The sequence below is a fragment of the Haliotis asinina genome, chromosome 15, assembly GCF_037392515.1.
Source record: "Haliotis asinina isolate JCU_RB_2024 chromosome 15, JCU_Hal_asi_v2, whole genome shotgun sequence".
NCBI lineage: Eukaryota > Metazoa > Mollusca > Gastropoda > Lepetellida > Haliotidae > Haliotis > Haliotis asinina.
The window spans coordinates 17587384-17790640 of record NC_090294.1 but is presented as its reverse complement, the minus strand read 5'-3'; the positions used below and the strand labels follow the sequence as shown (position 1 = coordinate 17790640).

General features: G+C 38.4%; 1 protein-coding gene across 5 annotated transcripts; it reads right to left on the bottom strand.

The window, feature by feature from the left end:
- Positions 1 to 11316: 11316 nt before the first annotated feature.
- On the bottom strand, positions 11317 to 174650 carry LOC137265332 (slit homolog 2 protein-like). Of its 5 annotated transcripts, none has more exons than XM_067800708.1 (36): positions 173849 to 174650; positions 159965 to 160036; positions 158240 to 158311; positions 133059 to 133130; positions 86250 to 86321; positions 85497 to 85568; positions 78256 to 78327; positions 63965 to 64128; positions 61092 to 61236; positions 59407 to 59478; positions 58494 to 58565; positions 57895 to 57966; positions 53712 to 53783; positions 50185 to 50256; positions 40567 to 40730; positions 39661 to 39811; positions 38872 to 38949; positions 34642 to 34713; positions 32399 to 32470; positions 30704 to 30775; positions 30081 to 30152; positions 26769 to 26932; positions 26550 to 26609; positions 26267 to 26396; positions 25726 to 25794; positions 25477 to 25548; positions 25088 to 25159; positions 24398 to 24469; positions 23603 to 23766; positions 22745 to 22961; positions 22268 to 22407; positions 21656 to 21749; positions 20353 to 20645; positions 18425 to 18895; positions 17483 to 17683; positions 11317 to 14652 (listed from the first exon to the last, which is right to left on the bottom strand). In XM_067800708.1, exons 1-36 carry the CDS (start codon positions 174046 to 174048, stop codon positions 14423 to 14425), a joined length of 4431 nt encoding a protein of 1476 aa, XP_067656809.1. In that variant the 5' UTR covers positions 174049 to 174650; the 3' UTR covers positions 11317 to 14422. The 5 variants fall into 5 exon arrangements, with proteins under 5 accessions (XP_067656809.1, XP_067656812.1, XP_067656813.1 ...); XM_067800711.1 differs by having other exon boundaries at positions 17564 to 17683; XM_067800712.1 differs by having other exon boundaries at positions 20590 to 20645.
- Between the last annotated feature and the right edge of the window lie 28607 nt (positions 174651 to 203257).

The window sequence follows — 203257 nt, the reverse complement described above, 5'->3', positions numbered from 1 at the left end:
GTAGTGAAAATAATGTGGTTTAGTGACTGTGAGACAGACTACTACTCCCCATGGTCTGTGAACAATCTACCTGTTCTCATGAGTTTCATTAACGAGATAAAACACCTGTATCCTAGCAACCCAAATGTGAAAATAATCATGAACTGTCCAGACCAATTCAGCCAACCTTTCATATCCATCAAAAACATCTATTTTTTGACAAATGTTCAATCCATATCACTCCATGACAGCCTAGCATTGTTCTGTCCAGCTCAAACATGCCCCTCCTTAACCCCAAATCATTATTTAATGACCCCCCTTTCCCCAAGGCCCCGTCAATAATGCCCCCCAATGCGGGTCTGCCAGGGGTTCAGTTAGATAGAGGGTGATGAATGTGAGGACAATCACTATCTCCGCTGATGTCATGTTAATCACGCTGATCACCACCTTGAAAATTCTACATCAGCCAAATCTCAGCCTAAAATATATGTGACGGATTTCTCAATGAATAGCACCTAGTAATCACGTGCTAATTACCTCCATGGACATATACCAGCGGGGGTCCACCCCATGTTGGTTAAACTTACAGAGATCTTTTTAGGATCAAAGTTATTGTACCTTTTTATCAATGTTGGTGAAAAAGATTAGTGGGATTTATAGGTGTATTGTGTATTGTCTGTCTGAGGTACTGTTTGGATGGAAACTAATCTAATATTATGGGTGAAAGACGTACAGCTCCCAAGGAGATGTGTTGAAGTTTGATTCCTATGTTCAGATTGACGGATAGCCACACACCGAGGCCATAACTGAACATTGTAATTTTGTATTTGTGATGTGCAGCATATGGTTTTGTAAATCCCTTTTTTGTCAAATATTTATGAGACATGTCTATTTTTTAGACTTTTCCAATTCATATCACCATTGTTTCTAAAACTTATGATTCTGTATGTGAAATAAATCTTGTGTAAATCCCTTTTTGTCATATATTTATGAGAAATGTCTATTTATTTTTAGACTTTTTCAATTCCCATCACCTCTGTGTTCAGCACTTGTGATTTTGTAAATTTTAGTGTAAATCCCTTTTGTTTATATTTCAGATCTTTCCGATTCATATCGCTGCTGGGTCTAGCACTTGTAATTTTGTATTTGTGTATATTTAATAAATTTCGTGTAAATCCTATTCTGGTCATATATTTATGAGAAATGTATGGGGTTTTTTTTTTGGTCTTTTCCATTGACACCATGAGTCTAGCACTTTTTACGTAGTATTTGTATATTTGTAATACATTTTGTATAAATCCTCTTTAGTCCCATATTTATAAATGTTATATTTCAAGACCTTCCAATATACATCAACACTGGTAGTCAAACTTGTGATCTTGCATTTATGTTTTTGCAATACATTTTGTGTAAATCCTTATTATTCTACATTTATGAGAAACGTCTTTAGACTTACTATTTCCTTGCATCCCCTAATGCTCCTCGTACACCATGCCTAGTACTTGCATAGAAAAACATTCTATTCATAGTAACACGTCATATTATTACGTGATCTAACCCACAAGGCAGTACTTTTGTATTTACGTATGGGTAGTTATTTTTAGTGCAAATCCTTTTTATGTTATAAATTTACGAGAAACATTTGTTTTAAACTCGTTTCATATTTTCACCGGTCAAATTTTGTATGTGTAGTACTTTTTGTGTGCATCCTCCCCTTTTGTTACATATTCATGAGACGTTTTTATTTTTAAGAATATTCTATTGTATGCCTTAATACATAAAATAGTACATGCCTATTCGTCCTCCACTGCAACACAGCAGGCAGAAGTCAATGATCCCTGGATTCCCACAGCCACTTTACCCTGTGCCTGCTAAAGGTCAAAAGGTGGCGACAGGAATAAGTCACAATATGTTTTCTTTCCAAATGATGTGTTTTTATGATGCCATATTTGTCTCCAACAAGCAAAACTCCCTATGATGTCTACAGCCACTAGTCATGGCTTTGTTCTGCTGCTGACTTTGTATCTTGAGTATTGTGTTGCTGTTGTGACGGTGCAGCCAGCCGAAGCCTTAGTTTCTAGGAACAGAGAGCGCCATATAAATTGAAAAGGAGACCCAATGGGAGACACTTGCTTTAATTACAGCATGAAACCATTTTGAGGCCTAAAGAAAATCTCCGAAGATACTGAGAATATCACCCGAGTCTTTGGTACCAAATATATCAAAATGAATTGATGCTACAAGTCTGAAACGAGAGTTGAGATAATTATGTCATCAAAGGAGATGAGGTTCAAGTTTTGTTTGTCATCCCGAGTCGTTTCCCCACTTTTCAGTTAGTATGCAGTGGTATCCAGTGTCCAGCGTACATATGAAGTACAGCTGATGTCATTAGTGCTGTCATGTAATAGTCACAAAAGTAGATACAAACTGCTGTAGATAAAAACTTGGTAAAGTCCACTAGAATCTAACAAGGCGCACTACACTAGAAACAAACGTCCACTATAGAAACTTACAAGGCACACTACACTAGAAGTAAACAAGGTAAAGTCAACTGGAAGCAAATTAGGTAAAGTCAACTAGAAACTAGGTAGGTAAAGTCAGGTAAAAACTAACAAGGCGCAATTACTAGGGGCAAACTACATAAAGTCTTCTCGAAGCGAAATTAATAAACTCCAATAGAAACTAACTTGTAAAATCCATTAGCAACAAACTGCGTAAAGTCCACTATAAACTAACAAGGCAAACAGCACTCAAAGCAAACTTGGCAAAGTCCACTATAAACTAACAAGGCAAACAGCACTAAAAGCAAACTTGGCAAAGTCCACTATCAACTAAAACATACAAGGTAAAATTAACTAGAAACTAACTAGTCGAAGTCCGTTAGAATCAAACTAGGTAAAGCTCGCTAGAAACTAAAAAGGCGGAATCCACTTGAAACAAACTACATGTTTTAAATTTGACCAAATGTTCTTTGAAAGTATTAACATAATCATGTGCTCAATCTAACCGTCCGTGTGTGCGGTGGGTGCGGGAATGTGCACATTAAATGCTCCCGGTTTATCAATAATGTGTGGGGATGGGGACTTAACCTTAGCGTACGCCTCATATTTTGGACTTATCTGCAATGCTGGGTTGGGGTCGTGATTTAAGGATACGGGTTTTGAGGCAGTAATTTTGCAAATGGCAGTTCTGGATGGTGAAGCGTACATGTGAAACGGGACTTATGTACTCAGTATTGGGCAGGAACTGCGATATACATAAAAGTAAGTAAGTTCCTTTCAGCGGTGATCAGTAATGTAGGGGTTGAGACTGAGATTATAGGTAGGGTTAAAGTCTGTGGCGATGAAGTGGATATGTCTTCATTACAGGATTGACTGAAAATGGTTAGGTGGGGCCTACTGTTGGGGGTACGGACTAGGAAAATGATGAAGTACATAGATTCTTAGTTATTACAGGTCTCATTGGGAATGTTAGGGGTGACAACTCTGATCTTTAGGGATGACAGCATGCATGACAAGACTAACAGCTAGTCCCTGAAATAAACATAGTTTACAGAATAAACCAGTTGATAAGAAAAAAAATACAATGAAAAGGAGCCCTGAGACTTTCTTCACTTCCTGAAACTTTGGAAATCTAGACTTGCCACACGTTCCACTTGCCTGGGCTTTCTTGGATATGTTTGTCTCAGTGAGTGAGTGAGTGAGTTTAGTTTTACGCCGCACTCAGCACTATTCCAGCTATATGGTGGCGGTCTGTAAACAATCGAGTCTGGACCAGACAATCCAGTGATCAACAGCATGAGCATCGACCTGCGCATTTGGGAACCGATGACATTTGTCAACGAAGTCAGCGAACCTGACCACCCGATCCCGTTAGTCGCCTCTTACGACAAGCATAGTCGCCTTTTATCGCAAGCATGGGTTGCTGAAGACCTATTCTACCCCGGGACCTTCACGGGTATATTTGTACCAGGGTCTTCTGTCTAAAAGTGCCGGTTAAAAGTCCTAAATTTGCCTCGAAAGAAATTCCCCTTTTCATTTTCTTACAAGAAATGTACTGGACTTGCGACTACATTTCCACACAATGTGGCTTTTCGAGTGTACGCACATGTCTCAATCTCAGACACATACAGATACATACAGTTGGTCCAGAATGTGTTTGTGGTCTTAATTTCCCTTGCCTTGCATTTGGTGACTCTTTTAATCAGTCGCTGGGAAGGTATAATCTGACAGAAACAACTTCCGTAAGTTACATTGAAACGCAAGGAAGTGTTTTCAGACTGACCGTTCTTTTACACTTAAGTAAACAGCTAGTGTATTCGATGGGAAGTTCGTTTCGTAGTTTCATACTATATGTGTCCGGGGAAAAAGATTCTTCGATATGGTATGATTTTGTCATATTCTGTAATAACTGATGATTAGCCATTTAATGATTTATATATAAACATTATATTTTCAATACGGTCAGTATTTATGATCTTGCTTGTAACTCACATTATTCTACAAAGACTTATCAAAAGTGTCTGCTTTTATGAAGAAAAAATGTTTAATGGTGGCTAAAGATAAAACGTAAATTAAATATTGTTCGACGGTGGTGTGTTTAAAAATAATTTAGTTATGTTGTGGACCTGACGTTTGCAATGTTTCTGACGCCGTTTCAAGTGTATTCTTAAATTTGTGTCTTCCCGCTGTTCAGACGTCTAACTACAGTCAGCTGCAATACCCCTGAGAATATATTGATACGGAGCCACCTCAAGTTTTGAATAATTTGTCAAGTCTAGGTTGACTTGGCTCTGAAAATTATGAATTCTATTTGCCTCCTAGGTTTTACTCATTTTAACATATATTTTCAAATAATTTATTAACAAATATATTTCTGGGACTGAATGACAGTCTATTCATATAGGTATAGGCGCTGCACACCATGATCTACCAAAGCTTGAAAATCAAATCTCTTGGACGACTATCACAGTTATGATAATTTAGTCACACAAACGCGCTAAACAATCATTGTCAGTTTCACCACAGGCTCGGTAAGTGCTGTCTGTCAAATCTGTCTGTCTGTTAACAAGATTCCGTCAGCTGGCCACTACCCCTAGTGACATGCCGCACTACTAGAAATACCAACCCAGGGGGAGACCGTCCTAGCACTGAGGCTGGACTGTCCGAATGCAATTAACATGATGAGATTGACAGCTATAGACAGGCCCCCCTCCCGACCAGATGGTTGGGGTACATTTGTCAATGGCAGTTGCACTCACAGTTTGGAGGGGATGGAGAGGACAGCTGGAGGTGTTTACACGTTCCCCAAATGTTGTTTGAGAATTGACTAGATTGTTTTTGTGTGTTTACAGTGACATTAATCACGTTTTTGATTTTGACATGGGCCTGTCTAAAATATCATTCAGGATATGTCGGCGTATTATATGGAACCCTATAAGGGACAATGCTACGAGACAATGTTCCTCCTAAGATTCTTTAGTATTATGTTTATTCGTCGAGGTGATATTAGTTTTTGTGGGAGAAATTAAATGCTTGCTAAGTATCCAAAACTCAAACAAAGTTTTCTTGCAAAGGACATTAGATTCCAATGTCTCAATTGCCTTCTACTTTAACATGGTAAGCAGGGAACAAAATGTAAATTTAAAATGTAAAAAGAAAAAAACCCAAAGTTCAAAGTCATGATACAGCATACATACACAGTGTTGCAATCTACATCAGGATCAATTTGTCTTTAACTTTGTCATATTATGTTCTGTAGAAGTAGGGGTAAACAAACCTATACAAAAACTTCATGAAGCTGAATTTAATGTCGGTACTTAAACATAATCTATACAAGCTGAGACAAACACCAAATATGTAGCAGACAAAAATGAAACGATTTCTTGTCAGCATGTATCGTGACAAATTAACAACGAATCCACCTGAGAAGAAAACACACCTTTAGCAGTATTGTATGTCATAGTAAGGGAAAAGGTGTTTTGTAGTTCTCTGTCCACAATCTCCTGTTTTTGCCAAATGTAACACCTGTACATTAAAGAGAAGGAGAAAACATTGCCATACTTTTTTAACATACATGACACGTATTTAATAAAACTGTTTAATGTCAACACTACCAATCTTCCACACATGACATTCTCTGAGGGAGCGTGCGTGTGCGTGTGCGTGTGCGTGTGCGTGTGCGTGTGCGTGTGCGTGTGCTTCATTTGTGTTATATGAGACTACGTTCATTAGCAGGAACTTTATAAAACTTTCAACCTGAATTCTCCAACCCAACATTACATTTACTGATCTATCTATATGATCTTCAACAACCCATGCTTCTAAGAGGCGACTAACGGGATCAGGTGGTCAGACTTGCTGACTTGCATGACACCTGTCATCATATCCAAATTGCCTAGACCGATGCTCTTGCTGTCAGTCATACGATTGTCTGGTCCAGATTTCATTGCTTACAGGCCACCGTCATATAGCGACAGCATTTCCATTATGGCAGATTTCAGTAGTCACCATGAACAGTACCCTTTCCACTGAGCGAACAGAGACTAGCTTCCTGTGATTACACGTGCCAATACAGAAACATAATAGATTATACCTGCTGTAGCCGTGTTTGATGGACCACAATGGTATGTTCTTTGCGAAGAGCTGTCCACCATCAAGCATATTCTGCTTGATTGCCAGGACGTTTCAAATACAACGGACATTATGAAGCAATAAATCTGAACGATCTCTTCTGCACGAGCGACCATCTCAATGTAAAGTACTTGAGAAGAATTGGTTTATATCATAAATTGTACTTTGCACATGCGTACTGATTTTGTGTCGTTGCTATATGGCTGAAACAATGCCGATACGACGTAAAAATTCAAATATTCTGACACTGAGGCTGGTTTGGGGCAGGGATGACCTAAACGTCGGCCCGGGCCGGGCAACTGGTAATGCTAAAATTGGATTGCAAAATATTGGGAATGTTGACACGCCTAGTCTTTAACTTGAACTCTATGATCTGTAAACCCTATGCATACTGTAATGTGGACTGGGTTGGACATGAGGCAAGATTTTGCATTAAACATGTATGCTTGCTCTGAGTCGTGTTTCCACTTAAGGTAACATACCGAATTGGACCGTGAATACACGAGGCTTTTAGTAGTAAATTGTAGTAGAGATGTAATGTTACAGTTTTTCAGTAAACTACACTTTCGGTACTTTGAGGGGTTGAGTCTCGACGTTTGAACCCACACTCCCAAAGACAAGCACCCCATCGTCAGCACCTAGGGCAAGATTAGACAAGTTGCCTGGTGGATTTAAACATTACGGAAATTGGTGTCCCTAGGATTACACAGCCCTTTTCCATTTGCTATATTATAATGTTGGGCGTTTTAGTTCTAAAACGTGTTTAGTGCACGGGGAGATTGATGTTGAACAGTCAGACTGATACTTGTCACGGATGATAAATGTATGGTCATGTATTTCTCATTTTCCACAAATGTACAAATTTTCCGTTATGCTCAATCAAACCCAATTAAACTGGCATATAAACCATGCCGTTAATTTGACCAAATGTCTGATTCGACCTTCTTTTCCCCATTAAAACGCCTTCAATCTCCACTCAACTGATTTTTAACCGAAACGTAACAAAAGCGTTCTACGGTCAATCATTCTGTTACTGTGCGTGATTCCTTCTCCACAATAAGTTCCTTCAACATCCACTGAACCGACACAACAGCACCACCTACGGAAACCGATCTCAAGGACATTCGGTTAGTTTCTATGACTATTCTTCACGCCTAAAACATTTCTTCATTGAGAAAACTGTACCCCACAAAGTAATTTCACAGTATGTCTGGCCCATTCTTCTTTAACAGTAAAGGTAGACGAGGTGGAACAAACATCCGTGACAATCGCGACCTTGACCATTGTCTATTGTGACGCAACGTGGCCCACTGTGTAGCCGAGCGTAACGTCGGATGAAGATACTGGTCACTTGTATCTACTTTTGTCCTGACTCACAAGTGTTTGCTCGTTACATAACCCAGCTTAGAGGATAATCATTTGTGTTGATTTATCATCAAAGAGATGTAAGACTTGTTTTATTTACAGCTTGAGCTTTCTGAAGTTTTGTTGCTCTTATTTAATTCTCTGAGCGTTAAAAGACTTGGGTTTGACGTATAAAGCGATTAAGCAATTCTGTACAATGTCAAAAGTTTGCAATGTAAGACTGTTACATCATAATCGTGTATGCAAAGTTTGCACGAAACACTTGAGTGGGTGTTCGAGGGGTTGGTAAAGAATGTGTAAAGATGCTTAGTTGAACAAGACCTTGTATCGTAAATATCATACTCTAATGATAGAAGATGCGAGCCGTCTACATGTATTTTCCGAACATAATGGTATTTACGAAATCAAACGTGTTTGTAATAAACTCTTTGTCATGTAATAACATTCTTTCAGAAATAAACGTTTAAAAGTCTTTATTACACTGTGAAGAATCTACTCCCATTTGTAAGACTCACAGCTGTGAGACAGTTGAGTGGGTAACTAACAAAGGAAACACGCCATACCTCCATCTGATAGAATAATACTAAACAGTTGGCATATAGCTTTGAGTGAATTCCAATATTATTGATTTAGTGTCAAGTATTGTTAAACCATCTAAGTTTACAGGAGCACCTAACCACGGCAACACCTGTATTCCGACCCCCGAGTATAATTCATTGCATATTCAGACATCAGTGTCTTGGGTTTAAAGCCGTTTCCTTTGGTCAGTTCACCTCCATAGTTATAGAATCACGATATGCAGTTCGTATCGCATCGATAATATTATACATCGGGATCCGGGGACATATTATGGACATAGTAAACTGTTGATTAGGTGGCTAAAATGGCGGTAGACGAAGACTGCCTCTTGAAATAACATGGCACGTAATGATACACTTTAGACTGCCATTTTGTCCAAAATAAAGTTGAGGTCTATATGTCCAATATACATGTTCCAATCGGTCCTCCTACGTATATATAACACCTTATCCTCATCTTTAAGCCCAAGCAATGTAAACATGCTAAACCAATCTCGAGTTGGACTCCTATCTATTTCAGTAAGTGAGTGAGTCACTTCTAGGCTGGTTTTAGCAAGATGACGGCACGAGACACTAAACTAGGTTTCACATTGTACCCATGTGTCGAACTGAACCCGGGTTTTCGGTGTCATCAGCGAATGCTTTAGGTTACCCCACCGACTCTCCTATTTATGTTTTCTCTGGCGTCTGTTACACAGATCATGATACACTTTGTAGGGGATGGTACAATCCCAGGGAGTATTCATTTTACAAAAGTGTCCTTCGTGCTAGAAGGTTCAATGGACGGGTTGGTCAGGCCCTGTTGATTGTATGCCATCGCATATCAGTAGCGTGAATCAAAGATCGTGAAGATCACTGGACTATCTGGTCTGGGCTCAACTGTTTACAGACCACTGCCAGATGACTTAGACAATGCTGAGTTAACCAAAGAACGAAACGCCCTTGATAATACGAATTCGCTATGACGTCAGTGACATCAATGCATGAATTATGAAGTCCTGCATATTATCTGCAGATCGTTGCGGCGTCAAACAACAACAAACCTTACCAAACCGGTGATCCTGACCATCCGATCATGTTGGTTGCCTGCTACCGCAAGCACAGGTTCCTGAAGATAAATGATAAACCTAGTTAATCTTAAATTACAGTGATTGTTTTAATAGATCCCTGAATATATTAGATTAATATCTCAGCAGTGACCCTCTACGGAACGTCCCTCTGTGCATAGTACCATCTTTTGCAAACCCTACATTCTCATGGATTTAACGTGACTTTATGGGAGTAACGTCAAAACAGCCTAAATCTGACTGACTGGCGTTAGGAAGCACCAGTGTCCCGGGGGAGAGATCTCTTTTGAGATATATTTGGCATCTGATTGCAATTTTCGAAATAAGTGCGTGGAATCACATCGAACAGGTGTCTTCTGTACATTTCACTCGATCGAACCTGCAACCCCCTCATCTGGAACCTCGAGCTCGTTCAATGAGAGGAAGAAATATTTTATGTCCGCTTCTAAACGTTATGTATCTTTGAAACTGAAATAAATAAAGGCAGCTTCTTGTGGGTCGCTCACATGGGTACCACACTCGGTTTACAAGAGTGAAAGCCTCTTCCTCTCTCTTGATTGAGAGTATGAACCTTAGGAAAATGAAATTTGGACGAACAGCTATGATCGTCAGGTTTGATTTTGTTATGCAACACTTATCTTTCCCAGTCTGTGATTTTTATGGAGTTGCATGTACAATGTGAATGACCCCCGCACCCCTAAATTAATGTACAAAGTAAGTGTCCCCTACTGCTTGTCATGTACAAAATCAATGAACTCCCCTCAAGACCTTGTGTACAACTTTGATGAACAGTGGGTCCCTAACTATGCGTTTTTAGAAATCAGACATTTGCTGCAGTTTGGTAGGGGTCATCAGCACAAAATTTTAGTTAGTACAGCCAGTATGGTAAAGGGGAGACAACTGCGGCTGAATCTCCCTTAGACTGGGCTCCTGGTACGCCATCTCATCTGCCCCAAGCGGCCATAAAATCTAAACCATGGCTTCCTTCGTTACCACTGCATATCATGGTCGGGTGTCAGATGTGTCAAGGAGATATACTACATAGAAACCCTGTAAGTTGTCTAGAAGTGGAAAACGATTTGACACCCATTTCGCTCATCGCACTGATTCAAGACTGGTTCAGATTCGATTCCTGCATGGTACAATATGTGAAGCCCAGTTCTGTCGCCCCTGCACATAAATTGCTAAATGCTGTGCTAATCTCAACTCACTCACTCACTCGCCTTGTTTCAGAGTTTGACAGCTGCACATCCATCATCACAGCTTTCACCAAGTGCTAACTGTCTACCACTTGCATGTCTTTTAGCTTTCCGCTGTCATACAACTGATGCTCCATTATGTTCAATGTAGAATCAGCATTAAACTCAACAGTCACTCACTTAAACCTTACAGCAATGTTGTATAGTGGCAAGACAGATCTAGAAGCATCCTTGGGCCTTTTCTTACAGACTCGGGGGTGGTGGGGTAGCCAAGTGGTTAAAGTGTTTGCTTGTCAATCTCGAAACTCGGGTTCGATTCCCCACGTGGGTACAATGTGTGAAGCCCATTTCTGGTGTCCCAAGCCATGATATTGCTGGAATATTGCTGAAAGAAGCATAAAACCCAACTCACTCACTCACTCATTCTTGTAGACCCCACTTTATCACCTGGAAACATATTCCAAGCAACAAACTGCAGCAAACATTCACAAAGACATGAAAGGGTTTGTATTTTTTTATTTTTAGCCCTTTCACGTTGCTTCTGGTCTACATTTACATACAGTCATGTGATCAATATGGTTTCCATGGCAACGTGTCTGGTACTACTAAAACTTGAAAATATGGACGACAATTGGTGAGAAATCGCCATCTTTATCATATATTCAGTGATGTGCCCACAATCTTCACTGAGGTAGAACAACAAATAAATAACAGAGTTCAGCTTACGCATCTAGATAAGCAGATCCTCCACCAACAAGTTCAAATCTAGTTAAACACTTGATAATGTTGGCCACTGAGTACAAACACAATGCCAGACAATGCCGGTATCACAATGGCAGTGTGTTAAGCAATACACACTATTGATATTTCCATATGAATGCTGTAATTTACTAAACACATGATCCAACTTCAAGTAGCATGCTCTGCTAAAATTTGATTTAATCAAACATTTGAGTAGTTTCAGTGTGATTTTGCCCATCTTACAGCTGATTTGTTTATGATCAAACATAAATCAGTTTAGTACAATGAAATGGCATGTCAGTTCGTATTGTGATGTCATTCCCAAGAGAGAGAGCCAATTATCTGGAAGGAAAATATGTTTAAGGAACACATCACATGATAATGTTTCGATGCAAAATTTTAATTATTTCTAAACATGTGGACAATATTTTGTTTGTTCTCAAATTTGAACTTGTTGGTGACGATATGAAAATGCCAAGTTTGCATACAATACTCAAAGTGGCTATATGTCTGCCTATGGTATGGTGGATCGAGAAGAGTTCAGTGGACATCAGCAAGGAACTTATACTGACCAATATATTCTGAGAAAATCTACAAATGAGATGACAACAAAAGCAGCAAATTAGGTCACTGCTGTGGAAAATATACATGTTATGGTATCAATATACATGACATTTTCTTTACAAATATAATACAGGAAAACAACTTATTAAAATGAGACTTGATAGAGTTATCTCCCTTTCCTGATGTATATTTTGTTACCATATTCGGTGATAATGAATACATCATCATTTTCCTATTGTAATTTACCCTAATTAATAATTTTTATCAAGATTTTATACTGGAGAGACTTAAATGCATCGAAGGGAGATAACTCTTCAGCAAGCTCAAAAGTTACACATATATCTCTTGAAATTGTTTCCCATTATAGCGTTAATGCTGGCACCTCCTACTGACATGGGGGATTATAACTAGGGACAAACAATGATCACACAATAGTACATTCAAATGTGAGCAGCTTTATTCTAAAACTTGCTGGGGTGACTTGACTTGTCTCAGGCCAATACGTTTGACATTCTTGGGTTTTCTTTTCTAAATTTTCACTTTCACTTCTTAAATTGTCTCCTCATCAGATTTGGTTAAAAAATGATAATTTAACAATGATATGTTAACATAGCCTGGTAACAAGGTCTAGTTTTATGCGTAACTTTAGTTAATCTAGTATATTTATTTATAACAGATATTGTCGGATCTTAGACATTTGAAATATTTAATGGTATTTATGCTGTCATGTTTCAAGACGTTTGTTGTCAATAATGTACTTAAATCATTGATTTTATACAAAATACATAAATTAAATGTTAGCAGGATTGAATCACACTACAATAACAAATAACTATCATTAAAAAATTAACAACAGAAAATTGGCAGACACAACAGCAGGTGACTACAGAACTTCACACTGAGAAAACTATTCATTGTGATGTTATTTTCGTTTTAATGAAGTCCTAGTTTAGTGGTGATGATGGTGACAGACAGATAACACAGAGTTGGAGACAATGCTTGATATGTATTTCTGCCCTGAATTCTTCACAAGAAACCTTGTCAATATTTAAATTTTGAAACATATTAAATTATTTAAATAAAAAAAATTTTGCCATCAAAGACAGACACCATCTACTTGAATTAAAATTTTGAAATGAGAATCAATATTTGTATGAATCTGAGATCACATTTCAACAAACATTTCATTATACTATCAAGCACCACTGATTATTTTTAAAACATTGAAAATATCAATTTTCATTGGCAAAGAAATTAATTTTCGCTGGCAGTGGAAGAGGTGACATTCAAATCATTGGAGCGAGCATATATCCCAACTGTTATCTTATGTGTTATAAATACCTAAAAATTTGCTCGTTTCAGAAAAACAAATGACACACTTTTTCGTCATTATCAAACTAAAGACAATGTCAAATGACTGTTATGACAAATGATAACTTGTTATTGTGAAAATCTGAAATTTTAGCTCCAAATACCAGATATTTGAAACACAAATGTAACAAAACATTCTATATATTTCAAAACCAGTGATCAAAACTCCTTTATGAAAACACATGTTATTACTGGTGTGATATATTATTCAAATGGACTAAAACCTACTTTGAAAGATGTCTACAGGGAGATGCCATTTCTATATTAATAACGGAGGGAGGCATGCCGTCACAATCATAGGATGGGGCTACACATTGGTTGCCATAGTGACGGGGGGTTATAAATAGCTAAATATTTAAATGACTCAAGTTTTATGAAAAAGAAAAACAACTTTATCACAATCAGACCATTAAAGTTTAATATAAAACAATTCTAAGTAATTTGGTACACGAAGCATTTCCAGATATCTGAATGCAGCCTCAAGGGTATTGATTGTCCTCAAATGGTTGCCAACGATCATGTGACCTAGTCACGTGACTCTGCGTCATAAAATTGTTCGGACACACCATCACACATATCCATGATTTGAGGATGAACAAGTCACAAAAACATCCTGACGAAGATTTACATCACGTTAAGAAAATAAACGTACACCGTTTTCAGATGCTTCTTGTCAGGTGTTGGATCAGACAGAAGCACTTTGTACAAGGTAGACAACTCTTCCTGGCAGATATTGCTGTCCATTTATAACCACATCTTGGTTTAATCCTGTGAACTTTTTCCCTTCACAACCTTTCTTTGGTTAAAGCATGTATATCGTCCAATCAGAAACATCTAACAAGGTTTCTGACCAATCACCTTCAAGCAGGCTGGTCAATGCTTTTCTCGAGTACATCAAACAGCAAAATGTGGCACTAGAGTTTCTTTCAGCACTTCTTGCAGCGACATCGGCGGATGACAGGAAGCTCGTAGATATATGTCGAGCTGTCAGGGCAGAATAGTCGAACCTTACGCGTCTTGATCTTTTTCGGTTTACAGCAAGAGTTGTCTCCACATCGGCCCTCACAGCGACGGTACTTTATCTTGGCTCGGGACTTACACTTGGTCTTGGGGTCGATGTAGATGTCACGGAAAACAATCTCAGTGCAAGAAGGTGCTGCAAACAGTAAGAATTGTGTGATGAGGTAAACTATTCTGTTACTTTGAACTGACTATCATCTATGATTGAAAGTTTTTACTAAGGGTGCCACGATGTATCTTGATACTGAGGTCACAATTTGGTACATATCATGATACAACATTTTTGACATTCTGCGCATAAGAAGCAGCCGATTCCTTGATGGCAAGATGTCTGATTTTGAAACCATACAAACCTGCCAACAACTACCGTCAGTCCAAGTCATTCCTGTTTTAGTTAGAGATTAACAGGGAAAGGACAAGCACCCATCAACCAAGTACCTTCACTCTCAACAAATCAAGTTAGCTGTTCTGTGTTAAAAATACATGAGACAAATGTGTTAAGAATTACTGTCTTAATATTCTGCTCTAGCTGCATTAACAAACAAGCAATAAACAAACTTTTCAAAATAGTACTATCAAAAGTACTAATCGATATATATCACATCAATCGTGTATCGTATTGTGCAAAACTTGCCAATGATGCACTGATGCATAGATGATTTGTGACATCCCTAGTTCTTACTGCACCTTTTACAGGTTTAATCATTTTTATAATTTATACTTTTATGTGTATAGCTAATAAGCTCATGAACTTCATAATAATTGGGGAAGATGTCAGGAATGTGTCATGTAATGCAGACGTTAGAACTGCCTGTGAAGCCACTTGTAGTGAAAGCATCTCAGTGAAACCATTCATTGTGAAATGATTCCAATGAAGGCTATTCTTCGTGAAACTGTTTTTCCAGTGATGAGCATGCACCTATTCTAAGTATAACCAAGCTGTGGGTAGCCTCCCCTTGTTATCATTAGCCTCCATTTGTTGTAAGTAGCCTCCCTTTGTTGTTATGAATAACCTCCCACAGTTATCAGTAGCCTCCTTTGTTATCAATAGCTTCAATTTGTTATCAATACTCAAATGACATGGTAATATTTTGTGCTAAAGTGCAACAAGCTCTGCACCTTACTTATCAGGAAATCATTGTGACCATGCTGAAGGCAAGACCAATTTTATTTCTTGTTTTACAGATTTCTGAAAAATCTTAAAGCATGAGGGAAAGAAAATCACTAGTCAAAGTAATATTCCTTATATATATTGAAAGTATTTCACTTCTGGAAATTTATAAAGTGTATATAAGGCCAAAACATTCAAAAAGATAATTTCTTGGAAGTTTACATTCTTGGCCAATAAAAACATGAGGATTTTATCTTTTGAGCAGGAAAATTTTCTTTTTACTTTCATATCTTATTTTGTGTATAAATACAACCGGCAGATTTATAACACAAGAAATAATATTGGTCTGGTCTAAACTGAATTTTAACTGAATATTCTAAAATATTCCCATACTTTCAGATCCAAGGATTTTGTTGTTTCTCAGCTCTTGAGACAAATAAACTAACATGGCAAGCGGGGCAGTGTGAAGGTCAATGCTGGTACAAAGGTCTTTGACAAAATACTGACTTTGCTTTCAGTCATACATGCTATTAGATATTCAGCAAAAAACAGATAACATGGATCAAACAGAAAAAAATATGATGATACACAAAGAAAATTCTTGGTAATGAGCAAACACTGTTTTCAAAATGGCTGCCATGGTGTTCATCCTTGAAATTTAATGAGAACTTTGTGAGCACCTTTTACATGCACGAAAGCTTTGTTCATTCTTAAAAATTTTCAGCTTCATAGAGTATCTTAAAGGAGGAGTAGACAATGTTAAATTTAAAAAGATGATATCAGACAAAGCCCAGACAATTTTAGCCATGACACAAGCTCTCTACGCAAGGTGAGTTACGATAAACCGTCTGGTCCAAAACTCGATTATATACAGTGGCATTGCTATGATAGTGTTGAACAACACTCACTCAAAACAACAAAGGTCACAACGGACAGTCCTGGCTAACACCTGACTGTGGAGGATGCATCATGTACTATCAGATAAAACTCATCACAACAGAAGCTACCCAAAAAGGTGAAGGACACAACATCAATGAACAAATCAGGCCATGATGGATTTCTCTTGTCTCAGGCAGCATGGGAAGATGAACTTAACCCCGCTCTCTCTTGGTGAATATCTCGATTAAGATGGACTGATAACTGCATATTTGTTTTAACATTCTGACTTTGACGTGCATTGTTCAATATGAAGTTCCTAAATGACAATGCACAGAAATTCCCTTGATGAATGTCCCCATACATCTTGACTGCAATGTACATGTAGTATATCATTGTTTTTCAACATTCAGGTTTTGAAGTGCATTGCTATACATGAAGTTTCCAAATGCCAATGCCCTAAAGCTCTCTTGATGAATGTTCCAAATACAGCTGTATTATGACATAGTACATGATGTATTTTACAACAATCTGACTTTGAAGTGCCTTGTTAAACAAGTAGTTTTTAAATACCAATGCCGCCTCATCTTGAGACGGATGTTACAATACAACTTGCAATGTATATAATTGCTTTTCAACATTACAACTTTGAAGTTTGTAAATGCCAATGTCCAAAAGTAGTCTCTAAATATTATTACACACAATGTTTTGTTTTTCATGCTTTGTGATTTTTATTGAAATGTCAAATCGACGAAAGATAAAGAATCATACAGATAAGGAAGTATGTGCAAGCTTAATAATCAAGTGCAATAAATGATGATGTGAAGTGAATTCAGCAAAATCTTTTTCATCTCATGCCGGCAATCTGGTGAAAAAATATATCGTGATCCGCAGGTGTTCGATAATGATTTAACCTACATGCACATGCTGGTGTGAGCACTGTATAAGAAGATACTGCCTGTGTGAACATCTCGGTTACCTTTGTCACAGAATGTGCCCGAGTAGCCCCGCCTGCATTTACACCTGTAGCCTGATTTGTTCTTCCTCGGCTTGCACCTACCACGCTGACACATGTGGTTCTGGCAGGGGTCAAACTGGCACCCTGGGGTCACGCGGTGACGGTGACGTGATGACAGAAGGTCCTGCTGTTTGCGGTTGATGAAGACCTTGCTTAGGCAACCTGCAAAACAGAGTCCTCATGAAGGGTCTTTATGGGAAATTTCAAAATGTGCAAGTTATGGGAGAATTTAAAATGCTTTCTTATACATTGACTTTTTAGGTTGTTTAGTAACACCATACCATAATCACCGATATCACAAAATGTTAAGCCGCCTTTGTGAAAAAGTGAATTTTAATAACAGGTCTATGGGCTACATGCACAATGGTGGTTTGTCATTTTGTAATATCAGTGAATTCGATTTGTTGTTGTTTCTTTTTCCCATTAGCTTATATGCTTCACTAGCAAGGAGTGAATTTTGTGCAGTAATAGCTACAAGAGCTACTTACACAACAATTTGCACCCTCACCATCTAAAGAGCTAAACCTTTGATAAAAGTTACTATTTTGATGCTCTTAAATTTAGTTTTCATTTTTATAATAACCTCTGTTGGTTCATGATTTGTCTATGGTTGTAAGTGGCACAGTGGACAAGCCACATCTGATCATCAAGGTTGAATGTACTTGGGTTAGGCACCACCAAGCCTTTCAGTATCATAAGATTCAAATGGGATTCAAATGAAACTACCTCGCCAAAATTATCCAAAGGATGCAACTATAACATGCTAGATCAAGCACAACCAATGTGAAAATTTTCCTCCCACAGTAAAACCTTTACCACTTATGACTGAAGTAGGTGTTAGATCATCCCTAACCTTCAAATGACAGTGACTAGAACAGTGGACTGTTGAAAGTAATTTGCTACCTTTGAAGCTAGTTCCATCCCTCACATGCCACTTCTTAAAGGCCCTCGTGTTCACATTAGCTGGCAATCCTCCGAGAAACAGATCATCCTTGACATTGAGGAAATCCTTTGGCCCCTCGTTGATGACCGTTCGGGGCACTCCTGAATGATCAATCTGCATGGTGAAGTTCTTCCGTTTGATGTTCATTTCAAGGACGTGCTGCTTGCCGTCTGCCACACGCTCGTAACTAAACATTGTCGATACAGGATAGTTCCCCACATCATAACTAACACGTATGTGTCCACGGAACACCTCCACACCAACGTGCTGCTCCCTGCCAGCATACATGATGATGCCTTGGTTGGAGTCGGTGATGAAGACAATGGTGATGTTGACTCCCTTTTGGAAGTCTACGGGTGGGAGCTGAATATACGAGTCCTTTTCGCTCAAAGACACACTGGATAATTTCTCACATTTCTTGCCATCAAAACCTGAAACACAACCAACTGCACTAATATCTGCCAAAATTATCATTTTCTTGTGTCCCATATTGCAATATGAAGTATGATATTTTTTTTTTATGAATTGGAATAAAAACAGTTCCTGACAATGGCACCAGACACAAAGCAGAGCAGTTCAGAGTTTCGAAACTGAGAGAAGAGACAGTAAAATGCTTCAGAGCTTGGACAGATCTGGAAAGATCATCTGATGTATAAACATGCAACTGACTGGAGAGGGACCTTATTCCAACAGGAGATGTCTCCCTTTTATCTATGAACTTTTCAAATACTTGTCAAGGGTTAGTAGTGTGCATCTTTGTGCTGTTCATCTATGTATGATGAAAGATTAAAAAAGTGACTGATACAAATTGTTGTTATTCCTTAAAATCTAAACAGAATATTACATTTTGGGCCAGTATCCAATCACAGATACTGTTCTAACCGTGAATGGTATAGCTAGGGAAATTTAATGTAGGGTGTAACTCAAGCACGACTATACAGTACATATACTAAATGATATTTACATAGGTAAAGGGGATTGCTATTAACTCATATCATGTACAAGGAAGGGTAATTATCTCTGGGAAGACAATGGGCTGGGCAAGGGTCTAGTATTACACATAAGTCTGTTGCTAGGTAACACAGATAATTATAACGAATGGGGTAATTATTATTTAGATATCTATCTACAGAAGAAAGTTGAAGTTTTAGGGAAAAAGTAAATGAAATTAATCTTTAGCATTATGAAGCGCTAGGCTAAAACAAAGTAAATATATTAATAATGATATGCTTAACAAGCAGGTGCGTGATGGATATTTGACTTCACAATACTTTTAAAATCTTTAGTGGAAGCCCAATGGCATTTTAAGACTGCTTCAGCTGAATTGGAAACAATCCTTTTGGTTGAAAAATTATAAGATTATTATATGTCCAAAATGTTAAACTGACAGTATCAACAATTTTTGTCAAAATGTTTTTTGACAAATATTGATGAAATGCTGTCAGGAAAAATTCCTCATTAATGTGATATGGTATGTCAGTAAAATTTATTAGCACTGAAGCATATTGAAGCCGAGATTTTTTATATTATTTGTAAGTTTCTCATATATGTTTAACATGAAACCTGCTTATTAGGCACATCCATCAATATATGTAACATGTCTCAATGAATTTTTCTCTCTTAGTTACACCAAAAATGTTCTGAATGCCAAACAATAATTAAATGAAAACAGCCACAAGAGACTTTAAAAGAGTTATCTGCCTTGAAACTGCAAAACCATGATACCCTAAGGTCTTGTTTTCTAATATAGAAAATAACATTAGACAAGTTACCAGATGATAATTTTCGTATTTATGTTTTAGCATTTTTAAAAAAATATTTTTTGATTGATCATATTGAGACATGAAACACAGACATTAAAAAAGCAACAAAAGCACTGCTAGTATACCTGGTGCGCATTTACACATATAATCAGCTTGTTGCATGCCAGGGGGTTGATAGCAGATGCCGTTGTTTTGACAAGCATGGAACCGGCAGGCGCCGGACGCTTGTTGTCGTAGTAACGGTAATGCGAGGACAGGTGCAATCTCGCAATGTTTGCCGGAGTAGCCACGATCACACATGCAAGAGTAAGTGTTTAAGCCGTCCAAACACGTGGCACTGTTCTGGCAGGCGTGGGACTTACAATCGTCAACATTCTCCGAGCAGTTCTTGCCTTGGTATCCTGGGGTACACTCACACCTATTGGGGAAATAATTTGTAATGTTTCTCATCACAAATGAATGGAATGACAGATTAAACAATTACAAACATGATACTTACCTGAACCTAGTTGTCGAAACACAGCATACCTTAGGTTTATCACACTTGTATCATGGCCATCACCCTCAAATAACCATGTCTTGTTTATTTCACATTTAGCCACTATAACTAATTGATTGATTGAGTTTAGATTTACTTCTCACTCAGCGATATTAGAATCAGATGGCAGCGGTCTGTGAATAATCAAGTCTGGGCCAGACAGTTAAGTGATCAACAGCATGACCACCTGATCCTGTTAGTCACCTTTTATGACAAGCATGGGTTAATCAAGATCAATTCTAACGCAATCTTCACAATGTAAAGAGGTGTATATTTTCTATTGTAACATGTACATGTCAGACCAAGTGTTACTATTTACATACATTTTATGAAACAAAGTCATCAGATGTATATGTAAACAGATCTGGATCTACCTGAAATACAAAGTATGTGTGCAATCAAGAATCTCCCCAGGAGGACTTCTGTATCAAAATATCTTGTTTGTTTGCCATTTAACACCACACTCAACAATATTCCACTCTGACTGTTGCTAATGCATTATCCATAATGTTGAATAACATTCTGATTTACTCCCACTTCAAGAATGATAATCAAATACAGTCAAGTGTCGTTAATCTGACCTCTGTTCATCCAACAATCATCTTTATCTGGTGCTTTTGTTGGTAAAAAATTGAATAAATGTAATTTAGTCTCAGTTATTTAGTTCATCATTATCATTGATCCGACAATTTGCTGTGCAATACACAATGTCAGATTAACGAGACTGTAGTTAGTGAAGCTGACGTTTTTTCAGTATGTGTTGATATGTGAAATGACAAAATTGTCTGTCTAAAGTTAAACCACTACAACCACAGGATGTAACTGTTTTGGTGAAAGTTGTGGAGATGTACTGCATGTTCATTGCGGATTTCTGTGACACTGCAACATACCTGTAATCTGAGCCGGTGCTGACACATGTGGCACCGTTCATGCAGTAGTTAAACCCAGCCTTGCAGAACGGAATCCTTGTCTCACACCTCTTGCCTGCAACACATGACAGATAGCTGAATATATGCAATATGGAATGAATGAATCTTGTTTCATGCCATTTTATGTGTTCTAGTTATAATTACAATTACTTGTAGACAGTTGTGAATAAGCGAGTGAGCTATTGGCAACATTCCAGTAATATGACACCTGGGGATACCAAACATGGGCTCCAAACATTGTACTCATGTGGGGAATCGAACCCAGATCATCAGGGTGAACAGCCAATGAAGCATGGATGTCACAACCTAGGTGGAGTTGCTCCCCTTGTTATGTTGGTACTTGTACATCAATAATAATAGTACCTCATCAAAAGTTGGAAGTTGTGATGTCAAGACTGATAATGGATTTGAATCCTGTATCATTCTGTATGTGTATTGCAATACTTGGTTTATGTGGGTTATCATGAGGTCATCCATGAGACAATCCATTGTCCCAGAGCAGTAACACTGTGACATAGTATAAATATTCCCCTCCTGAAACAACATGCTACTACTACAAGGCTGGCGTTTTACCCATATATCCTGGAGCACAGTGACAGGAGTAGGACTGTATCTCATCCACGCAGGTGGCGTTGTTGGTGCAGGAGTGGGTAATACAGTCATCGATGTTAGTCTCGCACCTCTCGCCCTCAAACCCGTCCAGGCAGTGACATCTACAATGTGAGATTGGATACTTAAACAAGGATCAGTAAAAAGACACACCAGTAATGGAATATAACATGTATCTAGTCATAGCAACAGAGTGTCACCTCCAAATGCATCAAGAACACATCCTAGAGAACATAAAATGCTGCCAAATGCTAGTTACACCCACTTCTTTTAACATCATATTTTCTTCATATGTATATTTTTTTAAGCTGATGATTTGTTTACCAAATTTGTTCCTAAATTTGGCCTTGTCAGTACACGTGTGATGAAACTGTTCCAGTGAAACACAATTGTATAATGCTAATTATCTAGTACTATCTGTGTGAAGCATTTAATACTTACTGAAATCGACCAAACTCCATAACAGTGCACTTGCCACCATTATTACAGGGGTTACCAAAGCAGGCATCAATCTGTTTCTCGCACTGGTACCCATGGTAACCAGCTGAACAATCACATGTGAAGTTCTTGAAGTCTTTAAGGCGACACTTTCCGCCATGGAGACACGGTTTCTTCAGACAAACATTACATTTCTCTGCCACTTGAGGGTCAGGGTCACCTGGAAAACATCACATGATACACCATCTGATAATAAGTCGTAACACAGGACCATTGAAGACTCTGGGATACAACAGGAGGCAAAGAAGGGATATATGGGTGATAGTTGAAATGGTATGTGGAGTTTTTTGAAGATATGTTTCAGTCTGTTGTATAGCTTCAAGTCCCTCCTGACAGAAACAGGGGTCATGAGATTCCCAGTCATCTATGTTGTGCAACTTACAGAAACGAATTTTTTCCAGAGTGACACACTAAACCATCACGCTAAGTTATTAATACTAGTTCATCCTGACTATGTTTCTAAATTTATCAGCACCATACCCACTCATAAGTGCAGAATGTCTAAAACCTGTATTACTTTTCCAAATTTATATTTTGTTGATTTTCATATTTTTAAAATCCAATTCACTCAATGAATGTGAAATGACTACACTTGCAAACATCCTTCTCACTATATTGTTCTCCTTACTTTGTTAGCAAACTGAAAGGATTCACTTCTTTGGTCATGTGCACAAAGCATCAGATCTTGGATCAGAAGGTACTGGTTTGAATCCTATTATGGGATCTGAAAACTTGCTAACACTGGCATCAAATGCCAGGTTAAGTCGCTGAATATGTCTGAATATTTTGTGACCACCTTACCTAGACATTCAAAGTAGTGTGATGGTGTCGTGAGGAGAAGTTTATCCTTCATCTTCTCAGGTCCAACACACTGTGCAATTCCTGGTTCGATGTAGTCACGCTTGATCCAGTCCGACAGCCACTTGAGGTTGCAGTCACAGTACATGGGGTTGCCACCCAGCGCGCTGCAGGGACACACAGACAACTCAATAACTGGAGTCATGCTATACACATGATTTAAGTCACAAACTTTTCAAGCCAGTTAGAATTCATCAAGTCCACATTGACAAATACAAGGTCTTTTCAAGACTGAACAAAGTCAAGGTAGATAGGTAGATACACTTGAAAGATTTTGTATTTTACTGAAGATGTATCAGCATAATATATATATATATATATATATATATATATATATATATACATCTTCAGTATACAAAATCTGTCAAGTGCATCTACCTATCTACCTTGATATATTATATATATATATATATATATATATATATATATATATATATATATATATATATATATATATATATATATATATATATATATGTATATATATATATATATGTATGTATATATATATATGTATGTATATATATATATATATGTATATATATATATATATATATATATATATATATATATATATATATATATATATATATATATATATATATATTGATCTTTATTCTCCTAGGTCATTATAACTATCAGCAATTGATTCTGTTCAGATAACGAAGTTGTCTTTAGTATTGGTTTTGAACACAATCAAGGGGAGACAATTCTTGACAACTACATCTGACTTCTTACATGTGTGTGAGGGCAACAAGATCCTTGAAGGCGTTGTAAGGGATCACGGACAGGTTGTTCCCATGGAGCGACCTGCAAAGCCATAAAAAAAATTGTTTTTCATCTTTACAAAATATACTTTTTCATAAAAACATTTCAACATTAAAACCTGACTTGCAAGTTGTCTAAATATTCTTTTTGGTATTTGTTTGTGTTGAACTAACATATTGCCTAAAGGTGAGTTTATTTGTACACTACACTCAGAAATATTCCAACTATATGACGACCATCTGTAAATACTCAAGTCTGGACCAGACAATCCAGTGATCAACAGTATGAGCATCGATCTGCGCAATTGGGAACCAAGGACATCTGTCAACCAAGTCACCACATCAAACCACCCGGTCCCATTAGTCACTCCTTATGACAAGCAGAACCGCCTTTTAAGGCAAGCATGGGTAACTGAGGAACTATTCTAACCCTGATCTTCATGGGTCTATAACATAAGGGAAACAGAGAAATCCCTTTACTGGTAACTGAAAAATCTTTCCTAAATACATTACACTTGGTAGTAATTTTTAAAAAGCACCAATATTTATGAGACATCATAATCTGATTATTGACTGTGATCTTTTTTATCAAATATCGGTAACATCAGGTAAAGAAAGCAACACACTGAGATTATGAGTAATGGTGTATTTCAGTACTTACAATATCCTGAGTTCCTTGAGGCCGGAGAAACTAGTGTCCCCCATACACTGGATGTTGTTGTAACTGAGGATCCTAGAACACAGTTACCAGGATTACCATTTGCTTCCTTCCCACCATGATGTACGCATTAAATTTAATTTAATGGAACTTGTGGAATAAAAGCTCTTACAAAATAAGAAATACAATAAACACAATAATAACAACAACAATAATTAGTTAAAATGAAAAGTATCAAAGAGAATACTGTTTTGTCTTATTTGTTTTATATGTACTGGTATAATTCCTTCAAACACTAAATAAAGTACTCAATATGTATTGTAATATTGCAGTACCACTTTTATAAGAATGATCCTGCAGCTACACTGGAGGCGATGGCTACTGGTACTTACAGTGTTGATAGTTTGGTCAGATTAGCGAAGATTAGTTCCGGCAGGGTCTCAATATTGTTGTGACTTAAATCCCTGAAATCACAGATATCTAAATGATTAAAATGAACATCAGTTGAGTTGTCATGAGAATTATATTATTATTATTATTATTGCTATTGAAAAAGGTTTTCGGGATGCCAGATAGATGAGGTCAACAGTTTTTAGGTTATTTTTTCTACAATATTTCATGTCCACTTTTGGTATGCTTACAGTTTTTGGAGTTTGGTGAGCATGCCTATTTCCATTGGGATTTTGGTAATCTCGTTGACATCAAGATATCTGAAACACAAAGTGATGGATGTATGCTTGTTCACATGGGTGTGTCTTAGCCTAATGGTTAAAGTGTTTGCCCTTCACAGTGAAGGTCTGTGCTTGATTCCCTAAGTGGGAATCCTAAGTTTGAAGCTCGTTTCCTATGTTCCCAGAGCGTCCATTCAAGAGGTGTATATCAGGTCAAGCTGGCAGACATGTCAGTGATTTTCAGGGTGTTTCACAAAATTGTGTCGAATCCAAAGTGAAGAAGTAAGCATGGTTCTCCAACAGTTTTGCCCCATCTAAGGATTTTCTTTCACATTACATGTGTGGTGGGGTAGCCTAGTGGTTAGAGTGTTCGCTTGTCATGCCAAAGACCCGGGTTCAACTCTCAACATGGTTATAATGTGTGAACCCATTAGTGGGCTACCTCACTGTGATATTGCTGTAATACTGCTAAAAGCAGCATAAAACTCACTCTAGCTAGTCCTATACTTACAGCTCTGTGGTGTCAAGTGGGATGTACTTTGGGACGTCAGTCATGTCCAGATGGCTGCAGCGGACCTTGGTGCCGTCACAGGTGCATTTTGGGGGACAGTAGGCACGGGGATCACAACTGTTCTCCTCAACTAGGGAAAAATTTGAAAATTTACTTTGATTAAAACTCTGTTTTCTTAACAGGAATCAGTTATACATAAATATACTGAACACAGATTGGGGGAAAAGGAACTGTTACAGGAATTGGTGGAAAAACAAGTTGTAGGGCAACATTCTAAACTCACCGATACTGCTATCCTGACAACATGGTGTTACTCCGGTGTTGCAGCCAATGTCGTTCACCTCTGCAACAAGGATTATTTAATACCAGTCAAAATAATCAGTTTTGTTATCATTTCAAACCAGTTTTCACCTCAGGGATTGAAAACAATAATTCTTTAATAAAATGTTACCAGGGAAGACCCACATAGTAAAATTACCATCCATCTGTAGCTGTCACCTACCTTCGCAGATAAAGTCTTTAATCTTCAGGTCCTGTATGGGGGTATTCTTGAGTGGGTGGGGGGCAGTGCAGGTGGGTGTGCCAGTGATCACGTTACGTCTCTTCAGCCAATCAGACAGCCAGCCAAGGTGGCAATTGCAATGGAACGGGTTTGCCATCAAGTTTCTGAAATCAGCATGTCATAAAATCTGTGTATTGTTCATTACATTGTTCATGTAGAGCAACATTCAATGATATCACTGCTAAATGACAATATCTTGAAAATAATCAAATCTGGACGGGACAAATCTGTGACTAATACTATGGACAAAGTAGATGTCGTTTGGGAGACATTAACACTCAATCAGGCAAGTCTCATATACTGACCACAGCATCGATTAATTCCAGGTTACCATGGTACTTGGGACTTTCATAACCTGCAGTCCCAACAGGAGTCATGACACAAACTCATACCCTTTGGTATTAATGGTTGTCAATTTGAAATTTTTCACATTAAATTTCATTTTTTCATAAAAACGACCGTTGGTAGAATGTGATCTCCCCAGAGAGACTGGGTTTCCTTTCACAAAGCAACCTAAACTAAGGTTAACCTTAACTTGCATTCTTTAACATCACACTGAGGTTACATTTGTGACTTGTGACACCTTATTTCTTGGTGATTGGATGCCCTGGTCATTCATTATAGGAAGGAATTGGACAAGGTGACTCGTGAATGAGTCACCAAAAATACTAGATTAAATCTGAGAAGGTATTTAAACTAAAACACATATTTAGAGAGGGTCACATCATTGAAAATAGCCATTTTATATCCAGATAAAAAGTCATTTGCATGATGTCTTTGCAGGAGTCATGACCTCAAGAGTAAGGGAGACAACTCTTGATGGTTACATGGTCATTAACTCTGGTAGAACACTTAGACCAGATTGAAATACGTATCAATCTACAGAACTCTCAGTCATACCACAGTATTCTTCTTATCAGGGAGAAAACCAATGTCTGGATAATTTTTTTTTCATTTTTACTGTTCTATCTAGAGATAACACAAATTAACAAAGAATTTCCACTCTTCTTGACAATATGTAATGTAATCTGTAATCAAATAATAAGCTATCTTGAAGTGGGCAAGCTGGCTTGGGGATATCTTCATGGTAATATTTTGAAACGTTAACCAATTTGTAATTAGAAATCATGAAAATCCTTTATCTCAGTAGAGCAAGGGGTTATCCAAAAGAAATGAACCAATATATATATGGATAACAACCTCTTTAATTCTAGAGCATGACGTTTACATACAGGTTCTTGTATCGTTTTCAAGTTTGAATGACTTGAAAATGTTAGAAGAATCTGTATCAAAATGTCACGCTCTAGAATTAACGAAGTTGTCATCCATACGTACTTGTTCTTTCTGACTTCTGACCAACTTCTAAAATGCCACTCCAGGAACGAGTTTATCCTAGTTCCAGAATCTATAGATTCAAGTGATTTATCTGATCTGAACTGTGTAATGGTGGATGTATAATATTTCTATAATTTTGCATGTGATGAGCTACATCTGAATTTGAGTTATTACCCAGAACTTTCTAGATGCGCAGTGAATTTCAGGCTCAGTTGCAAGAACAATAGCATTAGAGCAATGGCTTAGTACGCGTCACCTTAATCCACAGGTTAAGTTTAAAGGTGTCAAGCAGTCAATAATATTTTCTGTGTTGTAGAAAATGAAGACATAAATATAAGTACAATTTCTTTGAGTAATGAGATATTTTCTAACAAAGCCATAACTTTGTTTTCAGTAATGGAATATTTTCTCACAAACAATTACTATTTTTCAAAACCTCCCTTCTGTTGGTTGAGTATGGTGATCTTTCAACCTTCTGATAATTAAACTTACTAGAACAAACATGATCATGGTGGAGAATAAACATATCCCAGTCACTACAGACAACTCTGTTCGTACTGGCAACAACAGCTGCTATTGTAAGGAAGTGCACAGTTTGGTAAATCATTCACAGGGGTGTGAAAACTGTATCGGCAGCCAACACTAACAGCCCTTAGTACTGACACTACAATAACACTAGGGATGTTGGCAGATGCCTTTATTCCATCACTGACGAGGGAGACAGATCTGGATGAGCTGGATGTTTACCATGATTAAACCTCCAGGTAAAACACTTCGTTAGCTTGCGAAACATGCAGGAAATGCCGTTTTTATGGTTCTGTTCTGTAAACTGTATCACAGTTATAAACTTTGTTGGTTTGGAAAGGTAGATGGGAAGTTTGGGGAGACTTGCATGTGTATTTTGAAATCCTATCATACAGATGTATTATTTTGTTAAATTTTAGAGAATTTACACAATTTTTTTTAGACCATGGAGTGCTTTCTCAGGAGAAAAGTCTGCTAATAGAGAGAAGTACACAAACAGTATCATGTTAGTTCATTTTTTAGATACATCTCTATCTAATACCTGAGTGTCTTAAAATATGACTTAACATTTTAACATTAAAATATCTCTTAACATTTTCTGTCATATTAAAGGTCTCAGTGTAATTTCTTATTTCTGATAGTTCATCAAAATGTCCTTATATTTCATGAAGGAATAATTTTATTAGATTTCAAAGTTCACCCATATGTCATTTTTCCAGGAGTGTATCTAATTTGTACTAGTTCACCTGTGGTGTTATCATATAATACTATTTCAGTTTAATGTCCCTAATTCATATTTCGGTTCTGTGATCTGAGTGTTAGGTAAAGCAGTTATCTGATTTCAGTGTCACCTGTGAGGCAATATTTATAATAAACCCTGACATGTACAAGCACCTGATGTGCCAGTTTGTTTTGTTCATTACTGTTGAACAAAATTCTGGTGACGAGGACGTTTGGTTTAAGTCTGACATAACCCGCTCTGTTCCTTGCAACCCCATATCGAAATACTTTTCAAGGAGTGTTGCATACTTTTCAAAGGAAGACCTACACCTCAGATTCATCCTTATCTTTGAGACCAATGAACTATCAGCAGTCACGAGAAGATCATAAGGTCCACAGCTAGATTAATGTTTAGTCTCCAAAAATACATAATTTTGATAGTAACAAACTAACCCTCATGAACAGAAAGCAGCCCCAGGGAATCCAGAGATTCATAACCTGAGGAAATCTAGACTTGCTTAATTTAGGGCTGTAGCACTGCCGAGAGGGCTTGGAAGACAGGAAAATAATATGGATCAGGGACTGTGAGACACAGTAGGTCCCAAGTCCTTACCAGAAACACCAACCAAACATGTTATTATATGTGTGATTCAATCAGTTGGATGTACTTACAGAGTTGATAGGTAGTGCAGTCTGTCAAAAGCACCTTGGGTTATACATCGGATCTGGTTGTCATACAGGGATCTGAAAATATACCATACAAAGTCAATATCATAAACAAATAACAAAAATAACAAGTAAAAAATAAATTAATTATTAGATTTTCCTTCAATATTTAAATAATGTAACTTTCTAAGTATTTCACAAAAACATATTTTCATTGCAAATGTGCATAAACTGTTGATGCATAGATTTCAAATCAAATATATTCCCACTGCTGACATATTTTTGGAATAATTTTGCTGATCAGCAAAATGGGTAATTTCACCGAAAAATTTAAGTATGAGCCTGATTATAAAAACTGTTACTACGGATTCAGCTGAGATGCAACATTTCCACACACTTAGTTCCATAATCCTCAAATCTATGTTTGAAATACATGCACCTTAAAAAATACTTTTCTCAAAGCTGTAGCTGTAACTATTGAAAAAAATGTTTCATACAAAATATTTTTTTCAGTGGTGAATATTTATTTTTGACTACAAGAAGGAAAAAGGTGATTCAATTTAAAGTTTAACTAGATGGTTGACTGTTTGGATAAGATTGTACTGTGTTAAGTTAAACACTTTACTCACAAAACTCTCAATCTGGGCGTCTCTGTGAACGTAACGTTGTTGATACACGTGATTCTGTTCCCCCGAAGCATCCTATATTAACAGATATCATACAACATCGTCATGCACGGCAAACACACCACCATAAAACTGAAAGCTCAGACTCCCAGACCTGCTAAACCAGCCATAATCCTGCTACCGATTAAAGAATTACTGCAACATCTTCACCTTGCAGTCACATACCTTTCACATCGTTTATTTCAGACATGTGATTAATTCAATAATTTCTGCTGAGCATGCACTTGTCGCTACACTTGGTGATTAATCTCCGTTATCTCAGTATCTAGTTATTCCCAGTCAATATAGCCACTCTGTTGTATAACATGTGTTGAAAGGAAGGTCAGAGAAATTACTAGTGGTAAAGTGTGATATCAATGACTTGAAATAACTTCGCTATCTGATAAATAGTTTGTCACTGGTTCAGAATAATTTTCATGAATGCAAAACTTTTCCCAGCATCCGATCACGTATCACCATACACTGATTCTGGTATCCAAAAAAGATTCTCAATACATTTTTTGAGACATGAACCAAAACAATATTGGGGAAGGGAAACTGACGCATAACATGTCAGAAGAAACGGGATCTCTAGATTTGTGAATTTAAAAAAAATAATATTTTTTAACCATTAAGAATCTCACAAAGGTGTTGTTACTTTTGACTCCATACATCTCAACTGTTTTGACCATTTCAGAAAGAGCGAGTGAATGAGTATGGTTTTGTGCTTCTTTTACCAATATTCTAGTAATATCATAGCAAGGCACACCTGAAAATGGGCCTCACACACTGTACCCAATACTGCTGTGACATTGTGACTGTATCAAAGCACTGTAGTTGGTGTAACGTACAAACTGGTTGTCAACTTTGGCAAAGACCAAATGGATGGAATTCTCTTTCATACTAACTGTTGTTGTAAAATTTTATTATGGAAAAGAAAAGGACTCTTCATTGAACCATCAAATGGTCATTAAGTCCACTGTAATGACATGGGGAGAGGAATCCCCTTGGGTGACAAAAACTGGGTATGGGAGTGTAGAGATGGACAAACAAGGCACAACGGAGTATATTGTGTATCTTGCAACAATGTTAGGTCAGTGGCATAGCATAGTGATTGAGGCATCCAAGACCTGACTTTCGATTTTGGTTTCTCTACTCAAATGAGCGAGTGACATTTGAAGCCACGGGTGGGCGGTGGTGTAGCCTAGTGGTTAAAGTGTTCACTCGTCATGCTGAGGACCTGGTTCGATTACAAACAAAGGGTACAATGTGTGAAGTCCATTTCTGGTGTTCTCACAGTGCTAAATTCCTGGGACTATGCTATCTTAGTCTCCCTCTGGAAACATGTTCACCATCCTGATTCTGTGTTACATAACAGCGTAGAATTTGTTTACCCAAAAAAGATTATTTGAATAGCATGGATCAACATAAAGAACAATAAGACCCATTATATATCATCTATCACAATGTTATTTATATAGAGCTTAATGAAAAATATTAAACGAAAAATAAAGTGAATTCAATCTTTTCTTTCTTAAGACCTGAAAACAAACATCTTTATCTTCTCTCCACCAGCTTCAAATCTTTCAACAAAGCAAGATATTTAAACAAACAAATTTTGGGGATATGGGTGACTTTTCCCCTTGACGTTTCACTTACAGAGACTTGACATGCTGCAGACCTCGCAGAGATGCAGAAGAGAGCTGGGTAAGCTTGTTGTTAGTCACCAGTCTAGTAACACACACAAACATGTCATCAAGCAAGGAACAAGAGGGGAGAAGCAAAAAAACTGACAAAAAATAGACTCTTTTGGCTGTCCGACAAATTGTCAGTGACAACTGCGAAATGCTTGGAACAGGTAAGCAGACATTGTTCTGTTGCTATGACATGGCTTGTTGCAACAATTAAAGAGTGATTTGGGAAATCTGAGTTTTTAAGTATTTTTTACCATTTACAAAGTGTCCTACCTCTTATGTGAAACACAGAGTGGGGATGATTACGATCTAAAATCCCTGACATGCAATTACAAAGCTGACAAATTCATAACATATCAAGCTCTGTAGCTATTAAAATGTACAAAAAATGTACTGGCTGATTATGATCATCTAACAAAATTTCTTTTTGGGGAGAAATATATACAATGTACATTAAAATAAATGTGGTTATTGACAACTTTACATTTGAGCACCCACTTAGTGAGTGGATTTAACAGTAAATAAATTTTCATTATTATATTGTTATCATCATGATTGCAAAACTCGTGACTAGAATGAGTTCACCAAAGTATGGGTAACTCTCTAACAATTCCATTGTCCTTTATGAAACATCATGCTATCATTAAAATTAAGAGAACTATCTGAAAATAATGCTTCTGTTTGTATACATTTTTGATTATCTCCATAATACCCTTATCACTCACTATCAATGTCTGATCAATCCTATAGCAGGGATTAAGAAACATATAACCCCTATAGTTCATTTGGCTCAAAAGCAGGCTGATGAACTGCAAAACTAACTCGAAAACTAATAAACATATAACACTGAATGAAACGCAGATCACAATCAAAACAACAGACCTGACTATGCCTCTCCTTGCACACCTCCCTTGCAAACAAATACTAGTCGTGAACTGTGTCCAAATTTTAATGATAGTTTGTAAAACAAATTCTTCATTTTCAGGAAATATATTCTACCAAAATCTTACAGAGTTGGTCTAATGTTTTGATTGTTATCAGTGTTTCACTGAGTATTGCACATTTATTAGTTTTGCAATTTATGTGTCTCCTTTGAGTCAAACCGACTTCCAGCACTATACGTTTACATACTGATACTTGCTGGTGCCTATGAAGCAGGGACCAAAGACTTATACAAGAGCATAACTCACTAAGCAATATGATAGCTATGAGATTCATAATTCAAAAGCATTTGAAGAATTCAAACATCAACAGGCAAAGCAGTGTTGTATATCAAATTTGCACACATTCTAAAATCTCCATGATGTATGCAAAACGTTCAATGTCAGACTCATGCAAATGTCTTGACAACAGTATATAATTTCAATAATTCATGATTAGGCCACACTAATTTAATTTTATTTATTGTTTTATAAATCTGCAGGTTGTATTTTTTCAAGAATAAGAAACAACAATTACAAATGAACTTTCCTCCTTCAAAGAAGAAAAATTCTAATGTTGTCTTGGACAAAAATGTAAACTTACACAAAAATTGATTTGGATTGGGTTTTTTTCTAGCAAAACAAGAAATAAAATTGGTCTGGCCTTAAAATTTGATGTCTTACAATTCATGTAACATGATCTCATCAATACTATCATTTCAATCTGTAGCATGCTGCGATATAACTGGAGTATAGTCTAAAGTAGCATTAAACCAAACTCACTCAATTACCCACCTCTCACTCACTCACCCACCCACCTACTCCACTCACTCACCCACCTCACTCACTCACTCACTCACTCTCTCTCACCCACCCACCCACTCATTCACTCACCCACCCACTCCACTCCACTCACTGTATTTAAGGGGAGTAGGAAAACCTTTGGGTTAAAGAGTCCGCTCGTCACGCCGAAGACCCTGGTTCAGCTCCACACCTGGGTACAATGTCTATAGCCCATGTCTGGTGTCCTCTGCCATGATATTGCTGGAATATTGCTACAAGCAGAGTAAAACTATCACTCAGTCTATTCTCAAGCCATTCCATGAATCCCAATGGCAGATTCTCACAGGATGTCTACAGTAAGTTGTCAACACTATGTACACCTAGAAGAACCTGGGCTTGCAAGCATAAAGATAACAGAGCCGATGAAACATACATCCCTCTATACTCATTGATATTGACAACACATCCCATGTATCAGCTGTTATGGCAGGAATGTATAACTTACAGGTCTGTCAGTTTTTCTGCCCCTTCGAATGCACCGTCTTCTATGACTTCTATTGCGTTATCATTCAAATCCCTGAAGAAAAAAATACATAAATAAACATAAGATATGAACATGTAAACATGGTGACCTTTTTCCACCTTGCAGATGAGGTGAAAACAAATAGTTTGAAAATATGCTACATTTAATGACCTGGTTGACATGTTCTGTTTATTTCGTCACACAAATAGTACCATATCTCAGGGAACATGGAGGAAGATGATGAATGTTTCTGTAAGGTGTGGCATTATAAAAGTTTGTGCTACACTATATAATGATGAGCATGTGCAAAGCCTGTGTTTGTAGCATAATGTGTGTGTGTGTGTGTGTGTGTGTGTGTGTGTGTGTGTGTGTGTGTGTGTGTGTGTGTGTGTGTGTGTGTGTGTGTGTGTGTGTGTGTGTGTGTGTGTGTGTGTGCGTGCGCGCGTCTATCATTAGCTGGGCAGCAGAGAGAGAAAGAGAGAGAGAGAGAAAGAGAGAGGGAGGTGTTTTTGTATGTGCATGGCTTGCGCTTTTCTTTTGTTGTACTTATCCTCAGAGTAAACATGTTTCATCGATACTGACCATCAGGCAAGGCAACAAGTACAGTCTTAGAGGACAATAATTTGGCCTTTTCATGCATTGACCTTACTTGTCTTAATTCATAATACACCACATCGGAAGAGAAAGACTGAAGGAATAAATAACCTGTTTTTGTTAAGAAATGATGAATACTTATCCTGAACATGTTACAGACTATTGATACAGGCATCAATGTGAGGTCAACAAGCAAGATTCATAGCTTTGTTTCAGGTTTAAGTGTTAAAGTGATGCTCAAAATACCATCTCAATTATCCATTTCAAAAACATCCTTTCTATGAACACTGACACTTTCTGATAAAAGTGCAACAGAATATACGAAATAAATAAAAGTCAAGCATGTCGTGACAACGAGAAAACCACGTGGGACACACCATACCACACACAGAATACCCCTAGGTCACGGTAATAATGATTGCCTAAGTGTTTCACCAGATTCTCCAGTCTTTAACACGACAAGTCTGCTGCTATAAATTTGGAAAAGCAGTCTTTTTCTTTGACCCTGAAAATCCTGATCTGACTCCACGATCTTATCAAGATGCACTGATTAAATATTTTCACTGCTGCAGGGTGTTTTGTCAGTGTGAAATCTCTCCAGAGTTGACAAGAAAATCCGCAGACAAGGAGTTTTTCTCAGTTCAAGCTGTGAAAGATAGGTTGTGTTTTGATATCTGCAGAGTGATAAAACATTTGTTTAAATTATAAAGTTCCAGATTAAGAGAAACATATAATCTCTCAACCAAATATGTACTTATTAACTTCTAAAAATACCTTATCTGTTGAAGTCAATTTACAAGTCATTTGTCAAAAGCATTTCAATAAAAATAGTTCAAAGCCAGTCCAAGTAAATATTTAGATTTCTTATCCCATATCAACTGAATATTATTGATACACCCCATCATCAAACTTAATTACTATACTATTTATACACACAAACATATTCCACTTTACTTGATCTACAAAAGTTGCATCTAGCATAAGTTTAAGTTATATTAATTCTCTGAAATAAAATCACATGTGTTAGTATTTTCAAGTTTCATTCATTTCAGGAAGCTTCAATTCAGAAATCAAATTTCCTCAGGCTAAACATTTTTCATCATTATCTGAAATATTTGACACCATATGGAAATCACAAATTATGTGAATAGTTTCCAGTTGTCTTGAAAGTTGAATTCCTCCATTATAAAAGTAAACACTACTTTCCAGATGACAGATGCTACTTACAACATGAGTAGCCTGAGAGGAAGACTTGGTAAATCTAAACACTTCTTACCTACATGGTGAAAGATAAAAACTTGTCTATATGGATCTCTGGCGATCTGTTATAAATTGGAATGTAATGAATGCAAGGGCTAGCTCATACGTTTTCATGGCAAATAAACAAAGTCACTCTGAACTGTCAACTTTATATCTCTATATCCTCTAAAATATATACAATCATATTCTGAATGTGGAAATAATAATTATTGCTAGTCATATTTTCAACATTAGGATAAAACTATGTGTACATTATGTGAAACATGAGTACTTTTTCACCATCTCACATTTGATATTAAATTTGAAATTTAAATGTGGGAAATAATGTGTTTTTGACAGCTTTACATTTTAAAGGCTTCATAATTTTTTGATAACACAAAATACTATACAAGTCCAGAAAACTGGAAGAGCATTTAATGGAAACAAAAAATATCCAACTAGATTCGCCATCGAATAAACAAGAACTTTCAGCTAAAAATAGAAACTGAGAAGTGAATAACTTATTGTCCAGAAGATAGTTTTCTTTAGCCATTATTTCGGTCCTTTCAACAAAAATGTATTTATTCGTCTTTTTCCTTTTTCACACTTGCCATGAATTTTAGGAACACTTATCCACAGAGGGCAGTTTCCTCATTATCTGACAATACAACAGTCCCTTACTCAGCTGTTTACTCGAATCATACAATAGCACCATTCATCCATTCGGAAAAAGTAAACATATTCTTTACTTCACACCACATTTTTTGTGGCTGCTAAGTCGTCTTCAACAGGAAAAAGACACGATTCCAAAACAAATGCCACATAATCTGCCGTGTCCGAAAAATTTGTCAAAGTTTATTCAGCAAATGTTAGAAATGTCTCGCCAAAGTTGAGAAACTGTTACGACAAAGACTTCAAAGCTTGAGCAAACAGCGAGGAGCTCTTAACAGTGTGGTGACAACGCTGTGTGGAGATTCCACTTGCGCAAGGTGTAATTGGCGCATACAACTGTCAACAAACCATGAGCTTTAGTTTGATCTCCTTCTTTATTTGAGGTATAGCAGAATGACATCACATATTCTTGAGCTGGATAAAAATTTATCATGTAGAATTTTATGTCTGAAATACTTTCAAGAATGATGAAACTGTTCTTAATTATCACATTTACAAGTACAGTTGTGTGTCAGAAGAATGTGCTTTTTTTTCCGTCACTTTCCACCTTCCATATTCGCGCAAGGAGAATGAGAATGATTTGATTTAAGAATGCAAATCAAATACACTAATCCTTTGAACTGGTTAATAATTATAGCCATTGACAAGTCATGATCTTGTGTGGAAACATAATAAAAAATTAATGGCCTTAGTTTCATCAGAAAAATTGGAAATACATAGCTACATATCATATTATCAAACACAGATTAGTGATTAATACCCATACTGTTGAGATTTCCCTGATATCTTTCGGTGAGAAAAAATCTAAGTTTATCTATGTCATGCTTATCCCTCCACTGTAATTAACATAAGAATGTTGGCACAGTCTATCCCATCAATGAGGAACAGAATCAATTTATCTACAAGCTCTAAAATTGAAATAGAACAAGATGTGAGAGATCAGATCAGCACAAAACAGAATTTATCTCACGTTATCAAGCACATGTTCACCAAGCTTCCGCCTCCCCCTAGATTCAACCACCTGTCCCATACTTCTACCAACCACCTGTCTGAGCTGGGGGTGTGATATCACAGATATACCCTGGCTGCTTGGCAAATGTCTGTGACCTTGAAATGACCTAACTCTCTCACTTGCCTTTGTGTTTCACCTCCAGTGAAAATATTTTAATCTTCTCCACAGTTTCTCTTTTGCCACCAGTTACAAATCATTTCAAACTTTGCAGCCACCACTTGTGAAAACATACGTTCTCTGGCATTTTACACCGTGTTATTTAACTAAATGGCAAGCTTGTTTGTCTACCAGATGAAAAAATTTCTTTTTGATAAGGCTTGAAAGTTCTGCAGTTGTTCTGCAATCTTGCTGTACATTGTATGGTCTGACCAACATGTGTCTGTGTGTGGAATATCATGGTTTAAGGCTGTATATGACTGTTTTATATGAACGTTGTACAGGAATATTTTGCATGAACTTACATACAAATGTTGTACATGCATACAAATATATAGGACTACTGTGTAAGAATATTGCATACAAATGTTGTATACGAGTGGTGTATATGAATATTGTGTATGAATTTTGCATACAAACATTGTACATGTATATGTATATATTGCAAACAAACATTGTTTAAAATATTGTATAAATGCTGCCTATGAATATTACTTATAATTGTATAATAATGTCGTATACGGATGTTGTATACTTACAGTATTTGCAGATTAGGTAGCTTTTTCTTGAATATTCCGTCATTCTTAATTCGATTTATTTCATTATTTTCCAATTTTCTGAAAGAATACCAATAGAATAGTTCAACATTCAAATAAGCAGAATACCAATTCATATTTAACAGGTAAATTATGTCTTTTGTTTGAAAAGTAACACCTCACATCTTCTACAAACTCAGCAGGATGCCATTTAGATAAGGTTAACTATTGTATGTAGTGAAACTTAACCATATTCCAGCTCTACTGATTGATATCATGCATATCAATCTACACAATAGCACCATAGTTAAGTGAATGAGTGAGTGAGCATTACATCACGCTCAACAATCTTTCCAGCTACGAAGCAGTCTGTAAATAATGTCTGGACCAGACAAACCAGTGATCAACAGAATGAGTATTGATCTTTGCATTTGGGATACAATTACATGTGTTAACCGAGTCAGCAAGCATGACCACCTAATCCCTTAGTCGCCTCTTATGACAAAAATGGGTTACTGAAGATCAATTCTGACCTGGACCTTGACAGGTTACTGTAGTTAAGCTGTTATGACATTGACTATTGAAACATTAAAATATGGCTGTTCCTGAACTTCTTATGATGAGTATACACAGCCAGAACAGTTACACATTTATTTAAAGCCGTCATTTAAGTAGGCCACAGCAATAAAGTTTGCTTTTATTGCACGGCATAACAAACGCAAGTTTTAACATCTAGGCAGTGATAAATACGACTCATATACAGAACTGATTTGATAACAAGTCATTGCTTACAATTCAGTCGTATACATTGGCAGTTCCTTGGGGATATATTTAAGCCCACGCCCTGAACAGTCTACTGTTGTTCCGAGGCATACGCACTCCCGCGGACATTCGCGATCTATCATACAGTTCCCAGCATTCTTTGTTCTGTGAGCTTCAGAGCCTGAAATTGACAACACTCAAATAGGCTACTGCCGATTTGTCAACCTGAAATAGCAGACCAAAAATAGAGGTTCTCTATTCCAGTGATTGAAATAAATGTCTGATTACAGATGAACTAAACGCACTGAAATATCTAAATAAATTTGAGTTTTTAATGTTTTTAAATAAGAATGAACATGAAAATTATGTGTAGAAGATTGTTCACACATCATACACCTGATATGGGGTGTGAGAGTTACATTTAGCTTCACAATACAACATTGTTTTGTAGAAAATTGTTTCCATGCAAACTAATGAATTATTTTATGTCCATGCTTGTTAGGTTGAATTCTTCGTAAACGAGGGTTACAAAATACGGTTTGATAGACCAACATTTTACAAATAGAGAGGACAGGGTCATTAGTGGAACAACCGTTTTGAAAATACCGGGATACACTGTCAAGGAATATTGCAGAACTGACAGAAAACAGTTACAGAAACAATAGGGATAGCAGCAAGATTTAATTTTAGGTGAACAAAATACATGTGGGATTTTTTGTGGGACAGTTGTCTTGGGAAACTTATCGTATCCCATGCAATAGCTGTCGATCTCCCATCATGCAGTGCGTCAGCTCAAAACGTCTTTCTTCCGCTTCGAAAGCCACAGGGATTCTGGGGTTACTGACAACAGATCCACATGATGCTAAGCTAGTAAACAAAATAAACATAATGCAGAATGTTAGGAACAAAATAAAAAGCATTCAAATCTCAAGACACCTTTACATTTGAACTTGGTTGCTCGAACATGTCCGATCTTCTTTCTGCGCATCCTGCGGGGCGTCTCACAGCGTGCTCCGCTTGTCTCGATGGGATGGTCGTGAAGGTACTCAGAGAGCCAGTGAAGATTACAATCGCAAATAAATGGGTTCCGAGCAAGATGTCTGAAGGAAAACCACAATCATCAGATAACTTGTCAATCAATTCCATAAAATATATTTGCCTTCATCATTTTTTTGGTACAAATTTGGCTGATTTGTGTGAAAGATGTACATTACTCTAGACACTATATTCTGACACTGATAAACCGTTTTTCGGGAAAGATGTGCTCTGTGATGCGTCATACACAGATTCCAACTTGTATGTCCAGTACAGCCCATTTAAGTCTATAAAACATGGCACAACTTGATTACTGCACTTTTCTGAAAATGAGGAGACTTGGTTCCATTTTGTGATGTTGTATTAAGAATACAAAACAACTGTATTTGCTGCGATAATTGCATTGTAAGAGACTTGTTTTTTTCTATGAAGAGGAACAAGTGATATTGATGGGCAACTTCCATGCTGCAATCGATGAAATGCTTCGATGCAGATGCTAACAACAATGTCAAACGAGTAATCAACTTTATCACACCGACTTTCGAACTGCCACTTAAAGACACTAGATTTTAGTCTATTTACGATATTTTAACATTTTTATGGTGGCGGTCTGTGAGTGATCAAATCTGGACCAGACAATCCAGTGATCAACTTTAACTTAAAACATGTACATGCCATATGTCAATATGATAATGTTATTGTTGGTATTACAAATGGAAACATTTTTGTGTCATAGCATATATTTCCTGTGCAGAAGCAGAAGTCAGTGAGTTGGGTTTTATGCCGCTTTTAGCAATATTCCAGCCATATCTCGGCAGGGGACACCAGAAAATGGGCCTCACATATTGTACCCATGTGGGGAGTAAGTGAGTGAGTTTGGTTTTACGCCGCTTTTAGCAACATTCCAGTGTGACGAGCGAACGCTTTAACCACTAGGCTACCCCACCGCCCCAGAAAGGATTAGATGATAGAATTATCAAATCTATGATAATGATCTTGTAATTCCCTGGTCATTTACAAATGAGCTTTTCTTTGATTTCTTGACACTATCATTATTAATTAATCATCTCTGAAAGTGGGGAAAATGATTAAAACGTCAAACATGAGAAGTAATGGGTAAATGATCAAATCAGATTCAGATAGCTTCCTCTCTGAATACAATTAACGAAAATCTTATAAAAATTAGAAATAACATCAAAGAAAATATCAAAAATTGTCCCACTAGTATTCTCTGATGTCTAATAAAATAACACAAAAATCATGAAGCAAATTTAAATTGGGTTTTTCTTCAGCTTAAATTCACATTTAAAAGTTTTCTCAAAACATCCGTGAAATATGACCCTGTAACATCAAGGCCCATTTTAAGTCAATTTTTCATATAATTGGCTAAAAAAGAACTAATGACTGGTCAGATGTCTTTTAATCCACAGAACAACCCAACACACGTCCTGGACAACCTGAAACTTTGAATACATTGGCATTTCTGTCCTTCATCAAATTAGACAGATAGTCGACCCCATATCTCTGATGACACATGCTTGTCAATGGCAGGATGAGAAAGGGTTTTTAATCATCACTTAGGCCCATTTAATCATGGTCTGGAAGGGATGGGAGGGACACATTCATGTCTCCAGGCAGGTCATGCTGATAGAGCCTGATTGGTGCACTGTCCTTTGAGTGATGTGATTTTAGATGCTGTTGTTTGTACATCTGGGATTATGTTATGTCATTTCATCTGCCAAACTAGAAAGTTATTTATCAAGTTTATTTGCAGTCAAATAAGAAAATATTTCTTCAAAGTCTCCTTTTCAAAATGACCATTTTTTGATCTGATGAAGAAATATAAAAAATGCTGTGCACATCTGGCATCTGGCATTACATATTGTCATATCATCTGGCAAATTTATTACAACATTTCTTCAAGGTCTCTCGCTGAAAAAGATCACTCTTGATCTGATAATGAAATACATTTTCAACTCTGATCCTTCGCTGTTGCTCCTATCAATATGGGGGTGGGGGTGTCAGTGGGTTAGCCTAGTGACTGAAGCGTTTGCTCATCACGCTGAGAGCTCGGGTTCGAATCCCCACATGAGTGCAAAGAGTAAGGCCCATTTTTGGTGTTCCCTGCTGTGATAATGCTAGAATATTGCTAAAAGCAGCATAAAAGCCAACTCACTCACTCACTCCTATCATTATGGCATAATCTTACTTATATTCTGAGGTAAAGTCTGTGTCTCACAGTCCCTGAACAATATTATTTTCCCAGCAGCCCTCCATACAATGCTAATGCCCTAAATGAAGCAAATATAAATTTCTTGAGGTTCTGGTCTCCCAGGGGCTCCTTTTCGATTTAAATGGTTTTATTTGTCACAATCAAAATTACAAAATTATATATTTTCAGAAACTAAGTCTGAGTTTGAGTATAGTAATGCATGCAAACTTAGACACATTCTGAAAAAATTCAGCCATGCACGACATGGGAAGGGCGGTATCAGGGTTCCCTCTAGACATCTATATTTGGGGGTCATGTGGAGTCTCAAAATTGTTTTGGGGAGTCAAACAACTTACAAAGATAATTGCTTTTTAAATAATCACATCCTTTCTTTCAGGTATATGCCTCCAGGTCTGAATTGTAAAGAATTATTGTGTTTACTTTCTAATCAGTTAGAAATCAGAAAATAATTTAATTACATTTATTACCTATAGCATCGACTTGTGGTTTTGATAACGACTTTATTGCATCGGAAGCGACACCGTGGTTGTTTTTTCAGCGTATTTTCACTCTATAGTGGGTCACATACGCAGGTTTTCCATGTCAAGGGGAACCCTGGGAATCTTATGTATAACTACTTTTGTAATAAGAGGAACATGACATTTCTGAGTATGTTCTTACTCCCTCATCATGTCCAGACTCCACATCCATAAATATCCCTTTTATATCTATCACTTCAAAATACTGTCAGAAAGATTTCACTGACATAGTACTAGTATTCATTGTCTATCTGTATTACATAGACTAATTGCAAAATATAAATGTTTTGATGAATTGCTCTGATAATCTGATAACAAGAGCATTCAAGGGAAATTTAAGGTTGGTTTAGTGTTGAAAGAACATTTTTTCATAATAACATAGTAGGAAGCACAACTTCTCATGAGGACGTTAGGGTTTGGTTAATGAGTATGAAGGTAATTTCTGGTGTCCCCACCATATTGATGGAATATTTCAAAAGTGGCATAAAACCACACATTCCCAACAACAACACAGCATTAAAATGTGTACAATCAAAAGAAAACACTGGGTATCAATATTTGTGACATTAAAAATAATGATACTATGCATTCAGCGATAAGTTAGTTTGTCATTTTGACAAACGTTCTGATTTTGATTCCTACATGGTTCTCTGAAAGTCATTTCAGAATCCGAAAAAACCAAGCTACTCCTTAAATACTTTTCAATTATTAAAACATTTGAACTATGTTTCATATAAAGAAAAAAATGATCCACAAAATTCTAGCAACCTTCCATCACTAATTCATTTAATGAAAGACAGAAATTGAATAATCTAAACTTTTAAAAACATGCATTATTTTAAAACCAAACCTTAAGTTAAGGATACTCTTAACCAAGACATGCAAAACAATAAAATCAAGTTGACATAATCTCCAGAAGTTATCCGAAAATCACACTGCTGTTTGTCAAACAAAGGTCCCCTTTGCTGACTAACAAAATTCATTTAAAAAGATTTAAGGAGATAAATTTTCAGGATGTTTGGGATATTTTAACTGGGCCGTTATCTCACACTGACAAGGACTGGCAAGCACATAATCTAACTTCATGTCATCAGATGCATGCCAGACTTAAAGTCCTCCTAACTCCTTAGGGAAATTCCAGATTTAATCATCACAGCCTTTCTGTCTAATTTGTCCATCTTCCTAAAATGTCCACCTCCCTAAAAAACACATCAGCTTTTAGGCTCCAAGCCGGCCCCTAAAATGTGATTAGATGAGTCATGAGGTGACTAAGACATGCTATCATGCCTGTTGCTTGATTCAACAAGTTTATTAACTCCCAGCTGTGGCCCTGTCTGACCAAATACCATCACTACACATCCCTAAATCAAACCCTTGAAGAAGACTAGCTGGCATTATAGAATCTGGGGCCAATCCACAATGCATTTGTAACATTACAATATTGATAAGCCTGTGAGAAACTTATAGTTATGATTTCTCGTAATACTCAAACACTTAGCTGATAGGGCCCCTGTTACCTAGCCTTGCCCCAAGGCTCCATTGATGGCTAAGTCCATGGATGTAGGGTAATTGTATCCTTTAAAGTGGAAAGTCTAGATAAATGGCCAGTAATCTAAGAATGCCATGCATTAGGGGATATCAATATTTTTCAGAAATCATCATTTAAACTATTAATTATTACCTTAGGGATTTGTGTAAGCCTACCTGTTACCATGTGAGATGATTTTTACACTCAAGCCAGAATTATAGAAAATCTTCGCTCAGACCCATGGAGCACTATGATATTTATAAAATAATGATAAGATATACATTTGTGATTGCTCGTAATCCTACAGAAACTTTGTGGATTGGGCCCTTGATTCTGTAGTGCTGGCAACAGCCTCCTTCAAAGGTTTGTTCCAGGGATCTGTATTATCATATAGGATGAATTTTTAAACATTAATCCTTTAACATCCTAAAGGATTTGGTGAAGGCATGCATTGATTATACCATGAAACAATTTTGTTGAAATATTCACAAAGTACTGATATGACATGGGTTCAATTCATGCAAAATAGGAAATGGAAGAACTCAAGTTTTTTCTTGATCTGAAAACACTTGCTTTCAGAACAGTCAAAATGTATTAGAGTAAATTTGATCACATAAAACTCTGGCATCAGAAACTGTGATCGAGTTTGGAGATAAAATGCTATTGCATTTCCTGAATTCCTTAAGGGATCATTTGATACAATCCTTGTCTTAAAAATTGTTTAATGCATTAACCATTATTATAATCACACAAACCACAAACCCCAGTTCACAAAGTTTTATAACTACAATAAAAAAACCTGTTCCAAGGGCCCCTGATGACTCAAGGTTTCTAATTTGGGGAAAGCAGTTTTGGGGGGTTTCAATTTCCCATAAATTAAAAGAAAATGAATTAGAGGATGTAGTTTCTTCAAAAATTGTGAGAAAGGTTGACTAATTGTGAAGAAATGTCTCTTTTACGTGTCAGAGTGGACCCATAAAATCAGAGAAGTGTCTGAGGATTTACAACAGTCAGTCATCCCATCACATCAAAGTGGGCCATGTTAACAAGAAGCACTTTAATCAACATCCTTGATCTCGAAAAGATGGTCAGAAAATCGTCAAAGGTATTTGGAACAAAGAATACTTTTCAAAAATCAATTCTTCAAATTCTGTTTAAACATGTTCCAGTACAACACGTGTGGAAAAAGAAAATCTTTGATTAGTTAACAGCATCTTTGCCTTTAGTTCCTTCTTTCAAAAAGTCAAGCAATATGACAGCAAGGAACACCAAGAATGAGCTTCACACATGGCACTAGTCTGAGAACCAAATTTGGTTGTTAGATGTGACAGTTAATGTTTTAAAAACGGGCTATCCTTTCATGATAAGTACACCTTGCGAACTTCTGTGAAATGTCGTTACTAGACAAGATTAATTCTATCAACATTACAGCAATTGCCTCATGATTAAAGCATTCATTCATCAGGTCGAAGACTGATGTTCGATTCCCCACATGGGTACAATGTGTGAATCCCATTTCTGGTGTCCCCTGTTGTGATACCATTGGAATATTGCTAAAAATGGCCTAAAACCAAACTCACTCACACACTTGTCAAGGGGCAGCATTAAATCACCAGTTGTAACACACATATTGTGCCGTTTTAGAAGAATAAGAGAGAGAGAGGGCAAGAATATTTTAGTGAGGTTTATGTGAGATGAGATAAAGCTCATTCTTGTTTTCAGTTCACTTGGGTTATCATCTTATCTTGGCATGTGTAACAGGATTTGTTTTGTAAAAGGAAGGTGCTTTAAGAGATAATTATCACTAGACAATGGCAAAAACAAAATTCCATCCAAAAAACAAACATGACAGTTACAGGTGCAGTGTGGTGTAAATCCCATGTGCCACTTGTGTGTAAAATATTCAAATTCTGATAAGTTCCATTACTGCCCTGGGGTCTAGTATGTTTTAGTTTAGAGTCAAGGTCACATTCTTGAGACTACTTTCAGAACCACTTATCTCATATTTGACCCAAAATTTATAACTGATACCATCTCAATGACAGATTTATCCAAAATGTGTCATATATGAATGAGCTGTTTCCAAAGCAGACCTAAAATTTGATACTAATTACAATTAGCAATCATAAAACTTGCAAGCAAAAACTGTTTAACTACATAATTTCACCAACTTCTGAAAGCCTTCCTCTTTCACACAGTGAAGAATATTCATTACAATGTTTTTAACAACATGGTAATATATCTATTTTCACCACATAATATTTTTACAAGATTAGGCAATGAAACTCTGTTTCTCCTTAAAGTGGCTCATAAACTGGTTTACACCATGGAGATGAGCGTCAATATTAATGCTTCCTCCTATAGAATAGTCAAAAGTACCTCGCTACCCCAGGTAGTCACAACATCGTAAGATCCTGTTATAAGTAGACAGGAAGTGGTACGATAATTAGGAGCAAACACCAATCACTGTAATCCCTCCATTTACAGGGTTACTGACTTCCTATCAGGTTCCGTGCACTTGATGAGGCATGCATCAATGGTGATGGTGCATCAAGATGCATCTTCTTCTTCTTGTTTTAACTACTAAATTATATATCAGAGAAATAAATTAGTACAGCTGTTGTCTTTTACTGACAAAAACCATGTCTTAATCAACATGATTCAAAATGTGTCCCACCCAGAATAAAATACTGGGTGGGTAGGTGCAAGCATGAGTGAGTGAGTGAGTGAGTGAGTGAGTGAGTGAGTGAGTGAGTGAGTGAGTGAGTGAGTGAGTGAGTGAGTGAGTGAGTGAGTGAGTGAGTGAGTGAGTGAGTGAGTGAGTGCACTTTTGGCCACATTCAATCGATGAAGACAGGAGACTCACTTTTTTAACATGTGCATTCATAATGCATCCCACCTCAACCACCATGGTTCAATATGCATCCCAACCAATCACTACGATTTAATATTCATTCTAATCCAGCTAAGATGAATAAGAAGGCATCTCTCTGACAAACACTACACTGTCTAATGCCTCCATCAAAATGTAAGCTCGAGAGAGCGCTATCTGGAAATGCCCTCAGGAATATGTATTCAATTATTTTCTTTTGAAAATACATATTATATATTAATGCGTATAGCTAAAGCAATGGTGATGTACAAAATTTTTTTTCTATATGCCCTTCCCTGCTCAGTGACTTACTGCTTCCTGAAGGGGTAGCAGGGTAGCCTATAGGTTAAAGTGTTCGCTAGTGATGACAAATGGCCTGGGTTCAATTCCTCACATGGTTACAGTGTGTACATTTCTGGTATCTCCCATCATGATATTGCTGGAATATTGTTAAAAGTGGAGTAAAACAAAACTCAGTCAGTCCTGCTTCCAGTAAGCAATACAGTTAATTACCAGAATGATTGGCATAGTGCTTCAAGTACACTGTATAAGAGAAGTACAAAAGAAACATATAGAGAAGTGTGTATAGCATGCTGACCCCCTTAAGCCTCACCTCTGACTATTGATTATACATGTTTAAGAAAATGGCATCACTAATGATGTAAATATCCTGTAATGTGAATAACAAAAAGATGGGTAATCTATCTCCCTGTGTTTACTCTGGAAGTCATATTGAGAGCAGATGAATCATCACACATCTCCACATGTGCGTGCAGTGTCCCTGAGTCGATCACACACACATGCATCAACTCAGTCACTGCAGTCATGTGACCTCATCTGTCAATCACTTGGTACACATTTTGTGTTTATAATGAGTTGTCATGGCAACAGGTTTGTCACCTGGTGCAACACAATTAAATCATCATCCTCATGTTGATTAAAGTTCACCTGATTGCTACAGTCTGACCTGTATTTGATAAACCATATTCAGAATCAGGGCTTTGTTGTAAACACAAGCAGCCCTCATTGAGGATATGGTGAAATTGGCTTCATCAAGTGAATGAGTTGATAATGAAATGTGAGTAGGTGAAGCATGATGATGGAGGAATCATGGCATATGTCAGATACGTCAAAAATATGAGATGTGAGGATGTGCAGGCACACGCAGTCCAATGCAGGGGGGGGGGAGAGAGATATCAATGTTTATGGAATGCTGCTTACTGCTTCACATTAAATCATGGAAATGAGACACACATGCACACTCAATTAGTGACAATTCGACAACTCAAATATTTATTTGATCATAACTCATTCTAACACATCTATTTAACTTCACTTTCAACATAATACTAAATTCTGTCCTTTACTTTTGCATCTATCAAAGCATACATGCATGAGTGAGTGAGTGAGTGAGTGAGTGAGTGACTGAGTGAGTGAGTTAAGTCTTACACTGCTTTCAGCAATAATCCAGCAATATCACGGCATTGTGCACCAAAAAATGAGCTTCACACATTGTACCCATGTGGGGAATCAAACCTGGATCTTCAAAGTGAACAGTGAACATTTAACCACTAGACTACCCCATCAACCTGTTGTGACATGAAAGCATCAGATCATCCTTACTTTATTTTTAGAAGCATTCCCCATAAAAACAGGATACTGAATTCAGTGTACATCACAATAAAAAACCATAAAAAATGATTTAGGCTAAAGCTATCTCTGAAGACATATAATCATGATTAAATTAAAAAATTAAAAATTTCTTTTCTGTTGAAAAGGAGCCCCAGTGAGGTGGGAACTTCAGAGCCTGAACCTTGTGAATATCTAGACTTGCTTCATTTAAGGTGCTGGCATTACAGAATGAACAGGGTGGAAGGGATTGTGTAGTCTGTCTCACAGTCTAGAAACCACTGATGAATTCCTGGTATCAGGTACACCATTTTCTAAATGAGTTTTTAATAACGTATCCTGTTAATAGTCTATTAGGTATTAATATATATCCTTTCAATAAGTGACAACCATTGCAAAAATGACTTATGTGTAACATGATATTTATTAAGATTGCAGCTGCACACAATATGAGCAAATATGTAAGGTGAGAAAGTGATTTAATCCTCATTGGGGATTTGCCCAACATAAGTTCCAGTTCCTAACACATTAATTAATCTCTCGCAAATTAGTAAGTGATAAACGACTTTGCAGTGATGTCTGGCAACTATACTGAACAGTAAAAAATATGCAACTGGTCTTTTGTCAATTGTCATTACTTTCATGAGATTTCATTTTGTTGAAACTTGCATTTCTTTTGGTGTTCAGTATATAATCCCATTCTAACCACCTGTATGCTAACATTGCAGCTTTTACTTACAACGTCTGTATGTTTCTCAATGGTGCGAAGGTGTTATTGGCCAAAGACTGTATCTTGTTGTCGTACAGTGATCTGAAACAAAGAAAATAGGTTGGATATCAGCAAAGGCTAAAGACAGAGACAAATACTATAACGAACTCTAGGCATTTGTTTGGTCCGTAGGTTGAGAAATCAAGCAAAAATATTTAATTTCAAATATTTGTTGGAATTCACTTGAAGTTGTTTAGAAGGTTGATGAAAATTGTTGATGAAGTGTTGTTAACATAAACTTTGAACAGTTTTAAATTCTAGTATTTAAATTCAAATATATTTATTGTTGGTGAGTGACAACGATTTTTTTTCACACTGTACATATTTCTGGTCGTCAAAATAACAGAAACACTGATTTTTTAAAAAAAAATTACACATCAGTTTTGCAGTGTTGAGGATAAGTGTTAAATGGCATACTGAAAACTGAAATTAAAGGGTCAAGAGTTAAAGGGTTTGCTGGCATCCATGATACAAAAAATATTAAGAAGGGTTGCTCTTGCACTGCTCAGGTTTCAGCAAAAAGTGTAAATGAAGTCATATTGCCTTCCTCACTTTTGATGAAAGTAAATTTTTTAACCCCACACTAATGCAGTCCTCAAAATCCCTAGCAAAAGATCAGAAATGACTTTCCAAACAGTAGTGGCTACCAGACATGCTTTCACAGTTCTCACTTCTCTCCATCTTTACTGTTTTAGAATTGGTCTGCAACCTGTTTGTCGTAAGAGTCAGAAAGTTTACCAGGTACCTCTACACCGCACTCTCAAACATTCAAGCTATATTTCAGGCTTGTCGTATGTCTCCTGATGCAGAACAAATCTGAGAGCATGTACCGATATATATGTATACCAGGGTAGTCTCTGTTCAAACAATATTCACGCATTTCAGTCTGTCGACAGTTCCACATACTCCCAGACTGATAAAGCAGGTAAGATATATGCTTAACACCCCGCCATTGTCATGTCATGACTTTTGACTTTCTCCACACAGTTGCAGACATAAATATCATCCTGCCTGTGTATCACAAACTTGCAAATGTTTATTTCAATAAGTACCGCCCCCTAGTAGGGAGACATTGTACTCATGCTGGTGGTGAGTTTATCAAAACCAAGCCTCCTCTCATGGAGTTTTGATGATGCCCCTGACCTTGGAGGGCTGATAAACACCTGATGTTTATTCAAATAAACACTGGTGAACAATGACAATGCAGATAAATGAATCTGTTGCTGAAGAAGATTTGAGTGAGTGAGTGAGTGAGTAAGTGAGTGAGTTTAGTTTTGAGCTGCACTCAAGAATATTCAGGCTATATGGCAGAGGTCTGTAAATAATTGACTGCAAGAAAGCAAGAGAGGGTGGAGATAAATTATGTTAAAAGTGAGAGATGACAGACAGATCGAGGAGTGACAGACTGTCAGACAATACAGACAATACTTTATTACATTATAAGGAAATCATGACACATTGCAATAACCATTGCTAGGTTTCCTTAGTACTGACCAGTCTCAAACCAGTAATAAATTAGAGGCAGTTATCATCCAATAACTGACTGTTATCACTGGCCATACATTATAGATTTCATCAAATAAAGAGACAAGGGATTATGCAAGGCAATTTTCTTGTCTATAGATTTCTAAGGACAATTCAGTGTTGGGTGTGGAGTGTGCTTGTGACGTTGGTTGGGATGAAAATCTAACAATGTGTCAAGGTCTTTGTGATTACAGAGCAAGTCAACACTGCAACTGAAGAGCCAGGATGGGCCAACTTGGCCGGTACCCTAAACCAACAAGCCATTCTGACTGCACAAAGCCTACAGCTCACAGTTGATAGACATAAATCCACATATGAAATATGCCAAGACATACCAAGTATCTAAGAATCTCCCAGCCTGTTGTGTACTCACTGACTGAAACTGTCTATCACAGGATTGTCTGGTCCAGACTTGATTACTTACAGTGTGCCACCATGCAGATGCAATATTGCGGAGTTTAGTGTTATTCAAACAACCACAGAAATCAGCATAATTTTTTGTGATCTGCTTTATGGTACGCTATACTCATTATCTTTAGTAAGGTGAGCTATTTGTGTTACAGTAAACTCATTAATAACTAGTTATTAACAACATACCAAGGTGAGCTATTTACAATACGCTGAACTCAAAATGTTGAGCATGTCTGAAGGAGAACTATTTATTTTAATGTCAGCTTGTGATATTTTGTGTCTTTGTAAGATGAGTTATTTACAGTGCAATGATCTTCTTATGTTTCATGTGATCTAGTAAAGTGAGATATTTGTTACAGTCAACTCATGGTGTTTTGTGTGGCCTAGTCAGGTGAGCTATTTACAGTATGCCTTAGTAAGGTGAACTATTTACACACATAAGTTTATGTTTTGTGAGCGCTAGTAAGGTGAGCTATTTACAATATGATCCAGTAAGCAAAAACACATACAGTACACAGTATTTGCTTCAGTTTGTGTTCCTACTACTAAGGTGAGCTATTTATGTTACAGTCAACTCATCATGTTTCATGTGTCTTAGTAAGGTGAGCTATTTACTGTATACCTCAGTAAGGTGAGCTACAGGTGATGTATGTGCTGCTGATGGTAGCTAAAAGGTCTTGTGAGGAGTGTAAGTGTAAGAAATACATACTAGTTTCTTACAAACAAACCAGTGGGTTTGTCTCATCAATACCTGCCAGTTCTCATGTCCCCCAGAAACACTACAAGCTAAATGCCTCGTGAGATATTTTGACAGGAAGTGTGTATTTATGTTAGTGTTTTTCAATCTGCAGCATGCATGCATCCGACATGTAGCTAATACAGGCTTCACAGCCACAGATTCATCATGTTGGCTTAGACTCCGTTTATTTATGTTCGTAGTTTTCACTGTTGCATTCATGTATCCTATGTGCAGGCTTCATGGCCTCAGATTGGTCAAGCTGCCTTCGACTTGTTGTTTCCCACTGCAAGTTCCAAGATGGAATACAACTGAATAGATGTTGTTTAACTCTAGTTAGCAGATACCCAGCTATATCATAGTGATCTGTAAATAATTAGACTTTGTTCAGACAAAACCATCATTAAAGAACCATTATAACACTGCACCTTCCAATTTAGTCTGGTGACATTCAGCCGAGTCACAGTCTGATCATCTAATCCACAATCCGCCCAGTCATTAACAAAACTTACGGTCATTGTAGTACTAAGATTGCTTAGTGGAATTGGGCAAGAGCACAAATTCTTTCCTGGATTCTCCATACAGATAAACTGTGAAATACAGGGCCTATATTTTCAAAGCTCTCTCAGCAATCAGAAAGTCGTAAGTTAATGGTAATGTATGGCACTTACTACAATCTTAGTGCTACGAGAGCTCAGGAAATCTAGGTCCTGGTTGAGTAACATGGGTTGAGCAGGATGAGCGTGAAGGGCTGCATTTGTGGTTCTGGAGCAGCATAGGAAGGTGACACTAGCTACAAGCTTCTTAACTTGTGAAAGTTACTTACAGTAAGTTGAGGTTGCGTAGATCTCTAAATGCATCCACTCGCACACATGTAATCTTGTTGGCATTCAGCAACCTGGAAGATAAATCAAGCCTCCATGATTCTTCAACGCTTGTGTTGCAAAATTGTCTTTGTATGCGATACAATGATACTTCAACATTGAGTTACAAATGATTATGTCGTTGTAAGTGAGTTACGCCACACTCCACAATTTTCAAGTTATATGGTTGTGGTCTGTAGGTAATCTTAAGTAACACAGACATTCATAGGTCCATCTTTGTAAGTAATACCTTGACACATGCCTCATGTTACATGATCGGTTTTTTTGTACCATTTTGGAGATATTCTTACACCATCAGATGAATTTTAACCCTTCATGTGTATCACTTTCATATGCCATTTAAATGGGTCATTTCCCTTGTTTGTGTGGCTCATTTTCATATCTGTAATAACATTGGGCAATTCAATTCTGATGAGACAAGTGGGAGAGCTACATTGCTTTTCTGCATTATCACACAAAATGCACAGAATTTGCAGCCCATTTGGTGAAAATCGGTTAGGTATTCCATGGATAGCTCTTGGCTAACCCATCAAGTGTTGGAATTTCACATCTTCCTTCAGAGTCAGTTAAGTTTTCCGCCGTATTTAGCAATATTCCAGCAATCGTTCCCATGTGTGGAATCGAACCTGGGTCTTCGGCATGACGAGCTAACACTTTAAACAAAGCCCCTCATTCTGAAGGGCACTTACATTTATAGCACCAATCTTACATAAGTTTCAGGTTTAATCATATCTACATACATTTCATAGAATTGTTAAAAGTCTAGTGATATTATATACATTCCAATCAGAGCTTCCAAACACAGATCTGTGCTTGAAGAGCCTCACACATGGCTTGAATATAGAATATTAATAGGAAATTTATGACGTCAAAAATACAAAATATGTCAAAATCTTCTTTTAAACTAGTGATAACCCTACAAGCATTATGCTGAGTTATCTTGAAATAGAAGTTATTTATGTTTACAGTGTTATCAAAAAACAGCTTCTTATAGGTCACATGCGCAGGATTTGACATTTTGCATCAATCAAATATTAATTTCACATAAGAAAGTTAAACAAATTTTTTAAAACAAATATGCTAACCTTGGTAGTTTGATATTACTACTCAAAGTAATTAAGTGAAATAACTTCTGTCAGATGAAGTTCTGATATTACCTAACAAAGTAATTAAGTAAAATAATTTCTGTCAGATGATACTGAAGTGATGAGTTGTGATTAGGAATATGCTACCTGTTATCACACCTAACTAGGGTTCTGCGGTTTGACCTTTGTAGCTGGTGTTTTATATCTCAGCGATAACATTTATCTGGTGCAGACTCTCTTGCCTTCCTGGCTTGTTATCATACTCTTGCAGACATCAAAGGAAATGTATTCACCGCCCCTTTACCTGGCAGAGAAGCAGTACTGCAAATCTGTTCTGAGGTGCCAGTTTTCTTACCGCCTTGAAAAACTTATAGAATTAACCATTATCAAAATAATATGTGCTGTTATAGTTCCAAAGGGTACCTGATTACCAGATCTGTTTTGTGTTCAGTTCAGACCTTATTTTTATCAGACCTTTTACCTGTATATTGATATGGTGAGTGAGTGAGTGAGTGAGTGAGTGAGTAAGTGAGTGAGTTTAGTTTACTTTGAACAGTATTTCACACAACACGCAAGATTTACTTGTGAGGAAAGTCAAAAGTTACAGCCCAAATAAATTAGCTTTGGCAACAAACATTATATAGGTAAACAACATGTGAATGTGTTTTGCGTGCATATGTGTGTTGAAGGTTTTTCTTAATGCACTCATACCAACTAAAATAAAACAACTGCTAACCTTTCTGAGTCTTTTGCAACACACATGATGACATTTTGCAAATATAACGATTAAATAGATTCGCATTATCCTCAAACGTAATGTCAACTAGACAAAGACATGCTTCTCTCTAAAGCCATCATAAAATGAAGCCTTTACACAAAACATTACAACGCTACAGCCACAATCCATATCCCAGTCTTTTAACTGTCAATCACAACATATCACAAAATTAAGCAAATTGGTTTCTTGTATAAAACAGCTCCAGGCATCAGGCTGTTCGTAATGGATTTTTTTCCCCCTAAAGCTTTTTAGCTAAATCTCTAAATCATTTCGGCAAGCCTCCAAACTGATGTCTTGTTGTATGTGCAGTGAAAAACACTCCTTGACAGAAACATTCACGAGAAATGGATCGCATGATCATTTGTCATATTTTACCATAATGTATAATAATAACAACACATGCATTACGTTGTTCAAAAAGGGAATGATCAATTGAGGGAGTATGGTTTTGTGCGACCTTTAAATGTATCACACAACAGAATACCCTGAATGGGCATACCAAACTACGGCTTGAACTTTCTTGCCTACTTTGGGATGCATTGGTTTGGGTTGCCCAGTTACATCCAAGGGGAATAACCCACTTCCCTATACAGAAAAACCCACTACCCTCTAAGAAAAGAAATGCCATCCTAAGGGCGTCATGAAGTTGCAATTGCATGAATGTATATAATCTCCAGGAATATGAAATGACAGAAAATTGTTTCATCAATAATTACATCAACAGAATCAACTAACAACTGAATTGGACAGATGAATCATCTTACAACTGAACCCACTAACCAGTGTTCATTTTACAACTGAACCCACTAACCATTGTTCATCTTACAACTGAATCCACTAACAATTGAATCAACTAACAACTGAAGCAACTAACAACAGAATCAACTAAGCACTCAATCAACTAACCACAAAATCAGCAAACCAACTAACAATTAAATCAAACAACTGAATCAACTAACAACTGAATCAACTAACAACTGAATCAACTAACAACTGAATCAACTAACAACTGAATAAAAAACTATCTTCCAACAATGTACACCAAACATTTGATTCATGTAACAGCTGAATCAAATAAGAGTTCAATCAAATCACTGAATAAATCAAATTTAAATGTGAGAAAGCTGATAACAATCACATCACCAATCAAAGCCCTTATCTCAATATACACTATTTCTTGCTTGACTACGGTAACAATCAGACTAGTAACAACAGCCAGACTGGCAACACATCCATTATTTACAACACAAGCCAAAAAACTGCACTCTGTGCTTTTCAGTCCAGCCCCATGGTTAAACAGCCTTAACATTGGGAGGAGCATGAGATGCTGTTAAAGGCTAGGCTGGCTGTCAAAGTGTGTAAAGAACCCCAGCAGATGCGCAGATGCACATGTAATGCCTGAAATAAGCTGCGAAACTGACAGTTCACATGTGTAGACGTGGGGTTTACTTCGCTTTGAAATTAACACACTTTGACAGGAAAACACTATCAAGAAAAACCCTTTCCCAGTGGCAAATAAACTTTCTTTCATGTGCATTGGTGAAAAATGAGCTGCTATTTATTACAACTTATTCCAATTTGTTGGCGTCAATTTTTCAAAGGTTCAAAAGAAAAAAATTTCATTCACTAAAGCAATGTCATCATTCCATTTGTGATGCACAGAAAAAAGATATCTTTTTGCTTTTGAGATGATATCTGTTTTTAAACAAATATATTTTAATACTTTGATGTACATCATAAATAGCTTCCATATCATCATATAAATCTTTTTCTGATACCTTGAAGGTATAAACACTATGAACCTTGTACCTGAAAACATTTTCTTAAAAACATGTACATATATTTTCCTAAAATCTGATGTAAGAAATCTTTAATCTGTATACTGAGTTGGTGATCGATGTCAATTTAATATATTTGATCTAAGCTGCATTTCAAAGAGAATAATTCATATTTCATTGCATCTGGTCTGTTTATTATAAGTTACCATGTGTTCATGAGTTATGGAGATATGAAGATTTATCACATGTCCAAGTTAAATATAAAATGAGAATGAAGTTGGAAACGAAGACATTATTTCTACAAAACACATTGAAGGTGACTATTCAATATCACATAAACTTTCTCATCAACATAAGAGATGGGTTTGTTATCATACAAATTAAGCTGTATATTTTCAAATTTATTTGAACCTCTCTGAACTGGTTCCCACGAAGCTCTCAGTTACAAGACAAAAATATTTAGTTTGTGAAATTTGTTACTTACAGGAGCTGTAGATTGATTAATCCATTGAACACACCAGGTGGTAAATCCGATATCTTGTTTCCATAAAGCACGCTGAAATACAGAATGACATAGATATTGATATATAATTTGACATACGAATGGAAATAACAAAACCTGTCATTCCTGTGGTGAAGTATCTATTAACATGTCATCTCTCCATCAAAATAAAAAAAAAATAGGCCTTTGTTTGACATAAAATTAAAAAGAAATAGGATGGGATCTTTTCAGGTCCGTCAATTTAATTATCATAGTATATTTCTTCATATTAACATAATGAGACTCAGAACTAACAATGATGACATATCTCTTAAAAACAGTTATACTCAAATTTACTGAGGGGCTCGAACCTAACATTTGACCATCCAGGACACACTTATTAGCAGATCCCAGCACAACTAAGGGACACAACTTTGCATTACACGTTGTCACAACTTACACCACCTAGGCAGAAAAATCACTAGCAGTTCTTGGCACAACTAAGGGACACAACACTTCACAAAAATACTGCACCTCTGACCACTAGGTTATTTCTGGTTACTGTTACATAGTTTATGACAAATGTGTGCTATGGTATTTACAGTGTTCTGAGAGACTGGAGTCCCGAGAAGGCATCAGGGGCGATATAGGAGATCTGGTTATTGCTCATATCACTGCAACACAAAACACAACCAAGGTTTAAGTCATGATGACATATGACAATACTCATACATACATCAACATTAAGATTTAATACCATTGTAAAGCTTTTTATTCAACCTGGTTTATGGATCTTCACCCAGACACAGCATAAAATATCAGAGAGAATCAGTTTTGATCATCTGCAGTTCCAATGGCCAAATAGCAACAAATATGACATGTATGGATTTGACTCATCTCATTTGAGTTGTAGTAGCTCACCATCATGCTACTGTAGCTCACCCTTATTATTGCTGTCACATTATCTTATCTTGCATATAAACTAGTGTACCCCATCTTTCCCTCTAATGCTTGAAAACAATACAAGAATCTATACCGAAATGTTGCCATTGTCAAAATAAAGAAGTTGATCATCCATAAAGTCTTGTCATCTATAGATTACAGAATATCAGTGATGACACTAGGCGTTTGCAAAATGAGAATACATATCTTACTCAGCAGGTAAAACAAAGAGACAAACCGTTAAAGAATATATTTCTTGAAAAATATTATGTCGGAATGGCTATATATTAGATCGTTATATTTTCTGTGTTGCAAGCAAAATGACTGCTTTGATGACCGAGTTCCAGGAATCATAAATATTATAATTGTTGTTTTTGTTATTTAATGCCACACTATGCTATATTACAGTTATATTTGGTCCTCTTGAGATCAGGGCCTAGATTCTCGAAGATCTCTTAGTACTAACATAGTTGTAAGTTAATGTTACACTTACGACTATCTTAGCACTAAGAGAGCTTCGAAAATCTAGGCTCAGGAATTTAACATGATGACATGCTTTAAGTCAATACTCACATCCTCTGAAGCTTGTTAAGTTCTGAAAATACTCTTGAGGGAATCTGGGTTATGTGGTTTTCTTCGATACGCCTGCAAAAAAACGGAAAACGTATTAACATTACAGCAATTACACATCTGATGGTGGGGTTAACCAGTGCTCATGGAACCACTGATGGACAATGCAGCACCTCGAATGACAGGAGATACAAGATACGACATCAACACAAGGTCTTCTACTTTATCACACTGTCAGGTTCCAAGACATTTGGTGCCAATACCAAATTGGAACCGACATGTTCTACAGCTGGTGGCAGAGATGACCTAACTGTTCCAACCAGATATGGCACACTGAGGCAGAAGACCTTACCAGAACTGATGGGAGGTCAGAATATTGAGTAGCTCTGGTTCCATGGCTCAATTTTGATTCTTGACATTGGATCACATGAAAGCACAAGTGTTCTTTTATTTTTTCCTCAGGATTCTCCACAAGCTGTGTAGAAGGATGTATTTCATATGATCCAATATTTCCTTCCCTCAGTATATCATGTTTGAAAAATAATCTTAATTAATTACACTTGGGAAATCATTTTCTTGTACTTGTCTTGTATTTTCTGAGAGCTTTTGAGTTAAATATCAATAAACAAAGTCCAACTGTATACCAGAATTTCCAATTCACAATCTACCAAAATTGAACGCCTGCAAGCCATCACTCTAAGACAAGAACATTGAATCCGCCCAAATAAGGTCGCTGTGTCAAATGTATCAAATCCCAATAAGAAAATTTACACAGCGACTGTTGAGGTTATGTGAAAGTTTACACCACAAAAAGCACAAATATAATTCCCTGCACAGCATAGAGAACAAATTGAGAGACAATAATTGGATGACGGAATAATTTCCCTTTCAAATACAGTGGCGTTGACATTGCCAACTTTGTGGCACATTGAGTACTAGGCTTCAAACACTCTCCTTCAATTTGTGGTTTTACAAACTTAGCGATCAATGGACCACTTAACATGCTCAATTTGATTCAAATTTGTTTTTCTCCTAGTAACACAGCAGTTCCCAAACCTTACTCAAATGACAATTGATTTACTGAATTCGTTCACAAAACACTCACTATCAACCATCTGCTGGGTGCAATATGTTTGGAGGAAAATAGCATTTCTTTCCTGACAATCGATGTCATTGGGATCAATATGGAATGTGCTCAAATGTGTTCCCAACAGATTCTGACAATCAACAACTCTGAAAAGCTAACCTGGACAGTTTACAGGTAACTGAATTCTTGCATCTGACGTTGAGCAGTACCTTGATAAAACTTACAATACAACTTAGGATTGTTTCACATGTGTGTGTGCGTGAGTGCGTGAGTGCGTGAGTGCATGTATGTATACTCTTAAAAAAAGTAGGGGACAATGAACTTTCAATTTGGATAGGAAGTGTAAATGTTAACAAACGTTTCAAAGGCAGACATCTTATGAATGCACCACCATTTCCCTCTATACCACCCCTAAACACAATGCATGATATGCACATGCAAAAAGCATGTGCTTATTAGGGGCCAGAGCATTTTTGAGCCACGATATTTCTGGATTAAAAACAGAACCTTTAAGCTTCGGTTTAAAGTAAAACAAGGCATTTTCAATACACATACTCAGAAGCCATTGTGGTCATCTAAATGTCATTTACTGAAGACTCACAGTTCAGTTGCAGTTTCTGGGATGTTGTCAGGAATCTGGGTCAGACCCTTGTCCCGACAGTCGATGATGCCCTCTGTACAGGTGCACTCCCGAGGACATAGGTTCTCTGCCACACAGGCGTGAGGGTGGGGGTTGTCCACCCCCGCTGCAACAAACAACAGTATGTTCACTTAGAGATCATAGCCAATATCGTGCTTATTGTACACCGAACAGTTCATTCTTGGTCGATCAAGTCACTCCTCAAATCACCATTATTAGTAATATTATCACATAATTATCTTTGTTGAGATAAGTTTTTACTGGAATAAAACACTGATATGCGGCAAATTGCAATACTTTGGATTTGCATGTTATATGTTCAATAATATTTAGCTGAATCTTTTCATGAATTCATATCAGTTCCAAATATAATATACATTTACATTCCACAAACCATAACACAATTTAGTTCATAATATTCTGAATCTTCCAACTATAACATTTAAAACTATATGATCGTTAAACAGATGCCAGAGTGTGTAATTTTAGCCACAGTCCAGCTGTTATATACATAAAAAGGCTAAACAAAACAAAACATATATCTGCAAAACATTTATCAAGTTATTTTACATGGTCTATGGTTACAGTTTTTGAATGTGTTTGTTGAAACAATTAAGTTGAAGTGTCTTCTCAAATAACTTGGAGTTGTTTGCTGGAAAATATGATGAAACCTAAAAGATGTTGTCTGGAAAATATAATGGGATAACAATAAAAACCGAAGTGTATTTTCACGTATAGTTGTTTGCTGGATAATATGATGAGACCTAAAAGAAGTTGTCTGGAAATTATAACGGCATAACAATAAAAACCAAAGTGTATTTTCAAATAACTTATGGTTGTCTGCTGGAAAATATGAGACCTAATAGTAGTTGTCTGGAATATATGACAGCATCATATGGACCACATGACCAGACATGTGAAGATCATCTACAACACATGGGTTCTATTGCAGCCATGTTACAGACCATCTTAAACTGGTCCCTCTTAAGCTTTGAGTAGATGACAAACTGCTTGTGTAGTTTGTTTCCAAACACACACAGTAACTGAATATCCCTTGGTTCAAACCTTCCTGGAATGAATTACTTTAATGGCTGCCATCTTGTTTCAGAGAGATCTCTTATACTAGTTAATGAGCTTCTGTTCTGGGTGCTTGCCTTTTTGTTGCAAGAAGTATAATTGATGTTTGACTGCTGAAGAAATTAGTTGCTTTTACATCGTGTTGTTTTGGAAACAAATCTAGACTGATTGGTAAATATTTACTGTATTTTGACATACACATGTCAAGAAGTAAATTGCAATTACGGTTCCTAGTCTTCGTTTAGAGCACATCTGATTCACAGTTCTGCAGTACCTCATTACAGTTCATTATTTCAAGTGTATCAACTTTGAATATAGCCTTGAGCCAAGTTTATACAGAGAAAAACTCATTATTTCAATTTTTGTCTTCTTTAATTAGAACATCTTGACAGACCAATGATAGTCTTTTACAGCAAAAACAGACATTGAAAACATCTTTTAAAAAATTATTGTTGAGTTTGAAAAGGATTTTGTCAATATTTCTTTATTTGAAAATAATTAAGAGACAAATCTAAAGATTGCACTCTGTTATTAAAACAAATTGTGCACATGTACATGCAAAAATGTAACTGATAATTTCTGTGTAAACAGTAACTTCCTGTGAGATTAATACATAGTTTGTGTCCTTGGTGAGAGAGAAAGACACATTAACCCTTATCAGAAAGAAACTGGTCATACCTATATTAGCCTTATCAATGTTAAAAGGTGTGAAAAAACCCTGTACGTGTTATCAGATTCTGCATCAGGAGTTAGATTCTGTTTGCTTCATTTGAATTGATCCATAAGTAATTAAGTTGGTTGGTTAATTATTTAATTTTTCATCTTGTTTTGACAACATCAACTCCCATGCTGGCTCTCAAAAGGGTATTAATGGAAGCCATTTAATATATATATATTTTTTAATAATCCTTCATGCTACTCAACCTGCATGACCATACAGTAACAAATGACAGGACACACAGGCACACCTGCATGATCAGACACATGATGCACGATCAGACACAGATGTGATCAGACACACACTGCATGATCAGACTGATGTAAACATACACACAATTCATGATCTGACACATTATCAAACACAGACATGCAGAAACACACACACACATGTATCAGACAGACAGGCACAAAAATATGCATGACGAAATACATGCATGATCAAAAAGACACACATACTTACAAAACTTTAAGACCAACCAACACAAAGCATGATCAGACACATGATGCATGATCAGGCACATGATCAGACACATGATGCATGATCAGACACATGATGCATGATCAGGCACATGATCAGACACATGATGCATTATCAGGCACATGATGCATGATCAGACACATGATGCATGATCAGACACATGATGCATGATCAGACACATGATGCATGATCAGGCACATTATCAGACACATGATGCATGATCAGGCACATGATGCATGATCAGGCACATGATGCATGATCAGGCACATGATCAGACACATGATGCATGATCAGACACATACATACAGAAACACACACAGAGACAGACAGAGGCACAAACATATACATGACGAAACACAAATGCATGATCAGACACATACATACAGAAACACACACACAGACAGACAGAGGCACAAACATATACATGACGAAACATACATGCATGACGAAACAAACATGCATGATCAGACACACAGACACACATTCCACCAGAACCTAAAAACCAACCAACAGTGCCAACAGATTAACACAGCAATTTGTTTGCACAGAAACTACTTACGAATACACCTGAAATCCATGTCCTGCAGCTCGGCTATCTCGTTGTTCTTCAAGTGACTTGGCATAGCACATTCGGTGAAGAGAGCCAGAGTTGGGTTCGCTCGCAGCCATCGTGCCAGCCATGCCAGGTGACAGTCACACACCAGGCGGTTGTCACTGATACGTCTGAAATACAGGCAATGTCACCAGGAGTTCTCAATTATTGAATTATAGTGTGTTGAGATAGTGTTGCTACATCAGTTCTCATCACAAGCAGGCAGGACATGGGTGCCATGGTGGTCTGAACAGCCATTGTGAAACCTCACTGAGTCTCTCTCTAGTCTCAGAATCAGGATTGCCTTTTCAAATATAATTCCATTCATTATGAAGAATACAATTTGACACTATTTTCTGCAATATCTCAGCAATATCACAGCAGGGTCACACTGGAATTAGACTTTATACATTGCTCAAGTTGGGAACAGAACCCTGGCCTTAGCTGTGATGAGGAAATGCTTTAACCACTAGACTACCTTGAGTATTCAGCTCTCATCCTGAGTGCACCTTGCAGGACACTGTGATTTACTTATCGTTTGTTGTGTAATGCCAAGCTTAGCAATAGTCCATCTATATGGCTGCAGTCTGTAAATACTAGAATTCAAATCTAGACCAGAGAATCCAGTGATCAACATTATGAGCATCAATCTATGCAATTGAGATATGAGGACTTGTCAACGAAGTCAGTTAGCCGGGACCCCTGATGTCGATCATTGCTTCTTATGACAAGCATGGGTTGCAGAAAGCCAAATGTAACCTAAATCTTCATCTTCATCTTCATCTTCATCTTCATCTTCATCTTCATCTTCATCATCAAGGACCAGCAACAAGAGTATGAAAGTGGATTCTTCTATTCTGCGAAACTCTACACTAAAGTATGCTCAAAGCATTAACAGAAGTCATGGGTAGATCATGTTTACAATGCATTGCTACTGCATAGGTAGGTGACAACAAGGATACTTGTTTTAATATACAAACTTTTCCCGTTGTGTTGTTCCCGCTTCATATCAGACTGAACGCTGAACCAAAACAAGATATTTTCATGGACATCAAAACTGTCCAACAAACAAAATTTCTCACAAAAACCACATGAGGACAAAACACTATTCTCCAGCATCTTCTGAAAAATATCATGTAGATTTATCAAATCTGAAGTATGTTCCAAACATGAGCTTATCAATGAAGAAGTTTTTAACTTGGTTATCCTGTGTGTTTTGTGTCATATCCCATCTGTAATATATGACTACTGCTCTCATATATAGTGATCACTCTTTGCATTTGTAAGTCTGCCAAACATTCCAACTGACAGTTCCACAGTAAGATATAAGTGTCTGCCGTTTTCTGACAAACTGTCTTAATTCATCTAATTTCACAACCCAGTACAAATACAAATGAGCATTTGCTTCCTTCAACCAGCTTTATGAGCCCTCCAACATTCGCATCTACCCAGCATTCAAATTCCATTCAGACAAAACCTCCTTTAGTCTGTTAATCCTATGTCTTTCAGCACATTTCCCACCTTCATGGAACCCCCATACATCAAGACACCAGAGGTCAACTTTTTCTGGTCAGTTTATTCCCCCTCGAACAGCTCCTGCCACCTTATTTCAGTAACTGTGTTGAAAGCCATTTCTCACCTGGGCAAGTGAGTGTATTGGCTTACAGGTAAGGATATCACCTTCACACACCAAGCTGTTTACGATCCTTGTCTAGACATTATCAGTGTAAACATGCCCAGTCGTATTTTACGGACAAAGTATGGCTAGTTTTCTTCTGGTCAGTGTAATGAGTTTATGGTTATGGGCCTGTTCAGGGCAGAGGTGCTAAAACACTGGGAATGTGTATCACAGGTCGTGCATACCTTACAGTCAAAATATTGCATGTCTGTTCGTCTTTCATGGCCCCACTGACTCATGGGAGATGAAAAAGTGTTGACTTGAAATCAAAAGGTCAAATTTCAAGGAGTTCTTGATGCGTGTCTGCTACAAGTTGCATCTTCTGGTATATTATGTAGGTCTAAGGGTGCAGCAAGTGCTTTGTACCAACAGAATGAGATTTCCTAAGATAATGAGAAAGTATGGTTTTACGCTGTGTTTAGCAATATCACAGCAATATCACAGCAAGGGACACCAGAAATGGGCTTCACGAACTGTGCCCTTGTGAAGAAAAACACTGGATCTGCAGCATGATGAGTGAACAACTTTAACACTAGGCTACCCTACTAACCCTTGTAAGACAGATCTTTGAGATATTATCAAAAATATTCACCACTGAGGCATAGAAGAAACAGTCCTGTTTAGGTACAATTCTATTGGGAATAACAGGCAAAACAGACGTGAAAATAATATGAGTGGTGATTGCAAATCTGGGGATTCAGAAATTTCACCTTAAAGGGGCACTGATGCAGAGCGATTAATGTTTCTTGCCAATGGTCTAGTTGAATTGAGTTGAGCTGAGTCGAGTTGCTTTTACGTCACACAGGCATTATTTTAGCCATACAGTTACCAGATCAAGTTTGCATCCATTACTAGTTCAAGTGCATGATCCAAAAGAGGCTGGTTTTCATTACACCACCATTTAAAATGCCAACGGTCTAACTACAAAATCAAGCTGCAAGTTGGTCAGCACCTGCTACCTCGACCATGACGAACACGGGGACTAGGCTACTGATCACAATGGCAGAATTTCTTCCCCCAAAACAGTGAGAAGGGTGGATGCCCATCACATGCCGTAATTTGAAAATATCCCTGATAGTTCATGTGTAATTTTAATAAACTGATCCAGTTTGATCCTATTTCTGTCAAAATATACCGGACAAAATAATTTAGAGATATTGGTATTTTTATGATTGATATTTCATGAGTGTGCCAATGAATAAATAGATCATTGTTAATAATTTCAAAATTTTCACATGTCCCTTGTTTCATGTAAGTCTGATCGATTGGAAAGCCTTATATTTAGATGGAAATGAGGGCTGGCTCAGTTTTTGATAGCTACACCCCTGGACTATTATCTATGATAATAAAAACACACATTTGATTTATCTGAATCAGTAAACGAATAAGAATGACTTTGGTAGAAAAATCTGAAAATTTTCTTAAGTAACAAATTGATTATACCTATTTACCCAAGTGCACAGTAAATGCTTAAATGTATTTCTTACGTAGCAATGAAGTTCCATTGGTATCCACAAAACAGTGTCTGCCCATAAGTGTTTTCAGGCTGCATGCAATACAGAGATTACTTCTATCTTGCTGTAGCACATTATTTGTCACCATTCACTTGAAGTTCAGTTAATGAATTTATAACAGGCATGTTTGGTGGTTGCACAACATTATTTCCTGACAAACATTCTCATTTGGCATTGTTACAAAAACAAACATCCATCAAAGGATTAACTGATAACACACTGTTTGATTAATTACTTTTATCTTCCACAGTGGATTTGTCAAAAGGCAGTGTTTATATGTATAGATGTACTAATCTATCCTGACTACACCCTGTCGTAAAGTGCAAGTGTAAAAACAACAGAATTAACCGCCAATACGTTGATTGATTGACTGCTCATTATTGGCTAACTAAATTACTTAGAATGGCGGACATCATACAATTAGTCGCCAGGTCTGCTATCTTGGGTGACTAATGAGACGATACACCAAGGTGAAAAATCTAATACGATGTATCACTTTTTTGCATATTAGACTGTTGAAAGACACATGACATAGAGCAGGATTATTTACCGGTTGCAGATAAATGGCATATTGTTCTTTTATGTGGATATTGATAGATACATTGCTGGACAAGGTAGTAGCCTGAAATTGTTGATATAACTTTAGTGCGTTTTAAATTTAATATTTGTATTTTGTTTTAACTTATTTGTTGTAGCATGCAGCAGAATCTGCATTACAGACAACATACTCTAGGTCGCACACAGGGCTTGTGCGGAATATGATTCATGTCGGCAATCTATACAATGTTTCGATATTAAACTCATGTTACAAATTCACTATATGTACATGTATAAGTAGACCATGTGCTTTTTATTAACTTTCAAAATGCATACAAATATGATATTAAACTAACTAGGGCTATAAGACAAAATATAAAGCTGTACATTGACATCATTATCTTTCAGTCCTAACAGTTTTTTACCACTGGCAGATGATTCAAACTTCAAAGTGTTTCATTTGTTTTCACAATAATGAAGTAGAAATGACTTCATGTTTGTTGATCAGTCCATACGTAAACTATCAATTGCGCATACGTGTGGCACAGCAGAGGTCACGAACCAGTCACAAATTCTGGGATATCATCCAGGTACTCATGGGAGAAAAACAATAACACAAGGAACAACCAGTCCACGGAAATTGCTCTGCACTAGCGCCCCTTTACTACAGAAGAGCTGAACAAAGTGTATCTTTACCTACATAACAAATCTTTATAGATAATCAACTTCTGTATTTTCACAATGGCAATGTTTTGGTGCACATGATTAATGTTTGAAGCTTGAAAACGGTATAAAAATCTACACCGAAACGTCACCATTGTCAAAATAAAGTAGTACACCACCAACATCTAGAATGCCATTTAAACAAAGCATATCTGTACAGTGTAACCAACAGACTTGTCAGGTCTTGTCATGATGAAGGCAGGTAGCAGTAGCCATGACATGTCCTACCTGTGGATGGTCTGCCGGTTCCTGCTTGACTACAAGGTTGATGGGACTAAATTGAAGTGAACATTCAGTGGTGACACCACTCAGGCAGTGGAATGTCTACCACTGAAGAAGATTATGAGATGAACGATAGGATATTCATGTGGATGGGTTTCCATCTGTTGTCAGAAAACAGATTTGTCTGAGTGGTATTCTAGAAGTTGGTGGTATAGAGATGTCAGAATTTTATGGATGATAACTTATTTATTTCCACAACAGTGATGTTTCAGCATAGGTTCTCAAACCATTCTTATACCATATGCTTGAAAAAAATATACGAACGTATAACGAAACGTTGCCATTGACAAAAGAGAAGTTCAACCACTCCTGACGTCACTCTATGACAAAACTATATGGATGATCAACTTCTTTAACTTGACAATAGTGACGTTTCGGCATAAGTTTCTGGACGGTCCGTTTCCCTCAGGAAAACAGCCTTACTTCTTTGTAATGCTCATGGGTCATGGTTTATTGTATACTTAATACCAGTACCCTTTTCTCCCATCCCCAATCATTATCTACCCAGCATTAATTCATCCTTCTTCCATCCTTTACTCCATCAGAATCACTACTTCATTATCACTAATTTCTTTCTTCCTTTCCTCTTCCTTATCTCATCAATTACACCTCCTTTCTCCCATCCCAATCATCATCCACCCATCTTTAATTCGTCTTCCCTTCCATCCTTCACTGTCAGTATCACTTCATTATCCTCCCTTGCTTCTTTCCATCATATTTTCATCATTTCTCCTCCCATCCCTCCATCATCAATACCACCCCTTTTCTTGCACCCTGAATCATCGAGCTTCGACTCCTACCATCCTAAACTAATCCTTCTCATCTTTTCAACAGAGCTGCCAAAGTATTCACTCATGCTGAAGATCTTGCATTGTTCAACTGTACAATGTGGAGCCACAATCTGGTTGCCCTGCTATGATATGTCAGTGGTATTGCCAGAATTTGAGTAAAACTCATCCCACTCAACTGATCAAACAATCAATCATCATCCCAGACAATCAACAGAAACACAAGCATCAAAGCCACCATGCAAAAAGGCCAACATCAAGGTCACCTCCATGCCAAAAATCATTCTCATCATGCCATACCTTCCCCAAAACTTCTTATCAGACCAACAGATAAGAGGACTCATTATTGACAAGCAAATGGACACTTCAACTCTCAGGGTTGCATCTGCTCTGCAAATCCCCACTATATCAGCCGTCCAGATACCACTGTCCATCAGCCCCTACGACCTCACTCCCATGATGGAAACAAATGGCTTTGAATCCTTTAATCCGAGAAGCATGTTAATCATCCGTAATGACCAGCTGATACGGATCCTTCTGAGAGACGATATTCCTTAATTACTGCACCCTTGACTGCCCCGCGGTCAGTTATCTGGACATATAAAGAAAGAGCTTCTCAGGGCGACACAACCATACAACTGCTTGGTTTATGATAATAGATATCGGAAACATAAGTTGCGGTTTCGGCAAAGAGCTAATGTGATAGCTCCTAGATCTGTTTGCTCGGCACCTTAAGATCTGATTACTATTGTGTGATATATCATGGAACACTCACAAGACATGCTAAAAGCATGTTAGCATGTGGTTTGTTTAGAGACAAGGTGGATCTTCTAATCATCTGACTCATGAAGTTTGCCTCAAAGCAGAATGGTTGATTGAATTGGTTGATTTGTTGTTTAACACTGCACTCAGCAATATTACTGTTATATGATGATGGTCTGTTGATAATCAAGTCAGAACCCGTCAATCCAGTGATCAACAGCATGAGCATCAATCAACACAATTAGGGAAAGAGTTGGGTTTAACATTGATATAGAATGTAATGTATGTTGTTTGAGGAAAGCCCTGTTTACCCAAGAAGGTATACATTTATGTCTTTGGTACCACCAGACCAAGGTATGAATGAGATCAGTCTGCATAAGAGCCTAAAATCAATGGATCCTGGGATAATAAAGGGACATAACTGTGAAAGAAACTGAGCCACCACACAGAGATGAGATCAATCTCCATCTGGAAACTCATGAGCATTGCATCCTGGACTAATAAAGGGACACAACTCCGCAAAATTAACTGAGCTACCACTCAGCCACCTTGAGTGTCAGGCAAATTAAACAGGACTATATGGGACAATCACATTTTGTCAATTGCCACACATACCTAACTAGAAGAAATTCAGTCTGAATGACACCCTGATACTGTCAACCATATAATTTATCAACCTAAGACAAACAGCTTCTAATGCCACTGAAGACAAACCAACAATCTCCCTTCCAAATGTGCAAGCTTCAATTACTATTAAAATAACAAGCTAACCTTCTACATGAAAAAAACCCTGTTGCTCCTAATGCCATAAAAAATAAGTTAACACTTCCTTGAAAAGACATAACATTTTTATTGATGTTATCCACCATCACTCATTGTAATGGTGTGAGTCAGACAAATGATGCCAAATAAATATGGAATTCCAAGCATGGGGACCTGAAGAGAGTGAACTGTATGACCCTGTTTTATGGCCATTGTTGTGTCCTGATGTATCACCCCAAACCTGGTGCAAGTCTATCTGCCTATACATCTCTGATGCAGACAATACTACTCCCCCATGCACCCCATACATGCGTTATTGTACCCTTTGACTCCGCCACCATCACAGATCACGCCAGACACAGGTCACATGACAGCTGAAACTTGGTTCCATCTTTCGTCTGGCTGGACTGGTTGCGTGTCTAACACCATTGCCCTTGGGCGGGGACACTTGACTGGTCTTGAGGGACCCCCACAAAGGTCACATCTGGGTGGTAGACTACACAATTTCACCCCTATGTTATCCTTAGTGATATGTCAGTGGGAAGAATTCTAGTTTGTGACCACTGAAAGGAGGCTTTGCCAGGAAGTTTATTGTTGAAGAACCCTGATGGGACACGGAACTGTCTCTGATGCTATGTATAGATATAGTGAATACCAACCATTCAGTGGAAAGTTATGATTAATATTCATATCAGGAATTATAAAGTAATACCATCTGGAATATTGGAAGTGATGACTAAACAGAATATCAACCACTTGGTATTAAGTATTGATTAATATTCATTCATATGAGAAATAAATCCCATGTGGAATTTTGGAGATGGAGAACAGACAGAATGTTAACTGAGCAGGAAAGTAACAGTCATAACCATATCTGAAAAAATGAAGTAATTTGTCATAATGGAGGTAGTGAATACAGTACACAGAATATCAACCATACATGAACCCTATTTTCATGATAAGTATTCATATCAGGAATTATGCAGATACAGCTTTTTCCTGGAATTCCATAATTTTGTATATGCCACTCCTCTGTTTCTGAGCAAAAGCTAGATTTGCTTCATATGGGCATTTGCATACAGAAAGGCTGGATGGAAGGGAAATAATATGGTTCAGGGACTGTGAGGAAGACTTGATTTACACTTCATTCTGCTTATTACTGGGTGACATTGTGTTCCTACAGACAACATTTCCATGTCCTCTGTCATGAGATGCTAACTGATGTTGCCAGTAATGTATCACATACATCACCATGGAATAAACATTTCTGGTTTGTTTCAGGTTTATCCACCATCAACAAAGAGTAAACTTTCTTTTGACTATCAGAATAGTTGGTTTTTCATCAGTATGATGTACTGTAAGGACAATGCCAGAGAGCACTGTTTGCTGACTACAACAGAAAGCGTGTTGTGTCAAGGGATTATTCCACATGGTGTGGAGTCTTCAGTGATCCGAGCTGGGCCTCTGAACACAACCTGGGATCACCTTTCATTCAGGGCAAGACAATGTGTTTCTCAATGAACTACAGGTTGTAAGGTGATACACTACTGGAAACAGACAGGTTCTGTATCAATGGCTCTTAGACTGACTGGCTGGCTGACTTTAGCCTGAGGAACAAACTTACCCAATATAAATTTACAAACCAATAATAACCAAATCCAAAAGGAGCCATGAACAATTATGTACTTCAGACAGGAGCGGTAGCAATCTACTCTTGCCAACTCATTTCAGACATCATTGGCAATCTTTTTTCGGTCCAGGAGACAGTGTACAATAGCTTTTGGGAAAGTGGAGTAGCCAAGAGGTTAAAGTGTACATCTGTCGAGTAGAAGGCTCAGCAAAGGCTCTAACCACTAGGCTACCCTACCATCCCCTTTACCCATGAAGATCTGGGTTTGAATCCCCTCTACCCATGAAGATCTGGGTTTGAATCCCCTCTACCCATGAAGATCTGGGTTTGAATTGGTCTTCAGTGACCTGCATAAGGTGACTGATAGAATTATGTGGTTAGGCTCTCTGACATGGTTGAAATATGCCCAATGTTCATTATTTCAATCACTGGCTTGCTTGGTACAGACTTAATTATACGTAGAATACTATCATAAACTAGAACTATTGATGTGGCATTACATGAAAAACAAACAAACAAATAGTGTCTTCCATCATTAAAAAATGCTGAAATAACCTGCCCTTGACAATTACCCCTATCTGCCCAGCATGTGTGTGGCATAACTGTTTTATTGCCTTGTTGGCAATTCACATGTAGTCTGGCGTGTCTCCCCATTACAATAAACATCTAATCTGCTAACATAACTCATGAGCATTCATCTTGTCATGGAATTATGGGATAGGAAGGGTTGCTAGGAAGGGCATGTTATGTCCATTGCATGAGAATTTGTCATCATGACTCGAGGATTTCTATTGTAGGAAATAAACTTTTATGGCAGAGCTGCATTGTTGTGAAATCATTGCAGTAGTGTAGGTAGCAGTATTCGCTTTGGTAAAAATCAGCTTGCTATTATACAACAGAATTCCGAGCATCCAGTATCACCTAACCATTGTAACAGATACTTTGTATCATGTGTTTATAAACATACTTGTTCTTAGTGGGTTTTTTTCAAATTTTTGTGTCAAACTCAATAGCAGTTAGAAAGCTCTATGGCATGAGAAATATTTCGTTAGCAAACAGTACACCCTGAGAAAAACTAAAATAGCAATTTTTGTGGAAGTGTGATGTTTGAACAATAAAGTAACAAAAACAAAGCCGTGTGATCGTAAAGTCATTTGATTTAATCTATGAAATTTTCACTACAACATCTTATGAACAAAAACACCAACTTGGTAAATGTAAAGTTTCTCAAAGTACAATTTCCTGGCATATATTGTAACTCGTTTTGAATCAATGTCAATATTTAGGAAAACATACACAGTACCACTGAATGACTTGTGAATTGTTTTAGAAAATACACCACCTGCCAAAAGTTACCCTCCGATTCTTACACAATAAAATTAAGAATAACACATCTTTCAGTGTCATGGAAACAAAACAACACAGGGACACAATTGCAACAATAGCTGTTGTTTTCCGACACAACACACAACCATATTGGTCGCCATCTGTTAACGTCATCATACTGCCAGATCGTACACCTTCCTGGCACAGGTTCTTTGGCCGTCATCGACCCAGTTTTTAAACAAAGTTGTTTTTTTATGACACATACTAAACTGCTGACAATCAACTTTTGTTTCACATGAACTCTGTTGACAAAAACATGTTTAAAATCTTGTTTTTGTAAATGATCCTGGCATCTGCGTGTTGATTGGTCGTCTCCAGGGGAGGCCAACTTGTTGGATGTCTAAAGATTTGTTGTTTTTTAAGTGCCAGTGTCAATTTGTATTTTAGAGTAAAGAATTTTAATTGTAGTCTGTCATCAAGTCCTTGACAACAATGACATGAAACTTTCACCCGAACAGCTGTAGTGCTCATGATGTTACACAAGCAAATTTATTCCTTGTACGTGTTGAATATGTGGTCGTGGCACAACACTATTGTGGGTTTTAGGTAATATGGCATTTCAAAATGCTTAGATGTAATAACATTCTCAGAGAGTATGTGCACTTGATACATAACGCTATTGCCAGTCTTTCAGTTTACTGTTGTACAGGATACAAACATGAATATTTTCAAACAATATTTCTGTTTTCTATTTTAATGAAAGACCTGCGTTGAAATAACAAAAATTAATAAATTAAATCAACTTGCTATGAAGACTTAGAAATGCATTTTGAAGATGGTAGTTTTCAGTGGATGTGACAATTTAATATACACACAGTTTTCAAAATTTTGATATTGCGTACATTATAACGTGACTGTCTTTTTAACATTGAGAATGGTCTAAAAACAAGTTCCAATTGCAAAGTATAAAACTAAATCATGCTTGCATCACGAAAGATGAAACAAAGCATTCTGAATGACAGTCACAAAACCCTCACCATACTGGAATCAAAACTAAAAGCGGCATCAATTGAACCAATCTACACTGCCATTGGGAACTTTTCCAAACAGTAAATCTGAAAGTTGCAAGAACCAGTTGCTATATCCGCGTTAGTGCCCCAATTACCCTAAGCAGTGATCCATGTAGACGTGTAGATGTATTCAACAAGGTAACATCTTGCGTGTTGCTGATGTCTGCCATGATGTAAGACTGGTAATCAGGGAGTACACGAGTAGGATTTCCTGTCAGTCTAAGATGATGGTGGCTGCACTCGCGTCTGCAGACGGCAGATGGAGGCCCTGTTTTCACATTCAGTGAGTATGGTAAATTGTCGTTGAAAGTGGACTTACTTGGAAGAAGGTAACAGTGATTAGTGGTTGAATAATGATACAAGGGCCTGTGGCCCATTTCATAAACCGATAATAGCACTAAGGTGATTGCAAATCCCTCGTTTAGTGAACCGACTGTTGTAAGTCTAAGATAAAGCATGGGAGTTACGATCACCTTAGTGCTACACTCACTGTGTGAAATGGGGCCCAGGGACTAGATTTCGAATCTCTCTTAATGCTAAGATAGTCGTAAGTTAACATTAATGAATGGCCCTTATGACTACCTTAGCGCTAAAAGAGTTTCGAAAATCTAGACCCAGGTCAACACAAGTCACAGTGGTGTTTAGTCTTTGAATATGCATAGTTTTGAAAGAAACAAATAATTCCATTTTAATTGAAGATGCGATAATGAGAATCTGAAGAAATCTCAAATTGCTCCATTTTGGGCTGGGTGGAAGGGGAGAAAATACAGTTCAGAGACAGTGACACAAACTTCTGCCCTGGTAGATTTGCTTCAGGAAGAGATCAGATACTGACAGAAGTCAATAACCCTGTTTCACAAAGAAATCTTATCACTATGACTTTCTAAACACATATTCACAAATATCATTTTGTGAAACCAAACCCTGGACCTATATTTTCGAAGCTCTCTTAGTGCTAAGATAGTCGTAAGTGCCATCCATTTACATTAACTTACGATTATCTTAGCACTAAGAGAGCTAAGATAGTCGTAAGTGCCATATCTTAACATTAACTTACGACTATCTTAGCGCTAAGAGAACTTCAAAAATATAAAGTGTGTTAAGATGACTGCTGAGATGCTCTATTAAGTCCAGACTTGAAGGGCGTGACAGATAATCTTTCTTCAATCCAAATGAAATAAATCTAGCTCATGACTCTGTGTAAAAGTGACATGGAAATATTTTAACAGGAGAAAATCAGTCAGAAATATTTCAATGGAATAACTCAAATTTCTGCTCTAAGTGCAATATCATCCATTATTTCTGGCCTGTCAAAGCCAGGACTGACCTTCAGAGGTTGATCAAAGCAAAAACATTTGGATGATTAAACCAATACATCTCCCGAATTCATACCACTGACTAGACAGATGAGAGACAGCCTTGAAGCTGTCTCTCCTTTGGGTAGACTGGGTAACTATGAGTAAAGGTTATGTAAGGTATTATATCATGACCTAAACACAAGATTGGCATTTGCTTACAGAAGATAACACTGGCAAGGGTTGAGGTCTAACATATGGATCTCCATCCCCAGCAATTCCCTTTCATTGGGATTAAAATGGGACTTCAAAACTGAATGCATCATGCAGCATTTAGTACTATTTTTTACCAAAGGTTGCAGTCTGGTTGAAGTTGAGAAGCAATGTTTTCCAAAGGTATCGGAAAAGTCCCAAAAGGAAAAGGTGAGAAGGGGATGTTTTTCTGCTGATTCTCCGATGAACTCCTCACATGCACATATGGCAATGCTTGTTGCAGGATAGGCTGAACTTCCTTGGATGAATTTCATGACCAATTTGCTATGTTTATTTTATCAGGAGGTAGTAGGGGCTTCACTTTAACATGAGGGAGAGAGGAAAAGGGCTTGTGTTCTCTAATGAGAGCGTTAAAGCTATCTACCGCCTTGTGATACCACTGTCACACTCTACTGTGCAGCAAATGCTCGCCCAGCCAGGTGCAGGTGGATGTTTTTAACGTCTGCTTCTAAATGCAATGTAAGCAGCCATGTTGGAACTTGTCTCCTGATCAGCCAGAACACATTAATCAACAAGACACAGAGTAATCTCCCTTTGTTGAAAGGATCAAGTTTTTTATCAGTCTGTGATGTATTTTATGTATAGTATGCTGGCAAATGTTTGAGGAAGTGTCGCATAATCTAGCAGCTTTGAAAACATCGTTTTTTATATTTCTTGGAGAAAGTATATTTTGGGTAGGATGTGCATTGTTTACTTCTGATACCATTCCCAAATGCTACACATCCTTACAATTAATCAGACTGTTGCCATAGAGAAACACAGTTCCAGGACATAAAAGTGAGAAATGCTCTTGGAGCTTGTTTGACAGAAATCTCTGGCAGGAACAACATTTCAACATAAGACACCAAAACAAAACATCTGGAATCTGAACTTTACAATGCACTTTTTTAACAGTCTTTGCTATCTTGGAGGCCTACTGAAGATCAACAGACTTCACTCTGGAGTCCCAGAAAGCTAAATGCTGGGATATTCTGTTCTCTGGATAGCTAAAATGGTTGTGTTTAACGTATATCCAAATACTGGTCTTAATACTCTGTCCAAATACAATCCTCCCTAATAGAGGTTCGTAGCTAAAGTACAATTGTTTCACCCATGTGTCAGGACAAGTGAAATAACATAAGGCAGTAAGAAGCAGACTTATGGAGGTTTAATGTCCCTTACAGCATTGTTGATGTAACTGAGATATCACAGCTTGTCATCCATGGAATTATAATCATTATCATAATGGGCGGTGGGGTTGTTTAGTGGTGAAAGAGGAAGTGCCAAATGTCCAGGTTTGATTCTTCACATTGGTGCAGTGTGTGAAGTTCATTTCTGGTGTCTCCTTCAAGAGGATGGAATATTGCTAAGAGTGATGTAAAATTTTAAAGTTTACTCACTCACTCACTCACTCATCATCATGAGTGGTGGGGTGGCCTAGTGGTTAAAATGTTCACACATCATGCCAAAGACATGGGTTTGATTCACCACATGGTTGCAATGTGTGGAGCCCATTTCTGGTGTCCATTGCCGTGATATTGCTGGAATATTGCTAAAAGTGGCGTAAAACCAAACTCAGTCACTCAGTTCATCACCATCAAAACATCAAAGTTAAGAACTGATCAAGTCTTATACTCACAGAACTCTTAGTTTGGTCATTCCTTGGAACATATCCTTAGGCAGTGTAGTTATGTTATTATTACTCAGCGTTCTGAAACAGAAATATATCATGATTATGTTTATTACTGCCACATCATGTATTCCTACTGCCATGATATATATACATGTATGTATACATTCATTAGTATCACATATACACTGACACTCGGACAGTCCTTCGATGGGTGGCCGTGTTTGGCAGTTTAACTCCTGAGAGTTTCTAGGACTTCAGTCCTGCCCCACAACGAAGCACATGGGCAAGTGAGTTTGTTCAAATTTGCCTCTGTTCACCCAGCAGAAAATGGGTACCCGGTGAGATAGAGTCCTGTGACTATAACCTTCTAGCGCCTAAGAGGCAGCTTGGGTCATCTGGGGCAGTGATAATCAGATTCTGATTAGCGTCCAGTGAGCAACTGGTCAGACGGATACTAGGCGCTATATAAGTGAATTATTATCATATTGCCACACCATGTATTCCTACTGCCATGACATACCTTGATAATGTCACGACATACATTCCTACTAACATAATATATATTTTTATCACCATGATATACTCATCTGCTGCCATGATATACATTCCTATGGCAATGGTATACATTCTTATTGCAGTGATATATACCATCTACAATCATATATATTGCTATCACCATGATAAACACAGGTATAGCTATAACATATATTCGTTTTGACATGATATACAGAACACACCTACTGCCATGTTATACATTCCTATTACCTGAATATCCCAATATCCTTGTCTCTATACATACTAAATATAATGATACTCTTAGATACTACCACAAAGTACATTATATATATATATATATATGAACTTTATTATGACAATACACAAAGTTCGGTCTTTAGTCATGGGCTCTCTCTAAATTAAATATAAAATTGCCATGATATACTTCCATATTCCTACTACCATGATATACTTACATATTCTATATACTACATTTTTCACCATTATTTTTTTAACTGAAATCTGTGCAAACAAAAATGAAAAATGTCCCTCAAAGTACAAAAACAAGTTGTCAGTTTCCAGAACAAACTTAACATTGACCTAGGAAAATGTTTCATTTTCAGATAGTTGTGTGTTTTTGTTCGTGCTGGGTAAATTTCTGCGTACTTTCTAGATGCTATCATCCCCATCTGCATCTATTGATAAAGGCGGAGACTGTTGTTGTAAATACCTAATCTCTTCCCCCACTCACTGTTATGACAGATGTGTCTATATCTGTCTGGGAATTATCTCAATATCAGCTGGGCAATAACTGTATTAAGTCATAGACGCCCTTGATGGAGGCTGTAGTGTCCGTGCCAATGAGACATACTGGTAGTGTTCTCATACAGAGATATTGATTTGATGATGGGATAGTTGGATGAAAGTATCAGTAGAAATACTTTGGAATTAGATCTAAATTAGATATATGGGTTTTAAGGAAAGTGGTTAGATGAGGCATAAAAGAGGTACATTTTTTTGTCATAAGGCATACAATTTTTACTGAAAGGAATTATTGTATCTGTTAAGTTTTAGTGGAAAGGATGTTTTTCACAATATTATTGAAGCGATGTACTAATTACGGGGGTTTGCAACTTGTATTTAAGACAAATTTAGAGTATTGTATATAAGACAAGTTTAGAGCATTGTATATAAGACAAGTTTAGAGTACATAAATTCAACTCCTGTTCCAGTCATAAAATCAATGTGTAACTGTATTGGACGTTTATTTCTGTGTTGTGTAATGCAAACCAGATTCAACATGATGCTATCTTTATGGAGATATACTGGTCTCATTCTGATAGCCATACTTTTTCTGATAGCCATACTTTATCTTTTCATGATACACAAACCTACGATATCTGTATATTTAAACAGAATGACATATCTGATTATCCCTATCTAAATATGGGTAGCATAGGACACATATGAAAACCAAATTTAAGAAAAAACATGTAGTTTCCAATAACGCAAAAAAACAAGGGCCTCAATGATGATAGTCAACCATGTCAGTTGCTGTGAACTCTTGGATTATCCATTCATACTTATAATCCTTAACTAAATATCAATCAATTACAAATAAATATCGGAGAGACAACTAGGAGCAAAAATGCTCTTTAAGTTTGAGAGAAATTACAACCTTTCACATCGCTGTGAGTAGTGACATATCTGTGCAAGAATACATCCTAAATATAATTTAGAGAGAGCCCATGACTCAAGACCGAACTTTGTGTATTGTCATAATAAAGTTCAAAACAAATATTTACATATGATATTATCTAATTTTCAAATTGACAACCACTGACATCTAATTTTCAAATTGATAACCACTGACAATTTTTCCCATTGATAATATTTCCAATTATTGACCTTTAAGCCAGCCCTGGCTTAATTCCCACAGCCTAGCTTATCTGTCCAGGGGCAACAAGCACTGGTCATAATGATAACTCCTCTCATTTTCTCCTTCATAATGATAACTCCCATATACCATGGTTCACTGCTTCTAACCAATGAGAGGTTACATAAAACAGAGGATTGAGGAATTCCAAAGTGTTACTTGGATGTTAAATGCCCACTAAGCCACTAGAGATTTGCTGGGTCACTTAAAGATGACTTATTGAAATGATTCATGTTTGTTGATATAGGAATGTATCCAGTATAGATAACAAGGGTGTTTACAGCTGGAATTAGAGTGGATACGTGCTGGGTGGGTGATAAACAAAAAATATTCCCCTAAGAGTGTTTACTACTACATACTGAAAGCTGTGACTTTTCAAATACCAAGATGGATACATGCTGTGTGTGATATTCCATTAAAGATATTCCCTTTGAAAGTGTGTATCATGAAACATTCAAAGCTGTGACAATTACACATCTGTGATACTAATGATGCCAGGTATACTCATGGAGAAAAGAAAGGGAACATGTAAAATATGTTTCACATTGCCAGTTATTTCGATTATTCCATTAACAAATTATATGACAGTTTAGCACATAATGTATTTATTGCATTACCAGATAAATCTATTTGTTTTTAAGGTAGATATAAAATCTACAATCAAACGTGTTTCTTGAGTCATTCCTTAATGAGTTTGCTGCATTATGTTTGTGAGATTCTTCTTGAGAACATTCACAAAATCATAGCTTTCACTGCAAACTGACACGAGCTGTAACCATGTCTTATGTCATAAATGTGTCACAGGTCTGAGTGTCAATGCTATAAATACCCTCAAGGATAATCCCTCGCAAAGATACACATCTTGTGGATTAACCTGGATTAAGGAGATACTATACTGACATTAGCAGTGATTAACAGTGAAAGCAGGTACTGATGCTGAAATCACCATAAACCAACCACCATATAGACAAGAGTGTCGGCAATATTACCACCTAGGGTTATCTCCCCATGATTAGTGGCACTGGATGTTAAACAGATTTCTTGATTTTATGCTTTTCATGAAATTTATTACTGTTGCCATAGCAGCACATTTAAATTTCATTACCCCAAAACCCACAAACACATCCCCACATTTTAACTGGTTTTGCTGATGGTATGCTCCGTTTGCTTTTAGCAGCAGGTGCTGACTCCCAAAAAGTAGTACAAGTCTGTTGAATATCCGGTTTAGGTGTGTAAGTGTAACATCCAGGATGTTATTCATCAAAGATGCAAATTACTATGAAAACATGCTTTCACAAATTAAAAACAATTACAAAAAAACTTGATTATGACACATGGTTACTCAAACTTTTCATAGGATAGTTTTCGCTGTACACCACATCAATGACCAATGGCAACCACCTGTCTCCTTGTCTAATGAGACTGAACCTAGTCAAGCAGCATCACCAGTCACCTTTACCATGCAATGTCACAGCCCTGAGCGCCTCACCTATAACTATAGTGAAGGATAATCCCCTAACATAAACATACCTTTTACAGATTAGACAAGATTAAAAGTGTTGAGCCACGAACACGAGTAGCCATCTCTGGCTAATGGGAATCCCTTCTATCTCATAAGCCCATGATCGTCTGTCTACGATTTACTTAGTGGCAATCAGAGATACACTACACTACACTGGTATGATGGTATTCACCCATGCCAAATAGCTCACCCCAAAGCATGTAAACAAAATCCACTATATTCATTACTGTATATTCTTTTCAAGTAGTATTTACCATTTTTAAATGTTAAAGCCCTCAGCAAACAAAGACTTAAGGGGTTTTCTACAAGGTTTTCATGGCAGCACGGATGATGATTTGTAAAAAAAGTTTAGTGACGGGTCATAAAACAAACATTATCATTATTTTTTTAAATGATATCTGAAAAAGAAATTCAGACAAAGCATATGGTGATTACAATCTATTTAAATTCTTCATTTTTCTTGTGTTAAAATCCTGGTCATTTGGTTCTAAAAATAAAATGATTAAACTAGAAAGTTCAGATGTTCATGATTTGAAAATATCCCAAAATTAGCTGTTATATAAAACTGAACACATAGCGGGCTTAAAAGTTAAGTACTGAGTACCAATGGATGACTAATGCCAGGGTGCCCTTGTTCAAAACAACCTAAGGGCTAAGACTATTGTAAGTCTAAGTTAAGGTAAGGTAAGATCGCTTTGTACAATGGCACTCAGACTTTCATAAGGATTATCACTGCCATCCAATATCAAGTCTAAAATATCAGTATAACTGTGATTAAATTGTACATAACGTGGTAACTTGAACCCTGAGTGCTATTTAGAAATACGCCTTTTCTCCACGAGTATTACATTTCGTTTCTCAAAATGTATAACATGGAGGCGTGTATCTCCAAGATACAGATACAAAGACAATATTCACCTCAACCCTTATAAACCCTGCTTAAATAAACACAGCTTTATCATTATGCAAGCTGTTAAAAATGCTTTGGATGCTCAGAGGAAAAAATATGGTTGTATAGCCTCTGTTTGTTGTACTTCCCGTCCAAGGGATGTAAATGGTATGCTTGTTTATTTTATTGTACATAACATTACATTGTAACCTTTTAATAGACACATTGGGCTTGGGATTTAACATTACCATGATGAGTTGAAACTTCTGGGCAATGTAAGAGATGTAGACAGTCTGTCACTTCCTGAAAACAATGTCGTAACTTCTGGCTATTTATGATGGGTGTATCAGAGTTTATACTCCCTGCGTTGTGCCAGATTTTGTGAAACCTACTTTTCTCCCACAAATTTAAGTATGTGAGTTTCCCTTTCTTGACCTTTGCAGAAGCTTGAATCAGTACAAAGACTTAAATCCGTCAGGTACAAAAATATGTTTTAGGGTCATTTGAAAGCTTGTATTTTGTCAGATCATATCACTGTTAAATTCATGTATGAAATATATACTTATTTATAGCCTGGCATTAGTCTACTGTGAGTTCTTAGAGAACATATACCATTAAATAAAGCAGGGGATATTACACTTTGCAGAGATATTGAGGATGGGATATCACTAGCCAATGGCAATGCATATGAGAAAGAGTACTATATCCATACACATGAAGGATTTCCAAATGAATGGACTAAACTGTCGCATTTTCCCTTAGTTTCTCTTCAACAACTGTTTCCTCCTAGACTTTATCCTTTATGTTCTATCAATCTTGTAAATCCAATATCCACTGCTTATTTTGAATGGTTATTTTAAGTAATAAAAATTTTAGTTTTACCAAATCTGTATTGTTTATGCCTTGAATTTCAGTTTTCATCTTTTAGGATCCAATGAAGTCAAGTCAAGTCAAGCACTGTCATATTTAATTACATTAAGGTTTTAGAGTGAATGCCAGATATCCACCAATAACAGAACCAGTCTGTGAGCAGAATATAAATTACCAACCAAATGAATGATGACATATAAGCAGGCCTACTTGTGCAAATTTGTATTACAGTTTCACAGTCTGGGGGCATCCTTGTATGCTTATCTAGCCGCTCGGATATTTATCTACAACATGCCATCATTCACATTGACAACATTTTGAAAATGCTGGGTGCAATCTGTGACTGTTTAGGCAGGTGCTCCCTGCAGAACAGAGGTTCCCCGTTTACAGTGAGTTAAGGGAACATCCATTCAGTTGAACACCAGGCTATCTGGTGACCACAACATAGATATATTCCAGGCTCTCTTACCCATCCTAACATCCGATACCGAAACCAGCATCTTGGGATATTTATTCACCACATATATTTCATTAGTCACATACTCAGGAGACACTGGGAATGTGGGAATTGTTTTGCTTTGAGATGAATTAACTGAATATTGATGGAAAAAAATAGGATGATGCATATTTGTATGTAAGAATAACAATGTTTTGACACTGGAGAACTGGCAGTAACTGTAATCTGAAGATGCTTGTCCCTGCCTTTGTCATAAACATATTGGGGAGATCTGACCGGCATGAAAAGAGGACTACCTCTTCTGGTCAGGTGTACTGGGGCTTTTTACTTTCACGCTTATGTACACATCTCAACTTTGATAGAGACACTGTCAGCCAACTTTTGGAAACCTGTTCTGGTAATATTGTGTTCATTTTTGCAAATACTACTCAATTTTTTTATAGGGATATTGCCCGGCAACTCTGAAGGCCTCTTTTAAGTACTAGTATTTGTACTGGTGCTGCTTACTCGAACAGATAAATTGTATTTATTGTAGGATAGCTTCAAGAAAATCTGGACTGGTAATATGAATTTAATGTAGTTGCATATGTCTCTGACAACACAAAGAAATCACTTATAGAAACACAATTTGGTACTGTTAATGTACATACTTGTATATGCTACACAACGTTTCATAAGGGTATTTTCACATATTTCTACAGTTATCAAAAAAACACTTGCACATAACACTGAACTTTTGATTATCAAACTGTCAATCACCTCAGAAAGACACTATCTTAAGGACAAATGTACTTGCTCTGTTGCTTACATGAAGCTGAAAATATGTGCACCCATTCAACGGCAATTAAAATCAAGTACTATTTGTCAACAACATCTCCAGGCAATCATTAACATTCAGCCCTGAATCAGGCCCCATGCAATAAAGCAATTATAGCACAACATGAAGATAAAGCATCACAGTCACAGCTGTCTTAGAGCTACTAACGCTTTGTGGTGCGGGGGATCAGGACATTGAATATATCTCTATCAACGCTGAGTAGTATATTCTCCAAATTTAGGATGATTGAAATATACTTACAGAATCTCCATGTTCTTTAGCCCCTTTATTCCAGTGTCAGATATGCAAGTTATTTCATTATGGTCAAGTTGTCTGAAAAATGGACAATCAATATGAAATACGAAATGTTCTCTGCATGAGAATAACAAGCTTTAAACATAAATAAGGCTTGCAATGTGAACACATCATGCATTCAGAATTTAAGAATGACAATTAAACTTAAATTGAAAAAAAAATAAAACAGATGTTGCAGAATTAAGAATTTGAAAGTACTGCATGTGCAATTAAAAAATATAAATTGAAAGTATGTATACTGAACACAAAAAGTTAGGGAACATGAATATTTATTGGGACATTATATTGTAGTGAAGAAGTGCACACACTTTATACAAATATTCCCAAAAACATTCAATATCCTAAGCTTAACTTTTTGGTTTAGTATAAATAGAGGTGTGTAAAAGAAGAATTAGAGAGAGGGCATTTCAAAAACATCACTACCACCTGAAATGGAAAATGAACATTTAGGCTTCAGAACATTCCTTGGTTATATTTAAGAATAAATTTACTTATAACAAATAATAAGTCAAATTTCAATCTGGAAAAATTCTAAGCAATGACAATTACAGAGAAACAAGAATTTCAAGAATTTACAGTAAAAACACACAAGAAAATGATTTATTTATTCAGTTATGAAAATATCCAAGGAATGACATTGCAGCCTAATAGTGTCAGACAATCATATAATTACCAATCTGCAAAAACAATATTACTTACAAATTTTTCAAAAGAATAGAACTTTTTAAAGTTCTTCTGCCTATGTACAGAAGCTTGTTGTAGCTCAGATCCCTGCAAGAAATGTGACAAATTGAAATATAAACAAAAACAATATCCACTTTGTGATACAGTTGTGACAGTCATGCTCAATAAGAGAAGTATTGCATTCAAAGATTCATGCTTAACAAAGCTTTTGCATGTGAACATTGTGAGTATGTGATTGCACATGTGCTCATAATGTGTGACTTTTACTTCAAAAAGTGTTAAGTTGATTAACAATGACATGCTTAATATCAATATATTCAAAGACGTTATTACAGATATAATACTGAAATAGAAGATGGAGGCACACATGACAAATATTGCAACCAGATTTGCCCAAATTTGGAAATAACAAAACCAAGAGTTGCTAATTGATAAAAGTAGCAATTAAAACATTTCATTAAGAAATACTTCTTGATAAAATGACAAGAAAGTATTTTCTTACTCCTTTGCAATTCCCTATTGTGATCGTACCATATGTTACCATGATTTCCGGAGAAAACAATTGCCTTGCCCTTGCATGTATTTGTGATTCCTGGACAGGATATGCAAACCATTTGCAAACACCTGGTGTCATCACTATTTGATAGTGATTCATTAACACATGCTCATTTAAATGTCAGATTCATTACAAATGACTTTACTTTTCACAGATATTTCCTGTGGCAATGAAAAGCTCTTCTTCACTTCAGTTCAGTTCACTTTAACTGACAAGTGACGTTACATTGAATAAAAGGAGTGCCCATTGTGGTAGACTAATACTTCATGCCTCTGAATATATAATTTTTATTGTAACAAAAAAACCCATTTAAATCGAAAAGGAGTCCATGTGAAACTAGAGATTCAGAACCCTGGGAAATCTAGACGTGCTTCATTAAAAAGAAATCTAGATGTGCTTCATTTAGGCTTGTAGCATTGCAGAGAGACTAGGCACTAGGGGAAATAATATGTTTCATGGACTGTGAGACAGATTATCATTATGGTTTTTGGTTTTCTTTCATGTCATTAACCTCTTCATCATTTTCATATTTACCAAAAAATAACAAAACAGGTCCTACCCCATTCTGTACTTGAGACGACTGTATCAAGAAACATACCTTTTTTAAAGCAGCCTAAAGAACATACAAACGTAATTGCCCAGGTGAGGTGAGTCAATCAGTTCACAGGTGGTAGTCAGTTATCACTTTACCTGTCATCAGGACCCTACATGATAAAACACTTCCACAGCTCTCCAGGGCAGGTGTCTAATACAGACAATTATAATAATAATAATATTGACACTTTGGCAAAGTGCTTTACCAACATAAACTGATGGACAAAAGAAAGTATACTCCTACATTTAAAGGTTGCTCAGATTAGACAGTTATTCAATGTATTTGTAGGAAAATCAGAGTTTTGGACCAGGAATAACTTGGCCAACATGGTCAGTGAATTGTGTGATTAGATGATTCAGTGAAATGCAAACTCACTTTCAAATTTTATATTCAACTTTTAAATCTGAATACATGATTAAAAGTACAATTGTGCCAGTACTTCATAAATTTATAACAAATATTTTGAGATGGCCCCTCTTAGCATATTATCGTTACAGAATGTGCACGTCACAAGACCGTTGACCTAATGTCTGCCACCACCGTTGGATGTTATCATGTGCACTTGACATCAGCTACTAGTGGCGGACATGTGACACTTCAAAGCATCTACTGGTTACCACACACACCTTTCTTGTTAAAGTCATCACAGGGACAGACTCCTCATGCAAATATGCCCACACCTGCTTAATTTGTTATGCAAACTATGAGAATATACAAGAACAAAATTAAAAAGAAAAAAATTAAAAGGTCTGTGAGTCTCAACCCTCTATGAATCACTCGTATTATAGCTTGCATGTAGCATCCATTACAGCAAACATCATAGTCTCTCACTAGATCTCAGAGAAATATTGCAAAAGGAGACCAACCGAAGTCTAGACTGATAAGGCAAATCTATTGTCCCGGGCTTCTCTTGGAGGTTTTATTATAATTTTATAACATAAATATTTAAAAATATGTATGAATAAACAAAACGAATGTAACTAACCTTTTCCCCAAACCATAATATTTTATGCTAGAGGTTTCTTCATTAAATTTTCAATTCAGATTTAATTCCAATGAATACTGAAATAACCATGTTAATGGTCTGTATGTATGTTTTGGTTATATCAATGTCAAACTAATCACATTAAAAACATGATGAGAGATGGTCCATAAATACAAATGTATCTCTTTGCTACACATCTGTTAATCCACATAACTTTGTTTGGGATATAACTATTCAGCTAACAGGTTCTCTGTGGATTAGAATGGTTCCACTGGCATGTACTGTTTGGATTAAGAGGGTTTTCTTTATCAGAGTATAGAGGGTAGTCATGTACATATTCAGTAAACCGAAAACAGGCCCATGTATCTCTGATCCCTCTCGCTGTGTGAACCGGTTCATCCAGATGGGTTAATTATTGCTTGTGTTATCAATGACAGAAAAGCCATCACAGAGCTCGTTCCTTTGATAGGAATTACTGAGCGTGATAGCACATTAATTCAGCGTCACATACAACAGCTGCCAGCAATGCCTGCAGAAGCCGACACCAGGTGGCCAGTGTAAATACCAATATTTGATTTGGCATTCATTTACAGGAACTAATTTTTCACCAGTTTAAAGTAATGTGGTTGCTTTTTATAAAAATACAAACAGGTTTAATATCAATAGGGCTCTAAGAATTGTCCGTGATGAATGCACTGTTTTAGCCAAAAAAATTCATTAAGGTGAGGAACAGTTGGTCTTGTGGTTAATGCTGTCACTCATCACATGGAAGGTCTGGGTTCAAATTTTGTTTGATGTCCATAATAGGTATTTCCTAATCATATTGTCATTATTCACAACACTTTGTTATTAGTACCATTTTATTTGGGTTAAGATAATCTATTCTTGTGTTCATAAGTTTTAAATCTACAACCAATTCAAAATGTTTTTGACCTCATAATTATCTTAAGTACCTGTCATGAAAATGTGGCTTTGCAATGCTGAGCTGGCACATGAAATGACCAACGGGACTATATGGTCATGTTTGCTGATGTGCTTCCTCACGTCCATACTTAATCCTCAGACTACTGTCATTACTTAGCATATCACTGAATACATTCTTAAAGAAAATGTTCTTAAAAAAAACCAATGTTGAACAACTCTGAGGCTTTATATATCACAAATTTCATTTAAGAAAATCATCTTTTGTATACGCAACTATCTATAGCTCCAAAATGTTATCAAGACATGCTGCTCTGCTGTTTTAGAGCCATGTTTTCTGAATCAGATAAAAACATTAGCATATCTGCATACCAAAACAAATTAGACCTAATCAAGGAAGGTTCTTGTTATTTGAAGAGCAAAAGGTCAAGTTGATGAACTTTATTACTGTTCCACATTAAAGACAAACATCTCCTCTCAGACTTCAACATAGCTTCCAGCATCACAATCACACACTGTCATGTGACCAAACACTAAAGGTCATGACCTCTACTCTGAACTCTGGCTCTCTGACAATGTTTGAATCTAAAGAGGGTAGGTTGGCTGGAATGCAAACTTAAAATTCTTTGTATGGTGTCAAATACTGAAACTCTTAATAGAAATGTTAAGAATAAACATAAGGATATCGGTTATAGGGGAGCTTCCATTTTGGAAACTGGACATGTTTGTCAGCTTTAAGGAAGTGCATTCACAATATGGCTGAACTATTGCCAGTGTGACTTTAAATATTAACTCACTAACTCACTAAGGGTGTGTATGAGATTCGTCGGTTAAAGCCAAAAAGACCCAACAACACAGTAATGGGCAAATCAGAGGGCTTCAATAACAGGAAGTGGCATCAGAGACTGATGACATTATCGTGTTAGTACAAAAAACCCTTCAAGTTAAATGTTTGGCTGTGATTAAAAGTTGATATTAACATAACATATATATAACATAATTCTCATCAAAAGGTTTAACATCAATGACATAATTCCCAATAAGACGTTTAACTCCAATGATATAAAAATTAAATCTTTATTATCAATGACATAATACCAAGAAAGATAAAGTGCAGTGTGTGTTTTAACATCATTCAAAACAAAGTAAACAAAATGACATAATTCCCAGTTAGAAATCAATGATATTAATCCCAGTGAGATTATTGGCAATGGGTGTATCAACACCAGCCTAATCCAGCTAACAAAGAAACAAGGTGGAATGTTGTGAAGCTCAAGAAAAAGTTCCACGCAAGAAAGATGGGAACTCAGCAATTATCAAATATATTGCGTTATTTACATGTCCACACGAGTGTCTCTCATGGCCTGAATTCCGTAACTGGGCAAATACGGTGTTGATTGTAACGTCGATAGCAACTCCTTGTTGAACTAGTGTATGTGTTATCCAACTGTTTAGAGAACACGGTTTGTTTTTTCTTATGTTTAATGCATGGTTTGAATGTTTGCTTGCAACAAAGAAAAATTTAATCATTGTATTTCTAGAGTGATTTCCCCTGTTTATACTCCTGAAAAATGTCAATGGAGACAGCTAGATGCTGTGACGAGGAGGACAAGGGGGCACAGGGAGAGGAGTCGCCACTTCAATAAGCCTGTCTAACCCAGCAACCTACATCCACCATAAGCATTCCAGGGCATTACAACGTAAAACCCCATATGGTCATTTTGGCTGACTTTGTGACTCACAACAGTATTGTGTCCGGTCGTATAATGGCTACCATGTCATAAAGCAGACAGTGCTTGGTATTAGTTCTTTTTTAGACCTGCAGACTGTTGTCTGTGCCCAGTATCTTGTAAAATATCTGTTAGATCATTCCTTGAATTATCAACTCTAAATCTGAATAGAGTTGCTTCCCTTGGGCACACCAGGAAGCTACGATTGCATGTTCAAATCTGAGTCTTACATGCCCATTAATCCAACAATTTGCTGTGCAAAGAACGATGTCGGATTAACAAGACTTGACTGTACGTTCATTTCTTTCAGACATATTTGTCACTTATTTCAAAGTCCCTGATATTTATCCATAATTAATTGACATGTGGATAATGACTATCAATCTTTATGATCTATATCAATACCAAACTCTTGGAAATAATGTGGTAAATAAATACCTCAACATACTTATAACACGACTTGTGAAGGTACGGGGTAGAATAGGCCAGCTACCCATGCTTGCCATGAAAAAGCGACTATGCTTGACGTAAGAGGTGACTAATGAGATCGGGTGGTCAGACTTGCTGACTTCGTTGACATGTCATCAGTTCCCAATTACGCAGACTGATGCTCATGCTGTTGATCACTGGGTTGTCTGGTAATGTAACTGGAATATTGCTGACTGCAACATAAAAATAAACTCACTTACTCACTCACTCACTCACTCACTCACTATTTAAACACACACAAAGGCACGATTCCTCAGAGTTCAGCTCATACAACACCATACTACTCAACTTCCTACAACTTTCCTGTAATTGTTTTCAGATTCCCAGACAGACATAATAGAATCTTATGACAGTGCCATAAAAACTAAACACTGTCATGGTTGATAAACAAAACCATTTCTGCTGATAATACGAAAATAATTGTGATCCAAGACCCTAAATCCAGAAGCCAAATGCTCTGGGTATTAGTGCACAACTGGATAATGTCGGTGGCAACACTACATATGTTCCTAATAAATGGTGGCTTTTTCAACACACAGGCTAAGTGGTATATCTGAGATTTAATGGATGAGCAAAAAAATGGCATAGCAGTGTGATTAGACAAATTAGCTCTACTCTAAAAAAATACATCTTGAAATAACACGACAGAAAACCCATAAAAATGGATATTTACATGTATATTATGCTAACTAGCATTATTAACATGAAAAACCCCATCTCATTATCCAAAATATTTTTTAATATTTCCAAGTTTATTTTGATTCAAGAAACCATTAACAATGTGCTCTTTTATCTGAGCCACACCATAGGCATTTCAAAATAAATTTCATATTCAACTACGAAGATTAAATAAACAGCCTTAACGCTCTGTCTGATGTCAATTGTTGTTTATCCATGAACTCCTAAGTAATCATTCCCCATACTTGTCATCTCCACAATCAACAGTTCAGATTTGATTTGAGCAGTATGTCATGAGAAAAGCCGTCTCCTTTACTAACAAGGTTCTTCTAATTAAATTTCCAGACGCCTTGCTCTTTGTTATAATGAATTCTGCATTTTGGCAGCCTATCTGACGTGTATGTCAAGAAGTTCAATCCCGGTAGTGATGGCAGCCATCTTTGTCTTGTTTACTTTCTCATGATAACTGGGCCAAAACAAATAAACAAGATGGCTAATGAGAAGTCATTACAGCTAACAATGCTTGGTTTACTAGTTCCTCTGGCCATGGGCATGATAATAAGTTGCTTAAAGATTACCTCAATGATGCAGAGGAGACAGAGATGTGACACAGATGTTACAAATGTTCTATGTCTGTTTGGAATTACATTTTCTTCAGAACAAATTCCAGTATATCTTTTGGATATAAGGATCTGAACCCATATTCTCAGAGTGAGGCCAAAATCACCAGCACACAAAGTCAGCATTCTAACCCTCTCAGCCATCTGGCCTAAAAGACAAATATTATATGCGTATTTGGGATTACATTGTCTTCAGAACAAATTCCCGTACATCGTTGGATGAATCCCATGAGGATATGAACCCACATTCTCAGAGTGAAGCCAAAATCACCAGCACACAAAGTCAGCTATCTAACCCTCTCAGCCATCTAGCTTAAAAGACAAATATCATAAACGCATTTGGGATTACATTACCCTCAGAACAAATTCCAGTACATCTTTTGGATGAGTCCCTTAAGGATCTGAACCCACATTCTCACAGAGAGGGGCCAAAATGACCAGCCCACAAAGTCAGCCATCTAACCCACTCAGGCATCTAGCCTAAGACGTTGAGCATTCATGATTAGATTTAGTGACACAATATGGAAATGTGATTGGAATGAAATGGAAGTGATGTTGTAGGAAAGAGCTGTTGTCATGGAAATATGGAGATGTAACAGCAGATATGTGGAGTTGTTGCAATGTAACTGTTGCAACATTTAGATGAGAAGTTTGCAGTGGAGGTCTGATGGTGCTGAAACAGTCATGCTGAGATTTTGCGAGGAAGATGTTATGGTGAGGTAAGGTGAAATGAAGTTTATCATCTTACTTGAGAATATTTCACCCATATGATGACACATGTGTGTGTGTATGTGCCACTGTCAGGCATGAATAACCCACTCCAACACATTATACTCACTCCAAGCTGAGCAGGCCATGTACCCATTAATGCCGAGCACTAGACAAGGACCAGTAAGTACCATATTTTAACGCCACAGCTCTCTGGACGTACGCTGTAACCACTACACCTCATGGTCGAGATGTTATGTACATGTTGATTCCTACAGGTATAAACACTGGGTCATGCTGGAGCTATTATGTCAAGTAAAGATGTTTCGGATAGGGATAACACAGTGCAATATTTCTGGATCATCCCTAAACAGGTATTCCTCGTAATATGGCAATGATGACACTACATCAGAACATGTTGTAAAATGATTTGGACACTTCTTGGCCTCATGCTCTCCTAGAAAGTATTTGTAAACCAAGTTTATGGCCACTTCATAGCGTCCATTAATTATAAACCAATTGAAAATGGGATTCTGATCCATGATGGTTGCATATCATATATCTGTACGGTCTCGAAGGGATCCACCTGATCAAGTCACTTAGGGCACCACAATTTCCTGGGCAGAGTTGTCTCCCTTGGAAATATCAGATGACCCAGACCCTGGGTTCAAATCTCTGTTTCTTATGATAATGTACATTTACCAGCAGACCCTACTTGTGGGTTCATGTTCATAAAAGTGGCAAATGTCAGAGACCTACATCAGTTAAGATATCCTCACACAATAAGTGGACGAGACACAATATAACTGGGAACCTGTAAAAAATATCGGTTACCAGTGATAAATGGATCTTTATGGAGGTTCTTGTGTGGTTTTGACATAAGCAGAAAACAATAGTCACTCAAAGTTTTCTGTTATTCATATTTCAATGACCTCTAAACAATTTCCCAACAATGTCCAATGAACAGAGAATAAAGATTATCCGCTACATCAAATTCCAATTGCAAAATAGCTGTGAAAATAATATGAATGTCTCACTGAAAATCAATAATGACACCTGGTGTTTATGCCAGGATAAACCCTTCAGGTACTGTCAGTTACATATAAGTCACACAAGAGGAGAAATCAACAAACTCTAATTCTCATTCATTTGAATTTGTCAAGCTTCATAAATATCACCAAAACAGACAAGAGTCATCAGAAGATGACATATCCCCCCGGCCCCCTCCTATTTGAAAGGACAAATCATCTGACAGTTACTTATTGTGTTTTTAGACCAAGTCTGAATTGTTTCCATGGAATTCATGAAAAATATAAATGCCAAATATCTGTAATCAGAAAAAGTCACCATTTCAAGATTTGTCTCATATATCTGCAAAGATCTTTTGAAAGATATGAAATGCTTTTCGAGTTGTGCTCTGGAAACGAAGTCCGCAAAGTGTTCATGGAATCGACAAAATAAAAAATCACAAAATCCTGTAAATACCAAAAGCCACCACTTTGGGGTCTGCCACACGTATCTACCAAGTATTGCAGAAAAATTTTGAACGGTTTTTGAGTTCTGCTCAAAGCCCACCCCAGCATTAGACTAACACCAAAATGTTCCATGGAAAAACGAAAAAAACAAGAGTCATCAGAAGATGACATATCCCCCCGGTCCCCACATGTTTAAAAGGACAAATCATCTGACAGTTACTTGGTGTTTTTTTAGTATAAGTTTGAATTGCTTCCATGGAATTCATGAAACATATAAATGCCATATATCTGTAATCAGAAAAAGTCACCATTTCAAGATCTGTCTCATATATCTGTCAAGATCTGTTGAAAGATATGAAATGGTTATCGGGCTGTCCGGAAACGAAGCCCATCCCTCCATTTTGAAACTAACCGAAACATGTCCATGCAACCGAGAAAGTAATAAATCACAAAAACCTGTAAATAGCAAAAGGCACCACTTTGGGGTCTGCCACACATATCTACCAAGTAACACTGACAGATATTAAGAAGATTTTTAGTTCTGCTCCGGAAATGAAACACACCTCTCACTTTTGAGACTAAATCCGAAACATTTCCATGGAAACAGAGAACATGATAAATCACAAAAACCTGTACATAGCAAAAGGCACCACTTTAGGTTCTGATTGATATATCTACCAAGTTTTGCAGAAAAATATTGGAAAGGTTTTGAGTTCTGCTCTGGAAACGAAGCCCATCCCTCAATTTTGAGACGAGGTTTGAAACGTTTCCATGGAAACCGAGAAAATAATATAGCACAAAAACCTATACATAGCAAAAGGCACCACTTCAACTTGTGACTGATATATCTACCAAGTTTGGCACAAAAATATTGAACGGTTTTTGAGTTCTGCTCCAGAAACAAAATCCACCCTACCATCAGACTAACACCAAAATGTTCCATGGGAAAACAAAAAAAATATAAATGCCAAAACTCTGTAAATAGCAAAATGCACAACCATAGGTTGTGATTATTATATCTATCAAGTTTGGTCTAAACATATTGAACGGTTTCTGATTTATGCTCCAGAAACAAAATGATTACGGACGAGGTGTCAACTATATCCCCACGCATTACATGCCGGGGGGGATAAAAACCAAAAGAGACAAATAGGAAGCAAATTCATCAACCTCTGCACGATTAAGGAGCATACATAACAAATTTTCCACTGAGGAATGTACTCCTGTCCTCCGTTATCATTGTATTGTCTCACACATGTTTATCTCCCATCAAACCTACACGCTCAAAACCTGGAAATACATCCTCTGCTACACGGCCAGACAATTTGTGAAATATGGATGCACTTCTTCACTGTGACAGCATGGCCATAGCATGGTGTTATAATTAATGATTATTGTTCCAAAAGCAAGTCAAGGTATGTTTGGGATTACCGAGGGACTTTATTACGGGAAACGGTGACCTTTAGCATGCAGGATGTAACCTTTCGTGAATACAAATTCAGATTTGATGAGGCATCTAAGTTGGTGTTAGGGAAACAGGTTTGATGTAGTTAGATAATTGAGTCTAAGCTGTGTTTTGTGAAAATATTTCAGTATAAATCAGTGTAAATATTGAACATATGATGATTGTACACAAAATGATTTATAATTAAATTGCAAAGCAATTCATACAACCATCTTTGTAAACAATTTGTTAAAATGAATTTGGTAGCTATAACAAGATACTAAAAGAAGATTTCTTTTGGACAGTACAGTCTCAGAAGAAAGCATGACACAAATAACTCTTGTGAAAGTGTTATTATAATTATAATTATGTTTTGTTGATTATGTTGTTGATACCATAACACTAATATACTTGATGATTGTTAATTCTGCAAAGTAATCAAATGGTGTGAGACTAACATTTCAATGAACACACTTTGATAAATATAGCACCAACTATGATTGAAAAAAACATAAAAACATGATAAACTAATTCTGCGTGAGTGTTTAACTGATAAACAACAGCCATATCAGATAATGGTGATAATGACATACACACTCCATTGAAAATCAAGGGAAGAGATACTGTGATGACTATAGAATAAATCAGCTAATAATTGTGGAGGCGAAGCAGTTATCACAATACCTACTTGAAGCAGACGTGTACTCTGCCTAAAGCTTTGATGTCGAGCAGACGTCAGATTGGGCACAGGAAACGTCTGGTTTGGTGGAGATTTCCTTTGAAAAGTTCAGTTACCTTGCCTATGCTATTGTGCAAGGGTGATTTTAATCAGACTTGATGTCACTTACAAAACATTATCAGATATCTAGGTTTTGTGTGAAAATATTGCAGTGTCAGCAGATTTGGGCTTGTAGCTATGGATTAAATCAATATTATATTTGGGTTTGAGTTGCATTGTAGCCATTTCCTGTTCTATACAGACATTGGTGAAAGAAAGTCAAAATAAACCAATCCCGTCAAATGCAGAGTGTTTGTAATGTCAGTCCATCCAAATTGATTAACATGATAATTGATTTAGAATTTTATCCACTGTGAAAATAAGAAAGGATAACTTCAATCAAAGTCAGATGGTAGTAAAAAGACAAAATAGCTTCTCAGGCAGCGGAAAACGTTTGTTGGCACACGCAAGCCACTCAGGTGACATCCAGTGAGAAGGAGTGAGACAAGAATGTTGTTTTGCACAGCAATCAGAAATATTTAAAACCATATCATGGCAGCTTGTAAATATCAAGTGAGCGTACAAGACTGGGTGATGAGTTGATGTGGACGAAAAACGCTTCATTCCATGAGGCAAAACCAAACAGGCAGTCTAACCGCAAATAACCAGAGCAATAACACAACGTGCATCACCATAACCTTGTATTTTGCAGCAAAATGCAAGATGCTTGAAATCAAGGCCCTTGTTTACAAAATGATCACAGTGCTAAGATGATCGTAACACAATACAATGAGAAAAGCGTACGATGGTTGTGCCAAGATTGCTTTGAGGGACAGAGCTGTGCATTAAGAGTGCGAGGTTTTATCACATGAACAGTCAATACTAATTATTACAGCCTTTTCAGGACAACTGTCAGATACAAACTACCAATCTCTACCAATGATTCTACCTTTATACTATCATCAATGGAATCAGTGTACAAAGTGATCTTAGCTCTAAGGTGATCATAATTCTCGTCCTTGTGGGGGCGGTGGTGTAGCCTAGTGGTTAAAGTATCTACTTATTACACCAAAGACCCAGGTTCGATTCCCCACATGAGTACAATGAGTGAAGCCCATTTTTCATTACCCCGCCATGATTATTGCAAAAAGTGACACAAAACCACACTCACTCAGGTTTAAATGAACAATGGACACAGAACTGAAGAAGATATCACAAAGGTGGTAAAGATTTTCTTTACAGATTAAATGAGGTTTATCGTCTAGCATATTTGTCACACAGTAAGTGTGACTGATGCTAGTGGCAAAAATAATGACAGCGATGTATCCACATCATGAAAACTTGTAAACAGTCCATTATTTCAGACAAATGTTCCCGCCACCAGTAAACATGCATTGCCTTTGTATTGGTTATACGGTGCAACGTTCATTCTGTCGCAGTTTTTGTTTATTTGTGTTAATATAGACTGCAGCATCTCTGTACTAAGTCAACACAATTAGAAGCCGAGGTGAGAAGACAAGGCATCTTCGTCGTGGAAACATAGTAAATATATTGCATTCTTGACATCTCATGCACATAAGAAGAGCAACCATTGCATACATGCATGCAGGCAAAAGGCAAAACAGATTTTCTTGGGTATATTTAGAAAAGTGTTTTGTACTCTTGTTTGTAACCTGACACTTTGTTCCTTGCAGGATCCATGAAAGAAATTTTTAAGCTTCTTGCAAGAAACAGACAAGGGGAAACATAGTATGGAAAGGTTTTTTTCTTGAGTGAGTGAGTGAGTGAGTGAGTGAGTGAGTGAGTGAGTGAGTGAGTGAGAGTGTTGTTTTACGATGATATTAACACTATTTCATGAACACTGCAAAGGTGTGTTATACAGCATGTCAATCAACCTACCCTCATGATACAATGGAGACCTATTCTGTCTCAAATATAGGTGAGTGAGTGAGTGAGTGAGAGTTGTTTTATGACAATATTAACACTATTTCATGAACACTGCAAAGGCATGTTATACAGCATGTCAATCAACCTACCCTCATGATCAGCTGGAAACCCATTCAATCTCAAACATGAGTGAGTGAGCGAGCGATCTACATGTTGGACAAATGATGCAGGTTTCAGATATTTACTTATCTGGGAAACCCATGAGTACTATGGCACTGACAAACCATGGACTCAAACCCATGACCATTGCCGGCCATCATGGCCTTGGGAAGCAAGTCTACACACAGAACAGCTGTAGCAACCAAACAGGCAGCCAATAGCCCTGAGTAATTTCATTCATTTTATTTATACAACCAATGCCACCGTGCTACCTACATGTGACACCTACCATATATTGCCATGTATAAGCCGACCCTGTAGGTAAGCCAACCCCCTAACCCCTAACCTGACCCTTAAAATCAATGTCAAAATGGTATGTTTTGTACATGAGATGAAACCTTGCAATGAGTTGCGGCCAGCTCACACCACAACACATCTGGCAGTTACAGTCTTGGATGTCAAACATAAGTATGTTTGGTGAGAGTAGTACCTAATAAAGATTATACTGATCATTGTTTTATAAACCAGTGTTGTTTTTTCCTTTTTACATCCAATATAATATGTGAACCCATTCAACACCACAGTTGGAAAGCCAAATGAGCATATATTATCAAGAACCGAAGAATAAAATCAACAATAGTTCTCATAAAAGTTGCCAAATGTACATGATAACGTACTATTTCCATCCTTTCTAAGCAATCGTGGAATGAAATTCAAATGACATTTTGGCTTTCGTCGCCTTGAACTTAACGCACGGATTTGATGTTTAATGCAGGAAGCATTTTAGTCACAGATGATAACCTAGCATGATAGTTTTAAAAGAAATTTAAATTAGTCATGATGATTTAGTTTAAAAACTACACACACTTCATGTCACTGATCATGATCACTGATCAAGATGTCCATTGATAAAACCAAGTATCTACATTTCCACAAATGACATGTACCAAGGACTGGCACTAGATACATGATAACATATGTCAGCACTCAAATACACTTCACATTTGGATCATAACGTACATGAAATCCAAGCCTGGATAATCAACTAACCGGAACATTGATGCTCAACACTCATTCCTTGCTATCAGCTCCTGATAGTTTTCGTATTTATTATCCAAGGACACAGGCGCAAATTTGATGGGTCACTTACACCTGCTGCAGAGGATGTGTTTTGTGTATGATAAATCTCCTCGATGATTAACAAGGTCGGACTTAATGCAATCTGTAAACCATCTGGTGGGTAGTACATGTCAGTGGAATGAAAGAAATCATCGAAAACAGTTTTGCTAAGGAATCTAGTGCACAGCTCTACCTAGTGTGATAGCATTTTGGAGGTATCTACCATTCATATTTATACATGTGATATATTACACAATATTCACCTTGTGGCCATGAAATATCTGAATGTTTGACCTGAACATTTGACATGCATATGCCCATGGTGGGGTGGTATGCAATATTTTTTTTAAAAACCTACTATCATTATTTTAATCATAGTACATGCTTATGACAAAAATCAAATTCGAACACTGTTTTTTGTTTGCTGTTGGCAGAGATTTCTGATGTTTATGGAAAACATTTTGTCTCTTATATTGTTCAGATCTTCTTCTGTGTTCATAATCACCAGTTCTTCAAACAATGGGAGGTGGGGTAGTCGAATGTTTAAGGTATTCACCTAACCTGGGTTTGATTCCATTGTAAGAAGCAACTAACAGGATTGGGTGACCAGGCTCACTGACTTGGTTGACACGTTATTGGTTTTCATTTGCGCATGTTGATGCTTGTGCTGGATTATCTGGTCCCGACTTGATTATTTACAGATCGCCGCCACGTAGCTGGAATTTTGAAGAGTGCGGCATTAAAATACTCACTCATTCACCCGTTATATATTTACAAGTGAATACCACATCTGGTGACACTGCTATGCTATTGCTGAATTGTTGCCCAAAGTAGCATTAAACCATACTTATCACTCACTCTTTCAAACACTGACAAGCTTGATATTCTGCATATTATTACTGTTGTTGTTATCAAAATAAATCTTAAACATTAGAAAGAAAACACATCCATTAAAATTCAAACTGTTAAAAATATCATTCAGTGAGAACCAAAATTTGCAGTCTTGCAAATTCTTGAACTGGTTCTCAATTTTCAAGGAAAAAAATATCTGTAGTTAATTAACATGCAACACCAAGTGACAAAGACCTTCATTATGATTCCAAACCAACCTGCCTCTGAAATTTACGACCATGGTAAACATACTGGCCCCATGTATACAGTTTACTCCTTGTTAAATTGACAATCAAGCTGCAACCAAATCCCCAGATGAAAGTCAGGGTTGTCATCGTGATATACTTTATCGTGAAACTGACGCTGCATTATCGTAAGAGTTCATCAATACCTAAACACCCAGTCCACCGTAAATTATTTTAAATTACACGACTACCATGATAATCGGTATCTATTCATGGATGTATACTTCGTGATCTATTGCAGCAGTGTACAAGCTCTATCAAGTATATATCAACTTAATTGTGTAGGAGAGGGAGGAGGCTGATGGGAAAATTGTACATGGGGCTACAAAAAATAACATTTATATGTTATTAAAATAAACATTATTGAATTATTGTACGAATCTGATGTATTTGAGAAACATCCCAATGTCATTTTTGTTGATGAAGTTATTGTTTTGTTACAGCTGGGTTGCTGTATTGGTATGTGAACACATAAGCCTCAGCCCTTACTGGGGAGTGAAACATTCTTCTTTCTTCCATGTATGTATACTTGACACCAAAAAAACACTCCATCCCTCTCTTTTTCTGAAGTTTTCTCCCTTTTTGTACATCATAAAAAACAGAAAAGTAACATACTTAACCGAGCAAAACCCATGTACTGGTAAGAAAACTCTTGACGGGTTCACTTACCCGTCACAGTTTTACATTTCCAGTGACCATAAATATTCAGCAGAAAACTATGGTTATAAATGGTCATAACAACCACTAAACGGACAACTAATTTTAGGTTGTTATAACCATTTATAACCATAGTTTTCTGCATGTATAACCATCATTATAATGTGTATAGCCATTTAAAACATAGTTTACTGTATGCATTTTGACTAAACTGAACACCATGTGGACAGAACCCCCAAACAGCTTTTTTTGTAAGCATTCTTGTTAAAAACGTAATTTACTCAATGTTTCAGTAAGGGTTATCTCCCAGTTGACAGACACCCATTTGGCAGACAATCAGTTGTACAGTAAATGATAGGAAGAAAACTTTATATAACTGATCTTGTTATGAGTTGAACTTTTTCAGATCACGTAATACTGATAAAGTATGCAAAAAGTATGCCAAGAAATAACTAAAAAATTGAAATTTACAAAACTAGAAAATACACATATCATTGGTGGTCAAGAAAATATCATTCCTATAAATAAAATACTGATTGATTGCCACTTGTTTTTTTCGTGCGTTTGAAGTTGTTAATTTCAGGACATGATTGCCGTTATGTGTACTGAGGTTGACATGTACCAAGCAGAAACACTTCCTTTGATCCAATTAACACATCAGTTCATCTGCGTACAAGCAATCGGAGTTCACCCCAGCTACATATTGCTACCATCAACTGATTCCATTGCCGGGCAAGCTACCTAAATGCAATAATTTCCTTCTGAAAACAACCAGCTTTCATTGTTTTACCATTCTCAAAGAAGATAAAAGCACCAATTATACTGTAGCACAGTGATTAAAATGATCAATTTTGCAAATATTTAACTGACGATTTATAAAGTACAGTAATAAAGGAACCTACACCTGCTGACAAAGTGTACCAGTTACGACTATCAATCGTGGCAGGATTGGGGCGAGTCATGCAGTATATGCCAGGCTGCTCATTAACGTCAATTTCCTCAAGAAAATACACAGACTATTTACAATGAAGAGAAATTGTCCACATCCCTAGAATTCACAGCAATTTGCTTCCTGCTGATAGCTGATAAATACCTCATCTGAAAGAATGTACTCGCATCCCAATTCCTTAACTGAAAATCATGTAGATAAAAAGCAGACAGAATGCGAAAGATAAACGGAAAAAGTGTGTGCGAGGGAGTGTTTTTTGTCACTTTTATCAATATTCCAGCAATAAAAAAGCAAAAGACACTAGGAATGAGCTTCACATTTTATACCAATGAGGGGAATCGAACCCCAGTCTTCAGTGTGACAAGGGAACACTTTAACCACAAGGCTACGACACCATTCCTCTTAATATAAAATAACTGAAAGTATGAGTGAGTGCGTACATTTGATCAAACACTGTAGCTTGCTGACTTGATTGGCCCATGCCATTGTATCCCCTTTGCGAAGACCAATGCTCATGATGTTGATCACTGGATTGTCTGGTCCAGAATCAATTATTTACAGACAACTGTCTGAGTGCAGCATAAAAAAGTAACTCACTCACTCCTTAGTCCTATCTCAATTTCAGTGATAACAAGAAGACCATGACTGCCTCATCCTAATGAAGGTTTAATGAGTTGGAATGACACATGTAAAATGACATAACACCTCCTTTCACTGCACAAGACATCAGCTAATATGTTAGAAATGGTTTAAAAAGCCCCATCAGTGGAACTGATAGTCTGACATGGAATAAAAATGTTAACATTTGCTGTGAAGACAAACAGCCTACAGATGTGATATCGATAAAACCTGCAGGTGTATATGAATCATATTAATTTGGCATGATGTTAATATAAGTGGAAAACCAAGTCTTGATAGAAATACGATGAAAAATGCCATCTTAGACGTCATGTACCCTTAATATCCAAGCCTTGAGGTTCATTTTACAGTACATTACTACAACCAGATTCAGCTAACAAGAAACTGACATCTACCCTTAATATCCAAGCCTTGAGCTTGTAGCAGTTTATTTTACAGTACATTACTATCACCAGATTCAGCACACAGGAAACCAGCAAGGCTGCTAGTTTACCAACACTATGTATATTCACTACAGATTACACGTTTAGCAACCCGTAAATCAAATTAGGCTCCACTTTTTACCGCTTGAAGCACAGCACCAGCATGCAAATATCCCTCTTGGAGTCAGTCAGTCAATTACTGGCACTAACTCCATTTGAAGCGCCACTCTCAAAAGATTAGCTGGAAATCTCATCTTGGTGGATTGAGCTAGTCTGTGTTGAGAGCTTTGTGTTTCTGATCTTGTAGATAAAAGTCCATGCTTGTAATGGCAGGAGTTTACAATTTAAATTAATTAGATTTTTTTCCTTTCAGGGTTATATATAGATTATATGGCTGTTGTTTCTTGTTCTTCGTCAGTATTCTCTCTGGAGCAGACAGATCGTATAGTGTTTCACATTACACATGTACGACAGGAACACATACTGGAAAAATAATGGAATGTCTAAAATATGTTTGAAAGATTGTATATCCGACCTTAAACATGTTTTGAAGTTTGCTTTCTAAATATATTGAAACCCAAAGGGATACTGACGTAAAATTTCGACCGGTCGGTTAAGTGCTACGTCGCGAAAGAAACACATTATACGAAATTATTTTTTTGTGGTGCCAGAAATTCTTTGGGTAAGTAGTATGTTTGACATTATTTATGAAAATGCAATGTTCTCTTCACAAAACCATTTTTCAAAAGCAACTACACTTCTTGGGAGTTAAGATATAGTCCCATTTCATAACTTTATCCATATTTCAACATTGCCACACTTAACTCTTGACTTGAATTTAAACCAGTGCCAGGTTTCATTAAATCTGAAAAGTTAAACCGTTAAACCATTACCATGGAGTTGATCTGCCCAAACCAACAAAATATGCACGCACTAATACTCACTTTGGAACCTACATATCAATCCACTCACCAGTTCTCTCTGTCACTATGTCATACTCAATCAAGTTGAGGAAGCCTTGTGGTTAAAGCATTTTCCTGTTACACCGAAGACCTGGGTATAGTTCCAATATGAGTGTAAGTTGTCCTCCATCGTAAGTTTGGTAGAATGTTGCCCAAAACAGTGCTAAAACATATTCAATAACTCTCTCTCTTGCTCTGGAATGTATTTATTTATTGACTCATTCTCTTCAACCTGGATCAATAAAAATTTTACATGCTTCATTCCCCTTCAACCCACTCACTTACTCAACCTAAACTCACTCACTCACACCCATTAAATCTCACTTCCTTCCTGAAACACTCCCCCACTTTCTCCTTTTCACATGTTTATGCTCGGTCACTCACTCACTCACTCACTCACTCTCAACATGGTCATCACACTAAATGAGTGGAGATAATGTGATGATCTGAACTTTCCCACAAAGCCTTGTTTACCTCTGTCACCAAGGACATTTTATAACTATATCCACCTCTCCAATCATGGACGACAGCAAACCACTAAAAGAAAGCAGGCGACCATATGCTGGTAGCAAACTTCAATCTGGGGCAGACAAGATCACACGTGTGAACACCTTCAGCCCTCACACACAGCCTGCCATAGGTGAAAATGTATGTTATGATTTCTGTAAACTCGTGAACCCCTGTGATTGTCTACGAGTGCATTAAATCAGAGGGTATTACGACAAACATTCCACGCCTGGACCTAATGGTTTTCACAAAACACTAGCATGCTGGGAAGCTCATCACAAAACAGCACATCACCAACATCTGACAATACTAACATGCATGATGCAGTTCACACGTGCATCTGTGCAGGGTTATGTGCTGAAACAGTCCTTCACACAGCACCATGAGTTCTGCAGAGTTTTGCAGAGTTCTGCAGTGGTTCTGCAGAGTTCTGCAAAGATCTACCAGATGGCAATAGCCCTTTGAGGGAAAATCACAATTAACTTATCTAAAACCTTGAGTAATGTCACATAATGTTTGTATGAGCTGTGAATATCTCTCTTAACCTACATCAAGTAAAACCTAAACTCACTAAATTCTTACAAGTCAATATATAAATTTCCAATCAAATAATCACATTTAAAAAAGTCTGTAATACTGAAAGCAGGTACTTTGTCCATAATGTCTACAATTGATATTGATAATTTTTTCTGGGAATTTTCTTCCAACACATTTCTGTTCACCTAGGTTTCAATCTCCGTCACTCACTCATTCACTCACTCACTCTATGCATGCAGTACCATGGAGAACTCCCTAACATATTCAAGGTCACTCTTTCCATCAGTTTGGGCTCATAGATGCCTTTGAAGGATCTCATCAGTCAATACTAAGCTGATGTATAAAATACATTCCTTTGATAGAGGGCGATTTGATCTCAGACAATGTGTACAAAGGGATCAGCCAATCAGTTTGACCGAAATGGAAAAAGCATCTGCCTATTTGTAAAGGTCCATTCCGTCATTGTTGACATGGGCTGAAACTCCTTAATCCTTCATTAGACACATAGTGTCAATCCTCAAACCGTTTTCAATCAGATATCCTTTATTCAAACTCTGCTCAAACATGTTACTTGACAGCCAAAAGATCTGGATTTTTTCCCCAAACAGTCTCATCTCAACAAAACATACCACCAACAGCTGTAATTAAGTCTTTCTCACTGTCAAAAAGGAAGCTTGAATAAAACAGCGAAAAGTGTCTTCATCTCCGGGTTAGAATTGGTTTTCAGGAACCAATGTTTGCCGCTGGAGACGTTACATGTCACTGTATCCCAGCTGCCCAGACTGATTTCAAGAATGTCAATCACTGGACAGCCTTATCCAGAATATATGATTTACAAATTGTGATCATATAGCCTGAGGATTGCTGATTTCAGTAATGAACAACAAATGATATCATCATCATCATCATCATCATCATCATCCAAAGAAACTTAAAGGCTCACTATAGTTCAACATATGGTTTCATCTTCATTCCAGGTCCAGATGTTAGGTGATGCACTCCTTAAAACTGAGACATTTTACTACGGAATTAGGGTAATTACTTACTCAAAACTGAGCTGAAAATATATGGGTGCACTGCAATATTAAATATTATTTATATAGAAAAATGTCCAATCTGTCACTCCTGTCACTGAAAAATATGAATAATGCAATTATTTCTGAATGTTATGCCTAAAAAGCAATCCTCTCGGATGGCTTGAATTTCACGTCTATGTATTTAATCTTACAGAAAATCTTGACTGTGTTACAAGTTTCCAGCATGAATATGAATGACTGGCATGTTTACATAATCCAACTCGCGATGACACATCTAAACATGTTTTTCGATAAGATTTAAGGGCAATGCTGCCATATTTTATACCAGTGGAACATTGAAGAAACTTTTATCAATGACACTTATCTGAAAGATGTTTAAAACTACAAGATCGGCTATTTGATATGGATATGAGATATAACATTGATAATTCAAACCACATAGCAATTTTGACACAAGTACAATCAATCATGTTGTTATACACCAGCTATTGTGAAAATCTCCATTGTTAGGCAAACTATTGCCGGTACAAACCTCGCAGAATAAACACACATGCAATTTACACAAACTGTCTTCTTCAATAGCATACAGTCAAGACAACCTGGTTGTTTCTGCATATTTCTTAGTGTTGTCAGTATCAGCAGATTGAGAAATTCATGTCAAAGTGGCACAATAAATTGCTCTAACTATCTTATTTCAAGTAAGATCATTTTATTGCCAATCTGGTTGCATACATGTGACCGTGCAAGTCATTCACGACTCAGACGGATAGGTGTAATGATAAGCTGTTTCCGAATGTGATATTCATGTGCTCTTGCCATCAAAGATCAAGCCAATAATCTTCTCAAAGTGGCTGGTAGATGTGATTAAAAAACTAGCCTTTATCTCAGTAATCTCATGTGACCTAGTATGAAAACCAGTTAGACTGAATTGTATGAGTTGATACAAGTTATCCCCCTTTTCAATATGAACACCACAAACAGTGAATACAAAACATAAAACAATAGCAAGGTGTATTAACATAAAAAAACCCATTAAATTCAAGTGTCTTGACATGGGCATGATGAAAACATTGTTGAAAAAAATACAAAAATAGATGCATGAAATACTTACAGCCTTCTGAAATTTCAAAGGTAGATAACTCTGAAACATGGTCTATGTCCATACCACTCAAAATACTCTCTTGTCCACATTTAGTTTGACCCTTTAAGATCCATTAGTATTCAGAATGTAATATGAAGACAATTATTTCACTGTCCCATCATACAATAAAAGTCCATTAGAATATACTGTCTTCCTAATGAAACTGTCAGATCAACCTATAAATGGCATATAGTATTTCATGTGACACGAAAAAGCATTAAGGTGGTTTGGTAGAAGTATTTACTAATATATGTGAAATGACTGACAAGACAGCTTCCTTAATATGTCAAAATTAGTAATGGCCCCAAAGATAATTGCAAAGTCTTGTAAAGAGCTCAATTAATCTCATCCATTAAGACACACTATACAACAATGCATTCCTGGATTAGGTTTTGGCAGGGCAATAAATACACACTTCCATCTACTTGAAGCATTGTAATACATTTCTATCATGGAATATATGGGGAAAATTTGTTGATATTATCTAAAATTTTCCAGTTCTCTGCTTGATTATCTCAGTGGTCAATTTGGTTTTATTCATTTTCTGCATGGGTAAATTTAAAAAAATGCACAACTGTTAAAAGGTATGTTTGATTCTGAAGATTATCTTGAATCAGCAACTGTTGACAGATCTACATGGATAAATGTTGAATTTGTGAGCAGGAAGATCTTGCTTAAAACATTTTTAAGCAATTGTTGTAGGTTTTGAAACATGCACTCTGTTACCTTGCACAGAGGAATTGCTAACATGGTCTTTTCTTGACAGAGTATTTTACAGCCATTTTATATTGATAAAGACACAGATTCATGGTTTGCTAAAGAATCAAAGCTTGTTCTTCACCCTACAAGCCTGATTTTGAGTGTGATTGAGTGAGGGAGTGAGTGGGTGAGTGAGTGGGTGGGAGAGTGAGTGAGTGAGTGATTGATTGAGTGAGTGAGTATGGTTTTACGCGTCTTGTAGCAACCCACTACAACTAGGTCACCTTGGAAACCCTTTCTAAATTAAGAATAGACCACATGGGGTGATATTAACAAAAATATTTCAGCAGCCAGGAATTTCTTGCTTATATCTACAAGCAATTGTGTATGTGTAGGCTACTTTGTTGACATTAGGATATTAGTAGAACATATCAACGATAAATAAACATTACAGCATAAGGGACCTTGTGCGGCTCAGATACAGCCTTATTCATCACAGAAAACATAAATGCAGGTACTTGCACTTCCCACCCATTACAAGACCACACAAAGTTAAACATTTATTTAGAAAATAAATAAAAACAAATTATGTTGAGAACCTGTAAAATGAAAAAAAAAATCATAAACTACAACATAATGTTTGTAATAAATCATTAAATGAGTTCTGTACACATCTGAAAGAAACTAATATGTTCTTACTGGATGCTGTACAGAAAACAGAAATACTAGTTGTCCCTTTACCCCAACTTGTTTATTTATGTTTTCAAATTAAACTGTTAGCATGAGAGTGTTCTCTGGTTCATTTGAAATTTTGGCAGCTTTTCCAGATTTGTGTATTTTGTCAGAATTTGATGTTTTTGAATCTGTTAAAAGCTTTGGGTGGCCATGATGATGTTTGAGGCTGTCAAGAAATATACACCTCCCATTTTTCTCAATTCCCATAGACGTCATTAGGACTTGGGCCCGCTTGAACTGATAAATGTGTTAACTAAAGCTGACACAAACATTTTTAGCGATTATGCCTTTAGTTTTGCGCTCCTTTTAGCAATATTCCAGCAATATCATGGCCGGAGACACCAGAAATGGGCTTCACACATTGGACCCATGTGGGGAATCAAACCCGGGACTTTGGCATGACGAACAGACACTTTAACCACTGGACTACCTCCCTGCCCAAGCCTTTCCAGCATTACAAAACCATGCACTGAATGATGAATGATTATGGATAAAGCTAGAAGTGGTGCAGGCCCACTTGCACAAAGTGATCTTAGCACTACAATGATTGTTGCGAACTCCCATTCTCCAATATAGGCTTAAGATAGTCATAGCGCTAAGATTGCTTTGTGCAAGTGGGCCCAGATCTTCAACATATAGAACCATCATGAAATCTACAAGTCTTGGAATGGCGCTGACAAACCTGGAATCAATTTCAATCAAGGATTCAAACCCAGGCAGTTAGGATTCAGCATGTCTACGAAACCTGATTGTATGTGTAATGTGCCTCTAGCATCTGTTATTCCTAACATTCAATAACTTCCAAACCAGATGTTGGTGTTCAATGAGATTACCATACATGAAGACTGTCAACTTCCAGTTAAACATTTTATTTCTGATTATCTCCAAGACAGCACCTGATAAACCAAATTATTATGTTTACATATTGATTTTTATGAACTTAGAAGCATATGGACCACCATGAAAGAATTTCCCACTGGTGTACACATATCTTAGAAATAATGCAGTGAGCAGATCCACGGACCTTTCACTAAGTTGTCTCCCTTCATGGAACTCTCACTCAATCAGTCACACATATATATTCATAAAATAGTTCAGTTCCACGACAGGAATTGATTCTGATTATGAAAAGGATTTTGACTTTTTAATTCAAATACCATGTAACCAAGTAATTTTATCATTACTCTGAACAAAAAGTAAATGTCAATTACAAAAATCTCATACCTTAATCTGTTGTGTAAATAACATAAGCAACTGACACAACTTACATTTCTTACATACATCTTCCTACCAAAATTAAATATAAAAAATCATTTGAATATCTCAGCGAACATAGAAGGCCATTCTATAAAATCTATGAAATGAGTTAATGCCTTCATATCTATTTCGCTTGGACCCAATCTCAGATAAAGTTTCTGCATGAAGAAAGACAGTAGAGTAAGGTTACGAGTCCACTTTTGAGGGATGAACAGCTGATCTTATAGGTCATCTGCGCTTGATTGTGTCATAAACGTGGCTTATTTACAACATTCATCTTGACATGCACTCTTAACTCAGTGCCTATAAGCACCATAGTGTTATATGTTTGTTTTATATGAGGTTATTGGTCTTAATTCTACTGGAGCTGTTTCTGTTTATGATGCCCTTCTCAGATTCACAGCTGGCAATTTGGTATGAAGAATACTGCTCTTCTGTGGCATTCAAAGAGGTTAATAGGTAAAATAACCACTTAATCACATCTCTTGAAGCCAATTCAATTAATTCCAATTTAATAATAATGACAGTCAGCAAAAGGAAAATGTAATTAGTTTCTGTGAGACAAGTTTTAAAAATAGATTCTGGATTGCCCTGCTTGACAGTGATACAAGAAACTGTATGGAAACGTCACACTCTAGACATAAAGAAGTTATTTCATAAAGTTTGTCAAGTTTGTATATCCCAGGTTCTATAATGCCACTCCAAGAAGATTTTGGATTACATGCAAAATTGGTTTGTAAACAAACTGTTAATATTCCTAAGCATCATGAATTTCAAAGGTCCTATTGATAAAGTTGCCAACACCTATTCATTTTGTCTCTTGTGCAAACTAGAATCTGGGCTGATGATACAAAACTGATTATTTTGGTGTGTTGAAGATTCCCACTTATCTATCTTTTTTAAACAGTCGGTAAGGTGCAGAATAAAAATCATATTTTTCAAAGGAAAACTTCACTACTCACCATTTATGTGTGAAGTATGGAAAAACATTCATTTTACAAAAAAAAACCACATTTATTTTAGAGACACATTCCATGTAGATCTACTTCAACATGATCGTTCAATTCTTTTTCACAAAATTTGATGGCGAACCATAAGAAAACAGGAATTAAGTCAGATTTATTCCGTCTCTGACATTATTCTGAACCATGACTCCCTTATTATAATTCCAAGTACCATTCTGATTACTGTGAGAGCTCAATTACTGAGATATTAACTACTTGCACCAGGTGCAGCCTAACATAAAAACCTAGTTGCACCCTAATATAAAAACCTAGTTGCACCAGCCAAATTCCACCTGAACTGCTTTTATTGTAATTTGTAGATACATATCTTCACATATTTTTTATTCAAAAGTTTACCTACTCAAAATTGTACTTGCACTTGATGCAAGTTAGACTCATAACTAGTTTGCACTCTGAAACGTAGGGTTGCACCAGTGCAGGTAACAAAGCACTAAATCAAACCTTGGATCAGCATTCTGAAGAGACATCAGAAGGACCACCGATATGGCCAATTACTTCTGACAAGCAACACTGTAAGCATCATTCCCCAACACCAAGCTCCTGCCATCTTCTCTCTGGCCATGTTCCATGAAAAGGTTTTCCTTGTGACTTATTAAATATACCAATGGACACAATTCAAGCATCTGCTGGTCAGAACCCAGGTGTTTGGTTACAAATTGCTAAACTGTGAAGGTCAAGTCTTCGTATAAATTCAATCAATTTTTTAGTTAAAGGTATTCTTCATCTAACATGTGTACTGAATGAAGGATTTACCGGGAATATGAACCTTCAAAGGATGTCTGCCTGTTTGATGCCAACTTGACTGATTATTTTCTAAATGAAAGGTGAAGTTTGAATCATCAAGCTTCCTCTCTACACCCATTACAACATGTGTCGTCTGCTGTAGGAACAAGCATGCTTGCATTCAGACATTACTGAAATAGATTCTGCATTAAAAATTGATTTGTGTCTATTTCAAACCTTGAAGTTTCAGAAGAAAAAGACATTTTTAGCAAAAGCATTTGGATAGTGTTTCTTCCTTCAGAGCAAGGTGAATTGATATCAAAATGTTAATTTTCTTGATTGATGTACAGTATTTTTAGAACATACTTTTGAAACAGAAAGCAAACGTACCATATCATACATGTTACATACATGCTCTGATAAGGAATAAGATCTAAAGCATTTGTCATAGTTACATTTCTACATCTTGTGTTGAGACTAATGTACAAGACATAGAGACAGAGAGAAAAAGAGATGAGAAAAAAAGAGAAAGAAAGAAGAAAGAAAAAGAAAGTGAGAGAGAGAAATTGAGAAAGACAGGGGAGGGAGAGAGTGAGAAAGAAGAAAGAGAGGAAGAGAGAGAGCACTAGACTCATCTAACTGACAAGGCATTATTTAAACTGAGGCATTATTTCAAATCATGTCAAATAATCTACTAAAGATGATCGTATATTATCACATATGATCCTCAAAGTAACCGTATTTAAATTAACTGCACAGAAAGGTTTCATTCCATCTGTCTATCTGAGAATTCATAAAGCCTATTGGTTAATGCTAAATATTCAGACCATCCAGAAGTTGAGACAGTTCAAGTGCTTGCAATAAGCGATGGTGTAGGCCGAATTACTTTAGAGCTGAATACCATCTGGAGCAAATTACACAAGAACTGGCTAGCCTTGAAATGAACATCATTACTCAACAAGAGAGATCCATTTCAAATTATACATAAGTGCTGCTACTTTGAAATTCACTGCTGTAGAGAGCAGTCATGGAAACCAGAATATTAAAAGTTTTTTTTCTTCCTTGGAAATGAAATATCTTGGAACAAGGATAACTACTGTCAGGATGAAATATCTAGAACTTTTTTTATTGATAGAGCTTCATGAACATAATTCAATTTTGTACTACTTTCAATTAAATCTGTTAGATGAGCATTATGATTAAAATGTTGCTGTTATTGTGCAATTATCATCTAAGGGAGTCATGCTAAACTTGTACTGAAACGACATCCTGGTTTAAATTGGTGTAACAGCTTTTTCAGAACTTGAGACTTGAGGTTACGTCTGTTTACCAAGAACATACCCTTTAGCTGTGTGGAAAATAGTTTGAACAATTTGAAATAATCACAGGGGAATATAACAATATTACATTCATGTAAACCCACTACCATGATGCTAAGATTTCAGGATGTTTAGGAGTCTAATGGTTCACAAAAGAGAATGAGTACAAAAGTCAAAATTGGCACTATCATCCTAATTTGGTGCCAAGACTCTATACAATGATCCATCATCCAAGAACAAAGCCCAATATTTCAGCTGCAAGCATTCTAAACATGACCTCTTAATCATAAAACATTAGCCCATCGTGTAACTAACGCCTGCCGATTGTCTCTCAGCCATTCCCACATTATATGAAGCTCAAGACATAGTAAACACTATTAGCTTATTTAACACATAAATAAAATCTTCAGTATGGCTTAACACAAGAAAATGGATTTCTTCTTACAAAATCTTTGGGATTGTCTCACTTGTTTGGGGATGATTATCAAATTCCCGGTGTGATAGAAGAATTTAAAAACCTCATGAATTTCCCAAGGATAATTGTTCCCATCACAGACTTTCAAGAAGAAACATGACACAAAGCTGTTCTGATTCCTGAAATGTAACAAGTGATAACTGTTGCATTTTTGTTTCTAATAAAAATGTATTCATAAATTAAAGAAGTAAGATACTGATTTCATCACATCATGTTAAACTAGAGTGTTAAATTTTATGCAGCTAATACCTGTTTTCAGCAGGAAAAGAATTTTATATGTGGCAATAGAGCAATGATTATATCCTAATGAGCAATTATTTCCTACCAATTCTGAACATTCTAACATCTCTAAACTGCATGATCTGCATAATACAAGCTTTTTGAATAAATCTGAATTTCAAATCAATCAAATTTTCATATCAAATGTTATGATATATTGTTTACAAAAAAGAGAAACATATTATATGGTTACTGGTAAATTAACTGAACTTAATCCCAAACCAAAACAACATTACGTGGGAATATAATGGAAATGAGTGTCAAAAACATGTCCTGAATCCCAAGAAACCTTTCTAAAAATACATTCAATTTATGATTCAGTCAATTTATTATTAAGGATATGTTATCAATATGTTTGGAAAATGAATTACTGTCAAATAGTAGTGATATCAGCGTTTGATAAAACTCCCGTGCGATTTGCCCTTGTACACAAAGCCTGTAAATATTTCATGTTTTGACAATAATGCTGACTGTGTTTAAGGCAACATTTGTGAATATATGTCAGATACATGTATTTCCAACAGAGTAAGAAACAGAATTGATGTTAAAGGAACGCTAGAATCACGCAGCTTTCTACAGATGGTGCCTTCATAGTCTTTATGCTTGAGTCATAAAAAACATCACCAGCTCATCTCTGAAGGTCATTCTGATATGTAAATGTATGAGTAATCATGACATTTAGTGGAATTCTTTTGATAAATCCTGGCTTAAAACAAAACAGAACAGTGTCCAACAATCCCCTTGAAATCCATCAACTTCAAAAGTGACTCTTTAGTTTTGGAGGAGGGAGATCAGAGACCTACGCAACCATCAAATACACAAGCGTGCAGTCTTCATATCCATGTATTACACAGAGGGATCCAGAAATCTGGATGTTCGTATCTGGAGTTCTTCAGAGTCCTGTCTTTCATCAGAGTAAAGAGGGGTTCCCTAGGGAGAAGCTCCTTGGGAGAATCAGGCAAAGGATGGTATCCAAGGAAGTTATTAGAATTGCAGCCAGAAGCTTTATCGTTTAGCGGATTACATCCAGGCCTTGCTGTGAGTGAACTGGCCGCTGGTCGTCTGGGAGGCAGGTGGAAGTACTGGCACATTCACAAGATACTTGACATGTTTAGTAGGGTAAAGGACTGAGTTGGGTCTGAGGGCCAGATAGTGCAATGTTGTTTGTTTGTTGTTTAATGCCACTCTCACCAATATTCCAGGTATATGATGGTATGGTCGGTAAATAACAGTTTGCACCTATGAACCATGGATCTTAAACACTGATACACTAAACACAGCGCCATATATGTCGTCAAATTAGGACTTGTGAAGATTGTAGTGAATTATTTGCAGGGAGTGGCTTATTATCTGAAATGAACATAGTTTACCTATAAAATGGTTCCTACATTATAATCATAAAACAATGAAAAATGAAAAGAAGCAAAGAAACTTTCATCATTTTCAGCAAATTTTCGTGAAATTGTTGTAGTCTCTACTTGCTACATAATCTTGTTTCAAACATAATCTTGTTTTAAACATTTGGTTCAGGGTCTGCAAGCCACACCTGGAGTGGCACTACCAGGGTCTGTAAGCCACACCTGGAGTGGCACTACCTCAAAGAATATTTCAAAAACAGTTTATGTCTTGTAGAATTTAGTTTGACTGTAAATGCTCTCTAGATAGTATTATGAAACTACCAATACACTGCGGTCTACAACACCCTTAAACTGAAATCTTATATTGGTAGCTGAACACGAAATAGAACTTTGTAAGATACAACAAGAATAGTGTACAAACTCATCACCCATCTCTTGAAAAAAAACATCTAGCCATTAAAAATCAGAACTATTCTCCTAACAACACCCAACACTGTGTCACTTAGTCACTGGATCACAAATTGCAATTATGAAGGCAGTGTGAAAATACCCCATCCATCTTTCAGGAAAAAGATGAAGACATCCATAACATATTTATAAATCTTATGTTGAACAGTTTGAATACAATATCTTAGAAATGTCACTCTCAGCTTCATTATGACCCATAGCTGAACATAATTGAGTCATGACTTGACAACTCTGTTCAACTTGTTCATGGAGGACAAGATTGTAATAGCACTTTGGATCAAGGGCAAGAGAGCTTAATGAATGTAGATTGCCTTGAAAATCTGTAAAGCAAATTTCTGGCTTATTCTTAACAGTTCATGTCTGGTATTGATACCCAACTTTACGTGTTAGTAGTCTGGTCGAATGATTGTTCAGGGCAGTGGTTCAGATGCTAAAATCTATAATATAAGTAATAAATATGCACATACCAATCTTTGCTTCACTGAAACATATTCCTGACAAATGAAATAGCCAGGGTCATGTTATCAGGATCAATAACGAGGCTGAGGGTAAAGTCAGTCATGAATTAAATATTTCCGTGATAATTTTATTTGATTACATTTCTATTCTTCAAAGGTTAATTATACCGTATATCTTCTAATAATTCTATCAAATTATTTCAACCTTCAATTATTCTGGCAACCTGATCAGCCTTTATTGCAATATTGTCCTGAATGTTGTCACTGTTTTTGTATTGTAGCCTACATTTGTTGTGTTGAATATTTTTTAGCTAGAACAACAATATGTTTTTCATTTTCTTGGATATAAATGGAAAAACCTGCAAGCCTCTTTCTAAATCTGTGTGATGTTTTTTCATTCTTTTATCATTTCAACAATACTGTGTTGTATTCCTGTCTGAAAACATGGACAATGACTTGCTAAATCTTAATGTTCTTTTTTTTTGCTTGATGTAAAGAAATACTTACCAAGCAAGGTAGTTCTGGAATGTGCTTAGTAACAAGAGGAATTCAAATGTCACACACTACATGCATAGTTTCTGTCAAATGACATTTTTAGGGCACTTACAGCTGAAATGTTTCAAAACAGTTCCAAACTCAAAATCAAGACCTGATTACAAATTCCTGTCATCAGAAAGCAAGGTTAATGCACAATGGAAGAAACACAGATTCACTGGCGGGGTAGGTGAGAGGGTTCAAGGTTCAGCTCCAAGACTGCAAGATGTGAAGAAGATTATGGATGCTAGACATACTCGTGCAGGGGGTCCTGCAATCTCACGTCTGCTCCTTCACAACTAGACCCATCTGCTCTATGCCGGCTACTCTATGCCGTCTGCTGCTTGCCGTCTGCTCTGTAGTTTCAGCACTTTGATGGCATCAGCTCATAGCTCTTACGACAAAAATGTGGCGACATCTTGCGTTGTAGATTGAATGTCATAACGATACATCGCTTTTTACTGAGCTTAATTACTTGTGTTGTTCCTGGGGACCTGGTTACCACACATATTGAAACACATTATAGCGAAACACATCACTCCTACAAAGACGTTTTGTTGTACAGAACAATGCAAGATGTAGCTATTTACAATGGATGATATTAAATTACAGAATACAAATTCGCAAAACTGATCTGTGGCATTCTAAAAAGAAAGACTGACTACACATGGGTACCAGGTAGTATTCAAATCAGAACAATATAAGGGAAGAATAATGTAATATTGAGAGTCAGACTTCTGTATTACATTAATATTTCTGCCACAAGAAATAATTTTTGTCATAAACCCACCATTACAAAGAACTTAAAAACCTGATTATTTAATCAAAATGCAACCACCCAACATACAAAGTTCATACTAGTGTACTAATGTTCTTAATGACCTCTAAAGATCATAACCAGATAGAGCCTATTAACACTTAGCACTTTGTATTGCCCTTGACTAACAACTAGTCTCTGAAATGAACATATTTTACTGAAAATAGTTCATAGTAAAAAAATGAAAATATAATGAAATGGAGCCCTCAGACTTCCTTCAGAAGCTAGGGGAATTTAGACTTTCCACATGTTCTAGACTTGCATGGTCCTTTTGGATATATGTGCTTCAGCGTCTGTATGACAAACCAGTATTGCCCTAGATTCCTAGGAAATCTGTAGATATCGGTTGTGGATTTTGAATTAAATATTCTCAATCCTACCATCATTTTTCACCTTGTGAACCTTAATAACATCATATACAAACACCATTAACTGCTGTGGCTTACCAGTCTCACAACTCAGGCATCAAATCAATTAAATGCGGATGAAAAATGGTGCTATATACTGCCCTCTAACCTTGGCGCCAATTTCCTCAATATTGGTACCGATTATTGATAAATGATTACCTCTGCCGAATTAATGAAAATATTTTGGATGACCCAAAATGACAGGTGAGATTATATATGTTTGGGTAATGTGATTCGCAAAGATCCAAATCTGTTTCAGGAGAGATTAACTGATAAATGATTTAGATTCATTCACGTTTTATACTTATTTAGAGAGAACGGATATAGTAATACATAGTATGGCTAGTCCGTGTGACCCAGTTCCTGTCTGAATCAATATACAGAATAAACGCTTTGCGTATAAATGGTAGACTAAAGCAATGCATTTTGAAAGGCAGCACAAAATAGCCTTTTATTTACGTCACTCAGTATTAATACATGAAAAACATGCTCAAGTTGGAACTTTTTGTGTCCTGCCGTGATATTGCTGGAATATTGCTGAATGCTGCATAAAACCGTTTTCATTCACCCAATTCAACCAATCAGTCTTCCTCACATTGAACGTTTGATTTGATGGTTCTGTTTCTGGTTGAGGGCAAACCTTGAGCAGACACAGCACCATGTTAGAATGAGTTACTCAATAAACAAAAAGATGAGTTTGGGCGCATACTTGTGAAAACAGAAGCAACCCCTCCATGTCACCAAGACCCTTGTGGATATGTATAAACTGAATCAAACTCAGATCTAGAATGGTTTGGCAAGTCTAGATTTCTTCAGGTTTGAAACCAAGCATTGTTTTCTGCTCCATCCCATCTCATCTCCTCTATACATATATCTTTTCTTTTAAAAAAGAAAGCTCATTTTCTTTGACTGAATGTTCGTTTTCGTTCATGAAGTATCATTAAAAAACGAATGGTATGAATCTGCATAGTTTAACACAACCTGGTGTATGACCTTTACACCATTTTCAAATAAAATATGTTTAAAACAAAAACAAACAACCATTAGTCTATGAAAATATATATTTTTTGAGAAACAACAATAAAATGAAAAGGAATCCAATAAAATCTATGTATGTCTAGACTTGATTCATGAAGAGCCATAGCTCGAAAGTAAGAGTTGAGTAAAAGGCAAAATATTTAGGCTTGGGGACTGTCAGACAGACTGGCCATTCATTCACCTATCCATTTGTGTACACTATAAAAAGTTGACATATCAGCCGTCATCTCATGTTGATATCTTGAAATCAAAGTGGGCAAAGTCATAAATCTGTATGGCCACACAAGTGGGGTATCAGACAATGTTCAGTGACTACAGTGGCTTGATTGGTTTAAGGGGGCTGCTAAACCCTGGGGGAGAGGCAGTTTCTTGGACCCCCAGGGGTGCGTTGGGTGTGGGGTGGGTCTTGTAAACTTACCACTAAGGATTTAACACTGACATGACAGAGGTTACTGTCACATTGCTAGCAATTATGTGAGAGTCACCCATTCAACTTACTTTGAACAGCATTTATAAAGGATACTCATAAAAATGAGAATTTAGGATGTCAACTTTCTTATTTTGAGTAACCATCACTGATGAAGGAGTGATAGTATACTCTGGTGTTCCTGAAAGTAAGGAAGCTGCCATTCCACAGTTTTGGCATTATACTTTTAAGAGTTTAATAACAAATGTGAAACACAAATTTGGATAAATATTATATTATTTCATTTTCAGCATCATAAATATTTCAGTCAGTTATGACATTCCGACTCTGTAGCAATAATTTGAGCCAAAATTACCATACTTTTCATTTTGGGGTTAACCTTGCAAAACACATACAACAGGCTTGTAGCCTTAGTAGGTGCACTGAATGTTCAGGTTTCATAATAAGACTTTGCTATCCAGATTGGTTGTTATGAAATCATGCCAGAATCAACATCAGGACATTCTCCTTTATCATAACAACTTTTGTGGAAATTTGTCAGAATTTAACTTTTTGGTTAACCTTTAAGAAAATCCCAACATACAGCAGTTTCGTGATCTGACTATGTGCACTGAATTTTAATATTCCATAAAAGAGCCTCCATTTCCAGGTTGATTATCTTTAAATTACATGCTATCTCTGTCAGAACATGAACCATCAGATGCTGAAACCAAGGTTCAAAAACAACATGCAAAATGGCTGCTGGGTCAATCTCATACATCTGTCATCCGCGATAGAATTTACATTCACTTACCATATAAAGACACATAAAGTATTTCACACTTTTCAACAAGCCTATCAATTTATGCGATAACATGGCCGTTTAATGACACAATGAAATGCATTTATGTGCATGGAGGCGAGTGATATTTACAATCTGCTCCAGTCGTAAAAATACTTCACTTCCAATATTATCAGAGAAACACAAGTCAATGTAAACAAGTTGGAGGATACTGAGATGGTTAAAGCGTGTCACAGGAATGCAATGTATGTGATAAAGACATTATACATAACACTGGATCCATGTGATATTGTGTATATACACCAGGAGTTACAGGTATATAGACAATACAAGAATGTCAATAGCAGACTGGATGGCTGTTGACAGTGATGTGAAATACATGCTCCTCAGTAAGTAAAGTATGTTTTCAAATAAATTATTCACATGAATTACATACTTCCACATGATAGACATAAACATGAGTGAGTGAGTGAGTGAGTGAGTGAGTGAGTGAGTGAGTGAGTGAGTGAGTGAGTGAGTGAGTGAGTGAGTGAGTTGGGTTGGGTTTAGCACCTGCACCCCACCTTGCTAAAATTTGAAAGAGTAATAGTGAGCTGGAACTCAAACATTTTACATCAATATTCCATTTTTTGTGCTAGCTTCTTACTCTCATTGGGATAAATCTCTAAATTATGCCATCCTGGTTCAAATGAGGTCCTACTAAACTAAATCATGATCACAGAGAATAAACTTGACCCTATGACTGACAAATCCTGGCTCAACAGAGGGAAGCACCTTTGTATAATGATTTTTTTGTTCCTTAACCACTGCACAATCCACAACCAAAACGAGAAATCACAAAAAAAAAACGAACTTGATACCAATGCCATACATGTTTAATTGAGACCCCCCAAATCTCTTTACCTGCGCAGACGACTACTATTTGTTTGACCTTCAAAGAACTCGCAGCATATCAGAAACAACATAATTACTTACTTCTACATAGACATTTCCAGGAATACTATCTGGGACAGGTAAATATTTGATGCAATTATCAACATGACATTTCACTCGAGGCATGCTTTATGATAAAAAGCTGAATTATTCACATTGATATGAAACAAAGACAGTCTCAGCTTTGAGGGAGGTTAACCAATTTTTCAGAAAAGCCAACACATTTAAGTACTCATGTATATCAGTTTTCAAGATCATTGTAAAAATTGGACTATTAGGAAATGACTAAACTTGATTATGATTAATCATTAACATTTGAAGTGCTAAAATATTTTGTGTGTGAGGAAATATACAGAATACGCCTTTCATCTTTTTTTATTGTTTGAGCAAACAAACAGTAGGCAACAAACACAGTAGATGTGCAAATAAACATAACAGTGAGAGCTGCCCATCTCTGAAAACACCTGCCGGGAAATAAACACACCTCCCTTACAACTCATAACAGTGGATAAATGAAAGTGATATTCCCCTAACAGAAATCACAGCTTTCAGATGTTCTGTATGATATTTGTGAATCGATCTATGGCGAATTTGTTTTCAGGTGGGTGACTACATTGAATTTCAATGGTTTCTCCCCTTGACTGTGTAATATGTAAATACCATGTCCACAAGATCGTACAAAAGTACACAACATTATCATCAATCAGTGTTTGTTTCAATTTGAGCAAAAATGTGATTTTTATGCATTTATATCAATAATTTGTTTTGAACAAATAGTATTGAAAATGTGCAATCATCTTGCAGATAAAAATGATAAGAAGCAAGGAACAAATTCAGTTAAGTAGATATTGCTGAAGCAATGACATAGAGAGATGAACAGCGCTAGCAATATTTCCTATAATGACATCATTGGCTGTGTGCAGTGTGTGTGCGTGTGCGTGTGTGTGTGCGTGTGCATGCATGTGCATGTGCATATGTGAGTGCATGCACATGTTTTGGTTGTTTCATTTGACACTCAGCAGCCTGGTCCAAGGACTGACTGAATGCTGAGCCCATGGATGTATAGTAACTACATCCTTTGAAAAGGCAAGTCTAGATAAACAGACACTCTAGTGACCCCAGTCTGTTATTTATCATGTTTTAGAAATTAATATTTAGACTATCATGTTTTGCTTTATAGACTTGTGCAAGTCTAGCGCTGAGCTACAGAACAGTAGCTATTAAACAATGAAATCCTGAATCGGACCATCCTGTGACTGATATTATGAGAACACTTCTAACTCAAGGTCCCCATCATGGGGTTAAGACTACACAAAACTGTCCAGAACAGGCCACAATGTTCGCTATTTCTAACACTCTACCTGTAAAGTGCACCTGCGTTCACCCAATATTTATGGACAGCACTAAGTGTGAGGGTAATAAATTCTGCTACTTGTCCTTCTCATGTTGTTTACTCCATGTTCAGCTTACATCTTCAACTTGCACGAATTGATCAGATTCATAACATTATCGTTGTTGTATAAAGGTTTGGAAGAACATTCACATAATTCTACCGAAAATATGACTATCCACACACCACTCATTCACAAAGTAGTTGCGATTATCATCTCCATTCAACAAATCCTCCTCATTATCATGGCTATTCACCACCTCAGGGACACCTATTGAACCATATTCACATCGAACTGGAATGACACAAGTACCTATTCTTGCACCATCAATACGAAATTGAAAGTATAATGCATGCCAATCTATCCTGGGCTGGTCTTGTGACACACACTAGAGAGTGTATGTAAGAAATTTGTGCCCTACTCACAAACCAAGAATATGTATTCAATAACATTGGCAGTTCTCTGTTATTGGAGTGAAAGGAGCTTGTGGTGATATACAGGAGGATTGTCCACAGCAGTAAAGAAGAAATCTACTGACACTAATACTATAAGGCTGAGAGAGTCTGTGTCTGTGGCCAGTTAGTTATAATGCACTTACATCCTAGTGGTCTCTGATTGGACCGGGCTGACGATGTGAGCATTGAGTAAATAATCAAAATTGGACCAGACAATCCAGTGATCAACAGCATGAGCATTGATCTGCACAACTGGGATCTGATGACATGTGTCAACCAAGTCAGGGAGCCTGACCACCCAATCCCATTAGTCGCCTTTAATGATATAGCCTTGGTACAAGGCCTATCTACTCCAAAATCTTTGAGTTAACATCACTGGTCTTGCATCTGTGATACAGGTAAGATATTTCTAAAAGGAGCTCAAAATCAACACCCAACTCATGGGCTTTACCAGTCATATGATCAAAGAGCAAAAATCACTGTTACATTCTTACTATCAAAATGTCATTAACAAATCATTCAATATGGAATACCATCAATATATACCTCCAAGATATACACAAATCAAAAAAGGTAATTACCTTTACAGAATACAAATCAGACAAAATATACTGCTGTAATATGCATCCTTTACATATATTCTCAGACCCAGAAAATATCATTCTCTGACTGAACATTATACAAGGCAGGAACAGTGCTTACAGGCTGCTTACAGTTCCAATTCCCTCAAGATGTTAAGACCTCTTAACAATAACACTGGTGTTAGTTTTACTTCCACCTGTTGGTACTAAGGCCAGTATAGAGTAACAGCACACGGAACCCTGGAGTGTGTTTGGCTTACAGCGGTTCCCCTCAAGGGTTTTCACCCAATTACAGGACCAACCTACTTCAGTTAAACACTAACAACACTCTCATTGCGAAGCAGCGGCAATAATCACATCTCAAAGTTATTTCTGGCCCCTCCTATTGACCATTTAGTATCTGGCACCAAGCAATGTTGGCACCAATGGTAAAAAATCCATTGACTTGGAAGATATCAATAACAATGATTGTCATACCATGGCAATTCTTCACTGTTTAATTTATTTATCTGTGAAGAACATACCAAACCTGTCCAAAAAACTAAATCATTATCATTATATTCTGAACATTCCTGTAGAATGCCATATGATTCCGTTCTCTTTTTGCACTTAATCGTCATGGAATGTCTTTGACAATCAGCATCATCCTTCAGCACCTAACTACACATAATGCCTTAAAATTCTTAACATATCCCACACTGTTGAAACAAATGGACCAAAGCTGTCAAACATCAGTCACATCTTTTCAAAAATCTCCTTTACAAATCAATGAAACTTTTTCTCTCAGCTCTGAGACTACTGAACATGAAAAAAACAAAACACATAACAGGATTACAGAGAAACAAGATGGCCACCAGGATCTTCTCCAGCCAAGATGGCAGCACTTCAAAGTGGTGTGAAGTATAACATCTTTATTTATGATGTTGACATCTGTAGGTGTCAGTAATAAAGTCACCAGTTGTCATCTCTGTCTGTGTTTGATATGCACAACCAATAAATAATAAAACCCCAGTATTTGTTGTGTGAAGACACCATAAACAAAATGGCAGACATGTTGATACTAACTATCCAGACACCAATGAGGACATTTCAGCGGAAGGAATTATTGCCTCTACTAAGTATTTCTTTTCCACTCAATCTATTCTCAAATACACAATTTAAGCAATTGCTTTTTTATATCCTTTTCTCTTGGTTACCATTAGTGAATGATTGGCAAAATCATATTCAAAGAAATCTATTATTAGCATACATTATATTAGGATTGATATTTGTTTGTTGCCACCATTATTTGGTCGCCATGACAACATATTAATGAAAACTGGTTCCCACCATAGACCATCTTCATTACAAGCTCATCAACAAATAAATCCATGGCAAGTTTGTCAACCTCATCAATCACCTTGTCCACATGAATTAAAAAAAACGGAAAACAATGCATAACCATCCAGAATGAATCATAATAAACACAAGCATGGTGGCCGTTGGCTGTCATATGCAGAGACAAGATGGAGTAACAGGTTCTCTAAAACATGTAAAACATGCAAATATGTGGCTTAGCACTGTTTTTCAATAGTCCATGCATGTCACAAGAGGTGACTTGAGAGATCCAGAGGGCTGCTTTCTGAGCTGATTAATGCTTGACCCTTCCCACCTGCTAACAATGATGGTCATAATGTCAATCACAGGTTTGTCCAGTCCACACTAGACTATATCAACATTTCCATTATACACCTGAAATACTGCTGAGTGTGGTGTTTACATAGAGAACAACAAACGAAACATTATTGCATTATGTGCGCCAAACAACGAAAAGTTATTCAAATTTTAAAGTTTCAAACTTTCAATGTAATGGTGTTTCAATTTGCATTTGCTGGGCTTGACTAGACTTATGCTTAGTCCCTGAATATATATAATTTTTAGTGACAAATAAACCCAATTAAATTGAAAAGAGTCCGGAGGAGATTTGCAAGATTCTGAAGCTGGGAAAATCTACACTTGCTTCTTTTAGACACTAACATTGCAAGAAGGGCTAGGCAGTATGGAAAATAATGTGGTTTAAGGACTGTGAGACAAACTAGGGTTTGAGCTAGGTCCCTAATACCAAACACACAAGAAATCCATCATGGTGAAAAATTGATGAATGAGAAATCTTCTAATGTCAAGGATAAACAACATCGTAAATTTGTGCTAAACTTAAATCACTAATTTTTTTTAAGCAGTTTTTAAAGCTGTTCTGTTTTGGTCAGTGTCTTGTTTCCAGGTTACTGACCGAACAATTGACACGATTACTTTGTCCCGGAAGGTGAAGACTGGGGGTATTTTTAATGGTACAGCTTATACCGTACATGATATATAGTAATGTAGACATTGGTTGATAACATCACCTGTCTGGAGCCCACCGTCATGTATTCATAAACACGTAATATATTTCATATTTCGCCCATTGGCGCTAGAGGCATACCTTGATTGTATCTGATGTTTATTGCAGAACTAGTGGCTTATCTGACACTGTGTCTACTGGTACAGTTTGTGGAAGTGGTATATATGCAGGTTTTAGTGTTTCAGGAGCTGTATCTTCCATGCTAAATGTAAACATCACTGTTGGTGCTGGTATCAACAGCATCAGTGTCTGGAGTGGATTTGGTAAATGTATCTTAACACAAGTTGTGAGGATGGGCTCCATTTGGGAAACTGAAATTTAACCGACCCTAAGGTCAAATTGTAGCGTGCAATAGCAATGTATGTATGTATCCTCTAGGGGAGAGAATGAACAGCTGTTTCCACCACCGTCATCATCATCATCATCATCATCATCATCATCATCATCATCATCATCATCATCATCAGAATATGTCTTTCACTTCTAGGCAAATACAATTTGATTCGATATTTTAACAAAGTATCGAATCCAATTTCTTTGCATAGTTGACAAAATCTAGAAACATAAACTGATGATAAAACGATCAAATTGATTAAATATTGCATATTTGAAAATAAATTAAAACAGTAAAGTTTGATAAAATGTTTCATTTGCATAAACTGTTCTATACATGATCGGAAAATACTTGGAAAAGGTAAATTTATTTTAAAAATGCTTTATTTGTTTAAAAGAACAGACATTTTAAAATTGAAACGTTTTTTTCTGTCTTCTTTCAAGCCCCATAAGTTATTTTCAGGAAAATATGTTTCTGACTGGCCTAAAAAAACCTTTAACAAAGAAGATTTCTTTCATCTTAAATTCCCCGAGAAAACAGGCTATAAATCGAATACATAAAGCACAGTCAAATATTTGATGTATTTATTCCCAGTTTGATACTAGTTAATCAGCTCTGAAACTGATGCTGGCTGTTTCAGCAACTATAGCACATAGAAACTGACAGTGTCAAAAGTAAGCATGCAAATAATATCAAATATCCCCTTGTAAACTTTGTCTATTTAACATCGAGCTGGAACGAGACACTGTGGCTGGTGGCCATCTTTGATGTATACGGCCAATATTACCTAAACAGGTAATTGCGGATTAGCATTTAAACAGCATGACGATAATAATTGTGCACACAACACAGAATCTGTAAGACTATACGACTTGCACATTTCACGAAATGTGAATGGTTTGGAAAACTACCACTGTTTATTTAAGCTCCATGAAAGATTAATGGGGATCGGACATATTTGGATATCACTTACGAAACCCGACACCATGAACATACCAATTTCCTCATATTTACATTTACTCAACAAATATGACCTAAGACCATATTTGATAATGGCTTAAAAGACATATGACAAGAAAAAAATCAATCTTAGGTAATTGGACGCCTGGGAGATTCCAAGCTATGTCAGAGATGAATTCTATGCAAATAATTCCAGATTTAAGCAGGGTATGATACTTGCTCAATTTCAACAAAAATATTGTTTTTCTTTCTTTTCAACAACAGTGGGTCATCGTGGCTTGTTTGGTCAGGTAGGGCATATCTAAGATAACATTTACTTTCACAACAGAATTGCATTACTTTATGTATGTTTTAACTTATTTTCCCATTACGACCAGCCCCAAGAACAGCATACAGGTTTTGTTGGTATATTTTCATGTCAATTATTGGATTTAAGGTCTTGAATTTCCCTGCTGTAAAGACTGCTCAATGAAATTTCTGCCCGTTTGTATCATTGTGGCACTTTAAACATTTCAAATTTAGTTTCGGAGGAAGAGCTTGTTAAGAATAGAGTCTGAAAACTCTCTAACAGATAACAATTATGTAGGATTGGTACACTAATGCTTTGTCCCTGACTACAAATAATATTGCTAGAAACAAATAATTTCTTATAAATTGAAAAGGAGACCAAGTCAGAGGGGAGAAATCTAGACTTGCTTCATTTAGGGTTTTAGCATTGCAGAAACAGATAGACACGGGGAAAATAAAGGGGTCCAGGGACTGCGAGGCAGAATACTGGTTTGGCAACTTCTATCACCAGTATAAGCAAAAGCATCTTAGCCTTGTACGTGTTTTTTACTGACTGCTGTATTCGGCAATATTCACCATATATCAAGTGCGTCTTTAAACAGTCTGGACAACACAATCCTATGACTGAGGGTCCGCATTAAGTAGGTTACAGTATATCAAATGTTCATGGTCTTTCTCTCAATGGTCCACATTAAAAGGGTTAAAGTGTTTTAACATTCCTGACCTCATAACAAAACACAACAGCAAATCCAACCATCTACTTCCCCGAACCCCCTGGTCCTACTCCCCTGTTACCGTTAACAACTAAATAATTACATTTCATACAGTTGCAGCAAGTAGCTCAGAAGTAATCCTGTTGAAACCTCAGGTGTTGCTCGGAGATCCCCCTTCCCTTGAAGCAACCAGGGGCTTTAAAACACATTATGCATTGTGTTTGCAAATACCTGGAGTTAGTAGTACTGAGAGTCTATCAGTTACCTGTCCTGGGCGTGCTGATAGCAACCATAGGCTTGACACCTTCACTGTCAGCCCTCTGACAAAGGGACTTAAAATTGATGAAATCCTGCTTAGAATCTGTATCTAGTTGCAAAGTTGTTGTTAGAGCTACTTGGAAGAGTCTCAGGTCACAGCAACCATGTGGATTTTTTTTGTATTTTTAAATAGGATACAATTTCATACACCTGTATAACTGTCAAGATAAACGAAGAAATTATGTTTATCTGGCTTCAAAACTGAATACGTTTATTGACAAGTTGGGGGCATAGAATTCAATGAGGGTGGTTAAAACCTCCCTTTTAACTTCAAAAGTGGTACTGTGACTAGTTATTGATACAACAATCATATTGTGACTCGATAAGATTGACAAGGATGTGAGACAGCTTTTATGGTAGAACATCTATGATAAAATGTTGTGTTTATCAAGACTAAAAAATGTGCCCCAAAATGTTCCCATGAATAAAATGTTATTATATTCCAGTTTACTTCATGGTCAGTCTCATATACAAACAACAAAAAATATATGGTCTTGTATACATTCACATTGATTTACTCAACTTTGTAAATACATAAATATTACAAGAAAATATTTTCTCTTTAACTGTTTTTGTGGGGGCGGCTCATAAAATAATGTGCCTGCATAACAGAGATACACAGATCTTAAATGTTAAGTCTTTGTATGTTCATTCTATAAGGCAGACAAGGCCTGAGGCAAGAAGAGGTAAAAAAAATTTAAAAACCTAGCACATGAGATGCAAACTTCTGAACAAGAACACTGTTGCTCGCCATTACACCGAGACATCACTGACAGAACATCACTGACAGAACGTGGTGTAAACCCTGCTTGCAGACAAACACAGTTGGATTGAGGAGACAAGACAGGAATGACCTGAGAGTTGACCTGAATACAAAATATCTAACTGATCCTGGTCCTGTGTTACTCCACCAGATACAACTGTAGATTGCAGGCAAGCGTTTTATACTGTCTCATTTGGCTGGCGTGATACCTCTCAGGTTGTCCCTTATACCACACAAGAAAATAATCTTTACCTCTCAGGTATTGTTTATTGCAATGGAGAGGTGTTGGTAAACGTTCAGTTGTAACAGAATACATGTCCCTCATATTGAGAATATCTTGAAATCAATGCCCATCAGATACAGATCATTTCAAGGTTTGAAACTAGCCAGAAGTTGAGTACTCGTGCGTTTAAAGATTCTGTAAATGATTAAGATATCAGAATTTTTCATCACGTAGATAAGGATTGAAGTCATGATGTAACAGCAACACACAGAAGATTGGTCATAAGGTTACATATTTCTTGTCACAGTTTCCATGAAGTCCATTGAGAATTATCAAGTTCTTGTGTATAAAGCGTATCTCTGACAACACAAATTTGGGTCTATTCATACCCTGCTCCATCTGGACATGAATGGGATTGTGATAACCATCATATTGACTCAATGAATTCATTCAGCTAAACATATCGCAAATGCGTGAGTAAATTTTGGCGTGTACACCTGCCTGTGATGGTATTTCATACAATTAACGTCTCAGTTCAAGTTGCTTGAACACCTCCTTCATTTAATACAGGTTTAAACCAACTCATTCTGCTTTGAGCAGTCCTATCTAGAAAATATTTATCTTTTTGTTATCAACTAACTGATATAATCACATTATTAAAGTTGGTACTTTGTATGAATGCCTGAGTGGACTCTAAACACCAGAAAAGTCTAATTGGCTAATTGAAGCCCGTCAGCCAAATGTTTTGCTGACTACAAGAAGCCTAAGGGTTTGTATGAAGTCAACAGTGACACAAATTCTCACACAAGTTAGACATGCATAATACTTTCAACAGTTGGCGATAATTCTCATCCCTGCTTGTAAATATTGAAAAATCCAAAAGTAGAAATAGGCTAGTTTCAGGAAAGTAATCTCTTTAGGCAATGGACATGGTTTCCTCTCACTGCCCATTGTCCATTCTATTGACCTTGTAGGTTAACAGTATCAAGCTTTACAATTCTCACAGCCTCTCCACCACAAAAACTAATCGGCCTCTACAGTAAGACATTGCTTTGTGAGGAGGCTTTGAGTTTGACACTTAGAAGAGGGTACGCCAGCTGAATACTAAACCAGCACCACCTGGTGGAGGTAAAGGGCCAACGAAGGTGTGAGAAATGGTGGTCATGTTGAAAGGATTTGAAAGACTGTGGAAAGCCTGGAAGGCTAACAAGTGGTCAATATTCAAACTGTAAGACAGAACTGTTCCTCTCAGAGCTCGTGAGTTGATACTGAACCTTCACTCAGCTAATGTATCAAGTGGTTACGTATTAAAGGAGGTAATTTACGATGGGAAACGACCTTGTTCAACATAAATCCAAACTTCACTCTTACTGGACACAGCGTAGTACTGCAACCATATGGGAACAACTATTCAGCTGATTCATGGAAATTTTCAAGACTTTTCACATGTTTGCAAAATGTGATAAAAATATTGTCATTCACTCAAATAGGGTACGAAAACAAACAGAATCCACTTATGGTGTATATTTGTGGTACATATACATATATACATAGGAATATGAGAGGGTGTTAAGGATTTCATGAATGCCAGTCATCAGGTGTGAGTATTTTTTACAACACTTGGTTTGTTCATAAACATTTTGTGTTTGAGAAGAACATATTTGAAAAGCATTTTTCAATATGGTCTAGTTGTGTGCGAGAGACATATGAAAATAATGCTTGGCTTTCTTCACAGCACATTGCTGTACGAGTCTAACAAGGCTATATTTGTCATGTGAGCCTTTATATTCCCATTATTCTGAAAAAAAGTGTGTTTAATATTAATGGTATAGTATAAAGCTCAACATTGTGGTGTGAATTCAATATTTGCTAACCATATTACAAAATGTCTTTCAATTTTTATACAAATATTTAGCAATCATGATGCAAAATTGGGTATGTTATCTTGACTTGCTTGCATGATAATTATGTAATTTCTGTTTTAACAGCTAAAATCCATGGGCATAATAAAATGGGCCAATCTTTGTCAGATTTCCTTCCACCATATACCATAGTTTTATAGTATATCTGTTTATCCTGCTGTTTGGTTTTTTTTATAATAGCAAATCTGCCTTAAATATTCCATTTTTTGGCAAGCCTACTTGTGTAAACCTCATTGTACTAGTCCAAAAGTTTTAGTCGATTCTGCTAAGAAACACGATATGCCTATTGCATGTATGCATGCATATATCTTTGGTAAGTTTCCTTAACTGTGTAGCAATTCTGAAACACTGAGTAGCAATTAAGACATATCCCCTTAATTGTTACAAGTCAATGAGTACAACCGTTGTTGAACATTGTCTTGCCCTCAGCACAATTTAGTAGTCTCAAGCTTGCATGTTAACAGGAATTGTGAAGGAAAGTGCTTCAACACCTGGATATACGAGCAGTCTTCATGTCAATTGCATTCATCTGTGGACTTGTCAAGGTAGAAAAGGCTTGCAAGAGTACAATTACCATACGCTGAAAATTGATATTGTTTTTGAAATGTTTCTCTACCTCAGATCTGACCCGTGTGATGCATTGAATACACACACACAATGTTGAGCTCTGTGGTAGAAGTGTCTGTACTCACAGTCTCAGGAGGTTAGGCATGTTTGCAAACAGGTTATCCGGAGTGGACACAAGCAGGTTCCGGTCCAGGCGCCTGAAACATGGAATCACAGAAAAATGATACACAGAAATACACAGCAAATAATTGTCAAATACCTCACTAACAACAGCATTACTCTCAAATTCAGTATAAGGATTAACAATAATATGAAGCAGTACTTGTCTGAAACCCTGCATAGTCTCTGGAGATCCGTATGTCTGGAACATTCTGTTTGGACCATTCACGAATATTTCAAGCACCCACATGATTTCACTCATTACAAAATATAGGTTTGTTTTTTTTGCGTCTGTATCACTTGGGCAGGGAAGTATATGATGAGACAAAGCTATCAAGAAATTGAGACAGAATGTGAGAAAATGCAAGAGTATGGATAATCAAGATTCAACTGTAAGCAAATGAGTTTGGACCAGACGAATCAGCGAGCAATGTTACAATGACTGGCAATTAACCGGCGCCTCCTCATTCCCGATCCTCTTCTTTTACTATCAGCATTGGTAGGTTGAGATCAAGTTCCCATAGGAATATGTTATGCAAATAACAAGCATAAACAGTGATTCGTTAATACAGACTACCGATATTATGGATGATCAGAAAGAACAGTATTGTATGGTTACATGGAGACACTGTGCTATACTGCTCCATTGGTTACATATGTTGAAGGGAAAGATAGAGAACTGGGTTGTTCTGATGCACAAATAACTAACTTGTGCAAACAGTTTCCAGTGTAAACTTGTGGATGAATAAAAAGAAATTAAAGATGTTTTACTTGTAGAGCAGGTCAGCTTACTTTAACCTGATTTTCAGGTATCCATTCATATATTCGCTATCACTTTTCACCTTTTAACCCTAGTGGATATTTTAGGTTGTTAATCAAGATGAGGGCTGCTGGATAGCCTAGTGGTTCAAGCATTCGCTTGTCATGCAAAAGACCTCAGTTTGATTCCCTACATGGCTACAAAGTGTCACGTCCATTTCTGGTGTCCCTTGTTGTGATATTGCTGGAATATTGCTAAAGGCAGCGTAAAACTAAACTCACTCACTCTGTAGTTAAGATCCACAATCCATGTATAATTGATTATCTAACGGAACAGATTTTACTGGGTGTAAGAGGCAAAAAGGTGATGTAAAACTTAACTCTCACTCTCTAAACAAGACGATTATTCAGCAGGACTGATGGCATATATTAACAGAGACAAGGATCACGTAAGACGGACGTATGTAAAAGGAGCATATGTACGAGTAACGTATGTACAAGCAATGCACATACTATGAAGGCATGTTTGAGGAACCCACGTGAAGCTCTGTATATTATTGTAACAGTAAGGAATCAAAGCTTCATAAATATTGTGGGACATCCATCTTCTACACAGAACATTTAAGTCTGTCGTGATGAACTTTTGGCCAGCTTTGAAGTTGTCTTACACAAGTAAAGCTGAGTGGGGGGTAATAACTTTGTTTAGGGTTGAAGCTGCGATAACAACACCCTAATGTCAAGGTCATCATTTCCAGGACGAAAAGACGGTTGATGATGCAAAGGAAAACCATAAAAGAGTTCTTTACGTACATGTCATTAGGAGACTGGGAAAACTGAATATAAACTGTATAATGAGTGTTTAGTCTGTTAGAGATTTCTTTTGTGAGAATCAGAACATGCTTCATGATTTCTACACACTGAGAAAGGGCACATGCTTCTTTGAATCACACGTTTTCGGAGCAGTTACGAAGTTGTAAAGCTGAATGCATTGCAAAAAAATATTTTATCTTTTATGTTGTGTTTGTAACATAAAAAATGTATGATAAATGTGATTTCATAATCTGTAGAAAAAAACAAAAATAACCCTTTTCATAATCAAAGAAATCTGTTCTAAAAGCAAAAATCGTTGGAGGATTCTAACATGAAATGTACTTTATTTTATAATATTTTGAAAGGAGCAGTAAAGAAGTCATGATTTTTCTCGTCAACCTTATTTATTTTCTCCCTCTGAAATATCTAAATGTGAATGAAATACAGCTGAACCAACAAAAAATTAATATCAATAATAAGAACTGGATACGAGAACAAAAGACAAGAAACTGCTGGCGTTTAAGTCTAAGACAGCAATGAAATCCATCATCTCTGCAATAAAACCAAACCATGTAAACTGATTAAAATCTGTTTATGTCTAAACTGGTATTAGAATGTCTTTCATCCTGCTAAATCAAGCAACTGCATTTAAATCAGGTAATTGCTTGTCTACTGTTTTCATGATACCAAATCAGCAAAAAAACAGATTTATTTCGCTGAGTCAGCTAGATCAGCAGCCATGTAATCAAGATATTCTTAGATTGCAATAAATTACAAAAAAAAATCTGCAGTATGCTGAAAAATAACCCTGGAAGATAATAACATACACCATGTGAGGTTTACCTAATTATCTAACTGTGTTCATAACAGAGTAATGATAATTGTTGTTTGTTTGAGAACTTTCACTTGATACAACTCGTTTGAAACACCTGTACATTAGTTTGTTTGTTGTTTAGCACTGCACAGTGTTTACAGTATGTGGCATCACCTGTAAATTATCATAATTGGCTAGGTCACTGGATAAAAATCTAATTTTGACTGAAACTAGTAGTTCCATTTTTGAATATTGTAAAGAAGTCGTAGTATGATGGGAGATTCAGAATTTGGGGAAATCAAGACTTAGCCTAGTTTTTCAAGTGTTTGCTTGCCATGCCAAAAAACGGGTTTTGAATGACTCCTACTGTTGGTACAATATGGAACCCATTTCATGTGACCTTGAAAAGATATTGCAGGAATATTGCTAAAAGTGTCTATAGCTTTACTTACTGGAGAAATAATTACTTAATAATTAAAATCAAACAGAAATACACATGACCATAATCAGACACCCCATGAAACTGGCGTCATCATCATCATCATCATCATCATCATCATCATCACCACAAATGGCATGGACAAAGGGTCAAAGAAATAGATACAATGTTCTTGAACCTGCACACTGCCTTAAGAATGCCTTTGACTAATGCTCAGTCTTTCAATACATATGTATAATTTTGAGAACAAACAGTTTACTTTAAATTGAAAAGGAGACCAAGTGAGAAGAGAGATTTTGATCTGGGGAAACCTAGACTTGCACCATTTTGGTCTTCTGAGAAAGGTCTAATTACAAGGGGAAATCATATGGTTAATGGACTGTGAGACTGGCTAAGGAACGCCACTATTACACAAGCTTCAGGCTCTAAATGAATTGACAATGAATGCCATCATTTCTGTAAGACTTTGTTAGATCTTCACATAGTCAAACTTCATAAAACACGTCTCAAACACACTGTCCACAATAACTTCTGACGATTTCGTCAGTGAGAATGAAGACGAAAAACGCGAAATCCATTAAATGATCAGTGCTCCTTGACCTGTAAAGTGACGCAAGGAAACCATGAGAAATGCAACAAACCAATGTTTGACTCAACGTCATTCTGACACAAGTCTGTTCCCCTCTGTAGTTTGTTCCCTCGACGCTTCATTGACAGCAAAGAACAGACCATCGATCTAGTTAATCTGAAATCTATCAACACTATGGGACGGCTGAAGTGACTCGCATATCGACAACAAATACTGTGATTTCATTACCTCGGTGGAAAACCACCACAATCCCCCGCATCTATGCAAGCTCTGACAAAAGGCATAATATCGCCGAATGAGTCGTTGCTTTCAACAGGCATATCTCTCCAAAATGGCGGCTTCTGGTTAATAAGTTGAACCCAAAGTATTTATTACATGATAATTACAAAAGCAGTTGTCAGTTAGTTCAGTTATTGAATATAACGATGAAAATAATGCGTTAATGGACTGAATTCCCAGACAGTGCGATTGTGGGGCTTGATATTATTTTATTTAACGCTGTAGATTATATCCGTCGAGGGATTCATTGATGACTAAGGGTTTCATATCAAATTAACCAGTAATATATTTGTGGTATCGTGCCTTTATACCGAGTTAGTAGAGTCGACGAAGAATCGAAAAATCGTCTTCCAATATATTTTAAGAAATTAGCCTAGTTTACTACGAACATAGTCTGTAACGATCCGCACAGCAACCATGTAAAATCCGGTTTTGAATCCGTCTTCTGGAATACATGCTTCAGGTTTGTCAGGCATTCTAAATCGATTGACGAATGTGATCGTAAATCGGCGCTCATGATGTCGGAGCATAGGATTGCCTGGTCGACTTTTCTTACAGACCGCCATCATACGGTTGGAAAAATGTTGAGTGAGGCTTTGATCAACGCATAATCAATCACTTTATAACAGTCATTTTACCGTAGCCTGTCATGAAAACATTTAATATAATTAATTTTACATCCATTACGGTGTCGTGACGAAACAGCCGCCACAAAACAATTACTTGAGTAAACCCATCACGGGTCTGAATTTCCATTTCAAGGTTCACTGGCTGAACGCGAATTTTCTAAAGTAAATGAACATACACGTACAATTGTCGTCTGCTTCACCTTGACGTTTCCAAGCATTGCCCTTGCTACGACGTTTACCAGATCCTGTTTGGCTTGCGTCTCCATCTTGATTTTATCTGATCATACTGGATAAAATGTAAATTGTGCCACAAGACCATAATCTTGTTTCAAGGAACGTTCGCCAAAAGATGCATCAACGTATCTGTGGCCAGTTGAAGGTCACTCCCAGGAAGGCTAGGATCGAGCGTCTGCGAATCACGGATATGTATCTGCGATTGTCATGTTTGTGTATGGAAGTTATGATCGTCTTAGCGCTAAGATATCTTCGTAGAACGGGGCCAATGGCCGAGTGCTAACGAATATCTAAGTTTGGGTATTAAATATCTATGATTCCACTGAACAGTATGATATTTAAGTATCGATGTTGACTTCCTTTATACTGCTAAACCGCAGGCACACAATGTTCCAAAGTCTTAGTGTGAAAATATATGTTTGTCAAACGTTTGTAGATGGAAATAGTGTTAAGCACGTAAATAACATGTCTGACCGCTTTATTATTATTTAAATACAAATCCATAAAAAAATCCCGAAACAAACAAACTCAGAATGGAGAAACCCTAAGAATGTTGAATGTGAGTGCCTTCAGTCCCTGGTGCTAGAAACTACCACTCCTGGGCCTAGATTTTCGAAGCTCTCTTAGCGCTAAGGTAGTCGTAAGTGTCATTCATTAACTTACGACTATATCTTAGCATTACGAGAGCTTCGAAACTCAAAGCCCCTGAGACCCGATCCATAAAGCGGTCCTAGAGTTCCGACATTCGTAAATCTATGGTAAATTGTAGAGTTACGACAGATCGTAACGTAACGAAAGCTCTGTGAATCAGGACCAAGTTAACTAATTGTACATGGAACGATCTTTTTGGCACGATCATGATGTCGTATGAGAGTTACGATCGCTTTAGTTCTAATATTGTTGTTAAACACTTTGCATGGTTCAAGGTTTAACTGAAAATGTTCATCCATGTTTACTAATTCTATCATAATATGCTTGATGGTAGGGATGCCAGTCGTAATCATGTCAGCTTGTTCCTGTCACTTATATAATCTGGCAATCATGACTTGAAATTGTAAGAGTTTCCTTAGAGGCTTTCGCAAGTCTATCTGACTATCTGTTTATATTTATAACTGCTTAATATACACCCATCCATTCTTCAACTGGAAATTATTCCAACTTTATTTTACCCGCTGCATGTTTGATTCTGAGGTTAAAACAAATAATTAGTTGACAAGACGTCAGTATTTCCAATTTAACGTTTCACGTGAAGTAATGACGAGTCCTTTATCAACCTGTCACGCCTCCCCCTGACACAGCTGGAGTGTTAATAGCTTCTGCAGACGGGGAAGTCCCAAACTACCTCAGCCAACCTCGTTGTTTAAATAAGCTTGCAAATACTGCAAGTCGGGTTCCATTGAACAGGTGAACAAATACACACAATACTTATCCACGTTCCTGGCAGAACTACGTCATACTGACGCCCTGCACATGCACATCGTAATAGGAGCTGTCATTAATAACGACTTTGTGTCTGCTCTGATTTTCTTCACCATTCAAACTCGAACAACCTTAAGAACTGATTGCGTCCACAAGCCATAGATCGCAAGTTTTAAAGGGTAATTTCGATACGGATGAACGAGTAGATATAAAATTCATTGTCGCTCCGTTACCGCATATGTCAAAATCAATTTGTGGATATCTCGCGATAGTTTGCGAGAACGAGTTGTCGACATATTGTGGAAGTGGTGGGTCACAGCGTCAAGCATTCATTTTGTTGACAAGTGAACCGAGAGACATGAACTGGTGGCGGTTTGCAGATATTGTAGCCAAATACTTGAAATGCCTGGGATTAGAGTCCTGGCGAGACAACTATAAAATGTAAAGAGATAGCACATCTTAAACCTTTGATTAATTTCCTTTGAATCGAGACGACTGCAAGTGGAAATTGAAATATAAGTGTGAAGTTTAATTTTCGGACTTAGTTACACGTCAAAGCTCATTAAGGTCTATCTGATACGCCGGCAGCCACCATGAGAGGATAATAAATGTGTGTGTGGTGGCTCGTGGTCACAAATCAGGTGAAGTTAAACAACGGTTGTGGCGGAATGTAAGTTGATGGGTGACTCTCTGGACGGCTGGACTCCAGTGCCGTGTTTCCTGTGTGTCTCGGATGAGTGAGTTTAGTTTTACGCCGCACTCAGCAATACTGCAGCTATATGGCGGCGGTCTATAAACAGTCGAGTCTGGACCAGAAAATCCAGTGATCAACATCATGAGCATCGATCACCGCATTTGGGAACCGATGCTGTGCCAACCAAGTCAGCAAGCCTGACCACCCGATCCCGTTAGCCGCCTCTTACGAGAAGCATCGTCGCCCTTTATGGCAAACATGGGTTGTTGAAGGTTTATTCTACACCGGGACCTTCACGGGTCTGTGTGTCTCCTCAGGCAACAAACTCTTCGACATGTGCTATTCAGTGGCTGGGTACATTGTGTAAAGCACATTTCTGGTGACCCCCCGCCGTGATATTGCTGGAACATTGCTAACAGCGGCGTAAAACTAAACTCACTCACAACTCAGTGGGTGGGTACCCGATAGGATGAGATGATTATGCGTCTGAGGACTCCCAGGCAACCTGGGTCGTATACACCTCGAAGCTGAGGACAGGCTCCCACTGTTGCACTGATAATGTAGCGCTCTGATCATCCTTAAGGGAGTGGGTTTGGAGAATATTATTTATAAAATGCTAAAGCAGACCCATTGACAGTGGAGTAGACTTGTGGTTAAAGCGTCCACTCGTCACGCTGGAGATCCGGGTTCGATTCACAACACGGTTACAACGTGTGAAGTCCATTCATGGTGTCCCCAGCTGTGATATTGCTGGAACATTGCTAAACTAGGCGTAAACTAAACAGGCAAAATATAAGTGAAACCACTGTGAATGGATCACTGATAATAAGTGGTGAAAGGGAAGGGTTTCGCCGTCTTGAATCACTGTGTCGAAGTCTGGCCCTCTATTGTGGACTTCTCCAACTAATATCGACCCTTCCTTCTCATCATTAGTTCGTATTCTACACATGGTGTATAACATCTTTTCACCGCCATGTTCCTGGAATTTTGCTGAGTGCGGCGCTAAACACCAAACCAAACTAATTGTGTCACATTCCTTTTCTGACCCGTGAAGGTCCCGGGGTAGAATAGGCCTTCAGCAACCCATGCTTGCCATAAAAGGTGACTATGCTTGTCGTAAGAGGCGACTAACGGGATCGGGTGGTGAGACTAGCTGACTTGGTTGACACATGTCATCGGTTCCCAATTGCGCAGATCGATGCTCATGTTGTTGATCACTGGATTGTCTGGTCCAGACTCGATTGTTTACAGACCGTCGCCATATAGCTGGAATATTGCTAAGTGCGACGTAAAACTAAACTCACTCACTCACACTCACTCATTCCTTTTCTTATATGTAAAAACATTAGATGAATTCATGCGTGGACTCTGTGGTTTAATCGATGCATACCATAGTTCGGCCATTTCCATATACACACGTGACACTGGAGTTCTAATGCTGAAGCTGTCACTATTGCTATGCATCATACTAAAAAGGCTAATCATAACTGGCAATAATCATTGCGATAGGCCCGGATGTGGATTGTTATGGTCGCACTTTGAAGAGGGCATCACAAGGCGTCAAAGTACAACCATTTTATGTCTAATGGCTTTAATGACGGCCACTAGGCTAGTACAATCGCCATCAGCAGGCGGCAGGTTCACAGAAACATCATATTACATAAACGTATAAATGCCCCTTGATGTACAGTTGAATATGTAGATGTGCCATCTAGATGTAAGGGTCATAGAGGTTATGTTCTGTTCGAACAAATTGCAATAACGACGTTCCGACGACCCAAACCACCACGACATGTCAAGCTATGAGATAATTTCGTAATAATGTCATATAATCTAGAATAATCGCTGCTGATTACATTATGAGGGGTACAAATCAACATGGCACGTTTACCAACCTAAATAGTGATGCCGCCTTAAAACCGCCATCATGAACATACCATTATATCATGCGGTAAGGATAGGATAATATATTATTTATCACACCCGTTCCTTTCGACTGGCAATCCAATTGACATACAAGTTCTGGAGCAGGAAGTAATTTTTGCATTCTTTCTACGATTGTATTAAAGGTATTGTGGCAAAAATGAACGTATGTTGTATAGTGCCGTAGTCAACATACCAGCTACATCATGTGGGCCATAGGAAATAACAGATAATGGTATACCTTCCTCAGAGAGATAAAATCTATTCAGTCAAGATTCCGACCACTTATCATTCAACAGTTTCAGCCGAATCTCGTCAACAAGTCTACCCTTGAGAAGTTCGAAACTTATCATTGCTTCAGGTGGAAATAAGATATTTCCACATCTCGAAATAAATGTCAGGGAATTCCAGCAAATGTCACCGAATGGGCATCAACAGACAAATTCAGTCCAGATATAATCTCGACACTCTGCTCTGTCATCTCGTTCGAATATCCTCGCAACCACATGATGAATGAGGACTGTTACTGAAGACGCTCGCAGAGTGTCGCCAACACGCGTAGTAATACATCTAAATAGCGGATGGATATCGCGGTTACGCCACTTGGTGATTGATGATCGAGCTAGGCAGTGACTGTGTACCAGGAAAACAGACGGCGTAACCATCCAGTCCATCAAGAACTGGGCACAGTCTATAAAGGAATCATACAGCTTTTGTCCCTCGGCCTGTCAACGTTGTTATTTATCCTATTAAACTGGTGATTTATGTTACTGTGGACTGTGTAGGAATTCCTGGCAAGAAATCTAGCAGTCATCCCAATTTCCTACGGTTTGCTTAATTCTGGCGTCGGAGAGAATAAGCGGTGTCGTATTTCCGTTGTTTTACTGGTTACTTGTTGACTTAAGGCACGTCGTTTCCGGTACTTATACAACCTTCCCGCCATCAAATGTTCAACGTTGTCCTGAACGATTTCAGCTGAATGATCACTTATACAACCTTCCCGCCATCAAATGTTCAACGTTGTCCTGAACGATTTCAGCTGAATGACCAAATCAGTTCCGAAACATTCGACATGCCATGGGACTCTTTCGCAAGTTAGGTTTTGTTAATAAAAATCAAAGTGACAAAAAGGCACTGAGATCTGTTCTCTAAATGCCAAGGGACCGTTCATATTTTATGGCTGGGGGTGATGATGATTTTTATGGAGTTGCATATAGAATGTGAATGAAGTCCTAACCATCTTTAAACATGATATATAACTATAGCACATTCTAAAACATTGGCTAAATCTAACGAAGACCAGTCGACAGAACCAATACTGTCTGTCACTCCTCGCGCCAACAGACCAATAACAGACACCTGCTCTTAACTCCCGAGGGAGTCTGTGCAGCTTCAAAGCCTTGACCGGTCATCCATAAGATAAAATACTAACGAGATACACCGCCTTATCATGGTTCTAAAGATATGCCAGCATTGCAAACACCATCAGTAGATTCTACAACTCTGTTCTATCGACTAACGAAGTAATTATCACTTTTCACAACGTGATCAACAGCCATGTTTGACAAGCAGGCTCGTGATGAAAATGTGAGTTTAGTTTTAGGCCGTTTTTTCAGCAATATTCCAGCAAAATCGTCTTCGGTGTGACGAGCGGTCGCTTTAACCACTGGGCCACCAAACACCCTGCTTACGATGACATTGTGGTTGTCAAGCACTAGATTGTCGGGTCAAGATTCGAGTGGGTACTTCCGCAATCATGTTATATAGTGCTTTGACACAGACAATGACAATATTGATATTGATTTTGCTGGAATATTGCGAAGAAAGGCGTTAAACCAAACTCACTCACTCACTTTACTGAGTGAACTTTTATATTGCAAGCGAAGCAATTAATCTGAAAGATCTGTCTCTATGTAAACTGTATCCATAATGTGTGATGTTTGAGGCAGCTTATTTTCTAAAACCAGAGCTTTGATTTTTTCCCATTTTGGATACAAATGTAATGAAGAAGCCTGTATTTTTTTTTAAAAAAGTTAACTTCGTAAAATGTGTGTACATGTGTATTTCTTTGTACCCATTGTGTTTAGGATTGTAGTTTGAAATGCTGTGCAATAAAATACCTGACTTGGTTGACGTATATCATCGGTTCCCAATTGCGCAGTTCGATGCTCATGCTGTTGATCACTGGATTGTCTGGTCCACACATGATTACTTATTGACCGCCGCCATTTAGCTGGAATATTGCCGAGTGCGACGTAAAACTGAACTCAATCCCACACCCACTCACAGTGAAGTCTTAATGTGCAGTAACTCAGATGTTGGGTCGGTTCTCCGTGCAGCTGGCGCACATCCAGACAGAGCTCGAGTGTGTACATACATGTTACAACAGGAACGAAAGTGTGTAGAAGAAAATATTCATTCTGACATAGACTGCGAAGTGGAGACACAGACAACCCAAATTTACTGATCAGAGGCTTAAAAACGAATTTCTACGCCGCACCATTACTGGCCTAGTTCCGTAATGGCGGCCTCGATCGCTGACGTCGAACTCATAAAAGCTCTTTTTAATCCGTTAAAATGAGCAGAGACTGGGAAACAAAAGCTGGGGAACGAAAGGTAATCCCCCAATGTTTCAAGCGACGCGTAACAAGCACCTAATAGCTGTTCCAGTGAAAGATGTTTATCGGGCAACTCGTTAAGATGGCTAATCAGCGAGCTGACAGCACGTGAAGCACGTGTAGTACGTGCGTCCACGGCTCGTCTCCAAGGATGCATGAGACCAGTTCTTTGATTGCTATCTGCATGTCCATCTAATAACGCTATCTCTGCAATGTCTGGGTCGACTTGCGTTACAGTATCTGTAACTCCGTTGTAAACAACATTTACCCCATCATCGACTAAGAACGCTGCATCTTCAGTGCAGTAAAAGAAAAAAAGTCCGGAACAAGCAGAATAACGCTTAGCCTCTGCATATATATAATTTTGATTCTAACAAACATGCCCGATTAAATTGAAAAGGAGCTTTAGTAAGACCATAAATTCCTGAACCTGGGGAAGTCTAGATTTGCTTTATATAGGGTTTTGGAATTGCAGAGAGGGACAGGCAGGGACTGTGAGACGGCCTATCGGAACCGGATGTACACAACTTGTACACTCGTAAACACACTGCCAAGACTTAACGCTCATTACCTGATGAAATGATAACTTAAAGATTCAATCTTAATAAAAGGGTATCTCGTAAAGAAATAGCCTCGAGGGTTTGCGACAAGTTTTATTACACTAATTTTCTAGCCTCTGACACCTAGCTTAGTGCTGGTACGGGACTACTTGCGTCGAGGGCCAAGTTCATCACCGAAATAGCAACTGAATCGCGCAGTCACACGCCGGAATGCAAAGGGTTAAGTACCATGGCATCTCATCCCTGCCAGACACAGCCCCGGTCTGAAGGGGGAGGGGGAGCGACAGAGGTGAGGGGACAGGGTGCGATTATATCGCATCCGGGGAGGTTTTCATAACACCTTGCGGTTGAGAAATCAACATTTGATACAGCCCCATCCCCGACTCCGCCGTACTCTTCCACACCTCTAACGCTATCACCCAATAACCTCTCGGGGTTGAAACCTCAACATTTGAGACACCCCCACCCCAGACTGTGGTGTGGCAGCTTGTTTTTGGTAAATAAACATTTACCACTGTCGCTGCATTAGTGCGCGAGTGGTTTTTGTTTTCGCGATTAAGACATAAATACTAATTTTGCATTAAAAATGAAAAATGGATGCACATGAAAGTTATTTCCGCTTGTACCGACAGCCTTGCTCCAAAGCTGTATTGAATGCCGAACCCATGGATGCATAGTGATCCTATCTTTTAAAGAGGCAAATCTAGATAAGCTTACAGTCTAGGGATCCCAGTATGTCACTTATAACTATTTAGAAATTATAATATACACTATTAATATTTACCTTAGAAACGTAAGCCATTCTAGCTTGTCGGCTTCGCGAGCGAATATAGCCTGACGTCTTTACACGTCTTCGGCGCTTATGGCGTTGAAGAATCCAACACAGATATGGCGGAGACAAACACCGAAACATTATCAGAGTGAGCCCGAATTCAAACACATGGCCATCGGCATAGACCCGCCTATGTGACGCAGTTTCAGCTCTAGACGTCGGGACCACCCTTACCAATGTTTAACATTGGTTTTTCCGATGTCAAATTCAGCTAAGTCGGAACAACCCTAACCAGTCGGGAGGCTTATCTGATTATTCTTCCTGTGAAAAAAAAGTACCGAGTCAAGTACAATACTTTTCTACTTATCAAATCTACCAGCCCATTATTACAACATAATATGACACAATATAGCCCTCTTATCTTAACGTGAATAAGAAAAATGTTAAAAATCTGGAACATTTGCGTGACAGACTAGGAATTTGCCCGTGGAAGTTCTTCACGCCTGGTGTCATCGCGCCTCCAAATAGCCTTCCTAACAAAGGCAATTATAAACGTTTCCATGAATCAAGGGCGAATCCCAAGACTCAAATCTCACTCGACAGTGTTTCATGTCCTCTTGTAAATTTCAAGTATTCCCTCAAGAAAAAAATATCGACCGTCTTGCAAATAAGGCATAGCCTTTCTTGATCCATAAGTCAAAATTAACGTTTTTTCTTTGAAAGTAAACACATAGGGTCTACACGCACGCCATCGCGACGACAAAGAGGCTACAGAGCATTAGCAGGCAGCCAACTGTCAAGCTGTCTATTGTGGAGTCTCAAACAGCTCAAACCCCGTTATCCAAACCCCCAGAGGGTTCAAAAACGATATCTGGGGAACAAAAAAATAGAAATCCTCCTTTCAAATCTGACATTGCTAACTAGGAAAAAAAAATTAAGTTCAAATCTGGCCATCGGCTAAAACCTATCATTATTATGTACACTAGAGAGCATCTGCATTAAATATATTATTATCTCAATAAAGAAATTCTATAAACTTACAAATATGTTTAGAAAGACATTCCGCCGATTTAAAAGTTTGTGGACTAATCCAAGAAACCCCTCCCCCCAAAACTATGCATACAATACCATTTAGAAAAGAATACAAAGAAACACTTCAGTTACACTGCTTTCGTTAGAAATGTTTTTCTTCTAGTCATCTTTTTAAAAATCATCCATAAAGCATACTTATTCTCATTATTCTAAATATTCTCCATTATTCGCTATCTACAATTTTAAAAGGAACTCTTAGAGTGTATATGCACTCAGCAAACATCCATACCATAACACTGAATATTACACAATATCCATACAAAGCCATACCATAAAAAAATAGCAGTGGCGCCTTTGAACAAATTCGCAACATCGTACAATGTATAGGAAAATTTGCTGGATCGCTGGAGCACTTAAAGGCGGCTTCCACCCCTCGCACTCATTGTAATGTTGTCTGATCCTTCAGTCTGAAGACGGAGCCCAACAAGTCGGCTACCATATGCTTAAACTCACCATCATACATGTTTTATGAGGCTCAAAATCGTATTGCTTTTTTTTAATCAAGAACAGAGCATACCGATATGGAAAAGGGAGGATTTGATAACGACCAACTGTCGCCATCTCTTTCGTCGACATGCATGTGGACATTAAAGACCTCTATTCGTGCAATGAAAAGTAATTCAATTTGTCATCTGGTTTTTAAATACGATAATTCTAAAGGAAACACATTTCATTAAGTACGTTTCACAGATATAGAAGTTAGGATTTTACCAAAGAAAAAGCTCAAATCAACTATGAGCTAAAGGAATTCAATTACAGTCATTATTCTGAAACCAATGCTTCCTCTGGTAGTGTTTTGCTTGTAACAAAAGAAACCGAAGCTGACTTTAAAAGGCAGTTAAATATATCCGTTAAATCCCCACAATGTCATCTCACCGTCTTTATTATATCTTTAATAACACCGGCTCTAGATATGGATTATGATAACACCATAGCCCAGTTTAAAAACAACCTCTGTCATCCACATGAAAGGTCGGTAACATTCGACTCCATGAGGAGTACATCTTGTCCTCCAATTCTGAAACAAGTGACGGACGGCTGACCTACTGAGCAAGTGACAAGAGTTCTGAACATAAGTGACAAGAGAAGGTATGAGCATATCGATTAGAGGGTCATTAAAGCTAATATGAGAAGCGAGGGTCAGAGGCGACATCCTTGGCTTAACACTCCATGGTGCGCGCTCTTGGTTGCTTCTCGGCTATTGAAGGTTTTGATAGGGATTACCAAGCGCCGAGTTGAGATACTGATGATTGTATTATTGTCATTATGACTTGTGTCTAGAACGTCAGTCACACAGAGTGGATGTGATAGGGGGATTCCAATCCAACGTTAATCGCAACGAGAGACCGGCATCCAACCGTCTTATTATGGTCAAGAGCATGTTGGGGCGATACTCATCGCCTGTAGTGAGATGGGTTTTTAGCTTGTTCAGTGGACCCGTAGTTATCACTTCGAAGGCCGACTGACAACATGAAAGGACTAATTTAAAGTTTTCAATGACTTTAAGGTAGCCAGGTCACTTTATGGAGGACTCCTGTGATAGAGGTCGGAGAAGTCTTTTCTTTCAGATGCACTCCCGGATGTTGCAGGTGGTGGTGAGACGGAGTGGTCATCTTGGTGTGTTGATGATGGACGAATCACTAGCAATTTTATGCGGGGGGAAAGATGAGGGAAGATGCTGACCTTGTCGCATATACTCGCTAGTCTTTCATGTAATCATCTTTAGACTGATTCATTTGAAAAGTAATGAAATGAAGCTCTGCAAACCCACAAAGCGTTTTCATTACAAGATTCTTTATCAAGGCTGAATCTTTAAGTTATCATTTTAACAGTTACATTAATTGTTGTGAGGATTCCAAATGGAGAGCATATCATTAGTGAGTACATCGCCTTCTTGGTCCAGTGGGTCGACCATATACCTGGAGCCAGAAACGGAAAGCTGGCGATTCGACCCGACCGCGTCAAACCGAAAGAGTGAGCGAGTTTAGTTTTACGCCGCACTCAGAAATATTCCAGCTATGTGGCGGCGGTCTGTAAATAATCGAGTCTGGACCAGACAATCCAGTGATCAAATACATGAGCATCGATCGGCGCAATGGGAACCGATGACTTGTGTCAACCATGTCAGCGAGTCTGACCACCCGACCCCGTTAGTCGCCTCTTTCGACACATACTCGCCTTTTCAAACCGAAAGACGTAAAACTGGTCATTGTTACCTGACTGGCGTCAGTATTGTGAAGATAAAACAAGAGCTTGTCAGCTCGGATTCTGTACACTGCGTCTCAATAGGTATCCGAGTTTGGTAGCTCAGTGGGCTTGCACAATAAAACTGACATTAATCTGGACGGGTACGAGCAGTCACGCGTTTAGCCCCATTTCACCTCATCTCACCACAGTGAGCTGAACTACGCCTTTTGTAACCAGGAGCGATGGGGTAGTCCAGTAGTTAAGGCATTCTCTCGTCACGCTGAAGACCCGGGTTCGATTCCCCGCATGGGTGCAATGTGTGAAGCCCATTTCTGGTGTACCCCGCCGTGATATTGCAGGAACATCGCTAGAGTCGGCATTAAACTTAACGTACTCACTCACTCTTGTAACACTATCCCAAAAATATCATAGTTGGAGAAAGAGAGAATAATCTTCATAGACAGCACAATGTGAGGATTCGAAACCGGACTCTTAGCGCGATGAACATTAAAGCAAGGTTTCCAAACTTACGATCATGAAGCACGTAGGAAAAGATCAGACTAGCTATTCTCGAAACGTTCGTAGCCGTGCGAAGTTCTTAAGCCCATTCTTAACACACTGGCTACGATCAAAGTTAAGAATTCTTAAGGCTACGAACGTTTCGAGAATAAGGGCCCAGGTTAATCGAGTTGTGGCGAGCAGTATTACTTAACAATAGAATAGTAATACTGTTCAATACATCCCACTGTGATATACAAACCGACATCAAGTTACTCCATTCATCGTGATGGTCACCAGATATACCGCTGAATGTGCTAACGAAGTGCGAACGTTATCAGCACAGGTCGGTTTAACACGTTCAGTAATATCTTTATCTTCCATCCTCCCACCATCTTGTCAACCCTAAAGACCACCCCTTCCACGTTGGCAACTATTGTTCTCAACAAGCCCAATCTGTAACACCTATGACTAGACAGTGATCAACCAGCGCCCATTTACTCCTGGAACTCCCCCAGCATGATATCGTCTGCTATCCCAACCCCAACTCTCCTTCCCAACACCTTATACGGTTCAAAGACGACAGCAACGGCGTTAAACGCCATCAACTGAACCGTCCACCCCACGTCGGTACACTGAGGTTGTCCACGCCATTAATACGTACAGCGTAATTGGCCACATCGGCGACCCTGGGCTGTGGTAACGAAGCATGCCACACTATCACTGCTGTAGGTTTATCACGGTTGTCTGTGACAAGACCAGCGACTCGCCAACCACCAGGGTGGCCACAGCACCAGACGGCAAGCAAACACTCCCGATTTTGCGTATCTGTGCTGATACCTGGAGGTAGACAGACCCCTTACCAAGAATATAAAAGACTTGATTAACGGAATTATCTGTGGAGTCTTTGGGCCTTCAACGTTACTTGTCATTTTAGGACGTTTTCTTGACGTAGGCTGGGTCAGAAGAAACGTCTATGTTTAGAAATGTTCTCGGTTGTTGTTTCAGTTTGTTGAGAGGACACAGTTGGAAAAAAAGAATGAACGTTACAGTGCTGACACCAGGTGTTCACGGAACAACAATGGCGACACCAGGTGTTCAGTCGTACAGGTAGCGAAAATCTTGAAGATCCATGTGTTTCTTTGCTTTCCAGGGCAAAATGCAATTAAGCCTATGAAACAAGTTATGCTGGTGTTGAGTGAGTGAGTCAGTCAGTCAGTAATTATATAACGTTCTATACTCCGCGTTTAGCAATACGTCATCAATATGACGGCGGGGGACTCTAGAAATGGGCTTCATATCTTGTACCCACGTGGGGAAACGACTTGTACATATGGAGTAGAACCCAGGTCTTCTTGAGTGGCGAGCAGTAAGCCCTGGGTTACCCTTTTTAAACAACGAACGTAAACATTCATCGACCCATGCAGTCTTCTTGGACAGTAAGGTAGCTCGCCATTGAGGCCCCTTTTCTTTAAACGTGTCTTGAATGATCAGACCAGAAACTAAATGCATTGAACGTCTTTTACATTCCGTGTAGTGGAATGGCCGAGCTATAGCATCTCCATTACATTCAAGGAGTTCTGTTGAGCATGTTATTACACAGCATAAGCACATACTGCTCAGCTTTTTGTAGGGTTAATCAAATATGTCATTCTGTTTAAACCCTACAGGGTTAATCAAATATGTCATTCTGTTTAAATCCTACACTCGAAAGGGTATCAAATTGTTTTGTTAAACTGGATTTGGCATCCCACTTCACCCCGAATGTATTCATAGTACCATATCAGTGTTCCTTGTTTTCACTACACGTCTTGGGTGGTGGGGTAGCCGAGTAGTTAAAGATTTCGTTCTTCACGCCTAAAACATGGGTTTGATTTCCCACATGAGCACAATGTGTGGAGCCCATTTCAGACGTCCACGCCATGATATCGTTGGGATGTTGCTGTGGATATGGGTGGTGCCTAATCGGTCTTGCTGGAGGGGATTCGTGCGATAGGTCTAGTCTAATGGTTCAGTGGAATGGTGACCCCTGTTGAGGTATTGCTGGAATAAGCGGTATAAAACCATACTCGCTCACCCTTCCAACGTCTACATGGAACTACATGGGATTTCCGACATTATCCGGGACGCCGTTATATAAGTTGATGACTTGACAATCCATGACAAGAAACGTGTTAGCGAGTAACAAGGCAAGACCACGCCTAGCTACAAAGAACCTGATGATGAGTTTAATGCATCATGACAAGAAAGTGAGAGGTGTATTGACGCCCTTCTCGTTGATAGACATCCCCACTATTCAAAAGATGTTTTATCAGGACAGTGGTTCATCTTTCTTTGTACGCGGGGACCTTGAAGGATATGTTTTGGGTGTATACAACATACGTGCTGTCTTATCAGGAACCGGGGGTCATTGATGTAGACATGATCCTACCATAACGTTTTAGACTGGACAAGATGCCCAGACTAAGGTTCCACCCTTGATAGCAGAGTATTGCTGCATTAGCGGGCGAGGAAAGATGGTCTCCAGCATCAAGTACTCTGACCAGCTTTCTGACACTCAGGCCAATAAAACATCTCTTCTCTAAACACAGGTGGTCAGCTACTCCCCGACCAGCTGCCCAGAACACGAGAAGAAGCATTGTGTGCATTTAGTTGTGAATGTCAAAATCCGTGTGACTATTGTAACCCTGAAAGCTCTCGGACACCTCTGAGGATCGGTATTGTAACTCTGAGCTTTGGCACGAGCAGATGATAAGGACTGTATCAACTTTCTGATAGAGGGGATGTACGTCTAAATACGCATTGCACTCTAGACGCTGGCTCGGGACACAAGGCGTGTAGGGGCGGACTGATGTATGCTTTAAGATGCAGACCGCTTTAGTCGGAACCTAATAAATCCATACACCTGTTGTTCCGAACAATTAGCGTTTGAGACCAGCGCGATGTCGACAGCAGGAATGGGAACGACATTTACGAATCCAAAGAGATAGGAGCACAGCGAACATCTGGACTCTTAACCTGCAACATCCATATTGTCGTAATTCTCGCTCTTTGTGTGTTTGGACCTAAATCTTGGACAGTAAGGTAGCTCGCCATTGAGGCCCCTTTTCTTTAAACGTGTCTTGAATGATCAGACCAGAAACTAAATGCATTGAACGTCTTTTACATTGGCCCCAGTCCCTTGTTGAACGACTAACTCAACTGGCTGGTCAGACTTGGCGACTTTACCCAGCACCATCGTTCCCACCGACGTGGAACCTTGAAGAACGCTTATCCTAAACCAAACCAGAATATACACTATCCGCCTAATTATTTTGACAGGCGCGTAGCAAGCCATTTAAAGGTACTGAGCCATGTGTAGTGAAATTTACCCCGAAATGGTTAGATGATTTTAATTCGCAGTTTTGGTTTACCAACATAACACCATCATATCAAAGAGCATATTTGTCCAAACGTCAGCATATTGAAACCCATTTGTCTCCACTAAATGTCAGAACATCAAAATGTAACCGCAGCCACGCCAATGAGATCGCCTGTATTTCATAAATGAAGGCTCCATTCCCCTACGCAAACGACATCCACGTTCGTAACTCTTTCAAATTATGGCTTAAACCAATGGCCACTAAGGTCATGTGGGTATGTGGAGGACAAGGGAAGTTCAGAGGGGTCAGGGGAGGATGGTGTAACTGTAATTGTCGGTCCCTCCCCCTTTTCTGTTGTAACATCCTGGCCAGGCATAACACCATGAAGGTCTCGCTCAGGCCGCGTGCGTTAATCACCTTGTGAAATAGGCTGTGATGACATTTGGAGAATGCAAACTAGGACGTGATGACCATAAGCTTTAAAGACCTGGGAAAATTAGAATAATATATGCATAATTGGAGACAAAGCCATTCATCTACTTCATTTGAAAAGTTACTGAACGTTACTTCTGTAAATTCATTTTAATACTGTGAACTATAAAATGCATATAACTGCCGTAAAGTGTGTGAGAGACTTTGGTCGCTTTGCGTTACCGCTATATCACGGCGTGTCAGTTTAATATAGTTTGAATGAGATTAATTGTACGCCGCATTCAGCAATATATCAGTTATGTGACACCGGGCTGTAAAGAATCGAGTCTGGACCAGACAATCTTGTGATCAACATCGCGGGCATTAAGTCGTCACAACATAGATACTGACGATACTCATTCTGTTGATCACTAGATTGTCAGGTCCAGACTCAATTATTATTTACAGACCGTCGCCAAATGGCTGGAATATTGCTGAGTTTTGCGTTTAACAACAAACCAGCCCTCTGCTAAGACTTCTACTGTCCTGGGCTTAGATTTTCGAAGCTCTCTTAGCGCTAAGATAGTCGTACGTTTGTGATAATGTATGGCACTTACGACTATCTTAGCGCTAAGAGAGCTTCGAAAATCTAGGCTCTGGGATGTTACATTGATCCTTCTGGTGTTGATAGTTCTGGGTACGCAAATGTCTGCAAGTGCAGGAAGGCAATATCTACAGCGTCTACAAGCACTGGAACACTGGAAAAGACCTTCAGTGTTATTTCTCAGAGAACACAAAACATCCAGCTCTCAACCACATCACGGCCTAAGGGAGGAAGAATTAGGGCGCTTCGAGTTTCAGGAGGCGCCCGGTTCATCCGACATAGCTGATTGTAACCTACAGTCTCCGATGACACAGTCAAGTTGATGTAAGGGCATAATTTTAAAATGATTCTTTTGTCGGAAGCAATATTTAATTCCAGATTTCCTTCTAATGCGTGTGTTATCGATTGCTGCAGGATGAAAACGTGGAGACTTTGCCAATGTAACATATAAACTTTCAGCCATTTAGAGATCAGGTTCGTACCATTGTTTGTGTTGGCGCGTTGGCTAGAATAAAGAATTCCATCATTTATAGGGACGCCTTTAGTTTCGACTTAAAGGAGACGACGGGAGAGAAAGAGAGAGAAAGAGAGAGAAAGAGAGAGAGAGAGAGAGGTGGGGGTGGGGGGAGGATCATTTAGGTGTAGACTCGTCCTGTAGATATTATCATCTTGTAATAGCTTAGAGTCACAGACGTGGATGCATGCTGGGATCTCACTGTCGTCGTAAACATCCGAGGTCTTGCAGGATCGTCGGCGAGTGTTTTCCGATTTCCTAAAACTGTACACAAACATTTCGATAGATACAATCACTCACTGTGCGCGTAGTCATCGTATGGGGTAGAATATCGGTTCCCATTTAAGAAGATCGATGCTGATGCTGTTGACCAGCGGATTCCACTTATATGGGGGCGGTCTGTAAATAATCGCGTCTGGACAAGACAATCCAGAGATTAACGGCATCAGCATCGATCTGCGCAATCGCGATATGATGACATATGTCAACCAAGTCATCGAGCCTGATCACGTGATCCCGTCTGTCGGCTCTTACGACATGCATGGGTAACTGAAGATCAATTCTAACCCTGATCTTCACAGCTCGAATATTATTCTGTACTAAACGGTCCTCACTCTCAATCAGTCCTGACAAGTAGGGTGGAATGGTGGGGGCTTTGTTGTGTATATGCTATATACATCGGAGGTAATAAACCCGTGAACCGAAACACAGTACGTTACAAACGTGACTAGAAGTGGCCCTTGTCGACTATATTTCCTTAATGGCACTATATAAAGTAATGGACCGACATAAAACAGCCTTGTGAAAATATGCTTAATGTTTATCATATACGAGTGTTCTCAATAACAATGAAACCGTATCATGTGCCTCCAATCATAAATCCCATTCATAAAACTCTCCCATACTAACGTGTTATAACCTTCCACAAACACCTTCAGCAAGCAAAAGAACAAGCACCTGTTTGTTTTACTAAAGAAGGACCCAGGTCAGCTGTTGACGCTTCTGACGGGAGGTGCTATACAGACAGATACCTATGATCAAATTCATATTCTGTGTACATAAGCTCTGTGTCGTGGCTTGGCAAGTGCCCGTCGCCTATACTTCGCATAAGGGATGAGTTTAGTGGCGATGGGCACTGATAATGCTTGAGCAATGAATAGAGGGGGTCTCAGCAATGTTTATCGTCTCCTTGTCTGACCACCGTGTTGTGGCCATTGCTAAGCTGATTATGGATGGTTTGACTTGGGGAAAGTGTGCGTCCCAGAATAGGATGGGATCACATTTCGTCTTGCATTGCGAACCCTGGTCAACATTGCATGTTTTCTATCTCAGATAAACATTCTTTTATTCCCGGGCTACTTGCTAACTGAAGCCATTTCCGGCAGCCGGCTATTAGAAAACAAAGCCTGGAGATTTCACATAGATAACATCATTCACAGTTTGCCTAGGAAAGGTTCGCTCACAACAACTAAAAGAATGGTTCAAATGAATCGCCTCTTCATAAATCAGTGCTTCAAATGTGTTTTCTTCCTGTGCAAAACAGAATGATAAATTGTTTAATTGTAAACCTTGGTCCTTCAAAGAACAGTATGAAAACATGTTGGTTTTGATAAATATTATCGTACTTTGCTGAGGTAAACGTTGACCCGATCGGATGTGAAGTGTTTAGCAACACTGGGAAAATGCCACGTTCGTTCTAACTGTACACCAACTCTTCACCATCATGTACTATGAATGACACAACAGTTCAACTTGTCGGTTCAATATCATCTTTTCATCATCTGGGGCACTGGTCCGCGGCAGTGGACACTGGCTAGAGTATGGGCTCCTCAGTGGAATTTGCAAACGCTGAATGACTACAGAAGCTGTCAAACGATGACTTAACCTGAGGCAGACCTACCGACCCAGTGACAGGTAACCATACGCCCCCTGGGGGTGACGGGTCACGGGCCCCGTTCCCCCGGGGTGTTGACTGATAGACTTCCTACCCGATAACCCGACCCCCCTGGCAAATAGGTGCTAGGTTACCAGTGAGAATCAGCAAATATTGTGTCCACTAATTTGATTGACAGGTATATAAAAATAGTATACACAAGTTATGGGTAACTGAGGTCGACCTTGATGGTGTACTCATAATATTATTTTTATCTGAATTTACATCACCGCGCACGAAGAGTGGTGTCTGAATTCAACTTGGGCATCTTATATATCCCGATGGCGAAAAAAGCCAAATAAAACAAAAGAAAGAAGAGGACAACTTGATGACTTTCATATTTTGGCAGAAACACCCATGTTTCTATCCTTTTAACTTTGTACTGATTGGTGAAAAGGAGTTAGAAGTGGGAAAGTAAGAGAGTGAGTGAGGGAGTTTAGTTTTACGCCGCTTTTAGCAATACTCCAGCAAATACATGGTGGGGAAAACAGAAATAGGTTCACACATTGTATCCATGTAGGAATCGAATCCGGGTATTCAGTGAGACGAGCAGGAGGCAATCCCACCGACCGATTTTGTCAAACCAGAGAAACATAGAGAAGTCATTTAAAACGAGTGCCACCCTTAAGTCGGTCATCCTGTTTGTATAACGGCGGTGGGTAGCCTTGTGGTAACGGCATTCGAGCAAAACAATATAAACATGGTACATGTTTCTGTGACCCGTTAAGGTCCGAGGTAGAATAGGACTTCAGCAACCCATGCTTGCCACAAAAGGCGACTATGCTTGTCGTAAGAGGCGAATAACGGGATCGGATGATCAGACTCGTTGGCACATGCCATCGGTTCCCAGTTGCGCAGATCGATGCTTATTCTGTTGATCACTGGACTGTCTCGTGCAGACTCGATTATCTACAGACCGCAGACATATAGCTGGAATAGTGCTGAGTGTGGCGTAAAACTAAACACACTCACTCACTCACTCACATGTTTCGGTTTTGCTCAAGCTCCACGGCTACAGACCATGAAGTCATGGACGCTAGAATAAAAACGAATTTCCACGGCTCATAAGTCGACCCGCATCGTGTACTACAGCTACGTTATTTAGTGTTCAGGTTAAATATCAATTTTCAGGTAGAACTGTGAGTCATGATTTACTTGGGGATTTACTGCATTGACCTGATCAAGGAGCCTGAGTCATATCCGCTAATAATGTCAACAAGCCACTCGGTGACCGATCTCTATAACTCACATGCAGTCTCTTAAACTGCATTGCATCATGGAGGATCTAATATTCATCTGAACACGTCAGATTTATGACTGTGCGATGTTGTGGTCGCTGTATGGGAGGTATGCGTAACTTGGTCTCATACGTAACTTGGGTTTTTGTAAAGTATCCGTATACATGTGCGTACGCATGAGCGTAAACACGGGTGTACGTTGAGATGGAACGATGTAGGGATGGTGTTCCGTTGGTCTTGCTAAAGAAATGTTATGCCTGTATGGTAGCCCAGTGGTTAAAGCGTCGTCACACCGAAGATCGGGTTTCATTCTCCACATGGGTACAATAAAATATCATATCTTGGTCCACACACACCCCACACCCCACACCCCACACCCCACACACACACCCATCCCCCACCCCTCCAACACACACACACACACACACATCCTGTTCCGTGATTTACGTTTGTGTGTAATTGCAGGTAAAGATTAAAGGTGTTATACAAAACTAGGAGCGACGCAATCCAATAAGCTGTTTGTCATGCCTACTCCAGGATGGCCTTAAAGACTACTATTTGGGAGCTATTTGAGATGCTCGAGTTTCTATCTTGACTACACAGACGTATCGGACACGGAGAACGACTATCGTTAATACTGTCACCCCAAGCGCTACCTGAGGGTAGGGGGTGACGCCGTCGACCTCAGGACGTCATCTGATAGTCACTGGCTCCGTCTCGAGTAGATATGAATATATACAGAAGTATAATGTAATGTGAAGCTACTTACAGACGCTCCATGCTGACCAGATCTACAAACGCCCCCTTCTCAATCAGACGTATCTTGTTGTCCAATAGTTGCCTGCGGAGAGAAATATTAAAAATAACAAAAAGGGGTAAACTGCATTTGGATGTCGTGAGGGGCTGTAAATGTTAAGTTTAATACAATCGAATACTAGTATACATCTGTGACTTGTAATTGAGAAGCTGACATTACGAAACACTACCGTCTTGAAACAAAATAGTTCCTGAACAACTGAGAACAAGTTCCATTGCTCAAAGCATATTGTATAAATAATAATTTCAGTTTGTGATTTCAGTCGAAAGCATATTTAAAAAATCAGGTCAAATGTAGCCTTGAGATGCATAGGAACTATGGGGAAAACTATTTAAAAACCAACATCTTTCAAGGGCGTATTCAAATATTTCACTTAGGTACAAATTGTGACTCGGATCATTTTTTTACAAAACATATCATTTTACAAAAAATATTTTACACTTTTGCACGGATCGATGTTCATGGCGTCAGTCCCCTGTCTAGACCAGATTCGAATATTTACAGACCGCTGTCATATATCTGGACTATTGGTGAGTGCGGCCTATCTTAACTAACAGACAACCAAAACGGAAAATAACAATGTAACGGAATTATGAGACGTTTTGAACTGAAGGGTTAGTGTACTAAAATTCCCAGTCCTGTTTCACAACATAGGGTTTGATATCCATTTTGTCAGTTATTCCAACAACTTCAATGGCCATGACATATTTCACTGTCCCAGACAAGTGACAGGTCTTTGACATCTCCGCAATAAACAACATAACCAGTTAGCGACGGATTCACGCGAAGCACGTGATGTACGTGTCATATCTGGAGGCCATTGGCATACTTCTACCCTAATCAATATCCGAGTGCTGAAAACACAACATTAACTCACATCTACCTGGGTGTTATCACCTTCTAAGTGGTCCTTATTGTCGAGTATACTAAAGCTGATATATGACAATAGAACAATGCGACCGGCTCTGACGATAACGACTGGCAATATCATAACGTCTTCATCAGGTCGTTGACGTCTAGTGAGTGACGACGTCATACTACACAATGCCGAATCGAATTGATCTAATTGTATTTTTGTATTTTTTTTATTTTGTGAAAATGTGTCTTTTATACAATGTTTGTATGATACAACGTTCCGAAAAACAATAAAAGTTCTGCTGAGAAGACATGTAGGGACAGACGGAAAGCACTCCATGCAAATAACTGACATATATTGTACACACGCGTTAAACACAAAGTTCCCATGCCAGTTTTGAATAAAGTATCTCTATTTTAAATATAGATATTTATATTTAAAAAATCTTAATTTTATTTCTTGTTATGGGGGGACTTCACACATGAGGAGGAACCAGTGTGCATGAACAGTGTAAATTAAACATTAAGAAATATTATTTTATACACTATCGCACACAGATAATCACTTTTCAACGATGACAATGTGTTATACATAAATATCATCAGCGTTATAACTGACATTGACCCGCCCTGCATCCTGGTGCTGTGACCTTGGTTACTGCCACTGTCATCAGCGCTTGTACTGGAAGCACGCACCACGGAAATATCTTATTTTCAACATGTTCATACAGTGCAGCGACTGGAATGACCTATATTTTCGTTTCCTAAACCGTTTATGTTGCACTGTAAGCACTGGTTCTGCACCTGTAGCTGGGTACTTACAGTATCCTGAGTTTTTTCATCCCTTCGAAGTCCGATCTTCGTATAACCGTGAGGTTGTTTCCTTGTAAATCCCTGTGGAGAAGAAAACAGACGAGTTAAACAGTCATTCGCTCTCGTTTTTCTGCTATCCATACTCCCCAGTGAATGATTCAATAACCGAATACTGCATTCAAAGTCGGGTTATTACAATATTCAACAATACCTATCACTGCATTCAACACATTACATCAATCAAGAACTAGTTGTTTGAACAACCGCGCAATACTGCATTCAACAACCACTCTATATTGCATTCAACCACTCAATGGGCCTACACTCTATACTGTATTCAACCAACACTCACAATTCCTACACTCTATACAGCATTCAGCAACTGCTAAATACACTATACTGACTTTCAACAACAGTATTTTAACAAACGCTCAATACTGCATTTATCAACACTGTAGTATGTTCTACAATCACTTTATACTGCATTCAACAACTACTCAATACACTCTATGCTTCTTTAAACAACAGCTCAATACAACATTCAACAACATGGTACTGCATTCAACAATCACTCTGTCTTATGTTTAACAACTACTCATCGCAGCATTCAACGCCACGTTCCTGCATTCAATATTCACCACATACTGCATTAACCAACCACTGGAAACTGCAATCAGTGTCCACCCGTTAGAGCATTTCACCATCCATAAGAACATTCAACAACTAGTGTTTTCAACGGCAATCACCATTACTTCATTCAACAACCATTACAATTCAGGATTTAACACCGGTGACTATGTTCAAATCCCACCAAACAATACCATGTATTTTAGGAATTTTCCCACTACATATTTACATGGTGCATAATCTATTTGGGTATGGCGCACAACGGTCGTAATTCCATGTTAAAGTACGTAAGTTACGATCTCTTTAGCGCTACGATCGTTTTGTGGAGCGGACCCCTGAGACAAAAGCGCCAGCGCGAGTCGAAGTGATACGAGCAATGAGTGCTTGGGGAGCAATGAATAAGCACATAGCCTTTCGGTGTTAGGGCAACTGATACAATGGCAACCATTCTTAATTCGTGCACCTTTAACTGTCCCTTTAACTTTATCACATCAGGGTAACCTCCAATGAGTCACTGGTACCCATATAGGGACTGGTCAGTGTCAGTATAATAGACCAGTTCAGTCGTCAGTCGATACCGGTTCAGTTACGTTATGGAAACGTACAGCCGTTGTGTACTCGGGAAGATCCAGGTTAGAATTGATCTTCCATAACCCATGCTTGTCGTAAGAGGCGACTAACGGGATCGGGTGGTCAAGGTCGCTGAATTGGTTGAGATATGTCATCGGTTCCCAATTGCGAAGATCGATGTTCATGATGTTGATCACTGGATTGTCTCGTCAAGATTCTATTATTTTAAGATATAACTGTAATACTACTGAGTGTTACATTGAAAAAAACTAGCCAACAACCATTGTGAGTTCAATGCAGCCAGTAGTCCGCCAGAAACTGACCCTGAAAATCATGTCCAAGAGAGCCCATGCAAGCCTAAAACATGGCCAGTCTATATTACCATTGTGTCAGGTAATGAAGAAGGGCTCTGGGTTCCTTTTCCGAATATTTTATGATTATTATTTAGTAACATTTCTTCTCAAACTATATCCATTTCGGAGACTGGATGTTACTCTGCGCAGCCAGTAAATGTACAGGGCAACCAATGGTCTCCGCAGCCTTCAAGCAATCGAGAAATTATGATTGAACTTCTAATGTATTGCCTTAGAGACCCGTTTAAGTCAACTTTAACAGGCAGGATAGCAACTGAACCAGAAACCTTTCCATCCTCTCTTTTCCTGACAGTATTTCTCCAGAGGGATAATTAACATTACAATTCATAATTCAAGTGACCGAAACGAACTCAAAGAGCATGAGACCCTTAGCCACTAATTACGCGTTTCCTTTCTGCTACTCACAAATCACACTCAGAGTTTCACTGTTTTAAAATTCTCCAGATTCCTGCACTCTCGAATGGGGACTTCGACAACTTTTTTCCATAAATGAAATCGTGTGAACTTGAACTGTATTTCGGGGACGAATAATAGGTTCTATCTATTCATTTGGAAATGAATATCTTAATCGCTTAGAACTTAAACGTTATCATTATGTATTTGCAATTTTACCACATGGAGAACCCTATCACATTAACGGTATCCGATGATGCTTTGGCGAGTGGAGAGTGGTGGGGAGGTTTGAGTGTCAACGTTGACATTTCGCCGAACACATGTACGCGACACAATCACATTGTGTTTTTCTGTGTCCTGCAACACGTTCCACCATACCTGCTGCACAGAACGCGTCTCTTTAAACACGCAATACGTATCTGTCGAAACGGATCTGAGACAAAGAACGAGCCCAGTCTCATTTATACCTCTAGGGATAGGTTCCCAACGCCAACGGGAACACCAACGCCAACGACAACTTGTCCCTATCTTTTACACCAAAACAGCCAGTGAATGAGTTTAGTTTTACGCCGCTTGTAGCAATATCCCAGTAATATCACAGCGGGGGACACCAGAAATGGGTTTTACGTATTGCACCCATGTGGGGAATCGAACCTGAACCTTCGGCGTGACGACGAGAGCTTTAAAGCATGGCTACCCCACCGACCTTCCGCAAAAACAGATTCCCTGAGAGTGAAATCTGAATCGAAAATTGAACGGATAACTGAAAAAAAACAGTGACAAGACCAGACGCCTGTGAAAAGAATCGGGTGGTTAAACTAAGTATCAATTTGCATCGCAATCCAAAAGTAAGGGTCTGTGCTCATGATGCTCATGCTATCGACCACCGGGTTACATGGTCCAGGTTTAATCTTAGTGAACTATTTCTATTAAAATTCATACGCCGACATCAACAGACGCTCTAACAATCTACATGGGAAAACAGCTGTCGTAACCTACAATCCCTGCACTCATCTTTCAAGAAACCCCTAAAGATGTCTCGAGCAAAATAAACACACTTACATACGGGTCATCTGCGCCATTCAAAATGTCAGTCACTAAATAATGGGCAATGAACGTTTGCGTTTTTTTTTCCATCAGCCATTGCTGTGTGTAGCTTAATGGTTAAAGCGTTGACTCGCCAAGCAGTCTAAGCGTTCGACTTCCAACATTTGTGAAATCTTTTCTTGATATCACAGTAACCGTAGGATAGCCTAGTTGTCAACGCGGTCGCTCGACACCCCAAAGAGACGGGTTCGATTCCCTTCCTGGGCACAATATGTGAAGCTCTTCTCTGGTGTCTCCTGCCGTGATATTTTTGGAATATTGCTGATATTGGGCTAAGCAACACGAGTAGATACATAAAAAATAAAACACAGAAAAACACACACGATTGTCTGTTTATCCCCGAATATCTGAAGCACGGTGTGTGACCTTTCAGCGAAAAATACCTACTGTCGCTCAGCGCCGTTAATAGCCGTCTGTTTTACAATGCCGGTTTATAAATCAAAGTCACACTCTCACATCGATAGCTGTCATCCTTGTCAAATACTAAATTATTACAAGTGATCAGATTCATAAATCACATTTGTATGGGTGTGTAAACAAAGGTCATTCGGTGTTGCATCTTGTGCGTTTCTGATCAATTACAACCAGCAGCATGTCAACTCTGATACAGACAAGGTGTTAATGGGGCATATTTCATTGCCTCGGATTCAGTCAGATAGATGGTCAGCACTCTATCATCTTTCAACAGACTTACTGGCACATGCACACATTGCTTTGCTGTTACAATACCGATGAATGAGTGTATTTTTTCAGCAATATTCCAGCTATATGACGACAGTCTGTACATAAGCGACTTTGGACCAGACAATCCAGTGATCAACGGCATGAGCGTCTATGCTCGCAACTGGTATACGACATAAGTCAAGTCAATTCTAACCAGGATTTTCATGGGTGTTTACAGTTTAAAGTAGACATCGAACACTTTTTCTAAGAGCTGCTTAAAGACAAATGAAGCTTACATTTCCTCGTTATTGATTTCACTCTGTTGTCCCCACTGGTAGCATATACACCAGTGCTCTGTGCATTAAGGAAATCCATTTATTACTTTTGGTCTTGAAAATACCACATTCAAAGGAACCATAGAATCATGTCTGTAAAATTATAATCTGTTGCATAGCGTTGAGCGTCAGTGACAACTGTCATCATGTGGCGTAACTAGCCATGATTAAGAAATTGAAAGACACTTAACTCACTCTCCCACTAGAGAATTGAGAACATTGGTAAAGCAAATATAAGTAGTTAAAGGGCGCTTGTGTAAGGTAATATATTTTCTTTACAAGCTTCTTTTTTTGTACTTATTTTAATGCTATAATATTTCACAGTCACGTTAATGGCTTCGGCGCCTGATTCCTTCAGCTCGGATTTGAGAGGCTGGGCGTCAGTCATATTTCATTTCTGGTGTGAAATTGCCAATTTTCACATAGGTTCTTCTTTCAGTCACTGCCCAACTGACCATAAAAATCTGACTTGGTTTGCAATTTACGATTAAGGATGTTGGAGCCAAGTTAAATCAAAGCCAATTGATATGGCGAGCCATATTCCCTGGGACATTTTAGATTCTAATCATAGCAGACCGGACTAAAGGTCCCTGGGAAGATTTAAAGGTCAGTCTGATTGACCATAACTTTTCATAGGGGCTGGACACGGATATAAAAACATACACAAAAGTCCAGATCTGATGTCCGGCAATTGAGGACACGTGTGACGCGGCCAAAGGTCACCGAAATGTACACCCTTGCATGCGTGATCGTAGGGATTTGTGCATCATGGCAGTCTCCGAATGATTTGTTATTTTCAATCAGAGCAAATTGATTTTGTGAAAACTTGAATTCCATGAATTTGTCAACGGACCGAATCGGGTTGTACGCACGTAGAATCAAATTGTTAATACAACTTTGTTGATTATTGTAGACTTGCCAGTTACTTTCACAATCTCGTTGACGGAGCGGTTTTCTAGACTTGCACAAGCCTCTAAAGTAATAATTAATAGTTTAAATGAACATTTCTAAAAAAAAGATTACACAAATAACAGACTGGCTTCCTTGTACTGTTCGCTTGCTTCTTTAAAGGACAGAATTTACTATATACCTGTGGGCTTGGCATTCAGTACAGCCTTGGGGCAGGGCTGAGCAGTATCTTCCCAAAGTCAAAACGTGTAGGCCAATAACGTGGTACGTGGTTTATATGGTATGAACAAAACATATATTCGCTTCACATTATCGATGATCGACTGATTTTCCACAAATCTCAATATGGTTGAGAGTTTAAGAGCAAATCGTACAACCCCACTCAGAGACTGTGAAAATAATTTAAGAAAGGAAACAACACGTATGGTTTTATTCACAAAGACTTATGATAAGAAACATCGTAAAAATGGACACCTTTCGCCTCCTCAATCCAGAAACCAGTCTAAAATGCTCTTTCTTTACGTCGACTTTTGTATTACTTGAGAAGAAACGTAATGGACCGTATTGCGGGCTAGTTTTCTCCTGAAGATAAATGCTGCTTTAATATCGTTGGCGTCAGATCTGTCTGTTGCAGATAGAAAGGGAGAAACAGCTTGAGCTCAGTGCAATTCGGCGATGTCAGCCATTTTGGAACAAAATATAAGTACGCATTTCATTGAGTCACTGCGATATGGGTAAGTCACATTTGCGCTTAATGTAGCCGATACAAACAGCTAGCACATTATATGGTGTATTGAAATGGATTTCACTGCGATAGCGTTCACACCTAAATAGGTACGTCGGTAATGAAATGCGAAAGTAATTGTTGGTCGAGATAAGGGGAGATAACTTTCAAGGAACCATGTTCTGGTCGAGATTACACAAGTTCTGATCATGTCGACGCGAGTTCTAATCTTGGCATGACAGGGCCTGGCGCACTTATCTTCTGCGCCTGTTAGAGACGCTACGTAATGGACATTTAGAGATAGTACCTTGACGGGCTCGGGTCATGTATACAGGTCAGTGATTTTCAAGAAGCTGAGGTTTAGTGTGGTGGACAGCTATAAACGCAATCGCTCTGTATCGTCAGCGACTGCCTCGCCCTGGGTCTGCTGCGCTAACGTTTCGACGTATGGCGAGTGATAGAGTGAGCAAAAACATATTGTTTTACGCCGCTATTAGCAACATTCCAGAAATATTACGGCCGGGGACACCTGAAATGGGCTTCACACGTTGTGTCCATATGCCTGACACATAGCATCCACGCGGGGAATCGAACCCGAGTTTTCGGTGAGGTGAACGAACACTTTAACCACTTGGTCACCCCACTGCCCCCGACCTAGTAAAGTAACTCATTCAACAAAGAATCAAGAAAATAAAGGCAGAGACAATAAGATAAAAAAATCTGCTGACATTTACCGACTTGATGAGACAGGTAAGCCATACTAATGACATCACGGAAGTATATGTACCACGTAAAGGAATCACTCGAACATAACGCATTTCTGAAATCATTCCAACAGTTGAAACATAAACTCCTAAACACAGAAGAAATATGCTTTGTCGATTACATATGAAATATCAATGCCAAAGAAATAGTCTTGGGCTCATAAGTTGAAGCTTAATTGACCAAGGAGCAATTAGATTACATAATAATGTACATCAGCCAGGACACGAGGAGTGAGTGAGTGAGTGAGTGAGTGAGTGAGTGAGTGAGTGAGTGAGTATGGCCTTATTCCGCCTTCGGTGGTATTCAAGCAAAGCCTTGGAGGAGGACACCCCAACTGGGCATCAGATATTATACACACGCGGGGAATAGAACTCGGGTCTTCGGGGTGACGAGTGAACGCTTTAACTACATGGCTACCCCACCGCCTCTATATATCCTGCCCTAGCTCTTGGATATGGTATTTCATTCATGTAAAACAGTCCGATACTATCTAACGCAACATCACTGCGAGCGATCTCCGATCTCCACCAGCAAATGTTTTAGACGAGAGCCACTCAAGAATACTAAGACGGCGGCGGAACCAAACCCTCTACAACAGGAATTCAATATTAAGTATCAATATCCTAGTCCTTACTTCGTCTGAAAAAGATTTATTACGTCACGTGATATAAATAACCTTTCTCCTTGTTCATCGGTTTTAATAATATCTAACATAGACTGAGATCCATTGATTCGTTTAATGAGTGGACTAAGTTTAATTTTTCTACCGTGCCGCGCTGTCTGTCGCAACGTCAGTTGTGGTATTGATTGTGCGTCGTAAACAAGACGTTGACAACAACGGCAGCTGTGTGATGTAGGGTAGCATGCCATATATGATGTTGATACAACGATTTCCGTGTTGCGTCGACAACGCTCAGACCAGCGTGAAAGCTATAGATTTTTTTGACAAATACTTCTGGCAGTCTTTCAACTTGTGAAAAATCTTCACTTGTAGCTACTAAATCTCCTATTTGTTTGGATTTATGAAAATTGATTTGATAAATGGTATTTGAGATTCAAAAACTCAGTTCAATAACATTTCTAAAAGGCATTTCATTACATTCTGGCCTGATCTATATCTAGACTGTAAACAGTCGCTGTTAGTCAAGAGCGGGATACGTTGGAGGTGACGTTGCAAGAAGTCCAAACGTATATACTATGTGTGAATTTAATAAGAACATTATATTAAATCTTGGTTTACCCCTGATTTTAGCCATATTTCAACATAAGCAATTCGGAATAAAAGACCCCTACTGAGGTGAGGGGAATGTGGGTTAGCGGGGCTTTCAAGAGCGAACGCTCTATCCACCATGCCACCTCACCGCTCCCTGAGTTTAAGAGGAACAAGCCAATCACACTCTGAGGTGCTACAGTGTTGCGCTGAGCTAGAAGCAGAAAAACAAGCCAATCACACTCTGGGGTGCTACAGTGCTGCGCTGAGCTAGAAGCAGAAAAACAAGCCAGTCACACTCTGAGGTGCTACAGTGTTGCGCTGAGCTAGAAGCAGAACAACAAGTATCATCATTTCCTGTGTGACGTTGATCAAACCTCCAATGACACCCACATCAGTCTACACTAGTTTGTAAATAGATCTGTCTGTGATTCCACTAGATGTGAAACACACCTTTAAAAGGAAATTCCAACCAAATATACACCCATCCTCAAACCAATTCGTCTCACACACTATATTATTCAAACCGATAAAATAATAAGAATGTTTAAGCCCACATGGACGTAATCGTGCCATCTAATTGCAGAGGCTGCGACAGTCAGTAATGTAGGCATTACGACACCAAATATTTGGTTAATGGTGCCATAAAGCCAACGATACGGGATGCGAATAACCCTGATAACCATAACACATTGATTTCCGACGTTGTGGGGGTAGACAAGTGCAAACGTCTTCAACAGCAACAACTTCACGTAACATGTGCGACGTAAGCCATGTCTTCTAGTTTAACGTAACTTAACGATGCCTCTCTCAATGATTCGAAATAACGCCATTGAACTCGGATTAATCCGAGCGTGTAATTACTGGATGTAACGTGAGGTTAATTCACCTTAACCCATTAAGCGTCGTATCAGGTATTACTGGTTACTGGAGTGAACGAGGGATGATGAAGTCTCGATGTACGGATGCCTAGCGCTAAGCCCTTACGTGTGACGGGTTCAAATTGCGTATGTAAGTGCGTGCCGAGTGTGAAATAATTAAATTAACTTGATTAGCTACAGAGGGCTTTAATTATTTATAGATTTCACGTTGCTTGAAGCTCCGAGTGCTATGTTTCAGATGAGTGTAGCTTTTCACTAAAAGGAGACGTTTGAATGTCGCATTTGTAGAGTTAATGTCAACTGACGTTCACGTGATTCGTCTTAGGATGAGTGAGTGAGTTTAGTTTTAAGCCACTTTTCCCAGTATACCAATATCACGACGAGGGACACCAGAAATGGACTTCACACTGACTACCAGATGGGAAATTGAACTCGTGACTTGCGTTTCTTTGAACAAGCAGAATTGAGACATCGAAATAATTATATGTTAAAGAGCCGTGAAGGTTTCATTTTCAATAGACAACAATCAATACAAACAATGCAACAATAAGTCAAAGTCATACTGATAATGTACTACTGCAAATTATTTCGATGCCAGTATTGGCGTCGTTGCAATATTCAGTTGCATGTTCATAAACATGTTCTGAGATCATTGTGGTTTCACCATACGGTAGTGACGATCTGGACAAGCCATCTGTAACCCATCGAGTCTCGACCAGACAATCCGGTGATTGACATCATGAGCATCTATCTACACATCTGGGATACGATGACATGCATCAGCGAGTCTGACCATCCGAACCCGTTAGTCGCCTCTTTAATACCACAAACATGGGTTGCTCAACCATGCCAAAGAACATACCACCCGATCCTCATCTCACTACAAAGATGAGTTCCTGAAGACCAATTCTTACCCAGATTCACAGGTTTCTTGATACGTGAACCAGATAGCATTGTGTTTCCGCATACCTTGAAATCACCGTGTGTAATTTGTGCCACTTTCAAAGATGTTCTCTTCAGTAACCTAACCTCCGGAATGACCAAAACGACAAAACCCAGTCTCAGATATTTCAGCGACCCAACCCTACCGCGTCTGACATATGAGATAGGTATCTCACCCTAGGAACAATTCAACATACTACACATGTCAAAAAGATACTCCACATCGTAAGCCACTGCATAAGAATATCTTAAGGCAAGTAAATATATACTTTGAGATTATCGATAACGGGGTGAGGGTACCACAAACGTAACCCTTCCTAGTCAAGTATTAAAGTGAGCGACCTCTTATCGCCATGCATTGTCAACTGTTACACTCCCGTGGAAATACTTAACGCGGACATGAAAGCGATATACACTAGAGCCGGGAGACTACAGGGGGAAGGGTTCCCCGTATCAGGTGTAATCATCACCAACTACTGCGTTACACAGCCTTTTTAATGTGGTTTCATTCAACGTGTCATCCACAATCATCCCGAGGAACGCTCTACGTCACAGCTTTCGCAACGTAAAAACTTTAAACAACGTTTCCTGACAGTTGGGTTTAGGGTGGAAGGTATATAATTTACAATGTCTTGATATAACGGTAGTGTGGGGTCGCTGTACGGAGCTGGGTTCAGGTATTTCAACTCTGAACGTTCTTTAGATTTCTCAAAGTAGAAACTTAAAAACAGAGGCTTGGTCAGTGGGGTTTAGGGTGGAAGAAATATCTAATACAAAGTCTTGGTACAACGGTAGTAATGCGTAGTGTGGGATCGTTGTACAATGCTGGTATTTCAGTATGGACATTTTCTGTCCGCCTTTTTTCAACAAAAACCTTTAAACAACACTGTTTGACAATCGTTATTGAGATAGATGGATACGTTTTGTTTCACAGTAGGGGGGTCAGTAAAGGAATATTCTTTAAAGTGTTTGGAAATGACGGCAGTCCTTGGTAGTCCTTGCACGGAGCTGGCGTCACGTATTTCAGTCAAACCTTCAAATAGCGAAGTTTGCCAGTGTGATTTGGGGTAGAAGGAATGTATCGTACAATGTCTTGATATAACGGTAGTGAGGGGTATGTGGGACAGATGTACGGAGCTGGGCTGGGTTTTTTCAACCAAGGACATGCTGTGCTCCGAGTTTCCTCAACCTAATACCTTCTAACAACGTAGTTAGACAGTGAGCTTGGGGTACAGGGAAAATGTTTTCACATAGCGGTAGTGAAGTTCGATAATGGAGTTGGGGTGTGGCATTTCCCCCTGTAATCATCAAACAGCGATGTTTGACCATAGGGTAGTCGGTATAAGGGATAGTCTCTTAAATGTTTTGATGCAACGGTAGTGTGGTCTCCTTACTCTGAGGTAGGGTGGGGTACTTCAACTATGGACTGTCTCTACCCTCGTTTTCTCCAACGAGGATCTTTAAACGTCGGATTTTGACAGAAGGGCTTTCAGTAGAATGAACAGTCTTTAAAATGGTTTGACATAACGGTAGCGAGGTGCTGTGTGGGGTCCATGAATAGAGCTGGGCGAGTTATTTCAGTAATGGGCGTTCTCTGTGGGCTTTTTTTCACCTGTAATCATCAAACAACGTTGTTTGATCATGGGATTTTCGGTAGACGGAACAGCCTTTGAAATGTTTTGGTATAACGGTAGTGAGGTTCTGTGTTGGATCTTTGTACGGATTTGGGGTGTGATACTTCAACCTCGGCCTAAAACTTTTAAACAGCGTAGTTTAGCAGTGTGGATTTCGGTACAAGGAATAGTCTTTAAATTGTTTTGACCTAACGGTTGTAATATGCTCTATTGAGTCATTCATCCTTGGTTCTACATCAGAGATTTCTCAAAGTAAACCCTACCGACGGCGTTGTTTTACAGAGGGTTTATTTGGTAGAAGGAATATATTTAAAATGTCTCAATATAACGATAGTGAACAGTTGTTGTTTTTGTAGCTATACGGGCGTAGTGGAAGGTATTTCGTCTGTAGAGTTTCTCTCCGCTGCTGCCGTGTATGCGACTTGACGGTGCTCAAGGCTAAGCAATATAGACGCCCATACTGCGAGCTTGTGTTTACATATACCTCAAGAATATACAGAGGAACCAAAATGCATATTTCAACCTACCAAGCCTACGATTTAGATCCATGGACGATTGAATTTGGTTTGGATGACAGTATTTACATGAATGTTCTCACATCAACATACGACTGCTTTCAGTTACAAGTGCTCTGCTGAAGGCTTTTAGCCTTGTACATGTATCGACACACATCTAGGCAAGGCGTTCATACATTTACACGGAAACCTTTTGTGGTACATTTACAAGTATTGTTTAGGTTCAGCTTCATATTTGCATGGATGTTCTGGGTTTAGCTGCGCATTTACCTGAATGCTCAAGGTAGGTTTAAGCCTAACACAAATGTTCTGGGAATATCTAGGAATAGCTATACAATTAGACACATGCTCTTAGTTTAGTTGTAGGCGTACACGGCGCTCTAGGTATAGCAAAACATTTACCATAATGTTCTAGGTTAAAGCCTAACACTTACATTTTCGGGAATGTTCTGGTTATATCTAGGTTTAACTATACGTTCTTAGTTTAACTGTACAGGCACACGATCCTCTAGGTATTGCAATACTTTTACAGGATGCTCTAGGTGTAGCCTTTCAGTTAGACTAAGCTGTTAGTTAGTTGTACACGAACACTGTTCTCCAGGTGTGGCAGTACATTTCCCCTAAAGCTCTGGGTGTGCTTTAGGTTAAAGTCTAAAAGTTTAGTTTACACGGATGTTCTTGGTATATCTAGGTTAGCTATCCACTTAGACTAGCTCTTAGTTTAACTGTGCACGGATCCTTAGGTATTGCAGTCCGTGGTTTTAAACACTTATATCAGTGGAAATGAAAAATATCGATAACTACAGCATTGTTTATGAGGGTGGAATATAGATTCTTAACCACACGTAAGGTCTGTATACATGCATATGGTCAGTGTTCAACAGATAGTGTTTCCCGAACAACACTTTACATTTATGAAAAAAGCGTTTCGGAATCTTTTAAAAATTATCACTAAACGACACGCCCGTGCTATACAAGCAGTTGTTGAAGCTGTTAGGAAAGTAGGGTCAGCTACGAATCAACAATATGGAACTTTCCCTGACGTTAGGAGACGTTATGATATAAACGGCGAAAGCGTCGCATACCACAACGTTTCCTCGTTGCAGGTTAGACTGTTCATTTATAGTATATACATGCCTTTGTGAAAGACGATCGCTGCAACTTCTGACAGTGTGACACCCCATTACAAAGTAAGCGAGCAGTGCGTTCAGCACAACTAGCGTGTACACATAATCACACATGCAAAAACGTGCATTAGATAACAGAGGTACATATTTTCCACAAATAATGTACACAGACACGCTGTACGGCTTGTCCAATGCGGAAAACGACGAGCGCGATAATGACATTTGCTGAAACAGACAACGGGTTCAAACTACTTTACTTACAAGTATGTTTCGTTTTTATTCCGTAATACGACCCGACTAAGCTGTTGACAGTCGCAGCAAGATATACATTTCTCAATGAAATCGACAGCAGGTCTATTTCATAATTATATCGGTTCGCGAGGAATAGTTGTAACTCTACCTTCCGAGCAACCTTAATGACTAGGGTAAATATACCAGCGCTTATATTACGGGTAGATTCTATTATCTGAAGACGCTGGTAGGTGATGGGGAGATATTGACAACTAGGTGAGGCGCTATGTACACGCAAATTGATGTCACAACATATTGTGGACGGCTGTAATATGTAGCGTCCTGAGAAATAGACAATCAGGGACTTGACACAGGCTGACAGTGCAGTTGACAGAAGCCTATCTGAAACGTACAACTGACCTAGTATAGGATATCCATACACGACAGACCGACCCACGTGAAGACGCATGCGTTCGACATCTAGTGTCTCGTTTGTACCCTAGCTAAAGTTATACATATTCGTTATTCAATACGGGCTGTAACACGCAGATGGGACTATATACCACTACATAATTCGAGGGTTATAAAACACTTGTATTTCTTGTAATAATTAGTTCAAAAATTGATAAAAGAAATAATTAATTGTGATTTAAGAAGTTTGTCAACTGCGACAAGAGCACACGGTGCGTTGAATTTACATCTTCCATATTTTCACGTATTTAAAAAAAATATAATAGAAAAGAATATACGTGTGACATGTCGTTTAAATGGGGAAAATGCTCTTATGAGAGTGCTTATTAAAGTTAAGATTACAAACAATCGTAATATTACTATATTTCATTAACAATTCATACAATGTATTCTCGATAATACGTGTAAGACTTACAATTTCTCCACATCGTTAGATATATCCCTTGGAACATACAATAGTCCTCTGAAGCTGCAGTCGATGTATTTGTTCCGACAGGAACACTCCCGGGGGCATGAACGGCTCTCCCCCCACGAAACACACAACGTTAGCAGTAGAAAACACAGGTAAACTGCATTAAACACAGGTAGATCCACACCTTTCCAAAACTGGCTCATTTTGGAGAAAATTCTTTCATTCACAATCCACAGAATGAGGTAGGTTGCAAAGAAACAAAAATATGATACATGAACGGTAATCCACAATGGTTTAGGTCCACGGTAAATCCTGCATAACGCGAAGCGAGCTCATCACTCGCCCCTTTAACAGAGCTCACAAGCAAAGCGCGATCGGACGTCGCTCGTTCTATTTTGTACCTTGAGGGCCGATTGTTCACAACACTGACAACCGGTTTAATCGGCCAAGTTTACTAGCTTAAAATCAGCCAAGTAATCATAGATCAGACTTATGCCTTTAAGGTAGAAACAATCCTCTCCCCGCCTCATCCATGCATGCCTTCATATTAGACTCTAGCCACACACTGAAGTTGGTAGTACTACAATCTCGCGCTACACCACGGGCGAATGCATTGTGTGGAAGGGGGTCCAACCTTCGCGCCCGTTCGTAGCGATAATGGTACAGTCCTAATATTGTTGCGCACCAAATCGGTTGTACGAGAGTGGATTTCACATGGTGCTGCTTCGACAATAATTGAACAACGGCAAGGCATCTAACTGTAAGACGCGTGTAGGATCGTCCATGTTGGTCGCTAGCTATGAATGACAGCTCATGTAAGCTTTGAATTCCTATCAGGGACTGCCTGCTTTAGGTTGCGTTTTTTTTCTGTGGTATTAGCGATAAGGCTCCCGCGGTGACAATGGTTCGGACACTTCGCTACTTATTTATTTATATCTTGTAAAATCGCGACATCTTGCCAACTTCTCAGCAGGTGTGGAAGCGCCAGGATATTGAAATATGTCGTATAGTCTCAACTAACAGGAGACGTGTGGACATAACGTATCTATTAGAGTGCTAGATAGTGGAAGTTAAAGCTAGAGAGACGCACATGATCTCGAAATTATACATACAAACAACATGTTTTGTATTGTTTTACACCAAGAGCCAAATTAAACTTATTTACATATGTTCGATCGTATTAATAACGATCTTTCAATGTTTGAACTCGGTGTCGTACCAAAAACACTGTATGACCCGAAAACATAAAATTACCGATTGTGAATCTTGACTTGGTCATGTATTTGAGAATTATTTTTCTTTCGCCACAATAACAAACAATCCTGCTACGAATGTTTATTGTAGCATTACCCCATTATTCCGTACCCTCATCAGTACGGACACGTGTTGCGCCTAATGGTAGGTCCCATAATGATCATGAAAGAAAATGAAGATGACGACGAGTTTAGTTTTGCGCAGGACCCAGCAATATTTATGGCGGTGGTCTGTAAATAATCGAATCTGGACCAGGCAATCCAGTGATCGACAGCATGAACATCGATCCACGCAAATGGGATACGATCAAATGTGTCAGCCGAGTCAGCGAGTCTGACCACCCGATCCCCTTAGTCGCGTCTTACCATTTCACGGGTGAATGATGATGATGATGATGATGATGATGGGACATGCATTGTTAAACTGAAACACAGTCCATAGTTTAATTGGTTATATATAACCCTTGTGGTTTATAGGAAATGAAATATACAGTATACAGAAATAACATTTCAGCGATTTGTGATTATTCAGATCCGCACCTCGCGACATCCATGTACACTTTGCGGAATATACGGCAATGGTGTTAATATTTAATTCAGTTAATAGGTTACCAGTTCGTCCGAAGAAGAATCTTAAATGCCAGCTTCTATTCTGATACCTGCAACCATTAACTACCTCAGCAAAGACTGATACAGAGCACAGTGTTGCGCACTCCTACCGAGGGAGACTAACGCTTAGTTCCTCCATGTATACAAATAGTTACAAATAAACCAGTTTAAACTGCAAAGGAGCCCTGTAAGTTGAGAGATTCCCGAAAGTGGGGAAATCTAGACTTGCTGTAACATTGCAGGGAGGGCTAGGCAGTAGGGAAAATATTGTGGTTCAGGGACTGTGAGACAGACTTCTACCGAGCGTACGTGGGGAGTGGAAGTTTCTATCATGGCTACGTAATATATACTGAACAAAAATAGTTACTTATCGTGAAAAGCTTTTTATATTATTTGTATACTGGTAAAGAGGCTGTTTAAGTATCTCCGTTTCTAGTCTTAGTAAGTTCAGAGTGATTGACTGACGTATGGACTCAACCGCTCACTCAACCACTTGCTCACGTCCTGACCCAACCACTCTTAGCCACTCCAACTCAATCACTCATTATCTCAGACTCTTGCTCAGCTACAGTGAAACCTGTCTAAACCGGCATGCCACGGGACCGAAATAAAATGCCGGTTTTGACATTGTGCTGGATTAGACAGGTGCTGGTATTTCACTCCATGTGCTAACTCAACATGTCACTCTGCTATTCAGTCAACTACTCACTGAACTACTTACTCACCAAGTCACTCAACCAATCACTGAACTACATGTTCAACTGCTCACTTAACCAACCAATCAATCAATCACCTAGTCACTCATCCACTCACTCACTCAACCGCTAATTAAAAAACCAGCCACTCGCTCAACCACACACATACAGACGCACGCACGCACACACCAACTAGCTTTCTCTTTCTGAGTTAATGTTAACTTTTCACGGATCCCTAGAAAGAAACAGCAAGCGTGCTGAACCATCCAAATACACCCAGCCAGGCTTGTAGTGGTTACATGCATCGCTTTAAATGTTAAAAAAATCCCCCGAATTACATCCCCCATCTGTTTACCAGGAGCACGTGGCTCGGTAAACGATATCGACTTGAGGTGAATTCCGCCGGGCGAGCGCTTCTTACACTTTGTACATAATCAATACTGACAAGAAGACACAGAAAACAGCGAGAAGCTAGCTTTATACAGATTAATATAAATCCCTAACACATGTTCACAATCCTCCGAACATGCGTCCTTAAAGGTGCCGCATTTGAACATTGATTTTTGAATTACTGTAAGCTTCATTTCAAATCAATAGGTAACAATACGTTGCTCAACTCGGTACATAGTGAGTTGTGTTCCCACGGCGGGTCCAACGTTTGCGTGATTCATGGAGTAAAAAAACTGCCGAAGTCCCCGATGCATGCTACAATTAATTCAAACGTCTCCATTGTGGGTAGGCTAGAGGTTACTGTCGTCAATGAACCGTGCTGGACAGGGAGATGGTAATTTTCAGTTATATTATGTGATGGTTTATTTGAAAGTGGTGATACGTCCTCAACACGATTGTACGACTGAGTTTAAAGTCAATTTTCTAACCTCACTCGAATGCTTGTGAATATTAAAAAAACAATTATGTTATCACAAATATACTTCATGTCGACCTGCTTGATAGTTTTATTCTATATTGTCATCATTCATGGTGGGGTAGTGGTTAAAGCGTTCTTTCGTCACGCCGAAGATCCGGGTTCGATTCCCCACATGGGGACAAATTGTGAAGCCCATTTCTGGTGTCCCTCGCCTTGATATTTCTGGAATATTGCGAAAAGTGGTGTAAAACTAAAGTCACTCTATTGGTATCTATGAATGAAGGAACGTGGTCGAATCCTCACAATTTCTAAAATATTCTTGGTCCGTTGCGCTCCAAAAAGTTTTAACTAATCCCACTTAAATATTTATTTCCTTTTCCGCTTATCATTAAAAACGGAAGACTGCTGCATATTTCACAAGTGCACAATCATTTCAAGCAATATTCACCTGTCTGGGACGTGAAGGATCGGCTAACGCGCTGTATTAACAAAACCACCCCCGTTCAGACGGTTACAAGTTTCCCCGTCACGAGCAGACGACACCTACAGTCACGCCAACCACTTGCATATCCTCTGGAGGGGCCGTATTGAAAATTCAGTTAAACTAACAATGGATAGGTAACATTAAAGTGCGGTTCAACAGTCCCAGGTGCGTGAAATATCTCAACATGGCATCAGCGTGGCCTAGCTACCGGTAGACGCATGTGGACCAATGTTGGTGGTCAAATTAGTTTTTAATTACCATGCACGTGCTATGTACGGGTACATTCGACAACAGCAGTATTCCGGGGCATACCTGCTTGAAAAGATTCTACAGCACACCATGTCTGATCATAGACGGTCTGGATAATAACCGCCATTTCATGTCCAATCTATAGCCCACTATCAATGAAAACAGAAAAAGTCCGCAGCGAGATGGTTTAAATACTATCCCCGACGTCTGCAAAGGCGACGGGTAGTTTATTTACTTAATATATATGTCACAAAATTATAGCTGCCGAAATTGATTTCCTATGAATTGCCTTCGTACCAAATCGATATTAGATCGAAAGGGAGTTATAGTAGCAACGCTTGCATAAGAAGACTTTCAAATAGAGTTCCGCATGGAAATGCAGGTGTTCGCGTCAGAAACTGGAGGAATTTTTAATAACGTTCACATTTGTGTGGTTTTTGTCAGAAGTCCAGCAGGTAGTTTTCAACCGCTCATTATACACGCCAAATTTAACAGATGTTTTGAAATATGTCGCGTTTTGTTAAATTTAATTTCCTGCTTAAATTTTACGAGAATAAAGAGGAAACTCTGTCTTCAAAATCAGAATAAGCTTAGACAGTTTGGTGATTTACTTTTCTAGTTTCTATGTTTTCTTCGATGACACATGTGTTTGTTCATATGTGAAAGTGGAAGGATTTCTGCTTGCATAAAAGAGATGGGTGTTATCTGTTTTCATGAAGTTGCCAGTTCTGTAGACGTTTAGGCGATTATGTTCCATTGATTACATAGAACTTATATGGCATACACTTTAAAACGCTATTTAATATATCTGCTATCAATTCTCGTTATTTTAACTACTACGTGTTATACCCTAGTGGAAAAGGGCGATGGGTAGCCTAGTGGTTGAAGCGTTCACTCATCACACCATATGCCCGGGTTCGATTCCCTACATGGGTAGAATGTGTGAAGCCCATTTCTGCTGTCCACAACCATGATGTTGCTGGAATATTCTGAATATTCCAGAATATTCCAGGAATGTTGTAAAAAGTGACGTAAAACCACATTTACCCACTGACCCAGTAGAATCTGTTTTGGCGAATGAGCTCTTGTTTTGTGTTGTCGCTTTACAATTAGACATGATGTAATCTTTTGTGCACTGTCAAGATCTGGTCATAACAATTTTCAAACTCGTTGGCTTTGATTAAAAGATTATATCTGTGCATACTTTTTAACCGCACTCTAAGTGTTTGTTTTATTTCAGTTGGTGTGTGCCCCCTTTCCAACCAGCGTTAATTAACTTCCTGAGACCACACGCACATAAACTTGTATCCAAATCTCATGCAAGTGTAACAGTTATTATCTGAAAGCCGTGATGAACGTCCTGGACAGTGTTGTGACGTAACACTTCTTAGCAAGATTAGTCAAATGACATCTGTGGACATAGTCTGGTAATTACCCTGTCCTGTCTCATTTTTATTATAAGTTAATTGTTTTATATTACATTCATATCCTCCCCTAAATCTGCCAATCACTTGAAGTGCCCAGCGTATATCCCGAGGATAACAAGATGGCGGCGTATTGTCGTCTGTCACTGTTTGGCATATTACGTCATAACAATAATACCGGTTGTCAACGCATGCGCAAATAAATTACACTAAATAAGAAAACGTTGTTTGAATACAGTGATAAATTCATTGGTAAACATATATCTGTAATCCGTGTTACAATATGAAGTATTTTCTCTTATTGTCCCACACGCTGCGAAGTTAGATTTATTGTTTTTTAATATAGCGTGTTGCATTAAGGAACTTTTTTCCCTCCCGTTTCTAACAGAATTCCTTTATGTAACATTAGCTGGATAACATAAGAAGAAACGACTGTGTATAATTTATCATTTTGCTTACGTCCATTTGAAACTGATGAAATAATGGTCATTTTATCTACTGGTAACCGTTTTAAATTATTTTGGTACTAATTTATATCAATTATGCATTGGGTTTTTAGAAGCGATACGATTGTATAATCAAAACCTCATCAGTGGACGTGCATATTGCAGTTTAGACACTTTACATCCGCTATTTTGAACAAATAATTACTTCGGTGCTTTTCTACAGGGATATGTATACTGTGAGAGAATTGTCACGGAACATACTTAGAGGCAAGAATCTATCCAATATGATGCAATGTATGTTTCGTATCTATGTAATCATGCAGTCACGTTTCACTCTGTCGTGTTTTAAACAGCAATAATGAAAATATGTGCATTTATATTGCACCAAACTCCATTCACGAGGTGAATACTCATATCCCTTATAGTCACAGCAGGCATATTTTTACCCTGGATAACCCAAGCTGACTTATCCCACTTTTATACATGCCCAGGATGCTACCTTGGGGGTATTAATCTACGGTATGGACATAACAAGCCACTTATACACTTCTTCCGTGAAGGTCCAGGTTAGAACTGTCCTTCAGCAACCCATATTATTTGTAAGAGGCGGGGGCGGTCGGGTAGCCAAGTGGTAAAACCGTTCGCTCGTCATTGTAAAGACCCGGGTTTGATTCCCTACATGTGTGAAGCCCATTTTTGGTGTCCCAAGCTGTGGTATTGTTGGGAATATTGCTAAAAGAGGCATACTTGGCTCGGGTGGTCATCCTCGACCTAGCTGACGAATAGTTGATGTAGTTGACGCAGTTGACGTAGTTGATACATGACGTGGTTCAGGTCGATGCTGATGATGTCAATTACTGCATAGTCGTGAACAGACTTCCTGACCGCCACATATAGCTTGAATATTGCTGAGTACGACATTAAGCAAAGAAATAACATAAATAAACATGCTGAGTCCTCGAGGTCACCTTTGGTTGCATGGTATCTTATATTAAACGATGAACAAATTAACTGTACTTCTAGATAAATCCCTACACTGGTGATAATGATAAATATTGCTCTCTTTAAATGACTCTTTAGAAGCTGCAATATCCAGAGGCCTGTGTTATGTATTGTATACACATTCAACGCTTAAGAAATAAATCGTAAGTGATTCTGTGTCGTTTGATGTTTCCACAATGCTATAAGAACATTGGGGCCCTCCCACTAACAGTCGTTGCAGCTGATAAAGTGGGCGGAGCTGGTGTTGCATTATAGCACTGAACCATGCGCCCATTTCGTTTCTCGGTCAGTTTTTACTTGTGATTATAATAAAAGTAAACAGTCTGTGAAGTTCATAATAACTTTCTGTTTATAAGAATTGACTTTGATGGTTGACGTAATAACAATTCCCATGAGCAAATAGGCCGATTTGCAAAATTTTCACAACTGTCATTTGTGTTAAGATTGTATTTGTCTGTTAAAGATACAATACATTTATCTGCTCATATCTGAAAGGGAGCCAGCAAAGAAAGCATGATGGCTCAGTAACTACCATATATGTATTTTTTCCATGTAATTTTCGGGAGCGGGCTTTAATAAGTTGAATAACTCCTGCCCAATCTCTTTCAATACTGAATGACATATGTTCAAACAAAGAAATATTGTAAGCAGTATCCTCAAAAGACTGTGTAGTTTGTTCACAACACGCAGACAGATGATATCCATATAGCTAGTATTTGTAAAATGACCCCATTAGATTGGCGCTTACTTTCTGAATATATAAAATATATAAGTGTGATAGAAACAAATCATTCCTGTTAAAAGGAACCATGCTGAGATGGGAAGTGCACGTCCCGAACCTTGGAGAAATCTAGACTTGCTCGGTCTAAGTAAACTTAGTCTCAGCAGTGGAGTATAAGTACTGAGGCTAGGTTTACTTAGAGTGGGCTAAAGCACTGCAGAGAGGGACGGGCGGAAGGGGAAATAGTGTGGACCAGGGACAGCGAACGGGCTACGTATGACCACACAGCTGACCATGCCTATGGCAAAACATTGTCCCTGGTCACCTCATGCGACAGCGTGCTGTTACTTTTGCCTCCCTCCACCCGGACACTCGTCAACCTTAACGCAGTTTTCATAAACCATAGCGTCACGATGTGGGAATGACGTTAACCATTATGATTACTATGAGGGTTGTGTGGCGGCTGACTTGTACAACGTGGAATACATAGCTGCACTGTCTAGATCCCCTAGCAACAGTCTCTGTGCGTTCTGCGACATGGGACTATTATATAAGCCAACTGTCTGATAAGGCATCTACTCTCTACGACTGCTTCTGGTACGTCCCGTAGACGTCTATCGAATTACTACTACATCGACAACGTCCTCTAGACGTCTATCGAATTACTACTACATCGACAACGTCCTCTAGACGTCTATCGAATTACTACTACATCGACAACGTCCTCTAGACGTCTATCGAATTACTACTACATCGACAACGTCCTCTAGACGTCTATCCCATTACTACTACATCGACAACGTCCTCTAGACGTCTATCCCATTACTACTACATCGACAACGTCCTCTAGACGTCTATCCCATTACTACTACATCGACAACGTCCTCTAGACTTCTATCCCATTACTACTACACCGACAACGTCCTCTAGACTTCTATCCCATAATCACTACCTCAGTTCCACTTCAACATCACAATTAATTCTATATACTACGTCATGTCAGTGAGTGAGTGAGTGAGTGAGTGGGTTTAGTTTTACGCCGCATTCATAAATATTTTAGCTATAAGGCAACGGTCTGTAAATAGGCGAGACTGTACCAGAAACTCTGGTGATCAATATCATGAGCATCGACCTACACAATTGGTATACGATGACATGTTTCCACTAAACAAAATTATCGAGTCTGATCACCCGATCACGTTAGAGGGGTCTTACGACAAGCATGGGTTACTGAAGATCAATTCTAACTCCGATCTTCACGGGTGCTGCTTCATGTAAATGTCACCCTGAATGGCACCACTGTATGAACTTCGTCATCGGCTACTACAGCTTCTATCATTACCTCTACGACTTCTACCTCCTCGTTTACTACTCCAACGAGCTCTACGTCTAACAATGTTTCAACAACCTCTATCACTACTACCTCCACTAACAACGCTTCTCCAACATTATTCATCACGCGACAGCTCAAAGTATTAACCATTTAAACTAAATTAAATACCCTCTCTTTTTTTGAAACCTAGACGATAAGGTTCTGACCACCGACTAGTCGTAATCACTCTCTTATCTCAGAGCACACCAAAGTGTCATTTTTTAAGATTCATAAACACGTCTTTCAGAAAGTCTCTCACTGTACAGCAATCACGACTCGTGATGAAAAGCAACAAACGTTCATTCGCCATCACCCCCGAATGATGAATTCCGCATCAGCGAGTTAACGTCATATTAATCCAACACGCCACTAGACATTAGTATACACTTCACATTCTTGCTTTGACCCTCTCGCCCCGGTTTAACAAGGAAAATGCATTTAGTTAAATGCCGTAGCCTTGTTCCAGTTAGTGGTGTGGTTGTCTTGAAGCGTTCTGGCCACTGAAGTCCTAACTAAAATAATGGGAGTAGCCACACTCCTGGTAATGATAAACTTAGCCCCAGAGTAGGGTTAAGCATTGAATCAATGACTGCTTCACGACAGCAGGTAGTGAAATGTATGTGTGTGTTACCAGCATCCAGTCTCTGAAATAAATATATTTTGCATTTATATTTATGTTAAATACAGTATACTGAATCTAAATACAGTTATGATCATCAAATATATTGAAAAGAAGCTCATAGACTTGTTTCGTGTTCATTTTCAAAAACTGCAATAATCTAGACCTGCCACACTTTATATATGCCTTCCGTTATAAAGGACTGGGATATATACATATCTTGTATATTAATCTCCAACTGAAATATTCTTTATTCCTCTTTCATTAAATATACTGTATATGGTCATTTTTATTACTTTGGGGAGGATGGTGGGCTTTAAGCCAAGTTACTTGTTTGCAGGTACACTGAAAGGAATATTCAGAACAAGGTCAGAAAAAATAGCACCAGAAAGACTGGGTTCCGTCTGGATTATGCACTGTGTTTGCAGTTGTTATTGCGTTTTAGAATGTGAACAAAGCCGCCAGTCTGATGGGCAGTTGAATGCAACGGATTAATAGACAGACAGGGTGACGGGAGAAACACAATTGTAAGCTGTTTTCAAGTATATTTTATCTCCCCTCAACTACATTCAGCCTGTGATGCCCACGTACAATTGAAGTCAAAACACAAAATACAAAAGATGCTTTGAGAGTTATCTTTTTAAAGGCTATTACTATCATTATCAACTAGAGTGAAAGGGAATTTATGCCCCGTGATAAATTGATTCCACATACACTCAAAGACGTATTGTAAAATATTTTACAATGTAAAACATTCACCCAATGACTTTTTCTTCGCGTGCTGTTTTTCCCTTGAATAAAAACCAATATTCAGTTCTTCAAGTGCCATTAATGAACTAATCGACGTTTTTTTGTGCTAAGATCAATAAAACTATCGCTCCGGAACTGGCGCATGCAAGAACGTCCCGCTGAGAGGAGAAGTCTACACAGCGGAGCCCAACTCATCTGAGTCAAACTCAGCAATCCCTGGGTCCACGTTGGCGTATTTTGACTCAAGTAATCCGCAATTTACCCGGTAAATAAGGGAGTGGACTGTTCCCACAATACTACAATGTTGTGTCCAGATTAATGAATTCAGTGGACGACTGTCGGCTTCTGGTAGTTAAGGGAACGCTAGCTGCCACGCATGTCGGGACCTCTGATAAAGAAATTAACACGAACCCGCTACTTTCAGCTCTCGTGGCTGTCACAAGAGACCAAAGACTTTATATCTGAGGTTTATCGGTTAAAGATAGCTCCTAAAAACTCCAGAGAAATCTGTGACCTTTGACTAGCGTTTATTCTTCCGCCGTTGTTTATTATGCTTTGGCTGGGAGGTTGGATGGCAGTATCCCCATGTGGAGGTAACATATCTACAGATAATTATACCATTGTTACCTTCTTTGATCTTTGATTGGCAAACTAACACAGAACAAAGAGTACCGCGTGTCCAGGTGAGGTATGGCTAGTTTTATACTATGATATCCAGCACAGATGGGAATGATATCAGAGAGTATTTCACGATCGGAGAGATTAGAGAGATCTGAAATAAGAAACGGTTTAGCATGTTCCGACATCAACACATGGTACCTTGGTGCCTCACACATTGCTGAGATTCGTGAAGGACATTTAGAAGTTGGTATTAAGCATAACACAACATAATTTGGGCGTCAACTTCTTCTTTATTGAATACACTGACAAGGGAAAGCCCAGAAACGTTGTGTATAAATAAAGAAGACGTTGACATCCATAATATTTTGCCCTGTATCGTATTGCTGGTTTCATGAAGTAAGAAACAAAGAACCAAATATCATCATTTATATTTTATAATATTTGTGATTATCCAGTCTGATACTCTATGCACCACTACTCACCTTTATTAGGAAAGAAGCATATTTATAGACGTGAATTTATATTAGGCAGATAACTATAGGCAGGTTTGTATTGAGTCGCAAACTTTGATTGATGACGTCAAATTTTTTTTTCCAAAATGAAATCTAACACTACTAGTGTAGTGTGAACATGTGCCGAGTCTGTCTCACAGTCCCTGAACCACACTGTTTTCCCTACTACCCAGCCCTGCCTGCAACGTAGTCTGTCTCACAGTCCCTGTTTCCACACTATTTTCCCTACTACCCAGCCCTGCCTGCTATGCAGTCTGTCTCACGGTCCCTGAACCACACTATTTTCCCTATTGTCTAGCCCCCACTGCAATGAAGTCTGTCTCACGGTCCCTGAATCACACTATTTTCCCTATTGTCTAGCCCCCACTGCAATGCAGTCTGTCTCACGGTCCCTGAACCACACTATTTTCCCTATTGTCTAGCCCTCCCTGCAATGTTAAAGTCCCAAAATGAAGCAATTTTAGAATTCTCCAGGTTCATCTCCCAACCCAACGGGGCTCTTTATCACTTTAAATGGGTTTATTTGTCACTACCAACATTATGTATATTCAGGGACTAAGCGTTAGTCTAACTTGTGAGCAAGTGAGTGAGTTTAGTTTTACGCCGCACTCGGCAATATGCCAGCTATATGGCGGCAGTCTGTATATAATCGAGTCTGGACCAGACAATCCAGTGATCAACAGCAGGAGCATCTGTCTGCGCAAATGTAAATCGATGACACGTATCAACCAAATCCACGAGCCTGACCGCCCGATCCCGTTAGTCGCCCCTTACTCTAACTTGTGCCAGTAGGCCCTATTTCCTGTTGCAGACAAAGCATTCAAACTGTATCATGATGGTCTGTAAATAACATTCCGTGGCGGAGAGTGGGAGCGAGACCCGTGGTACGACCGCCTTGCGTTAGACGGTACTTATTGTTTCCGTGCCTGCCGTTCAGCTTTAAGGGGATAAACAAAGATTCGTCATCTCCAAGGATAATGCGTCAAAATTATGTATGCACTGTAGTTTAACTGAGCTGGGCGTTTGTCAGGGCCAGTCCAAACTAAAACACACCCTCGCTCATAAAGTCGCACAGTGAGAAAATCTGGGACGCGACCTTTTCTTCACCTCCCTTTTCTAATCAACGGCTTCAAGATACTGTGACTTGATACTTTCTTTTATTACAATATAATAAATATCTTATTCACTAGGATGGTCTACCCACGACCACAGTTGGCTGGTGTTGTCTGGCCGTTTTAACGAAGTTCGAAATCCCAGCTACAACAGTCAGACAATCAGTACAACTACAGGATGCCGGTAAACAACAATGACTGTGCCTGATAATAAAGTTATGGAACATGACATCGGTTGTGTCACGTACGCCTCAGCTCCAGACCTCACGTGACATGGACGGTGTCGTTTTCTGATATTTTTTTCGTTTTTGATCTCATCTAATGTAATTAAAAAATTAGGTCTGAAGTTAATGCGAATGTGAGGGAGTTGAATACATAGGGTTTACGCCGGTTTCATTGATGGAATTTGACAGCGGGGTTTTATTGTAAACACAAGCGGGATACTAACCCTGGTATTCGTACGTTTCTGACAACTAGGGTATAAAATGCAAAAATGGAAATGAAAAGTATTATTAACATAGTCTGAACTAATCAAGAAATATTTTTGTTTCCTTGATGTTTAACGCGGTACTTAAATATTCCATCCATGATTGGCATTTACTTCTGCCAACAGCGTTCGTGTTAAAACCAGTTAAAACCCCTGGCAAATCGTGTAATTTCGGCGTATATTTGTAGACAAATGATATGATAGATGAATCAAATGTGAGTGAGTTTTGTTTGAAACCGCTTCAACCGGTCAGCTGTGGTCCATTTTTCCGACGTTTTCTGTGAGCACGAAAACCTAGACTAACAACTCTGAAAAAACACATGCCGGCATTTTACAGAAAAAAGCTCATGGTTAAAACATAAAATATAATGAAAAGGAGCCCTGGGTTTTTCTTCATTTTCAGCCTGAAATCCAGACTTGCCTCATTTCCTAGACTTGTGAGGACGTTGTTTCAGGGTCAGTAAGGCAGACTACATGATACCGGTGCATACAGATGTGGTACTTGATATCCTAGAAACGTAAGGCGGGCAACCGTGAAGTTCCTTGAAAGAGGGTTATATGACAATATGACTTAACTATAATGACCGGTGTTAATAAATGCTTCCAGTAAACGTGCAGACCTATATGAAGAGCATGCTACCTCGTCAGAAACCGTCTGCCAACATGTTTACTGTATTCAGGTTATCAGACTGCCAGACAAATCGTCAACGTACAGAGACAAGGTAGAGTTCGAAGGCGCAGCTTGGCCACTTCCGGGTCAATGCTCTGAGACGATTGTGTCTGATAGTGTCCTTGAACTCCAAGAACTCCAAGCGGAAAATTAATATAAATAATGTGTGGATCCGGCTCTGAATTCTTTCGACATGGATTGTCTTAGACTAAAATCTAGTCTCTGAAATGAACATATTTTACAGGAAAAGGGGTATAGTAAAACAACAACAACAACAATATAACAATGAAAAGGAGCCCCGAGAATATATTTCATTTCAGCCTGAAGCTGTGGAAATCTTGCCACATTTTCCAGACTTGTGTGGTCTTTCTTGGATGTAGTTGCTTCAGGGTCTGTATGACAGACTAGGTATGTCCTCAGTGTCATACAGGTTATTATGACATATATTTGACCATCGGTGCTTTTCAACAGGAACGTAATACATGCTTGTATATGATTCAAAGAGGATGCTAGATCGACTGAAACATGTCCTTTTGTACTAGGGGCCGTAGGGTAGCTTACTGGTTAAAACGTTCACTCGTCAAGACGAAGGCACGGGTGCGATTCTGTATGTATATGGGCATAATGTGTGAAGCCCAGTTCTGGTCTCCCACCCCTGATGTTGACGGAATATTGCTATAAGCGGCCATACTCCGCCATAAGTGGCCATAAACCCATACTCACTATATAATGACAGTTTTGACCGAGATAGTCAGTTCCCATATCAACAAACTGTATGTATATACGTTTGATTGGGATGAATACCGGGGTAATGGGAGGACTGTCACTTATCAACATTATAAAATACAACATACAAACACTTTCAGTTATATTTAAAAAGCAGCCTGCGAAAAGTCCAAATATTCTATAATCACGTGTTTATTAATCACTACCAAAATATAATGTGATGATACGGAGTGGTGGGTTTTAGAAATATTCCATCACCACCAATGAGTCTAGAAATGGGCTTCACATTATATCCATGTATGGAATCTAACCCGTGGGTTCGGCTTGACGAGCGAACGCTTCAACCGCTGGACTACATCGCCATGCCCGACGCAAACAGATGAACTTATCCTGCCTCGGCAGTGGGATCTGTAGCAAAAACATGCCCATGCAAGCAAACTGACCTGAAAAAACACCTGAAAGACCTGAAGATAAAGTTTAAGTAAAAGTAGGGAATCCAATATCATTTTGGCAGTGATATATTCAACTTTGAATCTGTCATACATTAAAATACATGGACAGCTTTCCCAGGGCACTGTACGTTGTAGCCCTTTTTTGGAGTCTAAGGACGCTGAAATCCTCGTTGAAGGAGCATGGTCGATTGTACCAGTGATGGGTAAGGCCAAATGTCTTTCATTTTTGTTTAACCGACCGATTAATCATATGACTGCTATCCATGGCACTTTTTGATGAGACAGTTACATTATTCGTTAACAGAGACCGCTGTACCTGTCACACTGCGCATGTCAGGTGCCCATGACACGTGATTAGCTGTCAGCCAGAAGACGTGTTAGTTTTCAAGGGTGAGTGCTGCCGGGGAGTTTCAAACCGGACTGAACGAGAGCGTTATGTTGTGTTATCCTGCCTTTTTATCTGATGGAACATTAAATATGTAGTCTCAAAGGTGGAACAAGTTATTTAAACATGAGAGTCTGTTCTGAATTTAACACCTATTTTACCATGGCGTAACGGTTCATCTATTGGGGAACTTTGGAAGCGATGAATATTTTAAACGTAAACCAGTTTGGTGGGCCCAAAGGGACAACGGGTAAGTGGCAAGGTGCTGCGAACCTTTGAATATCAATCAGGGCAAACTTTGGTTCTAACCTGCTATCATTAGTATCTGGTACGTCTTTCAGACGCAACTCTGTTTCAAGCAGCTGGACCATTTGTGGTCATATATCTTTGAGTGGGTATAGGTATACGCCGATTTGTACTCCAGCATTATCACGGCGGTGGACACCAGAAAAGAACTTCACACGTTATTCCCATGTAGGGAATCGAACCCGGGTCTTCCGTGTGACAAGCGAACGGTCTAACCACTGAGCTACTCCGCCACCTCTATAAACGGTCCGAGCACGTGTTGAAATGGCATGTATGCCCCAAGTAATGTGAAATAACTGTAATATGCAATATACATTGCCCGACTGGTTTGTTGTTCTACGTCGCAGGTAGCAGTTTCAGTGTCCGATAATTATAAATCAGTGGTTGATGTCCTGAACCAGGTTCTACGATGACACAACCCTGACCTTGTAGCCGCTCCAGAATCACCTCTAACGTCAAGCCAGATATGACTGTCTTGAGAAGTCTGACCACCTTGCACGATGCTGCAAAAGCAATATTAGCATACTCTCTAATAGAACTCGCGTTAACAATAAATAGCCACAAAAAAGTATACATACAAAAAGGGAAGATATCCACCGAAACATAAAGTCTCAAACAAAACTGTAATATCTCTATGAAAAACTTGGAATTGACCATGGAATGACCTCTTTGTTTACCCGTGAAGATCCTGGTTAAAATCGATCTTCAGCGACTCATACATGTCGTGAGAGGTGACTAACGAGACCGGTTGGTCAGACTCTCTGACTTGGTTGACACGTCATAGGTTCCCAACTGCGTATATCGATGCTCATGATGTTGATCATTAGATTGTCTGGTCCAGATTAGAGTGAGTGAGTTTCATTTTACACCGCACTCAGCAATATTACAGCTATATGGCGGCGTGGTCCAGATTAGATTAGTTACAGACTGTCGTCATATAGCTTAACGACTATAGCTATAACAACTTAAATTTGTTTCCTTTATGTCACCATCACACATGTGTATATTTTCTCCTGCTCAGCACTTTATATGTAGGTGAAACTCTGGTGGCCTACATTTTGTAATTACCGCGTGGTCAGCCTGAGAAATTGTCTCTGAGTAATTTCGGATATCATTACCTGCGAAATCGATATCCATCCTTACTTGTGTTATTTGGAAAATGATCTCGGACAGGGCACATTTAGAACTATTTCAAACGCGCCATTACATTCCCATATAGGTGTTCTCATGATAGATGTGTATCAATACGCGGAGTAATTATTCTCACGAGGATCACCATAATGGTGTGGGTCGACACAACGCCACTGCCAAGTGTACACTGATTGATGTCGTTAATAAAATCTACAAGCAGATAATGTAACACGCATTACTCGTCTGGGTTAATGTTAGTAGTTGGTATTTTTTTTTCGACCGGCTGATTTAAATCTGGTGATAGATGAGACGAGCTGAGTGGGACTCAACGTCATGTTGAGCGAGTGAGTGAGTGAGTGAGTGAGTGAGTGAGTATCGGCCATTGAGATACCATCTCTCAGTTTAACGCGGACACAATATGCTGAATGCACTAGTCATTTTTTATTCACCCAATGAGTGAGTTTAGTTTTACGCCGCTGTAAGCAATATTCCAGCTATATCACGGTTGGGACACCAGAAATTGTTTTACGTTCCCCTTTCCACTTAAATGCATAATAAGTACACCTGTATGTGAAAACGTTTTAAAGCTGGATCTCAAGTAATTGAACACATGCTTTCCAGGGTTCACAGTCATCTCCAAGACAAATCTTTAATAGCTTTGTCAAACCTGAATTCCACATTCGCAAAATAATTATTCCAACACTGACAATTAAAAAGCCAAGCCATGCAAACCAAGCAGACGCATTTACTATTACCTTTAGCTGTCGACAGCCGCCAGGCCCAAACCCATCAATTTACCGAAATCGACAAGCAATTCTGAAATACATTCCAAATATCGCTGAGCTGTATCCCGCCTCGATATACGTGTGAATATATTACAGGAATGTGGAATTAACGAGACTGCGGCTGCCCCCATCCAGGTAAGCGACTCTATGCGCTCCTCCCCCTTAACTAATTCTAGAGACACTTTGGAGAAGCGATTAAGGATGGGTCACACCCCTCCGTTCTGGCGCGCAGAGGGGTGAACGCTAATTATCTGATTACCATCGGCGGGATCACAAATCAGAAGTCTTTTCTGCTCGTGTCAGTCCTGATCTACAACACATGGGATGTAGTGAGTCGCACCTTGCTGATTGAGGAGGAGATTTCCGCGGGGATTGGTGATAATTACATTTTGTTCTGTTATATCCAACAAACATTTACACAAAAAGAATTTTCAAAACCAAGAATAATAAACAAACAGACGACGATGATGATTATGACGACGACGACAGTGATGATGGCCACAATGTGCTAGATGATGATGATGATAACGATGATGACAACACAGGGTGATGATGGTGATGATGATGAAGATGATGATGAAGATGATGATGTTAATGGTGATGGTGGTGGTGGTGATGGTGATGGTGATAGTGATAGTGATGGTGATGGTGATGGTGAAGATGATGATGTTAATGGTGGCGGTGGTGATGGTGATGGTGATGGTGATGGTGAAGATGATACTGTTAATGGTGGCGGTGGTGATGGTGATGGTGATGGTGATGATGAAGGTGATGATGTTAATGGTGGCGGTGGTGATGGTGATGAAGACGACGACGACGACGATGATGATGGCAACGGCAAGGATATTGAAGGAATGTGTGAATAAAACTATACGGCGTTTTTAGCAATATCGCAGCTGAAGACACCAGAAATTGACTACACACATTGTGATCATGCAGACATTCGAACCCGTCTTTGGCGAGACGAGCGAACGCTTGAATCACTATGCCATCCCACTAGGATACGAAGGGTTGATCTCAGCGTGTGATTGTCATGGTGACCCAACTTGAATCAGCATTCATGCTTTCAACCACTTGTCCGACAACTGATATTTATTGGCTGCTGTGGCGGAGTTGAAATATTGCCAATGCATTAGCCCATTAGCTAAATCAGTCTATCGTATGATCGCACGTTTATCTGATCTTAGTAACGGTGGTCAGAGAATCTGAGTTAACTGTGGTCCAAGAGTCAAACCATTCGTCATGGGCCACACTTCGTTATTCGCATGAACAGTAAAGCCAAGAGTCACCTCACTCAACATGGAAGATAACTGGTTACGCCCGATTTCACTAAAAGTAGGCTAAAATTACCGATGAAACCCACTATCAGGGTTCTATATAGATCCAAACAGAATCTAGGATTCGAACCTAATGACATCGAGGAATGGCCCAAAGGGTCAACCATAGACTGCTTGATCACTTGATCGTCTCACAGCCCCTGTGCCGCATTATTTTAAGATTTCCCCAGACCGTTGTGGAGTTCTAAAGCCTTAAGTGAACCAAATCTATATTTTCTCAATTTCTGAATGTCCCACCCAATTGGATCTCCTCTTTAAACTGAAAGGAATTATAAGTTTCTGTCAAGATTATACATATTTAGAGATTAAGCGTTAGTCGACCCAATACGCCTATACACGTGTATATTACGACAACCGCGGACGTGGGTAATGTGTGGCAACTATGCTAGGTAGTTTAGTAGTTCTACATACATGCATAATGCGAGTAGTGGTTATTCATGAAGTGAAGAGAATTCAGTGCGAATTCAGGCTGCGGCGTATTCAGTAATAACCTCCACACTGTCGACATGACGTTTGTGACGAGTCGCTCCTCTGTCAAAGTGCCTCGAAATCTGACATCTAACATTCTGAAAAAATATATACTGTTCAAAGGAAGTTAAGCAACACCCAGTGCGCTCATATTGCAAAGGCTAATTTGTCATAGTTTTTCAATTCATTCCAATAACGACTGTAAGCCTGATCTGGATGGAAAAGTGTACTCGATATGAGTGATTTGGTAATTTGGTATCCGCTAAGACATTTTTGGCGAATGGAACAACGCGTCACTTTCAGGGAACTGTAGTGGGTGAGTGAGTGAGTGAGATAGGTTTTACGCCTCCTTAAGGAATATTCCAGCATTAATATCACGGCGAGGGACACCCAAAAATGGCTACATTCTACCCATGTGGGTAATCGAACCCGGAGCTAAAGCTTCAAACATTAATCTACCCCACTGCACCTACCGTCGACTTGAGAGGATCGGTTGGTCCTTAACTTCTTTTGAGCGGTATGTATTTATTAACTGGAAATAGCTTTGAGTGAGCGTTTTGCAATATGACAGGTGATTTTGGTGAGCTGGGTATGTGAAAGCTTATTTAATAACAGTGGTATAAGTGAAATGCCTCGCTGGCATCAAGTGCACGGGGATTATGGGTACTCTGCTATGATATCACTGTAGGCCACAGAATAAGCAACTACGTATTGGCTATATGGGCAAAGCCTTACGCTTATTGGCGTTTTATGTCTGTCTGTAGATGTTGTGTTTTCAATCGCTGGTTATAAAAAGGTGTAAAACACGTTTTTGCGATAATAAAATTCGCTCGTATATACACAGTCAAATATTTACCTATGTCGGATCGAGTGCAACGATATGCTGAGAAAATGTCGCTAAAACGTTGGACGAAATGCTATTCTATTTTTTTCAAATTCCTTCGTTTGGCTTGCAATAGCAGCCGTTGCTCACTCACTCACTCACTCAGTGGTAGTAGTAGTAGCAGCTGTAGTAATAGTAGCTGTAGTAGCAGGAGCAGCAGCAGCAACAGTAGTAGTAGTAGCGACAGTAGTGGTGGTTGCAGTAGTAGTAGTAGTAGTGGTAGTAGTAGCGACAGTAGTGGTGGTTGCAGTAGTAGTAGTGGTAGTAGTGGTGGTGGTGGTAGTAGTAGTAGTAGTAGTGGTGGTGGTGGTGGTGGTGGTAGTAGTGGTAGTAGTGGTAGTAGTAGCGACAGTAGTGGTGGTTGCAGTAGTAGTAATAGTGGTAGTGGTTGCAGTAGTAGAGGTGGTAGTAGTAGTAGTAGTAGTAGCAGCAGCAGCAGTAGCAGTAGTAGTAGCAGTAGTAGCGACAGTAGTGGTGGTTGCAGTAGTAGTAGAAGTAGTAGTAGCAGTAGTAGTAGCAGTAGCAGTAGCAGTAGTAGCAGTAGTAGTAGTAGTAGTAGCAGTAGCAGTAGTAGTAGCAGTAGCAGTAGCAGTAGTAGTAGTAGTAGCAGTAGCAGTAGTAGTAGCAGTAGCAGTAGCAGTAGTAGCAGTAGTAGTAGCAGTAGCAGTAGTAGTAGCAGTAGCAGTAGCAGTAGTAGTAGCAGTAGCAGTAGCAGTAGTAGTAGCAGTAGCAGTAGCAGTAGCAGTAGCAGTAGTAGCGACAGTAGTGGTGGTTGCAGAAGTAGTAGTAGTAGTAGCAGCAGCAGTAGCAGTAGCAGTAGCAGTAGCAGTAGTAGCGACAGTAGTGGTGGTTGCAGAAGTAGTAGTAGTAGTAGCAGCAGCAGTAGCAGTAGCAGTAGCAGTAGCAGTAGCAGTAGCAGTACTATCAGTAGCAGCAGTGGTAGTAGCAGTAGTAGGGACAGTAGTGGTGGTTGCAGAAGTAGTAGTAGTAGTAGCAGCAGCAGTAGCAGTAGCAGTAGCAGTAGCAGTAGCAGTACTATCAGTAGCAGCAGTGGTAGTAGCAGTAGTAGGGACAGTAGTGGTGGTTGCAGTAGTAGTAGTAGTAGCAGTAGCAGTAGCAGTAGTAGCGACAGTAGTGGTGGTTGCAGTAGTAGCAGTAGCAGTAGCAGTAGTAGCGACAGTAGTGGTGGTTGCAGTAGTAGTAGAAGTAGTAGTAGTAGTAGCAGCAGCAACAGTAGCAGTAGCAGTAGCAGTAGCAGTAATAGCGACAGTAGTGGTGGTTGCAGTAGTAGTAGAAGTAGTAGTAGTAGTAGCAGCAGCAGCAGCAGTAGCAGTACTATCAGTAGCAGCAGTGGTAGTAGCAGTAGTAGCGACAGTAGTGGTGGTTGCAGTAGTAGCAGTAGCAGCAGCAGTAGCAGTAGTAGCGACAGTAGTGGTGGTTGCAGTAGTAGTAGTAGCAGTAGCAGCAGCAGTAGCAGTAGTGGTGGTTGGAATAGCAGTAGTGGAAGTGGTAGCAGTAGTACCGTCGTAGTAAGTTTCAGTAGTCGTAGTAGATAGTAGTAGGAACTCTGTGGTTAAGGTAGTACGATTTGGCAACGGACACAAGAGTTGCACGACACGGCAGGTAAACTTACTCTCCGGAATGAACCGGCTGACAAGCGGTGACACTCTGTTTCTAAAAACAAGCCAGCCTGCTGCTCGGGATCAGTGCAGGTGGTAATAAAAACGACAGTCAAAACCTCTCAAACAGGTCGGTGGCCATAAACATTGGCACACCGAACACCTGCGAACTGTATCGTCTGCTTGGCCTGTTACGTAAACGTCTGCTTTCATCTTGTCTTTCAAACAGCAGACGACATCTTTGTGGAGGGTAGGAATTCCAGCAGTGCAGAAAAAATGTCGTTAATTTGGTACATGCAAACCACGTGGCTTGAACTTTGATCCCAAACCAACCCAATTCTTCTGATGATGGCATTCTTGTTTTTTGAGAAAAACACGGACAGGAGCGAACAAATAGAAAGATGTGTGTAAGTACTTATTGTGCGTTCTGGTTAACTGTATCTTAAGTCGGAGTTTGTCAACAGTAGAGCTTAACATGTAAATGAAACACAACACTAAGCTTAATGACATCCTCAATTCTTTGATATGTACAGGTATGTTGACAGAGATTGACTTTTTATACAACGAGGGGGAGTTATCTTGTGTCCTTGTTTCCCTATTGCCTTGTATTACACTAGGTCGGTCATACTGCCCCGCCCGATTCAACTCCTTGCTACAAATAAAACATTCTTCGTTCCAATAGATCATAATACAAGATTTGAAAAATCTGAATTAAATAGTGAGTGAGTGAGCGAGTTCAGTTTTACGCCGTTTTAGCAATATTCCACCAATATCACAGCAGGGGACATCAGAAGTGGGCTTCACACATTGTAACCATGTAAGAAATCGAACCCGGACCCACGGTGTGACGAGCGAACATTGTAACCACTAGGCTATCCAATAGTCCCCAAATTAAACAATTCTGTTGTTCCCAAGAATGCCTGCGGGCAAAAAACGGTGTGTAGTTCGTTGCTGGGCTTCAGCAAACCATGCTTGTCGTAAGCGGCGACTAACAGGATCGGGTGGTTAGGCTCGCTGACTTGGCTGACACATGTTATCGTATAACAGTTGTGTAGGACGAAGCAGTTACGTAACGGTGATTCAATGGCCGATGTTGGGGTTGGAAAATTTTCATTCTCTTTGTTAATTTATCTTTTTAATATTGATTCTTTAAATAATATCAATATCACATTAAAAATGCTTCTTTTGGGTTTCCAGATGAAAATATATTGTTTGGTACGTATATTGCTACGTACACCATCAGTTATAATGTGTTTCCGGTGATATGTACTCGCCCCCTGGAGGATGTATCTGATCTGTGGGGTCGGTGCGGACATTGCGGACATTGCAGACATGACTGAAATGCTCACTCACTTTGATCTGTGAATCACATACGTCGACATCTGAAGTAGCCAATCTGCACGGTGACCCTTTTGTATAAATATCAATATAAAATTAAATTATAGAATTATTTTTTTCATAAATGTAAACAATGCATTGTGGGACTTGGAGATGACAGAAACATGTTTGCTACACAACTGAGTTTTAATATGAATACAAACATGTTAAAAGGTCAGTAAAAAGATTGCCATGTCCAGTAAGACAGCAGATGGCAATATGTTGTCATGTGAATAGCACACCTTCGTACCAATGAACCCAGTTGGAAAGATAATCGGAATTATATCCAAGGGAAGCTGTCAGTCAATAATCGGTCGGAGGCAATAAAACATCTATATGTCTTTCGGAATTAGTTGTTCTGGGAAAATGTGACCAGACTAGCTTTTAGCCTCAGAAATAAATTTATTTCAGTCAACATAGATACAGATAAATTAACGTAAAATTAAAATGGAGGAAAGGAAAATGCCTCTCAGGACACAAATGGAGAAGAGGACAAAGTCTGTCAGAATACAGATGGAGAAGAGAAAAATGCCTGTCAGAATACAGATGGAGAAGAGGAAAATGCCTGTCAGAATACAGACAGAGAAGAGGAAAATGCCTGTCAGAATACAGATGGAGAAGAGGAAAATGCCCATCAAAACCAACGCAATACTGACATGCGAAATCATTCCAGACTGGACTGGATTCTTTCTTAAATATGGTTTCGGTTTTCAAAAGACATATTGTCTTACTGCAGCACATGCTCGTGACTAATTTATTTAAATTTGGGAAAGCCAAACAAGCGAATTCTGTACAACGAATAAACGGTTTAGGGAGCTGCAGTGCCCTAAATACATTCGTTCTTAGACACAGGAAACCGTTAAATCAACAGCGTTCCGGAAATAATAATGCACAAGAGCAAAACGGTTAGGCAGTAACTGTATGTAGAAAGATGAACGCCGTCATTTTTAAAACAGGCAATGGTAAAATGCTGACTGAATACGATTTCCGAGCAGCACGTGTATTTTCTCTGCAGAAAATGCATTTTTGTTATTACTTGAGCCTTAACTGAATAAGAAACTGGATTCAACATTTTTCAAATTTTGGAGTGCAGATGTAGTTTCACATCTGTAATAAGACTTATTTGTCCATTTGGCCCCAGGTGCTCGGAGCAATAATAAGTGAATGGATCCATGTCAAATAGTACCCCAGTCCCACCATAGTTTAGGGAAAGTGACCTTTGAACTCGACGAAGAAGACCAAAGCTTATCAAAGGTGCTGTGTTTCAAAGACAAACTTTACACGACTAAGCAAATCTTGGTTTTGGTCGGAAAAACTAACCTTCTTGTTATCACATCCAAACGTATTCCTTAATTCTGCCGTTGCTAGGGGAAACAGTACTTTGATACATTTGGCCCATGTTGGCAGATACACAAGAAGCAGGTCGGGTTTTGTGGATATTTACCTTAAAGTGGAAGGATAATTGTATTTCCGTGGACACTTCTTAAAGGGCCGGATCGGACCACAAATACACCCTGGCCACTTGTGATCGTTTGGTTAGCGGCAGCTGTAGAGTTATCACAGCCTTGTTTGAGTCGAATGGAGGACGCGAGGACGTTTTTCATTTTATACTGCAAAAGCAAAAGAAACGTAACGCTTGCATTTTGCCAGGTTTTTAAATAGAAGACATACACATGAATCCTTCATTATTTTTCGAAACTTGCGTTTCTTTTGCTGTTCAGTATATTTCAACAACATTACGTCAGTAGTGTTCAATAGTGTTCCTTTTCATCACGTTCCGGAAAAGAACCTGCTCCCCACCATTGCGTAATGAACAATTAGCCTGCCCTCCCCAAGGCAGTGGATTACAAACTCAATATTAATGTCCGTTTACCTAAATGAAATTACACTCATCGGGAATGAAGAAACAATCCAGTTTAGACAACGTGCTGGATTGTATAGCTGATGATAATTGTACTCGCCACAATGGTTACTGAGACTTTATGCTGGCGTTGACAACTTGCCGGATTGGACAGATGCCGATTTTGACAGCTTCCACTGTACGCCTTCATTCCAGATCGAAATCAACATTCAGTGGTGTCTGATGACAAATGCTGCACTTCCTCCAGTCCCTGAAATGAACATATTTCCAGAAAAACAGTTCCGAAATTTTAGTCATAAAATACGATGAAGAGAAGCCCACAGACATTCTTCATTTTCAGCCTGAAACTGGAAATTTAAACTTTCCATATATTCTAGACGTACATGGGTTTTCTTGGATGTGTTTGTGTCTAGGTCTGTACAACATGCTATTTTAACTCCACAAGATAACACGTGGAAATATTGTGGATAATATTGGAGAAATAAACTGAAACTTGCTTCCGAATCTAATTTGCATCTGCAGTCAACAGCCCGAGTTTTAGAGCTGAAGTATATTTTGATTGTAAGCAGTGTCATTCTTCCTCTGATGTGTCGAGAAACTTCGCCTGCGGGAAACGTGACTGAAATACCACAAAACAAGACTATCAAGCACAAGCATGTCTTCATGCAGCTAACTTACTGCCTTGTTTCATAAACGATGAATGATGGAGCGCAGAAGGCGGGAGTAGGAGGCAAACAAGCCGTTACGTCAACGTACACACCGCGCGACAAGACGTGACGTAAAGTGACGTCACTTTCACTAGAAGTGCATGTAGTGTTATACTTGGTAGTTTAATCCTCTCCGTGATGGGATCAGCGGTTCTGTGATGACAAGAAGTGGGTTTAGTGTTACCCTTTGACCTGCCTGACTTGCTGAATGCCGTTATTGCTTGTAGGTCATAATCCCCCGTTATGACTTGCCGTTATGTGAAGATTAATGTTAGGATTATCACAATTTGACTCACTTAAGCAGTATTACTACATCTTAATGCAGAAGCGCTGTAGGAGATTGGCGGCCTGTATGCCGCCCCTATTAATAATATCCAACCTGTGTTGACTCGGATCTACCATGCAATGACCTTGACATACATGTATGTAACTCTCGGTTGGAAGAAGTTAATATAATCCTCAAATGACTACCTTGAGTACTCACTGATGCGTGTTGATGTAAGTGAACTTTTTAAATAACCGATGTGGGCACAATATTGAGATCAACTGTGTTAGTAAAACATTCAAATGATTAAATGAGCACAATATCTATATGACTGATGGTCTCACAGTATTCGAATAACTGTTATGTTGTGAGTGAGTGAGTTAGTTGAGTTTTACGCCGCATTCATCAATATTCCATCTATATGGCGGCGGTCTGTAAATAATCGAGTCTGGACCAGACAATCCAGTGATCAATAACATGAGCATCGATCTGCGCAATCGGGAATCGTTGACATGTAACCAAGTCAGCGAGCCACCTGATCCCGTTAGTCGTCTCTTACGACAAGCATAGTCGCCTTTATAGCAAGCATGGGTTACTGAAGACCTATTCTACCCCGGGACCTTCACGGGCCCTGTTATGTTGTGCATAACAATCATTGGTGAAAAGGTGTGTCCAGCATCAAAATGATTGGTGTGTTCAGGTGCAGCATTCAAATAACCGGAGTGTACACAGCATACAAATAATAGATGATCGCAGAACGTTCAACCGACTGCTCTGCTGTGAACAGCACGGATAGGTCACAAGATGTGTTCGGCAAGATGACTGATACACGTTCACGTGTGCACGACGTCCAAGTGAACATTACCGAAATGACTGACGGTCGCACAGAATTCATTTGACTACCATGTTGTGCACATCGGTGGTAGACCATCAGATGTGTTCGACATCCAGATGACTGATGGTCGCACAGGATTCAGACGACACTGATGATGCATGATCTATAGTCCACGTTCAAATGACTGATGTGAGCACATGTACAAAACGACCATAGTGAGTACAACATCCCTTCGACTCATTCAAAGGATTGAAGACGTGCATCATTCAGTTCACTGACAGGTGTTCAACATTGAAATGACTGATACGTGTACAAGACCTGAGTGACTGGTGTTCGTAAAAGAATGAAATGATTGGGCGTCTACAACATCGAAATGAACGATATGTATGCGTGATTCAAGTGACTGTTGTGGGTACAATAATCAGATGTCTGTAAGGTATACAGCATCGTGTTTACAGCGTCGTCGTGACTGATGTACATTTAAATACCTTGAAATGACTTATAATGAACAATGTGAGATATGTATGATAATAAGTGATATGTAATTCAACATCCGAGTGCATGCACAACATCCCAACAACCACACAGATACATCACTGAAATATGTCCCCTGCTCAAATTCCATCGGGAAGACCAATGGATAACATTCAAAACGGATACATGCTCTGACACTTCAGTGGTGAGACATGTATAGATACTGGAAGAAGAAGAAGAAGAAGGAGAAGAAGACTGATATTGATACAACTCTGTTTGCTAAAAGTACATATTTTTAACAATCTCCGACCGTATGAGACACCAGTGATACCTTAATGTACACAATTATAAATATTTGGCATTAAAACATACATGTATACATATACAGGCAGATATGTACAAAACAGCGTTTAGGCAGTTGTTTCATTGTTGCTGCGGATACCTCAGTAATGTGGTCCACAACAAACGTTTCACGAAAAACGCAGTCGTTCCCAAAGTAGACGGACATGTATTATATTAAGCCAAAGGCACGCCGCCATCTAGAATGGCGGTACAGATAAGGCTAAATAACTTTAATCCATTCCCACATGTTAGTCGGGATAAATCAAGTTATCGCAAATGTAAGCATTTATGTTATATGTCAAGTGTTAATAGAGATTTAGCCATGTTGCCACAATTTCTCTAATTACAGCCTCTAAGGGAATGTCGTTCACTTGGTATCAGGTGTGTAAGCAAAACACCCAAAAAGCGCAGAGGACTCTTCTAATTGCCTTCAAACGACTGGGTGCTGTATCTTAGGGCAGGCCGACCTGTGAGCACGATAACACGACAAAGGATGACATAACGTGACAAATACAACACTCTGAGGAGATTTCATGAGTCTTCAGAGGTACAGGAGGTGCTAATTTTCTAGGGACGGCGTATTGTTGTAGAAATCGGGTATTATGACCAATTGTGTCCAAACAAAGGAAGATCGTATCGCTCTCCACATATCTAAACAAATGCTGGTTTAATTGGCTCTCCATGCAAACAAGAACGTGCAAGTGTCACTGGCATTTTCAACGGGGAAAGGGTCTTTGAAAACAAACACTCTAATCTTCAATGCAGTGGTGTTTTCTTGGACGCTGGGAAGCTGAAAGGCAAGGCTGTTCTTCAGTATTTGATTAAAATCGAGATGTGATTGGCACACGTGGTTTATGAGGGGTTGGGATGTGAACAGTTCGTAAATAGCAATTAGAGAAGGGAAAATGCGAATGGACGTTAACAGCAAAGAGCTAAGGATACAACCCTGTTATTCACAAATTCAGGGTTGCGTTTATTTTGACTACGGCGCATGGCAGTTGTTCATAGAAAATTATCATACCATAAGCTGATATTGAGCATTAACTATCTGATATTCACTGAACTTAAACTCAGGCTAATGAATAGCTTTAAATTGGGAGGACACGTCTACCACAAGAGGTCAAACCTTTGGTTGGTTCCATCTCAGCAGTTTAACAGGTTCTCATTAGAAAACGCTTCGTACAATGATTATTTATTTTGGGAGGGTTAACAGCAGCTGTCTGATGCGGTGGCATTTCACAAACAAAAGTAAAATTGGTCAGCTTTAAGATAAGGTAATGATATTTTAAAATACTTGACCTCTGTCTCGTATTGCCTCGGGACGTAGAAGACTCGCCAATGGTCATCACCCCTATGAAAAATACCCTCGAGAAAAAATAAGATGCTGAGTTAGATATCTACATGTGTCAATCTGCGCTACATCCTTTTTTAAAACTTAATTATGGGCCGTGCCCAAGGTTGATGCTGTAACAGTCACACTGTTTGTATAAGTGACGGCAGTGCCATTATCAGCGACTGTGACAACTGACGTCTTTGTTTGTAGGCTGAATCTGACGTGAAGCTTT

What these genes read in the sequence shown, in the direction of transcription:
- LOC137265332 (XM_067800708.1), bottom strand. Translation starts at nt 174,048, where the DNA reads ATGAGCCAGTTTTGGAAAGGTGTGGATCTACCTGTGTTTAATGCAGTT. An exon ending in CCAATGTATACGACTGAATT is followed by an intron (nt 38,950 to 39,660) that starts GTAAGCAATGAC and finishes GTATTCTTTCAG; the next exon opens with AAAATTGGAAAATAATGAAA. An exon ending in CTGTGCTCCAGGATATATGG is followed by an intron (nt 21,750 to 22,267) that starts GTAAAACGCCAG and finishes CATGTGTTGCAG; the next exon opens with GCAAGAGGTGTGAGACAAGG.